Source organism: Anas acuta, chromosome 5 (genome assembly GCF_963932015.1).
Source record: "Anas acuta chromosome 5, bAnaAcu1.1, whole genome shotgun sequence".
Lineage (NCBI taxonomy): Eukaryota > Metazoa > Chordata > Aves > Anseriformes > Anatidae > Anas > Anas acuta.
This window is the reverse complement of record NC_088983.1, coordinates 63988804-64250968: the sequence shown is the minus strand read 5'-3', so window position 1 is coordinate 64250968 and position 262165 is coordinate 63988804. Positions and strand designations below refer to the sequence as shown.

Genomic DNA, 262165 nt, shown 5'->3' with positions numbered 1-262165 from the left:
ATTAAAGCTCTTGTCAGCTGTCAAGACTTAGGCCACTGTGCTCTGGTAGTGTCTCTGAAATAGAAATGCTGTTCACAGTGGAGGGTCTAAGATTAAAACTGAAGTGTTTTAGCTCCCTCAGTAGCTCATGACAAAAAACAACAACAAAAAACTAATTGCAGTGTCATGAGTAGGAGGATTTGTAAGGACTGACCTGGCTTCAGTTCGTTAAGGCTGTCTTCCGTGGTCTTCTGTAGACAGTAGCAAAAGGTTGCCATTGTTGACATTTTGAGGTCCTGAGATAGACTTTGGCTTTGAAATGTGTTTTAAGGAAGTCCTCACTGAGTGAATAAAAGCGGGGTTAACTCCTTCCTCTGAAAATTTAGTTTTTATGAATGCTGCCTGAAGAATTTGTGCCTAACGTAAATGCGCATACCCTTTCTTGTTTTTAACAGAGTCAATGAAAGTGATGATCTGGTCATGACAGAGAGTGAAGTAGGGAAAGTAGCACTCAATATTGAAAAGGAGGTGTTTAATTTGTTTCAAGTTACGGACAACCGATACAAGAGTAAATACCGTAGCATCATGTTCGATCTCGAGGACCCAAAAAATCAGGTTTGGAATTTACTTAAACAGTAAACGTACTGAAATATATTCTGTTTTTTAAATAATACATCAATATGTAGTTTCAAGAGAGAGACTTATGAATTATGCTCTAAAAAATTGTTTTAAAGCCATTCAAATATTAAATAATCCAGTTGGAATGGAAGTCCAGTTGGATCGTGTGTATTTATTAAGATTGGCCTTTGTAGCGAAATATTTGTTTATTGAATGGCATTCTTAGAAAAAAAATAAATGTTTTTCTTCTGTGACGTTCTGTGGTTTGTATGGGAGACCACTTGTGTACATGATAATTTATCTTTTAAAGGAAAAAGAAGCTGGTGCAGATGGGAATAGTGACTAGACAACGTAATTTCTTTAAAAAAAATTCTACTATAGATATGAAACAGGAGTGGCAGTTCACCTCTCGAAATTCCTGTTCAGTAGAATTGATAGTATATTTTATGGAAATGTGGAAAATTCATACTTCATGATGATTTCATCATTAGTTTCTGGTTGCTGCACCGTGCTAAGTTTTCTTAGGATTAACTGGCATTTTTAATAGGGAATTAAGAAACCTGAAAGGGTTTTGACAGTCCAGCACTGCAAATCATGTTAGTTGCTTAAGTTATTCAGCATGGCAACAAAGTGTGTTTTTTGTTTGTTTTTTTTAGGGACTTCTTCATCGTGTTCTTCGTGGAGAAATCTCACTGTCAAAACTAGTGAGAATGAAACCCGAAGAACTTTTATCTAAAGAACTGTTTGTATGGAAGGAGAAACCAGCCAAAGCGGTAAGCAATACAATTCTCCAGTGTGTCCTTAGATATGAACTAACAGTAACTTCACCAGCCCTTACCACCCATAATTAATATATTGTTTTCTTCCTAATGAAATATGAATAACGTAAGCTTTTTCTCTTCCACTAGCCAACTGATAAGAAAATACAAAATAAAATTATAAAATCAGTATGCAGACTTGTTACTAAAGTGTTTTTGTTTCTCTCAGATGTTAGAGTCAAGAAACAAATCACACGAGATCAAGAAAGCAGCTGTAAAACGGGAACAAGTGCCTGATGTAAATATGGAAGATTCTCCCCCGGTGTCTGATTCTGATGTAAGTATTAGCTATTGCTTTAGCATGGAGGTGCCAAGGGAGATAAATGCTAACTAGGGCCTCAAATTTTGTATCAGAAATGCAGGTTGTTTCAATGAACTGTAAGAATATCACCTAGTAGGTGTGCTATGAGCATTTTCCTTTTGGTTTGAAGGAATGCAACAACCTAATATCGGGCATATATCGCATGTGCTTCTAAAATATCAGATGATGCGTGTTTTTCAGACCTTTGCCTCAGTTTACAGCAAAATCTTAGCCAATTGTTTTCCCCCCCAAAAATGTGATCAGTATTACAATTCTGTATTCTCAGGAAGCAGTTAATGTGATAGTATCTACTTCAGAATTACATGAAATGAAATGAGGACAAATACTATTTGAGAACTCTGTTTGACATGATATTCTTAAACAAATGATAAAAGGGGAAGAATAGTTCAAAATTCCATCTTTTTGTAAGTGCTGCTCAGAGCAGTAGTTCTGCACAGCCCTTAATATCTTTTTAAAGAACCGGAATTAACGGTTTCAAAAGTATTTTTTTATGATTGAATTTAGCAATCAACCAGAATGTTTTCTGTGTTTATTCATTTCCAGGAGCAGCAGAAGTCAACCCAAACTGTACAAAATGTAAATAGTGCTCCTTCTCTAGACGTTTTTAGCAGTATGTTGAAGGATGCAAGAAATGAACATCGAGCCCATCTTTTTGACCTGAACTGCAAAATCTGTACAGGTATCTACAGTGTTGACTTTGTCTGAAGTAAAAGAATTATTAAGAGCATTGCTTGCTTACTTGTTTTTCTCTTCAGACCTTTTCATTGTTAAACAGTAATCAAAAACACTTTAAAATTAATTTTGTAGGTCAGATTTCAGCATCTGAAGATGAATTACCACCGAAGAAGATAAAATTAATGGCTTCTGCTAAAAAAGCAGTGTCAAAATCTAAACCAGAAGTTCAGCAAAAATATGAAAGTTCTGCACCAGCAGCAGCAGCGGAGCCTGCTAAAGAGGCCGCCTCTGAAAACACAGAGGAAACCGAAGTTGCACCTGCAGCAGAAGCAGTTTCCCAGTCAAGCTTAGAAAGAACTTACATCCCTACAACCCAAGGCCATGGCAACACAGATACTTCATCTGAAGAACCTTCGACTTTTCCTGCCTCTTGCACTGGTGCAGTTGTCACAACTGTAACAGTTTCTGGCCGAGAGCCTAGAACACCAATGAGCGGCTCCTCTGGTAGTACGACGACAGCCCTGCGTTCTGGTACTGCATCTGGTGAAGTTTTAACAGGGGAGACAAAGCAGGAAATGTCAAAACCAGTTATGACTGTCCCCAAATCAATATTAACAAAGCCATCGTCCTCACCAGATCCAAGATACTTAGCTGTTCATCAGTCACCCAATATCAGGTGTGTATATTTAATAGGAAGCTAAGCCACTGAATCTCTGGTCTCGCTATGTTCAGTGTGTTTGTCCCCCTTTGCTTCTTACCCTCCCCTGCCAATAATCAAAAGGCATGTTCAACTTTAAATGCGATTACCTGAACTTTAAATTTTTAATTTGTCATCTCCTTGTTTAACTTCTCTAGTTGGTAAAATTTTCTGAGCATCGTGATATATTGACAGTAAAAATTCTTCAATGTGTTTTAACAGATAAATAAAACTTATAAGATATTTGACTTTAAATCTGCATGTGCATTCAAATATATTAAGTGTTTGTGAGGGTTGGTTTAAAGCTGCTCCAGACTTTCATCCTATATTGGATGAAAGTGGAAAACATTAACAAAGCATTTACTAAGGCTTCTGTTACTTGCTTTTTTAAAATAAAGTAATTGATCAATAAGAGGAGGGAAGAAAAGAAGAAGAAGGAAGCATTCTTACTGTGCTCTATAACGTTTCTCTTTTGGATTTGTTTTGCAGTGTTGCTGAGCCACGCTCACCTCAAGGCAGCGACACTTCTCTCTTCCTCTCTCGCCTCAACACCATTTGGAAAGGATTTATTAATCTGCAGAGTGTGGCCAAATTTATCGCTAAAGCATATCCTGTCTCCGGGTGCTTTGATTATCTTAGTGAGGTTAGCACTGACATGTTTATGCGTTTAGAATGTATTGCAGTTCCTGTTGTTAGAAAGGCTGGGGTCACTGTGTATGTTGTTATATTGGACGTGTAACAAAAAAAAAAAATTGCATCCCTTTAGTAATCTCCTGTAGTAATAGGAACAGTAGCCTGAGGCAGGGGGGAGGAGAGAAAGCCTTTTAAAAAAATTCCTCACGTATTTGTGAAGAATTCTCATGTCTGTTAATATGTTTATATATATGTTAGTATCTAACATAGAATAATAGCTTGATTTCAAGATCAGTTTTTGACGAGAAGCATCATCAGCATGTGTTTTGAAAGAGATGCCTTGTTCTGCTCACAAACAGATGGATGGATCACTGATGTGATCTATTAGAAAAGTTTGGCCATTTATTAAAAATATCATGCTTTGATTAACTTTGATGCAACTGCTTTTATATTTTGGGAGGGTGTACATTCAACTAATGAGGTAGTATGACAGCTTGTGATGAAACAACTGAGCAGTTTCTTAACTTCTCTGAAGAAGTGTATTTGTTGTGATTGAGGGTTTCAGGCGTGTAGTTTAGGTCTTTTCTTAGGAGGGTTGGTGGCTCTCTTGTTGTTTTTGCTAGAACAGGTTTCACTGTCATCATGACAGGAAGCTAACTAGAATTCATATGGGTGCAAAAATTTCAGATAAATTGAAAGCGTCGATAAAAGCTATACTACATATAACAGGTTCCCTGTAAAAGCAAAGCTAACAAATAGAATCGGCTGATAGGCATACAAAAGTATTTGACCTTCCACTGCTATCTTCGTCAGGCAGTGCTTTTTCTGTTTTGTGTGTACTGCCAGCCTTCCAGTAATATGCCATAATGAACTCCTTGCATTTTGGAAACAGCCTGTCTGAAATTAGGAATGTATATGTGCAAGTTTAGTAAAACATAGTACTGTATTATCGCCTAAGCTACTGGGATGGGGCAATCTGTGCTGGTTCAAAACTGTAGCCTCTCTTTCCTTTTCTTATACGACCATGTAATGCTTCTTGTTTAGGATTTACCAGACACGATTCATATTGGTGGGAAGATCTCACCGAAGGCAGTCTGGGATTATGTTGGCAAACTCAAATCTTCACTTTGTAAGGTATTTACTTAAAATCCTTTGGAAAACCAGGAAGAAATACACAGCGGCTTTTGATAGAATTTCCTTGTTACTAATTTATATTGATGTCGATCACACCTGGAAAACTACTGCTACCACTTATTCCATTGAAATTTTTGATTTATTGAAGAAACAGGTTTGCCTGTTGAGCTGCCAATTGTCTTTCCCCTGTGTAGTAGTTAAACATTCATACAACCTATTGTTTTTTAATGATTGAATATAAACAATCTATTTATTCAGTTACTGAAGATAGAAATTCAATTTTAAAAGACTAGGAAATTATTAGTAAGTGTATGTAATAAATTTTACTACTAAAACCCTGATGGATTTAGTAAAAATGAAGCACGGTATGCAAATATAATCTAAGAATTTTCCATTTCTTTCCTAATTATTTGAATATTCTGAACCTAAAGAGGTGTAGCTTGATGTGAGATACGTAAATAGTTGGTCTTTCTGAAAATGACAAAATTGATTCTGGTTTAATATTACCAATTGAATGACAGTATTTTCTTAAATCTTGGTTTAAAGCTGCTCCAGACTTTCATCCTATATTGGATGAAAGTGGAAAACGATTTTATTTGCTGATGTGTTACAGGTTGAATTTTTCCACTTTGATTTTGTATTTCAGGAATTGTTTTTGATTCGTTTGATTCGTTTCCATCCTGCCACAGAAGAAGAAGAAGTTGCCTATATCTCTCTCTACTCCTATTTTAGCAGTCGTCGTTGTTTTGGTGTTGTAACTAATAACAACAGACATGTCAAGAATCTCTACCTGATCCCACTGAGTTCTAAGGACCCAATTCCTTCCAACCTCTTGCCCTTTAAGGGACCAGGTAAGCACAAAATTTAGGGGAGGTTAACTGCTAGGTAAAATTACAAAACGAGTAAATCAGAGACCAATTGGTTTTGAATGTTTAATGTAAGCATAATTAAAAAATATATAATTTTATAAAAAGATTTTAAAAGTGTGCATATAGGAAAAAATTGCAAAGTCAATCATCTCAAGGTGCCATGGTCTGAAACTCACATAGCCTTTCCAACAAGATAAATCTCTGCTGTTAGGAGGATTTGTTTACCCATAAAATGGAGTACATAGAACAGCCACTATATTGAGACAAACAAGCAAACATTATGAGAACATTCAACCGACCCTACTTTCAACAACCCATAAATCCACCAAGTTTTAGGTCCCTACAAGCCATGTGCTGTCCCCTAAATCACATAGGAGACTCTTATCCCACGGAGCAGTCAAGAAATCTCTGAAGACAAAGGTAACGTTTATGGTTTCACTACATTGTTGTTATCTCATGGTATGTATTACGCTGTGCATGCAATATGCATGTACACGGGGTCTGAAATATTCTGTGCTACCTGGATCAAGTTCCAGACAAATCACTGACTTCAGAACATTGGTTTGCCTGGGAGCAGGCAAATTCCTTTTGCGTAGGTGGCAGACAGTAGGTGGTATAGGTTGGTATATATTACGCTCTTCTATTTTTAGTTAGAGTTATCAGCAGTAATGTATGGCTTGAATTTGCTCCATCTTTGTGCACTGAACATGGAAACAGAAGAAATGAGAATGAATTCAGATGTGAAACACCTTTATATTACAAAATTTGAAGTCACCTTCATCTGAGGATGGAGGCGGTGCATATGCTTAGTTTCCAAATAAGTACCTTTTTTCATCTAGAGTAACAGGTTGAGGAGCTTAAGAGCTACACGTTACAATGAAGGCAATACTGCATTGTTGTAAGGATGGTTTGCAAAATACTAAACAGCGCAAAATAATTACACATTAAAACATGTAAGGAGCTGACCTTTCTGACAAGCTGACTGTCCTCTGCTACCCAAATACAAGTTTAGGACTAAACTCAATGAAGCATTCTCAGGGCTTATATTCATAAACAGAGGTGTGTTCTGCCTGGCCAGGTTTTCACATGTTAATGGCATACGACTTAAAAAACAGTAACAAAAAAACACCACCAACAAGTAATGTAATGCTAGGAAAATACTCTTCTTTCCTGCATGAAATTGCAAAGGGCGCTTGCTTTGTGTTCTTGGACAAGATTTTTCTCATACGCTCTGAGCCTGTCTTAACCTGCTCCAGGGAAGCATTTAAATGATCTTCCCCTCCTTGCATTCTTGAGCAAACATAGGCTGTCCTTGTACATTATCTTTTATATTTCTGTTGTAGATTTCATTTCAAATGAAGCTTTTAAAGTGGAGGCCTGGCAAAAGTAGACAGACTTGTTAGTATTAGTATAGAAATGAGGAATGTCAGGCTGGTTTTTACAAAATGTAAATAGGAAAAGTTCTTTCAAAACTGGAGGTAATTGCCCAGAAGAAACATAGGTATAAACACTTGCAGGCATGTATTAATACCGCAGCGTAAAAGACTTGTAATACATACTTGTTACTGACATCTGATGGAATTTACTGTTTTTTATACCCAATAAAGATATTTTTGGGAAAGTGGTCATTGTCTCCTTAAATGTGTGTACCTTCAAATAGAGTTTAGCAAGTACTCAAAAAACATGACAGTGTAAGATACTTTGATAAATATGACTGGGGGCGGGAGGAGGGGGAGGACAATAATCCCATCACTCCAGAAGTCCTAGCTGGAAGATATTCCAGCTGTATCAACCAGCTCCATCAGGTGCATACGGATTATGAATCTGTTATGAATCCTGTTTTCTGATGGACTGGATTTGGAACACAACTGAGGACCTCTGACCTGCTGTAGTGCCTAGAAGATCTACAAAACTTTGTCATGGGTGATATAGAGGAACATGGAAGGATATTCACATTTATTCACTTCAACCACCTCAGATATTTATTACCAGATATTATCTGTTGGTGGGATGTTCAGCATTGTGTTTTTTTTTTTTTCTTGGTAGTTTACTGTATGTGAATTTGTTTGTCTCGTTTCACATACACACAACACTATTTAGCACTTTCATCTGTAGATCTGAAAACACTTTTTGAAAAAAAATTAAAAGGTATAATCAGTCATTATTAGCACTAGGAAGACGCACTTATGGAGGGATTTATTGGCAATGTTGGCAATGTATCGGGTACCATACATATTTAATATAGAAGAATTTTAATTTAAAAAGTGTATCAGCAGAGGGCATGCCGCAGTATCTCTTCCGTTAGTTTAAGCTTGGAAGTGTTTTTAAGTATGAAGGCATGAAATCTCTTCAAGATATTTAGAGTACTCATACCAGTATGGAAAGCAGCAGTAGTAGAACAACATATTTTTGATGTCAGCCACTCCCATTCAGCAAATGCACCGTAATGTGCAGCAGTGTTACAGCGGTGGAAGTGATCTCTATCACTGAATCCAGATACACCAACTTGATAGTTTTCAATCATGCTTTCACAATTAACTGGGACAAGTATTTAAACAGCGTGTTGATAATGATTACAGCTTTGCTTGTATTGGTCTCTGCAGTTAAAAGTGTGGCATAGGTCTGTTCCCTAAGTTTTGCCATCAGTGTACAGAAATTAGGGATGTATCCTTAGTGGTACAGTTAACTTCCTAGCAGCTGCGGATGGTAGGGACAATATGTGGCCATTACGTAGATAAATACTGCAAAACTGATTTCATGAAAATAAAAAACGTATTTAACGGAAAAAAAAATATTAATCCCATAGTAATATTTAATACATCTTGTTTAAATAGATTTAATTACAGGATGTAACTTGATAACACCATCGTGGTCTTCAAATGCAGAATGCATTTAACAATATTTTATAAATAATTTAGCATCAAAAGCTACTAACATAGCTTGCAGCACTTAAAATGCTTGCTTGTGAAAGAGTTATTGAGCAATAGTTGGAGACTGCAGCCAACATTTTCATTTAGTTATTACCTAAAATTAGGCACTTAACCTATTTATGGATATTGAAACCTATTTACGGATATGGAAATGGAATGGGACTGAGCTTTGAAGTGCTGGTCTGGCTGTATATTTCCATCCAAAAGAAGCACTTACTGTGTGATCGCTTTGGATTGAATGAATTTAGAAACTGGGTTAGGCATCTGTTGAAAACTACAGTATCAAAATGTAAAATTTTAATGGATTTCTTCTCTGACCAAACTAAACAGATTCAGTTATAACCGTTGTTAATTTAGCTTTGGAATTTATCTTGAACGTGTGTTTAAGTTTTACTCTGATTTTATTAGCGATGATCTCTGTCTCTTACAGGGATTCAGAACTGTTTTTCTATCTTTTTGCTGTTAATTTTAGATACACAGTCCAATAGATTTTTGAAACCTGCTCGTTTCAATTAGTCAGTGTTTGAGATGCATGTTGTGACTAGTTGGATAAATCACAGGTCTCTGCAGAAGGGCAGATAACCAATACGTTAACGACAGAAGAACAGTGAATGCTTACGAGGAGTTTTAGGGTGAACACAGATTTGAGAGATCCTCTGCACGAGTCGATGCTGACCAAATGTGGAGTCGTTACTCACATGCTGATAAAGAAAAAATGTAAAGCAGTCACTCAGAGTGAATCATACCTAACTATTGAGTCTCTTCAGAGTGTACACAGTCTTCCCAAGTAAGCTGTCTTTTGAGCTATGCCCTGATGTTATGTATTAATGTAACTTCATCTGGGGTAGTAAACTATAGTGATCAGAATTGCTAGGATTGCTTTTAGGCAGTGGGTTGAAAGGAGTTTTTAACTGGGTGAATCAAGGATTTGTGATCCTTTCCAAATAATCTTAGATTCACCAAAGATAATTACTTGTTTAGTTCCTGTCCTGCCTCCTTTCGTTGTACATCTTGCCGTCCCTGCCCTCTCACAAGGGCAATCTGTATAGAATTATAAGCAAACTAAATTATAAGCAAGTCTTAGTTTTGGTTAGTATAGCTAGGTCATTTTCTTGATGCATTTATAATTCGTGTGTATATATATATATATTTCTAACCATGGAAGAAAGTGAAAATTGGCAACACAAAATACTGAAATACTAGATCTGGAGGAAAAAGCTTGGCACTGAATTTTAAATGTACAAGTAGGAAATACTATGTGCTACTAAATGAAAAATAGAAGTTTATTTAAACCAGCATGGCCAACATCCTCTCAACCACAGAACTATGTAAAACTCAAACACTGAACTTTGAAGTAATCTGAAATCAGCTGTGGAGCTAGACTGCATTCAATCAAATTTCAGTGTTATTTTTTTTCCAAATACTTAAAATGAGAGCTGCTTCTGATAGGAAACTTCAAGTAGATTTTGCATTGGCCCCAATTTTTTCTGTCTTTTTGCAAAGACCTTCTAGTGAGTAACCAGATTTTGCTGGTCTCTCCATTATGTGGCTAAAACAGGCGTGCTGCACTATTACCAGTCACAGTCAGAAGAACACAGAATTTCAGAATTTAGGCAGGTTACTGCTTAATGAAATCTTTATGCTTAATGAAGCTGTGTTGAAGAAGTCATCGTCTTGATTTACCTGGTTATAATCCTCTTGCTGAGGAAACCTCACATTGAACTTAAGAAATAGGCTTACCTCATTTAATTCTTTCTTAGCGTACGTGAATATAATTTCAGCTATACAAATAAAAACAGCTGATGTAATTTTCTCATAAGATAGTAAATTTAGGAGCCCCCTTAAAACTTTGAATTCAGTTGTTTCAGCAAAGGTTCATACTTATGACTGGTAATGGCAAATAGAATTTATCTGCAACTATGGGAAGTTTGGGTTTTTGCTGGTATCAAGAAGTTTTCAGTGGCAATAATTAGTTATTTATAAGTTGTTCCTTAGTGAGCAGTTGGTTTTGTTTAGTAAGAGACTAAAGATATACATAAATTCATATATTACACCTCTTTTAAACTCTTACTTAAGGGTCATGAATATAAGGGACAGTGTAGGTTTTAGAGTCCTCATCGTATAACCACAGTAAATCTCTTTGCTGTTAGTTTCATTTCTCTATTATTGGTTCCTTGCTGGATGCAAATATTAATATGGCTCCCAAATGAGGATCTCAAGTCACTAAATCCAGAAGTTAAAATCCTCTCTTTATATGTTTTTTCTACATTTGCCACTGACTGTATGTTAAAGGATTTATTCCCTGCTCTTTATTCTGGTTGTATTTGTCTTCCACGAGTGCCTGTGGGAAATGTGAATGTACAAGGAAGGAATACAATAATGTGAAACGGACCTTCAGCTGTTTGCATTTTTCCTCTTTATGGGAAACTTTCCGGTCATTTCTGGAAGTGCTTCTCCAGGGATTCAAGCCTGAAGCTTTCACAATGGAGTAATTCTGCTCGCATTTCTTACTTAGGGAAGGGTCTGTGGCATCAAACTCAATTCTACAACAGTGTTAAAAGTCACCTTGATGGAATGGTGTAAATGTCAGTCCGGTATTTTAGCACAGATTAGAACAGAAATGTAATTATTAAGTTTAACAATGCCTCGTGCTTTCTTTGTAACAGAAAGTGAAGTGTTTGTTGTTGTTGTTTGTCTGTTTGTTTGTTTTAATAGCATTAGTTTTTTTCTCTTTATTTCTAGTTCTTCAATTCCAACGTAGCCCTACAGAAAGTTAGATTGCTTGTCCAGGTTTTCTCACTTATCAGTATCTCTGTGTATATAAGGTATTTGCAAAGCATTTAGAAAGGAAATATTTGATTGGGGGAGGAAGTGGACAATAATAAGTAGAAAGTAATAATACAAAAATAGGAAAACTTTCTTTAATTTTTGAACAGCAGAGACATTTACAAGGACATCTTTCAGTAAGATTCACCTGTTACTGCAATATTCAAAAAATATCAGGGAAAGAATTAAAACATTTTTAGTTACTGTATACAAATTTATATAAATAGTAATTAAATATAGACACATAGGCTTATGGGATAATGTCACTGCATGAAATTTAGAAGAACTGTTACTGTTATGACTCATAGCTGCCATTATATAAAATGATAAGTTCCTATTGAGAACACAGATAAAAAATAGTAGTTTTTTTACATATGCAATCTTTGTGTTTCCTTTCAGGTCTCGAGTCTTCACGTCCAAATTTAATTCTTGGATTGGTTATCTGTCAGAAAGGGAAGCGTCTTGCTACTACCATGGATACAGACAAAATAGAGAAAAAGCGCAGCCGAATTCAGGTGCAAGAGGAAACAGAAACATCGCTGTACTCTAAGGGGCCAGTAGCTTCTTCACAAGAAAAGAAAACTCCGAAATACACACTGTATTCGGGAGACTCAGCTGTAAGTACAACACTACCTGGATCTCCTCCACCTCCACCCCCACTTCCCGTTCCAGAAACCTCATCAGTCACACCTTCAGTATTAAAAATACCGTCCTCGACTAAGAGTGGAACCACAAGTACTGTACCACCACCAGTTTCAGCTACCGCTTCTACAAGTGCTACTGCTATGCATTCTTCATCCTCAAAAACTACCACACCTCTTGAGTACATCCACCAGACACTTTTTGGTAAAAAGAAGACTTTTGAACCTCTTGCTAAGGAGACTGAAACTGTCCAGTCTTCAAATCAGGAAGCTAAAGCAGCTGTGGATGGAGGTGTGTCAGCTGTTCCTTTGCTAGATCCCATTGTACAACAGTTTGGACAGATGTCAAAAGACAAAGCTATAGAAGATGAGGAGGATGACAGGCCATACGATCCCAAAGAAGAATATGATCCAGAGAAAGCTTTTGAAATGCAGACCGGTGAAAGCAAAAAACTGTATAGTGTGGAGAAGCCCAGTAACACAGCAGAACTAAAGGATGAGGCCTATGATCTGGAAGACAAAACTATCTTGGAGGAAGCAAAAGTTACGGTTGATGATTTACCTAACAAAATGTATACAGACACTAAAAACACTTCCGTGGAAACACCTGCCTCGTATGTGCCAGATTTATCTGCGTCTTCATCCTTGGTGGAACTGCAAAAAATGTTAGAAGAATTAAACAAACAACTAGAAGAGCAGAAACGACAAACTGAGGAGCAAGAAGAAGCCCTCAGACAACAACGAGCAGCTGTTGGTGTTTCAGTGGCTCACTTCTCGGTGTCTGATGCTTTAATGTCACCTCCACCAAAATCTTCCCTAATAGAGACTGAATTGTTCCATCAGGACCAACAGGCTGCGCAAAAAGTAGATTTACCTTCATCTTCCAATCAGCAAGCACAAGTTTTAAACCAGAGCTGTGACCCTCAAGCGAGTTCTCCAAACACTTTGCAGACTTCACTTGGTAAGGAAGATAAAACTTTAATTCCTGCTACTCAGCTTAGTTACGGTGGTGATAACTGGGTTTCCAGTGAAAAGCCTCCTGCAGTGCTCCAAAAAGAGGCACCTAATAGCAAATTTGAAAATACTGTTCAAGTTACTTTGGAAAATGTGAGTCAAGCAGTTTCTGCAGAACCTTCTACATCCAGGCCTTTACGTAAAGTGCTGCTTCCGACACCTCCAAGTACGTCTTTTCAGCCTAATTTCTCCACATCTAATGACAGTCAGTCTTTGCAAGATATGCACAAAGTATCCTGGTCAAACGAGGCAAATCCAATGTTTACTTCTCAGGAAAAGGGACCTGGTCACTTTGAACCAGACAGGGGTCTTTCTGCGGTGCAATACGAAGAACAAAGAAACCCTCAGCCTCATCAATTTGTAGAACAAACTGAATCTCCACCAGTTCAGGGTGAGGGTGGACCTCTCCCACAGCACTTTGAGGAGAACCGAGCTGGAGGTCCGTTTTCTTTGTCTGGGCAGAAAGGAGGACCTCCAGCACCACTGATGCTCAATGCACACGCAGGACCTCATGGACCTAATTTTAGAGGCCCAGCGCCACAGTTCTCAGAAGAGCATGTTTCTCCAAATAACGATGGACAAAGAGGATCTGCCCCTGGAAGATTTGGAAGTCAAAAGGGCCCCATTCCTTCCTTATTTTCTACGCAGCATGGACCACAGTCGCCACAAAATATGAAGCCAACCCCAAGACCACTCCTGGACCTTCCCAGTCATCCACCAGGCCACAGAAAGGAGATGTGGGAGGAAGCTGGGCCGTCTGCACCTCTTTCTGGTATTCCTGGGCAAGGGCCCGAGTCAGAAGGACAGTGGTCAGGATCTGACTTCCGAGAAGGCAAAAATCTTGAATTTAGAGGCCAGACATTTGAAGGGAGACAGAGAGAGAGATACGAAGGAGGAAGTAAAGACAAGGTTTTAGATCAGCCAGAGCCTCAGCAAGCAGAGAATCGACAAAGCAGACCCTTTGAGGAAAGACGAAGGGATCGAGAACATGGCAGACCTTGGGAAACAGACCGTGGCAGAAACTGCAACAGAGACAGGGACTGGGAGAGACACAGAGACAAAGAATGGGATAAAAACAGAGACAGAAACCAACGTGACAGAGAACGATCAAGAAGCAGAGACAGAGATCGTGACAGAGACCGAGACCGGGATCGAAGCAGGGAAAAAGAGCGCGATCGAGACAGAGATCGAGATCGTGAAAGAGGAAAAGATCGGAAAGATCGCAGTAAAAGTAGGGAGATCGGTAAAGAGGTGAAGCCAGAAACACCTAAGGAAGGTCAGAAACCAACAGAGGCAGAAGCTTCATCTTCCACTAATCAGTCATAGAACTATAACTGCTGTTATATTTCCCATAGATAATAGACACCACTGCAAGGACTGAGTCAATGTCTTCTGTATATACTGTATATTCTCACCTTTGCAAAAATGCTGTTGTAAATCTAGCCTTACAAAATGTACTGACAAATTAGCAATTTTTGAACAACTGTGAACGACAATATTCAAATAGGTAAAAGGCAAGAACATACTGGACTTTCACTTGCTGCATATTTGACAAGGAGTCAAATATTGCTGTCTTGTTTATTTTACAATGCAAGGGTCATGCGTATTTAGGAGAAGGCTGCAGAAGAACAGTGTTACTGATTATTGGACGGAGGATTTGAAAATGGAATGTTATAAGCTTAAAGTGCACTATCTTCCTTTTTATATACAGGTATTTTGTGTTTTGAAATCCATCTGTTAAGTGTACAACAACGAAGAAAAACGTACCTAGTTTTTCATGTGGATGAGGGGTTTTTAATTTCACATTTTTACAAACCTGCAATTAAAGAGTATATAGAAGTAGCACCTTTATAACCAGCAAAAAAATTAAAAAAATCAGACATCTATTGGCAAAGAGCTAAGACTACAAATGAATTGGTATACCAAAGGAAAGAAAAAGAAGTTTGTTAAATAAAAGAAGTTTATGAAATGGGCCATGGAATTTATTTCTTCGATTTAAATTAATTATGTGGGACATTTCTTGGGTTTTCTTTTGGCAGAACTTTGCTGGAAATTTAAGAAATGTCTCCATTTTCCTGTACTTTCCACTCTAAAAGTGTTTTGAAAAAAAAAAAGAAAAAAAAAAAGTGTCACTGTTGTCAGACCCTGCTTATGCTTATGCTGGTAGTATATATAAGACTGTCCACTGAAAAAGGTATAAAACTGCATTAAGTTTGAAAAGAAGATTGCTAATATTAATTATTAATTATCAGTAATATTAATTATTAACTATTTAGTAATTTAAATAATTATCAATTAATAATTATTTAGTAATATTAATTATTAGTAATATTGGTCTGTATTCTGAACCCGTAGACAAAATGTTAAAATGCAAAGAGGCGGTATTAAATGCAAACATCTACTATGGTGTAAGATTTTTCTTAATGAGATGTTTTTAATTTAAAGATATACGTAAAAGTATGCAAAAAGCAAGTGTGTTTGTTTAGGTTTACTTGATAGAAATTTCTGTAAATTGTATTTTATATGACAAAATATATCACTGTACATTAAAATATGGGACTTCACAGGTTTTTGTTACTATAAGTAGAATAAACATCTACAGTGAAACGTTGTCCATTTCTTAAATCTGTACATGTGTATTATTTTCTAACTAGCTTTGCTACTTCTCAACATGCCACCACAAGAGGCTGATGGCACACAAGTTTCATTTCCATCTGTTTAACAAAAGGTATTTTACAGGATGCCACCACACCCAACTGATACTTACTTGTAGGTGTTCTGAAAAACATGTGAAAGTCTGTTCTTGTGATTTTTTCTCTCAGTTCTAACACATGCCCTAATTTATTCTCAAGATTTTGTTGTTTGAGTTACTTTCAGATTTTACACCAAAAAGATCTGGAGAAATGAATAATTAAGTAATCTATTTTGGCGTTGAGCTGTGGAAATACTAGATTCCCGAACCTTTCATTGTTGTGAAATAGATAGGTGAAAGTTTTATTTTTCCTTATAGGAAATGCTCTTTTATCTCAGATTAGTTTGGAGAATCTGTTCACCGTTAAGGAACCCTAAATGCACCTCGCTCATTTTCATGGCATGATGCGGTAATACCACTTGACAACTCCAGAAGACTGGAAAGGGGCTTTTGAGTCGGTTTACACACCGACCGTGTAAGTTTTTACACACAGGTGCATTCCCAAGGCGTTTACCTCCACCGTACCTGCGTGTAGCAGGCTCCTGCCTCCAGTGCAGCGGAGACGTGCTCCTCGGGGGGGGGGGGGGGGGAAGGCAGAAAGGGAGGAGAGAGCACCCTGCGACAAAGAAACAAAACACACGTGTTAAGTTCAAAACATCGTGGCTTTTTTTCCTCCCACGATTTCCCCTCCTGATGGCTGGTGCGCGGGTGGGCAGCTGACGCAGCCCCGGGACCGTGTGCGTAGCCCCGGCCGGGGCCGCTGAGCTCCCATACGGCTTTTTTTTTTTTTTTTTTTTTTTTTAATTTATTTTTATTTTGGCTTTATTTTTAGGCACCGGGAGCGGCTGAGGCCACACAGCCGCCGAAATGAGCGAGCCTCGTTGTGCTCAGCAGCTGAGCTCTGCTGCCTGCTCTGCGGCTGCGGTTCCCTCAGCGAAGGCTTTGAGGTTCTCCGACTCGTGTTAGGCGATGCATTCCTGCACCATTCGCATCAAATGGGGAGGCTTAACGCGGAAAAAAAGCAAAAAAAAAAAAAAAACACCAAACGATTGATTCAAAGATTGAAGCCGAAATTCCTTTAAGTGGTATATTCTTTATTGCAGCGCTGGATGCACGGGGGATCTCTCCACCTATCGTGCATACCCAAAGCGGAAAGCAGTCTTGAATTTATACAATCAATCTATCAATATTCTACAAGCACCTATACATATGCATTACCTATCCCCGCCTTCCCTCGCTTCTCATGCTACTTAGCCTTTTGGCACCTTGTGCCTGCGTAGAGCCTCCCAAGAATTGTGGGCAGGGGTCTTTGGGACGTGGGCAGGGGTCTTTGGGAGGAAGACCCCGAGTCTTCCTCACAGTGTACTTTTCACCTTTGGTCAGGAATCTGCTGAATTGGCACGTTTCTTAATTGCGAGAGCTGGTTGTTGCCAATTCTTCCGTTTGTTGTATCTTTATAATGAATTCCAATGTCCAGTTTTGAGATTTATAGGCCTTCCATTTGTTTCTCTGTCCGTCTGCCGCTTCCTTATCATGAGTTCCAGTGTCTTGTTTCGAGATATACAGTCCATGTCTGGGGATTGTCCTTGCCTCCCCAATGCCTCCCCAATACCTCCTTAATCAATCCCCCCTTTTCTTTTCCCATGCAAATTCTTTTGCATCAGATACTTTCATTATTTACAGTAACAAAACAAAGCAGGCATCTAAACAACATGCACACAAATATTCCTAACACTACTAATGTTATAGAGCAATGAACACTTGTTTCAAACATTGGAAATTGGGCAACCAGGAGGTTAACTTATTCCATATTTCACTAAAACTCCATGAAAGATCATCTTTACTGATCTCATGAAGGACCCTTGTCTGCTTCCATATTTCTTCCAGGTCGGTAGAGATCCTTCCACTCTGATCTACATACACACAACAACTTGTATTTATTACTGTACAGACTCCCCCTTGAGCGGCCAGTAACAAGTCTAGGGCCATCCGATTTTGTAATACTACCTGTGATAAACTAGATATCTCTTCTTGTTGAGCCTTTATAGCATCCAGAGTTTTGTTTTCTAACTTCTCTATAATTGCAGAAATATTAACTATCGCCTTTTCCAATTCACTTACTCCTAACCATGGGATAAACCATCGAACAAAACTATGAAAAGCGCTGTGTCTCTCTATCAATGGATTGTTAATTTTTCGTCTAATTCTCCGGATATGATTTCTCAAATAACCTCGAGGCGCTACATCATGTATGGTCAAATTGGGGACTACTGCTCCAAGAGTGCAAGTTCCCTTCCAATTCTCGGGCAAGACCTTACGGGCTGTATCATTGCATAGCCAATACCACCCTTTTCCTTCTGGAACCGGCCAGCTGGTTGAATTTGCCCAGCCGCTAGTCGTACTAATATCAATTGTTCGATTACAAGATGTCTGATTTCCCACATAAGTAGTATCCGCATTTATACAATCCTGTTTTCCCATACCCCTAGGTAGGTTACACCTTTGTACACATACATAGGAAGATTCCAACGGCACAAAGCTACTCACTTCTAGTTCCAAAACTTCTTCATATTTTCGACCCCAAGATGTGTTTTCCCACAAATTAGTCCAAGGTAAGTTTGCAGGCAAGGGAATCCTGATTAACGATACACCCTTATTCCCATGCTCTGGCAGATGGGTGCATACCCAACAGTTTGTCTTATTAATTACTTGAGAAATTGTTTGTATCAGGGACAGGTGTAAGTTCTCATCCCAAACTGCCCACCCCGAATCTGAGAACCACACCCCTGCAATCATTAGGATCTGGAAAACCATAATTTTGTTGGTCCAATTGGAGTGGTGGTCCATATTCTTGCCAGGGCCTTCTTCACCCTTGAATCGTGGATCCAAGCTGCTTGCTCCTTAATCTTAATGGCGGTGTGTGTTGTCAGTAATACCTGGTATGGTCCCGTCCACTTTCCTTCCGTTTTTCCTCTAGGGGTTGTCCTGAAAAAGTCTTTATATATATAATCCCTGAGCTTAAAAGGGTGGATTGGTTGATCCAACCGTCTAGCCCAGGTCCTGAGAACAAATTTATGGACTTTATTTAATTATTTCTGAAGTTCAGTTATATATGCATATAAATATTCTAATCCTAACTGCGTTTGATACTATGAGCCATGTCAAATTAGAGGGTATTATTATGTGGTTATCTTTTAAATATACTCGTCCATCTGGTTTCATTTTACCTTTCAAATCTTCAATTAATTTTAAGTCTTCTTTTGTATAATTTGGATATAGTTTGGATTTTACCGTCTGGTATCAAAGACAATGCCTTCACCTCAGTTATTTCAGCTGCCCGCTTAGCCTTTGCCAATCGATTTCCAATTTCAAAATCGGTGTTCCCCTTTTGGTGTCCCTGACAATGCATGATAGCTACCTTTTCTGGTTGTTTTACAGCCTCTAACAATTTTAAAATTTCTTCTTTCCAAATTGCTCCATGAGCATGTACCATGCCGAATGTATATTTAGAATCTGTCCAAATATTTATTTTCCTTCCTGCTGCTAGTTCCCGTGCTCGCATAAGAGCAATTGTCTCTGCTTTCTGGGTGGACGTCCCAGGGGTAATGGTTTGGACTTGATTACCTGTTGAGTGGTTGTAATGGCGTACCCTGCCTTACGTTGTCCTTGTTTCACAAAGCTGCTTCCATCAGTATACCAAGATTCGTCAGCATCTTCTAAAAGTTCTTCCTTAAGATCGGGTCGATTAGAATACACAGTCTCCATTGTTTCTATACAGTCATGGGTTATGGGTTGATCCAGAGTTCCACTAAGGAAAGAAGCTGGATTTACGATGTTAATGACCACAATTCCCACATCATCTTGTTCTACTAATATTGCTTGATATTTTAAAATCATCAATTCTTGTTTAAGTTGTTTAAAGACTTTTTGTGCTTCTCCAGTCCAGACTAACTTTGACTGGTTAATCTTTATCAATTCACATAGAGGCTTTACCAATCGTCCATAATTATAAATCCAAAGGCGACACCAACCTGTCATTCCTAAAAAGGTTTGTAGCTCCTTTACCGTTTGAGGTTCTGGAGTCCGGCAAATGACTTCCTTATGTTCAGTTCCTAGTTCTCGTCGTCCTCCCGAAATTTCAAATCCCAGATAGGTCACACTTTGTTGAGCCAGCTGGACTTTCTGTCAAGAGACTTGATATCCATTTTAAACCCAGAAAATTAAGAAAACTTATAGTCCATTGAAGACAGCTCCCTTTAGTCTCGGTAGCTATTAAGAGATCATCTACATATTGTAACAAAGCACCTTCAGTGTCCGGAGGCATCCATGTTTCGAGTTCCCTTGCTAATTGGTTTCCAAAAATAGTGGGGCTATTCTTGAATCCTTGAGGTAGTAATGTCCACGTAAGCTGCGTCTTTCTGCCTGAATTGGGATTTTCCCATTCAAAGGCAAATGGGTTTTGGCTTTCTGTGGCTAAGCCTAGGCAGAAGAAGGCGTCTTTTAAATCCAGTACGGTAAACCAGACTTGACTATTCTTTAATTTAGTCGGCAAAGTATAAGGGTTTGCCACTACTGGATGTATATCCTCAGTGATTTTACTTATGGCCCTCAAATCCTGAACTGACCTATAGCTTTTTTCATCTGCCTTTTTAATTGGCAATATGGGTGTATTGTATTCTGATTCACATTCAATCAATAATCCATACTGTAAAAATTTATCAATTATCTCATTAATTCCTTTCCTATCTTCTATCCTCAAAGGATATTACTTAACCTTAACGGGTTTCTCTCCTGGCTTGAATTTAATAATTATTAAGGTCACATTTTTGCTCTTCCAGGGACTTCGGTAGCCCAAACTCCTGGACATATTGATCTGTGATCTCTAAAGGTAGTTCACTTTTAGGGTCAGTTTGTATTAGTGCCAAGCTTAACACATTTATTAGTTGTTCTTCTCCTATTCTTAATTTCATTTTCCCTTTTTCAACGACAATTTCTGCTCCTAATTGCTCTAATAAATCTCTACCTAAGAGTGCCCATGAGGAGTTAGGCGTATATAAAAATCTGTGTATGCCCCATTGTTTCCCTAACTTGTACTTCAAAGGTTCACAAAAATAAGCCTTTTCGGTTACACCTTGTCCTGGTTTCAGTTAGAATAGAGTTAATTTTCTTCCTAGTAGCTGGTGGAATGCTGTGTTTTGGCTTAGGATGAGAAGAGTGTTGATAACACCCTGATGTTTTAATTGTTGCAGAGCAGTGCTTACACCAAGCCAAGGGCATCTCAGCTTCTTGCTCTGTCCTGCCAACGGGCAGGCTGGGGGTGCAGTAAGAGCTGGGAAGGGACAGACCCAGGACAGGTGACCCAAACTAGCCAAAGGGGTATTCCATACCATCTGGGGTCATGCTGAACAATATGTAGGGGTGGCTAGCCGGGGGAGGGGGCCGGACTGCTCGGGGTTAGGCAGTCATTGGTCAGCGGGTGGTGAGCAATTGCATCGTGCATCACTTGTTTGTACACATTATTAGTAGTGGTACTATTATCATCACTGTATTATTACTATTATTATTATTATTATTTTGTCTTATTAAACTGTCTTTATCTCAACTCACGGGCTTCACTTTCCATTTCTCTCCCCCATCCCAGAGAGGGAGGGGGAGGGGGAGCGAACGGCTGCGTGGTGTTTAGCTGCCAGCCGGGTTAAACCACAACACACCTTTTACCCTAACATAATAATTCTGTGAAGGCATTAATGCTTGATTTAGAACTGAATACGTTGCCCCATATCAATAAGAAATTTCACTTCCATTCCTCCCCTAGCTTCATTATAATCAGTGGAGGATTCGCTAGGGTAGATTCCCCAGGTCCCCGTTATTCCTGTTGAAATCAGGGACCAATGATTACCCTAGAAAAAGGCTAGTCAATTTGTCCTCCGAAGCCAGGTCCAAACCGTTTTGTTTTATTTATTTATTTATTTATTTTCATTACATTTCAGAGTTGGTCCAAAAATTCCATAGGGGTTTCTTTTAGACCTTGTTGGAAGCATATTCTCAATTCCCAATTCATCCAGATTTTAGTATTTACTTAGCCGTTCATAATTTTAGGGATGATTAGGGTCTCAGTGGGGTCGGTCAGGGGAATGCAGTTGTCCACAGTTCCCTGAGCGGTCCCATCGGTAATCTGAGCTCGCACATGAACTCAGGTTGTTTTAAGAGTTAACTGCTTTTCTGTTTCCATAACAACTCTCTCTCGGACCCATCAGGATCCATTTGCCCCAAAGGGCTAACACCCATTCATTTAAGATCTCTGCCTAGAGCAGAGGCAGAACTATTAACATTCCTACATCCTCTTTCCCTGCTCATTCAACTTCAAACACCTTTAACACTTTCAACAACCCTTTTAACACTTCCTTTATCTTTCTTCAGCCTGTACTTCTCTAATGCCAACATCAAAGGCTCAGTCAGGGGCCAACTTAATTCCGTACCTTTTCCCACCAAGATGCTGAAACAACATCAGTATACAACATTTCATCCTATTCTCCTTCTCAAAACCAACATTAACTGTAGCAAAACATTAGAGTTTAAAGTTCCATTTAGGGGCCACTTTTCTCCACATTCCAGCTTATAAAGCGGCCACCATTGATTACAATATTTTATCAATGTTTTCCTGTTCACACTTCCACCGGCAGATCCTCCAATATCCTTCCAGTGACTCAAAACACATCCTAACGCACTGTTCTTTAAAATTTCACTGCTTGTGTGCCCCCCCATTTTCCAGTTCACACTTTCAGAATACACATATCACTTACAAAAATGTGGGCATGCAGGTATCTTTCAATAGCGATGTCACGAAACTATTACTATTACCAGGAATATTGCCAAAATCACAATAACAATAATCAGAGTCAAATTCCACATGCAATAAGTCAGAAAACCGAAATACGTAATACCGTAACGATATCTTTCTTATAACAATGCCATGAACCTACTATTATCACCAAGAATATAGCCAAAATCACAGTAACAATAACCAGAGTTAAATACCACACTCCATGAGTCAGAAAACCGAAATAGGCAACGCAATTCCAGATGGACCTTAAAGCGAGCTCCTTCCTTAAGGTCCCCAAACATATACTTATGGTGCTAACCACAAAGTATATACCAAACACTGCCTCGCAGAAGATCACCTGCTGACTTACAGACAGCTCCAGACGACCGGTCTACCAGAAAACCAAACCAGAATAAAGAATATACTCACTTACAATGATGGGGTCCTTGTCTGCCTCCGCAGTGATCCGGTGAGTCGAGGAGTCCCTCCGGGAAATCCCGGGGGTACCCTAGGGAGTCCTGTCCCCAGCGGGTCCTGTGGTCCGGCAGAGAGGTGGTCCCATCTGGGGTGCCAGATTGATTCAAAGATCGAAGCCGAAATTCCTTTAAGTGGTATATTCTTTATTGCAGCGCTGGATGCACGGGGGATCTCTCCACCTATCGTGCATACCCAAAGCGGAAAGCAGTCTTGAATTTATACAATCAATCTATCAATATTCTACAAGCACCTATACATATGCATTACCTATCCCCGCCTTCCCTCGCTTCTCATGCTACTTAGCCTTTTGGCACCTTGCGCCTGCGTAGAGCCTCCCAAGAATTGTGGGCAGGGGTCTTTGGGACGTGGGCAGGGGTCTTTGGGAGGAAGACCCCGAGTCTTCCTCACAGTGTACTTTTCACCTTTGGTCAGGAATCTGCTGAATTGGCACGTTTCTTAATTGCGAGAGCTGGTTGTTGCCAATTCTTCCGTTTGTTGTATCTTTATAATGAATTCCAATGTCCAGTTTTGAGATTTATAGTCCTTCCATTTGTTTCTCTGTCCGTCTGCCGCTTCCTTATCATGAGTTCCAGTGTCTTGTTTCGAGATATACAGTCCATGTCTGGGGATTGTCCTTGCCTCCCCAATGCCTCCCCAATACCTCCTTAATCACAATAAACTTAAAACCTTTGCAGCCCTTCCTCCCCTCAGCACTCCCCTTCCTTCCCCTCGCCGTTCCCTCACGGACCGCGCTCTCCGCGCCCACCCCGCCGCTTTCTCCACAGCCTAAACTGAAACAAAACGCAAAGCCCTCGAAGCCGGGACCAGCAAGGAGGGCTCAGCACCCGTCCCTGCGGGACTCGGAGCTTGCTCGGAACCTGTTCTGAGATTTTGTTTTTTCTACTTGCATCTTTATCTTAAAATTTCCATTTACAGTACAGAAATGGAAAAAGTCTAAGAAGAGCCCATATTGCTTTTTAAAATTATAAAGTTATGTTTTCCAGTAACTTGAATTGTAATTTTGTAAAAGAATTTAATCAAGACCTTAGGAGCCATACCTTTACATCTCATGTATGTGATATTTTGGTGTCAAAGTTGTTCCTACAGCACACGCTTTAAACAAGGAGTCAAATATTGCTGTCTTGTTTATTTTACAATGCAAGGGTCATGCGTATTTAGGAGAAGGCTGCAGAAGAACAGTGTTACTGATTATTGGACGGAGGATTTGAAAATGGAATGTTATAAGCTTAAAGTGCACTATCTTCCTTTTTATATACAGGTATTTTGTGTTTTGAAATCCATCTGTTAAGTGTACAACAACGAAGAAAAACGTACCTAGTTTTTCATGTGGATGAGGGGTTTTTAATTTCACATTTTTACAAACCTGCAATTAAAGAGTATATAGAAGTAGCACCTTTATAACCAGCAAAAAAATTTAAAAAATCAGACATCTATTGGCAAAGAGCTAAGACTACAAATGAATTGGTATACCAAAGGAAAGAAAAAGAAGTTTGTTAAATAAAAGAAGTTTATGAAATGGGCCATGGAATTTATTTCTTCGATTTAAATTAATTATGTGGGACATTTCTTGGGTTTTCTTTTGGCAGAACTTTGCTGGAAATTTAAGAAATGTCTCCATTTTCCTGTACTTTCCACTCTAAAAGTGTTTTGAAAAAAAAAAAAGAAAAAAAAAAGTGTCACTGTTGTCAGACCCTGCTTATGCTTATGCTGGTAGTATATATAAGACTGTCCACTGAAAAAGGTATAAAACTGCATTAAGTTTGAAAAGAAGATTGGTAATATTAATTATTAATTATCAGTAATATTAATTATTAACTATTTAGTAATTTAAATAATTATCAATTAATAATTATTTAGTAATATTAATTATTAGTAATATTGGTCTGTATTCTGAACCCGTAGACAAAATGTTAAAATGCAAAGAGGCGGTATTAAATGCCAACATCTACTATGGTGTAAGATTTTTCTTAATGAGATGTTTTTAATTTAAAGATCTACGTAAAAGTATGCAAAAAGCAAGTGTGTTTGTTTAGGTTTACTTGATAGAAATTTCTGTAAATTGTATTTTATATGACAAAATATATCACTGTACATTAAAATATGGGACTTCACAGGTTTTTGTTACTATAAGTAGAATAAACATCTACAGTGAAACGTTGTCCATTTCTTAAATCTGTACATGTGTATTATTTTCTAACTAGCTTTGCTACTTCTCAACATGCCACCACAAGAGGCTGATGGCACACAAGTTTCATTTCCATCTGTTTAACAAAAGGTATTTGACAGGATGCCACCACACCCAACTGATACTTACTTGTAGGTGTTCTGAAAAACATGTGAAAGTCTGTTCTTGTGATTTTTTCTCTCAGTTCTAACACATGCCCTAATTTATTCTCAAGATTTTGTTGTTTGAGTTACTTTCAGATTTTACACCAAAAAGATCTGGAGAAATGAATAATTAAGTAATCTATTTTGGCGTTGAGCTGTGGAAATACTAGATTCCCGAACCTTTCATTGTTGTGAAATAGATAGGTGAAAGTTTTATTTTTCCTTATCGGAAATGCTCTTTTATCTCAGATTAGTTTGGAGAATCTGTTCACCGTTAAGGAACCCTAAATGCACCTCGCTCATTTTCATGGCATGATGCGGTAATACCACTTGACAACTCCAGAAGACTGGAAAGGGGCTTTTGAGTCGGTTTACACACCGACCGTGTAAGTTTTTACACACAGGTGCATTCCCAAGGCGTTTACCTCCACCGTACCTGCGTGTAGCAGGCTCCTGCCTCCAGTGCAGCGGAGACGTGCTCCTCGGGGGGGGGGGGAAGGCAGAAAGGGAGGAGAGAGCACCCTGCGACAAAGAAACAAAACACACGTGTTAAGTTCAAAACATCGTGGCTTTTTTTCCTCCCACGATTTCCCCTCCTGATGGCTGGTGCGCGGGTGGGCAGCTGACGCAGCCCCGGGACCGTGTGCGTAGCCCCGGCCGGGGCCGCTGAGCTCCCATACGGCTTTTTTTTTTTTTTTTTTTTTTTTTTTTTAATTTATTTTTATTTTGGCTTTATTTTTAGGCACCGGGAGCGGCTGAGGCCACACAGCCGCCGAAACGAGCGAGCCTCGTTGTGCTCAGCAGCTGAGCTCTGCTGCCTGCTCTGCGGCTGCGGTTCCCTCAGCGAAGGCTTTGAGGTTCTCCGACTCGTGTTAGGCGATGCATTCCTGCACCATTCGCATCGAATGGGGAGGCTTGACGCGGAAAAAAAGCAAAAAAAAAAAAAAAAAACACCAAACAATAAACTTAAAACCTTTGCAGCCCTTCCTCCCCTCAGCGCTCCCCTTCCTTCCCCTCGCCGTTCCCTCACGGACCGCGCTCTCCGCGCCCACCCCGCCGCTTTCTCCACAGCCTAAACTGAAACAAAACGCAAAGCCCTCGAAGCCGGGACCAGCAAGGAGGGCTCAGCACCCGTCCCTGCGGGGCTCGGAGCCCGATGGTGCCCGGCAGGACGGCGAGGGGCCGAGCCGCCGCTCATGGCGGTTGGCGAAGCCGCCCTCAGGGCGCAGGCGCCGGGAGGGGGGCTGTTGGCGGCGGCTCCTCGGTGGGCCTTGCGGGGTTGGAGCTGCCCGGGGGGAGCCTTCGGTCCCCTCAGCGCTAGGGTGGGCTGAAGGGGCGGCGGGGACCCTCCTGTGTTGGCATACTGCTCTCTGAAAAGAGTACTCACTTCTGGTAACTTTTCCAAACGCGCACCAGAAACAGCGCCCATCAGAAGATGGTGCTGGCTGGGGGGCATGCTCGCCTTGCAGCTGAGGCAATGGACTGGGGAGCTGCTGCCAGAAGAGGCAGTCCTGCTCCTTCCCCGCGCTCGGCTGTGTGCTCCTGCCCTCCTGTGCATTGGATACAAGAGCTGTGCAAGGACAGCGTGAGTTGGTGCAGCTGGATTGTCTGGCAGAACACTAATCCTGTCAGTAAACCAAAAAAATCTGTCAGGGCCTATCCATTTTGTCATAGTCAAAATGGGATATGAGGGTGTTTTATTTTTTTTTTTAAGATGAGGTTGTTAACATATGTAGGTGTCATGGTTCCGCTCAAGTGGGCAGCCGAGCTCCACCACAGCCGCTCTCTCACTCCCCCTCCTCAAAGAGGACTGGGGAGAAGATATGTGAAAAGGGCTCTAGGGTTGAGATAAGGTCAAGAAAATCCCGCAATGATTATTGTAACGGGCAGAACAGATTCAGCATAAGAAGATAGATAGTAAGATTTATTGCTCATTACTAATAAGTGAGAGAAGTGAGAAACAAAGGAAAGAAACCAAAAGCACCTTCCCCCCCCTCCACCCTCTTCCACCTCCTCCCCCCGAGCGGCGCAGGGGAAATGGGGGAATGGGGGTTATGGTCAGTCTACAGCACTTCTTCTCTGCCGCTCCTTCTCGGTCACTCTCGTCCCCTGTGCTGTGGGGTCCCTCCCACGGGATGCAGTCCTTGATGAACTGATCCGGCGTGGGCTTCCCACAGGCAGCAGCTCTTCCAGAACTGCTCCAGATATGGGTCCATACCATGGGGTCCATCCCTCAGGAGAAAACTGCTCCAACCTGGCTCCCCCACGGGCAGCAGCTCCTGCCAGGTCACCTGCTCCTGCGTGGGCTCCTCTCCACGGGCTACAGGTCCGGCCCGGAATCTGCTCCAGCAGGGGTCTTCCACAGGCGGCAGCCTCCGTCGGTGCAGGGCCACCTGCTCCACCGTGGTCTCCTCCACGGGCTGCAGCGTGGAACCCTGCTCCACCGTGGTACTCCATGGGCTGCAGGGGGACATCCTGCTTCACCATGGTCCTCACCACAGGCCGCAGGGGACTTCTGCTCCGGCGCCTGGAGCACCTCTCCCCCTCCTTCTACACTGACCTTGGCACCTGCAAGGCTGTTTCTCACTCCCTTGACTCTCCCGGCTGCTGTGTGGCGCAGCGTTTTTTCCCTGTCTTAAATATGCTCTCACAGAGGCGCAAAACAACATCGCTTATTGGCTCAGCTCTGGAAAACAATGGGGCCCTTCCCAAAAATGGGGCGGCTTCTAGATCTTTCTCACAGAAACCACCCCTATGACCCCCTGCTACCAAAACCTTGCCACGTAAACCCACTACAGTAGGATGTAAGTACCTTCAATACTTTGTCAAAACACACACACCACTTCACTATCCTTCAAATGTAGTGAGGTGTCCTGCAGATTTGAGAAAGTACTTCACAGGTGTTCTGAAACACCGAATAGCCTATGTAGTGTAGGTATCTTTTGCTACATGCAGAATCCCTGCCAGCAAGTAGTTAGGTAGACAGTTGTAATTATAAAGTAGTATTTTAGTTTGTGAGACTGTTAGACTTCCATGAGGCTGAAATATCTGCTCATTTTCTGTTGGCTAAAGAAGCATTGAGTTCTGTGCTCTACTGTAGAAACATTTCAAAATAGCCATGACGTGAACTGGCAGAATAAAGGATGCTTGTGCATCTTTCTTCTTGAACCCATACTGATGCTGCTGCCTATCAACCCTGGGAACTTCAATCTACCTTTGTGCTAGTGCCATTTATTTATTTATTTTACATGTATATAGTTTTACCATGATATAGCCGTTGGAACACAGGAAGGTTTGGGGCACGGATATATTTTTTATACACACAATATCTTAACTGCTGTTCTTAGTTCTATCAGCGTGCTTGTTAACTAATTTGAACAGATGATAAAACTGTAAGTACGGAATGTAAGCTTAGTATTTCATGTTTTGTACTTCTGCTGCAACCCAAAAGAACTAAAATCATAGCACCGAGGACCGAATTGTACTGTGGTCATTTTGAACCCTGAGCTGTGCTGTCCTGCCGCTCCGTAGTGAGACAGAGGTGCGCTGTCCCACCGGCCTGAAGAGACAAGTCTGGGCAGAAGATAAACCAGGAACCAGAAGTAGAGAAATTCTCACAACCTTATTGTACACATATTTTGGATATTCATCTTCTAGCTTTTCAAGACTGTTCATTCAAAGTAGTTCAGCTTTTTACCTCAGTGTATTAAGTTCCAGGTGCCTCATTAGACCAAACTGAAAATGTCACTGATAGTTTCTGATCCCTGTTCTCCTTCCTGGGATAGCTCAATGCCTCCTGACGGATAGTGTAAGGTTAGTGGGGTAGGCTTTGGGAGATACTAGAAACAGAAGAGAAGTCCGTGTGAGTCCAGCTCTACATCCCCCGGGTTTGTGTTCAGTTTGTCAGTACTTGAGACCAGTCCCTAGGGAAAAGTACGGGAACAGTGGGTGAACAAGAAGTTTAATCTCTAGTAAGATCTTCACGCTCTTTGGAATGATTTAATGTAGTGTGTTTCATCTTACACTTCAGATAATTTTCCCTCAGAAAGCTTTAGCAAGGCATCCACTCACAGTGGATCCACATAGCTAGTGCTTCTGCATCCTCCTCTTCACTTTGTATTCCAGGCAATGTTTAGCACCTGCTTCTCTGCCTAGCCTTATGAAAATTCAGGTACAGCATCGGTTTTATGGTTCATCTTAACCACCAGCTTGTGTATTGGTGGTGAAACATGCTGGCAGTAAGAGGCAGTGTAGTGCAGCTCGTTACAAGCTTGCGTTCTGCTGGAGGTGCCTACTACAAATGCTCAGCGTCTAACAGAATTTAACGACCGGCAAAGGTGGGAAGGCTGTTTCACTCAGAAATGAGTAGTGACATTGTTTCTTAGGTAATCCAAATCTTCCCCTTTCTGAGGTGTATTTCTATTCAAACAGTATGCTGTTATAGGATTTCTTGAACTGGGCGAACTGGGCTTCAGAAGGGTGCTCCCTACCTTTGTCTCCCTCAAGTCTGAGAAAAATCGGTTGTTAGACCCTTCCTGATAATGTCTGCTCTCACTGTAGCAGGTATGGAAGACCAAAAGGGTCCATTTGGTTTGTGGTGAAATTAACCAAAGTTGAATTTCTGCATCCTTCCCGGGAAGCACATAGCTCTCTGCAGATGGGGCTGTGGGACTAATTCTGATTACAAAACCTTGCTAGCTAAAAACATCAGATAATAATTAAAAAATTAAGAAATCACAAACTGGTCAGTAGTCAAATGCAGATTTATGAGGAGAAAAAAGACTTTTGGGGAAGTAACTTTAGCTTTTCTAATCAGAACAACTTCATCTCAGGAGTTGTTTCTTGGTTTCCCTCGGAACCGTTGTGCTGCCACAACGAATGTGTCACGGTAACTCTGATGTCCTGTAAACGATACTTCTGGCAAACTGAAGTGGAGCACATGACGTTTGCTGGCTGGAGAGTGTGTTTTGGCTTATTACGTTTTGCTGAACTGTTCCCGTCAGTGCCAAAATGTGGACAGGTGAAATGCAACCTACAGAAATGCTTGTTTTTAAAGTCCTGTGCAATTATAACTTCAGTATATGGAGTCTTCGCTTGTAATTTGTAAATTTTCTTGTGCATTATGTGTATTGTCAATATATTGATGTTAGAAAAAACATTAAATGGCAGTTTTGGATATTGTGAATGGAATAGTTGGTGGGAATTAAATAGCCGCAGTTTGAGCAATGGTTTTAATATTTAATTATTAAATATTATAGTATTAAATCTAGAGTTTAACTGGAAAGTAAATGAGAAGATCTGATAGTTTATAGCGAGAGTGTGATACTCATACTAGCAACCAAATGGCTTGAACATATATTTAAAATTTTAAGCAATTGATTTGTTGTTTAACTTGACTCTCTTTGCTTGCTCCTTAAAGTAGAAAGTTTGGAGCGAGGATTTCTGCTTAAATGTGAGATATGGGTTGTGTTGCTTTTTTTTTTTTTTTTTAAAGACTTTGAGAAAATGTTTGTTTGTTTGTTTGTTTGTTTGTTTTGAAGCTTAATCATGAAGTCCAACTCAGGAATCTTTGAAGGTGGTGTCTTTTTTTTTTTTTTTAATTTTCTTGCATAGCTTGTGACTGAGATTTTCAACCTTTACAACCAAAATGCAACTCTTTTAAACTCTTCCGACAGTCTCTGAGAAGTGCTCTCTGCAGGATCAAAGGCAAACTTCTTCTTAAAAAAGTCAACTTTTACACATTTTTTAAAAAGGCTTTAAAAATGAATGGCTTAAATTATATACTTGGTAGTTCTCCAGAGGTATTTCACAGACTTCCTTATAGGTTGACAGCTGGTCTTCATAAACAGGAAGTTATAATGTTAAGCATTTAATACTGCATTTTCTTCTTTGTTTTAACAGCTCAAAAGGAAGAGAAGAGAAACAAAGATAAAGCGACAGAGTTTATAGGGGCATCAAAGAAAGCTATTGCTTCAGCATCTATGGTGGAGAAACATGCATCTTCCCTCACTAAAAATTTTCCTCCAAAGAAGTCCCCTTCCATGTCTAGCACATCACTAATGAAGCAGACGCTTAAACCTGCTGGGAGTTTCAAAGGTGAAATTCCCAAGAAACCATCGCCCTCAACAGGCGGCGTTCCTTCAAAACAAGCAGCTTCTTCTCATGACTCGCCAGTTTCCAAAAAACTAGCTGCATCCAGTTTGGCTGGAGGACTCAAAAGGCCTTCGCCGTCTTCCGTTTCTACTGCATCTGGAAGTAGTCAAGCAAAAACACAAGCTAGCCCTATCCAGTCGCAGCCCAACTCGCAGATTCGACAATATATTCGTCAGTCCCTAAAAGAAATGTTATGGAAGAGGTGGGTGGGAATTCAAAGCACTTATTTTATATAGGAAACTACAACTAGAAGTAAAGCGTTAGCCTGCAGAGTTTTGTTTCTTTCTTGCTAAGTGCTACTAAGGGATTTAATTTGTGCTAGAAATTACTACAAGTATTTTTAGCATTAGAGCTTTATTAAAAATAAAAAATCTGATGCCAAATAATTGGGCATGTGAAAAAGCCTTTAAAAAAACGTCACTATCCCATTTGTAGTGAGAGACAATTACAGTTGAAGAATTAAATCACAGCATAGAGATGTTTATAATGCAGGTGACCTGAAGCTGATATCTGGCAATGGTGGTGTTTGGAGATGTAGGGGTTGTACGAAGCATAGTGTAGGGAATATCACAGTGAAAGGTTGGAAGGGCTTGCTGAGGCAGAGGTTCCTTCTTCTCCCAAAGTTAGCAACTGTATTACTTTTTTTTTTTTTCTTAAAAAATAAAAAAAGCTGAAACATTGTCCCACAAATATTAAAGCTCTTGTCAGCTGTCAAGACTTAGGCCACTGTGCTCTGGTAGTGTCTCTGAAATAGAAATGCTGTTCACAGTGGAGGGTCTAAGATTAAAACTGAAGTGTTTTAGCTCCCTCAGTAGCTCATGACAAAAAACAACAACAAAAAACTAATTGCAGTGTCATGAGTAGGAGGATTTGTAAGGACTGACCTGGCTTCAGTTCGTTAAGGCTGTCTTCCGTGGTCTTCTGTAGACAGTAGCAAAAGGTTGCCATTGTTGACATTTTGAGGTCCTGAGATAGACTTTGGCTTTGAAATGTGTTTTAAGGAAGTCCTCACTGAGTGAATAAAAGCAGGGTTAACTCCTTCCTCTGAAAATTTAGTTTTTATGAATGCTGCCTGAAGAATTTGTGCCTAACGTAAATGCGCATACCCTTTCTTGTTTTTAACAGAGTCAATGATAGTGATGATCTGGTCATGACAGAGAGTGAAGTAGGGAAAGTAGCACTCAATATTGAAAAGGAGGTGTTTAATTTGTTTCAAGTTACGGACAACCGATACAAGAATAAATACTGTAGCATCATGTTCGATCTCGAGGACCCAAAAAATCAGGTTTGGAATTTACTTAAACAGTAAACGTACTGAAATATATTCTGTTTTTTAAATAATACATCAATATGTAGTTTCAAGAGAGAGACTTATGAGTTATGCTCTACAAAATTGTTTTAAAGCCATTCAAATATTAAATAATCCAGTTGGAATGGAAGTCCAGTTGGATCGCGTGTATTTATTAAGATTGGCCTTTGTAGCGAAATATTTGTTTATTGAATGGCATTCTTAGAAAAAAAAATAAATGTTTTTCTTCTGTGACGTTCTGTGGTTTGTATGGGAGACCACTTGTGTACATGATAATTTATCTTTTAAAGGAAAAAGAAGCTGGTGCAGATGGGAATAGTGACTAGACAACGTAATTTCTTTAAAAAAAATTCTACTATAGATATGAAACAGGAGTGGCAGTTCACCTCTCGAAATTCCTGTTCAGTAGAATTGATAGTATATTTTATGGAAATGTGGAAAATTCATACTTCATGATGATTTCATCATTAGTTTCTGGTTGCTGCACCGTGCTAAGTTTTCTTAGGATTAACTGGCATTTTTAATAGGGAATTAAGAAACCTGAAAGGGTTTTGACAGTCCAGCACTGCAAATCATGTTAGTTGCTTAAGTTATTCAGCATGGCAACAAAGTGTGTTTTTTTTTTTTTTTTAGGGACTTCTTCATCGTGTTCTTCGTGGAGAAATCTCAGTGTCAAAACTAGTGAGAATGAAACCCGAAGAACTTTTATCTAAAGAACTGTCTGTATGGAAGGAGAAACCAGCCAAAGCGGTAAGCAATACAATTCTCCAGTGTGTCCTTAGATATGAACTAACAGTAACTTCACCAGCCCTTACCACCCATAATTAATATATTGTTTTCTTCCTAATGAAATATGAATAACGTAAGCTTTTTCTCTTCCACTAGCCAACTGATAAGAAAATACAAAATAAAATTATAAAATCAGTATGCAGACTTGTTACTAAAGTGTTTTTGTTTCTCTCAGATGTTAGAGTCAAGAAACAAATCACACGAGATCAAGAAAGCAGCTGTAAAACGGGAACAAGTGCCTGATGTAAATATGGAAGATTCTCCCCCGGTGTCTGATTCTGATGTAAGTATTAGCTATTGCTTTAGCATGGAGGTGCCAAGGGAGATAAATGCTAACTAGGGCCTCAAATTTTGTATCAGAAATGCAGGTTGTTTCAATGAACTGTAAGAATATCACCTAGTAGGTGTGCTATGAGCATTTTCCTTTTGGTTTGAAGGAATGCAACAACCTAATATCGGGCATATATCGCATGTGCTTCTAAAATATCAGATGATGCGTGTTTTTCAGACCTTTGCCTCAGTTTACAGCAAAATCTTAGCCAATTGTTTTCCCCCCCAAAAATGTGATCAGTATTACAATTCTGTATTCTCAGGAAGCAGTTAATGTGATAGTATCTACTTCAGAATTACATGAAATGAAATGAGGACAAATACTATTTGAGAACTCTGTTTGACATGATATTCTTAAACAAATGATAAAAGGGGAAGAATAGTTCAAAATTCCATCTTTTTGTAAGTGCTGCTCAGAGCAGTAGTTCTGCACAGCCCTTAATATCTTTTTAAAGAACTGGAATTAACGGTTTCAAAAGTATTTTTTTATGATTGAATTTAGCAATCAACCAGAATGTTTTCTGTGTTTGTTCATTTCCAGGAGCAGCAGAAGTCAACCCAAACTGTACAAAATGTAAATAGTGCTCCTTCTCTAGACGTTTTTAGCAGTATGTTGAAGGATACAACAAATGAACATCGAGCCCATCTTTTTGACCTGAACTGCAAAATCTGTACAGGTATCTACAGTGTTGACTTTGAAGTAAAAGAATTATTAAGAGCATTGCTTGCTTACTTGTTTTTCTCTTCAGACCTTTTCATTTTTAAACAGTAATCAAATTGGGGCTAATTCTGATTACAAGACCTTGCTAGCTAAAAACATCAGATAATAATTAAAAAATTAAGATAAGAAAAAATTAAGATAAGAAAAAATTAAGATAAAAAAATCAGATAATAATTAAAAAATTAAGAAATCACAAACTGGTCAGTAGTCAAATGCAGATTTATGAGGAGAAAAAAGACTTTTGGGGAAGTAACTTTAGCTTTTCTAATCAGAACAACTTCATCTCAGGAGTTGTTTCTTGGTTTCCCTCGGAACCGTTGTGCTTTCACAACAAATGTGTCACGGTAACTCTGCTCACGGTAACTCTGATGTCCTGTAAACGATACTTCTGGCAAACTGAAGTGGAGCACATGACGTTTGCTGGCTGGAGAGTGTGTTTTGGCTTATTACGTTTTGCTGAACTGTTCCCGTCAGTGCCAAAATGTGGACAGGTGAAATGCAACCTACAGAAATGCTTGTTTTTAAAGTCCTGTGCAATTATAACTTCAGTATATGGAGTCTTCGCTTGTAATTTGTAAATTTTCTTGTGCATTATGTGTATTGTCAATATATTGATGTTAGAAAAAACATTAAATGGCAGTTTTGGATATTGTGAATGGAATAGTTGGTGGGAATTAAATAGCCGCAGTTTGAGCAATGGTTTTAATATTTAATTATTAAATATTATAGTATTAAATCTAGAGTTTAACTGGAAAGTAAATGAGAAGATCTGATAGTTTATAGCGAGAGTGTGATACTCATACTAGCAACCAAATGGCTTGAACATATATTTAAAATTTTAAGCAATTGATTTGTTGTTTAACTTGACTCTCTTTGCTTGCTCCTTAAAGTAGAAAGTTTGGAGCGAGGATTTCTGCTTAAATGTGAGATATGGGTTGTGTTGCTTTTTTTTTTTTTTTTTTAAAGACTTTGTGAAAATGTTTGTTTGTTTGTTTGTTTGTTTGTTTGTTTGTTTTGAAGCTTAATCATGAAGTCCAACTCAGGAATCTTTGAAGGTGGTGTCTTTTTTTTTTTTTTTAATTTTCTTGCATAGCTTGTGACTGAGATTTTCAACCTTTACAACCAAAATGCAACTCTTTTAAACTCTTCCGACAGTCTCTGAGAAGTGCTCTCTGCAGGATCAAAGGCAAACTTCTTCTTAAAAAAGTCAACTTTTACACATTTTTTAAAAAGGCTTTAAAAATGAATGGCTTAAATTATATACTTGGTAGTTCTCCAGAGGTATTTCACAGACTTCCTTATAGGTTGACAGCTGGTCTTCATAAACAGGAAGTTATAATGTTAAGCATTTAATACTGCATTTTCTTCTTTGTTTTAACAGCTCAAAAGGAAGAGAAGAGAAACAAAGATAAAGCGACAGAGTTTATAGGGGCATCAAAGAAAGCTATTGCTTCAGCATCTATGGTGGAGAAACATGCATCTTCCCTCACTAAAAATTTTCCTCCAAAGAAGTCCCCTTCCATGTCTAGCACATCACTAATGAAGCAGACGCTTAAACCTGCTGGGAGTTTCAAAGGTGAAATTCCCAAGAAACCATCGCCCTCAACAGGCGGCGTTCCTTCAAAACAAGCAGCTTCTTCTCATGACTCGCCAGTTTCCAAAAAACTAGCTGCATCCAGTTTGGCTGGAGGACTCAAAAGGCCTTCGCCGTCTTCCGTTTCTACTGCATCTGGAAGTAGTCAAGCAAAAACACAAGCTAGCCCTATCCAGTCGCAGCCCAACTCGCAGATTCGACAATATATTCGTCAGTCCCTAAAAGAAATGTTATGGAAGAGGTGGGTGGGAATTCAAAGCACTTATTTTATATAGGAAACTACAACTAGAAGTAAAGCGTTAGCCTGCAGAGTTTTGTTTCTTTCTTGCTAAGTGCTACTAAGGGATTTAATTTGTGCTAGAAATTACTACAAGTATTTTTAGCATTAGAGCTTTATTAAAAATAAAAAATCTGATGCCAAATAATTGGGCATGTGAAAAAGCCTTTAAAAAAACGTCACTATCCCATTTGTAGTGAGAGACAATTACAGTTGAAGAATTAAATCACAGCATAGAGATGTTTATAATGCAGGTGACCTGAAGCTGATATCTGGCAATGGTGGTGTTTGGAGATGTAGGGGTTGTACGAAGCATAGTGTAGGGAATATCACAGTGAAAGGTTGGAAGGGCTTGCTGAGGCAGAGGTTCCTTCTTCTCCCAAAGTTAGCAACTGTATTACTTTTTTTTTTTTTCTTAAAAAATAAAAAAAGCTGAAACATTGTCCCACAAATATTAAAGCTCTTGTCAGCTGTCAAGACTTAGGCCACTGTGCTCTGGTAGTGTCTCTGAAATAGAAATGCTGTTCACAGTGGAGGGTCTAAGATTAAAACTGAAGTGTTTTAGCTCCCTCAGTAGCTCATGACAAAAAACAACAACAAAAAACTAATTGCAGTGTCATGAGTAGGAGGATTTGTAAGGACTGACCTGGCTTCAGTTCGTTAAGGCTGTCTTCCGTGGTCTTCTGTAGACAGTAGCAAAAGGTTGCCATTGTTGACATTTTGAGGTCCTGAGATAGACTTTGGCTTTGAAATGTGTTTTAAGGAAGTCCTCACTGAGTGAATAAAAGCGGGGTTAACTCCTTCCTCTGAAAATTTAGTTTTTATGAATGCTGCCTGAAGAATTTGTGCCTAACGTAAATGCGCATACCCTTTCTTGTTTTTAACAGAGTCAATGAAAGTGATGATCTGGTCATGACAGAGAGTGAAGTAGGGAAAGTAGCACTCAATATTGAAAAGGAGGTGTTTAATTTGTTTCAAGTTACGGACAACCGATACAAGAGTAAATACCGTAGCATCATGTTCGATCTCGAGGACCCAAAAAATCAGGTTTGGAATTTACTTAAACAGTAAACGTACTGAAATATATTCTGTTTTTTAAATAATACATCAATATGTAGTTTCAAGAGAGAGACTTATGAATTATGCTCTACAAAATTGTTTTAAAGCCATTCAAATATTAAATAATCCAGTTGGAATGGAAGTCCAGTTGGATCGTGTGTATTTATTAAGATTGGCCTTTGTAGCGAAATATTTGTTTATTGAATGGCATTCTTAGAAAAAAAATAAATGTTTTTCTTCTGTGACGTTCTGTGGTTTGTATGGGAGACCACTTGTGTACATGATAATTTATCTTTTAAAGGAAAAAGAAGCTGGTGCAGATGGGAATAGTGACTAGACAACGTAATTTCTTTAAAAAAAATTCTACTATAGATATGAAACAGGAGTGGCAGTTCACCTCTCGAAATTCCTGTTCAGTAGAATTGATAGTATATTTTATGGAAATGTGGAAAATTCATACTTCATGATGATTTCATCATTAGTTTCTGGTTGCTGCACCGTGCTAAGTTTTCTTAAGATTAACTGGCATTTTTAATAGGGAATTAAGAAACCTGAAAGGGTTTTGACAGTCCAGCACTGCAAATCATGTTAGTTGCTTAAGTTATTCAGCATGGCAACAAAGTGTGTTTTTTGTTTGTTTTTTTTAGGGACTTCTTCATCGTGTTCTTCGTGGAGAAATCTCACTGTCAAAACTAGTGAGAATGAAACCCGAAGAACTTTTATCTAAAGAACTGTTTGTATGGAAGGAGAAACCAGCCAAAGCGGTAAGCAATACAATTCTCCAGTGTGTCCTTAGATATGAACTAACAGTAACTTCACCAGCCCTTACCACCCATAATTAATATATTGTTTTCTTCCTAATGAAATATGAATAACGTAAGCTTTTTCTCTTCCACTAGCCAACTGATAAGAAAATACAAAATAAAATTATAAAATCAGTATGCAGACTTGTTACTAAAGTGTTTTTGTTTCTCTCAGATGTTAGAGTCAAGAAACAAATCACACGAGATCAAGAAAGCAGCTGTAAAACGGGAACAAGTGCCTGATGTAAATATGGAAGATTCTCCCCCGGTGTCTGATTCTGATGTAAGTATTAGCTATTGCTTTAGCATGGAGGTGCCAAGGGAGATAAATGCTAACTAGGGCCTCAAATTTTGTATCAGAAATGCAGGTTGTTTCAATGAACTGTAAGAATATCACCTAGTAGGTGTGCTATGAGCATTTTCCTTTTGGTTTGAAGGAATGCAACAACCTAATATCGGGCATATATCGCATGTGCTTCTAAAATATCAGATGATGCGTGTTTTTCAGACCTTTGCCTCAGTTTACAGCAAAATCTTAGCCAATTGTTTTCCCCCCCAAAAATGTGATCAGTATTACAATTCTGTATTCTCAGGAAGCAGTTAATGTGATAGTATCTACTTCAGAATTACATGAAATGAAATGAGGACAAATACTATTTGAGAACTCTGTTTGACATGATATTCTTAAACAAATGATAAAAGGGGAAGAATAGTTCAAAATTCCATCTTTTTGTAAGTGCTGCTCAGAGCAGTAGTTCTGCACAGCCCTTAATATCTTTTTAAAGAACCGGAATTAACGGTTTCAAAAGTATTTTTTTATGATTGAATTTAGCAATCAACCAGAATGTTTTCTGTGTTTATTCATTTCCAGGAGCAGCAGAAGTCAACCCAAACTGTACAAAATGTAAATAGTGCTCCTTCTCTAGACGTTTTTAGCAGTATGTTGAAGGATGCAAGAAATGAACATCGAGCCCATCTTTTTGACCTGAACTGCAAAATCTGTACAGGTATCTACAGTGTTGACTTTGTCTGAAGTAAAAGAATTATTAAGAGCATTGCTTGCTTACTTGTTTTTCTCTTCAGACCTTTTCATTGTTAAACAGTAATCAAAAACACTTTAAAATTAATTTTGTAGGTCAGATTTCAGCATCTGAAGATGAATTACCACCGAAGAAGATAAAATTAATGGCTTCTGCTAAAAAAGCAGTGTCAAAATCTAAACCAGAAGTTCAGCAAAAATATGAAAGTTCTGCACCAGCAGCAGCAGCGGAGCCTGCTAAAGAGGCCGCCTCTGAAAACACAGAGGAAACCGAAGTTGCACCTGCAGCAGAAGCAGTTTCCCAGTCAAGCTTAGAAAGAACTTACATCCCTACAACCCAAGGCCATGGCAACACAGATACTTCATCTGAAGAACCTTCGACTTTTCCTGCCTCTTGCACTGGTGCAGTTGTCACAACTGTAACAGTTTCTGGCCGAGAGCCTAGAACACCAATGAGCGGCTCCTCTGGTAGTACGACGACAGCCCTGCGTTCTGGTACTGCATCTGGTGAAGTTTTAACAGGGGAGACAAAGCAGGAAATGTCAAAACCAGTTATGACTGTCCCCAAATCAATATTAACAAAGCCATCGTCCTCACCAGATCCAAGATACTTAGCTGTTCATCAGTCACCCAATATCAGGTGTGTATATTTAATAGGAAGCTAAGCCACTGAATCTCTGGTCTCGCTATGTTCAGTGTGTTTGTCCCCCTTTGCTTCTTACCCTCCCCTGCCAATAATCAAAAGGCATGTTCAACTTTAAATGCGATTACCTGAACTTTAAATTTTTAATTTGTCATCTCCTTGTTTAACTTCTCTAGTTGGTAAAATTTTCTGAGCATCGTGATATATTGACAGTAAAAATTCTTCAATGTGTTTTAACAGATAAATAAAACTTATAAGATATTTGACTTTAAATCTGCATGTGCATTCAAATATATTAAGTGTTTGTGAGGGTTGGTTTAAAGCTGCTCCAGACTTTCATCCTATATTGGATGAAAGTGGAAAACATTAACAAAGCATTTACTAAGGCTTCTGTTACTTGCTTTTTTAAAATAAAGTAATTGATCAATAAGAGGAGGGAAGAAAAGAAGAAGAAGGAAGCATTCTTACTGTGCTCTATAACGTTTCTCTTTTGGATTTGTTTTGCAGTGTTGCTGAGCCACGCTCACCTCAAGGCAGCGACACTTCTCTCTTCCTCTCTCGCCTCAACACCATTTGGAAAGGATTTATTAATCTGCAGAGTGTGGCCAAATTTATCGCTAAAGCATATCCTGTCTCCGGGTGCTTTGATTATCTTAGTGAGGTTAGCACTGACATGTTTATGCGTTTAGAATGTATTGCAGTTCCTGTTGTTAGAAAGGCTGGGGTCACTGTGTATGTTGTTATATTGGACGTGTAACAAAAAAAAAAAAATTGCATCCCTTTAGTAATCTCCTGTAGTAATAGGAACAGTAGCCTGAGGCAGGGGGGAGGAGAGAAAGCCTTTTAAAAAAATTCCTCACGTATTTGTGAAGAATTCTCATGTCTGTTAATATGTTTATATATATGTTAGTATCTAACATAGAATAATAGCTTGATTTCAAGATCAGTTTTTGACGAGAAGCATCATCAGCATGTGTTTTGAAAGAGATGCCTTGTTCTGCTCACAAACAGATGGATGGATCACTGATGTGATCTATTAGAAAAGTTTGGCCATTTATTAAAAATATCATGCTTTGATTAACTTTGATGCAACTGCTTTTATATTTTGGGAGGGTGTACATTCAACTAATGAGGTAGTATGACAGCTTGTGATGAAACAACTGAGCAGTTTCTTAACTTCTCTGAAGAAGTGTATTTGTTGTGATTGAGGGTTTCAGGCGTGTAGTTTAGGTCTTTTCTTAGGAGGGTTGGTGGCTCTCTTGTTGTTTTTGCTAGAACAGGTTTCACTGTCATCATGACAGGAAGCTAACTAGAATTCATATGGGTGCAAAAATTTCAGATAAATTGAAAGCGTAGATAAAAGCTATACTACATATAACAGGTTCCCTGTAAAAGCAAAGCTAACAAATAGAATCGGCTGATAGGCATACAAAAGTATTTGACCTTCCACTGCTATCTTCGTCAGGCAGTGCTTTTTCTGTTTTGTGTGTACTGCCAGCCTTCCAGTAATATGCCATAATGAACTCCTTGCATTTTGGAAACAGCCTATCTGAAATTAGGAATGTATATGTGCAAGTTTAGTAAAACATAGTACTGTATTATCGCCTAAGCTACTGGGATGGGGCAATCTGTGCTGGTTCAAAACTGTAGCCTCTCTTTCCTTTTCTTATACGACCATGTAATGCTTCTTGTTTAGGATTTACCAGACACGATTCATATTGGTGGGAAGATCTCACCGAAGGCAGTCTGGGATTATGTTGGCAAACTCAAATCTTCACTTTGTAAGGTATTTACTTAAAATCCTTTGGAAAACCAGGAAGAAATACACAGCGGCTTTTGATAGAATTTCCTTGTTACTAATTTATATTGATGTCGATCACACCTGGAAAACTACTGCTACCACTTATTCCATTGAAATTTTTGATTTATTGAAGAAACAGGTTTGCCTGTTGAGCTGCCAATCGTCTTTCCCCTGTGTAGTAGTTAAACATTCATACAACCTATTGTTTTTTAATGATTGAATATAAACAATCTATTTATTCAGTTACTGAAGATAGAAATTCAATTTTAAAAGACTAGGAAATTATTAGTAAGTGTATGTAATAAATTTTACTACTAAAACCCTGATGGATTTAGTAAAAATGAAGCACGGTATGCAAATATAATCTAAGAATTTTCCATTTCTTTCCTAATTATTTGAATATTCTGAACCTAAAGAGGTGTAGCTTGATGTGAGATACGTAAATAGTTGGTCTTTCTGAAAATGACAAAATTGATTCTGGTTTAATATTACCAATTGAATGACAGTATTTTCTTAAATCTTGGTTTAAAGCTGCTCCAGACTTTCATCCTATATTGGATGAAAGTGGAAAACGATTTTATTTGCTGATGTGTTACAGGTTGAATTTTTCCACTTTGATTTTGTATTTCAGGAATTGTTTTTGATTCGTTTGATTCGTTTCCATCCTGCCACAGAAGAAGAAGAAGTTGCCTATATCTCTCTCTACTCCTATTTTAGCAGTCGTCGTTGTTTTGGTGTTGTAACTAATAACAACAGACATGTCAAGAATCTCTACCTGATCCCACTGAGTTCTAAGGACCCAATTCCTTCCAACCTCTTGCCCTTTAAGGGACCAGGTAAGCACAAAATTTAGGGGAGGTTAACTGCTAGGTAAAATTACAAAACGAGTAAATCAGAGACCAATTGGTTTTGAATGTTTAATGTAAGCATAATTAAAAAATATATAATTTTATAAAAAGATTTTAAAAGTGTGCATATAGGAAAAAATTGCAAAGTCAATCATCTCAAGGTGCCATGGTCTGAAACTCACATAGCCTTTCCAACAAGATAAATCTCTGCTGTTAGGAGGATTTGTTTACCCATAAAATGGAGTACATAGAACAGCCACTATATTGAGACAAACAAGCAAACATTATGAGAACATTCAACCGACCCTACTTTCAACAACCCATAAATCCACCAAGTTTTAGGTCCCTACAAGCCATGTGCTGTCCCCTAAATCACATAGGAGACTCTTATCCCACGGAGCAGTCAAGAAATCTCTGAAGACAAAGGTAACGTTTATGGTTTCACTACATTGTTGTTATCTCATGGTATGTATTACGCTGTGCATGCAATATGCATGTACACGGGGTCTGAAATATTCTGTGCTACCTGGATCAAGTTCCAGACAAATCACTGACTTCAGAACATTGGTTTGCCTGGGAGCAGGCAAATTCCTTTTGCGTAGGTGGCAGACAGTAGGTGGTATAGGTTGGTATATATTACGCTCTTCTATTTTTAGTTAGAGTTATCAGCAGTAATGTATGGCTTGAATTTGCTCCATCTTTGTGCACTGAACATGGAAACAGAAGAAATGAGAATGAATTCAGATGTGAAACACCTTTATATTACAAAATTTGAAGTCACCTTCATCTGAGGATGGAGGCGGTGCATATGCTTAGTTTCCAAATAAGTACCTTTTTTCATCTAGAGTAACAGGTTGAGGAGCTTAAGAGCTACACGTTACAATGAAGGCAATACTGCATTGTTGTAAGGATGGTTTGCAAAATACTAAACAGCGCAAAATAATTACACATTAAAACATGTAAGGAGCTGACCTTTCTGACAAGCTGACTGTCCTCTGCTACCCAAATACAAGTTTAGGACTAAACTCAATGAAGCATTCTCAGGGCTTATATTCATAAACAGAGGTGTGTTCTGCCTGGCCAGGTTTTCACATGTTAATGGCATACGACTTAAAAAACAATAACAAAAAAACACCACCAACAAGTAATGTAATGCTAGGAAAATACTCTTCTTTCCTGCATGAAATTGCAAAGGGCGCTTGCTTTGTGTTCTTGGACAAGATTTTTCTCATACGCTCTGAGCCTGTCTTAACCTGCTCTAGGGAAGCATTTAAATGATCTTCCCCTCCTTGCATTCTTGAGCAAACATAGGCTGTCCTTGTACATTATCTTTTATATTTCTGTTGTAGATTTCATTTCAAATGAAGCTTTTAAAGTGGAGGCCTGGCAAAAGTAGACAGACTTGTTAGTATTAGTATAGAAATGAGGAATGTCAGGCTGGTTTTTACAAAATGTAAATAGGAAAAGTTCTTTCAAAACTGGAGGTAATTGCCCAGAAGAAACATAGGTATAAACACTTGCAGGCATGTATTAATACCGCAGCGTAAAAGACTTGTAATACATACTTGTTACTGACATCTGATGGAATTTACTGTTTTTTATACCCAATAAAGATATTTTTGGGAAAGTGGTCATTGTCTCCTTAAATGTGTGTACCTTCAAATAGAGTTTAGCAAGTACTCAAAAAACATGACAGTGTAAGATACTTTGATAAATATGACTGGGGGCGGGAGGAGGGGGAGGACAATAATCCCATCACTCCAGAAGTCCTAGCTGGAAGATATTCCAGCTGTATCAACCAGCTCCATCAGGTGCATACGGATTATGAATCTGTTATGAATCCTGTTTTCTGATGGACTGGATTTGGAACACAACTGAGGACCTCTGACCTGCTGTAGTGCCTAGAAGATCTACAAAACTTTGTCATGGGTGATATAGAGGAACATGGAAGGATATTCACATTTATTCACTTCAACCACCTCAGATATTTATTACCAGATATTATCTGTTGGTGGGATGTTCAGCATTGTGTTTTGTTTTTTTTTTTTTTCTGGTAGTTTACTGTGTGTGAATTTGTTTGTCTCGTTTCACATACACACAACACTATTTAGCACTTTCATCTGTAGATCTGAAAACACTTTGAAAAAAAATTAAAAGGTATAATCAGTCATTATTAGCACTAGGAAGACGCACTTATGGAGGGATTTATTGGCAATGTTGGCAATGTATCGGGTACCATACATATTTAATATAGAAGAATTTTAATTTAAAAAGTGTATCAGCAGAGGGCATGCCGCAGTATCTCTTCCGTTAGTTTAAGCTTGGAAGTGTTTTTAAGTATGAAGGCATGAAATCTCTTCAAGATATTTAGAGTACTCATACCAGTATGGAAAGCAGCAGTAGTAGAACAACATATTTTTGATGTCAGCCACTCCCATTCAGCAAATGCACCGTAATGTGCAGCAGTGTTACAGCGGTGGAAGTGATCTCTATCACTGAATCCAGATACACCAACTTGATAGTTTTCAATCATGCTTTCACAATTAACTGGGACAAGTATTTAAACGGCGTGTTGATAATGATTACAGCTTTGCTTGTATTGGTCTCTGCAGTTAAAAGTGTGGCATAGGTCTGTTCCCTAAGTTTTGCCATCAGTGTACAGAAATTAGGGATGTATCCTTAGTGGTACAGTTAACTTCCTAGCAGCTGCGGATGGTAGGGACAATATGTGGCCATTACGTAGATAAATACTGCAAAACTGATTTCATGAAAATAAAAAACGTATTTAACGGAAAAAAAAATATTAATCCCATAGTAATATTTAATACATCTTGTTTAAATAGATTTAATTACAGGATGTAACTTGATAACACCATCGTGGTCTTCAAATGCAGAATGCATTTAACAATATTTTATAAATAATTTAGCATCAAAAGCTACTAACATAGCTTGCAGCACTTAAAATGCTTGCTTGTGAAAGAGTTATTGAGCAATAGTTGGAGACTGCAGCCAACATTTTCATTTAGTTATTACCTAAAATTAGGCACTTAACCTATTTATGGATATTGAAACCTATTTACGGATATGGAAATGGAATGGGACTGAGCTTTGAAGTGCTGGTCTGGCTGTATATTTCCATCCAAAAGAAGCACTTACTGTGTGATCGCTTTGGATTGAATGAATTTAGAAACTGGGTTAGGCATCTGTTGAAAACTACAGTATCAAAATGTAAAATTTTAATGGATTTCTTCTCTGACCAAACTAAACAGATTCAGTTATAACCGTTGTTAATTTAGCTTTGGAATTTATCTTGAACGTGTGTTTAAGTTTTACTCTGATTTTATTAGCGATGATCTCTGTCTCTTACAGGGATTCAGAACTGTTTTTCTATCTTTTTGCTGTTAATTTTAGATACACAGTCCAATAGATTTTTGAAACCTGCTCGTTTCAATTAGTCAGTGTTTGAGATGCATGTTGTGACTAGTTGGATAAATCACAGGTCTCTGCAGAAGGGCAGATAACCAATACGTTAACGACAGAAGAACAGTGAATGCTTACGAGGAGTTTTAGGGTGAACACAGATTTGAGAGATCCTCTGCACGAGTCGATGCTGACCAAATGTGGAGTCGTTACTCACATGCTGATAAAGAAAAAATGTAAAGCAGTCACTCAGAGTGAATCATACCTAACTATTGAGTCTCTTCAGAGTGTACACAGTCTTCCCAAGTAAGCTGTCTTTTGAGCTATGCCCTGATGTTATGTATTAATGTAACTTCATCTGGGGTAGTAAACTATAGTGATCAGAATTGCTAGGATTGCTTTTAGGCAGTGGGTTGAAAGGAGTTTTTAACTGGGTGAATCAAGGATTTGTGATCCTTTCCAAATAATCTTAGATTCACCAAAGATAATTACTTGTTTAGTTCCTGTCCTGCCTCCTTTCGTTGTACATCTTGCCGTCCCTGCCCTCTCACAAGGGCAATCTGTATAGAATTATAAGCAAACTAAATTATAAGCAAGTCTTAGTTTTGGTTAGTATAGCTAGGTCATTTTCTTGATGCATTTATAATTCGTGTGTATATATATATATATTTCTAACCACGGAAGAAAGTGAAAATTGGCAACACAAAATACTGAAATACTAGATCTGGAGGAAAAAGCTTGGCACTGAATTTTAAATGTACAAGTAGGAAATAATATGTGCTACTAAATGAAAAATAGAAGTTTATTTAAACCAGCATGGCCAACATCCTCTCAACCACAGAACTATGTAAAACTCAAACACTGAACTTTGAAGTAATCTGAAATCAGCTGTGGAGCTAGAATGCATTCAATCAAATTTCAGTGTTATTTTTTTTCCAAATACTTAAAATGAGAGCTGCTTCTGATAGGAAACTTCAAGTAGATTTTGCATTGGCCCCAATTTTTTCTGTCTTTTTGCAAAGACCTTCTAGTGAGTAACCAGATTTTGCTGGTCTCTCCATTATGTGGCTAAAACAGGCGTGCTGCACTATTACCAGTCACAGTCAGAAGAACACAGAATTTCAGAATTTAGGCAGGTTACTGCTTAATGAAATCTTTATGCTTAATGAAGCTGTGTTGAAGAAGTCATCGTCTTGATTTACCTGGTTATAATCCTCTTGCTGAGGAAACCTCACATTGAACTTAAGAAATAGGCTTACCTCATTTAATTCTTTCTTAGCGTACGTGAATATAATTTCAGCTATACAAATAAAAACAGCTGATGTAATTTTCTCATAAGATAGTAAATTTAGGAGCCCCCTTAAAACTTTGAATTCAGTTGTTTCAGCAAAGGTTCATACTTATGACTGGTAATGGCAAATAGAATTTATCTGCAACTATGGGAAGTTTGGGTTTTTGCTGGTATCAAGAAGTTTTCAGTGGCAATAATTAGTTATTTATAAGTTGTTCCTTAGTGAGCAGTTGGTTTTGTTTAGTAAGAGACTAAAGATATACATAAATTCATATATTACACCTCTTTTAAACTCTTACTTAAGGGTCATGAATATAAGGGACAGTGTAGGTTTTAGAGTCCTCATCGTATAACCACAGTAAATCTCTTTGCTGTTAGTTTCATTTCTCTATTATTGGTTCCTTGCTGGATGCAAATATTAATATGGCTCCCAAATGAGGATCTCAAGTCACTAAATCCAGAAGTTAAAATCCTCTCTTTATATGTTTTTTCTACATTTGCCACTGACTGTATGTTAAAGGATTTATTCCCTGCTCTTTATTCTGGTTGTATTTGTCTTCCACGAGTGCCTGTGGGAAATGTGAATGTACAAGGAAGGAATACAATAATGTGAAACGGACCTTCAGCTGTTTGCATTTTTCCTCTTTATGGGAAACTTTCCGGTCATTTCTGGAAGTGCTTCTCCAGGGATTCAAGCCTGAAGCTTTCACAATGGAGTAATTCTGCTCGCATTTCTTACTTAGGGAAGGGTCTGTGGCATCAAACTCAATTCTACAACAGTGTTAAAAGTCACCTTGATGGAATGGTGTAAATGTCAGTCCGGTATTTTAGCACAGATTAGAACAGAAATGTAATTATTAAGTTTAACAATGCCTCGTGCTTTCTTTGTAACAGAAAGTGAAGTGTTTGTTGTTGTTGTTTGTCTGTTTGTTTGTTTTAATAGCATTAGTTTTTTTCTCTTTATTTCTAGTTCTTCAATTCCAACGTAGCCCTACAGAAAGTTAGATTGCTTGTCCAGGTTTTCTCACTTATCAGTATCTCTGTGTATATAAGGTATTTGCAAAGCATTTAGAAAGGAAATATTTGATTGGGGGAGGAAGTGGACAATAATAAGTAGAAAGTAATAATACAAAAATAGGAAAACTTTCTTTAATTTTTGAACAGCAGAGACATTTACAAGGACATCTTTCAGTAAGATTCACCTGTTACTGCAATATTCAAAAAATATCAGGGAAAGAATTAAAACATTTTTAGTTACTGTATACAAATTTATATAAATAGTAATTAAATATAGACACATAGGCTTATGGGATAATGTCACTGCATGAAATTTAGAAGAACTGTTACTGTTATGACTCATAGCTGCCATTATATAAAATGATAAGTTCCTATTGAGAACACAGATAAAAAATAGTAGTTTTTTTACATATGCAATCTTTGTGTTTCCTTTCAGGTCTCGAGTCTTCACGTCCGAATTTAATTCTTGGATTGGTTATCTGTCAGAAAGGGAAGCGTCTTGCTACTACCATGGATACAGACAAAATAGAGAAAAAGCGCAGCCGAATTCAGGTGCAAGAGGAAACAGAAACATCGCTGTACTCTAAGGGGCCAGTAGCTTCTTCACAAGAAAAGAAAACTCCGAAATACACACTGTATTCGGGAGACTCAGCTGTAAGTACAACACTACCTGGATCTCCTCCACCTCCACCCCCACTTCCCGTTCCAGAAACCTCATCAGTCACACCTTCAGTATTAAAAATACCGTCCTCGACTAAGAGTGGAACCACAAGTACTGTACCACCACCAGTTTCAGCTACCGCTTCTACAAGTGCTACTGCTATGCATTCTTCATCCTCAAAAACTACCACACCTCTTGAGTACATCCACCAGACACTTTTTGGTAAAAAGAAGACTTTTGAACCTCTTGCTAAGGAGACTGAAACTGTCCAGTCTTCAAATCAGGAAGCTAAAGCAGCTGTGGATGGAGGTGTGTCAGCTGTTCCTTTGCTAGATCCCATTGTACAACAGTTTGGACAGATGTCAAAAGACAAAGCTATAGAAGATGAGGAGGATGACAGGCCATACGATCCCAAAGAAGAATATGATCCAGAGAAAGCTTTTGAAATGCAGACCGGTGAAAGCAAAAAACTGTATAGTGTGGAGAAGCCCAGTAACACAGCAGAACTAAAGGATGAGGCCTATGATCTGGAAGACAAAACTATCTTGGAGGAAGCAAAAGTTACGGTTGATGATTTACCTAACAAAATGTATACAGACACTAAAAACACTTCCGTGGAAACACCTGCCTCGTATGTGCCAGATTTATCTGCGTCTTCATCCTTGGTGGAACTGCAAAAAATGTTAGAAGAATTAAACAAACAACTAGAAGAGCAGAAACGACAAACTGAGGAGCAAGAAGAAGCCCTCAGACAACAACGAGCAGCTGTTGGTGTTTCAGTGGCTCACTTCTCGGTGTCTGATGCTTTAATGTCACCTCCACCAAAATCTTCCCTAATAGAGACTGAATTGTTCCATCAGGACCAACAGGCTGCGCAAAAAGTAGATTTACCTTCATCTTCCAATCAGCAAGCACAAGTTTTAAACCAGAGCTGTGACCCTCAAGCGAGTTTTCCAAACACTTTGCAGACTTCACTTGGTAAGGAAGATAAAACTTTAATTCCTGCTACTCAGCTTAGTTACGGTGGTGATAACTGGGTTTCCAGTGAAAAGCCTCCTGCAGTGCTCCAAAAAGAGGCACCTAATAGCAAATTTGAAAATACTGTTCAAGTTACTTTGGAAAATGTGAGTCAAGCAGTTTCTGCAGAACCTTCTACATCCAGGCCTTTACGTAAAGTGCTGCTTCCGACACCTCCAAGTACGTCTTTTCAGCCTAATTTCTCCACATCTAATGACAGTCAGTCTTTGCAAGATATGCACAAAGTATCCTGGTCAAACGAGGCAAATCCAATGTTTACTTCTCAGGAAAAGGGACCTGGTCACTTTGAACCAGACAGGGGTCTTTCTGCGGTGCAATACGAAGAACAAAGAAACCCTCAGCCTCATCAATTTGTAGAACAAACTGAATCTCCACCAGTTCAGGGTGAGGGTGGACCTCTCCCACAGCACTTTGAGGAGAACCGAGCTGGAGGTCCGTTTTCTTTGTCTGGGCAGAAAGGAGGACCTCCAGCACCACTGATGCTCAATGCACACGCAGGACCTCATGGACCTAATTTTAGAGGCCCAGCGCCACAGTTCTCAGAAGAGCATGTTTCTCCAAATAACGATGGACAAAGAGGATCTGCCCCTGGAAGATTTGGAAGTCAAAAGGGCCCCATTCCTTCCTTATTTTCTACGCAGCATGGACCACAGTCGCCACAAAATATGAAGCCAACCCCAAGACCACTCCTGGACCTTCCCAGTCATCCACCAGGCCACAGAAAGGAGATGTGGGAGGAAGCTGGGCCGTCTGCACCTCTTTCTGGTATTCCTGGGCAAGGGCCCGAGTCAGAAGGACAGTGGTCAGGATCTGACTTCCGAGAAGGCAAAAATCTTGAATTTAGAGGCCAGACATTTGAAGGGAGACAGAGAGAGAGATACGAAGGAGGAAGTAAAGACAAGGTTTTAGATCAGCCAGAGCCTCAGCAAGCAGAGAATCGACAAAGCAGACCCTTTGAGGAAAGACGAAGGGCTCGAGAACATGGCAGACCTTGGGAAACAGACCGTGGCAGAAACTGCAACAGAGACAGGGACTGGGAGAGACACAGAGACAAAGAATGGGATAAAAACAGAGACAGAAACCAACGTGACAGAGAACGATCAAGAAGCAGAGACAGAGATCGTGACAGAGACCGAGACCGGGATCGAAGCAGGGAAAAAGAGCGCGATCGAGACAGAGATCGAGATCGTGAAAGAGGAAAAGATCGGAAAGATCGCAGTAAAAGTAGGGAGATCGGTAAAGAGGTGAAGCCAGAAACACCTAAGGAAGGTCAGAAACCAACAGAGGCAGAAGCTTCATCTTCCACTAATCAGTCATAGAACTATAACTGCTGTTATATTTCCCATAGATAATAGACACCACTGCAAGGACTGAGTCAATGTCTTCTGTATATACTGTATATTCTCACCTTTGCAAAAATGCTGTTGTAAATCTAGCCTTACAAAATGTACTGACAAATTAGCAATTTTTGAACAACTGTGAACGACAATATTCAAATAGGTAAAAGGCAAGAACATACTGGACTTTCACTTGCTGCATATTTGACAAGGAGTCAAATATTGCTGTCTTGTTTATTTTACAATGCAAGGGTCATGCCTATTTAGGAGAAGGCTGCAGAAGAACAGTGTTACTGATTATTGGACGGAGGATTTGAAAATGGAATGTTATAAGCTTAAAGTGCACTATCTTCCTTTTTATATACAGGTATTTTGTGTTTTGAAATCCATCTGTTAAGTGTACAACAACGAAGAAAAACGTACCTAGTTTTTCATGTGGATGAGGGGTTTTTAATTTCACATTTTTACAAACCTGCAATTAAAGAGTATATAGAAGTAGCACCTTTATAACCAGCAAAAAAATTAAAAAAATCAGACATCTATTGGCAAAGAGCTAAGACTACAAATGAATTGGTATACCAAAGGAAAGAAAAAGAAGTTTGTTAAATAAAAGAAGTTTATGAAATGGGCCATGGAATTTATTTCTTCGATTTAAATTAATTATGTGGGACATTTCTTGGGTTTTCTTTTGGCAGAACTTTGCTGGAAATTTAAGAAATGTCTCCATTTTCCTGTACTTTCCACTCTAAAAGTGTTTTGAAAAAAAAAAAGAAAAAAAAAAAGTGTCACTGTTGTCAGACCCTGCTTATGCTTATGCTGGTAGTATATATAAGACTGTCCACTGAAAAAGGTATAAAACTGCATTAAGTTTGAAAAGAAGATTGCTAATATTAATTATTAATTATCAGTAATATTAATTATTAACTATTTAGTAATTTAAATAATTATCAATTAATAATTATTTAGTAATATTAATTATTAGTAATATTGGTCTGTATTCTGAACCCGTAGACAAAATGTTAAAATGCAAAGAGGCGGTATTAAATGCAAACATCTACTATGGTGTAAGATTTTTCTTAATGAGATGTTTTTAATTTAAAGATATACGTAAAAGTATGCAAAAAGCAAGTGTGTTTGTTTAGGTTTACTTGATAGAAATTTCTGTAAATTGTATTTTATATGACAAAATATATCACTGTACATTAAAATATGGGACTTCACAGGTTTTTGTTACTATAAGTAGAATAAACATCTACAGTGAAACGTTGTCCATTTCTTAAATCTGTACATGTGTATTATTTTCTAACTAGCTTTGCTGCTTCTCAACATGCCACCACAAGAGGCTGATGGCACACAAGTTTCATTTCCATCTGTTTAACAAAAGGTATTTGACAGGATGCCACCACACCCAACTGATACTTACTTGTAGGTGTTCTGAAAAACATGTGAAAGTCTGTTCTTGTGATTTTTTCTCTCAGTTCTAACACATGCCCTAATTTATTCTCAAGATTTTGTTGTTTGAGTTACTTTCAGATTTTACACCAAAAAGATCTGGAGAAATGAATAATTAAGTAATCTATTTTGGCGTTGAGCTGTGGAAATACTAGATTCCCGAACCTTTCATTGTTGTGAAATAGATAGGTGAAAGTTTTATTTTTCCTTATAGGAAATGCTCTTTTATCTCAGATTAGTTTGGAGAATCTGTTCACCGTTAAGGAACCGTAAATGCACCTCGCTCATTTTCATGGCATGATGCGGTAATACCACTTGACAACTCCAGAAGACTGGAAAGGGGCTTTTGAGTCGGTTTACACACCGACCGTGTAAGTTTTTACACACAGGTGCATTCCCAAGGCGTTTACCTCCACCGTACCTGCGTGTAGCAGGCTCCTGCCTCCAGTGCAGCGGAGACGTGCTCCTCGGGGGGGGGGGGGAAGGCAGAAAGGGAGGAGAGAGCACCCTGCGACAAAGAAACAAAACACACGTGTTAAGTTCAAAACATCGTGGCTTTTTTTCCTCCCACGATTTCCCCTCCTGATGGCTGGTGCGCGGGTGGGCAGCTGACGCAGCCCCGGGACCGTGTGCGTAGCCCCGGCCGGGGCCGCTGAGCTCCCATACGGCTTTTTTTTTTTTTTTTTTTTTTTTTAATTTATTTTTATTTTGGCTTTATTTTTAGGCACCGGGAGCGGCTGAGGCCACACAGCCGCCGAAATGAGCGAGCCTCGTTGTGCTCAGCAGCTGAGCTCTGCTGCCTGCTCTGCGGCTGCGGTTCCCTCAGCGAAGGCTTTGAGGTTCTCCGACTCGTGTTAGGCGATGCATTCCTGCACCATTCGCATCGAATGGGGAGGCTTAACGCGGAAAAAAAGCAAAAAAAAAAACAAAACACCAAACAATAAACTTAAAACCTTTGCAGCCCTTCCTCCCCTCAGCGCTCCCCTTCCTTCCCCTCGCCGTTCCCTCACGGACCGCGCTCTCCGCGCCCACCCCGCCGCTTTCTCCACAGCCTAAACTGAAACAAAACGCAAAGCCCTCGAAGCCGGGACCAGCAAGGAGGGCTCAGCACCCGTCCCTGCGGGGCTCGGAGCCCGATGGTGCCCGGCAGGACGGCGAGGGGCCGAGCCGCCGCTCATGGCGGTTGGCGAAGCCGCCCTCAGGGCGCAGGCGCCGGGAGGGGGGCTGTTGGCGGCGGCTCCTCGGTGGGCCTTGCGGGGTTGGAGCTGCCCGGGGGGAGCCTTCGGTCCCCTCAGCGCTAGGGTGGGCTGAAGGGGCGGCGGGGACCCTCCTGTGTTGGCATACTGCTCTCTGAAAAGAGTACTCACTTCTGGTAACTTTTCCAAACGCGCACCAGAAACAGCGCCCATCAGAAGATGGTGCTGGCTGGGGGGCATGCTCGCCTTGCAGCTGAGGCAATGGACTGGGGAGCTGCTGCCAGAAGAGGCAGTCCTGCTCCTTCCCCGCGCTCGGCTGTGTGCTCCTGCCCTCCTGTGCATTGGATACAAGAGCTGTGCAAGGACAGCGTGAGTTGGTGCAGCTGGATTGTCTGGCAGAACACTAATCCTGTCAGTAAACCAAAAAAATCTGTCAGGGCCTATCCATTTTGTCATAGTCAAAATGGGATATGAGGGTGTTTTATTTTTTTTTTTAAGATGAGGTTGTTAACATATGTAGGTGTCATGGTTCCGCTCGAGTGGGCAGCCGAGCTCCACCACAGCCGCTCTCTCACTCCCCCTCCTCAAAGAGGACTGGGGAGAAGATATGTGAAAAGGGCTCTAGGGTTGAGATAAGGTCAAGAAAATCCCGCAATGATTATTGTAACGGGCAGAACAGATTCAGCATAAGAAGATAGATAGTAAGATTTATTGCTCATTACTAATAAGTGAGAGAAGTGAGAAACAAAGGAAAGAAACCAAAAGCACCTTCCCCCCCCTCCACCCTCTTCCACCTCCTCCCCCCGAGCGGCGCAGGGGAAATGGGGGAATGGGGGTTATGGTCAGTCTACAGCACTTCTTCTCTGCCGCTCCTTCTCGGTCACTCTCGTCCCCTGTGCTGTGGGGTCCCTCCCACGGGATGCAGTCCTTGATGAACTGATCCGGCGTGGGCTTCCCACAGGCAGCAGCTCTTCCAGAACTGCTCCAGATATGGGTCCATACCATGGGGTCCATCCCTCAGGAGAAAACTGCTCCAACCTGGCTCCCCCACGGGCAGCAGCTCCTGCCAGGTCACCTGCTCCTGCGTGGGCTCCTCTCCACGGGCTACAGGTCCGGCCCGGAATCTGCTCCAGCAGGGGTCTTCCACAGGCGTCAGCCTCCGTCGGTGCAGGGCCACCTGCTCCACCGTGGTCTCCTCCACGGGCTGCAGCGTGGAACCCTGCTCCACCGTGGTACTCCATGGGCTGCAGGGGGACATCCTGCTTCACCATGGTCCTCACCACAGGCCGCAGGGGACTTCTGCTCCGGCGCCTGGAGCACCTCTCCCCCTCCTTCTACACTGACCTTGGCACCTGCAAGGCTGTTTCTCACTCCCTTGACTCTCCCGGCTGCTGTGTGGCGCAGCGTTTTTTCCCTGTCTTAAATATGCTCTCACAGAGGCGCAAAACAACATCGCTTATTGGCTCAGCTCTGGAAAACAATGGGGCCCTTCCCAAAAATGGGGCGGCTTCTAGATCTTTCTCACAGAAACCACCCCTATGACCCCCTGCTACCAAAACCTTGCCATGTAAACCCACTACAGTAGGATGTAAGTACCTTCAATACTTTGTCAAAACACACACACCACTTCACTATCCTTCAAATGTAGTGAGGTGTCCTGCAGATTTGAGAAAGTACTTCACAGGTGTTCTGAAACACCGAATAGCCTATGTAGTGTAGGTATCTTTTGCTACATGCAGAATCCCTGCCAGCAAGTAGTTAGGTAGACAGTTGTAATTATAAAGTAGTATTTTAGTTTGTGAGACTGTTAGACTTCCATGAGGCTGAAATATCTGCTCATTTTCTGTTGGCTAAAGAAGCATTGAGTTCTGTGCTCTACTGTAGAAACATTTCAAAATAGCCATGACGTGAACTGGCAGAATAAAGGATGCTTGTGCATCTTTCTTCTTGAACCCATACTGATGCTGCTGCCTATCAACCCTGGGAACTTCAATCTACCTTTGTGCTAGTGCCATTTATTTATTTATTTTACATGTATATAGTTTTAGCATGATATAGCCGTTGGAACACAGGAAGGTTTGGGGCACGGATATATTTTTTATACACACAATATCTTAACTGCTGTTCTTAGTTCTATCAGCGTGCTTGTTAACTAATTTGAACAGATGATAAAACTGTAAGTACGGAATGTAAGCTTAGTATTTCATGTTTTGTACTTCTGCTGCAACCCAAAAGAACTAAAATCATAGCACCGAGGACCGAATTGTACTGTGGTCATTTTGAACCCTGAGCTGTGCTGTCCTGCCGCTCCGTAGTGAGACAGAGGTGCGCTGTCCCACCGGCCTGAAGAGACAAGTCTGGGCAGAAGATAAACCAGGAACCAGAAGTAGAGAAATTCTCACAACCTTATTGTACACATATTTTGGATATTCATCTTCTAGCTTTTCAAGACTGTTCATTCAAAGTAGTTCAGCTTTTTACCTCAGTGTATTAAGTTCCAGGTGCCTCATTAGACCAAACTGAAACTGTCACTGATAGTTTCTGATCCCTGTTCTCCTTCCTGGGATAGCTCAATGCCTCCTGACGGATAGTGTAAGGTTAGTGGGGTAGGCTTTGGGAGATACTAGAAACAGAAGAGAAGTCCGTGTGAGTCCAGCTCAACATCCCCCGGGTTTGTGTTCAGTTTGTCAGTACTTGAGACCAGTCCCTAGGGAAAAGTACGGGAACAGTGGGTGAACAAGAAGTTTAATCTCTAGTAAGATCTTCACGCTCTTTGGAATGATGTAATGTAGTGTGTTTCATCTTACACTTCAGATAATTTTCCCTCAGAAAGCTTTAGCAAGGCATCCACTCACAGTGGATCCACATAGCTAGTGCTTCTGCATCCTCCTCTTCACTTTGTATTCCAGGCAATGTTTAGCACCTGCTTCTCTGCCTAGCCTTATGAAAATTCAGGTACAGCATCGGTTTTATGGTTCATCTTAACCACCAGCTTGTGTATTGGTGGTGAAACATGCTGGCAGTAAGAGGCAGTGTAGTGCAGCTCGTTACAAGCTTGCGTTCTGCTGGAGGTGCCTACTACAAATGCTCAGCGTCTAACAGAATTTAACGACCGGCAAAGGTGGGAAGGCTGTTTCACTCAGAAATGAGTAGTGACATTGTTTCTTAGGTAATCCAAATCTTCCCCTTTCTGAGGTGTATTTCTATTCAAACAGTATGCTGTTATAGGATTTCTTGAACTGGGCGAACTGGGCTTCAGAAGGGTGCTCCCTACCTTTGTCCCCCTCAAGTCTGAGAAAAATCGGTTGTTAGACCCTTCCTGATAATGTCTGCTCTCACTGTAGCAGGTATGGAAGACCAAAAGGGTCCATTTGGTTTGTGGTGAAATTAACCAAAGTTGAATTTCTGCATCCTTCCCGGGAAGCACATAGCTCTCTGCAGATGGGGCTGTGGGACTAATTCTGATTACAAAACCTTGCTAGCTAAAACCATCAGATAATAATTAAAAAATTAAGAAATCACAAACTGGTCAGTAGTCAAATGCAGATTTATGAGGAGAAAAAAGACTTTTGGGGAAGTAACTTTAGCTTTTCTAATCAGAACAACTTCATCTCAGGAGTTGTTTCTTGGTTTCCCTCGGAACCGTTGTGCTGCCACAACGAATGTGTCACGGTAACTCTGATGTCCTGTAAACGATACTTCTGGCAAACTGAAGTGGAGCACATGACGTTTGCTGGATGGAGAGTGTGTTTTGGCTTATTACGTTTTGCTGAACTGTTCCCGTCAGTGCCAAAATGTGGACAGGTGAAATGCAACCTACAGAAATGCTTGTTTTTAAAGTCCTGTGCAATTATAACTTCAGTATATGGAGTCTTCGCTTGTAATTTGTAAATTTTCTTGTGCATTATGTGTATTGTCAATATATTGATGTTAGAAAAAACATTAAATGGCAGTTTTGGATATTGTGAATGGAATAGTTGGTGGGAATTAAATAGCCGCAGTTTGAGCAATGGTTTTAATATTTAATTATTAAATATTATAGTATTAAATCTAGAGTTTAACTGGAAAGTAAATGAGAAGATCTGATAGTTTATAGCGAGAGTGTGATACTCATACTAGCAACCAAATGGCTTGAACGTATATTTAAAATTTTAAGCAATTGATTTGTTGTTTAACTTGACTCTCTTTGCTTGCTCCTTAAAGTAGAAAGTTTGGAGCGAGGATTTCTGCTTAAATGTGAGATATGGGTTGTGTTGCTTTTTTTTTTTTTTTTTTTAAAGACTTTGTGAAAATGTTTGTTTGTTTGTTTGTTTGTTTGTTTTGAAGCTTAATCATGAAGTCCAACTCAGGAATCTTTGAAGGTGGTGTCTTTTTTTTTTTTTTTAATTTTCTTGCATAGCTTGTGACTGAGATTTTCAACCTTTACAACCAAAATGCAACTCTTTTAAACTCTTCCGACAGTCTCTGAGAAGTGCTCTCTGCAGGATCAAAGGCAAACTTCTTCTTAAAAAAGTCAACTTTTACACATTTTTTAAAAAGGCTTTAAAAATGAATGGCTTAAATTATATACTTGGTAGTTCTCCAGAGGTATTTCACAGACTTCCTTATAGGTTGACAGCTGGTCTTCATAAACAGGAAGTTATAATGTTAAGCATTTAATACTGCATTTTCTTCTTTGTTTTAACAGCTCAAAAGGAAGAGAAGAGAAACAAAGATAAAGCGACAGAGTTTATAGGGGCATCAAAGAAAGCTATTGCTTCAGCATCTATGGTGGAGAAACATGCATCTTCCCTCACTAAAAATTTTCCTCCAAAGAAGTCCCCTTCCATGTCTAGCACATCACTAATGAAGCAGACGCTTAAACCTGCTGGGAGTTTCAAAGGTGAAATTCCCAAGAAACCATCGCCCTCAACAGGCGGCGTTCCTTCAAAACAAGCAGCTTCTTCTCATGACTCGCCAGTTTCCAAAAAACTAGCTGCATCCAGTTTGGCTGGAGGACTCAAAAGGCCTTCGCCGTCTTCCGTTTCTACTGCATCTGGAAGTAGTCAAGCAAAAACACAAGCTAGCCCTATCCAGTCGCAGCCCAACTCGCAGATTCGACAATATATTCGTCAGTCCCTAAAAGAAATGTTATGGAAGAGGTGGGTGGGAATTCAAAGCACTTATTTTATATAGGAAACTACAACTAGAAGTAAAGCGTTAGCCTGCAGAGTTTTGTTTCTTTCTTGCTAAGTGCTACTAAGGGATTTAATTTGTGCTAGAAATTACTACAAGTATTTTTAGCATTAGAGCTTTATTAAAAATAAAAAATCTGATGCCAAATAATTGGGCATGTGAAAAAGCCTTTAAAAAAACGTCACTATCCCATTTGTAGTGAGAGACAATTACAGTTGAAGAATTAAATCACAGCATAGAGATGTTTATAATGCAGGTGACCTGAAGCTGATATCTGGCAATGGTGGTGTTTGGAGATGTAGGGGTTGTACGAAGCATAGTGTAGGGAATATCACAGTGAAAGGTTGGAAGGGCTTGCTGAGGCAGAGGTTCCTTCTTCTCCCAAAGTTAGCAACTGTATTACTTTTTTTTTTTTTCTTAAAAAAAAAAAAAAGCTGAAACATTGTCCCACAAATATTAAAGCTCTTGTCAGCTGTCAAGACTTAGGCCACTGTGCTCTGGTAGTGTCTCTGAAATAGAAATGCTGTTCACAGTGGAGGGTCTAAGATTAAAACTGAAGTGTTTTAGCTCCCTCAGTAGCTCATGACAAAAAACAACAACAAAAAACTAATTGCAGTGTCATGAGTAGGAGGATTTGTAAGGACTGACCTGGCTTCAGTTCGTTAAGGCTGTCTTCCGTGGTCTTCTGTAGACAGTAGCAAAAGGTTGCCATTGTTGACATTTTGAGGTCCTGAGATAGACTTTGGCTTTGAAATGTGTTTTAAGGAAGTCCTCACTGAGTGAATAAAAGCGGGGTTAACTCCTTCCTCTGAAAATTTAGTTTTTATGAATGCTGCCTGAAGAATTTGTGCCTAACGTAAATGCGCATACCCTTTCTTGTTTTTAACAGAGTCAATGATAGTGATGATCTGGTCATGACAGAGAGTGAAGTAGGGAAAGTAGCACTCAATATTGAAAAGGAGGTGTTTAATTTGTTTCAAGTTACGGACAACCGATACAAGAGTAAATACCGTAGCATCATGTTCGATCTCGAGGACCCAAAAAATCAGGTTTGGAATTTACTTAAACAGTAAACGTACTGAAATATATTCTGTTTTTTAAATAATACATCAATATGTAGTTTCAAGAGAGAGACTTATGAGTTATGCTCTAAAAAATTGTTTTAAAGCCATTCAAATATTAAATAATCCAGTTGGAATGGAAGTCCAGTTGGATCGCGTGTATTTATTAAGATTGGCCTTTGTAGCGAAATATTTGTTTATTGAATGGCATTCTTAGAAAAAAAATAAATGTTTTTCTTCTGTGACGTTCTGTGGTTTGTATGGGAGACCACTTGTGTACATGATAATTTATCTTTTAAAGGAAAAAGAAGCTGGTGCAGATGGGAATAGTGACTAGACAACGTAATTTCTTTAAAAAAAATTCTACTATAGATATGAAACAGGAGTGGCAGTTCACCTCTCGAAATTCCTGTTCAGTAGAATTGATAGTATATTTTATGGAAATGTGGAAAATTCATACTTCATGATGATTTCATCATTAGTTTCTGGTTGCTGCACCGTGCTAAGTTTTCTTAGGATTAACTGGCATTTTTAATAGGGAATTAAGAAACCTGAAAGGGTTTTGACAGTCCAGCACTGCAAATCATGTTAGTTGCTTAAGTTATTCAGCATGGCAACAAAGTGTGTTTTTTGTTTGTTTTTTTTAGGGACTTCTTCATCGTGTTCTTCGTGGAGAAATCTCACTGTCAAAACTAGTGAGAATGAAACCCGAAGAACTTTTATCTAAAGAACTGTTTGTATGGAAGGAGAAACCAGCCAAAGCGGTAAGCAATACAATTCTCCAGTGTGTCCTTAGATATGAACTAACAGTAACTTCACCAGCCCTTACCACCCATAATTAATATATTGTTTTCTTCCTAATGAAATATGAATAACGTAAGCTTTTTCTCTTCCACTAGCCAACTGATAAGAAAATACAAAATAAAATTATAAAATCAGTATGCAGACTTGTTACTAAAGTGTTTTTGTTTCTCTCAGATGTTAGAGTCAAGAAACAAATCACACGAGATCAAGAAAGCAGCTGTAAAACGGGAACAAGTGCCTGATGTAAATATGGAAGATTCTCCCCCGGTGTCTGATTCTGATGTAAGTATTAGCTATTGCTTTAGCATGGAGGTGCCAAGGGAGATAAATGCTAACTAGGGCCTCAAATTTTGTATCAGAAATGCAGGTTGTTTCAATGAACTGTAAGAATATCACCTAGTAGGTGTGCTATGAGCATTTTCCTTTTGGTTTGAAGGAATGCAACAACCTAATATCGGGCATATATCGCATGTGCTTCTAAAATATCAGATGATGCGTGTTTTTCAGACCTTTGCCTCAGTTTACAGCAAAATCTTAGCCAATTGTTTTCCCCCCCAAAAATGTGATCAGTATTACAATTCTGTATTCTCAGGAAGCAGTTAATGTGATAGTATCTACTTCAGAATTACATGAAATGAAATGAGGACAAATACTATTTGAGAACTCTGTTTGACATGATATTCTTAAACAAATGATAAAAGGGGAAGAATAGTTCAAAATTCCATCTTTTTGTAAGTGCTGCTCAGAGCAGTAGTTCTGCACAGCCCTTAATATCTTTTTAAAGAACTGGAATTAACGGTTTCAAAAGTATTTTTTTATGATTGAATTTAGCAATCAACCAGAATGTTTTCTGTGTTTGTTCATTTCCAGGAGCAGCAGAAGTCAACCCAAACTGTACAAAATGTAAATAGTGCTCCTTCTCTAGACGTTTTTAGCAGTATGTTGAAGGATGCAAGAAATGAACATCGAGCCCATCTTTTTGACCTGAACTGCAAAATCTGTACAGGTATCTACAGTGTTGACTTTGAAGTAAAAGAATTATTAAGAGCATTGCTTGCTTACTTGTTTTTCTCTTCAGACCTTTTCATTGTTAAACAGTAATCAAAAACACTTTAAAATTAATTTTGTAGGTCAGATTTCAGCATCTGAAGATGAATTACCACCGAAGAAGATAAAATTAATGGCTTCTGCTAAAAAAGCAGTGTCAAAATCTAAACCAGAAGTTCAGCAAAAATATGAAAGTTCTGCACCAGCAGCAGCAGCTGCTAAAGAGGCCGCCTCTGAAAACACAGAGGAAACCGAAGTTGCACCTGCAGCAGAAGCAGTTTCCCAGTCAAGCTTAGAAAGAACTTACATTCCTACAACCCAAGGCCATGGCAACACAGATACTTCATCTGAAGAACCTTCGACTTTTCCTGCCTCTTGCACTGGTGCAGTTGTCACAACTGTAACAGTTTCTGGCCGAGAGCCTAGAACACCAATGAGCGGCTCCTCTGGTAGTACGACGACAGCCCTGCGTTCTGGTACTGCATCTGGTGAAGTTTTAACAGGGGAGACAAAGCAGGAAATGTCAAAACCAGTTATGACTGTCCCCAAATCAATATTAACAAAGCCATCGTCCTCACCAGATCCAAGATACTTAGCTGTTCATCAGTCACCCAATATCAGGTGTGTATATTTAATAGTAAGCTAAGCCACTGAATCTCTGGTCTCGCTATGTTCAGTGTGTTTGTCCCCCTTTGCTTCTTACCCTCCCCTGCCAATAATCAAAAGGCATGTTCAACTTTAAATGCGATTACCTGAACTTTAAATTTTTAATTTGTCATCTCCTTGTTTAACTTCTCTAGTTGGTAAAATTTTCTGAGCATCGTGATATATTGACAGTAAAAATTCTTCAATGTGTTTTAACAGATAAATAAAACTTATAAGATATTTGACTTTAAATCTGCATGTGCATTCAAATATATTAAGTGTTTGTGAGGGTTGGTTTAAAGCTGCTCCAGACTTTCATCCTATATTGGATGAAAGTGGAAAACATTAACAAAGCATTTACTAAGGCTTCTGTTACTTGCTTTTTTAAAATAAAGTAATTGATCAATAAGAGGAGGGAAGAAAAGAAGAAGAAGGAAGCATTCTTACTGTGCTCTATAACGTTTCTCTTTTGGATTTGTTTTGCAGTGTTGCTGAGCCACGCTCACCTCAAGGCAGCGACACTTCTCTCTTCCTCTCTCGCCTCAACACCATTTGGAAAGGATTTATTAATCTGCAGAGCGTGGCCAAATTTATCGCTAAAGCATATCCTGTCTCCGGGTGCTTTGATTATCTTAGTGAGGTTAGCACTGACACGTTTATGCGTTTAGAATGTATTGCAGTTCCTGTTGTTAGAAAGGCTGGGGTCACTGTGTATGTTGTTATATTGGACGTGTAACAAAAAAAAAAAATTGCATCCCTTTAGTAATCTCCTGTAGTAATAGGAACAGTAGCCTGAGGCAGGGGGGAGGAGAGAAAGCCTTTTAAAAAAAATTCCTCACGTATTTGTGAAGAATTCTCATGTCTGTTAATATGTTTACATATATGTTAGTATCTAACATAGAATAATAGCTTGATTTCAAGATCAGTTTTTGACGAGAAGCATCATCAGCATGTGTTTTGAAAGAGATGCCTTGTTCTGCTCACAAACAGATGGATGGATCACTGATGTGATCTATTAGAAAAGTTTGGCCATTTATTAAAAATATCATGCTTTGATTAACTTTGATGCAACTGCTTTTATATTTTGGGAGGGTGTACATTCAACTAATGAGGTAGTATGACAGCTTGTGATGAAACAACTGAGCAGTTTCTTAACTTCTCTGAAGAAGTGTATTTGTTGTGATTGAGGGTTTCAGGCGTGTAGTTTAGGTCTTTTCTTAGGAGGGTTGGTGGCTCTCTTGTTGTTTTTGCTAGAACAGGTTTCACTGTCATCATGACAGGAAGCTAACTAGAATTCATATGGGTGCAAAAATTTCAGATAAATTGAAAGCGTAGATAAAAGCTATACTACATATAACAGGTTCCCTGTAAAAGCAAAGCTAACAAATAGAATCGGCTGATAGGCATACAAAAGTATTTGACCTTCCACTGCTATCTTCGTCAGGCAGTGCTTTTTCTGTTTTGTGTGTACTGCCAGCCTTCCAGTAATATGCCATAATGAACTCCTTGCATTTTGGAAACAGCCTGTCTGAAATTAGGAATGTATATGTGCAAGTTTAGTAAAACATAGTACTGTATTATCGCCTAAGCTACTGGGATGGGGCAATCTGTGCTGGTTCAAAACTGTAGCCTCTCTTTCCTTTTCTTATACGACCATGTAATGCTTCTTGTTTAGGATTTACCAGACACGATTCATATTGGTGGGAAGATCTCACCGAAGGCAGTCTGGGATTATGTTGGCAAACTCAAATCTTCACTTTGTAAGGTATTTACTTAAAATCCTTTGGAAAACCAGGAAGAAATACACAGCGGCTTTTGATAGAATTTCCTTGTTACTAATTTATATTGATGTCGATCACACCTGGAAAACTACTGCTACCACTTATTCCATTGAAATTTTTGATTTATTGAAGAAACAGGTTTGCCTGTTGAGCTGCCAATCGTCTTTCCCCTGTGTAGTAGTTAAACATTCATACAACCTATTGTTTTTTAATGATTGAATATAAACAATCTATTTATTCAGTTACTGAAGATAGAAATTCAATTTTAAAAGACTAGGAAATTATTAGTAAGTGTATGTAATAAATTTTACTACTAAAACCCTGATGGATTTAGTAAAAATGAAGCACGGTATGCAAATATAATCTAAGAATTTTCCATTTCTTTCCTAATTATTTGAATATTCTGAACCTAAAGAGGTGTAGCTTGATGTGAGATACGTAAATAGTTGGTCTTTCTGAAAATGACAAAATTGATTCTGGTTTAATATTACCAATTGAATGACAGTATTTTCTTAAATCTTGGTTTAAAGCTGCTCCAGACTTTCATCCTATATTGGATGAAAGTGGAAAACGATTTTATTTGCTGATGTGTTACAGGTTGAATTTTTCCACTTTGATTTTGTATTTCAGGAATTGTTTTTGATTCGTTTGATTCGTTTCCATCCTGCCACAGAAGAAGAAGAAGTTGCCTATATCTCTCTCTACTCCTATTTTAGCAGTCGTCGTTGTTTTGGTGTTGTAACTAATAACAACAGACATGTCAAGAATCTCTACCTGATCCCACTGAGTTCTAAGGACCCAATTCCTTCCAACCTCTTGCCCTTTAAGGGACCAGGTAAGCACAAAATTTAGGGGAGGTTAACTGCTAGGCAAAATTACAAAACGAGTAAATCAGAGACCAATTGGTTTTGAATGTTTAATGTAAGCATAATTAAAAAATATATAATTTTATAAAAAGATTTTAAAAGTGTGCATATAGGAAAAAATTGCAAAGTCAATCATCTCAAGGTGCCATGGTCTGAAACTCACATAGCCTTTCCAACAAGATAAATCTCTGCTGTTAGGAGGATTTGTTTACCCATAAAATGGAGTACATAGAACAGCCACTATATTGAGACAAACAAGCAAACATTATGAGAACATTCAACCGACCCTACTTTCAACAACCCATAAATCCACCAAGTTTTAGGTCCCTACAAGCCATGTGCTGTCCCCTAAATCACATAGGAGACTCTTATCCCACGGAGCAGTCAAGAAATCTCTGAAGACAAAGGTAACGTTTATGGTTTCACTACATTGTTGTTATCTCATGGTATGTATTACGCTGTGCATGCAATATGCATGTACACGGGGTCTGAAATATTCTGTGCTACCTGGATCAAGTTCCAGACAAATCACTGACTTCAGAACATTGGTTTGCCTGGGAGCAGGCAAATTCCTTTTGCGTAGGTGGCAGACAGTAGGTGGTATAGGTTGGTATATATTACGCTCTTCTATTTTTAGTTAGAGTTATCAGCAGTAATGTATGGCTTGAATTTGCTCCATCTTTGTGCACTGAACATGGAAACAGAAGAAATGAGAATGAATTCAGATGTGAAACACCTTTATATTACAAAATTTGAAGTCACCTTCATCTGAGGATGGAGGCGGTGCATATGCTTAGTTTCCAAATAAGTACCTTTTTTCATATAGAGTAACAGGTTGAGGAGCTTAAGAGCTACACGTTACAATGAAGGCAATACTGCATTGTTGTAAGGATGGTTTGCAAAATACTAAACAGCGCAAAATAATTACACATTAAAACATGTAAGGAGCTGACCTTTCTGACAAGCTGACTGTCCTCTGCTACCCAAATACAAGTTTAGGACTAAACTCAATGAAGCATTCTCAGGGCTTATATTCATAAACAGAGGTGTGTTCTGCCTGGCCAGGTTTTCACATGTTAATGGCATACGACTTAAAAAACAGTAACAAAAAAACACCACCAACAAGTAATGTAATGCTAGGAAAATACTCTTCTTTCCTGCATGAAATTGCAAAGGGCGCTTGCTTTGTGTTCTTGGACAAGATTTTTCTCATACGCTCTGAGCCTGTCTTAACCTGCTCCAGGGAAGCATTTAAATGATCTTCCCCTCCTTGCATTCTTGAGCAAACATAGGCTGTCCTTGTACATTATCTTTTATATTTCTGTTGTAGATTTCATTTCAAATGAAGCTTTTAAAGTGGAGGCCTGGCAAAAGTAGACAGACTTGTTAGTATTAGTATAGAAATGAGGAATGTCAGGCTGGTTTTTACAAAATGTAAATAGGAAAAGTTCTTTCAAAACTGGAGGTAATTGCCCAGAAGAAACATAGGTATAAACACTTGCAGGCATGTATTAATACCGCAGCGTAAAAGACTTGTAATACATACTTGTTACTGACATCTGATGGAATTTACTGTTGTTTATACCCAATAAAGATATTTTTGGGAAAGTGGTCATTGTCTCCTTAAATGTGTGTACCTTCAAATAGAGTTTAGCAAGTACTCAAAAAACATGACAGTGTAAGATACTTTGATAAATATGACTGGGGGCGGGAGGAGGGGGAGGACAATAATCCCATCACTCCAGAAGTCCTAGCTGGAAGATATTCCAGCTGTATCAACCAGCTCCATCAGGTGCATACGGATTATGAATCTGTTATGAATCCTGTTTTCTGATGGACTGGATTTGGAACACAACTGAGGACCTCTGACCTGCTGTAGTGCCTAGAAGATCTACAAAACTTTGTCATGGGTGATATAGAGGAACATGGAAGGATATTCACATTTATTCACTTCAACCACCTCAGATATTTATTACCAGATATTATCTGTTGGTGGGATGTTCAGCATTGTGTTTTTTTTTTTTTTCTGGTAGTTTACTGTGTGTGAATTTGTTTGTCTCGTTTCACATACACACAACACTATTTAGCACTTTCATCTGTAGATCTGAAAACACTTTGAAAAAAAATTAAAAGGTATAATCAGTCATTATTAGCACTAGGAAGACGCACTTATGGAGGGATTTATTGGCAATGTTGGCAATGTATCGGGTACCATACATATTTAATATAGAAGAATTTTAATTTAAAAAGTGTATCAGCAGAGGGCATGCCGCAGTATCTCTTCCGTTAGTTTAAGCTTGGAAGTGTTTTTAAGTATGAAGGCATGAAATCTCTTCAAGATATTTAGAGTACTCATACCAGTATGGAAAGCAGCAGTAGTAGAACAACATATTTTTGATGTCAGCCACTCCCATTCAGCAAATGTACCGTAATGTGCAGCAGTGTTACAGCGGTGGAAGTGATCTCTATCACTGAATCCAGATACACCAACTTGATAGTTTTCAATCATGCTTTCACAATTAACTGGGACAAGTATTTAAACGGCGTGTTGATAATGATTACAGCTTTGCTTGTATTGGTCTCTGCAGTTAAAAGTGTGGCATAGGTCTGTTCCCTAAGTTTTGCCATCAGTGTACAGAAATTAGGGATGTATCCTTAGTGGTACAGTTAACTTCCTAGCAGCTGCGGATGGTAGGGACAATATGTGGCCATTACGTAGATAAATACTGCAAAACTGATTTCATGAAAATAAAAAACGTATTTAACGGAAAAAAAAATATTAATCCCATAGTAATATTTAATACATCTTGTTTAAATAGATTTAATTACAGGATGTAACTTGATAACACCATCGTGGTCTTCAAATGCAGAATGCATTTAACAATATTTTATAAATAATTTAGCATCAAAAGCTACTAACATAGCTTGCAGCACTTAAAATGCTTGCTTGTGAAAGAGTTATTGAGCAATAGTTGGAGACTGCAGCCAACATTTTCATTTAGTTATTACCTAAAATTAGGCACTTAACCTATTTATGGATATTGAAACCTATTTACGGATATGGAAATGGAATGGGACTGAGCTTTGAAGTGCTGGTCTGGCTGTATATTTCCATCCAAAAGAAGCACTTACTGTGTGATCGCTTTGGATTGAATGAATTTAGAAACTGGGTTAGGCATCTGTTGAAAACTACAGTATCAAAATGTAAAATTTTAATGGATTTCTTCTCTGACCAAACTAAACAGATTCAGTTATAACCGTTGTTAATTTAGCTTTGGAATTTATCTTGAACGTGTGTTTAAGTTTTACTCTGATTTTATTAGCGATGATCTCTGTCTCTTACAGGGATTCAGAACTGTTTTTCTATCTTTTTGCTGTTAATTTTAGATACACAGTCCAATAGATTTTTGAAACCTGCTCGTTTCAATTAGTCAGTGTTTGAGATGCATGTTGTGACTAGTTGGATAAATCACAGGTCTCTGCAGAAGGGCAGATAACCAATACGTTAACGACAGAAGAACAGTGAATGCTTACGAGGAGTTTTAGGGTGAACACAGATTTGAGAGATCCTCTGCACGAGTCGATGCTGACCAAATGTGGAGTTGTTACTCACATGCTGATAAAGAAAAAATGTAAAGCAGTCACTCAGAGTGAATCATACCTAACTATTGAGTCTCTTCAGAGTGTACACAGTCTTCCCAAGTAAGCTGTCTTTTGAGCTATGCCCTGATGTTATGTATTAATGTAACTTCATCTGGGGTAGTAAACTATAGTGATCAGAATTGCTAGGATTGCTTTTAGGCAGTGGGTTGAAAGGAGTTTTTAACTGGGTGAATCAAGGATTTGTGATCCTTTCCAAATAATCTTAGATTCACCAAAGATAATTACTTGTTTAGTTCCTGTCCTGCCTCCTTTCGTTGTACATCTTGCCGTCCCTGCCCTCTCACAAGGGCAATCTGTATAGAATTATAAGCAAACTAAATTATAAGCAAGTCTTAGTTTTGGTTAGTATAGCTAGGTCATTTTCTTGATGCATTTATAATTCGTGTGTATATATATATATATTTCTAACCATGGAAGAAAGTGAAAATTGGCAACACAAAATACTGAAATACTAGATCTGGAGGAAAAAGCTTGGCACTGAATTTTAAATGTACAAGTAGGAAATACTATGTGCTACTAAATGAAAAATAGAAGTTTAAACCAGCATGGCCAACATCCTCTCAACCACAGAACTATGTAAAACTCAAACACTGAACTTTGAAGTAATCTGAAATCAGCTGTGGAGCTAGAATGCATTCAATCAAATTTCAGTGTTATTTTTTTTCCAAATACTTAAAATGAGAGCTGCTTCTGATAGGAAACTTCAAGTAGATTTTGCATTGGCCCCAATTTTTTCTGTCTTTTTGCAAAGACCTTCTAGTGAGTAACCAGATTTTGCTGGTCTCTCCATTATGTGGCTAAAACAGGCGTGCTGCACTATTACCAGTCACAGTCAGAAGAACACAGAATTTCAGAATTTAGGCAGGTTACTGCTTAATGAAATCTTTATGCTTAATGAAGCTGTGTTGAAGAAGTCATCGTCTTGATTTAGCTGGTTATAATCCTCTTGCTGAGGAAACCTCACATTGAACTTAAGAAATAGGCTTACCTCATTTAATTCTTTCTTAGCGTACGTGAATATAATTTCAGCTATACAAATAAAAACAGCTGATGTAATTTTCTCATAAGATAGTAAATTTAGGAGCCCCCTTAAAACTTTGAATTCAGTTGTTTCAGCAAAGGTTCATACTTATGACTGGTAATGGCAAATAGAATTTATCTGCAACTATGGGAAGTTTGGGTTTTTGCTGGTATCAAGAAGTTTTCAGTGGCAATAATTAGTTATTTATAAGTTGTTCCTTAGTGAGCAGTTGGTTTTGTTTAGTAAGAGACTAAAGATATACATAAATTCATATATTACACCTCTTTTAAACTCTTACTTAAGGGTCATGAATATAAGGGACAGTGTAGGTTTTAGAGTCCTCATCGTATAACCACAGTAAATCTCTTTGCTGTTAGTTTCATTTCTCTATTATTGGTTCCTTGCTGGATGCAAATATTAATATGGCTCCCAAATGAGGATCTCAAGTCACTAAATCCAGAAGTTAAAATCCTCTCTTTATATGTTTTTTCTACATTTGCCACTGACTGTATGTTAAAGGATTTATTCCCTGCTCTTTATTCTGGTTGTATTTGTCTTCCACGAGTGCCTGTGGGAAATGTGAATGTACAAGGAAGGAATACAATAATGTGAAACGGACCTTCAGCTGTTTGCATTTTTCCTCTTTATGGGAAACTTTCCGGTCATTTCTGGAAGTGCTTCTCCAGGGATTCAAGCCTGAAGCTTTCACAATGGAGTAATTCTGCTCACATTTCTTACTTAGGGAAGGGTCTGTGGCATCAAACTCAATTCTACAACAGTGTTAAAAGTCACCTTGATGGAATGGTGTAAATGTCAGTCCGGTATTTTAGCACAGATTAGAACAGAAATGTAATTATTAAGTTTAACAATGCCTCGTGCTTTCTTTGTAACAGAAAGTGAAGTGTTTGTTGTTGTTGTTTGTCTGTTTGTTTGTTTTAATAGCATTAGTTTTTTTCTCTTTATTTCTAGTTCTTCAATTCCAACGTAGCCCTACAGAAAGTTAGATTGCTTGTCCAGGTTTTCTCACTTATCAGTATCTCTGTGTATATAAGGTATTTGCAAAGCATTTAGAAAGGAAATATTTGATTGGGGGAGGAAGTGGACAATAATAAGTAGAAAGTAATAATACAAAAATAGGAAAACTTTCTTTAATTTTTGAACAGCAGAGACATTTACAAGGACATCTTTCAGTAAGATTCACCTGTTACTGCAATATTCAAAAAATATCAGGGAAAGAATTAAAACATTTTTAGTTACTGTATACAAATTTATATAAATAGTAATTAAATATAGACACATAGGCTTATGGGATAATGTCACTGCATGAAATTTAGAAGAACTGTTACTGTTATGACTCATAGCTGCCATTATATAAAATGATAAGTTCCTATTGAGAACACAGATAAAAAATAGTAGTTTTTTTACATATGCAATCTTTGTGTTTCCTTTCAGGTCTCGAGTCTTCACGTCCAAATTTAATTCTTGGATTGGTTATCTGTCAGAAAGGGAAGCGTCTTGCTACTACCATGGATACAGACAAAATAGAGAAAAAGCGCAGCCGAATTCAGGTGCAAGAGGAAACAGAAACATCGCTGTACTCTAAGGGGCCAGTAGCTTCTTCACAAGAAAAGAAAACTCCGAAATACACACTGTATTCGGGAGACTCAGCTGTAAGTACAACACTACCTGGATCTCCTCCACCTCCACCCCCACTTCCCGTTCCAGAAACCTCATCAGTCACACCTTCAGTATTAAAAATACCGTCCTCGACTAAGAGTGGAACCACAAGTACTGTACCACCACCAGTTTCAGCTACCGCTTCTACAAGTGCTACTGCTATGCATTCTTCATCCTCAAAAACTACCACACCTCTTGAGTACATCCACCAGACACTTTTTGGTAAAAAGAAGACTTTTGAACCTCTTGCTAAGGAGACTGAAACTGTCCAGTCTTCAAATCAGGAAGCTAAAGCAGCTGTGGATGGAGGTGTGTCAGCTGTTCCTTTGCTAGATCCCATTGTACAACAGTTTGGACAGATGTCAAAAGACAAAGCTATAGAAGATGAGGAGGATGACAGGCCATACGATCCCAAAGAAGAATATGATCCAGAGAAAGCTTTTGAAATGCAGACCGGTGAAAGCAAAAAACTGTATAGTGTGGAGAAGCCCAGTAACACAGCAGAACTAAAGGATGAGGCCTATGATCTGGAAGACAAAACTATCTTGGAGGAAGCAAAAGTTACGGTTGATGATTTACCTAACAAAATGTATACAGACACTAAAAACACTTCCGTGGAAACACCTGCCTCGTATGTGCCAGATTTATCTGCGTCTTCATCCTTGGTGGAACTGCAAAAAATGTTAGAAGAATTAGACAAACAAATAGAAGAGCAGAAACGACAAACTGAGGAGCAAGAAGAAGCCCTCAGACAACAACGAGCAGCTGTTGGTGTTTCAGTGGCTCACTTCTCGGTGTCTGATGCTTTAATGTCACCTCCACCAAAATCTTCCCTAATAGAGACTGAATTGTTCCATCAGGACCAACAGGCTGTGCAAAAAGTAGATTTACCTTCATCTTCCAATCAGCAAGCACAAGTTTTAAACCAGAGCTGTGACCCTCAAGCGAGTTTTCCAAACACTTTGCAGACTTCACTTGGTAAGGAAGATAAAACTTTAATTCCTGCTACTCAGCTTAGTTACGGTGGTGATAACTGGGTTTCCAGTGAAAAGCCTCCTGCAGTGCTCCAAAAAGAGGCACCTAATAGCAAATTTGAAAATACTGTTCAAGTTACTTTGGAAAATGTGAGTCAAGCAGTTTCTGCAGAACCTTCTACATCCAGGCCTTTACGTAAAGTGCTGCTTCCGACACCTCCAAGTACGTCTTTTCAGCCTAATTTCTCCACATCTAATGACAGTCAGTCTTTGCAAGATATGCACAAAGTATCCTGGTCAAACGAGGCAAATCCAATGTTTACTTCTCAGGAAAAGGGACCTGGTCACTTTGAACCAGACAGGGGTCTTTCTGCGGTGCAATACGAAGAACAAAGAAACCCTCAGCCTCATCAATTTGTAGAACAAACTGAATCTCCACCAGTTCAGGGTGAGGGTGGACCTCTCCCACAGCACTTTGAGGAGAACCGAGCTGGAGGTCCGTTTTCTTTGTCTGGGCAGAAAGGAGGACCTCCAGCACCACTGATGCTCAATGCACACGCAGGACCTCATGGACCTAATTTTAGAGGCCCAGCGCCACAGTTCTCAGAAGAGCATGTTTCTCCAAATAACGATGGACAAAGAGGATCTGCCCCTGGAAGATTTGGAAGTCAAAAGGGCCCCATTCCTTCCTTATTTTCTACGCAGCATGGACCACAGTCGCCACAAAATATGAAGCCAACCCCAAGACCACTCCTGGACCTTCCCAGTCATCCACCAGGCCACAGAAAGGAGATGTGGGAGGAAGCTGGGCCGTCTGCACCTCTTTCTGGTATTCCTGGGCAAGGGCCCGAGTCAGAAGGACAGTGGTCAGGATCTGACTTCCGAGAAGGCAAAAATCTTGAATTTAGAGGCCAGACATTTGAAGGGAGACAGAGAGAGAGATACGAAGGAGGAAGTAAAGACAAGGTTTTAGATCAGCCAGAGCCTCAGCAAGCAGAGAATCGACAAAGCAGACCCTTTGAGGAAAGACGAAGGCATCGAGAACATGGCAGACCTTGGGAAACAGACCGTGGCAGAAACTGCAACAGAGACAGGGACTGGGAGAGACACAGAGACAAAGAATGGGATAAAAACAGAGACAGAAACCAACGTGACAGAGAACGATCAAGAAGCAGAGACAGAGATCGTGACAGAGACCGAGACCGGGATCGAAGCAGGGAAAAAGAGCGCGATCGAGACAGAGATCGAGATCGTGAAAGAGGAAAAGATCGGAAAGATCGCAGTAAAAGTAGGGAGATCGGTAAAGAGGTGAAGCCAGAAACACCTAAGGAAGGTCAGAAACCAACAGAAGCAGAAGCTTCATCTTCCACTAATCAGTCATAGAACTATAACTGCTGTTATATTTCCCATAGATAATAGACACCACTGCAAGGACTGAGTCAATGTCTTCTGTATATACTGTATATTCTCACCTTTGCAAAAATGCTGTTGTAAATCTAGCCTTACAAAATGTACTGACAAATTAGCAATTTTTGAACAACTGTGAACGACAATATTCAAATAGGTAAAAGGCAAGAACATACTGGACTTTCACTTGCTGCATATTTGACAAGGAGTCAAATATTGCTGTCTTGTTTATTTTACAATGCAAGGGTCATGCGTATTTAGGAGAAGGCTGCAGAAGAACAGTGTTACTGATTATTGGACGGAGGATTTGAAAATGGAATGTTATAAGCTTAAAGTGCACTATCTTCCTTTTTATATACAGGTATTTTGTGTTTTGAAATCCATCTGTTAAGTGTACAACAACAAAGAAAAACGTACCTAGTTTTTCATGTGGATGAGGGGTTTTTAATTTCACATTTTTACAAACCTGCAATTAAAGAGTATATAGAAGTAGCACCTTTATAACCAGCAAAAAAATTAAAAAAATCAGACATCTATTGGCAAAGAGCTAAGACTACAAATGAATTGGTATACCAAAGGAAAGAAAAAGAAGTTTGTTAAATAAAAGAAGTTTATTAAATGGGCCATGGAATTTATTTCTTCGATTTAAATTAATTATGTGGGACATTTCTTGGGTTTTCTTTTGGCAGAACTTTGCTGGAAATTTAAGAAATGTCTCCATTTTCCTGTACTTTCCACTCTAAAAGTGTTTTGAAAAAAAAAAAAGAAAAAAAAAAGTGTCACTGTTGTCAGACCCTGCTTATGCTGGTAGTATATATAAGACTGTCCACTGAAAAAGGTATAAAACTGCATTAAGTTTGAAAAGAAGATTGGTAATATTAATTATTAATTATCAGTAATATTAATTATTAACTATTTAGTAATTTAAATAATTATCAATTAATAATTATTTAGTAATATTAATTATTAGTAATATTGGTCTGTATTCTGAACCCGTAGACAAAATGTTAAAATGCAAAGAGGCGGTATTAAATGCAAACATCTACTATGGTGTAAGATTTTTCTTAATGAGATGTTTTTAATTTAAAGATATACGTAAAAGTATGCAAAAAGCAAGTGTGTTTGTTTAGGTTTACTTGATAGAAATTTCTGTAAATTGTATTTTATATGACAAAATATATCACTGTACATTAAAATATGGGACTTCACAGGTTTTTGTTACTATAAGTAGAATAAACATCTACAGTGAAACGTTGTCCATTTCTTAAATCTGTACATGTGTATTATTTTCTAACTAGCTTTGCTACTTCTCAACATGCCACCACAAGAGGCTGATGGCACACAAGTTTCATTTCCATCTGTTTAACAAAAGGTATTTTACAGGATGCCACCACACCCAACTGATACTTACTTGTAGGTGTTCTGAAAAACATGTGAAAGTCTGTTCTTGTGATTTTTTCTCTCAGTTCTAACACATGCCCTAATTTATTCTCAAGATTTTGTTGTTTGAGTTACTTTCAGATTTTACACCAAAAAGATCTGGAGAAATGAATAATTAAGTAATCTATTTTGGCGTTGAGCTGTGGAAATACTAGATTCCCGAACCTTTCATTGTTGTGAAATAGATAGGTGAAAGTTTTATTTTTCCTTATAGGAAATGCTCTTTTATCTCAGATTAGTTTGGAGAATCTGTTCACCGTTAAGGAACCGTAAATGCACCTCGCTCATTTTCATGGCATGATGCGGTAATACCACTTGACAACTCCAGAAGACTGGAAAGGGGCTTTTGAGTCGGTTTACACACCGACCGTGTAAGTTTTTACACACAGGTGCATTCCCAAGGCGTTTACCTCCACCGTACCTGCGTGTAGCAGGCTCCTGCCTCCAGTGCAGCGGAGACGTGCTCCTCGGGGGGGGGGGGAAGGCAGAAAGGGAGGAGAGAGCACCCTGCGACAAAGAAACAAAACACACGTGTTAAGTTCAAAACATCGTGGCTTTTTTTCCTCCCACGATTTCCCCTCCTGATGGCTGGTGCGCGGGTGGGCAGCTGACGCAGCCCCGGGACCGTGTGCGTAGCCCCGGCCGGGGCCGCTGAGCTCCCATACGGCTTTTTTTTTTTTTTTTTTTTTTTTAATTTATTTTTATTTTGACTTTATTTTTAGGCACCGGGAGCGGCTGAGGCCACACAGCCGCCGAAATGAGCGAGCCTCGTTGTGCTCAGCAGCTGAGCTCTGCTGCCTGCTCTGCGGCTGCGGTTCCCTCAGCGAAGGCTTTGAGGTTCTCCAACTCGTGTTAGGCGATGCATTCCTGCACCATTCGCATCGAATGGGGAGGCTTAACGCGGAAAAAAAGCAAAAAAAAAAACAAAACACCAAACGATTGATTCAAAGATTGAAGCCGAAATTCCTTTAAGTGGTATATTCTTTATTGCAGCGCTGGATGCACGGGGGATCTCTCCACCTATCGTGCATACCCAAAGCGGAAAGCAGTCTTGAATTTATACAATCAATCTATCAATATTCTACAAGCACCTATACATATGCATTACCTATCCCCGCCTTCCCTCGCTTCTCATGCTACTTAGCCTTTTGGCACCTTGCGCCTGCGTAGAGCCTCCCAAGAATTGTGGGCAGGGGTCTTTGGGACGTGGGCAGGGGTCTTTGGGAGGAAGACCCCGAGTCTTCCTCACAGTGTACTTTTCACCTTTGGTCAGGAATCTGCTGAATTGGCACGTTTCTTAATTGCGAGAGCTGGTTGTTGCCAATTCTTCCGTTTGTTGTATCTTTATAATGAATTCCAATGTCCAGTTTTGAGATTTATAGTCCTTCCTGTACAGACTCCCCCTTGAGCGGCCAGTAACAAGTCTAGGGCCATCCGATTTTGTAATACTACCTGTGATAAACTAGATATCTCTTCTTGTTGAGCCTTTATAGCATCCAGAGTTTTGTTTTCTAACTTCTCTATAATTGCAGAAATATTAACTATCGCCTTTTCCAATTCACTTACTCCTAACCATGGGATAAACCATCGAACAAAACTATGAAAAGCGCTGTGTCTCTCTATCAATGGATTGTTAATTTTTCGTCTAATTCTCCGGATATGATTTCTCAAATAACCTCGAGGCGCTACATCATGTATGGTCAAATTGGGGACTACTGCTCCAAGAGTGCAAGTTCCCTTCCAATTCTCGGGCAAGACCTTACGGGCTGTATCATTGCATAGCCAATACCACCCTTTTCCTTCTGGAACCGGCCAGCTGGTTGAATTTGCCCAGCCGCTAGTCGTACTAATATCAATTGTTCGATTACAAGATGTCTGATTTCCCACATAAGTAGTATCCGCATTTATACAATCCTGTTTTCCCATACCCCTAGGTAGGTTACACCTTTGTACACATACATAGGAAGATTCCAACGGCACAAAGCTACTCACTTCTAGTTCCAAAACTTCTTCATATTTTCGACCCCAAGATGTGTTTTCCCACAAATTAGTCCAAGGTAAGTTTGCAGGCAAGGGAATCCTGATTAACGATACACCCTTATTCCCATGCTCTGGCAGATGGGTGCATACCCAACAGTTTGTCTTATTAATTACTTGAGAAATTGTTTGTATCAGGGACAGGTGTAAGTTCTCATCCCAAACTGCCCACCCCGAATCTGAGAACCACACCCCTGCAATCATTAGGATCTGGAAAACCATAATTTTGTTGGTCCAATTGGAGTGGTGGTCCATATTCTTGCCAGGGCCTTCTTCACCCTTGAATCGTGGATCCAAGCTGCTTGCTCCTTAATCTTAATGGCGGTGTGTGTTGTCAGTAATACCTGGTATGGTCCCGTCCACTTTCCTTCCGTTTTTCCTCTAGGGGTTGTCCTGAAAAAGTCTTTATATATATAATCCCTGAGCTTAAAAGGGTGGATTGGTTGATCCAACCGTCTAGCCCAGGTCCTGAGAACAAATTTATGGACTTTATTTAATTATTTCTGAAGTTCAGTTATATATGCATATAAATATTCTAATCCTAACTGCGTTCGATACTATGAGCCATGTCAAATTAGAGGGTATTATTATGTGGTTATCTTTTAAATATACTCGTCCATCTGGTTTCATTTTACCTTTCAAATCTTCAATTAATTTTAAGTCTTCTTTTGTATAATTTGGATATAGTTTGGATTTTACCGTCTGGTATCAAAGACAATGCCTTCACCTCAGTTATTTCAGCTGCCCGCTTAGCCTTTGCCAATCGATTTCCAATTTCAAAATCGGTGTTCCCCTTTTGGTGTCCCTGACAATGCATGATAGCTACCTTTTCTGGTTGTTTTACAGCCTCTAACAATTTTAAAATTTCTTCTTTCCAAATTGCTCCATGAGCATGTACCATGCCGAATGTATATTTAGAATCTGTCCAAATATTTATTTTCCTTCCTGCTGCTAGTTCCAGTGCTCGCATAAGAGCAACTGTCTCTGCTTTCTGGGTGGACGTCCCAGGGGTAATGGTTTGGACTTGATTACCTGTTGAGTGGTTGTAATGGCGTACCCTGCCTTACGTTGTCCTTGTTTCACAAAGCTGCTTCCATCAGTATACCAAGATTCGTCAGCATCTTCTAAAAGTTCTTCCTTAAGATCGGGTCGATTAGAATACACAGTCTCCATTGTTTCTATACAGTCATGGGTTATGGGTTGATCCAGAGTTCCACTAAGGAAAGAAGCTGGATTTACGATGTTAATGACCACAATTCCCACATCATCTTGTTCTACTAATATTGCTTGATATTTTAAAATCATCAATTCTTGTTTAAGTTGTTTAAAGACTTTTTGTGCTTCTCCAGTCCAGACTAACTTTGACTGGTTAATCTTTATCAATTCACATAGAGGCTTTACTAATCGTCCATAATTATAAATCCAAAGGCGACACCAACCTGTCATTCCTAAAAAGGTTTGTAGCTCCTTTACCGTTTGAGGTTCTGGAGTCCGGCAAATGACTTCCTTATGTTCAGTTCCTAGTTCTCGTCGTCCTCCCGAAATTTCAAATCCCAGATAGGTCACACTTTGTTGAGCCAGCTGGACTTTCTGTCAAGAGACTTGATATCCATTTTAAACCCAGAAAATTAAGAAAACTTATAGTCCATTGAAGACAGCTCCCTTTAGTCTCGGTAGCTATTAAGAGATCATCTACATATTGTAACAAAGCACCTTCAGTGTCCGGAGGCATCCATGTTTCGAGTTCCCTTGCTAATTGGTTTCCAAAAATAGTGGGGCTATTCTTGAATCCTTGAGGTAGTAATGTCCACGTAAGCTGCGTCTTTCTGCCTGAATTGGGATTTTCCCATTCAAAGGCAAATGGGTTTTGGCTTTCTGTGGCTAAGCCTAGGCAGAAGAAGGCGTCTTTTAAATCCAGTACGGTAAACCAGACTTGACTATTCTTTAATTTAGTCGGCAAAGTATAAGGGTTTGCCACTACTGGATGTATATCCTCAGTGATTTTACTTATGGCCCTCAAATCCTGAACTAACCTATAGCTTTTTTCATCTGCCTTTTTAATTGGCAATATGGGTGTATTGTATTCTGATTCACATTCAATCAATAATCCATACTGTAAAAATTTATCAATTATCTCATTAATTCCTTTCCTATCTTCTATCCTCAAAGGATATTACTTAACCTTAACGGGTTTCTCTCCTGGCTTTAATTTAATAATTATTAAGGTCACATTTTTGCTCTTCCAGGGACTTCGGTAGCCCAAACTCCTGGACATATTGATCTGTGATCTCTAAAGGTATTTCACTTTTAGGGTCAGTTTGTATTAGTGCCAAGCTTAACACATTTATTAGTTGTTCTTCTCCTATTCTTAATTTCATTTTCCCTTTTTCAACGACAATTTCTGCTCCTAATTGCTCTAATAAATCTCTACCTAAGAGTGCCCATGAGGAGTTAGGCGTATATAAAAATCTGTGTATGCCCCATTGTTTCCCTAACTTGTACTTCAAAGGTTCACAAAAATAAGCCTTTTCGGTTACACCTTGTCCTGGTTTCAGTTAGAATAGAGTTAATTTTCTTCCTAGTAGCTGGTGGAATGCTGTGTTTTGGCTTAGGATGAGAAGAGTGTTGATAACACCCTGATGTTTTAATTGTTGCAGAGCAGTGCTTACACCAAGCCAAGGGCATCTCAGCTTCTTGCTCTGTCCTGCCAACGGGCAGGCTGGGGGTGCAGTAAGAGCTGGGAAGGGACAGACCCAGGACAGGTGACCCAAACTAGCCAAAGGGGTATTCCATACCATCTGGGGTCATGCTGAACAATATGTAGGGGTGGCTAGCCGGGGGAGGGGGCCGGACTGCTCGGGGTTAGGCAGTCATTGGTCAGCGGGTGGTGAGCAATTGCATCGTGCATCACTTGTTTGTACACATTATTAGTAGTGGTACTATTATCATCACTGTATTATTACTATTATTATTATTATTATTTTGTCTTATTAAACTGTCTTTATCTCAACTCACGGGCTTCACTTTCCATTTCTCTCCCCCATCCCAGAGAGGGAGGGGGAGGGGGAGCGAACGGCTGCGTGGTGTTTAGCTGCCAGCCGGGTTAAACCACAACACACCTTTTACCCTAACATAATAATTCTGTGAAGGCATTAATGCTTGATTTAGAACTGAATACGTTGCCCCATATCAATAAGAAATTTCACTTCCATTCCTCCCCTAGCTTCATTATAATCAGTGGAGGATTCGCTAGGGTAGATTCCCCAGGTCCCCGTTATTCCTGTTGAAATCAGGGACCAATGATTACCCTAGAAAAAGGCTAGTCAATTTGTCCTCCGAAGCCAGGTCCAAACCGTTTTGTTTTATTTATTTATTTCTTTATTTTCATTACATTTCAGAGTTGGTCCAAAAATTCCATAGGGGTTTCTTTTAGACCTTGTTGGAAGCATATTCTCAATTCCCAATTCATCCAGATTTTAGTATTTACTTAGCCGTTCATAATTTTAGGGATGATTAGGGTCTCAGTGGGGTCGGTCAGGGGAATGCAGTTGTCCACAGTTCCCTGAGCGGTCCCATCGGTAATCTGAGCTCGCACATGAACTCAGGTTGTTTTAAGAGTTAACTGCTTTTCTGTTTCCATAACAACTCTCTCTCGGACCCATCAGGATCCATTTGCCCCAAAGGGCTAACACCCATTCATTTAAGATCTCTGCCTAGAGCAGAGGCAGAACTATTAACATTCCTACATCCTCTTTCCCTGCTCATTCAACTTCAAACACCTTTAACACTTTCAACAACCCTTTTAACACTTCCTTTATCTTTCTCCAGCCTCTACTTCTCTAATGCCAACATCAAAGGCTCAGTCAGGGGCCAACTTAATTCCGTACCTTTTCCCACCAAGATGCTGAAACAACATCAGTATACAACATTTCATCCTATTCTCCTTCTCAAAACCAACATTAACTGTAGCAAAACATTAGAGTTTAAAGTTCCATTTAGGGGCCACTTTTCTCCACATTCCAGCTTATAAAGCGGCCACCATTGATTACAATATTTTATCAATGTTTTCCTGTTCACACTTCCACCGGCAGATCCTCCAATATCCTTCCAGTGACTCAAAACACATCCTAACGCACTGTTCTTTAAAATTTCACTGCTTGTGTGCCCCCCCATTTTCCAGTTCACACTTTCAGAATACACATATCACTTACAAAAATGTGGGCATGCAGGTATCTTTCAATAGCGATGTCACGAAACTATTACTATTACCAGGAATATTGCCAAAATCACAATAACAATAATCAGAGTCAAATTCCACATGCAATAAGTCAGAAAACCGAAATACGTAATACCGTAACGATATCTTTCTTATAACAATGCCATGAACCTACTATTATCACCAAGAATATAGCCAAAATCACAGTAACAATAACCAGAGTTAAATACCACACTCCATGAGTCAGAAAACCGAAATAGGCAACGCAATTCCAGATGGACCTTAAAGCGAGCTCCTTCCTTAAGGTCCCCAAACATATACTTATGGTGCTAACCACAAAGTATATACCAAACACTGCCTCGCAGAAGATCACCTGCTGACTTACAGACAGCTCCAGACGACCGGTCTACCAGAAAACCAAACCAGAATAAAGAATATACTCACTTACAATGATGGGGTCCTTGTCTGCCTCCGCAGTGATCCGGTGAGTCGAGGAGTCCCTCCGGGAAATCCCGGGGGTACCCTAGGGAGTCCTGTCCCCAGCGGGTCCTGCGGTCCGGCAGAGAGGTGGTCCCATCTGGGGTGCCAGATTGATTCAAAGATTGAAGCCGAAATTCCTTTAAGTGGTATATTCTTTATTGCAGCGCTGGATGCACGGGGGATCTCTCCACCTATCGTGCATACCCAAAGCGGAAAGCAGTCTTGAATTTATACAATCAATCTATCAATATTCTACAAGCACCTATACATATGCATTACCTATCCCCGCCTTCCCTCGCTTCTCATGCTACTTAGCCTTTTGGCACCTTGCGCCTGCGTAGAGCCTCCCAAGAATTGTGGGCAGGGGTCTTTGGGACGTGGGCAGGGGTCTTTGGGAGGAAGACCCCGAGTCTTCCTCACAGTGTACTTTTCACCTTTGGTCAGGAATCTGCTGAATTGGCACGTTTCTTAATTGCGAGAGCTGGTTGTTGCCAATTCTTCCGTTTGTTGTATCTTTATAATGAATTCCAATGTCCAGTTTTGAGATTTATAGTCCTTCCATTTGTTTCTCTGTCCGTCTGCCGCTTCCTTATCATGAGTTCCAGTGTCTTGTTTCGAGATATACAGTCCATGTCTGGGGATTGTCCTTGCCTCCCCAATGCCTCCCCAATACCTCCTTAATCACAATAAACTTAAAACCTTTGCAGCCCTTCCTCCCCTCAGCGCTCCCCTTCCTTCCCCTCGCCGTTCCCTCACGGACCGCGCTCTCCGCACCCACCCCGCCGCTTTCTCCACAGCCTAAACTGAAACAAAACGCAAAGCCCTCGAAGCCGGGACCAGCAAGGAGGGCTCAGCACCCGTCCCTGCGGGACTCGGAGCTTGCTCGGAACCTGTTCTGAGATTTTGTTTTTTCTACTTGCATCTTTATCTTAAAATTTCCATTTACAGTACAGAAATGGAAAAAGTCTAAGAAGAGCCCATATTGCTTTTTAAAATTATAAAGTTATGTTTTCCAGTAACTTGAATTGGAATTTTGTAAAAGAATTTAATCAAGACCTTAGGAGCCATACCTTTACATCTCATGTATGTGATATTTTGGTGTCAAAGTTGTTCCTACAGCACACGCTTTAAACAAGGAGTCAAATATTGCTGTCTCGTTTATTTTACAATGCAAGGGTCATGCGTATTTAGGAGAAGGCTGCAGAAGAACAGTGTTACTGATTATTGGATGGAGGATTTGAAAATGGAATGTTATAAGCTTAAAGTGCACTATCTTCCTTTTTATATACAGGTATTTTGTGTTTTGAAATCCATCTGTTAAGTGTACAACAACGAAGAAAAACGTACCTAGTTTTTCATGTGGATGAGGGGTTTTTAATTTCACATTTTTACAAACCTGCAATTAAAGAGTATATAGAAGTAGCACCTTTATAACCAGCAAAAAAATTAAAAAAATCAGACATCTATTGGCAAAGAGCTAAGACTACAAATGAATTGGTATACCAAAGGAAAGAAAAAGAAGTTTGTTAAATAAAAGAAGTTTATGAAATGGGCCATGGAATTTATTTCTTCGATTTAAATTAATTATGTGGGACATTTCTTGGCTTTTCTTTTGGCAGAACTTTGCTGGAAATTTAAGAAATGTCTCCATTTTCCTGTACTTTCCACTCTAAAAGTGTTTTGAAAAAAAAAAAGAAAAAAAAAAAGTGTCACTGTTGTCAGACCCTGCTTATGCTGGTAGTGTATATAAGACTGTCCACTGAAAAAGTTATAAAACTGCATTAAGTTTGAAAAGAAGATTGGTAATATTAATTATTAATTATCAGTAATATTAATTATTAATTATTTAGTAATTTAAATAATTATCAATTAATAATTATTTAGTAATATTAATTATTAGTAATATTGGTCTGTATTCTGAACCCGTAGACAAAATGTTAAAATGCAAAGAGGCGGTATTAAATGCAAACATCTACTATGGTGTAAGATTTTTCTTAATGAGATGTTTTTAATTTAAAGATATACGTAAAAGTATGCAAAAAGCAAGTGTGTTTGTTTAGGTTTACTTGATAGAAATTTCTGTAAATTGTATTTTATATGACAAAATATATCACTGTACATTAAAATATGGGACTTCACAGGTTTTTGTTACTATAAGTAGAATAAACATCTACAGTGAAACGTTGTCCATTTCTTAAATCTGTACATGTGTATTATTTTCTAACTAGCTTTGCTACTTCTCAACATGCCACCACAAGAGGCTGATGGCACACAAGTTTCATTTCCATCTGTTTAACAAAAGGTATTTTACAGGATGCCACCACACCCAACTGATACTTACTTGTAGGTGTTCTGAAAAACATGTGAAAGTCTGTTCTTGTGATTTTTTCTCTCAGTTCTAACACATGCCCTAATTTATTCTCAAGATTTTGTTGTTTGAGTTACTTTCAGATTTTACACCAAAAAGATCTGGAGAAATGAATAATTAAGTAATCTATTTTGGCGTTGAGCTGTGGAAATACTAGATTCCCGAACCTTTCATTGTTGTGAAATAGATAGGTGAAAGTTTTATTTTTCCTTATAGGAAATGCTCTTTTATCTCAGATTAGTTTGGAGAATCTGTTCACCGTTAAGGAACCGTAAATGCACCTCGCTCATTTTCATGGCATGATGCGGTAATACCACTTGACAACTCCAGAAGACTGGAAAGGGGCTTTTGAGTCGGTTTACACACCGACCGTGTAAGTTTTTACACACAGGTGCATTCCCAAGGCGTTTACCTCCACCGTACCTGCGTGTAGCAGGCTCCTGCCTCCAGTGCAGCGGAGACGTGCTCCTCGGGGGGGGGGGGGAAGGCAGAAAGGGAGGAGAGAGCACCCTGCGACAAAGAAACAAAACACACGTGTTAAGTTCAAAACATCGTGGCTTTTTTTCCTCCCACGATTTCCCCTCCTGATGGCTGGTGCGCGGGTGGGCAGCTGACGCAGCCCCGGGACCGTGTGCGTAGCCCCGGCCGGGGCCGCTGAGCTCCCATACGGCTTTTTTTTTTTTTTTTTTTTTTTTTTAATTTATTTTTATTTTGGCTTTATTTTTAGGCACCGGGAGCGGCTGAGGCCACACAGCCGCCGAAATGAGCGAGCCTCGTTGTGCTCAGCAGCTGAGCTCTGCTGCCTGCTCTGCGGCTGCGGTTCCCTCAGCGAAGGCTTTGAGGTTCTCCGACTCGTGTTAGGCGATGCATTCCTGCACCATTCGCATCGAATGGGGAGGCTTAACGCGGAAAAAAAGCAAAAAAAAAAAAAAACACCAAACAATAAACTTAAAACCTTTGCAGCCCTTCCTCCCCTCAGCGCTCCCCTTCCTTCCCCTCGCCGTTCCCTCACGGACCGCGCTCTCCGCGCCCACCCCGCCGCTTTCTCCACAGCCTAAACTGAAACAAAACGCAAAGCCCTCGAAGCCGGGACCAGCAAGGAGGGCTCAGCACCCGTCCCTGCGGGGCTCGGAGCCCGATGGTGCCCGGCAGGACGGCGAGGGGCCGAGCCGCCGCTCATGGCGGTTGGCGAAGCCGCCCTCAGGGCGCAGGCGCCGGGAGGGGGGCTGTTGGCGGCGGCTCCTCGGTGGGCCTTGCGGGGTTGGAGCTGCCCGGGGGGAGCCTTCGGTCCCCTCAGCGCTAGGGTGGGCTGAAGGGGCGGCGGGGACCCTCCTGTGTTGGCATACTGCTCTCTGAAAAGAGTACTCACTTCTGGTAACTTTTCCAAACGCGCACCAGAAACAGCGCCCATCAGAAGATGGTGCTGGCTGGGGGGCATGCTCGCCTTGCAGCTGAGGCAATGGACTGGGGAGCTGCTGCCAGAAGAGGCAGTCCTGCTCCTTCCCCGCGCTCGGCTGTGTGCTCCTGCCCTCCTGTGCATTGGATACAAGAGCTGTGCAAGGACAGCGTGAGTTGGTGCAGCTGGATTGTCTGGCAGAACACTAATCCTGTCAGTAAACCAAAAAAATCTGTCAGGGCCTATCCATTTTGTCATAGTCAAAATGGGATATGAGGGTGTTTTATTTTTTTTTTTAAGATGAGGTTGTTAACATATGTAGGTGTCATGGTTCCGCTCGAGTGGGCAGCCGAGCTCCACCACAGCCGCTCTCTCACTCCCCCTCCTCAAAGAGGACTGGGGAGAAGATATGTGAAAAGGGCTCTAGGGTTGAGATAAGGTCAAGAAAATCCCGCAATAATTATTGTAACGGGCAGAACAGATTCAGCATAAGAAGATAGATAGTAAGATTTATTGCTCATTACTAATAAGTGAGAGAAGTGAGAAACAAAGGAAAGAAACCAAAAGCACCTTCCCCCCCCCCACCCTCTTCCACCTCCTCCCCCCGAGCGGCGCAGGGGAAATGGGGGAATGGGGGTTATGGTCAGTCTACAGCACTTCTTCTCTGCCGCTCCTTCTCGGTCACGCTCGTCCCCTGTGCTGTGGGGTCCCTCCCACGGGATGCAGTCCTTGATGAACTGATCCGGCGTGGGCTTCCCACAGGCAGCAGCTCTTCCAGAACTGCTCCAGATATGGGTCCATACCATGGGGTCCATCCCTCAGGAGAAAACTGCTCCAACCTGGCTCCCCCACGGGCAGCAGCTCCTGCCAGGTCACCTGCTCCTGCGTGGGCTCCTCTCCACGGGCTACAGGTCCGGCCCGGAATCTGCTCCAGCAGGGGTCTTCCACAGGCGGCAGCCTCCGTCGGTGCAGGGCCACCTGCTCCACCGTGGTCTCCTCCACGGGCTGCAGCGTGGAACCCTGCTCCACCGTGGTACTCCATGGGCTGCAGGGGGACATCCTGCTTCACCATGGTCCTCACCACAGGCCGCAGGGGACTTCTGCTCCGGCGCCTGGAGCACCTCTCCCCCTCCTTCTACACTGACCTTGGCACCTGCAAGGCTGTTTCTCACTCCCTTGACTCTCCCGGCTGCTGTGTGGCGCAGCGTTTTTTCCCTGTCTTAAATATGCTCTCACAGAGGCGCAAAACAACATCGCTTATTGGCTCAGCTCTGGAAAACAATGGGGCCCTTCCCAAAAATGGGGCGGCTTCTAGATCTTTCTCACAGAAACCACCCCTATGACCCCCTGCTACCAAAACCTTGCCACGTAAACCCACTACAGTAGGATGTAAGTACCTTCAATACTTTGTCAAAACACACACACCACTTCACTATCCTTCAAATGTAGTGAGGTGTCCTGCAGATTTGAGAAAGTACTTCACAGGTGTTCTGAAACACCGAATAGCCTATGTAGTGTAGGTATCTTTTGCTACATGCAGAATCCCTGCCAGCAAGTAGTTAGGTAGACAGTTGTAATTATAAAGTAGTATTTTAGTTTGTGAGACTGTTAGACTTCCATGAGGCTGAAATATCTGCTCATTTTCTGTTGGCTAAAGAAGCATTGAGTTCTGTGCTCTACTGTAGAAACATTTCAAAATAGCCATGACGTGAACTGGCAGAATAAAGGATGCTTGTGCATCTTTCTTCTTGAACCCATACTGATGCTGCTGCCTATCAACCCTGGGAACTTCAATCTACCTTTGTGCTAGTGCCATTTATTTATTTATTTTACATGTATATAGTTTTAGCATGATATAGCCGTTGGAACACAGGAAGGTTTGGGGCACGGATATATTTTTTATACACACAATATCTTAACTGCTGTTCTTAGTTCTATCAGCGTGCTTGTTAACTAATTTGAACAGATGATAAAACTGTAAGTACGGAATGTAAGCTTAGTATTTCATGTTTTGTACTTCTGCTGCAACCCAAAAGAACTAAAATCATAGCACCGAGGACCGAATTGTACTGTGGTCATTTTGAACCCTGAGCTGTGCTGTCCTGCCGCTCCGCAGTGAGACAGAGGTGCGCTGTCCCACCGGCCTGAAGAGACAAGTCTGGGCAGAAGATAAACCAGGAACCAGAAGTAGAGAAATTCTCACAACCTTATTGTACACATATTTTGGATATTCATCTTCTAGCTTTTCAAGACTGTTCATTCAAAGTAGTTCAGCTTTTTACCTCAGTGTATTAAGTTCCAGGTGCCTCATTAGACCAAACTGAAACTGTCACTGATAGTTTCTGATCCCTGTTCTCCTTCCTGGGATAGCTCAATGCCTCCTGACGGATAGTGTAAGGTTAGTGGGGTAGGCTTTGGGAGATACTAGAAACAGAAGAGAAGTCCGTGTGAGTCCAGCTCAACATCCCCCGGGTTTGTGTTCAGTTTGTCAGTACTTGAGACCAGTCCCTAGGGAAAAGTACGGGAACAGTGGGTGAACAAGAAGTTTAATCTCTAGTAAGATCTTCACGCTCTTTGGAATGATTTAATGTAGTGTGTTTCATCTTACACTTCAGATAATTTTCCCTCAGAAAGCTTTAGCAAGGCATCCACTCACAGTGGATCCACATAGCTAGTGCTTCTGCATCCTCCTCTTCACTTTGTATTCCAGGCAATGTTTAGCACCTGCTTCTCTGCCTAGCCTTATGAAAATTCAGGTACAGCATCGGTTTTATGGTTCATCTTAACCACCAGCTTGTGTATTGGTGGTGACACATGCTGGCAGTAAGAGGCAGTGTAGTGCAGCTCGTTACAAGCTTGCGTTCTGCTGGAGGTGCCTACTACAAATGCTCAGCGTCTAACAGAATTTAACGACCGGCAAAGGTGGGAAGGCTGTTTCACTCAGAAATGAGTAGTGACATTGTTTCTTAGGTAATCCAAATCTTCCCCTTTCTGAGGTGTATTTCTATTCAAACAGTATGCTGTTATAGGATTTCTTGAACTGGGCGAACTGGGCTTCAGAAGGGTGCTCCCTACCTTTGTCCCCCTCAAGTCTGAGAAAAATCGGTTGTTAGACCCTTCCTGATAATGTCTGCTCTCACTGTAGCAGGTATGGAAGACCAAAAGGGTCCATTTGGTTTGTGGTGAAATTAACCAAAGTTGAATTTCTGCATCCTTCCCGGGAAGCACATAGCTCTCTGCAGATGGGGCTGTGGGACTAATTCTGATTACAAAACCTTGCTAGCTAAAAACATCAGATAATAATTAAAAAATTAAGAAATCACAAACTGGTCAGTAGTCAAATGCAGATTTATGAGGAGAAAAAAGACTTTTGGGGAAGTAACTTTAGCTTTTCTAATCAGAACAACTTCATCTCAGGAGTTGTTTCTTGGTTTCCCTCGGAACCGTTGTGCTGCCACAACGAATGTGTCACGGTAACTCTGATGTCCTGTAAACGATACTTCTGGCAAACTGAAGTGGAGCACATGACGTTTGCTGGCTGGAGAGTGTGTTTTGGCTTATTACGTTTTGCTGAACTGTTCCCGTCAGTGCCAAAATGTGGACAGGTGAAATGCAACCTACAGAAATGCTTGTTTTTAAAGTCCTGTGCAATTATAACTTCAGTATATGGAGTCTTCGCTTGTAATTTGTAAATTTTCTTGTGCATTATGTGTATTGTCAATATATTGATGTTAGAAAAAACATTAAATGGCAGTTTTGGATATTGTGAATGGAATAGTTGGTGGGAATTAAATAGCCGCAGTTTGAGCAATGGTTTTAATATTTAATTATTAAATATTATAGTATTAAATCTAGAGTTTAACTGGAAAGTAAATGAGAAGATCTGATAGTTTATAGCGAGAGTGTGATACTCATACTAGCAACCAAATGGCTTGAACGTATATTTAAAATTTTAAGCAATTGATTTGTTGTTTAACTTGACTCTCTTTGCTTGCTCCTTAAAGTAGAAAGTTTGGAGCGAGGATTTCTGCTTAAATGTGAGATATGGGTTGTGTTGCTTTTTTTTTTTTTTTTTTTAAAGACTTTGTGAAAATGTTTGTTTGTTTGTTTGTTTGTTTGTTTTGAAGCTTAATCATGAAGTCCAACTCAGGAATCTTTGAAGGTGGTGTCTTTTTTTTTTTTTTTAATTTTCTTGCATAGCTCGTGACTGAGATTTTCAACCTTTACAACCAAAATGCAACTCTTTTAAACTCTTCCGACAGTCTCTGAGAAGTGCTCTCTGCAGGATCAAAGGCAAACTTCTTCTTAAAAAAGTCAACTTTTACACATTTTTTAAAAAGGCTTTAAAAATGAATGGCTTAAATTATATACTTGGTAGTTCTCCAGAGGTATTTCACAGACTTCCTTATAGGTTGACAGCTGGTCTTCATAAACAGGAAGTTATAATGTTAAGCATTTAATACTGCATTTTCTTCTTTGTTTTAACAGCTCAAAAGGAAGAGAAGAGAAACAAAGATAAAGCGACAGAGTTTATAGGGGCATCAAAGAAAGCTATTGCTTCAGCATCTATGGTGGAGAAACATGCATCTTCCCTCACTAAAAATTTTCCTCCAAAGAAGTCCCCTTCCATGTCTAGCACATCACTAATGAAGCAGACGCTTAAACCTGCTGGGAGTTTCAAAGGTGAAATTCCCAAGAAACCATCGCCCTCAACAGGCGGCGTTCCTTCAAAACAAGCAGCTTCTTCTCATGACTCGCCAGTTTCCAAAAAACTAGCTGCATCCAGTTTGGCTGGAGGACTCAAAAGGCCTTCGCCGTCTTCCGTTTCTACTGCATCTGGAAGTAGTCAAGCAAAAACACAAGCTAGCCCTATCCAGTCGCAGCCCAACTCGCAGATTCGACAAAATATTCGTCAGTCCCTAAAAGAAATGTTATGGAAGAGGTGGGTGGGAATTCAAAGCACTTATTTTATATAGGAAACTACAACTAGAAGTAAAGGGTTAGCCTGCAGAGTTTTGTTTCTTTCTTGCTAAGTGCTACTAAGGGATTTAATTTGTGCTAGAAATTACTACAAGTATTTTTAGCATTAGAGCTTTATTAAAAATAAAAAATCTGATGCCAAATAATTGGGCATGTGAAAAAGCCTTTAAAAAAACGTCACTATCCCATTTGTAGTGAGAGACAATTACAGTTGAAGAATTAAATCACAGCATAGAGATGTTTATAATGCAGGTGACCTGAAGCTGATATCTGGCAATGGTGGTGTTTGGAGATGTAGGGGTTGTACGAAGCATAGTGTAGGGAATATCACAGTGAAAGGTTGGAAGGGCTTGCTGAGGCAGAGGTTCCTTCTTCTCCCAAAGTTAGCAACTGTATTACTTTTTTTTTTTTTCTTAAAAAAAAAAAAAAAGCTGAAACATTGTCCCACAAATATTAAAGCTCTTGTCAGCTGTCAAGACTTAGGCCACTGTGCTCTGGTAGTGTCTCTGAAATAGAAATGCTGTTCACAGTGGAGGGTCTAAGATTAAAACTGAAGTGTTTTAGCTCCCTCAGTAGCTCATGACAAAAAACAACAACAAAAAACTAATTGCAGTGTCATGAGTAGGAGGATTTGTAAGGACTGACCTGGCTTCAGTTCGTTAAGGCTGTCTTCCGTGGTCTTCTGTAGACAGTAGCAAAAGGTTGCCATTGTTGACATTTTGAGGTCCTGAGATAGACTTTGGCTTTGAAATGTGTTTTAAGGAAGTCCTCACTGAGTGAATAAAAGCGGGGTTAACTCCTTCCTCTGAAAATTTAGTTTTTATGAATGCTGCCTGAAGAATTTGTGCCTAACGTAAATGCGCATACCCTTTCTTGTTTTTAACAGAGTCAATGATAGTGATGATCTGGTCATGACAGAGAGTGAAGTAGGGAAAGTAGCACTCAATATTGAAAAGGAGGTGTTTAATTTGTTTCAAGTTACGGACAACCGATACAAGAATAAATACTGTAGCATCATGTTCGATCTCGAGGACCCAAAAAATCAGGTTTGGAATTTACTTAAACAGTAAACGTACTGAAATATATTCTGTTTTTTAAATAATACATCAATATGTAGTTTCAAGAGAGAGACTTATGAGTTATGCTCTAAAAAATTGTTTTAAAGCCATTCAAATATTAAATAATCCAGTTGGAATTGAAGTCCAGTTGGATCACGTGTATTTATTAAGATTGGCCTTTGTAGTGAAATATTTGTTTATTGAATGGCATTCTTAGAAAAAAAAATAAATGTTTTTCTTCTGTGACGTTCTGTGGTTTGTATGGGAGACCACTTGTGTACATGATAATTTATCTTTTAAAGGAAAAAGAAGCTGGTGCAGATGGGAATAGTGACTAGACAACGTAATTTCTTTAAAAAAAATTCTACTATAGATATGAAACAGGAGTGGCAGTTCATCTCTCGAAATTCCTGTTCAGTAGAATTGATAGTATATTTTATGGTAATGTGGAAAATTCATACTTCATGATGATTTCATCATTAGTTTCTGGTTGCTGCACCGTGCTAAGTTTTCTTAAGATTAACTGGCATTTTTAATAGGGAATTAAGAAACCTGAAAGGGTTTTGACAGTCCAGCACTGCAAATCATGTTAGTTGCTTAAGTTATTCAGCATGGCAACAAAGTGTGTTTTTTGTTTGTTTTTTTTAGGGACTTCTTCATCGTGTTCTTCGTGGAGAAATCTCACTGTCAAAACTAGTGAGAATGAAACCCGAAGAACTTTTATCTAAAGAACTGTCTGTATGGAAGGAGAAACCAGCCAAAGCGGTAAGCAATACAATTCTCCAGTGTGTCCTTAGATATGAACTAACAGTAACTTCACCAGCCCTTACCACCCATAATTAATATATTGTTTTCTTCCTAATGAAATATGAATAACGTAAGCTTTTTCTCTTCCACTAGCCAACTGATAAGAAAATACAAAATAAAATTATAAAATCAGTATGCAGACTTGTTACTAAAGTGTTTTTGTTTCTCTCAGATGTTAGAGTCAAGAAACAAATCACACGAGATCAAGAAAGCAGCTGTAAAACGGGAACAAGTGCCTGATGTAAATATGGAAGATTCTCCCCCGGTGTCTGATTCTGATGTAAGTATTAGCTATTGCTTTAGCATGGAGGTGCCAAGGGAGATAAATGCTAACTAGGGCCTCAAATTTTGTATCAGAAATGCAGGTTGTTTCAATGAACTGTAAGAATATCACCTAGTAGGTGTGCTATGAGCATTTTCCTTTTGGTTTGAAGGAATGCAACAACCTAATATCGGGCATATATCGCATGTGCTTCTAAAATATCAGATGATGCGTGTTTTTCAGACCTTTGCCTCAGTTTACAGCAAAATCTTAGCCAATTGTTTTCCCCCCCAAAAATGTGATCAGTATTACAATTCTGTATTCTCAGGAAGCAGTTAATGTGATAGTATCTACTTCAGAATTACATGAAATGAAATGAGGACAAATACTATTTGAGAACTCTGTTTGACATGATATTCTTAAACAAATGATAAAAGGGGAAGAATAGTTCAAAATTCCATCTTTTTGTAAGTGCTGCTCAGAGCAGTAGTTCTGCACAGCCCTTAATATCTTTTTAAAGAACCGGAATTAACGGTTTCAAAAGTATTTTTTTATGATTGAATTTAGCAATCAACCAGAATGTTTTCTGTGTTTGTTCATTTCCAGGAGCAGCAGAAGTCAACCCAAACTGTACAAAATGTAAATAGTGCTCCTTCTCTAGACGTTTTTAGCAGTATGTTGAAGGATACAACAAATGAACATCGAGCCCATCTTTTTGACCTGAACTGCAAAATCTGTACAGGTATCTACAGTGTTGACTTTGAAGTAAAAGAATTATTAAGAGCATTGCTTGCTTACTTGTTTTTCTCTTCAGACCTTTTCATTTTTAAACAGTAATCAAATTGGGGCTAATTCTGATTACAGGACCTTGCTAGCTAAAAACATCAGATAATAATTAAAAAATTAAGATAAGAAAAAATTAAGATAAGAAAAAATTAAGATAAAAAAATCAGATAATAATTAAAAAATTAAATCACAAACTGGTCAGTAGTCAAATGCAGATTTATGAGGAGAAAAAAGACTTTTGGGGAAGTAACTTTAGCTTTTCTAATCAGAACAACTTCATCTCAGGAGTTGTTTCTTGGTTTCCCTCGGAACCGTTGTGCTTTCACAACAAATGTGTCACGGTAACTCTGCCCACGGTAACTCTGATGTCCTGTAAACGATACTTCTGGCAAACTGAAGTGGAGCACATGACGTTTGCTGGCTGGAGAGTGTGTTTTGGCTTATTACGTTTTGCTGAACTGTTCCCGTCAGTGCCAAAATGTGGACAGGTGAAATGCAACCTACAGAAATGCTTGTTTTTAAAGTCCTGTGCAATTATAACTTCAGTATATGGAGTCTTCGCTTGTAATTTGTAAATTTTCTTGTGCATTATGTGTATTGTCAATATATTGATGTTAGAAAAAACATTAAATGGCAGTTTTGGATATTGTGAATGGAATAGTTGGTGGGAATTAAATAGCCGCAGTTTGAGCAATGGTTTTAATATTTAATTATTAAATATTATAGTATTAAATCTAGAGTTTAACTGGAAAGTAAATGAGAAGATCTGATAGTTTATAGCGAGAGTGTGATACTCATACTAGCAACCAAATGGCTTGAACGTATATTTAAAATTTTAAGCAATTGATTTGTTGTTTAACTTGACTCTCTTTGCTTGCCCCTTAAAGTAGAAAGTTTGGAGCGAGGATTTCTGCTTAAATGTGAGATATGGGTTGTGTTGCTTTTTTTTTTTTTTTTTTTAAAGACTTTGTGAAAATGTTTGTTTGTTTGTTTGTTTGTTTGTTTTGAAGCTTAATCATGAAGTCCAACTCAGGAATCTTTGAAGGTGGTGTCTTTTTTTTTTTTTTAATTTTCTTGCATAGCTCGTGACTGAGATTTTCAACCTTTACAACCAAAATGCAACTCTTTTAAACTCTTCCGACAGTCTCTGAGAAGTGCTCTCTGCAGGATCAAAGGCAAACTTCTTCTTAAAAAAGTCAACTTTTACACATTTTTTAAAAAGGCTTTAAAAATGAATGGCTTAAATTATATACTTGGTAGTTCTCCAGAGGTATTTCACAGACTTCCTTATAGGTTGACAGCTGGTCTTCATAAACAGGAAGTTATAATGTTAAGCATTTAATACTGCATTTTCTTCTTTGTTTTAACAGCTCAAAAGGAAGAGAAGAGAAACAAAGATAAAGCGACAGAGTTTATAGGGGCATCAAAGAAAGCTATTGCTTCAGCATCTATGGTGGAGAAACATGCATCTTCCCTCACTAAAAATTTTCCTCCAAAGAAGTCCCCTTCCATGTCTAGCACATCACTAATGAAGCAGACGCTTAAACCTGCTGGGAGTTTCAAAGGTGAAATTCCCAAGAAACCATCGCCCTCAACAGGCGGCGTTCCTTCAAAACAAGCAGCTTCTTCTCATGACTCGCCAGTTTCCAAAAAACTAGCTGCATCCAGTTTGGCTGGAGGACTCAAAAGGCCTTCGCCGTCTTCCGTTTCTACTGCATCTGGAAGTAGTCAAGCAAAAACACAAGCTAGCCCTATCCAGTCGCAGCCCAACTCGCAGATTCGACAATATATTCGTCAGTCCCTAAAAGAAATGTTATGGAAGAGGTGGGTGGGAATTCAAAGCACTTATTTTATATAGGAAACTACAACTAGAAGTAAAGCGTTAGCCTGCAGAGTTTTGTTTCTTTCTTGCTAAGTGCTACTAAGGGATTTAATTTGTGCTAGAAATTACTACAAGTATTTTTAGCATTAGAGCTTTATTAAAAATAAAAAATCTGATGCCAAATAATTGGGCATGTGAAAAAGCCTTTAAAAAAACGTCACTATCCCATTTGTAGTGAGAGACAATTACAGTTGAAGAATTAAATCACAGCATAGAGATGTTTATAATGCAGGTGACCTGAAGCTGATATCTGGCAATGGTGGTGTTTGGAGATGTAGGGGTTGTACGAAGCATAGTGTAGGGAATATCACAGTGAAAGGTTGGAAGGGCTTGCTGAGGCAGAGGTTCCTTCTTCTCCCAAAGTTAGCAACTGTATTACTTTTTTTTTTTTTCTTAAAAAAAAAAAAAAAGCTGAAACATTGTCCCACAAATATTAAAGCTCTTGTCAGCTGTCAAGACTTAGGCCACTGTGCTCTGGTAGTGTCTCTGAAATAGAAATGCTGTTCACAGTGGAGGGTCTAAGATTAAAACTGAAGTGTTTTAGCTCCCTCAGTAGCTCATGACAAAAAACAACAACAAAAAACTAATTGCAGTGTCATGAGTAGGAGGATTTGTAAGGACTGACCTGGCTTCAGTTCGTTAAGGCTGTCTTCCGTGGTCTTCTGTAGACAGTAGCAAAAGGTTGCCATTGTTGACATTTTGAGGTCCTGAGATAGACTTTGGCTTTGAAATGTGTTTTAAGGAAGTCCTCACTGAGTGAATAAAAGCGGGGTTAACTCCTTCCTCTGAAAATTTAGTTTTTATGAATGCTGCCTGAAGAATTTGTGCCTAACGTAAATGCGCATACCCTTTCTTGTTTTTAACAGAGTCAATGATAGTGATGATCTGGTCATGACAGAGAGTGAAGTAGGGAAAGTAGCACTCAATATTGAAAAGGAGGTGTTTAATTTGTTTCAAGTTACGGACAACCGATACAAGAATAAATACTGTAGCATCATGTTCGATCTCGAGGACCCAAAAAATCAGGTTTGGAATTTACTTAAACAGTAAACGTACTGAAATATATTCTGTTTTTTAAATAATACATCAATATGTAGTTTCAAGAGAGAGACTTATGAGTTATGCTCTAAAAAATTGTTTTAAAGCCATTCAAATATTAAATAATCCAGTTGGAATTGAAGTCCAGTTGGATCACGTGTATTTATTAAGATTGGCCTTTGTAGTGAAATATTTGTTTATTGAATGGCATTCTTAGAAAAAAAAATAAATGTTTTTCTTCTGTGACGTTCTGTGGTTTGTATGGGAGACCACTTGTGTACATGATAATTTATCTTTTAAAGGAAAAAGAAGCTGGTGCAGATGGGAATAGTGACTAGACAACGTAATTTCTTTAAAAAAAATTCTACTATAGATATGAAACAGGAGTGGCAGTTCATCTCTCGAAATTCCTGTTCAGTAGAATTGATAGTATATTTTATGGTAATGTGGAAAATTCATACTTCATGATGATTTCATCATTAGTTTCTGGTTGCTGCACCGTGCTAAGTTTTCTTAAGATTAACTGGCATTTTTAATAGGGAATTAAGAAACCTGAAAGGGTTTTGACAGTCCAGCACTGCAAATCATGTTAGTTGCTTAAGTTATTCAGCATGGCAACAAAGTGTGTTTTTTGTTTGTTTTTTTTAGGGACTTCTTCATCGTGTTCTTCGTGGAGAAATCTCACTGTCAAAACTAGTGAGAATGAAACCCGAAGAACTTTTATCTAAAGAACTGTCTGTATGGAAGGAGAAACCAGCCAAAGCGGTAAGCAATACAATTCTCCAGTGTGTCCTTAGATATGAACTAACAGTAACTTCACCAGCCCTTACCACCCATAATTAATATATTGTTTTCTTCCTAATGAAATATGAATAACGTAAGCTTTTTCTCTTCCACTAGCCAACTGATAAGAAAATACAAAATAAAATTATAAAATCAGTATGCAGACTTGTTACTAAAGTGTTTTTGTTTCTCTCAGATGTTAGAGTCAAGAAACAAATCACACGAGATCAAGAAAGCAGCTGTAAAACGGGAACAAGTGCCTGATGTAAATATGGAAGATTCTCCCCCGGTGTCTGATTCTGATGTAAGTATTAGCTATTGCTTTAGCATGGAGGTGCCAAGGGAGATAAATGCTAACTAGGGCCTCAAATTTTGTATCAGAAATGCAGGTTGTTTCAATGAACTGTAAGAATATCACCTAGTAGGTGTGCTATGAGCATTTTCCTTTTGGTTTGAAGGAATGCAACAACCTAATATCGGGCATATATCGCATGTGCTTCTAAAATATCAGATGATGCGTGTTTTTCAGACCTTTGCCTCAGTTTACAGCAAAATCTTAGCCAATTGTTTTCCCCCCCAAAAATGTGATCAGTATTACAATTCTGTATTCTCAGGAAGCAGTTAATGTGATAGTATCTACTTCAGAATTACATGAAATGAAATGAGGACAAATACTATTTGAGAACTCTGTTTGACATGATATTCTTAAACAAATGATAAAAGGGGAAGAATAGTTCAAAATTCCATCTTTTTGTAAGTGCTGCTCAGAGCAGTAGTTCTGCACAGCCCTTAATATCTTTTTAAAGAACCGGAATTAACGGTTTCAAAAGTATTTTTTTATGATTGAATTTAGCAATCAACCAGAATGTTTTCTGTGTTTATTCATTTCCAGGAGCAGCAGAAGTCAACCCAAACTGTACAAAATGTAAATAGTGCTCCTTCTCTAGACGTTTTTAGCAGTATGTTGAAGGATGCAAGAAATGAACATCGAGCCCATCTTTTTGACCTGAACTGCAAAATCTGTACAGGTATCTACAGTGTTGACTTTGTCTGAAGTAAAAGAATTATTAAGAGCATTGCTTGCTTACTTGTTTTTCTCTTCAGACCTTTTCATTGTTAAACAGTAATCAAAAACACTTTAAAATTAATTTTGTAGGTCAGATTTCAGCATCTGAAGATGAATTACCACCGAAGAAGATAAAATTAATGGCTTCTGCTAAAAAAGCAGTGTCAAAATCTAAACCAGAAGTTCAGCAAAAATATGAAAGTTCTGCACCAGCAGCAGCAGCTGCTAAAGAGGCCGCCTCTGAAAACACAGAGGAAACCGAAGTTGCACCTGCAGCAGAAGCAGTTTCCCAGTCAAGCTTAGAAAGAACTTACATCCCTACAACCCAAGGCCATGGCAACACAGATACTTCATCTGAAGAACCTTCGACTTTTCCTGCCTCTTGCACTGGTGCAGTTGTCACAACTGTAACAGTTTCTGGCCGAGAGCCTAGAACACCAATGAGCGGCTCCTCTGGTAGTACGACGACAGCCCTGCGTTCTGGTACTGCATCTGGTGAAGTTTTAACAGGGGAGACAAAGCAGGAAATGTCAAAACCAGTTATGACTGTCCCCAAATCAATATTAACAAAGCCATCGTCCTCACCAGATCCAAGATACTTAGCTGTTCATCAGTCACCCAATATCAGGTGTGTATATTTAATAGTAAGCTAAGCCACTGAATCTCTGGTCTCGCTATGTTCAGTGTGTTTGTCCCCCTTTGCTTCTTACCCTCCCCTGCCAATAATCAAAAGGCATGTTCAACTTTAAATGCGATTACCTGAACTTTAAATTTTTAATTTGTCATCTCCTTGTTTAACTTCTCTAGTTGGTAAAATTTTCTGAGCATCGTGATATATTGACAGTAAAAATTCTTCAATGTGTTTTAACAGATAAATAAAACTTATAAGATATTTGACTTTAAATCTGCATGTGCATTCAAATATATTAAGTGTTTGTGAGGGTTGGTTTAAAGCTGCTCCAGACTTTCATCCTATATTGGATGAAAGTGGAAAACATTAACAAAGCATTTACTAAGGCTTCTGTTACTTGCTTTTTTAAAATAAAGTAATTGATCAATAAGAGGAGGGAAGAAAAGAAGAAGAAGGAAGCATTCTTACTGTGCTCTATAACGTTTCTCTTTTGGATTTGTTTTGCAGTGTTGCTGAGCCACGCTCACCTCAAGGCAGCGACACTTCTCTCTTCCTCTCTCGCCTCAACACCATTTGGAAAGGATTTATTAATCTGCAGAGCGTGGCCAAATTTATCGCTAAAGCATATCCTGTCTCCGGGTGCTTTGATTATCTTAGTGAGGTTAGCACTGACATGTTTATGCGTTTAGAATGTATTGCAGTTCCTGTTGTTAGAAAGGCTGGGGTCACTGTGTATGTTGTTATATTGGACGTGTAACAAAAAAAAAAATTGCATCCCTTTAGTAATCTCCTTTAGTAATAGGAACAGTAGCCTGAGGCAGGGGGGAGGAGAGAAAGCCTTTTAAAAAAAATTCCTCACGTATTTGTGAAGAATTCTCATGTCTGTTAATATGTTTACATATATGTTAGTATCTAACATAGAATAATAGCTTGATTTCAAGATCAGTTTTTGACGAGAAGCATCATCAGCATGTGTTTTGAAAGAGATGCCTTGTTCTGCTCACAAACAGATGGATGGATCACTGATGTGATCTATTAGAAAAGTTTGGCCATTTATTAAAAATATCATGCTTTGATTAACTTTGATGCAACTGCTTTTATATTTTGGGAGGGTGTACATTCAACTAATGAGGTAGTATGACAGCTTGTGATGAAACAACTGAGCAGTTTCTTAACTTCTCTGAAGAAGTGTATTTGTTGTGATTGAGGGTTTCAGGCGTGTAGTTTAGGTCTTTTCTTAGGAGGGTTGGTGGCTCTCTTGTTGTTTTTGCTAGAACAGGTTTCACTGTCATCATGACAGGAAGCTAACTAGAATTCATATGGGTGCAAAAATTTCAGATAAATTGAAAGCGTAGATAAAAGCTATACTACATATAACAGGTTCCCTGTAAAAGCAAAGCTAACAAATAGAATCGGCTGATAGGCATACAAAAGTATTTGACCTTCCACTGCTATCTTCGTCAGGCAGTGCTTTTTCTGTTTTGTGTGTACTGCCAGCCTTCCAGTAATATGCCATAATGAACTCCTTGCATTTTGGAAACAGCCTGTCTGAAATTAGGAATGTATATGTGCAAGTTTAGTAAAACATAGTACTGTATTATCGCCTAAGCTACTGGGATGGGGCAATCTGTGCTGGTTCAAAACTGTAGCCTCTCTTTCCTTTTCTTATACGACCATGTAATGCTTCTTGTTTAGGATTTACCAGACACGATTCATATTGGTGGGAAGATCTCACCGAAGGCAGTCTGGGATTATGTTGGCAAACTCAAATCTTCACTTTGTAAGGTATTTACTTAAAATCCTTTGGAAAACCAGGAAGAAATACACAGCGGCTTTTGATAGAATTTCCTTGTTACTAATTTATATTGATGTCGATCACACCTGGAAAACTACTGCTACCACTTATTCCATTGAAATTTTTGATTTATTGAAGAAACAGGTTTGCCTGTTGAGCTGCCAATCGTCTTTCCCCTGTGTAGTAGTTAAACATTCATACAACCTATTGTTTTTTAATGATTGAATATAAACAATCTATTTATTCAGTTACTGAAGATAGAAATTCAATTTTAAAAGACTAGGAAATTATTAGTAAGTGTATGTAATAAATTTTACTACTAAAACCCTGATGGATTTAGTAAAAATGAAGCACGGTATGCAAATATAATCTAAGAATTTTCCATTTCTTTCCTAATTATTTGAATATTCTGAACCTAAAGAGGTGTAGCTTGATGTGAGATACGTAAATAGTTGGTCTTTCTGAAAATGACAAAATTGATTCTGGTTTAATATTACCAATTGAATGACAGTATTTTCTTAAATCTTGGTTTAAAGCTGCTCCAGACTTTCATCCTATATTGGATGAAAGTGGAAAACGATTTTATTTGCTGATGTGTTACAGGTTGAATTTTTCCACTTTGATTTTGTATTTCAGGAATTGTTTTTGATTCATTTGATTCGTTTCCATCCTGCCACAGAAGAAGAAGAAGTTGCCTATATCTCTCTCTACTCCTATTTTAGCAGTCGTCGTTGTTTTGGTGTTGTAACTAATAACAACAGACATGTCAAGAATCTCTACCTGATCCCACTGAGTTCTAAGGACCCAATTCCTTCCAACCTCTTGCCCTTTAAGGGACCAGGTAAGCACAAAATTTAGGGGAGGTTAACTGCTAGGTAAAATTACAAAACGAGTAAATCAGAGACCAATTGGTTTTGAATGTTTAATGTAAGCATAATTAAAAAATATATAATTTTATAAAAAGATTTTAAAAGTGTGCATATAGGAAAAAATTGCAAAGTCAATCATCTCAAGGTGCCATGGTCTGAAACTCACATAGCCTTTCCAACAAGATAAATCTCTGCTGTTAGGAGGATTTGTTTACCCATAAAATGGAGTACATAGAACAGCCACTATATTGAGACAAACAAGCAAACATTATGAGAACATTCAACCGACCCTACTTTCAACAACCCATAAATCCACCAAGTTTTAGGTCCCTACAAGCCATGTGCTGTCCCCTAAATCACATAGGAGACTCTTATCCCACGGAGCAGTCAAGAAATCTCTGAAGACAAAGGTAACGTTTATGGTTTCACTACATTGTTGTTATCTCATGGTATGTATTACGCTGTGCATGCAATATGCATGTACACGGGGTCTGAAATATTCTGTGCTACCTGGATCAAGTTCCAGACAAATCACTGACTTCAGAACATTGGTTTGCCTGGGAGCAGGCAAATTCCTTTTGCGTAGGTGGCAGACAGTAGGTGGTATAGGTTGGTATATATTACGCTCTTCTATTTTTAGTTAGAGTTATCAGCAGTAATGTATGGCTTGAATTTGCTCCATCTTTGTGCACTGAACATGGAAACAGAAGAAATGAGAATGAATTCAGATGTGAAACACCTTTATATTACAAAATTTGAAGTCACCTTCATCTGAGGATGGAGGCGGTGCATATGCTTAGTTTCCAAATAAGTACCTTTTTTCATCTAGAGTAACAGGTTGAGGAGCTTAAGAGCTACACGTTACAATGAAGGCAATACTGCATTGTTGTAAGGATGGTTTGCAAAATACTAAACAGCGCAAAATAATTACACATTAAAACATGTAAGGAGCTGACCTTTCTGACAAGCTGACTGTCCTCTGCTACCCAAATACAAGTTTAGGACTAAACTCAATGAAGCATTCTCAGGGCTTATATTCATAAACAGAGGTGTGTTCTGCCTGGCCAGGTTTTCACATGTTAATGGCATACGACTTAAAAAACAATAACAAAAAAACACCACCAACAAGTAATGTAATGCTAGGAAAATACTCTTCTTTCCTGCATGAAATTGCAAAGGGCGCTTGCTTTGTGTTCTTGGACAAGATTTTTCTCATACGCTCTGAGCCTGTCTTAACCTGCTCCAGGGAAGCATTTAAATGATCTTCCCCTCCTTGCATTCTTGAGCAAACATAGGCTGTCCTTGTACATTATCTTTTATATTTCTGTTGTAGATTTCATTTCAAATGAAGCTTTTAAAGTGGAGGCCTGGCAAAAGTAGACAGACTTGTTAGTATTAGTATAGAAATGAGGAATGTCAGGCTGGTTTTTACAAAATGTAAATAGGAAAAGTTCTTTCAAAACTGGAGGTAATTGCCCAGAAGAAACATAGGTATAAACACTTGCAGGCATGTATTAATACCACAGCGTAAAAGACTTGTAATACATACTTGTTACTGACATCTGATGGAATTTACTGTTTTTTATACCCAATAAAGATATTTTTGGGAAAGTGGTCATTGTCTCCTTAAATGTGTGTACCTTCAAATAGAGTTTAGCAAGTACTCAAAAAACATGACAGTGTAAGATACTTTGATAAATATGACTGGGGGCGGGAGGAGGGGGAGGACAATAATCCCATCACTCCAGAAGTCCTAGCTGGAAGATATTCCAGCTGTATCAACCAGCTCCATCAGGTGCATACGGATTATGAATCTGTTATGAATCCTGTTTTCTGATGGACTGGATTTGGAACACAACTGAGGACCTCTGACCTGCTGTAGTGCCTAGAAGATCTACAAAACTTTGTCATGGGTGATATAGAGGAACATGGAAGGATATTCACATTTATTCACTTCAACCACCTCAGATATTTATTACCAGATATTATCTGTTGGTGGGATGTTCAGCATTGTGTTTTTTTTTTTTTTTCTGGTAGTTTACTGTGTGTGAATTTGTTTGTCTCGTTTCACATACACACAACACTATTTAGCACTTTCATCTGTAGATCTGAAAACACTTTGAAAAAAAATTAAAAGGTATAATCAGTCATTATTAGCACTAGGAAGACGCACTTATGGAGGGATTTATTGGCAATGTTGGCAATGTATCGGGTACCATACATATTTAATATAGAAGAATTTTAATTTAAAAAGTGTATCAGCAGAGGGCATGCCGCAGTATCTCTTCCGTTAGTTTAAGCTTGGAAGTGTTTTTAAGTATGAAGGCATGAAATCTCTTCAAGATATTTAGAGTACTCATACCAGTATGGAAAGCAGCAGTAGTAGAACAACATATTTTTGATGTCAGCCACTCCCATTCAGCAAATGTACCGTAATGTGCAGCAGTGTTACAGCGGTGGAAGTGATCTCTATCACTGAATCCAGATACACCAACTTGATAGTTTTCAATCATGCTTTCACAATTAACTGGGACAAGTATTTAAACGGCGTGTTGATAATGATTACAGCTTTGCTTGTATTGGTCTCTGCAGTTAAAAGTGTGGCATAGGTCTGTTCCCTAAGTTTTGCCATCAGTGTACAGAAATTAGGGATGTATCCTTAGTGGTACAGTTAACTTCCTAGCAGCTGCGGATGGTAGGGACAATATGTGGCCATTACGTAGATAAATACTGCAAAACTGATTTCATGAAAATAAAAAACGTATTTAACGAAAAAAAAATATTAATCCCATAGTAATATTTAATACATCTTGTTTAAATAGATTTAATTACAGGATGTAACTTGATAACACCATCGTGGTCTTCAAATGCAGAATGCATTTAACAATATTTTATAAATAATTTAGCATCAAAAGCTACTAACATAGCTTGCAGCACTTAAAATGCTTGCTTGTGAAAGATAGTTATTGAGCAATAGTTGGAGACTGCAGCCAACATTTTCATTTAGTTATTACCTAAAATTAGGCACTTAACCTATTTATGGATATTGAAACCTATTTACGGATATGGAAATGGAATGGGACTGAGCTTTGAAGTGCTGGTCTGGCTGTATATTTCCATCCAAAAGAAGCACTTACTGTGTGATCGCTTTGGATTGAATGAATTTAGAAACTGGGTTAGGCATCTGTTGAAAACTACAGTATCAAAATGTAAAATTTTAATGGATTTCTTCTCTGACCAAACTAAACAGATTCAGTTATAACCGTTGTTAATTTAGCTTTGGAATTTATCTTGAACGTGTGTTTAAGTTTTACTCTGATTTTATTAGCGATGATCTCTGTCTCTTACAGGGATTCAGAACTGTTTTTCTATCTTTTTGCTGTTAATTTTAGATACACAGTCCAATAGATTTTTGAAACCTGCTCGTTTCAATTAGTCAGTGTTTGAGATGCATGTTGTGACTAGTTGGATAAATCACAGGTCTCTGCAGAAGGGCAGATAACCAATACGTTAACGACAGAAGAACAGTGAATGCTTACGAGGAGTTTTAGGGTGAACACAGATTTGAGAGATCCTCTGCACGGGTCGATGCTGACCAAATGTGGAGTCGTTACTCACATGCTGATAAAGAAAAAATGTAAAGCAGTCACTCAGAGTGAATCATACCTAACTATTGAGTCTCTTCAGAGTGTACACAGTCTTCCCAAGTAAGCTGTCTTTTGAGCTATGCCCTGATGTTATGTATTAATGTAACTTCATCTGGGGTAGTAAACTATAGTGATCAGAATTGCTAGGATTGCTTTTAGGCAGTGGGTTGAAAGGAGTTTTTAACTGGGTGAATCAAGGATTTGTGATCCTTTCCAAATAATCTTAGATTCACCAAAGATAATTACTTGTTTAGTTCCTGTCCTGCCTCCTTTCGTTGTACATCTTGCCGTCCCTGCCCTCTCACAAGGGCAATCTGTATAGAATTATAAGCAAACTAAATTATAAGCAAGTCTTAGTTTTGGTTAGTATAGCTAGGTCATTTTCTTGATGCATTTATAATTCGTGTGTATATATATATATATTTCTAACCATGGAAGAAAGTGAAAATTGGCAACACAAAATACTGAAATACTAGATCTGGAGGAAAAAGCTTGGCACTGAATTTTAAATGTACAAGTAGGAAATACTATGTGCTACTAAATGAAAAATAGAAGTTTATTTAAACCAGCATGGCCAACATCCTCTCAACCACAGAACTATGTAAAACTCAAACACTGAACTTTGAAGTAATCTGAAATCAGCTGCGCAGCTAGAATGCATTCAATCAAATTTCAGTGTTATTTTTTTTCCAAATACTTAAAATGAGAGCTGCTTCTGATAGGAAACTTCAAGTAGATTTTGCATTGGCCCCAATTTTTTCTGTCTTTTTGCAAAGACCTTCTAGTGAGTAACCAGATTTTGCTGGTCTCTCCATTATGTGGCTAAAACAGGCGTGCTGCACTATTACCAGTCACAGTCAGAAGAACACAGAATTTCAGAATTTAGGCAGGTTACTGCTTAATGAAATCTTTATGCTTAATGAAGCTGTGTTGAAGAAGTCATCGTCTTGATTTACCTGGTTATAATCCTCTTGCTGAGGAAACCTCACATTGAACTTAAGAAATAGGCTTACCTCATTTAATTCTTTCTTAGCGTACGTGAATATAATTTCAGCTATACAAATAAAAACAGCTGATGTAATTTTCTCATAAGATAGTAAATTTAGGAGCCCCCTTAAAACTTTGAATTCAGTTGTTTCAGCAAAGGTTCATACTTATGACTGGTAATGGCAAATAGAATTTATCTGCAACTATGGGAAGTTTGGGTTTTTGCTGGTATCAAGAAGTTTTCAGTGGCAATAATTAGTTATTTATAAGTTGTTCCTTAGTGAGCAGTTGGTTTTGTTTAGTAAGAGACTAAAGATATACATAAATTCATATATTACACCTCTTTTAAACTCTTACTTAAGGGTCATGAATATAAGGGACAGTGTAGGTTTTAGAGTCCTCATCGTATAACCACAGTAAATCTCTTTGCTGTTAGTTTCATTTCTCTATTATTGGTTCCTTGCTGGATGCAAATATTAATATGGCTCCCAAATGAGGATCTCAAGTCACTAAATCCAGAAGTTAAAATCCTCTCTTTATATGTTTTTTCTACATTTGCCACTGACTGTATGTTAAAGGATTTATTCCCTGCTCTTTATTCTGGTTGTATTTGTCTTCCACGAGTGCCTGTGGGAAATGTGAATGTACAAGGAAGGAATACAATAATGTGAAACGGACCTTCAGCTGTTTGCATTTTTCCTCTTTATGGGAAACTTTCCGGTCATTTCTGGAAGTGCTTCTCCAGGGATTCAAGCCTGAAGCTTTCACAATGGAGTAATTCTGCTCACATTTCTTACTTAGGGAAGGGTCTGTGGCATCAAACTCAATTCTACAACAGTGTTAAAAGTCACCTTGATGGAATGGTGTAAATGTCAGTCCGGTATTTTAGCACAGATTAGAACAGAAATGTAATTATTAAGTTTAACAATGCCTCGTGCTTTCTTTGTAACAGAAAGTGAAGTGTTTGTTGTCGTTGTTTGTCTGTTTGTTTGTTTTAATAGCATTAGTTTTTTTCTCTTTATTTCTAGTTCTTCAATTCCAACGTAGCCCTACAGAAAGTTAGATTGCTTGTCCAGGTTTTCTCACTTATCAGTATCTCTGTGTATATAAGGTATTTGCAAAGCATTTAGAAAGGAAATATTTGATTGGGGGAGGAAGTGGACAATAATAAGTAGAAAGTAATAATACAAAAATAGGAAAACTTTCTTTAATTTTTGAACAGCAGAGACATTTACAAGGACATCTTTCAGTAAGATTCACCTGTTACTGCAATATTCAAAAAATATCAGGGAAAGAATTAAAACATTTTTAGTTACTGTATACAAATTTATATAAATAGTAATTAAATATAGACACATAGGCTTATGGGATAATGTCACTGCACGAAATTTAGAAGAACTGTTACTGTTATGACTCATAGCTGCCATTATATAAAATGATAAGTTCCTATTGAGAACACAGATAAAAAATAGTAGTTTTTTTACATATGCAATCTTTGTGTTTCCTCTCAGGTCTCGAGTCTTCACGTCCAAATTTAATTCTTGGATTGGTTATCTGTCAGAAAGGGAAGCGTCTTGCTACTACCATGGATACAGACAAAATAGAGAAAAAGCGCAGCCGAATTCAGGTGCAAGAGGAAACAGAAACATCGCTGTACTCTAAGGGGCCAGTAGCTTCTTCACAAGAAAAGAAAACTCCGAAATACACACTGTATTCGGGAGACTCAGCTGTAAGTACAACACTACCTGGATCTCCTCCACCTCCACCCCCACTTCCCGTTCCAGAAACCTCATCAGTCACACCTTCAGTATTAAAAATACCGTCCTCGACTAAGAGTGGAACCACAAGTACTGTACCACCACCAGTTTCAGCTACCGCTTCTACAAGTGCTACTGCTATGCATTCTTCATCCTCAAAAAATACCACACCTCTTGAGTACATCCACCAGACACTTTTTGGTAAAAAGAAGACTTTTGAACCTCTTGCTAAGGAGACTGAAACTGTCCAGTCTTCAAATCAGGAAGCTAAAGCAGCTGTGGATGGAGGTGTGTCAGCTGTTCCTTTGCTAGATCCCATTGTACAACAGTTTGGACAGATGTCAAAAGACAAAGCTATAGAAGATGAGGAGGATGACAGGCCATACGATCCCAAAGAAGAATATGATCCAGAGAAAGCTTTTGAAATGCAGACCGGTGAAAGCAAAAAACTGTATAGTGTGGAGAAGCCCAGTAACACAGCAGAACTAAAGGATGAGGCCTATGATCTGGAAGACAAAACTATCTTGGAGGAAGCAAAAGTTACGGTTGATGATTTACCTAACAAAATGTATACAGACACTAAAAACACTTCCGTGGAAACACCTGCCTCGTATGTGCCAGATTTATCTGCGTCTTCATCCTTGGTGGAACTGCAAAAAATGTTAGAAGAATTAAACAAACAAATAGAAGAGCAGAAACGACAAACTGAGGAGCAAGAAGAAGCCCTCAGACAACAACGAGCAGCTGTTGGTGTTTCAGTGGCTCACTTCTCGGTGTCTGATGCTTTAATGTCACCTCCACCAAAATCTTCCCTAATAGAGACTGAATTGTTCCATCAGGACCAACAGGCTGCGCAAAAAGTAGATTTACCTTCATCTTCCAATCAGCAAGCACAAGTTTTAAACCAGAGCTGTGACCCTCAAGCGAGTTTTCCAAACACTTTGCAGACTTCACTTGGTAAGGAAGATAAAACTTTAATTCCTGCTACTCAGCTTAGTTACGGTGGTGATAACTGGGTTTCCAGTGAAAAGCCTCCTGCAGTGCTCCAAAAAGAGGCACCTAATAGCAAATTTGAAAATACTGTTCAAGTTACTTTGGAAAATGTGAGTCAAGCAGTTTCTGCAGAACCTTCTACATCCAGGCCTTTACGTAAAGTGCTGCTTCCGACACCTCCAAGTACGTCTTTTCAGCCTAATTTCTCCACATCTAATGACAGTCAGTCTTTGCAAGATATGCACAAAGTATCCTGGTCAAACGAGGCAAATCCAATGTTTACTTCTCAGGAAAAGGGACCTGGTCACTTTGAACCAGACAGGGGTCTTTCTGCGGTGCAATACGAAGAACAAAGAAACCCTCAGCCTCATCAATTTGTAGAACAAACTGAATCTCCACCAGTTCAGGGTGAGGGTGGACCTCTCCCACAGCACTTTGAGGAGAACCGAGCTGGAGGTCCGTTTTCTTTGTCTGGGCAGAAAGGAGGACCTCCAGCACCACTGATGCTCAATGCACACGCAGGACCTCATGGACCTAATTTTAGAGGCCCAGCGCCACAGTTCTCAGAAGAGCATGTTTCTCCAAATAACGATGGACAAAGAGGATCTGCCCCTGGAAGATTTGGAAGTCAAAAGGGCCCCATTCCTTCCTTATTTTCTACGCAGCATGGACCACAGTCGCCACAAAATATGAAGCCAACCCCAAGACCACTCCTGGACCTTCCCAGTCATCCACCAGGCCACAGAAAGGAGATGTGGGAGGAAGCTGGGCCGTCTGCACCTCTTTCTGGTATTCCTGGGCAAGGGCCCGAGTCAGAAGGACAGTGGTCAGGATCTGACTTCCGAGAAGGCAAAAATCTTGAATTTAGAGGCCAGACATTTGAAGGGAGACAGAGAGAGAGATACGAAGGAGGAAGTAAAGACAAGGTTTTAGATCAGCCAGAGCCTCAGCAAGCAGAGAATCGACAAAGCAGACCCTTTGAGGAAAGACGAAGGGATCGAGAACATGGCAGACCTTGGGAAACAGACCGTGGCAGAAACTGCAACAGAGACAGGGACTGGGAGAGACACAGAGACAAAGAATGGGATAAAAACAGAGACAGAAACCAACGTGACAGAGAACGATCAAGAAGCAGAGACAGAGATCGTGACAGAGACCGAGACCGGGATCGAAGCAGGGAAAAAGAGCGCGATCGAGACAGAGATCGAGATCGTGAAAGAGGAAAAGATCGGAAAGATCGCAGTAAAAGTAGGGAGATCGGTAAAGAGGTGAAGCCAGAAACACCTAAGGAAGGTCAGAAACCAACAGAAGCAGAAGCTTCATCTTCCACTAATCAGTCATAGAACTATAACTGCTGTTACATTTCCCATAGATAATATACACCACTGCAAGGACTGAGTCAATGTCTTCTGTATATACTGTATATTCTCACCTTTGCAAAAATGCTGTTGTAAATCTAGCCTTACAAAATGTACTGACAAATTAGCAATTTTTGAACAACTGTGAACGACAATATTCAAATAGGTAAAAGGCAAGAACATACTGGACTTTCACTTGCTGCATATTTGACAAGGAGTCAAATATTGCTGTCTTGTTTATTTTACAATGCAAGGGTCATGCGTATTTAGGAGAAGGCTGCAGAAGAACAGTGTTACTGATTATTGGACGGAGGATTTGAAAATGGAATGTTATAAGCTTAAAGTGCACTATCTTCCTTTTTATATACAGGTATTTTGTGTTTTGAAATCCATCTGTTAAGTGTACAACAACGAAGAAAAACGTACCTAGTTTTTCATGTGGATGAGGGGTTTTTAATTTCACATTTTTACAAACCTGCAATTAAAGAGTATATAGAAGTAGCACCTTTATAACCAGCAAAAAAATTAAAAAAATCAGACATCTATTGGCAAAGAGCTAAGACTACAAATGAATTGGTATACCAAAGGAAAGAAAAAGAAGTTTGTTAAATAAAAGAAGTTTATTAAATGGGCCATGGAATTTATTTCTTCGATTTAAATTAATTATGTGGGACATTTCTTGGGTTTTCTTTTGGCAGAACTTTGCTGGAAATTTAAGAAATGTCTCCATTTTCCTGTACTTTCCACTCTAAAAGTGTTTTGAAAAAAAAAAAAGAAAAAAAAAAAGTGTCACTGTTGTCAGACCCTGCTTATGCTGGTAGTATATATAAGACTGTCCACTGAAAAAGGTATAAAACTGCATTAAGTTTGAAAAGAAGATTGGTAATATTAATTATTAATTATCAGTAATATTAATTATTAACTATTTAGTAATTTAAATAATTATCAATTAATAATTATTTAGTAATATTAATTATTAGTAATATTGGTCTGTATTCTGAACCCGTAGACAAAATGTTAAAATGCAAAGAGGCGGTATTAAATGCAAACATCTACTATGGTGTAAGATTTTTCTTAATGAGATGTTTTTAATTTAAAGATATACGTAAAAGTATGCAAAAAGCAAGTGTGTTTGTTTAGGTTTACTTGATAGAAATTTCTGTAAATTGTATTTTATATGACAAAATATATCACTGTACATTAAAATATGGGACTTCACAGGTTTTTGTTACTATAAGTAGAATAAACATCTACAGTGAAACGTTGTCCATTTCTTAAATCTGTACATGTGTATTATTTTCTAACTAGCTTTGCTACTTCTCAACATGCCACCACAAGAGGCTGATGGCACACAAGTTTCATTTCCATCTGTTTAACAAAAGGTATTTGACAGGATGCCACCACACCCAACTGATACTTACTTGTAGGTGTTCTGAAAAACATGTGAAAGTCTGTTCTTGTGATTTTTTCTCTCAGTTCTAACACATGCCCTAATTTATTCTCAAGATTTTGTTGTTTGAGTTACTTTCAGATTTTACACCAAAAAGATCTGGAGAAATGAATAATTAAGTAATCTATTTTGGCGTTGAGCTGTGGAAATACTAGATTCCCGAACCTTTCATTGTTGTGAAATAGATAGGTGAAAGTTTTATTTTTCCTTATAGGAAATGCTCTTTTATCTCAGATTAGTTTGGAGAATCTGTTCACCGTTAAGGAACCCTAAATGCACCTCGCTCATTTTCATGGCATGATGCGGTAATACCACTTGACAACTCCAGAAGACTGGAAAGGGGCTTTTGAGTCGGTTTACACACCGACCGTGTAAGTTTTTACACACAGGTGCATTCCGTGCTCCTCGGGGGGGGGGGGGAAGGCAGAAAGGGAGGAGAGAGCACCCTGCGACAAAGAAACAAAACACACGTGTTAAGTTCAAAACATCGTGGCTTTTTTTCCTCCCACGATTTCCCCTCCTGATGGCTGGTGCGCGGGTGGGCAGCTGACGCAGCCCCGGGACCGTGTGCGTAGCCCCGGCCGGGGCCGCTGAGCTCCCATACGGCTTTTTTTTTTTTTTTTTTTTAATTTATTTTTATTTTGGCTTTATTTTTAGGCACCGGGAGCGGCTGAGGCCACACAGCCGCCGAAATGAGCGAGCCTCGTTGTGCTCAGCAGCTGAGCTCTGCTGCCTGCTCTGCGGCTGCGGTTCCCTCAGCGAAGGCTTTGAGGTTCTCCGACTCGTGTTAGGCGATGCATTCCTGCACCATTCGCATCGAATGGGGAGGCTTGACGCGGAAAAAAAGCAAAAAAAAAAAAAAACACCAAACAATAAACTTAAAACCTTTGCAGCCCTTCCTCCCCTCAGCGCTCCCCTTCCTTCCCCTCGCCGTTCCCTCACGGACCGCGCTCTCCGCGCCCACCCCGCCGCTTTCTCCACAGCCTAAACTGAAACAAAACGCAAAGCCCTCGAAGCCGGGACCAGCAAGGAGGGCTCAGCACCCGTCCCTGCGGGGCTCGGAGCCCGATGGTGCCCGGCAGGACGGCGAGGGGCCGAGCCGCCGCTCATGGCGGTTGGCGAAGCCGCCCTCAGGGCGCAGGCGCCGGGAGGGGGGCTGTTGGCGGCGGCTCCTCGGTGGGCCTTGCGGGGTTGGAGCTGCCCGGGGGGAGCCTTCGGTCCCCTCAGCGCTAGGGTGGGCTGAAGGGGCGGCGGGGACCCTCCTGTGTTGGCATACTGCTCTCTGAAAAGAGTACTCACTTCTGGTAACTTTTCCAAACGCGCACCAGAAACAGCGCCCATCAGAAGATGGTGCTGGCTGGGGGGCATGCTCGCCTTGCAGCTGAGGCAATGGACTGGGGAGCTGCTGCCAGAAGAGGCAGTCCTGCTCCTTCCCCGCGCTCGGCTGTGTGCTCCTGCCCTCCTGTGCATTGGATACAAGAGCTGTGCAAGGACAGCGTGAGTTGGTGCAGCTGGATTGTCTGGCAGAACACTAATCCTGTCAGTAAACCAAAAAAATCTGTCAGGGCCTATCCATTTTGTCATAGTCAAAATGGGATATGAGGGTGTTTTATTTTTTTTTTTAAGATGAGGTTGTTAACATATGTAGGTGTCATGGTTCCGCTCGAGTGGGCAGCCGAGCTCCACCACAGCCGCTCTCTCACTCCCCCTCCTCAAAGAGGACTGGGGAGAAGATATGTGAAAAGGGCTCTAGGGTTGAGATAAGGTCAAGAAAATCCCGCAATGATTATTGTAACGGGCAGAACAGATTCAGCATAAGAAGATAGATAGTAAGATTTATTGCTCATTACTAATAAGTGAGAGAAGTGAGAAACAAAGGAAAGAAACCAAAAGCACCTTCCCCCCCCTCCACCCTCTTCCACCTCCTCCCCCCGAGCGGCGCAGGGGAAATGGGGGAATGGGGGTTATGGTCAGTCTACAGCACTTCTTCTCTGCCGCTCCTTCTCGGTCACTCTCGTCCCCTGTGCTGTGGGGTCCCACCCACGGGATGCAGTCCTTGATGAACTGATCCGGCGTGGGCTTCCCACAGGCAGCAGCTCTTCCAGAACTGCTCCAGATATGGGTCCATACCATGGGGTCCATCCCTCAGGAGAAAACTGCTCCAACCTGGCTCCCCCACGGGCAGCAGCTCCTGCCAGGTCACCTGCTCCTGCGTGGGCTCCTCTCCACGGGCTACAGGTCCGGCCCGGAATCTGCTCCAGCAGGGGTCTTCCACAGGCGTCAGCCTCCGTCGGTGCAGGGCCACCTGCTCCACCGTGGTCTCCTCCACGGGCTGCAGCGTGGAACCCTGCTCCACCGTGGTACTCCATGGGCTGCAGGGGGACATCCTGCTTCACCATGGTCCTCACCACAGGCCGCAGGGGACTTCTGCTCCGGCGCCTGGAGCACCTCTCCCCCTCCTTCTACACTGACCTTGGCACCTGCAAGGCTGTTTCTCACTCCCTTGACTCTCCCGGCTGCTGTGTGGCGCAGCGTTTTTTCCCTGTCTTAAATATGCTCTCACAGAGGCGCAAAACAACATCGCTTATTGGCTCAGCTCTGGAAAACAATGGGGCCCTTCCCAAAAATGGGGCGGCTTCTAGATCTTTCTCACAGAAACCACCCCTATGACCCCCTGCTACCAAAACCTTGCCATGTAAACCCACTACAGTAGGATGTAAGTACCTTCAATACTTTGTCAAAACACACACACCACTTCACTATCCTTCAAATGTAGTGAGGTGTCCTGCAGATTTGAGAAAGTACTTCACAGGTGTTCTGAAACACCGAATAGCCTATGTAGTGTAGGTATCTTTTGCTACATGCAGAATCCCTGCCAGCAAGTAGTTAGGTAGACAGTTGTAATTATAAAGTAGTATTTTAGTTTGTGAGACTGTTAGACTTCCATGAGGCTGAAATATCTGCTCATTTTCTGTTGGCTAAAGAAGCATTGAGTTCTGTGCTCTACTGTAGAAACATTTCAAAATAGCCATGACGTGAACTGGCAGAATAAAGGATGCTTGTGCATCTTTCTTCTTGAACCCATACTGATGCTGCTGCCTATCAACCCTGGGAACTTCAATCTACCTTTGTGCTAGTGCCATTTATTTATTTATTTTACATGTATATAGTTTTAGCATGATATAGCCGTTGGAACACAGGAAGGTTTGGGGCACGGATATATTTTTTATACACACAATATCTTAACTGCTGTTCTTAGTTCTATCAGCGTGCTTGTTAACTAATTTGAACAGATGATAAAACTGTAAGTACGGAATGTAAGCTTAGTATTTCATGTTTTGTACTTCTGCTGCAACCCAAAAGAACTAAAATCATAGCACCGAGGACCGAATTGTACTGTGGTCATTTTGAACCCTGAGCTGTGCTGTCCTGCCGCTCCGTAGTGAGACAGAGGTGCGCTGTCCCACCGGCCTGAAGAGACAAGTCTGGGCAGAAGATAAACCAGGAACCAGAAGTAGAGAAATTCTCACAACCTTATTGTACACATATTTTGGATATTCATCTTCTAGCTTTTCAAGACTGTTCATTCAAAGTAGTTCAGCTTTTTACCTCAGTGTATTAAGTTCCAGGTGCCTCATTAGACCAAACTGAAACTGTCACTGATAGTTTCTGATCCCTGTTCTCCTTCCTGGGATAGCTCAATGCCTCCTGACGGATAGTGTAAGGTTAGTGGGGTAGGCTTTGGGAGATACTAGAAACAGAAGAGAAGTCCGTGTGAGTCCAGCTCAACATCCCCCGGGTTTGTGTTCAGTTTGTCAGTACTTGAGACCAGTCCCTAGGGAAAAGTACGGGAACAGTGGGTGAACAAGAAGTTTAATCTCTAGTAAGATCTTCACGCTCTTTGGAATGATTTAATGTAGTGTGTTTCATCTTACACTTCAGATAATTTTCCCTCAGAAAGCTTTAGCAAGGCATCCACTCACAGTGGATCCACATAGCTAGTGCTTCTGCATCCTCCTCTTCACTTTGTATTCCAGGCAATGTTTAGCACCTGCTTCTCTGCCTAGCCTTATGAAAATTCAGGTACAGCATCGGTTTTATGGTTCATCTTAACCACCAGCTTGTGTATTGGTGGTGAAACATGCTGGCAGTAAGAGGCAGTGTAGTGCAGCTCGTTACAAGCTTGCGTTCTGCTGGAGGTGCCTACTACAAATGCTCAACGTCTAACAGAATTTAACGACCGGCAAAGGTGGGAAGGCTGTTTCACTCAGAAATGAGTAGTGACATTGTTTCTTAGGTAATCCAAATCTTCCCCTTTCTGAGGTGTATTTCTATTCAAACAGTATGCTGTTATAGGATTTCTTGAACTGGGCGAACTGGGCTTCAGAAGGGTGCTCCCTACCTTTGTCCCCCTCAAGTCTGAGAAAAATCGGTTGTTAGACCCTTCCTGATAATGTCTGCTCTCACTGTAGCAGGTATGGAAGACCAAAAGGGTCCATTTGGTTTGTGGTGAAATTAACCAAAGTTGAATTTCTGCATCCTTCCCGGGAAGCACATAGCTCTCTGCAGATGGGGCTGTGGGACTAATTCTGATTACAAAACCTTGCTAGCTAAAAACATCAGATAATAATTAAAAAATTAAGAAATCACAAACTGGTCAGTAGTCAAATGCAGATTTATGAGGAGAAAAAAGACTTTTGGGGAAGTAACTTTAGCTTTTCTAATCAGAACAACTTCATCTCAGGAGTTGTTTCTTGGTTTCCCTCGGAACCGTTGTGCTGCCACAACGAATGTGTCACGGTAACTCTGATGTCCTGTAAACGATACTTCTGGCAAACTGAAGTGGAGCACATGACGTTTGCTGGCTGGAGAGTGTGTTTTGGCTTATTACGTTTTGCTGAACTGTTCCCGTCAGTGCCAAAATGTGGACAGGTGAAATGCAACCTACAGAAATGCTTGTTTTTAAAGTCCTGTGCAATTATAACTTCAGTATATGGAGTCTTCGCTTGTAATTTGTAAATTTTCTTGTGCATTATGTGTATTGTCAATATATTGATGTTAGAAAAAACATTAAATGGCAGTTTTGGATATTGTGAATGGAATAGTTGGTGGGAATTAAATAGCCGCAGTTTGAGCAATGGTTTTAATATTTAATTATTAAATATTATAGTATTAAATCTAGAGTTTAACTGGAAAGTAAATGAGAAGATCTGATAGTTTATAGCGAGAGTGTGATACTCATACTAGCAACCAAATGGCTTGAACGTATATTTAAAATTTTAAGCAATTGATTTGTTGTTTAACTTGACTCTCTTTGCTTGCTCCTTAAAGTAGAAAGTTTGGAGCGAGGATTTCTGCTTAAATGTGAGATATGGGTTGTGTTGCTTTTTTTTTTTTTTTTTTTAAAGACTTTGTGAAAATGTTTGTTTGTTTGTTTGTTTGTTTGTTTGTTTTGAAGCTTAATCATGAAGTCCAACTCAGGAATCTTTGAAGGTGGTGTCTTTTTTTTTTTTTTAATTTTCTTGCATAGCTCGTGACTGAGATTTTCAACCTTTACAACCAAAATGCAACTCTTTTAAACTCTTCAGACAGTCTCTGAGAAGTGCTCTCTGCAGGATCAAAGGCAAACTTCTTCTTAAAAAAGTCAACTTTTACACATTTTTTAAAAAGGCTTTAAAAATGAATGGCTTAAATTATATACTTGGTAGTTCTCCAGAGGTATTTCACAGACTTCCTTATAGGTTGACAGCTGGTCTTCATAAACAGGAAGTTATAATGTTAAGCATTTAATACTGCATTTTCTTCTTTGTTTTAACAGCTCAAAAGGAAGAGAAGAGAAACAAAGATAAAGCGACAGAGTTTATAGGGGCATCAAAGAAAGCTATTGCTTCAGCATCTATGGTGGAGAAACATGCATCTTCCCTCACTAAAAATTTTCCTCCAAAGAAGTCCCCTTCCATGTCTAGCACATCACTAATGAAGCAGACGCTTAAACCTGCTGGGAGTTTCAAAGGTGAAATTCCCAAGAAACCATCGCCCTCAACAGGCGGCGTTCCTTCAAAACAAGCAGCTTCTTCTCATGACTCGCCAGTTTCCAAAAAACTAGCTGCATCCAGTTTGGCTGGAGGACTCAAAAGGCCTTCGCCGTCTTCCGTTTCTACTGCATCTGGAAGTAGTCAAGCAAAAACACAAGCTAGCCCTATCCAGTCGCAGCCCAACTCGCAGATTCGACAATATATTCGTCAGTCCCTAAAAGAAATGTTATGGAAGAGGTGGGTGGGAATTCAAAGCACTTATTTTATATAGGAAACTACAACTAGAAGTAAAGGGTTAGCCTGCAGAGTTTTGTTTCTTTCTTGCTAAGTGCTACTAAGGGATTTAATTTGTGCTAGAAATTACTACAAGTATTTTTAGCATTAGAGCTTTATTTAAAAAATCTGATGCCAAATAATTGGGCATGTGAAAAAGCCTTTAAAAAAACGTCACTATCCCATTTGTAGTGAGAGACAATTACAGTTGAAGAATTAAATCACAGCATAGAGATGTTTATAATGCAGGTGACCTGAAGCTGATATCTGGCAATGGTGGTGTTTGGAGATGTAGGGGTTGTACGAAGCATAGTGTAGGGAATATCACAGTGAAAGGTTGGAAGGGCTTGCTGAGGCAGAGGTTCCTTCTTCTCCCAAAGTTAGCAACTGTATTACTAACATTGTAACATTGTAAAACTATAAACATTGTCCCACAAATATTAAAGCTCTTGTCAGCTGTCAAGACTTAGGCCACTGTGCTCTGGTAGTGTCTCTGAAATAGAAATGCTGTTCACAGTGGAGGGTCTAAGATTAAAACTGAAGTGTTTTAGCTCCCTCAGTAGCTCATGACAAAAAAACAACAACAAAAAACTAATTGCAGTGTCATGAGTAGGAGGATTTGTAAGGACTGACCTGGCTTCAGTTCGTTAAGGCTGTCTTCCGTGGTCTTCTGTAGACAGTAGCAAAAGGTTGCCATTGTTGACATTTTGAGGTCCTGAGATAGACTTTGGCTTTGAAATGTGTTTTAAGGAAGTCCTCACTGAGTGAATAAAAGCGGGGTTAACTCCTTCCTCTGAAAATTTAGTTTTTATGAATGCTGCCTGAAGAATCTGTGCCTAACGTAAATGCGCATACCCTTTCTTGTTTTTAACAGAGTCAATGAAAGTGATGATCTGGTCATGACAGAGAGTGAAGTAGGGAAAGTAGCACTCAATATTGAAAAGGAGGTGTTTAATTTGTTTCAAGTTACGGACAACCGATACAAGAGTAAATACCGTAGCATCATGTTCGATCTCGAGGACCCAAAAAATCAGGTTTGGAATTTACTTAAACAGTAAACGTACTGAAATATATTCTGTTTTTTAAATAATACATCAATATGTAGTTTCAAGAGAGAGACTTATGAATTATGCTCTACAAAATTGTTTTAAAGCCATTCAAATATTAAATAATCCAGTTGGAATGGAAGTCCAGTTGGATCGTGTGTATTTATTAAGATTGGCCTTTGTAGTGAAATATTTGTTTATTGAATGGCATTCTTAGAAAAAAAATAAATGTTTTTCTTCTGTGACGTTCTGTGGTTTGTATGGGAGACCACTTGTGTACATGATAATTTATCTTTTAAAGGAAAAAGAAGCTGGTGCAGATGGGAATAGTGACTAGACAACGTAATTTCTTTAAAAAAAATTCTACTATAGATATGAAACAGGAGTGGCAGTTCATCTCTCAAAATTCCTGTTCAGTAGAATTGATAGTATATTTTATGGTAATGTGGAAAATTCATACTTCATGATGATTTCATCATTAGTTTCTGGTTGCTGCACCGTGCTAAGTTTTCTTAAGATTAACTGGCATTTTTAATAGGGAATTAAGAAACCTGAAAGGGTTTTGACAGTCCAGCACTGCAAATCATGTTAGTTGCTTAAGTTATTCAGCATGGCAACAAAGTGTGTTTTTTGTTTGTTTTTTTTAGGGACTTCTTCATCGTGTTCTTCGTGGAGAAATCTCACTGTCAAAACTAGTGAGAATGAAACCCGAAGAACTTTTATCTAAAGAACTGTTTGTATGGAAGGAGAAACCAGCCAAAGCGGTAAGCAATACAATTCTCCAGTGTGTCCTTAGATATGAACTAACAGTAACTTCACCAGCCCTTACCACCCATAATTAATATATTGTTTTCTTCCTAATGAAATATGAATAACGTAAGCTTTTTCTCTTCCACTAGCCAACTGATAAGAAAATACAAAATAAAATTATAAAATCAGTATGCAGACTTGTTACTAAAGTGTTTTTGTTTCTCTCAGATGTTAGAGTCAAGAAACAAATCACACGAGATCAAGAAAGCAGCTGTAAAACGGGAACAAGTGCCTGATGTAAATATGGAAGATTCTCCCCCGGTGTCTGATTCTGATGTAAGTATTAGCTATTGCTTTAGCATGGAGGTGCCAAGGGAGATAAATGCTAACTAGGGCCTCAAATTTTGTATCAGAAATGCAGGTTGTTTCAATGAACTCTAAGAATATCACCTAGTAGGTGTGCTATGAGCATTTTCCTTTCGGTTTGAAGGAATGCAACAACCTAATATCGGGCATATATCGCATGTGCTTCTAAAATATCAGATGATGCGTGTTTTTCAGACCTTTGCCTCAGTTTACAGCAAAATCTTAGCCAATTGTTTTCCCCCCCAAAAATGTGATCAGTATTACAATTCTGTATTCTCAGGAAGCAGTTAATGTGATAGTATCTACTTCAGAATTACATGAAATGAAATGAGGACAAATACTATTTGAGAACTCTGTTTGACATGATATTCTTAAACAAATGATAAAAGGGGAAGAATAGTTCAAAATTCCATCTTTTTGTAAGTGCTGCTCAGAGCAGTAGTTCTGCACAGCCCTTAATATCTTTTTAAAGAACTGGAATTAACGGTTTCAAAAGTATTTTTTTATGATTGAATTTAGCAATCAACCAGAATGTTTTCTGTGTTTGTTCATTTCCAGGAGCAGCAGAAGTCAACCCAAACTGTACAAAATGTAAATAGTGCTCCTTCTCTAGACGTTTTTAGCAGTATGTTGAAGGATACAACAAATGAACATCGAGCCCATCTTTTTGACCTGAACTGCAAAATCTGTACAGGTATCTACAGTGTTGACTTTGTCTGAAGTAAAAGAATTATTAAGAGCATTGCTTGCTTACTTGTTTTTCTCTTCAGACCTTTTCATTTTTAAACAGTAATCAAATTGGGGCTAATTCTGATTACAAGACCTTGCTAGCTAAAAACATCAGATAATAATTAAAAAATTAAGAAATCACAAACTGGTCAGTAGTCAAATGCAGATTTATGAGGAGAAAAAAGACTTTTGGGGAAGTAACTTTAGCTTTTCTAATCAGAACAACTTCATCTCAGGAGTTGTTTCTTGGTTTCCCTCGGAACCGTTGTGCTGCCACAACGAATGTGTCACGGTAACTCTGATGTCCTGTAAACGATACTTCTGGCAAACTGAAGTGGAGCACATGACGTTTGCTGGCTGGAGAGTGTGTTTTGGCTTATTACGTTTTGCTGAACTGTTCCCGTCAGTGCCAAAATGTGGACAGGTGAAATGCAACCTACAGAAATGCTTGTTTTTAAAGTCCTGTGCAATTATAACTTCAGTATATGGAGTCTTCGCTTGTAATTTGTAAATTTTCTTGTGCATTATGTGTATTGTCAATATATTGATGTTAGAAAAAACATTAAATGGCAGTTTTGGATATTGTGAATGGAATAGTTGGTGGGAATTAAATAGCCGCAGTTTGAGCAATGGTTTTAATATTTAATTATTAAATATTATAGTATTAAATCTAGAGTTTAACTGGAAAGTAAATGAGAAGATCTGATAGTTTATAGCGAGAGTGTGATACTCATACTAGCAACCAAATGGCTTGAACGTATATTTAAAATTTTAAGCAATTGATTTGTTGTTTAACTTGACTCTCTTTGCTTGCTCCTTAAAGTAGAAAGTTTGGAGCGAGGATTTCTGCTTAAATGTGAGATATGGGTTGTGTTGCTTTTTTTTTTTTTTTTTTTTTAAAGACTTTGTGAAAATGTTTGTTTGTTTGTTTGTTTGTTTGTTTGTTTGTTTGTTTTGAAGCTTAATCATGAAGTCCAACTCAGGAATCTTTGAAGGTGGTGTCTTTTTTTTTTTTTTAATTTTCTTGCATAGCTTGTGACTGAGATTTTCAACCTTTACAACCAAAATGCAACTCTTTTAAACTCTTCCGACAGTCTCTGAGAAGTGCTCTCTGCAGGATCAAAGGCAAACTTCTTCTTAAAAAAGTCAACTTTTACACATTTTTTAAAAAGGCTTTAAAAATGAATGGCTTAAATTATATACTTGGTAGTTCTCCAGAGGTATTTCACAGACTTCCTTATAGGTTGACAGCTGGTCTTCATAAACAGGAAGTTATAATGTTAAGCATTTAATACTGCATTTTCTTCTTTGTTTTAACAGCTCAAAAGGAAGAGAAGAGAAACAAAGATAAAGCGACAGAGTTTATAGGGGCATCAAAGAAAGCTATTGCTTCAGCATCTATGGTGGAGAAACATGCATCTTCCCTCACTAAAAATTTTCCTCCAAAGAAGTCCCCTTCCATGTCTAGCACATCACTAATGAAGCAGACGCTTAAACCTGCTGGGAGTTTCAAAGGTGAAATTCCCAAGAAACCATCGCCCTCAACAGGCGGCGTTCCTTCAAAACAAGCAGCTTCTTCTCATGACTCGCCAGTTTCCAAAAAACTAGCTGCATCCAGTTTGGCTGGAGGACTCAAAAGGCCTTCGCCGTCTTCCGTTTCTACTGCATCTGGAAGTAGTCAAGCAAAAACACAAGCTAGCCCTATCCAGTCGCAGCCCAACTCGCAGATTCGACAATATATTCGTCAGTCCCTAAAAGAAATGTTATGGAAGAGGTGGGTGGGAATTCAAAGCACTTATTTTATATAGGAAACTACAACTAGAAGTAAAGGGTTAGCCTGCAGAGTTTTGTTTCTTTCTTGCTAAGTGCTACTAAGGGATTTAATTTGTGCTAGAAATTACTACAAGTATTTTTAGCATTAGAGCTTTATTAAAAATAAAAAATCTGATGCCAAATAATTGGGCATGTGAAAAAGCCTTTAAAAAAACGTCACTATCCCATTTGTAGTGAGAGACAATTACAGTTGAAGAATTAAATCACAGCATAGAGATGTTTATAATGCAGGTGACCTGAAGCTGATATCTGGCAATGGTGGTGTTTGGAGATGTAGGGGTTGTACGAAGCATAGTGTAGGGAATATCACAGTGAAAGGTTGGAAGGGCTTGCTGAGGCAGAGGTTCCTTCTTCTCCCAAAGTTAGCAACTGTATTACTAACATTGTAACATTGTAAAACTATAAACATTGTCCCACAAATATTAAAGCTCTTGTCAGCTGTCAAGACTTAGGCCACTGTGCTCTGGTAGTGTCTCTGAAATAGAAATGCTGTTCACAGTGGAGGGTCTAAGATTAAAACTGAAGTGTTTTAGCTCCCTCAGTAGCTCATGACAAAAAACAACAACAAAAAACTAATTGCAGTGTCATGAGTAGGAGGATTTGTAAGGACTGACCTGGCTTCAGTTCGTTAAGGCTGTCTTCCGTGGTCTTCTGTAGACAGTAGCAAAAGGTTGCCATTGTTGACATTTTGAGGTCCTGAGATAGACTTTGGCTTTGAAATGTGTTTTAAGGAAGTCCTCACTGAGTGAATAAAAGCGGGGTTAACTCCTTCCTCTGAAAATTTAGTTTTTATGAATGCTGCCTGAAGAATTTGTGCCTAACGTAAATGCGCATACCCTTTCTTGTTTTTAACAGAGTCAATGATAGTGATGATCTGGTCATGACAGAGAGTGAAGTAGGGAAAGTAGCACTCAATATTGAAAAGGAGGTGTTTAATTTGTTTCAAGTTACGGACAACCGATACAAGAGTAAATACCGTAGCATCATGTTCGATCTCGAGGACCCAAAAAATCAGGTTTGGAATTTACTTAAACAGTAAACGTACTGAAATATATTCTGTTTTTTAAATAATACATCAATATGTAGTTTCAAGAGAGAGACTTATGAGTTATGCTCTAAAAAATTGTTTTAAAGCCATTCAAATATTAAATAATCCAGTTGGAATGGAAGTCCAGTTGGATCGCGTGTATTTATTAAGATTGGCCTTTGTAGCGAAATATTTGTTTATTGAATGGCATTCTTAGAAAAAAAAATAAATGTTTTTCTTCTGTGACGTTCTGTGGTTTGTATGGGAGACCACTTGTGTACATGATAATTTATCTTTTAAAGGAAAAAGAAGCTGGTGCAGATGGGAATAGTGACTAGACAACGTAATTTCTTTAAAAAAAATTCTACTATAGATATGAAACAGGAGTGGCAGTTCATCTCTCGAAATTCCTGTTCAGTAGAATTGATAGTATATTTTATGGAAATGTGGAAAATTCATACTTCATGATGATTTCATCATTAGTTTCTGGTTGCTGCACCGTGCTAAGTTTTCTTAAGATTAACTGGCATTTTTAATAGGGAATTAAGAAACCTGAAAGGGTTTTGACAGTCCAGCACTGCAAATCATGTTAGTTGCTTAAGTTATTCAGCATGGCAACAAAGTGTGTTTTTTGTTTGTTTTTTTTAGGGACTTCTTCATCGTGTTCTTCGTGGAGAAATCTCACTGTCAAAACTAGTGAGAATGAAACCCGAAGAACTTTTATCTAAAGAACTGTTTGTATGGAAGGAGAAACCAGCCAAAGCGGTAAGCAATACAATTCTCCAGTGTGTCCTTAGATATGAACTAACAGTAACTTCACCAGCCCTTACCACCCATAATTAATATATTGTTTTCTTCCTAATGAAATATGAATAACGTAAGCTTTTTCTCTTCCACTAGCCAACTGATAAGAAAATACAAAATAAAATTATAAAATCAGTATGCAGACTTGTTACTAAAGTGTTTTTGTTTCTCTCAGATGTTAGAGTCAAGAAACAAATCACACGAGATCAAGAAAGCAGCTGTAAAATGGGAACAAGTGCCTGATGTAAATATGGAAGATTCTCCCCCGGTGTCTGATTCTGATGTAAGTATTAGCTATTGCTTTAGCATGGAGGTGCCAAGGGAGATAAATGCTAACTAGGGCCTCAAATTTTGTATCAGAAATGCAGGTTGTTTCAATGAACTCTAAGAATATCACCTAGTAGGTGTGCTATGAGCATTTTCCTTTTGGTTTGAAGGAATGCAACAACCTAATATTGGGCATATATCGCATGTGCTTCTAAAATATCAGATGATGCGTGTTTTTCAGACCTTTGCCTCAGTTTACAGCAAAATCTTAGCCAATTGTTTTCCCCCCCAAAAATGTGATCAGTATTACAATTCTGTATTCTCAGGAAGCAGTTAATGTGATAGTATCTACTTCAGAATTACATGAAATGAAATGAGGACAAATACTATTTGAGAACTCTGTTTGACATGATATTCTTAAACAAATGATAAAAGGGGAAGAATAGTTCAAAATTCCATCTTTTTGTAAGTGCTGCTCAGAGCAGTAGTTCTGCACAGCCCTTAATATCTTTTTAAAGAACCGGAATTAACGGTTTCAAAAGTATTTTTTTATGATTGAATTTAGCAATCAACCAGAATGTTTTCTGTGTTTATTCATTTCCAGGAGCAGCAGAAGTCAACCCAAACTGTACAAAATGTAAATAGTGCTCCTTCTCTAGACGTTTTTAGCAGTATGTTGAAGGATGCAAGAAATGAACATCGAGCCCATCTTTTTGACCTGAACTGCAAAATCTGTACAGGTATCTACAGTGTTGACTTTGTCTGAAGTAAAAGAATTATTAAGAGCATTGCTTGCTTACTTGTTTTTCTCTTCAGACCTTTTCATTGTTAAACAGTAATCAAAAACACTTTAAAATTAATTTTGTAGGTCAGATTTCAGCATCTGAAGATGAATTACCACCGAAGAAGATAAAATTAATGGCTTCTGCTAAAAAAGCAGTGTCAAAATCTAAACCAGAAGTTCAGCAAAAATATGAAAGTTCTGCACCAGCAGCAGCAGCTGCTAAAGAGGCCGCCTCTGAAAACACAGAGGAAACCGAAGTTGCACCTGCAGCAGAAGCAGTTTCCCAGTCAAGCTTAGAAAGAACTTACATCCCTACAACCCAAGGCCATGGCAACACAGATACTTCATCTGAAGAACCTTCGACTTTTCCTGCCTCTTGCACTGGTGCAGTTGTCACAACTGTAACAGTTTCTGGCCGAGAGCCTAGAACACCAATGAGCGGCTCCTCTGGTAGTACGACGACAGCCCTGCGTTCTGGTACTGCATCTGGTGAAGTTTTAACAGGGGAGACAAAGCAGGAAATGTCAAAACCAGTTATGACTGTCCCCAAATCAATATTAACAAAGCCATCGTCCTCACCAGATCCAAGATACTTAGCTGTTCATCAGTCACCCAATATCAGGTGTGTATATTTAATAGTAAGCTAAGCCACTGAATCTCTGGTCTCGCTATGTTCAGTGTGTTTGTCCCCCTTTGCTTCTTACCCTCCCCTGCCAATAATCAAAAGGCATGTTCAACTTTAAATGCGATTACCTGAACTTTAAATTTTTAATTTGTCATCTCCTTGTTTAACTTCTCTAGTTGGTAAAGTTTTCTGAGCATCGTGATATATTGACAGTAAAAATTCTTCAATGTGTTTTAACAGATAAATAAAACTTATAAGATATTTGACTTTAAATCTGCATGTGCATTCAAATATATTAAGTGTTTGTGAGGGTTGGTTTAAAGCTGCTCCAGACTTTCATCCTATATTGGATGAAAGTGGAAAACATTAACAAAGCATTTACTAAGGCTTCTGTTACTTGCTTTTTTAAAATAAAGTAATTGATCAATAAGAGGAGGGAAGAAAAGAAGAAGAAGGAAGCATTCTTACTGTGCTCTATAACGTTTCTCTTTTGGATTTGTTTTGCAGTGTTGCTGAGCCACGCTCACCTCAAGGCAGCGACACTTCTCTCTTCCTCTCTCGCCTCAACACCATTTGGAAAGGATTTATTAATCTGCAGAGTGTGGCCAAATTTATCGCTAAAGCATATCCTGTCTCCGGGTGCTTTGATTATCTTAGTGAGGTTAGCACTGACATGTTTATGCGTTTAGAATGTATTGCAGTTCCTGTTGTTAGAAAGGCTGGGGTCACTGTGTATGTTGTTATATTGGACGTGTAACAAAAAAAAAAAATTGCATCCCTTTAGTAATCTCCTGTAGTAATAGGAACAGTAGCCTGAGGCAGGGGGGAGGAGAGAAAGCCTTTTAAAAAAATTCCTCACGTATTTGTGAAGAATTCTCATGTCTGTTAATATGTTTATATATATGTTAGTATCTAACATAGAATAATAGCTTGATTTCAAGATCAGTTTTTGACGAGAAGCATCATCAGCATGTGTTTTGAAAGAGATGCCTTGTTCTGCTCACAAACAGATGGATGGATCACTGATGTGATCTATTAGAAAAGTTTGGCCATTTATTAAAAATATCATGCTTTGATTAACTTTGATGCAACTGCTTTTATATTTTGGGAGGGTGTACATTCAACTAATGAGGTAGTATGACAGCTTGTGATGAAACAACTGAGCAGTTTCTTAACTTCTCTGAAGAAGTGTATTTGTTGTGATTGAGGGTTTCAGGCGTGTAGTTTAGGTCTTTTCTTAGGAGGGTTGGTGGCTCTCTTGTTGTTTTTGCTAGAACAGGTTTCACTGTCATCATGACAGGAAGCTAACTAGAATTCATATGGGTGCAAAAATTTCAGATAAATTGAAAGCGTAGATAAAAGCTATACTACATCTAACAGGTTCCCTGTAAAAGCAAAGCTAACAAATAGAATCGGCTGATAGGCATACAAAAGTATTTGACCTTCCACTGCTATCTTCGTCAGGCAGTGCTTTTTCTGTTTTGTGTGTACTGCCAGCCTTCCAGTAATATGCCATAATGAACTCCTTGCATTTTGGAAACAGCCTGTCTGAAATTAGGAATGTATATGTGCAAGTTTAGTAAAACATAGTACTGTATTATCGCCTAAGCTACTGGGATGGGGCAATCTGTGCTGGTTCAAAACTGTAGCCTCTCTTTCCTTTTCTTATACGACCATGTAATGCTTCTTGTTTAGGATTTACCAGACACGATTCATATTGGTGGGAAGATCTCACCGAAGGCAGTCTGGGATTATGTTGGCAAACTCAAATCTTCACTTTGTAAGGTATTTACTTAAAATCCTTTGGAAAACCAGGAAGAAATACACAGCGGCTTTTGATAGAATTTCCTTGTTACTAATTTATATTGATGTCGATCACACCTGGAAAACTACTGCTACCACTTATTCCATTGAAATTTTTGATTTATTGAAGAAACAGGTTTGCCTGTTGAGCTGCCAATCGTCTTTCCCCTGTGTAGTAGTTAAACATTCATACAACCTATTGTTTTTTAATGATTGAATATAAACAATCTATTTATTCAGTTACTGAAGATAGAAATTCAATTTTAAAAGACTAGGAAATTATTAGTAAGTGTATGTAATAAATTTTACTACTAAAACCCTGATGGATTTAGTAAAAATGAAGCACGGTATGCAAATATAATCTAAGAATTTTCCATTTCTTTCCTAATTATTTGAATATTCTGAACCTAAAGAGGTGTAGCTTGATGTGAGATACGTAAATAGTTGGTCTTTCTGAAAATGACAAAATTGATTCTGGTTTAATATTACCAATTGAATGACAGTATTTTCTTAAATCTTGGTTTAAAGCTGCTCCAGACTTTCATCCTATATTGGATGAAAGTGGAAAACGATTTTATTTGCTGATGTGTTACAGGTTGAATTTTTCCACTTTGATTTTGTATTTCAGGAATTGTTTTTGATTCGTTTGATTCGTTTCCATCCTGCCACAGAAGAAGAAGAAGTTGCCTATATCTCTCTCTACTCCTATTTTAGCAGTCGTCGTTGTTTTGGTGTTGTAACTAATAACAACAGACATGTCAAGAATCTCTACCTGATCCCACTGAGTTCTAAGGACCCAATTCCTTCCAACCTCTTGCCCTTTAAGGGACCAGGTAAGCACAAAATTTAGGGGAGGTTAACTGCTAGGTAAAATTACAAAACGAGTAAATCAGAGACCAATTGGTTTTGAATGTTTAATGTAAGCATAATTAAAAAATATATAATTTTATAAAAAGATTTTAAAAGTGTGCATATAGGAAAAAATTGCAAAGTCAATCATCTCAAGGTGCCATGGTCTGAAACTCACATAGCCTTTCCAACAAGATAAATCTCTGCTGTTAGGAGGATTTGTTTACCCATAAAATGGAGTACATAGAACAGCCACTATATTGAGACAAACAAGCAAACATTATGAGAACATTCAACCGACCCTACTTTCAACAACCCATAAATCCACCAAGTTTTAGGTCCCTACAAGCCATGTGCTGTCCCCTAAATCACATAGGAGACTCTTATCCCACGGAGCAGTCAAGAAATCTCTGAAGACAAAGGTAACGTTTATGGTTTCACTACATTGTTGTTATCTCATGGTATGTATTACGCTGTGCATGCAATATGCATGTACACGGGGTCTGAAATATTCTGTGCTACCTGGATCAAGTTCCAGACAAATCACTGACTTCAGAACATTGGTTTGCCTGGGAGCAGGCAAATTCCTTTTGCGTAGGTGGCAGACAGTAGGTGGTATAGGTTGGTATATATTACGCTCTTCTATTTTTAGTTAGAGTTATCAGCAGTAATGTATGGCTTGAATTTGCTCCATCTTTGTGCACTGAACATGGAAACAGAAGAAATGAGAATGAATTCAGATGTGAAACACCTTTATATTACAAAATTTGAAGTCACCTTCATCTGAGGATGGAGGCGGTGCATATGCTTAGTTTCCAAATAAGTACCTTTTTTCATCTAGAGTAACAGGTTGAGGAGCTTAAGAGCTACACGTTACAATGAAGGCAATACTGCATTGTTGTAAGGATGGTTTGCAAAATACTAAACAGCGCAAAATAATTACACATTAAAACATGTAAGGAGCTGACCTTTCTGACAAGCTGACTGTCCTCTGCTACCCAAATACAAGTTTAGGACTAAACTCAATGAAGCATTCTCAGGGCTTATATTCATAAACAGAGGTGTGTTCTGCCTGGCCAGGTTTTCACATGTTAATGGCATACGACTTAAAAAACAATAACAAAAAAACACCACCAACAAGTAATGTAATGCTAGGAAAATACTCTTCTTTCCTGCATGAAATTGCAAAGGGCGCTTGCTTTGTGTTCTTGGACAAGATTTTTCTCATACGCTCTGAGCCTGTCTTAACCTGCTCTAGGGAAGCATTTAAATGATCTTCCCCTCCTTGCATTCTTGAGCAAACATAGGCTGTCCTTGTCCATTATCTTTTATATTTCTGTTGTAGATTTCATTTCAAATGAAGCTTTTAAAGTGGAGGCCTGGCAAAAGTAGACAGACTTGTTAGTATTAGTATAGAAATGAGGAATGTCAGGCTGGTTTTTACAAAATGTAAATAGGAAAAGTTCTTTCAAAACTGGAGGTAATTGCCCAGAAGAAACATAGGTATAAACACTTGCAGGCATGTATTAATACCGCAGCGTAAAAGACTTGTAATACATACTTGTTACTGACATCTGATGGAATTTACTGGTTTTTATACCCAATAAAGATATTTTTGGGAAAGTGGTCATTGTCTCCTTAAATGTGTGTACCTTCAAATAGAGTTTAGCAAGTACTCAAAAAACATGACAGTGTAAGATACTTTGATAAATATGACTGGGGGCGGGAGGAGGGGGAGGACAATAATCCCATCACTCCAGAAGTCCTAGCTGGAAGATATTCCAGCTGTATCAACCAGCTCCATCAGGTGCATACGGATTATGAATCTGTTATGAATCCTGTTTTCTGATGGACTGGATTTGGAACACAACTGAGGACCTCTGACCTGCTGTAGTGCCTAGAAGATCTACAAAACTTTGTCATGGGTGATATAGAGGAACATGGAAGGATATTCACATTTATTCACTTCAACCACCTCAGATATTTATTACCAGATATTATCTGTTGGTGGGATGTTCAGCATTGTGTTTTTTTTTTTTTTTCTGGTAGTTTACTGTGTGTGAATTTGTTTGTCTCGTTTCACATACACACAACACTATTTAGCACTTTCATCTGTAGATCTGAAAACACTTTGAAAAAAAATTAAAAGGTATAATCAGTCATTATTAGCACTAGGAAGACGCACTTATGGAGGGATTTATTGGCAATGTTGGCAATGTATCGGGTACCATACATATTTAAAATAGAAGAATTCTAATTTAAAAAGTGTATCAGCAGAGGGCATGCCGCAGTATCTCTTCCGTTAGTTTAAGCTTGGAAGTGTTTTTAAGTATGAAGGCATGAAATCTCTTCAAGATATTTAGAGTACTCATACCAGTATGGAAAGCAGCAGTAGTAGAACAACATATTTTTGATGTCAGCCACTCCCATTCAGCAAATGTACCGTAATGTGCAGCAGTGTTACAGCGGTGGAAGTGATCTCTATCACTGAATCCAGATACACCAACTTGATAGTTTTCAATCATGCTTTCACAATTAACTGGGACAAGTATTTAAACGGCGTGTTGATAATGATTACAGCTTTGCTTGTATTGGTCTCTGCAGTTAAAAGTGTGGCATAGGTCTGTTCCCTAAGTTTTGCCATCAGTGTACAGAAATTAGGGATGTATCCTTAGTGGTACAGTTAACTTCCTAGCAGCTGCGGATGGTAGGGACAATATGTGGCCATTACGTAGATAAATACTGCAAAACTGATTTCATGAAAATAAAAAACGTATTTAACGGAAAAAAAAATATTAATCCCATAGTAATATTTAATACATCTTGTTTAAATAGATTTAATTACAGGATGTAACTTGATAACACCATCGTGGTCTTCAAATGCAGAATGCATTTAACAATATTTTATAAATAATTTAGCATCAAAAGCTACTAACATAGCTTGCAGCACTTAAAATGCTTGCTTGTGAAAGAGTTATTGAGCAATAGTTGGAGACTGCAGCCAACATTTTCATTTAGTTATTACCTAAAATTAGGCACTTAACCTATTTATGGATATTGAAACCTATTTACGGATATGGAAATGGAATGGGACTGAGCTTTGAAGTGCTGGTCTGGCTGTATATTTCCATCCAAAAGAAGCACTTACTGTGTGATCGCTTTGGATTGAATGAATTTAGAAACTGGGTTAGGCATCTGTTGAAAACTACAGTATCAAAATGTAAAGTTTTAATGGATTTCTTCTCTGACCAAACTAAACAGATTCAGTTATAACCGTTGTTAATTTAGCTTTGGAATTTATCTTGAACGTGTGTTTAAGTTTTACTCTGATTTTATTAGCGATGATCTCTGTCTCTTACAGGGATTCAGAACTGTTTTTCTATCTTTTTGCTGTTAATTTTAGATACACAGTCCAATAGATTTTTGAAACCTGCTCGTTTCAATTAGTCAGTGTTTGAGATGCATGTTGTGACTAGTTGGATAAATCACAGGTCTCTGCAGAAGGGCAGATAACCAATACGTTAACGACAGAAGAACAGTGAATGCTTACGAGGAGTTTTAGGGTGAACACAGATTTGAGAGATCCTCTGCACGGGTCGATGCTGACCAAATGTGGAGTCGTTACTCACATGCTGATAAAGAAAAAATGTAAAGCAGTCACTCAGAGTGAATCATACCTAACTATTGAGTCTCTTCAGAGTGTACACAGTCTTCCCAAGTAAGCTGTCTTTTGAGCTATGCCCTGATGTTATGTATTAATGTAACTTCATCTGGGGTAGTAAACTATAGTGATCAGAATTGCTAGGATTGCTTTTAGGCAGTGGGTTGAAAGGAGTTTTTAACTGGGTGAATCAAGGATTTGTGATCCTTTCCAAATAATCTTAGATTCACCAAAGATAATTACTTGTTTAGTTCCTGTCCTGCCTCCTTTCGTTGTACATCTTGCCGTCCCTGCCCTCTCACAAGGGCAATCTGTATAGAATTATAAGCAAACTAAATTATAAGCAAGTCTTAGTTTTGGTTAGTATAGCTAGGTCATTTTCTTGATGCATTTATAATTCGTGTGTATATATATATATATTTCTAACCATGGAAGAAAGTGAAAATTGGCAACACAAAATACTGAAATACTAGATCTGGAGGAAAAAGCTTGGCACTGAATTTTAAATGTACAAGTAGGAAATACTATGTGCTACTAAATGAAAAATAGAAGTTTATTTAAACCAGCATGGCCAACATCCTCTCAACCACAGAACTATGTAAAACTCAAACACTGAACTTTGAAGTAATCTGAAATCAGCTGTGGAGCTAGAATGCATTCAATCAAATTTCAGTGTTATTTTTTTTCCAAATACTTAAAATGAGAGCTGCTTCTGATAGGAAACTTCAAGTAGATTTTGCATTGGCCCCAATTTTTTCTGTCTTTTTGCAAAGACCTTCTAGTGAGTAACCAGATTTTGCTGGTCTCTCCATTATGTGGCTAAAACAGGCGTGCTGCACTATTACCAGTCACAGTCAGAAGAACACAGAATTTCAGAATTTAGGCAGGTTACTGCTTAATGAAATCTTTATGCTTAATGAAGCTGTGTTGAAGAAGTCATCGTCTTGATTTACCTGGTTATAATCCTCTTGCTGAGGAAACCTCACATTGAACTTAAGAAATAGGCTTACCTCATTTAATTCTTTCTTAGCGTACGTGAATATAATTTCAGCTATACAAATAAAAACAGCTGATGTAATTTTCTCATAAGATAGTAAATTTAGGAGCCCCCTTAAAACTTTGAATTCAGTTGTTTCAGCAAAGGTTCATACTTATGACTGGTAATGGCAAATAGAATTTATCTGCAACTATGGGAAGTTTGGGTTTTTGCTGGTATCAAGAAGTTTTCAGTGGCAATAATTAGTTATTTATAAGTTGTTCCTTAGTGAGCAGTTGGTTTTGTTTAGTAAGAGACTAAAGATATACATAAATTCATATATTACACCTCTTTTAAACTCTTACTTAAGGGTCATGAATATAAGGGACAGTGTAGGTTTTAGAGTCCTCATCGTATAACCACAGTAAATCTCTTTGCTGTTAGTTTCATTTCTCTATTATTGGTTCCTTGCTGGATGCAAATATTAGTATGGCTCCCAAATGAGGATCTCAAGTCACTAAATCCAGAAGTTAAAATCCTCTCTTTATATGTTTTTTCTACATTTGCCACTGACTGTATGTTAAAGGATTTATTCCCTGCTCTTTATTCTGGTTGTATTTGTCTTCCACGAGTGCCTGTGGGAAATGTGAATGTACAAGGAAGGAATACAATAATGTGAAACGGACCTTCAGCTGTTTGCATTTTTCCTCTTTATGGGAAACTTTCCGGTCATTTCTGGAAGTGCTTCTCCAGGGATTCAAGCCTGAAGCTTTCACAATGGAGTAATTCTGCTCACATTTCTTACTTAGGGAAGGGTCTGTGGCATCAAACTCAATTCTACAACAGTGTTAAAAGTCACCTTGATGGAATGGTGTAAATGTCAGTCCGGTATTTTAGCACAGATTAGAACAGAAATGTAATTATTAAGTTTAACAATGCCTCGTGCTTTCTTTGTAACAGAAAGTGAAGTGTTTGTTGTTGTTGTTTGTCTGTTTGTTTGTTTTAATAGCATTAGTTTTTTTCTCTTTATTTCTAGTTCTTCAATTCCAACGTAGCCCTACAGAAAGTTAGATTGCTTGTCCAGGTTTTCTCACTTATCAGTATCTCTGTGTATATAAGGTATTTGCAAAGCATTTAGAAAGGAAATATTTGATTGGGGGAGGAAGTGGACAATAATAAGTAGAAAGTAATAATACAAAAATAGGAAAACTTTCTTTAATTTTTGAACAGCAGAGACATTTACAAGGACATCTTTCAGTAAGATTCACCTGTTACTGCAATATTCAAAAAATATCAGGGAAAGAATTAAAACATTTTTAGTTACTGTATACAAATTTATATAAATAGTAATTAAATATAGACACATAGGCTTATGGGATAATGTCACTGCATGAAATTTAGAAGAACTGTTACTGTTATGACTCATAGCTGCCATTATATAAAATGATAAGTTCCTATTGAGAACACAGATAAAAAATAGTAGTTTTTTTACATATGCAATCTTTGTGTTTCCTTTCAGGTCTCGAGTCTTCACGTCCAAATTTAATTCTTGGATTGGTTATCTGTCAGAAAGGGAAGCGTCTTGCTACTACCATGGATACAGACAAAATAGAGAAAAAGCGCAGCCGAATTCAGGTGCAAGAGGAAACAGAAACATCGCTGTACTCTAAGGGGCCAGTAGCTTCTTCACAAGAAAAGAAAACTCCGAAATACACACTGTATTCGGGAGACTCAGCTGTAAGTACAACACTACCTGGATCTCCTCCACCTCCACCCCCACTTCCCGTTCCAGAAACCTCATCAGGCACACCTTCAGTATTAAAAATACCGTCCTCGACTAAGAGTGGAACCACAAGTACTGTACCACCACCAGTTTCAGCTACCGCTTCTACAAGTGCTACTGCTATGCATTCTTCATCCTCAAAAAATACCACACCTCTTGAGTACATCCACCAGACACTTTTTGGTAAAAAGAAGACTTTTGAACCTCTTGCTAAGGAGACTGAAACTGTCCAGTCTTCAAATCAGGAAGCTAAAGCAGCTGTGGATGGAGGTGTGTCAGCTGTTCCTTTGCTAGATCCCATTGTACAACAGTTTGGACAGATGTCAAAAGACAAAGCTATAGAAGATGAGGAGGATGAAAGGCCATACGATCCCAAAGAAGAATATGATCCAGAGAAAGCTTTTGAAATGCAGACCGGTGAAAGCAAAAAACTGTATAGTGTGGAGAAGCCCAGTAACACAGCAGAACTAAAGGATGAGGCCTATGATCTGGAAGACAAAACTATCTTGGAGGAAGCAAAAGTTACGGTTGATGATTTACCTAACAAAATGTATACAGACACTAAAAACACTTCCGTGGAAACACCTGCCTCGTATGTGCCAGATTTATCTGCGTCTTCATCCTTGGTGGAACTGCAAAAAATGTTAGAAGAATTAAACAAACAACTAGAAGAGCAGAAACGACAAACTGAGGAGCAAGAAGAAGCCCTCAGACAACAACGAGCAGCTGTTGGTGTTTCAGTGGCTCACTTCTCGGTGTCTGATGCTTTAATGTCACCTCCACCAAAATCTTCCCTAATAGAGACTGAATTGTTCCATCAGGACCAACAGGCTGCGCAAAAAGTAGATTTACCTTCATCTTCCAATCAGCAAGCACAAGTTTTAAACCAGAGCTGTGACCCTCAAGCGAGTTTTCCAAACACTTTGCAGACTTCACTTGGTAAGGAAGATAAAACTTTAATTCCTGCTACTCAGCTTAGTTACGGTGGTGATAACTGGGTTTCCAGTGAAAAGCCTCCTGCAGTGCTCCAAAAAGAGGCACCTAATAGCAAATTTGAAAATACTGTTCAAGTTACTTTGGAAAATGTGAGTCAAGCAGTTTCTGCAGAACCTTCTACATCCAGGCCTTTACGTAAAGTGCTGCTTCCGACACCTCCAAGTACGTCTTTTCAGCCTAATTTCTCCACATCTAATGACAGTCAGTCTTTGCAAGATATGCACAAAGTATCCTGGTCAAACGAGGCAAATCCAATGTTTACTTCTCAGGAAAAGGGACCTGGTCACTTTGAACCAGACAGGGGTCTTTCTGCGGTGCAATACGAAGAACAAAGAAACCCTCAGCCTCATCAATTTGTAGAACAAACTGAATCTCCACCAGTTCAGGGTGAGGGTGGACCTCTCCCACAGCACTTTGAGGAGAACCGAGCTGGAGGTCCGTTTTCTTTGTCTGGGCAGAAAGGAGGACCTCCAGCACCACTGATGCTCAATGCACACGCAGGACCTCATGGACCTAATTTTAGAGGCCCAGCGCCACAGTTCTCAAAAGAGCATGTTTCTCCAAATAACGATGGACAAAGAGGATCTGCCCCTGGAAGATTTGGAAGTCAAAAGGGTCCCATTCCTTCCTTATTTTCTACACAGCATGGACCACAGTCGCCACAAAATATGAAGCCAACCCCAAGACCACTCCTGGACCTTCCCAGTCATCCACCAGGCCACAGAAAGGAGATGTGGGAGGAAGCTGGGCCGTCTGCACCTCTTTCTGGTATTCCTGGGCAAGGGCCCGAGTCAGAAGGACAGTGGTCAGGATCTGACTTCCGAGAAGGCAAAAATCTTGAATTTAGAGGCCAGACATTTGAAGGGAGACAGAGAGAGAGATACGAAGGAGGAAGTAAAGACAAGGTTTTAGATCAGCCAGAGCCTCAGCAAGCAGAGAATCGACAAAGCAGACCCTTTGAGGAAAGACGAAGGGATCGAGAACATGGCAGACCTTGGGAAACAGACCGTGGCAGAAACTGCAACAGAGACAGGGACTGGGAGAGACACAGAGACAAAGAATGGGATAAAAACAGAGACAGAAACCAACGTGACAGAGAACGATCAAGAAGCAGAGACAGAGATCGTGACAGAGACCGAGACCGGGATCGAAGCAGGGAAAAAGAGCGCGATCGAGACAGAGATCGAGATCGTGAAAGAGGAAAAGATCGGAAAGATCGCAGTAAAAGTAGGGAGATCGGTAAAGAGGTGAAGCCAGAAACACCTAAGGAAGGTCAGAAACCAACAGAGGCAGAAGCTTCATCTTCCACTAATCAGTCATAGAACTATAACTGCTGTTATATTTCCCATAGATAATAGACACCACTGCAAGGACTGAGTCAATGTCTTCTGTATATACTGTATATTCTCACCTTTGCAAAAATGCTGTTGTAAATCTAGCCTTACAAAATGTACTGACAAATTAGCAATTTTTGAACAACTGTGAACGACAATATTCAAATAGGTAAAAGGCAAGAACATACTGGACTTTCACTTGCTGCATATTTGACAAGGAGTCAAATATTGCTGTCTTGTTTATTTTACAATGCAAGGGTCATGCGTATTTAGGAGAAGGCTGCAGAAGAACAGTGTTACTGATTATTGGGCGGAGGATTTGAAAATGGAATGTTATAAGCTTAAAGTGCACTATCTTCCTTTTTATATACAGGTATTTTGTGTTTTGAAATCCATCTGTTAAGTGTACAACAACGAAGAAAAACGTACCTAGTTTTTCATGTGGATGAGGGGTTTTTAATTTCACATTTTTACAAACCTGCAATTAAAGAGTATATAGAAGTAGCACCTTTATAACCAGCAAAAAAAATTTAAAAAATCAGACATCTATTGGCAAAGAGCTAAGACTACAAATGAATTGGTATACCAAAGGAAAGAAAAAGAAGTTTGTTAAATAAAAGAAGTTTATGAAATGGGCCATGGAATTTATTTCTTCGATTTAAATTAATTATGTGGGACATTTCTTGGGTTTTCTTTTGGCAGAACTTTGCTGGAAATTTAAGAAATGTCTCCATTTTCCTGGACTTTCCACTCTAAAAGTGTTTTGAAAAAAAAAAAGAAAAAAAAAAAGTGTCACTGTTGTCAGACCCTGCTTATGCTGGTAGTATATATAAGACTGTCCACTGAAAAAGGTATAAAACTGCATTAAGTTTGAAAAGAAGATTGGTAATATTAATTATTAATTATCAGTAATATTAATTATTAACTATTTAGTAATTTAAATAATTATCAATTAATAATTATTTAGTAATATTAATTATTAGTAATATTGGTCTGTATTCTGAACCCGTAGACAAAATGTTAAAATGCAAAGAGGCGGTATTAAATGCAAACATCTACTATGGTGTAAGATTTTTCTTAATGAGATGTTTTTAATTTAAAGATCTACGTAAAAGTATGCAAAAAGCAAGTGTGTTTGTTTAGGTTTACTTGATAGAAATTTCTGTAAATTGTATTTTATATGACAAAATATATCACTGTACATTAAAATATGGGACTTCACAGGTTTTTGTTACTATAAGTAGAATAAACATCTACAGTGAAACGTTGTCCATTTCTTAAATCTGTACATGTGTATTATTTTCTAACTAGCTTTGCTACTTCTCAACATGCCACCACAAGAGGCTGATGGCACACAAGTTTCATTTCCATCTGTTTAACAAAAGGTATTTTACAGGATGCCACCACACCCAACTGATACTTACTTGTAGGTGTTCTGAAAAACATGTGAAAGTCTGTTCTTGTGATTTTTTCTCTCAGTTCTAACACATGCCCTAATTTATTCTCAAGATTTTGTTGTTTGAGTTACTTTCAGATTTTACACCAAAAAGATCTGGAGAAATGAATAATTAAGTAATCTATTTTGGCGTTGAGCTGTGGAAATACTAGATTCCCGAACCTTTCATTGTTGTGAAATAGATAGGTGAAAGTTTTATTTTTCCTTATAGGAAATGCTCTTTTATCTCAGATTAGTTTGGAGAATCTGTTCACCGTTAAGGAACCCTAAATGCACCTCGCTCATTTTCATGGCATGATGCGGTAATACCACTTGACAACTCCAGAAGACTGGAAAGGGGCTTTTGAGTCGGTTTACACACCGACCGTGTAAGTTTTTACACACAGGTGCATTCCCAAGGCGTTTACCTCCACCGTACCTGCGTGTAGCAGGCTCCTGCCTCCAGTGCAGCGGAGATGTGCTCCTCGGGGGGGGGGGGGGGGGAAGGCAGAAAGGGAGGAGAGAGCACCCTGCGACAAAGAAACAAAACACACGTGTTAATACCTCCTTAATCAATCCCCCCTTTTCTTTTCCCATGCAAATTCTTTTGCATCAGATACTTTCATTATTTACAGTAACAAAACAAAGCAGGCATCTAAACAACATGCACACAAATATTCCTAACACTACTAATGTTATAGAGCAATGAACACTTGTTTCAAACATTGGAAATTGGGCAACCAGGAGGTTAACTTATTCCATATTTCACTAAAACTCCATGAAAGATCATCTTTACTGATCTCATGAAGGACCCTTGTCTGCTTCCATATTTCTTCCAGGTCGGTAGAGATCCTTCCACTCTGATCTACATACACACAACAACTTGTATTTATTACTGTACAGACTCCCCCTTGAGCGGCCAGTAACAAGTCTAGGGCCATCCGATTTTGTAATACTACCTGTGATAAACTAGATATCTCTTCTTGTTGAGCCTTTATAGCATCCAGAGTTTTGTTTTCTAACTTCTCTATAATTGCAGAAATATTAACTATCGCCTTTTCCAATTCACTTACTCCTAACCATGGGATAAACCATCGAACAAAACTATGAAAAGCGGTGTGTCTCTCTATCAATGGATTGTTAATTTTTCGTCTAATTCTCCGGATATGATTTCTCAAATAACCTCGAGGCGCTACATCATGTATGGTCAAATTGGGGACTACTGCTCCAAGAGTGCAAGTTCCCTTCCAATTCTCGGGCAAGACCTTACGGGCTGTATCATTGCATAGCCAATACCACCCTTTTCCTTCTGGAACCGGCCAGCTGGTTGAATTTGCCCAGCCGCTAGTCGTACTAATATCAATTGTTCGATTACAAGATGTCTGATTTCCCACATAAGTAGTATCCGCATTTATACAATCCTGTTTTCCCATACCCCTAGGTGGGTTACACCTTTGTACACATACATAGTAAGATTCCAACGGCACAAAGCTACTCACTTCTAGTTCCAAAACTTCTTCATATTTTCGACCCCAAGATGTGTTTTCCCACAAATTAGTCCAAGGTAAGTTTGCAGGCAAGGGAATCCTGATTAACGATACACCCTTATTCCCATGCTGTGGCAGATGGGTGCATACCCAACAGTTTGTCTTATTAATTACTTGAGAAATTGTTTGTATCAGGGACAGGTGTAAGTTCTCATCCCAAACTGCCCACCCCGAATCTGAGAACCACACCCCTGCAATCATTAGGATCTGGAAAACCATAATTTTGTTGGTCCAATTGGAGTGGTGGTCCATATTCTTGCCAGGGCCTTCTTCACCCTTGAATCGTGGATCCAAGCTGCTTGCTCCTTAATCTTAATGGCGGTGTGTGTTGTCAGTAATACCTGGTATGGTCCCGTCCACTTTCCTTCCGTTTTTCCTCTAGGGGTTGTCCTGAAAAAGTCTTTATATATATAATCCCTGAGCTTAAAAGGGTGGATTGGTTGATCCAACCGTCTAGCCCAGGTCCTGAGAACAAATTTATGGACTTTATTTAATTATTTCTGAAGTTCAGTTATATATGCATATAAATATTCTAATCCTAACTGCGTTCGATACTATGAGCCATGTCAAATTAGAGGGTATTATTATGTGGTTATCTTTTAAATATACTCGTCCATCTGGTTTCATTTTACCTTTCAAATCTTCAATTAATTTTAAGTCTTCTTTTGTATAATTTGGATATAGTTTGGATTTTACCGTCTGGTATCAAAGACAATGCCTTCACCTCAGTTATTTCAGCTGCCCGCTTAGCCTTTGCCAATCGATTTCCAATTTCAAAATCGGTGTTCCCCTTTTGGTGTCCCTGACAATGCATGATAGCTACCTTTTCTGGTTGTTTTACAGCCTCTAACAATTTTAAAATTTCTTCTTTCCAAATTGCTCCATGAGCATGTACCATGCCGAATGTATATTTAGAATCTGTCCAAATATTTATTTTCCTTCCTGCTGCTAGTTCCAGTGCTCGCATAAGAGCAACTGTCTCTGCTTTCTGGGTGGACGTCCCAGGGGTAATGGTTTGGACTTGATTACCTGTTGAGTGGTTGTAATGGCGTACCCTGCCTTACGTTGTCCTTGTTTCACAAAGCTGCTTCCATCAGTATACCAAGATTCGTCAGCATCTTCTAAAAGTTCTTCCTTAAGATCGGGTCGATTAGAATACACAGTCTCCATTGTTTCTATACAGTCATGGGTTATGGGTTGATCCAGAGTTCCACTAAGGCAAGAAGCTGGATTTACGATGTTAATGACCACAATTCCCACATCATCTTGTTCTACTAATATTGCTTGATATTTTAAAATCATCAATTCTTGTTTAAGTTGTTTAAAGACTTTTTGTGCTTCTCCAGTCCAGACTAACTTTGACTGGTTAATCTTTATCAATTCACATAGAGGCTTTACCAATCGTCCATAATTATAAATCCAAAGGCGACACCAACCTGTCATTCCTAAAAAGGTTTGTAGCTCCTTTACCGTTTGAGGTTCTGGAGTCCGGCAAATGACTTCCTTATGTTCAGTTCCTAGTTCTCGTCGTCCTCCCGAAATTTCAAATCCCAGATAGGTCACACTTTGTTGAGCCAGCTGGACTTTCTGTCAAGAGACTTGATATCCATTTTAAACCCAGAAAATTAAGAAAACTTATAGTCCATTGAAGACAGCTCCCTTTAGTCTCGGTAGCTATTAAGAGATCATCTACATATTGTAACAAAGCACCTTCAGTGTCCGGAGGCATCCATGTTTCGAGTTCCCTTGCTAATTGGTTTCCAAAAATAGTGGGGCTATTCTTGAATCCTTGAGGTAGTAATGTCCACGTAAGCTGCGTCTTTCTGCCTGAATTGGGATTTTCCCATTCAAAGGCAAATGGGTTTTGGCTTTCTGTGGCTAAGCCTAGGCAGAAGAAGGCGTCTTTTAAATCCAGTACGGTAAACCAGACTTGACTATTCTTTAATTTAGTCGGCAAAGTATAAGGGTTTGCCACTACTGGATGTATATCCTCAGTGATTTTACTTATGGCCCTCAAATCCTGAACTGACCTATAGCTTTTTTCATCTGCCTTTTTAATTGGCAATATGGGTGTATTGTATTCTGATTCACATTCAATCAATAATCCATACTGTAAAAATTTATCAATTATCTCATTAATTCCTTTCCTATCTTCTATCCTCAAAGGATATTACTTAACCTTAACGGGTTTCTCTCCTGGCTTTAATTTAATAATTATTAAGGTCACATTTTTGCTCTTCCAGGGACTTCGGTAGCCCAAACTCCTGGACATATTGATCTGTGATCTCTAAAGGTATTTCACTTTTAGGGTCAGTTTGTATTAGTGCCAAGCTTAACACATTTATTAGTTGTTCTTCTCCTATTCTTAATTTCATTTTCCCTTTTTCAACGACAATTTCTGCTCCTAATTGCTCTAATAAATCTCTACCTAAGAGTGCCCATGAGGAGTTAGGCGTATATAAAAATCTGTGTATGCCCCATTGTTTCCCTAACTTGTACTTCAAAGGTTCACAAAAATAAGCCTTTTCGGTTACACCTTGTCCTGGTTTCAGTTAGAATAGAGTTAATTTTCTTCCTAGTAGCTGGTGGAATGCTGTGTTTTGGCTTAGGATGAGAAGAGTGTTGATAACACCCTGATGTTTTAATTGTTGCAGAGCAGTGCTTACACCAAGCCAAGGGCATCTCAGCTTCTTGCTCTGTCCTGCCAACGGGCAGGCTGGGGGTGCAGTAAGAGCTGGGAAGGGACAGACCCAGGACAGGTGACCCAAACTAGCCAAAGGGGTATTCCATACCATCTGGGGTCATGCTGAACAATATGTAGGGGTGGCTAGCCGGGGGAGGGGGCCGGACTGCTCGGGGTTAGGCAGTCATTGGTCAGCGGGTGGTGAGCAATTGCATCGTGCATCACTTGTTTGTACACATTATTAGTAGTGGTACTATTATCATCACTGTATTATTACTATTATTATTATTATTATTTTGTCTTATTAAACTGTCTTTATCTCAACTCACGGGCTTCACTTTCCATTTCTCTCCCCCATCCCAGAGAGGGAGGGGGAGGGGGAGCGAACGGCTGCGTGGTGTTTAGCTGCCAGCCGGGTTAAACCACAACACACCTTTTACCCTAACATAATAATTCTGTGAAGGCATTAATGCTTGATTTAGAACTGAATACGTTGCCCCATATCAATAAGAAATTTCACTTCCATTCCTCCCCTAGCTTCATTATAATCAGTGGAGGATTCGCTAGGGTAGATTCCCCAGGTCCCCGTTATTCCTGTTGAAATCAGGGACCAATGATTACCCTAGAAAAAGGCTAGTCAATTTGTCCTCCGAAGCCAGGTCCAAACCGTTTTGTTTTATTTATTTATTTATTTATTTTCATTACATTTCAGAGTTGGTCCAAAAATTCCATAGGGGTTTCTTTTAGACCTTGTTGGAAGCATATTCTCAATTCCCAATTCATCCAGATTTTAGTATTTACTTAGCCGTTCATAATTTTAGGGATGATTAGGGTCTCAGTGGGGTCGGTCAGGGGAATGCAGTTGTCCACAGTTCCCTGAGCGGTCCCATCGGTAATCTGAGCTCGCACATGAACTCAGGTTGTTTTAAGAGTTAACTGCTTTTCTGTTTCCATAACAACTCTCTCTCGGACCCATCAGGATCCATTTGCCCCAAAGGGCTAACACCCATTCATTTAAGATCTCTGCCTAGAGCAGAGGCAGAACTATTAACATTCCTACATCCTCTTTCCCTGCTCATTCAACTTCAAACACCTTTAACACTTTCAACAACCCTTTTAACACTTCCTTTATCTTTCTCCAGCCTCTACTTCTCTAATGCCAACATCAAAGGCTCAGTCAGGGGCCAACTTAATTCCGTACCTTTTCCCACCAAGATGCTGAAACAACATCAGTATACAACATTTCATCCTATTCTCCTTCTCAAAACCAACATTAACTGTAGCAAAACATTAGAGTTTAAAGTTCCATTTAGGGGCCACTTTTCTCCACATTCCAGCTTATAAAGCGGCCACCATTGATTACAATATTTTATCAATGTTTTCCTGTTCACACTTCCACCGGCAGATCCTCCAATATCCTTCCAGTGACTCAAAACACATCCTAACGCACTTTTCTTTAAAATTTCACTGCTTGTGTGCCCCCCCATTTTCCAGTTCACACTTTCAGAATACACATATCACTTACAAAAATGTGGGCATGCAGGTATCTTTCAATAGCGATGTCACGAAACTATTACTATTACCAGGAATATTGCCAAAATCACAATAACAATAATCAGAGTCAAATTCCACATGCAATAAGTCAGAAAACCAAAATACGTAATACCGTAACGATATCTTTCTTATAACAATGCCATGAACCTACTATTATCACCAAGAATATAGCCAAAATCACAGTAACAATAACCAGAGTTAAATACCACACTCCATGAGTCAGAAAACCGAAATAGGCAACGCAATTCCAGATGGACCTTAAAGCGAGCTCCTTCCTTAAGGTCCCCAAACATATACTTATGGTGCTAACCACAAAGTATATACCAAACACTGCCTCGCAGAAGATCACCTGCTGACTTACAGACAGCTCCAGACGACCGGTCTACCAGAAAACCAAACCAGAATAAAGAATATACTCACTTACAATGATGGGGTCCTTGTCTGCCTCCGCAGTGATCCGGTGAGTCGAGGAGTCCCTCCGGGAAATCCCGGGGGTACCCTAGGGAGTCCTGTCCCCAGCGGGTCCTGCGGTCCGGCAGAGAGGTGGTCCCATCTGGGGTGCCAGATTGATTCAAAGATCGAAGCCGAAATTCCTTTAAGTGGTATATTCTTTATTGCAGCGCTGGATGCACGGGGGATCTCTCCACCTATCGTGCATACCCAAAGCGGAAAGCAGTCTTGAATTTATACAATCAATCTATCAATATTCTACAAGCACCTATACATATGCATTACCTATCCCCGCCTTCCCTCGCTTCTCATGCTACTTAGCCTTTTGGCACCTTGCGCCTGCGTAGAGCCTCCCAAGAATTGTGGGCAGGGGTCTTTGGGACGTGGGCAGGGGTCTTTGGGAGGAAGACCCCGAGTCTTCCTCACAGTGTACTTTTCACCTTTGGTCAGGAATCTGCTGAATTGGCACGTTTCTTAATTGCGAGAGCTGGTTGTTGCCAATTCTTCCGTTTGTTGTATCTTTATAATGAATTCCAATGTCCAGTTTTGAGATTTATAGTCCTTCCATTTGTTTCTCTGTCCGTCTGCCGCTTCCTTATCATGAGTTCCAGTGTCTTGTTTCGAGATATACAGTCCATGTCTGGGGATTGTCCTTGCCTCCCCAATGCCTCCCCAATACCTCCTTAATCACAATAAACTTAAAACCTTTACAGCCCTTCCTCCCCTCAGCACTCCCCTTCCTTCCCTCGCCGTTCCCTCACGGACCGCGCTCTCCGCACCCACCCCGCCGCTTTCTCCACAGCCTAAACTGAAACAAAACGCAAAGCCCTCGAAGCCGGGACCAGCAAGGAGGGCTCAGCACCCGTCCCTGCGGGACTCGGAGCTTGCTCGGAACCTGTTCTGAGATTTTGTTTTTTCTACTTGCATCTTTATCTTAAAATTTCCATTTACAGTACAGAAATGGAAAAAGTCTAAGAAGAGCCCATATTGCTTTTTAAAATTATAAAGTTACGTTTTCCAGTAACTTGAATTGTAATTTTGTAAAAGAATTTAATCAAGACCTTAGGAGCCATACCTTTACATCTCATGTATGTGATATTTTGGTGTCAAAGTTGTTCCTACAGCACACGCTTTAAACAAGGAGTCAAATATTGCTGTCTTGTTTATTTTACAATGCAAGGGTCATGCGTATTTAGGAGAAGGCTGCAGAAGAACAGTGTTACTGATTATTGGACGGAGGATTTGAAAATGGAATGTTATAAGCTTAAAGTGCACTATCTTCCTTTTTATATACAGGTATTTTGTGTTTTGAAATCCATCTGTTAAGTGTACAACAACGAAGAAAAACGTACCTAGTTTTTCATGTGGATGAGGGGTTTTTAATTTCACATTTTTACAAACCTGCAATTAAAGAGTATATAGAAGTAGCACCTTTATAACCAGCAAAAAAATTAAAAAAATCAGACATCTATTGGCAAAGAGCTAAGACTACAAATGAATTGGTATACCAAAGGAAAGAAAAAGAAGTTTGTTAAATAAAAGAAGTTTATTACATGGGCCATGGAATTTATTTCTTCGATTTAAATTAATTATGTGGGACATTTCTTGGGTTTTCTTTTGGCAGAACTTTGCTGGAAATTTAAGAAATGTCTCCATTTTCCTGGACTTTCCACTCTAAAAGTGTTTTGAAAAAAAAAAAGAAAAAAAAAAGTGTCACTGTTGTCAGACCCTGCTTATGCTGGTAGTATATATAAGACTGTCCACTGAAAAAGGTATAAAACTGCATTAAGTTTGAAAAGAAGATTGCTAATATTAATTATTAATTATCAGTAATATTAATTATTAACTATTTAGTAATTTAAATAATTATCAATTAATAATTATTTAGTAATATTAATTATTAGTAATATTGGTCTGTATTCTGAACCCGTAGACAAAATGTTAAAATGCAAAGAGGCGGTATTAAATGCAAACATCTACTATGGTGTAAGATTTTTCTTAATGAGATGTTTTTAATTTAAAGATATACGTAAAAGTATGCAAAAAGCAAGTGTGTTTGTTTAGGTTTACTTGATAGAAATTTCTGTAAATTGTATTTTATATGACAAAATATATCACTGTACATTAAAATATGGGACTTCACAGGTTTTTGTTACTATAAGTAGAATAAACATCTACAGTGAAACGTTGTCCATTTCTTAAATCTGTACATGTGTATTATTTTCTAACTAGCTTTGCTACTTCTCAACATGCCACCACAAGACGCTGATGGCACACAAGTTTCATTTCCATCTGTTTAACAAAAGGTATTTTACAGGATGCCACCACACCCAACTGATACTTACTTGTAGGTGTTCTGAAAAACATGTGAAAGTCTGTTCTTGTGATTTTTTCTCTCAGTTCTAACACATGCCCTAATTTATTCTCAAGATTTTGTTGTTTGAGTTACTTTCAGATTTTACACCAAAAAGATCTGGAGAAATGAATAATTAAGTAATCTATTTTGGCGTTGAGCTGTGGAAATACTAGATTCCCGAACCTTTCATTGTTGTGAAATAGATAGGTGAAAGTTTTATTTTTCCTTATAGGAAATGCTCTTTTATCTCAGATTAGTTTGGAGAATCTGTTCACCGTTAAGGAACCGTAAATGCACCTCGCTCATTTTCATGGCATGATGCGGTAATACCACTTGACAACTCCAGAAGACTGGAAAGGGGCTTTTGAGTCGGTTTACACACCGACCGTGTAAGTTTTTACACACAGGTGCATTCCCAAGGCGTTTACCTCCACCGTACCTGCGTGTAGCAGGCTCCTGCCTCCAGTGCAGCGGAGACGTGCTCCTCGGGGGGGGGGGGGAAGGCAGAAAGGGAGGAGAGAGCACCCTGCGACAAAGAAACAAAACACACGTGTTAAGTTCAAAACATCGTGGCTTTTTTTCCTCCCACGATTTCCCCTCCTGATGGCTGGTGCGCGGGTGGGCAGCTGACGCAGCCCCGGGACCGTGTGCGTAGCCCCGGCCGGGGCCGCTGAGCTCCCATACGGCTTTTTTTTTTTTTTTTTTTTTTTTTAAATTTATTTTTATTTTGGCTTTATTTTTAGGCACCGGGAGCGGCTGAGGCCACACAGCCGCCGAAATGAGCGAGCCTCGTTGTGCTCAGCAGCTGAGCTCTGCTGCCTGCTCTGCGGCTGCGGTTCCCTCAGCGAAGGCTTTGAGGTTCTCCGACTCGTGTTAGGCGATGCATTCCTGCACCATTCGCATCGAATGGGGAGGCTTAACGCGGAAAAAAAGCAAAAAAAAAAAAAAAACACCAAACAATAAACTTAAAACCTTTGCAGCCCTTCCTCCCCTCAGCGCTCCCCTTCCTTCCCCTCGCCGTTCCCTCACGGACCGCGCTCTCCGCGCCCACCCCGCCGCTTTCTCCACAGCCTAAACTGAAACAAAACGCAAAGCCCTCGAAGCCGGGACCAGCAAGGAGGGCTCAGCACCCGTCCCTGCGGGGCTCGGAGCCCGATGGTGCCCGGCAGGACGGCGAGGGGCCGAGCCGCCGCTCATGGCGGTTGGCGAAGCCGCCCTCAGGGCGCAGGCGCCGGGAGGGGGGCTGTTGGCGGCGGCTCCTCGGTGGGCCTTGCGGGGTTGGAGCTGCCCGGGGGGAGCCTTCGGTCCCCTCAGCGCTAGGGTGGGCTGAAGGGGCGGCGGGGACCCTCCTGTGTTGGCATACTGCTCTCTGAAAAGAGTACTCACTTCTGGTAACTTTTCCAAACGCGCACCAGAAACAGCGCCCATCAGAAGATGGTGCTGGCTGGGGGGCATGCTCGCCTTGCAGCTGAGGCAATGGACTGGGGAGCTGCTGCCAGAAGAGGCAGTCCTGCTCCTTCCCCGCGCTCGGCTGTGTGCTCCTGCCCTCCTGTGCATTGGATACAAGAGCTGTGCAAGGACAGCGTGAGTTGGTGCAGCTGGATTGTCTGGCAGAACACTAATCCTGTCAGTAAACCAAAAAAATCTGTCAGGGCCTATCCATTTTGTCATAGTCAAAATGGGATATGAGGGTGTTTTATTTTTTTTTTTAAGATGAGGTTGTTAACATATGTAGGTGTCATGGTTCCGCTCGAGTGGGCAGCCGAGCTCCACCACAGCCGCTCTCTCACTCCCCCTCCTCAAAGAGGACTGGGGAGAAGATATGTGAAAAGGGCTCTAGGGTTGAGATAAGGTCAAGAAAATCCCGCAATGATTATTGTAACGGGCAGAACAGATTCAGCATAAGAAGATAGATAGTAAGATTTATTGCTCATTACTAATAAGTGAGAGAAGTGAGAAACAAAGGAAAGAAACCAAAAGCACCTTCCCCCCCCTCCACCCTCTTCCACCTCCTCCCCCCGAGCGGCGCAGGGGAAATGGGGGAATGGGGGTTATGGTCAGTCTACAGCACTTCTTCTCTGCCGCTCCTTCTCGGTCACTCTCGTCCCCTGTGCTGTGGGGTCCCACCCACGGGATGCAGTCCTTGATGAACTGATCCGGCGTGGGCTTCCCACAGGCAGCAGCTCTTCCAGAACTGCTCCAGATATGGGTCCATACCATGGGGTCCATCCCTCAGGAGAAAACTGCTCCAACCTGGCTCCCCCACGGGCAGCAGCTCCTGCCAGGTCACCTGCTCCTGCGTGGGCTCCTCTCCACGGGCTACAGGTCCGGCCCGGAATCTGCTCCAGCAGGGGTCTTCCACAGGCGTCAGCCTCCGTCGGTGCAGGGCCACCTGCTCCACCGTGGTCTCCTCCACGGGCTGCAGCGTGGAACCCTGCTCCACCGTGGTACTCCATGGGCTGCAGGGGGACATCCTGCTTCACCATGGTCCTCACCACAGGCCGCAGGGGACTTCTGCTCCGGCGCCTGGAGCACCTCTCCCCCTCCTTCTACACTGACCTTGGCACCTGCAAGGCTGTTTCTCACTCCCTTGACTCTCCCGGCTGCTGTGTGGCGCAGCGTTTTTTCCCTGTCTTAAATATGCTCTCACAGAGGCGCAAAACAACATCGCTTATTGGCTCAGCTCTGGAAAACAATGGGGCCCTTCCCAAAAATGGGGCGGCTTCTAGATCTTTCTCACAGAAACCACCCCTATGACCCCCTGCTACCAAAACCTTGCCACGTAAACCCACTACAGTAGGATGTAAGTACCTTCAATACTTTGTCAAAACACACACACCACTTCACTATCCTTCAAATGTAGTGAGGTGTCCTGCAGATTTGAGAAAGTACTTCACAGGTGTTCTGAAACACCGAATAGCCTATGTAGTGTAGGTATCTTTTGCTACATGCAGAATCCCTGCCAGCAAGTAGTTAGGTAGACAGTTGTAATTATAAAGTAGTATTTTAGTTTGTGAGACTGTTAGACTTCCATGAGGCTGAAATATCTGCTCATTTTCTGTTGGCTAAAGAAGCATTGAGTTCTGTGCTCTACTGTAGAAACATTTCAAAATAGCCATGACGTGAACTGGCAGAATAAAGGATGCTTGTGCATCTTTCTTCTTGAACCCATACTGATGCTGCTGCCTATCAACCCTGGGAACTTCAATCTACCTTTGTGCTAGTGCCATTTATTTATTTATTTTACATGTATATAGTTTTAGCATGATATAGCCGTTGGAACACAGGAAGGTTTGGGGCACGGATATATTTTTTATACACACAATATCTTAACTGCTGTTCTTAGTTCTATCAGCGTGCTTGTTAACTAATTTGAACAGATGATAAAACTGTAAGTACGGAATGTAAGCTTAGTATTTCATGTTTTGTACTTCTGCTGCAACCCAAAAGAACTAAAATCATAGCACCGAGGACCGAATTGTACTGTGGTCATTTTGAACCCTGAGCTGTGCTGTCCTGCCGCTCCGTAGTGAGACAGAGGTGCGCTGTCCCACCGGCCTGAAGAGACAAGTCTGGGCAGAAGATAAACCAGGAACCAGAAGTAGAGAAATTCTCACAACCTTATTGTACACATATTTTGGATATTCATCTTCTAGCTTTTCAAGACTGTTCATTCAAAGTAGTTCAGCTTTTTACCTCAGTGTATTAAGTTCCAGGTGCCTCATTAGACCAAACTGAAAATGTCACTGATAGTTTCTGATCCCTGTTCTCCTTCCTGGGATAGCTCAATGCCTCCTGACGGATAGTGTAAGGTTAGTGGGGTAGGCTTTGGGAGATACTAGAAACAGAAGAGAAGTCCGTGTGAGTCCAGCTCAACATCCCCCGGGTTTGTGTTCAGTTTGTCAGTACTTGAGACCAGTCCCTAGGGAAAAGTACGGGAACAGTGGGTGAACAAGAAGTTTAATCTCTAGTAAGATCTTCACGCTCTTTGGAATGATTTAATGTAGTGTGTTTCATCTTACACTTCAGATAATTTTCCCTCAGAAAGCTTTAGCAAGGCATCCACTCACAGTGGATCCACATAGCTAGTGCTTCTGCATCCTCCTCTTCACTTTGTATTCCAGGCAATGTTTAGCACCTGCTTCTCTGCCTAGCCTTATGAAAATTCAGGTACAGCATCGGTTTTATGGTTCATCTTAACCACCAGCTTGTGTATTGGTGGTGAAACATGCTGGCAGTAAGAGGCAGTGTAGTGCAGCTCGTTACAAGCTTGCGTTCTGCTGGAGGTGCCTACTACAAATGCTCAGCGTCTAACAGAATTTAACGACCGGCAAAGGTGGGAAGGCTGTTTCACTCAGAAATGAGTAGTGACATTGTTTCTTAGGTAATCCAAATCTTCCCCTTTCTGAGGTGTATTTCTATTCAAACAGTATGCTGTTATAGGATTTCTTGAACTGGGCGAACTGGGCTTCAGAAGGGTGCTCCCTACCTTTGTCCCCCTCAAGTCTGAGAAAAATCGGTTGTTAGACCCTTCCTGATAATGTCTGCTCTCACTGTAGCAGGTATGGAAGACCAAAAGGGTCCATTTGGTTTGTGGTGAAATTAACCAAAGTTGAATTTCTGCATCCTTCCCGGGAAGCACATAGCTCTCTGCAGATGGGGCTGTGGGACTAATTCTGATTACAAGACCTTGCTAGCTAAAAACATCAGATAATAATTAAAAAATTAAGAAATCACAAACTGGTCAGTAGTCAAATGCAGATTTATGAGGAGAAAAAAGACTTTTGGGGAAGTAACTTTAGCTTTTCTAATCAGAACAACTTCATCTCAGGAGTTGTTTCTTGGTTTCCCTCGGAACCGTTGTGCTGCCACAACGAATGTGTCACGGTAACTCTGATGTCCTGTAAACGATACTTCTGGCAAACTGAAGTGGAGCACATGACGTTTGCTGGCTGGAGAGTGTGTTTTGGCTTATTACGTTTTGCTGAACTGTTCCCGTCAGTGCCAAAATGTGGACAGGTGAAATGCAACCTACAGAAATGCTTGTTTTTAAAGTCCTGTGCAATTATAACTTCAGTATATGGAGTCTTCGCTTGTAATTTGTAAATTTTCTTGTGCATTATGTGTATTGTCAATATATTGATGTTAGAAAAAACATTAAATGGCAGTTTTGGATATTGTGAATGGAATAGTTGGTGGGAATTAAATAGCCGCAGTTTGAGCAATGGTTTTAATATTTAATTATTAAATATTATAGTATTAAATCTAGAGTTTAACTGGAAAGTAAATGAGAAGATCTGATAGTTTATAGCGACAGTGTGATACTCATACTAGCAACCAAATGGCTTGAACGTATATTTAAAATTTTAAGCAATTGATTTGTTGTTTAACTTGACTCTCTTTGCTTGCTCCTTAAAGTAGAAAGTTTGGAGCAAGGATTTCTGCTTAAATGTGAGATATGGGTTGTGTTGCTTTTTTTTTTTTTTTTTTTTAAAGACTTTGTGAAAATGTTTGTTTGTTTGTTTGTTTGTTTGTTTTGAAGCTTAATCATGAAGTCCAACTCAGGAATCTTTGAAGGTGGTGTCTTTTTTTTTTTTTTTAATTTTCTTGCATAGCTCGTGACTGAGATTTTCAACCTTTACAACCAAAATGCAACTCTTTTAAACTCTTCCGACAGTCTCTGAGAAGTGCTCTCTGCAGGATCAAAGGCAAACTTCTTCTTAAAAAAGTCAACTTTTACACATTTTTTAAAAAGGCTTTAAAAATGAATGGCTTAAATTATATACTTGGTAGTTCTCCAGAGGTATTTCACAGACTTCCTTATAGGTTGACAGCTGGTCTTCATAAACAGGAAGTTATAATGTTAAGCATTTAATACTGCATTTTCTTCTTTGTTTTAACAGCTCAAAAGGAAGAGAAGAGAAACAAAGATAAAGCGACAGAGTTTATAGGGGCATCAAAGAAAGCTATTGCTTCAGCATCTATGGTGGAGAAACATGCATCTTCCCTCACTAAAAATTTTCCTCCAAAGAAGTCCCCTTCCATGTCTAGCACATCACTAATGAAGCAGACGCTTAAACCTGCTGGGAGTTTCAAAGGTGAAATTCCCAAGAAACCATCGCCCTCAACAGGCGGCGTTCCTTCAAAACAAGCAGCTTCTTCTCATGACTCGCCAGTTTCCAAAAAACTAGCTGCATCCAGTTTGGCTGGAGGACTCAAAAGGCCTTCGCCGTCTTCCGTTTCTACTGCATCTGGAAGTAGTCAAGCAAAAACACAAGCTAGCCCTATCCAGTCGCAGCCCAACTCGCAGATTCGACAATATATTCGTCAGTCCCTAAAAGAAATGTTATGGAAGAGGTGGGTGGGAATTCAAAGCACTTATTTTATATAGGAAACTACAACTAGAAGTAAAGGGTTAGCCTGCAGAGTTTTGTTTCTTTCTTGCTAAGTGCTACTAAGGGATTTAATTTGTGCTAGAAATTACTACAAGTATTTTTAGCATTAGAGCTTTATTAAAAATAAAAAATCTGATGCCAAATAATTGGGCATGTGAAAAAGCCTTTAAAAAAACGTCACTATCCCATTTGTAGTGAGAGACAATTACAGTTGAAGAATTAAATCACAGCATAGAGATGTTTATAATGCAGGTGACCTGAAGCTGATATCTGGCAATGGTGGTGTTTGGAGATGTAGGGGTTGTACGAAGCATAGTGTAGGGAATATCACAGTGAAAGGTTGGAAGGGCTTGCTGAGGCAGAGGTTCCTTCTTCTCCCAAAGTTAGCAACTGTATTACTAACATTGTAACATTGTAAAACTATAAACATTGTCCCACAAATATTAAAGCTCTTGTCAGCTGTCAAGACTTAGGCCACTGTGCTCTGGTAGTGTCTCTGAAATAGAAATGCTGTTCACAGTGGAGGGTCTAAGATTAAAACTGAAGTGTTTTAGCTCCCTCAGTAGCTCATGACAAAAAACAACAACAAAAAACTAATTGCAGTGTCATGAGTAGGAGGATTTGTAAGGACTGACCTGGCTTCAGTTCGTTAAGGCTGTCTTCCGTGGTCTTCTGTAGACAGTAGCAAAAGGTTGCCATTGTTGACATTTTGAGGTCCTGAGATAGACTTTGGCTTTGAAATGTGTTTTAAGGAAGTCCTCACTGAGTGAATAAAAGCGGGGTTAACTCCTTCCTCTGAAAATTTAGTTTTTATGAATGCTGCCTGAAGAATTTGTGCCTAACGTAAATGCGCATACCCTTTCTTGTTTTTAACAGAGTCAATGAAAGTGATGATCTGGTCATGACAGAGAGTGAAGTAGGGAAAGTAGCACTCAATATTGAAAAGGAGGTGTTTAATTTGTTTCAAGTTACGGACAACCGATACAAGAGTAAATACCGTAGCATCATGTTCGATCTCGAGGACCCAAAAAATCAGGTTTGGAATTTACTTAAACAGTAAACGTACTGAAATATATTCTGTTTTTTAAATAATACATCAATATGTATTTTCAAGAGAGAGACTTATGAGTTATGCTCTAAAAAATTGTTTTAAAGCCATTCAAATATTAAATAATCCAGTTGGAATGGAAGTCCAGTTGGATCGCGTGTATTTATTAAGATTGGCCTTTGTAGTGAAATATTTGTTTATTGAATGGCATTCTTAGAAAAAAAATAAATGTTTTTCTTCTGTGACGTTCTGTGGTTTGTATGGGAGACCACTTGTGTACATGATAATTTATCTTTTAAAGGAAAAAGAAGCTGGTGCAGATGGGAATAGTGACTAGACAACGTAATTTCTTTGAAAAAAATTCTACTATAGATATGAAACAGGAGTGGCAGTTCATCTCTCGAAATTCCTGTTCAGTAGAATTGATAGTATATTTTATGGTAATGTGGAAAATTCATACTTCATGATGATTTCATCATTAGTTTCTGGTTGCTGCACCGTGCTAAGTTTTCTTAAGATTAACTGGCATTTTTAATAGGGAATTAAGAAACCTGAAAGGGTTTTGACAGTCCAGCACTGCAAATCATGTTAGTTGCTTAAGTTATTCAGCATGGCAACAAAGTGTGTTTTTTGTTTGTTTTTTTTAGGGACTTCTTCATCGTGTTCTTCGTGGAGAAATCTCACTGTCAAAACTAGTGAGAATGAAACCCGAAGAACTTTTATCTAAAGAACTGTCTGTATGGAAGGAGAAACCAGCCAAAGCGGTAAGCAATACAATTCTCCAGTGTGTCCTTAGATATGAACTAACAGTAACTTCACCAGCCCTTACCACCCATAATTAATATATTGTTTTCTTCCTAATGAAATATGAATAACGTAAGCTTTTTCTCTTCCACTAGCCAACTGATAAGAAAATACAAAATAAAATTATAAAATCAGTATGCAGACTTGTTACTAAAGTGTTTTTGTTTCTCTCAGATGTTAGAGTCAAGAAACAAATCACACGAGATCAAGAAAGCAGCTGTAAAACGGGAACAAGTGCCTGATGTAAATATGGAAGATTCTCCCCCGGTGTCTGATTCTGATGTAAGTATTAGCTATTGCTTTAGCATGGAGGTGCCAAGGGAGATAAATGCTAACTAGGGCCTCAAATTTTGTATCAGAAATGCAGGTTGTTTCAATGAACTGTAAGAATATCACCTAGTAGGTGTGCTATGAGCATTTTCCTTTTGGTTTGAAGGAATGCAACAACCTAATATCGGGCATATATCGCATGTGCTTCTAAAATATCAGATGATGCGTGTTTTTCAGACCTTTGCCTCAGTTTACAGCAAAATCTTAGCCAATTGTTTTCCCCCCCAAAAATGTGATCAGTATTACAATTCTGTATTCTCAGGAAGCAGTTAATGTGATAGTATCTACTTCAGAATTACATGAAATGAAATGAGGACAAATACTATTTGAGAACTCTGTTTGACATGATATTCTTAAACAAATGATAAAAGGGGAAGAATAGTTCAAAATTCCATCTTTTTGTAAGTGCTGCTCAGAGCAGTAGTTCTGCACAGCCCTTAATATCTTTTTAAAGAACTGGAATTAACGGTTTCAAAAGTATTTTTTTATGATTGAATTTAGCAATCAACCAGAATGTTTTCTGTGTTTGTTCATTTCCAGGAGCAGCAGAAGTCAACCCAAACTGTACAAAATGTAAATAGTGCTCCTTCTCTAGACGTTTTTAGCAGTATGTTGAAGGATACAACAAATGAACATCGAGCCCATCTTTTTGACCTGAACTGCAAAATCTGTACAGGTATCTACAGTGTTGACTTTGTCTGAAGTAAAAGAATTATTAAGAGCATTGCTTGCTTACTTGTTTTTCTCTTCAGACCTTTTCATTTTTAAACAGTAATCAAATTGGGGCTAATTCTGATTACAAGACCTTGCTAGCTAAAAACATCAGATAATAATTAAAAAATTAAGAAATCACAAACTGGTCAGTAGTCAAATGCAGATTTATGAGGAGAAAAAAGACTTTTGGGGAAGTAACTTTAGCTTTTCTAATCAGAACAACTTCATCTCAGGAGTTGTTTCTTGGTTTCCCTCGGAACCGTTGTGCTGCCACAACGAATGTGTCACGGTAACTCTGATGTCCTGTAAACGATACTTCTGGCAAACTGAAGTGGAGCACATGACGTTTGCTGGCTGGAGAGTGTGTTTTGGCTTATTACGTTTTGCTGAACTGTTCCCGTCAGTGCCAAAATGTGGACAGGTGAAATGCAACCTACAGAAATGCTTGTTTTTAAAGTCCTGTGCAATTATAACTTCAGTATATGGAGTCTTCGCTTGTAATTTGTAAATTTTCTTGTGCATTATGTGTATTGTCAATATATTGATGTTAGAAAAAACATTAAATGGCAGTTTTGGATATTGTGAATGGAATAGTTGGTGGGAATTAAATAGCCGCAGTTTGAGCAATGGTTTTAATATTTAATTATTAAATATTATAGTATTAAATCTAGAGTTTAACTGGAAAGTAAATGAGAAGATCTGATAGTTTATAGCGACAGTGTGATACTCATACTAGCAACCAAATGGCTTGAACGTATATTTAAAATTTTAAGCAATTGATTTGTTGTTTAACTTGACTCTCTTTGCTTGCTCCTTAAAGTAGAAAGTTTGGAGCGAGGATTTCTGCTTAAATGTGAGATATGGGTTGTGTTGCTTTTTTTTTTTTTTTTTTAAAGACTTTGTGAAAATGTTTGTTTGTTTGTTTGTTTGTTTGTTTGTTTGTTTGTTTTGAAGCTTAATCATGAAGTCCAACTCAGGAATCTTTGAAGGTGGTGTCTTTTTTTTTTTTTTTAATTTTCTTGCATAGCTTGTGACTGAGATTTTCAACCTTTACAACCAAAATGCAACTCTTTTAAACTCTTCCGACAGTCTCTGAGAAGTGCTCTCTGCAGGATCAAAGGCAAACTTCTTCTTAAAAAAGTCAACTTTTACACATTTTTTAAAAAGGCTTTAAAAATGAATGGCTTAAATTATATACTTGGTAGTTCTCCAGAGGTATTTCACAGACTTCCTTATAGGTTGACAGCTGGTCTTCATAAACAGGAAGTTATAATGTTAAGCATTTAATACTGCATTTTCTTCTTTGTTTTAACAGCTCAAAAGGAAGAGAAGAGAAACAAAGATAAAGCGACAGAGTTTATAGGGGCATCAAAGAAAGCTATTGCTTCAGCATCTATGGTGGAGAAACATGCATCTTCCCTCACTAAAAATTTTCCTCCAAAGAAGTCCCCTTCCATGTCTAGCACATCACTAATGAAGCAGACGCTTAAACCTGCTGGGAGTTTCAAAGGTGAAATTCCCAAGAAACCATCGCCCTCAACAGGCGGCGTTCCTTCAAAACAAGCAGCTTCTTCTCATGACTCGCCAGTTTCCAAAAAACTAGCTGCATCCAGTTTGGCTGGAGGACTCAAAAGGCCTTCGCCGTCTTCCGTTTCTACTGCATCTGGAAGTAGTCAAGCAAAAACACAAGCTAGCCCTATCCAGTCGCAGCCCAACTCGCAGATTCGACAATATATTCGTCAGTCCCTAAAAGAAATGTTATGGAAGAGGTGGGTGGGAATTCAAAGCACTTATTTTATATAGGAAACTACAACTAGAAGTAAAGGGTTAGCCTGCAGAGTTTTGTTTCTTTCTTGCTAAGTGCTACTAAGGGATTTAATTTGTGCTAGAAATTACTACAAGTATTTTTAGCATTAGAGCTTTATTAAAAATAAAAAATCTGATGCCAAATAATTGGGCATGTGAAAAAGCCTTTAAAAAAACGTCACTATCCCATTTGTAGTGAGAGACAATTACAGTTGAAGAATTAAATCACAGCATAGAGATGTTTATAATGCAGGTGACCTGAAGCTGATATCTGGCAATGGTGGTGTTTGGAGATGTAGGGGTTGTACGAAGCATAGTGTAGGGAATATCACAGTGAAAGGTTGGAAGGGCTTGCTGAGGCAGAGGTTCCTTCTTCTCCCAAAGTTAGCAACTGTATTACTTTTTTTTTTTTTCTTAAAAAAAAAAAAAGCTGAAACATTGTCCCACAAATATTAAAGCTCTTGTCAGCTGTCAAGACTTAGGCCACTGTGCTCTGGTAGTGTCTCTGAAATAGAAATGCTGTTCACAGTGGAGGGTCTAAGATTAAAACTGAAGTGTTTTAGCTCCCTCAGTAGCTCATGACAAAAAACAACAACAAAAAACTAATTGCAGTGTCATGAGTAGGAGGATTTGTAAGGACTGACCTGGCTTCAGTTCGTTAAGGCTGTCTTCCGTGGTCTTCTGTAGACAGTAGCAAAAGGTTGCCATTGTTGACATTTTGAGGTCCTGAGATAGACTTTGGCTTTGAAATGTGTTTTAAGGAAGTCCTCACTGAGTGAATAAAAGCGGGGTTAACTCCTTCCTCTGAAAATTTAGTTTTTATGAATGCTGCCTGAAGAATTTGTGCCTAACGTAAATGCGCATACCCTTTCTTGTTTTTAACAGAGTCAATGATAGTGATGATCTGGTCATGACAGAGAGTGAAGTAGGGAAAGTAGCACTCAATATTGAAAAGGAGGTGTTTAATTTGTTTCAAGTTACGGACAACCGATACAAGAGTAAATACCGTAGCATCATGTTCGATCTCGAGGACCCAAAAAATCAGGTTTGGAATTTACTTAAACAGTAAACGTACTGAAATATATTCTGTTTTTTAAATAATACATCAATATGTAGTTTCAAGAGAGAGACTTATGAATTATGCTCTACAAAATTGTTTTAAAGCCATTCAAATATTAAATAATCCAGTTGGAATGGAAGTCCAGTTGGATCGCGTGTATTTATTAAGATTGGCCTTTGTAGCGAAATATTTGTTTATTGAATGGCATTCTTAGAAAAAAAAATAAATGTTTTTCTTCTGTGACGTTCTGTGGTTTGTATGGGAGACCACTTGTGTACATGATAATTTATCTTTTAAAGGAAAAAGAAGCTGGTGCAGATGGGAATAGTGACTAGACAACGTAATTTCTTTAAAAAAAATTCTACTATAGATATGAAACAGGAGTGGCAGTTCACCTCTCGAAATTCCTGTTCAGTAGAATTGATAGTATATTTTATGGTAATGTGGAAAATTCATACTTCATGATGATTTCATCATTAGTTTCTGGTTGCTGCACCGTGCTAAGTTTTCTTAGGATTAACTGGCATTTTTAATAGGGAATTAAGAAACCTGAAAGGGTTTTGACAGTCCAGCACTGCAAATCATGTTAGTTGCTTAAGTTATTCAGCATGGCAACAAAGTGTGTTTTTTGTTTGTTTTTTTTAGGGACTTCTTCATCGTGTTCTTCGTGGAGAAATCTCACTGTCAAAAGTAGTGAGAATGAAACCCGAAGAACTTTTATCTAAAGAACTGTTTGTATGGAAGGAGAAACCAGCCAAAGCGGTAAGCAATACAATTCTCCAGTGTGTCCTTAGATATGAACTAACAGTAACTTCACCAGCCCTTACCACCCATAATTAATATATTGTTTTCTTCCTAATGAAATATGAATAACGTAAGCTTTTTCTCTTCCACTAGCCAACTGATAAGAAAATACAAAATAAAATTATAAAATCAGTATGCAGACTTGTTACTAAAGTGTTTTTGTTTCTCTCAGATGTTAGAGTCAAGAAACAAATCACACGAGATCAAGAAAGCAGCTGTAAAACGGGAACAAGTGCCTGATGTAAATATGGAAGATTCTCCCCCGGTGTCTGATTCTGATGTAAGTATTAGCTATTGCTTTAGCATGGAGGTGCCAAGGGAGATAAATGCTAACTAGGGCCTCAAATTTTGTATCAGAAATGCAGGTTGTTTCAATGAACTGTAAGAATATCACCTAGTAGGTGTGCTATGAGCATTTTCCTTTTGGTTTGAAGGAATGCAACAACCTAATATCGGGCATATATTGCATGTGCTTCTAAAATATCAGATGATGCGTGTTTTTCAGACCTTTGCCTCAGTTTACAGCAAAATCTTAGCCAATTGTTTTCCCCCCCAAAAATGTGATCAGTATTACAATTCTGTATTCTCAGGAAGCAGTTAATGTGATAGTATCTACTTCAGAATTACATGAAATGAAATGAGGACAAATACTATTTGAGAACTCTGTTTGACATGATATTCTTAAACAAATGATAAAAGGGGAAGAATAGTTCAAAATTCCATCTTTTTGTAAGTGCTGCTCAGAGCAGTAGTTCTGCACAGCCCTTAATATCTTTTTAAAGAACCGGAATTAATGGTTTCAAAAGTATTTTTTTATGATTGAATTTAGCAATCAACCAGAATGTTTTCTGTGTTTGTTCATTTCCAGGAGCAGCAGAAGTCAACCCAAACTGTACAAAATGTAAATAGTGCTCCTTCTCTAGACGTTTTTAGCAGTATGTTGAAGGATGCAAGAAATGAACATCGAGCCCATCTTTTTGACCTGAACTGCAAAATCTGTACAGGTATCTACAGTGTTGACTTTGTCTGAAGTAAAAGAATTATTAAGAGCATTGCTTGCTTACTTGTTTTTCTCTTCAGACCTTTTCATTGTTAAACAGTAATCAAGAACACTTTAAAATTAATTTTGTAGGTCAGATTTCAGCATCTGAAGATGAATTACCACCGAAGAAGATAAAATTAATGGCTTCTGCTAAAAAAGCAGTGTCAAAATCTAAACCAGAAGTTCAGCAAAAATATGAAAGTTCTGCACCAGCAGCAGCAGCGGAGCCTGCTAAAGAGGCCGCCTCTGAAAACACAGAGGAAACCGAAGTTGCACCTGCAGCAGAAGCAGTTTCCCAGTCAAGCTTAGAAAGAACTTACATCCCTACAACCCAAGGCCATGGCAACACAGATACTTCATCTGAAGAACCTTCGACTTTTCCTGCCTCTTGCACTGGTGCAGTTGTCACAACTGTAACAGTTTCTGGCCGAGAGCCTAGAACACCAATGAGCGGCTCCTCTGGTAGTACGACGACAGCCCTGCGTTCTGGTACTGCATCTGGTGAAGTTTTAACAGGGGAGACAAAGCAGGAAATGTCAAAACCAGTTATGACTGTCCCCAAATCAATATTAACAAAGCCATCGTCCTCACCAGATCCAAGATACTTAGCTGTTCATCAGTCACCCAATATCAGGTGTGTATATTTAATAGTAAGCTAAGCCACTGAATCTCTGGTCTCGCTATGTTCAGTGTGTTTGTCCCCCTTTGCTTCTTACCCTCCCCTGCCAATAATCAAAAGGCACGTTCAACTTTAAATGCGATTACCTGAACTTTAAATTTTTAATTTGTCATCTCCTTGTTTAACTTCTCTAGTTGGTAAAATTTTCTGAGCATCGTGATATATTGACAGTAAAAATTCTTCAATGTGTTTTAACAGATAAATAAAACTTATAAGATATTTGACTTTAAATCTGCATGTGCATTCAAATATATTAAGTGTTTGTGAGGGTTGGTTTAAAGCTGCTCCAGACTTTCATCCTATATTGGATGAAAGTGGAAAACATTAACAAAGCATTTACTAAGGCTTCTGTTACTTGCTTTTTTAAAATAAAGTAATTGATCAATAAGAGGAGGGAAGAAAAGAAGAAGAAGGAAGCATTCTTACTGTGCTCTATAACGTTTCTCTTTTGGATTTGTTTTGCAGTGTTGCTGAGCCACGCTCACCTCAAGGCAGCGACACTTCTCTCTTCCTCTCTCGCCTCAACACCATTTGGAAAGGATTTATTAATCTGCAGAGCGTGGCCAAATTTATCGCTAAAGCATATCCTGTCTCCGGGTGCTTTGATTATCTTAGTGAGGTTAGCACTGACATGTTTATGCGTTTAGAATGTATTGCAGTTCCTGTTGTTAGAAAGGCTGGGGTCACTGTGTATGTTGTTATATTGGACGTGTAACAAAAAAAAAAATTGCATCCCTTTAGTAATCTCCTGTAGTAATAGGAACAGTAGCCTGAGGCAGGGGGGAGGAGAGAAAGCCTTTTAAAAAAAATTCCTCACGTATTTGTGAAGAATTCTCATGTCTGTTAATATGTTTATATATATGTTAGTATCTAACATAGAATAATAGCTTGATTTCAAGATCAGTTTTTGACGAGAAGCATCATCAGCATGTGTTTTGAAAGAGATGCCTTGTTCTGCTCACAAACAGATGGATGGATCACTGATGTGATCTATTAGAAAAGTTTGGCCATTTATTAAAAATATCATGCTTTGATTAACTTTGATGCAACTGCTTTTATATTTTGGGAGGGTGTACATTCAACTAATGAGGTAGTATGACAGCTTGTGATGAAACAACTGAGCAGTTTCTTAACTTCTCTGAAGAAGTGTATTTGTTGTGATTGAGGGTTTCAGGCGTGTAGTTTAGGTCTTTTCTTAGGAGGGTTGGTGGCTCTCTTGTTGTTTTTGCTAGAACAGGTTTCACTGTCATCATGACAGGAAGCTAACTAGAATTCATATGGGTGCAAAAATTTCAGATAAATTGAAAGCGTAGATAAAAGCTATACTACATATAACAGGTTCCCTGTAAAAGCAAAGCTAACAAATAGAATCGGCTGATAGGCATACAAAAGTATTTGACCTTCCACTGCTATCTTCGTCAGGCAGTGCTTTTTCTGTTTTGTGTGTACTGCCAGCCTTCCAGTAATATGCCATAATGAACTCCTTGCATTTTGGAAACAGCCTGTCTGAAATTAGGAATGTATATGTGCAAGTTTAGTAAAACATAGTACTGTATTATCGCCTAAGCTACTGGGATGGGGCAATCTGTGCTGGTTCAAAACTGTAGCCTCTCTTTCCTTTTCTTATACGACCATGTAATGCTTCTTGTTTAGGATTTACCAGACACGATTCATATTGGTGGGAAGATCTCACCGAAGGCAGTCTGGGATTATGTTGGCAAACTCAAATCTTCACTTTGTAAGGTATTTACTTAAAATCCTTTGGAAAACCAGGAAGAAATACACAGCAGCTTTTGATAGAATTTCCTTGTTACTAATTTATATTGATGTCGATCACACCTGGAAAACTACTGCTACCACTTATTCCATTGAAATTTTTGATTTATTGAAGAAACAGGTTTGCCTGTTGAGCTGCCAATCGTCTTTCCCCTGTGTAGTAGTTAAACATTCATACAACCTATTGTTTTTTAATGATTGAATATAAACAATCTATTTATTCAGTTACTGAAGATAGAAATTCAATTTTAAAAGACTAGGAAATTATTAGTAAGTGTATGTAATAAATTTTACTACTAAAACCCTTATGGATTTAGTAAAAATGAAGCACGGTATGCAAATATAATCTAAGAATTTTCCATTTCTTTCCTAATTATTTGAATATTCTGAACCTAAAGAGGTGTAGCTTGATGTGAGATACGTAAATAGTTGGTCTTTCTGAAAATGACAAAATTGATTCTGGTTTAATATTACCAATTGAATGACAGTATTTTCTTAAATCTTGGTTTAAAGCTGCTCCAGACTTTCATCCTATATTGGATGAAAGTGGAAAACGATTTTATTTGCTGATGTGTTACAGGTTGAATTTTTCCACTTTGATTTTGTATTTCAGGAATTGTTTTTGATTCGTTTGATTCGTTTCCATCCTGCCACAGAAGAAGAAGAAGTTGCCTATATCTCTCTCTACTCCTATTTTAGCAGTCGTCGTTGTTTTGGTGTTGTAACTAATAACAACAGACATGTCAAGAATCTCTACCTGATCCCACTGAGTTCTAAGGACCCAATTCCTTCCAACCTCTTGCCCTTTAAGGGACCAGGTAAGCACAAAATTTAGGGGAGGTTAACTGCTAGGCAAAATTACAAAACGAGTAAATCAGAGACCAATTGGTTTTGAATGTTTAATGTAAGCATAATTAAAAAATATATAATTTTATAAAAAGATTTTAAAAGTGTGCATATAGGAAAAAATTGCAAAGTCAATCATCTCAAGGTGCCATGGTCTGAAACTCACATAGCCTTTCCAACAAGATAAATCTCTGCTGTTAGGAGGATTTGTTTACCCATAAAATGGAGTACATAGAACAGCCACTATATTGAGACAAACAAGCAAACATTATGAGAACATTCAACCGACCCTACTTTCAACAACCCATAAATCCACCAAGTTTTAGGTCCCTACAAGCCATGTGCTGTCCCCTAAATCACATAGGAGACTCTTATCCCACGGAGCAGTCAAGAAATCTCTGAAGACAAAGGTAACGTTTATGGTTTCACTACATTGTTGTTATCTCATGGTATGTATTACGCTGTGCATGCAATATGCATGTACACGGGGTCTGAAATATTCTGTGCTACCTGGATCAAGTTCCAGACAAATCACTGACTTCAGAACATTGGTTTGCCTGGGAGCAGGCAAATTCCTTTTGCGTAGGTGGCAGACAGTAGGTGGTATAGGTTGGTATATATTACGCTCTTCTATTTTTAGTTAGAGTTATCAGCAGTAATGTATGGCTTGAATTTGCTCCATCTTTGTGCACTGAACATGGAAACAGAAGAAATGAGAATGAATTCAGATGTGAAACACCTTTATATTACAAAATTTGAAGTCACCTTCATCTGAGGATGGAGGCGGTGCATATGCTTAGTTTCCAAATAAGTACCTTTTTTCATATAGAGTAACAGGTTGAGGAGCTTAAGAGCTACACGTTACAATGAAGGCAATACTGCATTGTTGTAAGGATGGTTTGCAAAATACTAAACAGCGCAAAATAATTACACATTAAAACATGTAAGGAGCTGACCTTTCTGACAAGCTGACTGTCCTCTGCTACCCAAATACAAGTTTAGGACTAAACTCAATGAAGCATTCTCAGGGCTTATATTCATAAACAGAGGTGTGTTCTGCCTGGCCAGGTTTTCACATGTTAATGGCATACGACTTAAAAAACAATAACAAAAAAACACCACCAACAAGTAATGTAATGCTAGGAAAATACTCTTCTTTCCTGCATGAAATTGCAAAGGGCGCTTGCTTTGTGTTCTTGGACAAGATTTTTCTCATACGCTCTGAGCCTGTCTTAACCTGCTCTAGGGAAGCATTTAAATGATCTTCCCCTCCTTGCATTCTTGAGCAAACATAGGCTGTCCTTGTACATTATCTTTTATATTTCTGTTGTAGATTTCATTTCAAATGAAGCTTTTAAAGTGGAGGCCTGGCAAAAGTAGACAGACTTGTTAGTATTAGTATAGAAATGAGGAATGTCAGGCTGGTTTTTACAAAATGTAAATAGGAAAAGTTCTTTCAAAACTGGAGGTAATTGCCCAGAAGAAACATAGGTATAAACACTTGCAGGCATGTATTAATACCGCAGCGTAAAAGACTTGTAATACATACTTGTTACTGACATCTGATGGAATTTACTGTTTTTTATACCCAATAAAGATATTTTTGGGAAAGTGGTCATTGTCTCCTTAAATGTGTGTACCTTCAAATAGAGTTTAGCAAGTACTCAAAAAACATGACAGTGTAAGATACTTTGATAAATATGACTGGGGGCGGGAGGAGGGGGAGGACAATAATCCCATCACTCCAGAAGTCCTAGCTGGAAGATATTCCAGCTGTATCAACCAGCTCCATCAGGTGCATACGGATTATGAATCTGTTATGAATCCTGTTTTCTGATGGACTGGATTTGGAACACAACTGAGGACCTCTGACCTGCTGTAGTGCCTAGAAGATCTACAAAACTTTGTCATGGGTGATATAGAGGAACATGGAAGGATATTCACATTTATTCACTTCAACCACCTCAGATATTTATTACCAGATATTATCTGTTGGTGGGATGTTCAGCATTGTGTTTTTTTTTTTTTTTCTGGTAGTTTACTGTGTGTGAATTTGTTTGTCTCGTTTCACATACACACAACACTATTTAGCACTTTCATCTGTAGATCTGAAAACACTTTGAAAAAAAATTAAAAGGTATAATCAGTCATTATTAGCACTAGGAAGACGCACTTATGGAGGGATTTATTGGCAATGTTGGCAATGTATCGGGTACCATACATATTTAAAATAGAAGAATTCTAATTTAAAAAGTGTATCAGCAGAGGGCATGCCGCAGTATCTCTTCCGTTAGTTTAAGCTTGGAAGTGTTTTTAAGTATGAAGGCATGAAATCTCTTCAAGATATTTAGAGTACTCATACCAGTATGGAAAGCAGCAGTAGTAGAACAACATATTTTTGATGTCAGCCACTCCCATTCAGCAAATGTACCGTAATGTGCAGCAGTGTTACAGCGGTGGAAGTGATCTCTATCACTGAATCCAGATACACCAACTTGATAGTTTTCAATCATGCTTTCACAATTAACTGGGACAAGTATTTAAACGGCGTGTTGATAATGATTACAGCTTTGCTTGTATTGGTCTCTGCAGTTAAAAGTGTGGCATAGGTCTGTTCCCTAAGTTTTGCCATCAGTGTACAGAAATTAGGGATGTATCCTTAGTGGTACAGTTAACTTCCTAGCAGCTGCGGATGGTAGGGACAATATGTGGCCATTACGTAGATAAATACTGCAAAACTGATTTCATGAAAATAAAAAACGTATTTAACGGAAAAAAAAATATTAATCCCATAGTAATATTTAATACATCTTGTTTAAATAGATTTAATTACAGGATGTAACTTGATAACACCATCGTGGTCTTCAAATGCAGAATGCATTTAACAATATTTTATAAATAATTTAGCATCAAAAGCTACTAACATAGCTTGCAGCACTTAAAATGCTTGCTTGTGAAAGAGTTATTGAGCAATAGTTGGAGACTGCAGCCAACATTTTCATTTAGTTATTACCTAAAATTAGGCACTTAACCTATTTATGGATATTGAAACCTATTTACGGATATGGAAATGGAATGGGACTGAGCTTTGAAGTGCTGGTCTGGCTGTATATTTCCATCCAAAAGAAGCACTTACTGTGTGATCGCTTTGGATTGAATGAATTTAGAAACTGGGTTAGGCATCTGTTGAAAACTACAGTATCAAAATGTAAAGTTTTAATGGATTTCTTCTCTGACCAAACTAAACAGATTCAGTTATAACCGTTGTTAATTTAGCTTTGGAATTTATCTTGAACGTGTGTTTAAGTTTTACTCTGATTTTATTAGCGATGATCTCTGTCTCTTACAGGGATTCAGAACTGTTTTTCTATCTTTTTGCTGTTAATTTTAGATACACAGTCCAATAGATTTTTGAAACCTGCTCGTTTCAATTAGTCAGTGTTTGAGATGCATGTTGTGACTAGTTGGATAAATCACAGGTCTCTGCAGAAGGGCAGATAACCAATACGTTAACGACAGAAGAACAGTGAATGCTTACGAGGAGTTTTAGGGTGAACACAGATTTGAGAGATCCTCTGCACGGGTCGATGCTGACCAAATGTGGAGTCGTTACTCACATGCTGATAAAGAAAAAATGTAAAGCAGTCACTCAGAGTGAATCATACCTAACTATTGAGTCTCTTCAGAGTGTACACAGTCTTCCCAAGTAAGCTGTCTTTTGAGCTATGCCCTGATGTTATGTATTAATGTAACTTCATCTGGGGTAGTAAACTATAGTGATCAGAATTGCTAGGATTGCTTTTAGGCAGTGGGTTGAAAGGAGTTTTTAACTGGGTGAATCAAGGATTTGTGATCCTTTCCAAATAATCTTAGATTCACCAAAGATAATTACTTGTTTAGTTCCTGTCCTGCCTCCTTTCGTTGTACATCTTGCCGTCCCTGCCCTCTCACAAGGGCAATCTGTATAGAATTATAAGCAAACTAAATTATAAGCAAGTCTTAGTTTTGGTTAGTATAGCTAGGTCATTTTCTTGATGCATTTATAATTCGTGTGTATATATATATATATTTCTAACCATGGAAGAAAGTGAAAATTGGCAACACAAAATACTGAAATACTAGATCTGGAGGAAAAAGCTTGGCACTGAATTTTAAATGTACAAGTAGGAAATACTATGTGCTACTAAATGAAAAATAGAAGTTTATTTAAACCAGCATGGCCAACATCCTCTCAACCACAGAACTATGTAAAACTCAAACACTGAACTTTGAAGTAATCTGAAATCAGCTGTGGAGCTAGAATGCATTCAATCAAATTTCAGTGTTATTTTTTTTCCAAATACTTAAAATGAGAGCTGCTTCTGATAGGAAACTTCAAGTAGATTTTGCATTGGCCCCAATTTTTTCTGTCTTTTTGCAAAGACCTTCTAGTGAGTAACCAGATTTTGCTGGTCTCTCCATTATGTGGCTAAAACAGGCGTGCTGCACTATTACCAGTCACAGTCAGAAGAACACAGAATTTCAGAATTTAGGCAGGTTACTGCTTAATGAAATCTTTATGCTTAATGAAGCTGTGTTGAAGAAGTCATCGTCTTGATTTACCTGGTTATAATCCTCTTGCTGAGGAAACCTCACATTGAACTTAAGAAATAGGCTTACCTCATTTAATTCTTTCTTAGCGTACGTGAATATAATTTCAGCTATACAAATAAAAACAGCTGATGTAATTTTCTCATAAGATAGTAAATTTAGGAGCCCCCTTAAAACTTTGAATTCAGTTGTTTCAGCAAAGGTTCATACTTATGACTGGTAATGGCAAATAGAATTTATCTGCAACTATGGGAAGTTTGGGTTTTTGCTGGTATCAAGAAGTTTTCAGTGGCAATAATTAGTTATTTATAAGTTGTTCCTTAGTGAGCAGTTGGTTTTGTTTAGTAAGAGACTAAAGATATACATAAATTCATATATTACACCTCTTTTAAACTCTTACTTAAGGGTCATGAATATAAGGGACAGTGTAGGTTTTAGAGTCCTCATCGTATAACCACAGTAAATCTCTTTGCTGTTAGTTTCATTTCTCTATTATTGGTTCCTTGCTGGATGCAAATATTAGTATGGCTCCCAAATGAGGATCTCAAGTCACTAAATCCAGAAGTTAAAATCCTCTCTTTATATGTTTTTTCTACATTTGCCACTGACTGTATGTTAAAGGATTTATTCCCTGCTCTTTATTCTGGTTGTATTTGTCTTCCACGAGTGCCTGTGGGAAATGTGAATGTACAAGGAAGGAATACAATAATGTGAAACGGACCTTCAGCTGTTTGCATTTTTCCTCTTTATGGGAAACTTTCCGGTCATTTCTGGAAGTGCTTCTCCAGGGATTCAAGCCTGAAGCTTTCACAATGGAGTAATTCTGCTCACATTTCTTACTTAGGGAAGGGTCTGTGGCATCAAACTCAATTCTACAACAGTGTTAAAAGTCACCTTGATGGAATGGTGTAAATGTCAGTCCGGTATTTTAGCACAGATTAGAACAGAAATGTAATTATTAAGTTTAACAATGCCTCGTGCTTTCTTTGTAACAGAAAGTGAAGTGTTTGTTGTTGTTGTTTGTCTGTTTGTTTGTTTTAATAGCATTAGTTTTTTTCTCTTTATTTCTAGTTCTTCAATTCCAACGTAGCCCTACAGAAAGTTAGATTGCTTGTCCAGGTTTTCTCACTTATCAGTATCTCTGTGTATATAAGGTATTTGCAAAGCATTTAGAAAGGAAATATTTGATTGGGGGAGGAAGTGGACAATAATAAGTAGAAAGTAATAATACAAAAATAGGAAAACTTTCTTTAATTTTTGAACAGCAGAGACATTTACAAGGACATCTTTCAGTAAGATTCACCTGTTACTGCAATATTCAAAAAATATCAGGGAAAGAATTAAAACATTTTTAGTTACTGTATACAAATTTATATAAATAGTAATTAAATATAGACACATAGGCTTATGGGATAATGTCACTGCATGAAATTTAGAAGAACTGTTACTGTTATGACTCATAGCTGCCATTATATAAAATGATAAGTTCCTATTGAGAACACAGATAAAAAATAGTAGTTTTTTTACATATGCAATCTTTGTGTTTCCTTTCAGGTCTCGAGTCTTCACGTCCAAATTTAATTCTTGGATTGGTTATCTGTCAGAAAGGGAAGCGTCTTGCTACTACCATGGATACAGACAAAATAGAGAAAAAGCGCAGCCGAATTCAGGTGCAAGAGGAAACAGAAACATCGCTGTACTCTAAGGGGCCAGTAGCTTCTTCACAAGAAAAGAAAACTCCGAAATACACACTGTATTCGGGAGACTCAGCTGTAAGTACAACACTACCTGGATCTCCTCCACCTCCACCCCCACTTCCCGTTCCAGAAACCTCATCAGTCACACCTTCAGTATTAAAAATACCGTCCTCGACTAAGAGTGGAACCACAAGTACTGTACCACCACCAGTTTCAGCTACCGCTTCTACAAGTGCTACTGCTATGCATTCTTCATCCTCAAAAACTACCACACCTCTTGAGTACATCCACCAGACACTTTTTGGTAAAAAGAAGACTTTTGAACCTCTTGCTAAGGAGACTGAAACTGTCCAGTCTTCAAATCAGGAAGCTAAAGCAGCTGTGGATGGAGGTGTGTCAGCTGTTCCTTTGCTAGATCCCATTGTACAACAGTTTGGACAGATGTCAAAAGACAAAGCTATAGAAGATGAGGAGGATGACAGGCCATACGATCCCAAAGAAGAATATGATCCAGAGAAAGCTTTTGAAATGCAGACCGGTGAAAGCAAAAAACTGTATAGTGTGGAGAAGCCCAGTAACACAGCAGAACTAAAGGATGAGGCCTATGATCTGGAAGACAAAACTATCTTGGAGGAAGCAAAAGTTACGGTTGATGATTTACCTAACAAAATGTATACAGACACTAAAAACACTTCCGTGGAAACACCTGCCTCGTATGTGCCAGATTTATCTGCGTCTTCATCCTTGGTGGAACTGCAAAAAATGTTAGAAGAATTAGACAAACAACTAGAAGAGCAGAAACGACAAACTGAGGAGCAAGAAGAAGCCCTCAGACAACAACGAGCAGCTGTTGGTGTTTCAGTGGCTCACTTCTCGGTGTCTGATGCTTTAATGTCACCTCCACCAAAATCTTCCCTAATAGAGACTGAATTGTTCCATCAGGACCAACAGGCTGCGCAAAAAGTAGATTTACCTTCATCTTCCAATCAGCAAGCACAAGTTTTAAACCAGAGCTGTGACCCTCAAGCGAGTTCTCCAAACACTTTGCAGACTTCACTTGGTAAGGAAGATAAAACTTTAATTCCTGCTACTCAGCTTAGTTACGGTGGTGATAACTGGGTTTCCAGTGAAAAGCCTCCTGCAGTGCTCCAAAAAGAGGCACCTAATAGCAAATTTGAAAATACTGTTCAAGTTACTTTGGAAAATGTGAGTCAAGCAGTTTCTGCAGAACCTTCTACATCCAGGCCTTTACGTAAAGTGCTGCTTCCGACACCTCCAAGTACGTCTTTTCAGCCTAATTTCTCCACATCTAATGACAGTCAGTCTTTGCAAGATATGCACAAAGTATCCTGGTCAAACGAGGCAAATCCAATGTTTACTTCTCAGGAAAAGGGACCTGGTCACTTTGAACCAGACAGGGGTCTTTCTGCGGTGCAATACGAAGAACAAAGAAACCCTCAGCCTCATCAATTTGTAGAACAAACTGAATCTCCACCAGTTCAGGGTGAGGGTGGACCTCTCCCACAGCACTTTGAGGAGAACCGAGCTGGAGGTCCGTTTTCTTTGTCTGGGCAGAAAGGAGGACCTCCAGCACCACTGATGCTCAATGCACACGCAGGACCTCATGGACCTAATTTTAGAGGCCCAGCGCCACAGTTCTCAGAAGAGCATGTTTCTCCAAATAACGATGGACAAAGAGGATCTGCCCCTGGAAGATTTGGAAGTCAAAAGGGCCCCATTCCTTCCTTATTTTCTACGCAGCATGGACCACAGTCGCCACAAAATATGAAGCCAACCCCAAGACCACTCCTGGACCTTCCCAGTCATCCACCAGGCCACAGAAAGGAGATGTGGGAGGAAGCTGGGCCGTCTGCACCTCTTTCTGGTATTCCTGGGCAAGGGCCCGAGTCAGAAGGACAGTGGTCAGGATCTGACTTCCGAGAAGGCAAAAATCTTGAATTTAGAGGCCAGACATTTGAAGGGAGACAGAGAGAGAGATACGAAGGAGGAAGTAAAGACAAGGTTTTAGATCAGCCAGAGCCTCAGCAAGCAGAGAATCGACAAAGCAGACCCTTTGAGGAAAGACGAAGGCATCGAGAACATGGCAGACCTTGGGAAACAGACCGTGGCAGAAACTGCAACAGAGACAGGGACTGGGAGAGACACAGAGACAAAGAATGGGATAAAAACAGAGACAGAAACCAACGTGACAGAGAACGATCAAGAAGCAGAGACAGAGATCGTGACAGAGACCAAGACCGGGATCGAAGCAGGGAAAAAGAGCGCGATCGAGACAGAGATCGAGATCGTGAAAGAGGAAAAGATCGGAAAGATCGCAGTAAAAGTAGGGAGATCGGTAAAGAGGTGAAGCCAGAAACACCTAAGGAAGGTCAGAAACCAACAGAGGCAGAAGCTTCATCTTCCACTAATCAGTCATAGAACTATAACTGCTGTTATATTTCCCATAGATAATAGACACCACTGCAAGGACTGAGTCAATGTCTTCTGTATATACTGTATATTCTCACCTTTGCAAAAATGCTGTTGTAAATCTAGCCTTACAAAATGTACTGACAAATTAGCAATTTTTGAACAACTGTGAACGACAATATTCAAATAGGTAAAAGGCAAGAACATACTGGACTTTCACTTGCTGCATATTTGACAAGGAGTCAAATATTGCTGTCTTGTTTATTTTACAATGCAAGGGTCATGCGTATTTAGGAGAAGGCTGCAGAAGAACAGTGTTACTGATTATTGGACGGAGGATTTGAAAATGGAATGTTATAAGCTTAAAGTGCACTATCTTCCTTTTTATATACAGGTATTTTGTGTTTTGAAATCCATCTGTTAAGTGTACAACAACGAAGAAAAACGTACCTAGTTTTTCATGTGGATGAGGGGTTTTTAATTTCACATTTTTACAAACCTGCAATTAAAGAGTATATAGAAGTAGCACCTTTATAACCAGCAAAAAAATTAAAAAAATCAGACATCTATTGGCAAAGAGCTAAGACTACAAATGAATTGGTATACCAAAGGAAAGAAAAAGAAGTTTGTTAAATAAAAGAAGTTTATTAAATGGGCCATGGAATTTATTTCTTCGATTTAAATTAATTATGTGGGACATTTCTTGGGTTTTCTTTTGGCAGAACTTTGCTGGAAATTTAAGAAATGTCTCCATTTTCCTGTACTTTCCACTCTAAAAGTGTTTTGAAAAAAAAAAAAGAAAAAAAAAAAGTGTCACTGTTGTCAGACCCTGCTTATGCTGGTAGTATATATAAGACTGTCCACTGAAAAAGGTATAAAACTGCATTAAGTTTGAAAAGAAGATTGGTAATATTAATTATTAATTATCAGTAATATTAATTATTAACTATTTAGTAATTTAAATAATTATCAATTAATAATTATTTAGTAATATTAATTATTAGTAATATTGGTCTGTATTCTGAACCCGTAGACAAAATGTTAAAATGCAAAGAGGCGGTATTAAATGCAAACATCTACTATGGTGTAAGATTTTTCTTAATGAGATGTTTTTAATTTAAAGATATACGTAAAAGTATGCAAAAAGCAAGTGTGTTTGTTTAGGTTTACTTGATAGAAATTTCTGTAAATTGTATTTTATATGACAAAATATATCACTGTACATTAAAATATGGGACTTCACAGGTTTTTGTTACTATAAGTAGAATAAACATCTACAGTGAAACGTTGTCCATTTCTTAAATCTGTACGTGTATTATTTTCTAACTAGCTTTGCTACTTCTCAACATGCCACCACAAGAGGCTGATGGCACACAAGTTTCATTTCCATCTGTTTAACAAAAGGTATTTTACAGGATGCCACCACACCCAACTGATACTTACTTGTAGGTGTTCTGAAAAACATGTGAAAGTCTGTTCTTGTGATTTTTTCTCTCAGTTCTAACACATGCCCTAATTTATTCTCAAGATTTTGTTGTTTGAGTTACTTTCAGATTTTACACCAAAAAGATCTGGAGAAATGAATAATTAAGTAATCTATTTTGGCGTTGAGCTGTGGAAATACTAGATTCCCGAACCTTTCATTGTTGTGAAATAGATAGGTGAAAGTTTTATTTTTCCTTATAGGAAATGCTCTTTTATCTCAGATTAGTTTGGAGAATCTGTTCACCGTTAAGGAACCGTAAATGCACCTCGCTCATTTTCATGGCATGATGCGGTAATACCACTTGACAACTCCAGAAGACTGGAAAGGGGCTTTTGAGTCGGTTTACACACCGACCGTGTAAGTTTTTACACACAGGTGCATTCCCAAGGCGTTTACCTCCACCGTACCTGCGTGTAGCAGGCTCCTGCCTCCAGTGCAGCGGAGACGTGCTCCTCGGGGGGGGGGAAGGCAGAAAGGGAGGAGAGAGCACCCTGCGACAAAGAAACAAAACACACGTGTTAAGTTCAAAACATCGTGGCTTTTTTTCCTCCCACGATTTCCCCTCCTGATGGCTGGTGCGCGGGTGGGCAGCTGACGCAGCCCCGGGACCGTGTGCGTAGCCCCGGCCGGGGCCGCTGAGCTCCCATACGGCTTTTTTTTTTTTTTTTTTTTTTTTAATTTATTTTTATTTTGGCTTTATTTTTAGGCACCGGGAGCGGCTGAGGCCACACAGCCGCCGAAATGAGCGAGCCTCGTTGTGCTCAGCAGCTGAGCTCTGCTGCCTGCTCTGCGGCTGCGGTTCCCTCAGCGAAGGCTTTGAGGTTCTCCGACTCGTGTTAGGCGATGCATTCCTGCACCATTCGCATCGAATGGGGAGGCTTAACGCGGAAAAAAAGCAAAAAAAAAAAAAAAAACCAAACGATTGATTCAAAGATTGAAGCCGAAATTCCTTTAAGTGGTATATTCTTTATTGCAGCGCTGGATGCACGGGGGATCTCTCCACCTATCGTGCATACCCAAAGCGGAAAGCAGTCTTGAATTTATACAATCAATCTATCAATATTCTACAAGCACCTATACATATGCATTACCTATCCCCGCCTTCCCTCGCTTCTCATGCTACTTAGCCTTTTGGCACCTTGCGCCTGCGTAGAGCCTCCCAAGAATTGTGGGCAGGGGTCTTTGGGACGTGGGCAGGGGTCTTTGGGAGGAAGACCCCGAGTCTTCCTCACAGTGTACTTTTCACCTTTGGTCAGGAATCTGCTGAATTGGCACGTTTCTTAATTGCGAGAGCTGGTTGTTGCCAATTCTTCCGTTTGTTGTATCTTTATAATGAATTCCAATGTCCAGTTTTGAGATTTATAGTCCTTCCATTTGTTTCTCTGTCCGTCTGCCGCTTCCTTATCATGAGTTCCAGTGTCTTGTTTCGAGATATACAGTCCATGTCTGGGGATTGTCCTTGCCTCCCCAATGCCTCCCCAATACCTCCTTAATCACAATAAACTTAAAACCTTTGCAGCCCTTCCTCCCCTCAGCACTCCCCTTCCTTCCCCTCGCCGTTCCCTCACGGACCGCGCTCTCCGCGCCCACCCCGCCGCTTTCTCCACAGCCTAAACTGAAACAAAACGCAAAGCCCTCGAAGCCGGGACCAGCAAGGAGGGCTCAGCACCCGTCCCTGCGGGGCTCGGAGCCCGATGGTGCCCGGCAGGACGGCGAGGGGCCGAGCCGCCGCTCATGGCGGTTGGCGAAGCCGCCCTCAGGGCGCAGGCGCCGGGAGGGGGGCTGTTGGCGGCGGCTCCTCGGTGGGCCTTGCGGGGTTGGAGCTGCCCGGGGGGAGCCTTCGGTCCCCTCAGCGCTAGGGTGGGCTGAAGGGGCGGCGGGGACCCTCCTGTGTTGGCATACTGCTCTCTGAAAAGAGTACTCACTTCTGGTAACTTTTCCAAACGCGCACCAGAAACAGCGCCCATCAGAAGATGGTGCTGGCTGGGGGGCATGCTCGCCTTGCAGCTGAGGCAATGGACTGGGGAGCTGCTGCCAGAAGAGGCAGTCCTGCTCCTTCCCCGCGCTCGGCTGTGTGCTCCTGCCCTCCTGTGCATTGGATACAAGAGCTGTGCAAGGACAGCGTGAGTTGGTGCAGCTGGATTGTCTGGCAGAACACTAATCCTGTCAGTAAACCAAAAAAATCTGTCAGGGCCTATCCATTTTGTCATAGTCAAAATGGGATATGAGGGTGTTTTATTTTTTTTTTTAAGATGAGGTTGTTAACATATGTAGGTGTCATGGTTCCGCTCGAGTGGGCAGCCGAGCTCCACCACAGCCGCTCTCTCACTCCCCCTCCTCAAAGAGGACTGGGGAGAAGATATGTGAAAAGGGCTCTAGGGTTGAGATAAGGTCAAGAAAATCCCGCAATGATTATTGTAACGGGCAGAACAGATTCAGCATAAGAAGATAGATAGTAAGATTTATTGCTCATTACTAATAAGTGAGAGAAGTGAGAAACAAAGGAAAGAAACCAAAAGCACCTTCCCCCCCCTCCACCCTCTTCCACCTCCTCCCCCCGAGCGGCGCAGGGGAAATGGGGGAATGGGGGTTATGGTCAGTCTACAGCACTTCTTTTCTGCCGCTCCTTCTCGGTCACTCTCGTCCCCTGTGCTGTGGGGTCCCTCCCACGGGATGCAGTCCTTGATGAACTGATCCGGCGTGGGCTTCCCACAGGCAGCAGCTCTTCCAGAACTGCTCCAGATATGGGTCCATACCATGGGGTCCATCCCTCAGGAGAAAACTGCTCCAACCTGGCTCCCCCACGGGCAGCAGCTCCTGCCAGGTCACCTGCTCCTGCGTGGGCTCCTCTCCACGGGCTACAGGTCCGGCCCGGAATCTGCTCCAGCAGGGGTCTTCCACAGGCGGCAGCCTCCGTCGGTGCAGGGCCACCTGCTCCACCGTGGTCTCCTCCACGGGCTGCAGCGTGGAACCCTGCTCCACCGTGGTACTCCATGGGCTGCAGGGGGACATCCTGCTTCACCATGGTCCTCACCACAGGCCGCAGGGGACTTCTGCTCCGGCGCCTGGAGCACCTCTCCCCCTCCTTCTACACTGACCTTGGCACCTGCAAGGCTGTTTCTCACTCCCTTGACTCTCCCGGCTGCTGTGTGGCGCAGCGTTTTTTCCCTGTCTTAAATATGCTCTCACAGAGGCGCAAAACAACATCGCTTATTGGCTCAGCTCTGGAAAACAATGGGGCCCTTCCCAAAAATGGGGCGGCTTCTAGATCTTTCTCACAGAAACCACCCCTATGACCCCCTGCTACCAAAACCTTGCCACGTAAACCCACTACAGTAGGATGTAAGTACCTTCAATACTTTGTCAAAACACACACACCACTTCACTATCCTTCAAATGTAGTGAGGTGTCCTGCAGATTTGAGAAAGTACTTCACAGGTGTTCTGAAACACCGAATAGCCTATGTAGTGTAGGTATCTTTTGCTACATGCAGAATCCCTGCCAGCAAGTAGTTAGGTAGACAGTTGTAATTATAAAGTAGTATTTTAGTTTGTGAGACTGTTAGACTTCCATGAGGCTGAAATATCTGCTCATTTTCTGTTGGCTAAAGAAGCATTGAGTTCTGTGCTCTACTGTAGAAACATTTCAAAATAGCCATGACGTGAACTGGCAGAATAAAGGATGCTTGTGCATCTTTCTTCTTGAACCCATACTGATGCTGCTGCCTATCAACCCTGGGAACTTCAATCTACCTTTGTGCTAGTGCCATTTATTTATTTATTTTACATGTATATAGTTTTACCATGATATAGCCGTTGGAACACAGGAAGGTTTGGGGCACGGATATATTTTTTATACACACAATATCTTAACTGCTGTTCTTAGTTCTATCAGCGTGCTTGTTAACTAATTTGAACAGATGATAAAACTGTAAGTACGGAATGTAAGCTTAGTATTTCATGTTTTGTACTTCTGCTGCAACCCAAAAGAACTAAAATCATAGCACCGAGGACCGAATTGTACTGTGGTCATTTTGAACCCTGAGCTGTGCTGTCCTGCCGCTCCGTAGTGAGACAGAGGTGCGCTGTCCCACCGGCCTGAAGAGACAAGTCTGGGCAGAAGATAAACCAGGAACCAGAAGTAGAGAAATTCTCACAACCTTATTGTACACATATTTTGGATATTCATCTTCTAGCTTTTCAAGACTGTTCATTCAAAGTAGTTCAGCTTTTTACCTCAGTGTATTAAGTTCCAGGTGCCTCATTAGACCAAACTGAAAATGTCACTGATAGTTTCTGATCCCTGTTCTCCTTCCTGGGATAGCTCAATGCCTCCTGACGGATAGTGTAAGGTTAGTGGGGTAGGCTTTGGGAGATACTAGAAACAGAAGAGAAGTCCGTGTGAGTCCAGCTCAACATCCCCCGGGTTTGTGTTCAGTTTGTCAGTACTTGAGACCAGTCCCTAGGGAAAAGTACGGGAACAGTGGGTGAACAAGAAGTTTAATCTCTAGTAAGATCTTCACGCTCTTTGGAATGATTTAATGTAGTGTGTTTCATCTTACACTTCAGATAATTTTCCCTCAGAAAGCTTTAGCAAGGCATCCACTCACAGTGGATCCACATAGCTAGTGCTTCTGCATCCTCCTCTTCACTTTGTATTCCAGGCAATGTTTAGCACCTGCTTCTCTGCCTAGCCTTATGAAAATTCAGGTACAGCATCGGTTTTATGGTTCATCTTAACCACCAGCTTGTGTATTGGTGGTGAAACATGCTGGCAGTAAGAGGCAGTGTAGTGCAGCTCGTTACAAGCTTGCGTTCTGCTGGAGGTGCCTACTACAAATGCTCAGCGTCTAACAGAATTTAACGACCGGCAAAGGTGGGAAGGCTGTTTCACTCAGAAATGAGTAGTGACATTGTTTCTTAGGTAATCCAAATCTTCCCCTTTCTGAGGTGTATTTCTATTCAAACAGTATGCTGTTATAGGATTTCTTGAACTGGGCGAACTGGGCTTCAGAAGGGTGCTCCCTACCTTTGTCCCCCTCAAGTCTGAGAAAAATCGGTTGTTAGACCCTTCCTGATAATGTCTGCTCTCACTGTAGCAGGTATGGAAGACCAAAAGGGTCCATTTGGTTTGTGGTGAAATTAACCAAAGTTGAATTTCTGCATCCTTCCCGGGAAGCACATAGCTCTCTGCAGATGGGGCTGTGGGACTAATTCTGATTACAAAACCTTGCTAGCTAAAAACATCAGATAATAATTAAAAAATTAAGAAATCACAAACTGGTCAGTAGTCAAATGCAGATTTATGAGGAGAAAAAAGACTTTTGGGGAAGTAACTTTAGCTTTTCTAATCAGAACAACTTCATCTCAGGAGTTGTTTCTTGGTTTCCCTCGGAACCGTTGTGCTGCCACAACGAATGTGTCACGGTAACTCTGATGTCCTGTAAACGATACTTCTGGCAAACTGAAGTGGAGCACATGACGTTTGCTGGATGGAGAGTGTGTTTTGGCTTATTACGTTTTGCTGAACTGTTCCCGTCAGTGCCAAAATGTGGACAGGTGAAATGCAACCTACAGAAATGCTTGTTTTTAAAGTCCTGTGCAATTATAACTTCAGTATATGGAGTCTTCGCTTGTAATTTGTAAATTTTCTTGTGCATTATGTGTATTGTCAATATATTGATGTTAGAAAAAACATTAAATGGCAGTTTTGGATATTGTGAATGGAATAGTTGGTGGGAATTAAATAGCCGCAGTTTGAGCAATGGTTTTAATATTTAATTATTAAATATTATAGTATTAAATCTAGAGTTTAACTGGAAAGTAAATGAGAAGATCTGATAGTTTATAGCGACAGTGTGATACTCATACTAGCAACCAAATGGCTTGAACGTATATTTAAAATTTTAAGCAATTGATTTGTTGTTTAACTTGACTCTCTTTGCTTGCTCCTTAAAGTAGAAAGTTTGGAGCAAGGATTTCTGCTTAAATGTGAGATATGGGTTGTGTTGCTTTTTTTTTTTTTTTTTTTTAAAGACTTTGTGAAAATGTTTGTTTGTTTGTTTGTTTGTTTGTTTTGAAGCTTAATCATGAAGTCCAACTCAGGAATCTTTGAAGGTGGTGTCTTTTTTTTTTTTTAATTTTCTTGCATAGCTCGTGACTGAGATTTTCAACCTTTACAACCAAAATGCAACTCTTTTAAACTCTTCCGACAGTCTCTGAGAAGTGCTCTCTGCAGGATCAAAGGCAAACTTCTTCTTAAAAAAGTCAACTTTTACACATTTTTTAAAAAGGCTTTAAAAATGAATGGCTTAAATTATATACTTGGTAGTTCTCCAGAGGTATTTCACAGACTTCCTTATAGGTTGACAGCTGGTCTTCATAAACAGGAAGTTATAATGTTAAGCATTTAATACTGCATTTTCTTCTTTGTTTTAACAGCTCAAAAGGAAGAGAAGAGAAACAAAGATAAAGCGACAGAGTTTATAGGGGCATCAAAGAAAGCTATTGCTTCAGCATCTATGGTGGAGAAACATGCATCTTCCCTCACTAAAAATTTTCCTCCAAAGAAGTCCCCTTCCATGTCTAGCACATCACTAATGAAGCAGACGCTTAAACCTGCTGGGAGTTTCAAAGGTGAAATTCCCAAGAAACCATCGCCCTCAACAGGCGGCGTTCCTTCAAAACAAGCAGCTTCTTCTCATGACTCGCCAGTTTCCAAAAAACTAGCTGCATCCAGTTTGGCTGGAGGACTCAAAAGGCCTTCGCCGTCTTCCGTTTCTACTGCATCTGGAAGTAGTCAAGCAAAAACACAAGCTAGCCCTATCCAGTCGCAGCCCAACTCGCAGATTCGACAATATATTCGTCAGTCCCTAAAAGAAATGTTATGGAAGAGGTGGGTGGGAATTCAAAGCACTTATTTTATATAGGAAACTACAACTAGAAGTAAAGGGTTAGCCTGCAGAGTTTTGTTTCTTTCTTGCTAAGTGCTACTAAGGGATTTAATTTGTGCTAGAAATTACTACAAGTATTTTTAGCATTAGAGCTTTATTAAAAATAAAAAATCTGATGCCAAATAATTGGGCATGTGAAAAAGCCTTTAAAAAAACGTCACTATCCCATTTGTAGTGAGAGACAATTACAGTTGAAGAATTAAATCACAGCATAGAGATGTTTATAATGCAGGTGACCTGAAGCTGATATCTGGCAATGGTGGTGTTTGGAGATGTAGGGGTTGTACGAAGCATAGTGTAGGGAATATCACAGTGAAAGGTTGGAAGGGCTTGCTGAGGCAGAGGTTCCTTCTTCTCCCAAAGTTAGCAACTGTATTACTAACATTGTAACATTGTAAAACTATAAACATTGTCCCACAAATATTAAAGCTCTTGTCAGCTGTCAAGACTTAGGCCACTGTGCTCTGGTAGTGTCTCTGAAATAGAAATGCTGTTCACAGTGGAGGGTCTAAGATTAAAACTGAAGTGTTTTAGCTCCCTCAGTAGCTCATGACAAAAAACAACAACAAAAAACTAATTGCAGTGTCATGAGTAGGAGGATTTGTAAGGACTGACCTGGCTTCAGTTCGTTAAGGCTGTCTTCCGTGGTCTTCTGTAGACAGTAGCAAAAGGTTGCCATTGTTGACATTTTGAGGTCCTGAGATAGACTTTGGCTTTGAAATGTGTTTTAAGGAAGTCCTCACTGAGTGAATAAAAGCGGGGTTAACTCCTTCCTCTGAAAATTTAGTTTTTATGAATGCTGCCTGAAGAATTTGTGCCTAACGTAAATGCGCATACCCTTTCTTGTTTTTAACAGAGTCAATGAAAGTGATGATCTGGTCATGACAGAGAGTGAAGTAGGGAAAGTAGCACTCAATATTGAAAAGGAGGTGTTTAATTTGTTTCAAGTTACGGACAACCGATACAAGAGTAAATACCGTAGCATCATGTTCGATCTCGAGGACCCAAAAAATCAGGTTTGGAATTTACTTAAACAGTAAACGTACTGAAATATATTCTGTTTTTTAAATAATACATCAATATGTAGTTTCAAGAGAGAGACTTATGAGTTATGCTCTACAAAATTGTTTTAAAGCCATTCAAATATTAAATAATCCAGTTGGAATGGAAGTCCAGTTGGATCGCGTGTATTTATTAAGATTGGCCTTTGTAGCGAAATATTTGTTTATTGAATGGCATTCTTAGAAAAAAAATAAATGTTTTTCTTCTGTGACGTTCTGTGGTTTGTATGGGAGACCACTTGTGTACATGATAATTTATCTTTTAAAGGAAAAAGAAGCTGGTGCAGATGGGAATAGTGACTAGACAACGTAATTTCTTTGAAAAAAATTCTACTATAGATATGAAACAGGAGTGGCAGTTCATCTCTCGAAATTCCTGTTCAGTAGAATTGATAGTATATTTTATGGTAATGTGGAAAATTCATACTTCATGATGATTTCATCATTAGTTTCTGGTTGCTGCACCGTGCTAAGTTTTCTTAAGATTAACTGGCATTTTTAATAGGGAATTAAGAAACCTGAAAGGGTTTTGACAGTCCAGCACTGCAAATCATGTTAGTTGCTTAAGTTATTCAGCATGGCAACAAAGTGTGTTTTTTGTTTGTTTTTTTTAGGGACTTCTTCATCGTGTTCTTCGTGGAGAAATCTCAGTGTCAAAACTAGTGAGAATGAAACCCGAAGAACTTTTATCTAAAGAACTGTCTGTATGGAAGGAGAAACCAGCCAAAGCGGTAAGCAATACAATTCTCCAGTGTGTCCTTAGATATGAACTAACAGTAACTTCACCAGCCCTTACCACCCATAATTAATATATTGTTTTCTTCCTAATGAAATATGAATAACGTAAGCTTTTTCTCTTCCACTAGCCAACTGATAAGAAAATACAAAATAAAATTATAAAATCAGTATGCAGACTTGTTACTAAAGTGTTTTTGTTTCTCTCAGATGTTAGAGTCAAGAAACAAATCACACGAGATCAAGAAAGCAGCTGTAAAACGGGAACAAGTGCCTGATGTAAATATGGAAGATTCTCCCCCGGTGTCTGATTCTGATGTAAGTATTAGCTATTGCTTTAGCATGGAGGTGCCAAGGGAGATAAATGCTAACTAGGGCCTCAAATTTTGTATCAGAAATGCAGGTTGTTTCAATGAACTGTAAGAATATCACCTAGTAGGTGTGCTATGAGCATTTTCCTTTTGGTTTGAAGGAATGCAACAACCTAATATCGGGCATATATCGCATGTGCTTCTAAAATATCAGATGATGCGTGTTTTTCAGACCTTTGCCTCAGTTTACAGCAAAATCTTAGCCAATTGTTTTCCCCCCCAAAAATGTGATCAGTATTACAATTCTGTATTCTCAGGAAGCAGTTAATGTGATAGTATCTACTTCAGAATTACATGAAATGAAATGAGGACAAATACTATTTGAGAACTCTGTTTGACATGATATTCTTAAACAAATGATAAAAGGGGAAGAATAGTTCAAAATTCCATCTTTTTGTAAGTGCTGCTCAGAGCAGTAGTTCTGCACAGCCCTTAATATCTTTTTAAAGAACTGGAATTAACGGTTTCAAAAGTATTTTTTTATGATTGAATTTAGCAATCAACCAGAATGTTTTCTGTGTTTGTTCATTTCCAGGAGCAGCAGAAGTCAACCCAAACTGTACAAAATGTAAATAGTGCTCCTTCTCTAGACGTTTTTAGCAGTATGTTGAAGGATACAACAAATGAACATCGAGCCCATCTTTTTGACCTGAACTGCAAAATCTGTACAGGTATCTACAGTGTTGACTTTGTCTGAAGTAAAAGAATTATTAAGAGCATTGCTTGCTTACTTGTTTTTCTCTTCAGACCTTTTCATTTTTAAACAGTAATCAAATTGGGGCTAATTCTGATTACAAGACCTTGCTAGCTAAAAACATCAGATAATAATTAAAAAATTAAGAAATCACAAACTGGTCAGTAGTCAAATGCAGATTTATGAGGAGAAAAAAGACTTTTGGGGAAGTAACTTTAGCTTTTCTAATCAGAACAACTTCATCTCAGGAGTTGTTTCTTGGTTTCCCTCGGAACCGTTGTGCTGCCACAACGAATGTGTCACGGTAACTCTGATGTCCTGTAAACGATACTTCTGGCAAACTGAAGTGGAGCACATGACGTTTGCTGGCTGGAGAGTGTGTTTTGGCTTATTACGTTTTGCTGAACTGTTCCCGTCAGTGCCAAAATGTGGACAGGTGAAATGCAACCTACAGAAATGCTTGTTTTTAAAGTCCTGTGCAATTATAACTTCAGTATATGGAGTCTTCGCTTGTAATTTGTAAATTTTCTTGTGCATTATGTGTATTGTCAATATATTGATGTTAGAAAAAACATTAAATGGCAGTTTTGGATATTGTGAATGGAATAGTTGGTGGGAATTAAATAGCTGCAGTTTGAGCAATGGTTTTAATATTTAATTATTAAATATTATAGTATTAAATCTAGAGTTTAACTGGAAAGTAAATGAGAAGATCTGATAGTTTATAGCGACAGTGTGATACTCATACTAGCAACCAAATGGCTTGAACGTATATTTAAAATTTTAAGCAATTGATTTGTTGTTTAACTTGACTCTCTTTGCTTGCTCCTTAAAGTAGAAAGTTTGGAGCGAGGATTTCTGCTTAAATGTGAGATATGGGTTGTGTTGCTTTTTTTTTTTTTTTTTTAAAGACTTTGTGAAAATGTTTGTTTGTTTGTTTGTTTGTTTGTTTGTTTGTTTGTTTTGAAGCTTAATCATGAAGTCCAACTCAGGAATCTTTGAAGGTGGTGTCTTTTTTTTTTTTTTTAATTTTCTTGCATAGCTTGTGACTGAGATTTTCAACCTTTACAACCAAAATGCAACTCTTTTAAACTCTTCCGACAGTCTCTGAGAAGTGCTCTCTGCAGGATCAAAGGCAAACTTCTTCTTAAAAAAGTCAACTTTTACACATTTTTTAAAAAGGCTTTAAAAATGAATGGCTTAAATTATATACTTGGTAGTTCTCCAGAGGTATTTCACAGACTTCCTTATAGGTTGACAGCTGGTCTTCATAAACAGGAAGTTATAATGTTAAGCATTTAATACTGCATTTTCTTCTTTGTTTTAACAGCTCAAAAGGAAGAGAAGAGAAACAAAGATAAAGCGACAGAGTTTATAGGGGCATCAAAGAAAGCTATTGCTTCAGCATCTATGGTGGAGAAACATGCATCTTCCCTCACTAAAAATTTTCCTCCAAAGAAGTCCCCTTCCATGTCTAGCACATCACTAATGAAGCAGACGCTTAAACCTGCTGGGAGTTTCAAAGGTGAAATTCCCAAGAAACCATCGCCCTCAACAGGCGGCGTTCCTTCAAAACAAGCAGCTTCTTCTCATGACTCGCCAGTTTCCAAAAAACTAGCTGCATCCAGTTTGGCTGGAGGACTCAAAAGGCCTTCGCCGTCTTCCGTTTCTACTGCATCTGGAAGTAGTCAAGCAAAAACACAAGCTAGCCCTATCCAGTCGCAGCCCAACTCGCAGATTCGACAATATATTCGTCAGTCCCTAAAAGAAATGTTATGGAAGAGGTGGGTGGGAATTCAAAGCACTTATTTTATATAGGAAACTACAACTAGAAGTAAAGGGTTAGCCTGCAGAGTTTTGTTTCTTTCTTGCTAAGTGCTACTAAGGGATTTAATTTGTGCTAGAAATTACTACAAGTATTTTTAGCATTAGAGCTTTATTAAAAATAAAAAATCTGATGCCAAATAATTGGGCATGTGAAAAAGCCTTTAAAAAAACGTCACTATCCCATTTGTAGTGAGAGACAATTACAGTTGAAGAATTAAATCACAGCATAGAGATGTTTATAATGCAGGTGACCTGAAGCTGATATCTGGCAATGGTGGTGTTTGGAGATGTAGGGGTTGTACGAAGCATAGTGTAGGGAATATCACAGTGAAAGGTTGGAAGGGCTTGCTGAGGCAGAGGTTCCTTCTTCTCCCAAAGTTAGCAACTGTATTACTTTTTTTTTTTTTCTTAAAAAAAAAAAAAGCTGAAACATTGTCCCACAAATATTAAAGCTCTTGTCAGCTGTCAAGACTTAGGCCACTGTGCTCTGGTAGTGTCTCTGAAATAGAAATGCTGTTCACAGTGGAGGGTCTAAGATTAAAACTGAAGTGTTTTAGCTCCCTCAGTAGCTCATGACAAAAAACAACAACAAAAAACTAATTGCAGTGTCATGAGTAGGAGGATTTGTAAGGACTGACCTGGCTTCAGTTCGTTAAGGCTGTCTTCCGTGGTCTTCTGTAGACAGTAGCAAAAGGTTGCCATTGTTGACATTTTGAGGTCCTGAGATAGACTTTGGCTTTGAAATGTGTTTTAAGGAAGTCCTCACTGAGTGAATAAAAGCGGGGTTAACTCCTTCCTCTGAAAATTTAGTTTTTATGAATGCTGCCTGAAGAATTTGTGCCTAACGTAAATGCGCATACCCTTTCTTGTTTTTAACAGAGTCAATGAAAGTGATGATCTGGTCATGACAGAGAGTGAAGTAGGGAAAGTAGCACTCAATATTGAAAAGGAGGTGTTTAATTTGTTTCAAGTTACGGACAACCGATACAAGAGTAAATACCGTAGCATCATGTTCGATCTCGAGGACCCAAAAAATCAGGTTTGGAATTTACTTAAACAGTAAACGTACTGAAATATATTCTGTTTTTTAAATAATACATCAATATGTAGTTTCAAGAGAGAGACTTATGAATTATGCTCTAAAAAATTGTTTTAAAGCCATTCAAATATTAAATAATCCAGTTGGAATGGAAGTCCAGTTGGATCGTGTGTATTTATTAAGATTGGCCTTTGTAGTGAAATATTTGTTTATTGAATGGCATTCTTAGAAAAAAAATAAATGTTTTTCTTCTGTGACGTTCTGTGGTTTGTATGGGAGACCACTTGTGTACATGATAATTTATCTTTTAAAGGAAAAAGAAGCTGGTGCAGATGGGAATAGTGACTAGACAACGTAATTTCTTTAAAAAAAATTCTACTATAGATATGAAACAGGAGTGGCAGTTCATCTCTCGAAATTCCTGTTCAGTAGAATTGATAGTATATTTTATGGAAATGTGGAAAATTCATACTTCATGATGATTTCATCATTAGTTTCTGGTTGCTGCACCGTGCTAAGTTTTCTTAGGATTAACTGGCATTTTTAATAGGGAATTAAGAAACCTGAAAGGGTTTTGACAGTCCAGCACTGCAAATCATGTTAGTTGCTTAAGTTATTCAGCATGGCAACAAAGTGTGTTTTTTTTTTTTTTTTAGGGACTTCTTCATCGTGTTCTTCGTGGAGAAATCTCAGTGTCAAAACTAGTGAGAATGAAACCCGAAGAACTTTTATCTAAAGAACTGTTTGTATGGAAGGAGAAACCAGCCAAAGCGGTAAGCAATACAATTCTCCAGTGTGTCCTTAGATATGAACTAACAGTAACTTCACCAGCCCTTACCACCCATAATTAATATATTGTTTTCTTCCTAATGAAATATGAATAACGTAAGCTTTTTCTCTTCCACTAGCCAACTGATAAGAAAATACAAAATAAAATTATAAAATCAGTATGCAGACTTGTTACTAAAGTGTTTTTGTTTCTCTCAGATGTTAGAGTCAAGAAACAAATCACACGAGATCAAGAAAGCAGCTGTAAAACGGGAACAAGTGCCTGATGTAAATATGGAAGATTCTCCCCCGGTGTCTGATTCTGATGTAAGTATTAGCTATTGCTTTAGCATGGAGGTGCCAAGGGAGATAAATGCTAACTAGGGCCTCAAATTTTGTATCAGAAATGCAGGTTGTTTCAATGAACTGTAAGAATATCACCTAGTAGGTGTGCTATGAGCATTTTCCTTTTGGTTTGAAGGAGTGCAACAACCTAATATCGGGCATATATCGCATGTGCTTCTAAAATATCAGATGATGCGTGTTTTTCAGACCTTTGCCTCAGTTTACAGCAAAATCTTAGCCAATTGTTTTCCCCCCCAAAAATGTGATCAGTATTACAATTCTGTATTCTCAGGAAGCAGTTAATGTGATAGTATCTACTTCAGAATTACATGAAATGAAATGAGGACAAATACTATTTGAGAACTCTGTTTGACATGATATTCTTAAACAAATGATAAAAGGGGAAGAATAGTTCAAAATTCCATCTTTTTGTAAGTGCTGCTCAGAGCAGTAGTTCTGCACAGCCCTTAATATCTTTTTAAAGAACCGGAATTAACGGTTTCAAAAGTATTTTTTTATGATTGAATTTAGCAATCAACCAGAATGTTTTCTGTGTTTATTCATTTCCAGGAGCAGCAGAAGTCAACCCAAACTGTACAAAATGTAAATAGTGCTCCTTCTCTAGACGTTTTTAGCAGTATGTTGAAGGATGCAAGAAATGAACATCGAGCCCATCTTTTTGACCTGAACTGCAAAATCTGTACAGGTATCTACAGTGTTGACTTTGTCTGAAGTAAAAGAATTATTAAGAGCATTGCTTGCTTACTTGTTTTTCTCTTCAGACCTTTTCATTGTTAAACAGTAATCAAAAACACTTTAAAATTAATTTTGTAGGTCAGATTTCAGCATCTGAAGATGAATTACCACCGAAGAAGATAAAATTAATGGCTTCTGCTAAAAAAGCAGTGTCAAAATCTAAACCAGAAGTTCAGCGAACATATGAAAGTTCTGCACCAGCAGCAGCAGCGGAGCCTGCTAAAGAGGCCGCCTCTGAAAACACAGAGGAAACCGAAGTTGCACCTGCAGCAGAAGCAGTTTCCCAGTCAAGCTTAGAAAGAACTTACATCCCTACAACCCAAGGCCATGGCAACACAGATACTTCATCTGAAGAACCTTCGACTTTTCCTGCCTCTTGCACTGGTGCAGTTGTCACAACTGTAACAGTTTCTGGCCGAGAGCCTAGAACACCAATGAGCGGCTCCTCTGGTAGTACGACGACAGCCCTGCGTTCTGGTACTGCATCTGGTGAAGTTTTAACAGGGGAGACAAAGCAGGAAATGTCAAAACCAGTTATGACTGTCCCCAAATCAATATTAACAAAGCCATCGTCCTCACCAGATCCAAGATACTTAGCTGTTCATCAGTCACCCAATATCAGGTGTGTATATTTAATAGGAAGCTAAGCCACTGAATCTCTGGTCTCGCTATGTTCAGTGTGTTTGTCCCCCTTTGCTTCTTACCCTCCCCTGCCAATAATCAAAAGGCATGTTCAACTTTAAATGCGATTACCTGAACTTTAAATTTTTAATTTGTCATCTCCTTGTTTAACTTCTCTAGTTGGTAAAATTTTCTGAGCATCGTGATATATTGACAGTAAAAATTCTTCAATGTGTTTTAACAGATAAATAAAACTTATAAGATATTTGACTTTAAATCTGCATGTGCATTCAAATATATTAAGTGTTTGTGAGGGTTGGTTTAAAGCTGCTCCAGACTTTCATCCTATATTGGATGAAAGTGGAAAACATTAACAAAGCATTTACTAAGGCTTCTGTTACTTGCTTTTTTAAAAGAAAGTAATTGATCAATAAGAGGAGGGAAGAAAAGAAGAAGAAGGAAGCATTCTTACTGTGCTCTATAACGTTTCTCTTTTGGATTTGTTTTGCAGTGTTGCTGAGCCACGCTCACCTCAAGGCAGCGACACTTCTCTCTTCCTCTCTCGCCTCAACACCATTTGGAAAGGATTTATTAATCTGCAGAGTGTGGCCAAATTTATCGCTAAAGCATATCCTGTCTCCGGGTGCTTTGATTATCTTAGTGAGGTTAGCACTGACATGTTTATGCGTTTAGAATGTATTGCAGTTCCTGTTGTTAGAAAGGCTGGGGTCACTGTGTATGTTGTTATATTGGACGTGTAACAAAAAAAAAAATTGCATCCCTTTAGTAATCTCCTGTAGTAATAGGAACAGTAGCCTGAGGCAGGGGGGAGGAGAGAAAGCCTTTTAAAAAAATTCCTCACGTATTTGTGAAGAATTCTCATGTCTGTTAATATGTTTATATATATGTTAGTATCTAACATAGAATAATAGCTTGATTTCAAGATCAGTTTTTGACGAGAAGCATCATCAGCATGTGTTTTGAAAGAGATGCCTTGTTCTGCTCACAAACAGATGGATGGATCACTGATGTGATCTATTAGAAAAGTTTGGCCATTTATTAAAAATATCATGCTTTGATTAACTTTGATGCAACTGCTTTTATATTTTGGGAGGGTGTACATTCAACTAATGAGGTAGTATGACAGCTTGTGATGAAACAACTGAGCAGTTTCTTAACTTCTCTGAAGAAGTGTATTTGTTGTGATTGAGGGTTTCAGGCGTGTAGTTTAGGTCTTTTCTTAGGAGGGTTGGTGGCTCTCTTGTTGTTTTTGCTAGAACAGGTTTCACTGTCATCATGACAGGAAGCTAACTAGAATTCATATGGGTGCAAAAATTTCAGATAAATTGAAAGCGTAGATAAAAGCTATACTACATATAACAGGTTCCCTGTAAAAGCAAAGCTAACAAATAGAATCGGCTGATAGGCATACAAAAGTATTTGACCTTCCACTGCTATCTTCGTCAGGCAGTGCTTTTTCTGTTTTGTGTGTACTGCCAGCCTTCCAGTAATATGCCATAATGAACTCCTTGCATTTTGGAAACAGCCTGTCTGAAATTAGGAATGTATATGTGCAAGTTTAGTAAAACATAGTACTGTATTATCGCCTAAGCTACTGGGATGGGGCAATCTGTGCTGGTTCAAAACTGTAGCCTCTCTTTCCTTTTCTTATACGACCATGTAATGCTTCTTGTTTAGGATTTACCAGACACGATTCATATTGGTGGGAAGATCTCACCGAAGGCAGTCTGGGATTATGTTGGCAAACTCAAATCTTCACTTTGTAAGGTATTTACTTAAAATCCTTTGGAAAACCAGGAAGAAATACACAGCGGCTTTTGATAGAATTTCCTTGTTACTAATTTATATTGATGTCGATCACACCTGGAAAACTACTGCTACCACTTATTCCATTGAAATTTTTGATTTATTGAAGAAACAGGTTTGCCTGTTGAGCTGCCAATCGTCTTTCCCCTGTGTAGTAGTTAAACATTCATACAACCTATTGTTTTTTAATGATTGAATATAAACAATCTATTTATTCAGTTACTGAAGATAGAAATTCAATTTTAAAAGACTAGGAAATTATTAGTAAGTGTATGTAATAAATTTTACTACTAAAACCCTGATGGATTTAGTAAAAATGAAGCACGGTATGCAAATATAATCTAAGAATTTTCCATTTCTTTCCTAATTATTTGAATATTCTGAACCTAAAGAGGTGTAGCTTGATGTGAGATACGTAAATAGTTGGTCTTTCTGAAAATGACAAAATTGATTCTGGTTTAATATTACCAATTGAATGACAGTATTTTCTTAAATCTTGGTTTAAAGCTGCTCCAGACTTTCATCCTATATTGGATGAAAGTGGAAAACGATTTTATTTGCTGATGTGTTACAGGTTGAATTTTTCCACTTTGATTTTGTATTTCAGGAATTGTTTTTGATTCGTTTGATTCGTTTCCATCCTGCCACAGAAGAAGAAGAAGTTGCCTATATCTCTCTCTACTCCTATTTTAGCAGTCGTCGTTGTTTTGGTGTTGTAACTAATAACAACAGACATGTCAAGAATCTCTACCTGATCCCACTGAGTTCTAAGGACCCAATTCCTTCCAACCTCTTGCCCTTTAAGGGACCAGGTAAGCACAAAATTTAGGGGAGGTTAACTGCTAGGTAAAATTACAAAACGAGTAAATCAGAGACCAATTGGTTTTGAATGTTTAATGTAAGCATAATTAAAAAATATATAATTTTATAAAAAGATTTTAAAAGTGTGCATATAGGAAAAAATTGCAAAGTCAATCATCTCAAGGTGCCATGGTCTGAAACTCACATAGCCTTTCCAACAAGATAAATCTCTGCTGTTAGGAGGATTTGTTTACCCATAAAATGGAGTACATAGAACAGCCACTATATTGAGACAAACAAGCAAACATTATGAGAACATTCAACCGACCCTACTTTCAACAACCCATAAATCCACCAAGTTTTAGGTCCCTACAAGCCATGTGCTGTCCCCTAAATCACATAGGAGACTCTTATCCCACGGAGCAGTCAAGAAATCTCTGAAGACAAAGGTAACGTTTATGGTTTCACTACATTGTTGTTATCTCATGGTATGTATTACGCTGTGCATGCAATATGCATGTACACGGGGTCTGAAATATTCTGTGCTACCTGGATCAAGTTCCAGACAAATCACTGACTTCAGAACATTGGTTTGCCTGGGAGCAGGCAAATTCCTTTTGCGTAGGTGGCAGACAGTAGGTGGTATAGGTTGGTATATATTACGCTCTTCTATTTTTAGTTAGAGTTATCAGCAGTAATGTATGGCTTGAATTTGCTCCATCTTTGTGCACTGAACATGGAAACAGAAGAAATGAGAATGAATTCAGATGTGAAACACCTTTATATTACAAAATTTGAAGTCACCTTCATCTGAGGATGGAGGCGGTGCATATGCTTAGTTTCCAAATAAGTACCTTTTTTCATCTAGAGTAACAGGTTGAGGAGCTTAAGAGCTACACGTTACAATGAAGGCAATACTGCATTGTTGTAAGGATGGTTTGCAAAATACTAAACAGCGCAAAATAATTACACATTAAAACATGTAAGGAGCTGACCTTTCTGACAAGCTGACTGTCCTCTGCTACCCAAATACAAGTTTAGGACTAAACTCAATGAAGCATTCTCAGGGCTTATATTCATAAACAGAGGTGTGTTCTGCCTGGCCAGGTTTTCACATGTTAATGGCATACGACTTAAAAAACAATAACAAAAAAACACCACCAACAAGTAATGTAATGCTAGGAAAATACTCTTCTTTCCTGCATGAAATTGCAAAGGGCGCTTGCTTTGTGTTCTTGGACAAGATTTTTCTCATACGCTCTGAGCCTGTCTTAACCTGCTCTAGGGAAGCATTTAAATGATCTTCCCCTCCTTGCATTCTTGAGCAAACATAGGCTGTCCTTGTCCATTATCTTTTATATTTCTGTTGTAGATTTCATTTCAAATGAAGCTTTTAAAGTGGAGGCCTGGCAAAAGTAGACAGACTTGTTAGTATTAGTATAGAAATGAGGAATGTCAGGCTGGTTTTTACAAAATGTAAATAGGAAAAGTTCTTTCAAAACTGGAGGTAATTGCCCAGAAGAAACATAGGTATAAACACTTGCAGGCATGTATTAATACCGCAGCGTAAAAGACTTGTAATACATACTTGTTACTGACATCTGATGGAATTTACTGGTTTTTATACCCAATAAAGATATTTTTGGGAAAGTGGTCATTGTCTCCTTAAATGTGTGTACCTTCAAATAGAGTTTAGCAAGTACTCAAAAAACATGACAGTGTAAGATACTTTGATAAATATGACTGGGGGCGGGAGGAGGGGGAGGACAATAATCCCATCACTCCAGAAGTCCTAGCTGGAAGATATTCCAGCTGTATCAACCAGCTCCATCAGGTGCATACGGATTATGAATCTGTTATGAATCCTGTTTTCTGATGGACTGGATTTGGAACACAACTGAGGACCTCTGACCTGCTGTAGTGCCTAGAAGATCTACAAAACTTTGTCATGGGTGATATAGAGGAACATGGAAGGATATTCACATTTATTCACTTCAACCACCTCAGATATTTATTACCAGATATTATCTGTTGGTGGGATGTTCAGCATTGTGTTTTTTTTTTTTTTTTTCTGGTAGTTTACTGTGTGTGAATTTGTTTGTCTCGTTTCACATACACACAACACTATTTAGCACTTTCATCTGTAGATCTGAAAACACTTTGAAAAAAAATTAAAAGGTATAATCAGTCATTATTAGCACTAGGAAGACGCACTTATGGAGGGATTTATTGGCAATGTTGGCAATGTATCGGGTACCATACATATTTAATATAGAAGAATTTTAATTTAAAAAGTGTATCAGCAGAGGGCATGCCGCAGTATCTCTTCCGTTAGTTTAAGCTTGGAAGTGTTTTTAAGTATGAAGGCATGAAATCTCTTCAAGATATTTAGAGTACTCATACCAGTATGGAAAGCAGCAGTAGTAGAACAACATATTTTTGATGTCAGCCACTCCCATTCAGCAAATGTACCGTAATGTGCAGCAGTGTTACAGCGGTGGAAGTGATCTCTATCACTGAATCCAGATACACCAACTTGATAGTTTTCAATCATGCTTTCACAATTAACTGGGACAAGTATTTAAACGGCGTGTTGATAATGATTACAGCTTTGCTTGTATTGGTCTCTGCAGTTAAAAGTGTGGCATAGGTCTGTTCCCTAAGTTTTGCCATCAGTGTACAGAAATTAGGGATGTATCCTTAGTGGTACAGTTAACTTCCTAGCAGCTGCGGATGGTAGGGACAATATGTGGCCATTACGTAGATAAATACTGCAAAACTGATTTCATGAAAATAAAAAACGTATTTAACGGAAAAAAAAATATTAATCCCATAGTAATATTTAATACATCTTGTTTAAATAGATTTAATTACAGGATGTAACTTGATAACACCATCGTGGTCTTCAAATGCAGAATGCATTTAACAATATTTTATAAATAATTTAGCATCAAAAGCTACTAACATAGCTTGCAGCACTTAAAATGCTTGCTTGTGAAAGAGTTATTGAGCAATAGTTGGAGACTGCAGCCAACATTTTCATTTAGTTATTACCTAAAATTAGGCACTTAACCTATTTATGGATATTGAAACCTATTTACGGATATGGAAATGGAATGGGACTGAGCTTTGAAGTGCTGGTCTGGCTGTATATTTCCATCCAAAAGAAGCACTTACTGTGTGATCGCTTTGGATTGAATGAATTTAGAAACTGGGTTAGGCATCTGTTGAAAACTACAGTATCAAAATGTAAAGTTTTAATGGATTTCTTCTCTGACCAAACTAAACAGATTCAGTTATAACCGTTGTTAATTTAGCTTTGGAATTTATCTTGAACGTGTGTTTAAGTTTTACTCTGATTTTATTAGCGATGATCTCTGTCTCTTACAGGGATTCAGAACTGTTTTTCTATCTTTTTGCTGTTAATTTTAGATACACAGTCCAATAGATTTTTGAAACCTGCTCGTTTCAATTAGTCAGTGTTTGAGATGCATGTTGTGACTAGTTGGATAAATCACAGGTCTCTGCAGAAGGGCAGATAACCAATACGTTAACGACAGAAGAACAGTGAATGCTTACGAGGAGTTTTAGGGTGAACACAGATTTGAGAGATCCTCTGCACGGGTCGATGCTGACCAAATGTGGAGTCGTTACTCACATGCTGATAAAGAAAAAATGTAAAGCAGTCACTCAGAGTGAATCATACCTAACTATTGAGTCTCTTCAGAGTGTACACAGTCTTCCCAAGTAAGCTGTCTTTTGAGCTATGCCCTGATGTTATGTATTAATGTAACTTCATCTGGGGTAGTAAACTATAGTGATCAGAATTGCTAGGATTGCTTTTAGGCAGTGGGTTGAAAGGAGTTTTTAACTGGGTGAATCAAGGATTTGTGATCCTTTCCAAATAATCTTAGATTCACCAAAGATAATTACTTGTTTAGTTCCTGTCCTGCCTCCTTTCGTTGTACATCTTGCCGTCCCTGCCCTCTCACAAGGGCAATCTGTATAGAATTATAAGCAAACTAAATTATAAGCAAGTCTTAGTTTTGGTTAGTATAGCTAGGTCATTTTCTTGATGCATTTATAATTCATGTGTATATATATATATATTTCTAACCATGGAAGAAAGTGAAAATTGGCAACACAAAATACTGAAATACTAGATCTGGAGGAAAAAACTTGGCACTGAATTTTAAATGTACAAGTAGGAAATACTATGTGCTACTAAATGAAAAATAGAAGTTTATTTAAACCAGCATGGCCAACATCCTCTCAACCACAGAACTATGTAAAACTCAAACACTGAACTTTGAAGTAATCTGAAATCAGCTGTGGAGCTAGAATGCATTCAATCAAATTTCAGTGTTATTTTTTTTCCAAATACTTAAAATGAGAGCTGCTTCTGATAGGAAACTTCAAGTAGATTTTGCATTGGCCCCAATTTTTTCTGTCTTTTTGCAAAGACCTTCTAGTGAGTAACCAGATTTTGCTGGTCTCTCCATTATGTGGCTAAAACAGGCGTGCTGCACTATTACCAGTCACAGTCAGAAGAACACAGAATTTCAGAATTTAGGCAGGTTACTGCTTAATGAAATCTTTATGCTTAATGAAGCTGTGTTGAAGAAGTCATCGTCTTGATTTACCTGGTTATAATCCTCTTGCTGAGGAAACCTCACATTGAACTTAAGAAATAGGCTTACCTCATTTAATTCTTTCTTAGCGTACGTGAATATAATTTCAGCTATACAAATAAAAACAGCTGATGTAATTTTCTCATAAGATAGTAAATTTAGGAGCCCCCTTAAAACTTTGAATTCAGTTGTTTCAGCAAAGGTTCATACTTATGACTGGTAATGGCAAATAGAATTTATCTGCAACTATGGGAAGTTTGGGTTTTTGCTGGTATCAAGAAGTTTTCAGTGGCAATAATTAGTTATTTATAAGTTGTTCCTTAGTGAGCAGTTGGTTTTGTTTAGTAAGAGACTAAAGATATACATAAATTCATATATTACACCTCTTTTAAACTCTTACTTAAGGGTCATGAATATAAGGGACAGTGTAGGTTTTAGAGTCCTCATCGTATAACCACAGTAAATCTCTTTGCTGTTAGTTTCATTTCTCTATTATTGGTTCCTTGCTGGATGCAAATATTAATATGGCTCCCAAATGAGGATCTCAAGTCACTAAATCCAGAAGTTAAAATCCTCTCTTTATATGTTTTTTCTACATTTGCCACTGACTGTATGTTAAAGGATTTATTCCCTGCTCTTTATTCTGGTTGTATTTGTCTTCCACGAGTGCCTGTGGGAAATGTGAATGTACAAGGAAGGAATACAATAATGTGAAACGGACCTTCAGCTGTTTGCATTTTTCCTCTTTATGGGAAACTTTCCGGTCATTTCTGGAAGTGCTTCTCCAGGGATTCAAGCCTGAAGCTTTCACAATGGAGTAATTCTGCTCACATTTCTTACTTAGGGAAGGGTCTGTGGCATCAAACTCAATTCTACAACAGTGTTAAAAGTCACCTTGATGGAATGGTGTAAATGTCAGTCCGGTATTTTAGCACAGATTAGAACAGAAATGTAATTATTAAGTTTAACAATGCCTCGTGCTTTCTTTGTAACAGAAAGTGAAGTGTTTGTTGTTGTTGTTTGTCTGTTTGTTTGTTTTAATAGCATTAGTTTTTTTCTCTTTATTTCTAGTTCTTCAATTCCAACGTAGCCCTACAGAAAGTTAGATTGCTTGTCCAGGTTTTCTCACTTATCAGTATCTCTGTGTATATAAGGTATTTGCAAAGCATTTAGAAAGGAAATATTTGATTGGGGGAGGAAGTGGACAATAATAAGTAGAAAGTAATAATACAAAAATAGGAAAACTTTCTTTAATTTTTGAACAGCAGAGACATTTACAAGGACATCTTTCAGTAAGATTCACCTGTTACTGCAATATTCAAAAAATATCAGGGAAAGAATTAAAACATTTTTAGTTACTGTATACAAATTTATATAAATAGTAATTAAATATAGACACATAGGCTTATGGGATAATGTCACTGCATGAAATTTAGAAGAACTGTTACTGTTATGACTCATAGCTGCCATTATATAAAATGATAAGTTCCTATTGAGAACACAGATAAAAAATAGTAGTTTTTTTACATATGCAATCTTTGTGTTTCCTTTCAGGTCTCGAGTCTTCACGTCCAAATTTAATTCTTGGATTGGTTATCTGTCAGAAAGGGAAGCGTCTTGCTACTACCATGGATACAGACAAAATAGAGAAAAAGCGCAGCCGAATTCAGGTGCAAGAGGAAACAGAAACATCGCTGTACTCTAAGGGGCCAGTAGCTTCTTCACAAGAAAAGAAAACTCCGAAATACACACTGTATTCGGGAGACTCAGCTGTAAGTACAACACTACCTGGATCTCCTCCACCTCCACCCCCACTTCCCGTTCCAGAAACCTCATCAGTCACACCTTCAGTATTAAAAATACCGTCCTCGACTAAGAGTGGAACCACAAGTACTGTACCACCACCAGTTTCAGCTACCGCTTCTACAAGTGCTACTGCTATGCATTCTTCATCCTCAAAAACTACCACACCTCTTGAGTACATCCACCAGACACTTTTTGGTAAAAAGAAGACTTTTGAACCTCTTGCTAAGGAGACTGAAACTGTCCAGTCTTCAAATCAGGAAGCTAAAGCAGCTGTGGATGGAGGTGTGTCAGCTGTTCCTTTGCTAGATCCCATTGTACAACAGTTTGGACAGATGTCAAAAGACAAAGCTATAGAAGATGAGGAGGATGACAGGCCATACGATCCCAAAGAAGAATATGATCCAGAGAAAGCTTTTGAAATGCAGACCGGTGAAAGCAAAAAACTGTATAGTGTGGAGAAGCCCAGTAACACAGCAGAACTAAAGGATGAGGCCTATGATCTGGAAGACAAAACTATCTTGGAGGAAGCAAAAGTTACGGTTGATGATTTACCTAACAAAATGTATACAGACACTAAAAACACTTCCGTGGAAACACCTGCCTCGTATGTGCCAGATTTATCTGCGTCTTCATCCTTGGTGGAACTGCAAAAAATGTTAGAAGAATTAGACAAACAACTAGAAGAGCAGAAACGACAAACTGAGGAGCAAGAAGAAGCCCTCAGACAACAACGAGCAGCTGTTGGTGTTTCAGTGGCTCACTTCTCGGTGTCTGATGCTTTAATGTCACCTCCACCAAAATCTTCCCTAATAGAGACTGAATTGTTCCATCAGGACCAACAGGCTGCGCAAAAAGTAGATTTACCTTCATCTTCCAATCAGCAAGCACAAGTTTTAAACCAGAGCTGTGACCCTCAAGCGAGTTCTCCAAACACTTTGCAGACTTCACTTGGTAAGGAAGATAAAACTTTAATTCCTGCTACTCAGCTTAGTTACGGTGGTGATAACTGGGTTTCCAGTGAAAAGCCTCCTGCAGTGCTCCAAAAAGAGGCACCTAATAGCAAATTTGAAAATACTGTTCAAGTTACTTTGGAAAATGTGAGTCAAGCAGTTTCTGCAGAACCTTCTACATCCAGGCCTTTACGTAAAGTGCTGCTTCCGACACCTCCAAGTACGTCTTTTCAGCCTAATTTCTCCACATCTAATGACAGTCAGTCTTTGCAAGATATGCACAAAGTATCCTGGTCAAACGAGGCAAATCCAATGTTTACTTCTCAGGAAAAGGGACCTGGTCACTTTGAACCAGACAGGGGTCTTTCTGCGGTGCAATACGAAGAACAAAGAAACCCTCAGCCTCATCAATTTGTAGAACAAACTGAATCTCCACCAGTTCAGGGTGAGGGTGGACCTCTCCCACAGCACTTTGAGGAGAACCGAGCTGGAGGTCCGTTTTCTTTGTCTGGGCAGAAAGGAGGACCTCCAGCACCACTGATGCTCAATGCACACGCAGGACCTCATGGACCTAATTTTAGAGGCCCAGCGCCACAGTTCTCAGAAGAGCATGTTTCTCCAAATAACGATGGACAAAGAGGATCTGCCCCTGGAAGATTTGGAAGTCAAAAGGGCCCCATTCCTTCCTTATTTTCTACGCAGCATGGACCACAGTCGCCACAAAATATGAAGCCAACCCCAAGACCACTCCTGGACCTTCCCAGTCATCCACCAGGCCACAGAAAGGAGATGTGGGAGGAAGCTGGGCCGTCTGCACCTCTTTCTGGTATTCCTGGGCAAGGGCCCGAGTCAGAAGGACAGTGGTCAGGATCTGACTTCCGAGAAGGCAAAAATCTTGAATTTAGAGGCCAGACATTTGAAGGGAGACAGAGAGAGAGATACGAAGGAGGAAGTAAAGACAAGGTTTTAGATCAGCCAGAGCCTCAGCAAGCAGAGAATCGACAAAGCAGACCCTTTGAGGAAAGACGAAGGGATCGAGAACATGGCAGACCTTGGGAAACAGACCGTGGCAGAAACTGCAACAGAGACAGGGACTGGGAGAGACACAGAGACAAAGAATGGGATAAAAACAGAGACAGAAACCAACGTGACAGAGAACGATCAAGAAGCAGAGACAGAGATCGTGACAGAGACCGAGACCGGGATCGAAGCAGGGAAAAAGAGCGCGATCGAGACAGAGATCGAGATCGTGAAAGAGGAAAAGATCGGAAAGATCGCAGTAAAAGTAGGGAGATCGGTAAAGAGGTGAAGCCAGAAACACCTAAGGAAGGTCAGAAACCAACAGAGGCAGAAGCTTCATCTTCCACTAATCAGTCATAGAACTATAACTGCTGTTATATTTCCCATAGATAATAGACACCACTGCAAGGACTGAGTCAATGTCTTCTGTATATACTGTATATTCTCACCTTTGCAAAAATGCTGTTGTAAATCTAGCCTTACAAAATGTACTGACAAATTAGCAATTTTTGAACAACTGTGAACGACAATATTCAAATAGGTAAAAGGCAAGAACATACTGGACTTTCACTTGCTGCATATTTGACAAGGAGTCAAATATTGCTGTCTTGTTTATTTTACAATGCAAGGGTCATGCGTATTTAGGAGAAGGCTGCAGAAGAACAGTGTTACTGATTATTGGACGGAGGATTTGAAAATGGAATGTTATAAGCTTAAAGTGCACTATCTTCCTTTTTATATACAGGTATTTTGTGTTTTGAAATCCATCTGTTAAGTGTACAACAACGAAGAAAAACGTACCTAGTTTTTCATGTGGATGAGGGGTTTTTAATTTCACATTTTTACAAACCTGCAATTAAAGAGTATATAGAAGTAGCACCTTTATAACCAGCAAAAAAATTAAAAAAATCAGACATCTATTGGCAAAGAGCTAAGACTACAAATGAATTGGTATACCAAAGGAAAGAAAAAGAAGTTTGTTAAATAAAAGAAGTTTATGAAATGGGCCATGGAATTTATTTCTTCGATTTAAATTAATTATGTGGGACATTTCTTGGGTTTTCTTTTGGCAGAACTTTGCTGGAAATTTAAGAAATGTCTCCATTTTCCTGGACTTTCCACTCTAAAAGTGTTTTGAAAAAAAAAAAAGAAAAAAAAAAAGTGTCACTGTTGTCAGACCCTGCTTATGCTGGTAGTATATATAAGACTGTCCACTGAAAAAGGTATAAAACTGCATTAAGTTTGAAAAGAAGATTGGTAATATTAATTATTAATTATCAGTAATATTAATTATTAACTATTTGGTAATTTAAATAATTATCAATTAATAATTATTTAGTAATATTAATTATTAGTAATATTGGTCTGTATTCTGAACCCGTAGACAAAATGTTAAAATGCAAAGAGGCGGTATTAAATGCAAACATCTACTATGGTGTAAGATTTTTCTTAATGAGATGTTTTTAATTTAAAGATATACGTAAAAGTATGCAAAAAGCAAGTGTGTTTGTTTAGGTTTACTTGATAGAAATTTCTGTAAATTGTATTTTATATGACAAAATATATCACTGTACATTAAAATATGGGACTTCACAGGTTTTTGTTACTATAAGTAGAATAAACATCTACAGTGAAACGTTGTCCATTTCTTAAATCTGTACGTGTGTATTATTTTCTAACTAGCTTTGCTACTTCTCAACATGCCACCACAAGAGGCTGATGGCACACAAGTTTCATTTCCATCTGTTTAACAAAAGGTATTTTACAGGATGCCACCACACCCAACTGATACTTACTTGTAGGTGTTCTGAAAAACATGTGAAAGTCTGTTCTTGTGATTTTTTCTCTCAGTTCTAACACATGCCCTAATTTATTCTCAAGATTTTGTTGTTTGAGTTACTTTCAGATTTTACACCAAAAAGATCTGGAGAAATGAATAATTAAGTAATCTATTTTGGCGTTGAGCTGTGGAAATACTAGATTCCCGAACCTTTCATTGTTGTGAAATAGATAGGTGAAAGTTTTATTTTTCCTTATAGGAAATGCTCTTTTATCTCAGATTAGTTTGGAGAATCTGTTCACCGTTAAGGAACTGTAAATGCACCTCGCTCATTTTCATGGCATGATGCGGTAATACCACTTGACAACTCCAGAAGACTGGAAAGGGGCTTTTGAGTCGGTTTACACACCGACCGTGTAAGTTTTTACACACAGGTGCATTCCCAAGGCGTTTACCTCCACCGTACCTGCGTGTAGCAGGCTCCTGCCTCCAGTGCAGCGGAGACGTGCTCCTCGGGGGGGGGGAAGGCAGAAAGGGAGGAGAGAGCACCCTGCGACAAAGAAACAAAACACACGTGTTAAGTTCAAAACATCGTGGCTTTTTTTCCTCCCACGATTTCCCCTCCTGATGGCTGGTGCGCGGGTGGGCAGCTGACGCAGCCCCGGGACCGTGTGCGTAGCCCCGGCCGGGGCCGCTGAGCTCCCATACGGCTTTTTTTTTTTTTTTTTTTTTTTTTTAATTTATTTTTATTTTGGCTTTATTTTTAGGCACCGGGAGCGGCTGAGGCCACACAGCCGCCGAAATGAGCGAGCCTCGTTGTGCTCAGCAGCTGAGCTCTGCTGCCTGCTCTGCGGCTGCGGTTCCCTCAGCGAAGGCTTTGAGGTTCTCCGACTCGTGTTAGGCGATGCATTCCTGCACCATTCGCATCGAATGGGGAGGCTTAACGCGGAAAAAAAGCAAAAAAAAAAAAAAAAAAACACCAAACAATAAACTTAAAACCTTTGCAGCCCTTCCTCCCCTCAGCGCTCCCCTTCCTTCCCCTCGCCGTTCCCTCACGGACCGCGCTCTCCGCGCCCACCCCGCCGCTTTCTCCACAGCCTAAACTGAAACAAAACGCAAAGCCCTCGAAGCCGGGACCAGCAAGGAGGGCTCAGCACCCGTCCCTGCGGGGCTCGGAGCCCGATGGTGCCCGGCAGGACGGCGAGGGGCCGAGCCGCCGCTCATGGCGGTTGGCGAAGCCGCCCTCAGGGCGCAGGCGCCGGGAGGGGGGCTGTTGGCGGCGGCTCCTCGGTGGGCCTTGCGGGGTTGGAGCTGCCCGGGGGGAGCCTTCGGTCCCCTCAGCGCTAGGGTGGGCTGAAGGGGCGGCGGGGACCCTCCTGTGTTGGCATACTGCTCTCTGAAAAGAGTACTCACTTCTGGTAACTTTTCCAAACGCGCACCAGAAACAGCGCCCATCAGAAGATGGTGCTGGCTGGGGGGCATGCTCGCCTTGCAGCTGAGGCAATGGACTGGGGAGCTGCTGCCAGAAGAGGCAGTCCTGCTCCTTCCCCGCGCTCGGCTGTGTGCTCCTGCCCTCCTGTGCATTGGATACAAGAGCTGTGCAAGGACAGCGTGAGTTGGTGCAGCTGGATTGTCTGGCAGAACACTAATCCTGTCAGTAAACCAAAAAAATCTGTCAGGGCCTATCCATTTTGTCATAGTCAAAATGGGATATGAGGGTGTTTTATTTTTTTTTTTAAGATGAGGTTGTTAACATATGTAGGTGTCATGGTTCCGCTCGAGTGGGCAGCCGAGCTCCACCACAGCCGCTCTCTCACTCCCCCTCCTCAAAGAGGACTGGGGAGAAGATATGTGAAAAGGGCTCTAGGGTTGAGATAAGGTCAAGAAAATCCCGCAATGATTATTGTAACGGGCAGAACAGATTCAGCATAAGAAGATAGATAGTAAGATTTATTGCTCATTACTAATAAGTGAGAGAAGTGAGAAACAAAGGAAAGAAACCAAAAGCACCTTCCCCCCCCTCCACCCTCTTCCACCTCCTCCCCCCGAGCGGCTCAGGGGAAATGGGGGAATGGGGGTTATGGTCAGTCTACAGCACTTCTTCTCTGCCGCTCCTTCTCGGTCACTCTCGTCCCCTGTGCTGTGGGGTCCCACCCACGGGATGCAGTCCTTGATGAACTGATCCGGCGTGGGCTTCCCACAGGCAGCAGCTCTTCCAGAACTGCTCCAGATATGGGTCCATACCATGGGGTCCATCCCTCAGGAGAAAACTGCTCCAACCTGGCTCCCCCACGGGCAGCAGCTCCTGCCAGGTCACCTGCTCCTGCGTGGGCTCCTCTCCACGGGCTACAGGTCCGGCCCGGAATCTGCTCCAGCAGGGGTCTTCCACAGGCGTCAGCCTCCGTCGGTGCAGGGCCACCTGCTCCACCGTGGTCTCCTCCACGGGCTGCAGCGTGGAACCCTGCTCCACCGTGGTACTCCATGGGCTGCAGGGGGACATCCTGCTTCACCATGGTCCTCACCACAGGCCGCAGGGGACTTCTGCTCCGGCGCCTGGAGCACCTCTCCCCCTCCTTCTACACTGACCTTGGCACCTGCAAGGCTGTTTCTCACTCCCTTGACTCTCCCGGCTGCTGTGTGGCGCAGCGTTTTTTCCCTGTCTTAAATATGCTCTCACAGAGGCGCAAAACAACATCGCTTATTGGCTCAGCTCTGGAAAACAATGGGGCCCTTCCCAAAAATGGGGCGGCTTCTAGATCTTTCTCACAGAAACCACCCCTATGACCCCCTGCTACCAAAACCTTGCCACGTAAACCCACTACAGTAGGATGTAAGTACCTTCAATACTTTGTCAAAACACACACACCACTTCACTATCCTTCAAATGTAGTGAGGTGTCCTGCAGATTTGAGAAAGTACTTCACAGGTGTTCTGAAACACCGAATAGCCTATGTAGTGTAGGTATCTTTTGCTACATGCAGAATCCCTGCCAGCAAGTAGTTAGGTAGACAGTTGTAATTATAAAGTAGTATTTTAGTTTGTGAGACTGTTAGACTTCCATGAGGCTGAAATATCTGCTCATTTTCTGTTGGCTAAAGAAGCATTGAGTTCTGTGCTCTACTGTAGAAACATTTCAAAATAGCCATGACGTGAACTGGCAGAATAAAGGATGCTTGTGCATCTTTCTTCTTGAACCCATACTGATGCTGCTGCCTATCAACCCTGGGAACTTCAATCTACCTTTGTGCTAGTGCCATTTATTTATTTATTTTACATGTATATAGTTTTACCATGATATAGCCGTTGGAACACAGGAAGGTTTGGGGCACGGATATATTTTTTATACACACAATATCTTAACTGCTGTTCTTAGTTCTATCAGCGTGCTTGTTAACTAATTTGAACAGATGATAAAACTGTAAGTACGGAATGTAAGCTTAGTATTTCATGTTTTGTACTTCTGCTGCAACCCAAAAGAACTAAAATCATAGCACCGAGGACCGAATTGTACTGTGGTCATTTTGAACCCTGAGCTGTGCTGTCCTGCCGCTCCGTAGTGAGACAGAGGTGCGCTGTCCCACCGGCCTGAAGAGACAAGTCTGGGCAGAAGATAAACCAGGAACCAGAAGTAGAGAAATTCTCACAACCTTATTGTACACATATTTTGGATATTCATCTTCTAGCTTTTCAAGACTGTTCATTCAAAGTAGTTCAGCTTTTTACCTCAGTGTATTAAGTTCCAGGTGCCTCATTAGACCAAACTGAAACTGTCACTGATAGTTTCTGATCCCTGTTCTCCTTCCTGGGATAGCTCAATGCCTCCTGACGGATAGTGTAAGGTTAGTGGGGTAGGCTTTGGGAGATACTAGAAACAGAAGAGAAGTCCGTGTGAGTCCAGCTCAACATCCCCCGGGTTTGTGTTCAGTTTGTCAGTACTTGAGACCAGTCCCTAGGGAAAAGTACGGGAACAGTGGGTGAACAAGAAGTTTAATCTCTAGTAAGATCTTCACGCTCTTTGGAATGATTTAATGTAGTGTGTTTCATCTTACACTTCAGATAATTTTCCCTCAGAAAGCTTTAGCAAGGCATCCACTCACAGTGGATCCACATAGCTAGTGCTTCTGCATCCTCCTCTTCACTTTGTATTCCAGGCAATGTTTAGCACCTGCTTCTCTGCCTAGCCTTATGAAAATTCAGGTACAGCATCGGTTTTATGGTTCATCTTAACCACCAGCTTGTGTATTGGTGGTGAAACATGCTGGCAGTAAGAGGCAGTGTAGTGCAGCTCGTTACAAGCTTGCGTTCTGCTGGAGGTGCCTACTACAAATGCTCAGCGTCTAACAGAATTTAACGACCGGCAAAGGTGGGAAGGCTGTTTCACTCAGAAATGAGTAGTGACATTGTTTCTTAGGTAATCCAAATCTTCCCCTTTCTGAGGTGTATTTCTATTCAAACAGTATGCTGTTATAGGATTTCTTGAACTGGGCGAACTGGGCTTCAGAAGGGTGCTCCCTACCTTTGTCCCCCTCAAGTCTGAGAAAAATCGGTTGTTAGACCCTTCCTGATAATGTCTGCTCTCACTGTAGCAGGTATGGAAGACCAAAAGGGTCCATTTGGTTTGTGGTGAAATTAACCAAAGTTGAATTTCTGCATCCTTCCCGGGAAGCACATAGCTCTCTGCAGATGGGGCTGTGGGACTAATTCTGATTACAAAACCTTGCTAGCTAAAAACATCAGATAATAATTAAAAAATTAAGAAATCACAAACTGGTCAGTAGTCAAATGCAGATTTATGAGGAGAAAAAAGACTTTTGGGGAAGTAACTTTAGCTTTTCTAATCAGAACAACTTCATCTCAGGAGTTGTTTCTTGGTTTCCCTCGGAACCGTTGTGCTGCCACAACGAATGTGTCACGGTAACTCTGATGTCCTGTAAACGATACTTCTGGCAAACTGAAGTGGAGCACATGACGTTTGCTGGCTGGAGAGTGTGTTTTGGCTTATTACGTTTTGCTGAACTGTTCCCGTCAGTGCCAAAATGTGGACAGGTGAAATGCAACCTACAGAAATGCTTGTTTTTAAAGTCCTGTGCAATTATAACTTCAGTATATGGAGTCTTCGCTTGTAATTTGTAAATTTTCTTGTGCATTATGTGTATTGTCAATATATTGATGTTAGAAAAAACATTAAATGGCAGTTTTGGATATTGTGAATGGAATAGTTGGTGGGAATTAAATAGCCGCAGTTTGAGCAATGGTTTTAATATTTAATTATTAAATATTATAGTATTAAATCTAGAGTTTAACTGGAAAGTAAATGAGAAGATCTGATAGTTTATAGCGACAGTGTGATACTCATACTAGCAACCAAATGGCTTGAACGTATATATACTTTGTGGAAATGTTTGTTTGTTTGTTTTGAAGCTTAATCATGAAGTCCAACTCAGGAATCTTTGAAGGTGGTGTCTTTTTTTTTTTTTTAACTTTCTTGCATAGCTTGTGACTGAGATTTTCAACCTTTACAACCAAAATGCAACTCTTTTAAACTCTTCCGACAGTCTCTGAGAAGTGCTCTCTGCAGGATCAAAGGCAAACTTCTTCTTAAAAAAGTCAACTTTTACACATTTTTTAAAAAGGCTTTAAAAATGAATGGCTTAAATTATATACTTGGTAGTTCTCCAGAGGTATTTCACAGACTTCCTTATAGGTTGACAGCTGGTCTTCATAAACCGGAAGTTATAATGTTAAGCATTTAATACTGCATTTTCTTCTTTGTTTTAACAGCTCAAAAGAAAGAGAAGAGAAACAAAGATAAAGCGACAGAGTTTGTAGGGGCATCAAAGAAAGCTATTGCTTCAGCATCTATGGTGGAGAAACATGCATCTTCCCTCACTAAAAATTTCCCTCCAAAGAAGTCCCCTTCCATGTCTAGCACATCACTAATGAAGCAGACGCTTAAACCTGCTGGGAGTTTCAAAGGTGAAATTCCCAAGAAACCATCGCCCTCAACAGGCGGCGTTCCTTCAAAACAAGCAGCTTCTTCTCATGACTCGCCAGTTTCCAAAAAACTAGCTGCATCCAGTTTGGCTGGAGGACTCAAAAGGCCTTCGCCGTCTTCCGTTTCTACTGCATCTGGAAGTAGTCAAGCAAAAACACAAGCTAGCCCTATCCAGTCGCAGCCCAACTCGCAGATTCGACAAAATATTCGTCAGTCCCTAAAAGAAATGTTATGGAAGAGGTGGGTGGGAATTCAAAGCACTTATTTTATATAGGAAACTACAACTAGAAGTAAAGCGTTAGCCTGCAGAGTTTTGTTTCTTTCTTGCTAAGTGCTACTAAGGGATTTAATTTGTGCTAGAAATTACTACAAGTATTTTTAGCATTAGAGCTTTATTAAAAATAAAAAATCTGATGCCAAATAATTGGGCATGTGAAAAAGCCTTTAAAAAAACGTCACTATCCCATTTGTAGTGAGAGACAATTACAGTTGAAGAATTAAATCACAGCATAGAGATGTTTATAATGCAGGTGACCTGAAGCTGATATCTGGCAATGGTGGTGTTTGGAGATGTAGGGGTTGTACGAAGCATAGTGTAGGGAATATCACAGTGAAAGGTTGGAAGGGCTTGCTGAGGCAGAGGTTCCTTCTTCTCCCAAAGTTAGCAACTGTATTAGCTGAAACATTGTCCCACAAATATTAAAGCTCTTGTCAGCTGTCAAGACTTAGGCCACTGTGCTCTGGTAGTGTCTCTGAAATAGAAATGCTGTTCACAGTGGAGGGTCTAAGATTAAAACTGAAGTGTTTTAGCTCCCTCAGTAGCTCATGACAAAAAACAACAACAAAAAACTAATTGCAGTGTCATGAGTAGGAGGATTTGTAAGGACTGACCTGGCTTCAGTTTGTTAAGGCTGTCTTCCGTGGTCTTCTGTAGACAGTAGCAAAAGGTTGCCATTGTTGACATTTTGAGGTCCTGAGATAGACTTTGGCTTTGAAATGTGTTTTAAGGAAGTCCTCACTGAGTGAATAAAAGCGGGGTTAACTCCTTCCTCTGAAAATTTAGTTTTTATGAATGCTGCCTGAAGAATTTGTGCCTAACGTAAATGCGCATACCCTTTCTTGTTTTTAACAGAGTCAATGATAGTGATGATCTGGTCATGACAGAGAGTGAAGTAGGGAAAGTAGCACTCAATATTGAAAAGGAGGTGTTTAATTTGTTTCAAGTTACGGACAACCGATACAAGAGTAAATACCGTAGCATCATGTTCGATCTCGAGGACCCAAAAAATCAGGTTTGGAATTTACTTAAACAGTAAACGTACTGAAATATATTCTGTTTTTTAAATAATACATCAATATGTAGTTTCAAGAGAGAGACTTATGAGTTATGCTCTAAAAAATTGTTTTAAAGCCATTCAAATATTAAATAATCCAGTTGGAATGGAAGTCCAGTTGGATCGCGTGTATTTATTAAGATTGGCCTTTGTAGCGAAATATTTGTTTATTGAATGGCATTCTTAGAAAAAAAATAAATGTTTTTCTTCTGTGACGTTCTGTGGTTTGTATGGGAGACCACTTGTGTACATGATAATTTATCTTTTAAAGGAAAAAGAAGCTGGTGCAGATGGGAATAGTGACTAGACAACGTAATTTCTTTAAAAAAAATTCTACTATAGATATGAAACAGGAGTGGCAGTTCATCTCTCAAAATTCCTGTTCAGTAGAATTGATAGTATATTTTATGGTAATGTGGAAAATTCATACTTCATGATGATTTCATCATTAGTTTCTGGTTGCTGCACCGTGCTAAGTTTTCTTAAGATTAACTGGCATTTTTAATAGGGAATTAAGAAACCTGAAAGGGTTTTGACAGTCCAGCACTGCAAATCATGTTAGTTGCTTAAGTTATTCAGCATGGCAACAAAGTGTGTTTTTTTTTTTTTTAGGGACTTCTTCATCGTGTTCTTCGTGGAGAAATCTCACTGTCAAAACTAGTGAGAATGAAACCCGAAGAACTTGTATCTAAAGAACTGTCTGTATGGAAGGAGAAACCAGCCAAAGCGGTAAGCAATACAGTTCTCCAGTGTGTCCTTAGATATGAACTAACAGTAACTTCACCAGCCCTTACCACCCATAATTAATATATTGTTTTCTTCCTAATGAAATATGAATAACGTAAGCTTTTTCTCTTCCACTAGCCAACTGATAAGAAAATACAAAATAAAATTATAAAATCAGTATGCAGACTTGTTACTAAAGTGTTTTTGTTTCTCTCAGATGTTAGAGTCAAGAAACAAATCACACAAGATCAAGAAAGCAGCTGTAAAACAGGAACAAGTGCCTGATGTAAATATGGAAGATTCTCCCCCGGTGTCTGATTCTGATGTAAGTATTAGCTATTGCTTTAGCATGGAGGTGCCAAGGGAGATAAATGCTAACTAGGGCCTCAAATTTTGTATCAGAAATGCAGGTTGTTTCAATGAACTGTAAGAATATCACCTAGTAGGTGTGCTATGAGCATTTTCCTTTTGGTTTGAAGGAATGCAACAACCTAATATCGGGCATATATCGCATGTGCTTCTAAAATATCAGATGATGCGTGTTTTTCAGACCTTTGCCTCAGTTTACAGCAAAATCTTAGCCAATTGTTTTCCCCCCCAAAAATGTGATCAGTATTACAATTCTGTATTCTCAGGAAGCAGTTAATGTGATAGTATCTACTTCAGAATTACATGAAATGAAATGAGGACAAATACTATTTGAGAACTCTGTTTGACATGATATTCTTAAACAAATGATAAAAGGGGAAGAATAGTTCAAAATTCCATCTTTTTGTAAGTGCTGCTCAGAGCAGTAGTTCTGCACAGCCCTTAATATCTTTTTAAAGAACTGGAATTAACGGTTTCAAAAGTATTTTTTTATGATTGAATTTAGCAATCAACCAGAATGTTTTCTGTGTTTGTTCATTTCCAGGAGCAGCAGAAGTCAACCCAAACCGTACAAAATGTAAATAGTGCTCCTTCTCTAGACGTTTTTAGCAGTATGTTGAAGGATACAACAAATGAACATCGAGCCCATCTTTTTGACCTGAACTGCAAAATCTGTACAGGTATCTACAGTGTTGACTTTGTCTGAAGTAAAAGAATTATTAAGAGCATTGCTTGCTTACTTGTTTTTCTCTTCAGACCTTTTCATTTTTAAACAGTAATCAAATTGGGGCTAATTCTGATTACAAGACCTTGCTAGCTAAAAACATCAGATAATAATTAAAAAATTAAGAAATCACAAACTGGTCAGTAGTCAAATGCAGATTTATGAGGAGAAAAAAGACTTTTGGGGAAGTAACTTTAGCTTTTCTAATCAGAACAACTTCATCTCAGGAGTTGTTTCTTGGTTTCCCTCGAAACCGTTGTGCTTTCACAACGAAAGTGTCACGGTAACTCTGCCCACGGTAACTCTGATGTCCTTTAAACGATACTTCTGGCAAACTGAAGTGGAGCACATGACGTTTGCTGGCTGGAGAGTGTGTTTTGGCTTATTACGTTTTGCTGAACTGTTCCCGTCAGTGCCAAAATGTGGACAGGTGAAATGCAACCTACAGAAATGCTTGTTTTTAAAGTCCTGTGCAATTATAACTTCAGTATATGGAGTCTTCGCTTGTAATTTGTAAATTTTCTTGTGCATTATGTGTATTGTCAATATATTGATGTTAGAAAAAACATTAAATGGCAGTTTTGGATATTGTGAATGGAATAGTTGGTGGGAATTAAATAGCCGCAGTTTGAGCAATGGTTTTAATATTTAATTATTAAATATTATAGTATTAAATCTAGAGTTTAACTGGAAAGTAAATGAGAAGATCTGATAGTTTATAGCGACAGTGTGATACTCATACTAGCAACCAAATGGCTTGAACGTATATATACTTTGTGGAAATGTTTGTTTGTTTGTTTTGAAGCTTAATCATGAAGTCCAACTCAGGAATCTTTGAAGGTGGTGTCTTTTTTTTTTTTTTTAATTTTCTTGCATAGCTTGTAACTGAGATTTTCAACCTTTACAACCAAAATGCAACTCTTTTAAACTCTTCCGACAGTCTCTGAGAAGTGCTCTCTGCAGGATCAAAGGCAAACTTCTTCTTAAAAAAGTCAACTTTTACACATTTTTTAAAAAGGCTTTAAAAATGAATGGCTTAAATTATATACTTGGTAGTTCTCCAGAGGTATTTCACAGACTTCCTGATAGGTTGACAGCTGGTCTTCATAAACAGGAAGTTATAATGTTAAGCATTTAATACTGCATTTTCTTCTTTGTTTTAACAGCTCAAAAGGAAGAGAAGAGAAACAAAGATAAAGCGACAGAGTTTATAGGGGCATCAAAGAAAGCTATTGCTTCAGCATCTATGGTGGAGAAACATGCATCTTCCCTCACTAAAAATTTCCCTCCAAAGAAGTCCCCTTCCATGTCTAGCACATCACTAATGAAGCAGACGCTTAAACCTGCTGGGAGTTTCAAAGGTGAAATTCCCAAGAAACCATCGCCCTCAACAGGCGGCGTTCCTTCAAAACAAGCAGCTTCTTCTCATGACTCGCCAGTTTCCAAAAAACTAGCTGCATCCAGTTTGGCTGGAGGACTCAAAAGGCCTTCGCCGTCTTCCGTTTCTACTGCATCTGGAAGTAGTCGAGCAAAAACACAAGCTAGCCCTATCCAGTCGCAGCCCAACTCGCAGATTCGACAATATATTCGTCAGTCCCTAAAAGAAATGTTATGGAAGAGGTGGGTGGGAATTCAAAGCACTTATTTTATATAGGAAACTACAACTAGAAGTAAAGCGTTAGCCTGCAGAGTTTTGTTTCTTTCTTGCTAAGTGATACTAAGGGATTTAATTTGTGCTAGAAATTACTACAAGTATTTTTAGCATTAGAGCTTTATTAAAAATAAAAAATCTGATGCCAAATAATTGGGCATGTGAAAAAGCCTTTAAAAAAACATCACTATCCCATTTGTAGTGAGAGACAATTACAGTTGAAGAATTAAATCACAGCATAGAGATGTTTATAATGCAGGTGACCTGAAGCTGATATCTGGCAATGGTGGTGTTTGGAGATGTAGGGGTTGTACGAAGCATAGTGTAGGGAATATCACAGTGAAAGGTTGGAAGGGCTTGCTGAGGCAGAGGTTCCTTCTTCTCCCAAAGTTAGCAACTGTATTACTTTTTTTTTTTTTCTTAAAAAAAAAAAAAGCTGAAACATTGTCCCACAAATATTAAAGCTCTTGTCAGCTGTCAAGACTTAGGCCACTGTGCTCTGGTAGTGTCTCTGAAATAGAAATGCTGTTCACAGTGGAGGGTCTAAGATTAAAACTGAAGTGTTTTAGCTCCCTCAGTAGCTCATGACAAAAAACAACAACAAAAAACTAATTGCAGTGTCATGAGTAGGAGGATTTGTAAGGACTGACCTGGCTTCAGTTCGTTAAGGCTGTCTTCCGTGGTCTTCTGTAGACAGTAGCAAAAGGTTGCCATTGTTGACATTTTGAGGTCCTGAGATAGACTTTGGCTTTGAAATGTGTTTTAAGGAAGTCCTCACTGAGTGAATAAAAGCGGGGTTAACTCCTTCCTCTGAAAATTTAGTTTTTATGAATGCTGCCTGAAGAATTTGTGCCTAACGTAAATGCGCATACCCTTTCTTGTTTTTAACAGAGTCAATGATAGTGATGATCTGGTCATGACAGAGAGTGAAGTAGGGAAAGTAGCACTCAATATTGAAAAGGAGGTGTTTAATTTGTTTCAAGTTACGGACAACCGATACAAGAGTAAATACCGTAGCATCATGTTCGATCTCGAGGACCCAAAAAATCAGGTTTGGAATTTACTTAAACAGTAAACGTACTGAAATATATTCTGTTTTTTAAATAATACATCAATATGTAGTTTCAAGAGAGAGACTTATGAGTTATGCTCTAAAAAATTGTTTTAAAGCCATTCAAATATTAAATAATCCAGTTGGAATGGAAGTCCAGTTGGATCGCGTGTATTTATTAAGATTGGCCTTTGTAGCGAAATATTTGTTTATTGAATGGCATTCTTAGAAAAAAAATAAATGTTTTTCTTCTGTGACGTTCTGTGGTTTGTATGGGAGACCACTTGTGTACATGATAATTTATCTTTTAAAGGAAAAAGAAGCTGGTGCAGATGGGAATAGTGACTAGACAACGTAATTTCTTTAAAAAAAATTCTACTATAGATATGAAACAGGAGTGGCAGTTCATCTCTCAAAATTCCTGTTCAGTAGAATTGATAGTATATTTTATGGTAATGTGGAAAATTCATACTTCATGATGATTTCATCATTAGTTTCTGGTTGCTGCACCGTGCTAAGTTTTCTTAGGATTAACTGGCATTTTTAATAGGGAATTAAGAAACCTGAAAGGGTTTTGACAGTCCAGCACTGCAAATCATGTTAGTTGCTTAAGTTATTCAGCATGGCAACAAAGTGTGTTTTTTGTTTGTTTTTTTTAGGGACTTCTTCATCGTGTTCTTCGTGGAGAAATCTCACTGTCAAAACTAGTGAGAATGAAACCCGAAGAACTTTTATCTAAAGAACTGTTTGTATGGAAGGAGAAACCAGCCAAAGCGGTAAGCAATACAATTCTCCAGTGTGTCCTTAGATATGAACTAACAGTAACTTCACCAGCCCTTACCACCCATAATTAATATATTGTTTTCTTCCTAATGAAATATGAATAACGTAAGCTTTTTCTCTTCCACTAGCCAACTGATAAGAAAATACAAAATAAAATTATAAAATCAGTATGCAGACTTGTTACTAAAGTGTTTTTGTTTCTCTCAGATGTTAGAGTCAAGAAACAAATCACACGAGATCAAGAAAGCAGCTGTAAAACGGGAACAAGTGCCTGATGTAAATATGGAAGATTCTCCCCCGGTGTCTGATTCTGATGTAAGTATTAGCTATTGCTTTAGCATGGAGGTGCCAAGGGAGATAAATGCTAACTAGGGCCTCAAATTTTGTATCAGAAATGCAGGTTGTTTCAATGAACTGTAAGAATATCACCTAGTAGGTGTGCTATGAGCATTTTCCTTTTGGTTTGAAGGAATGCAACAACCTAATATCGGGCATATATCGCATGTGCTTCTAAAATATCAGATGATGCGTGTTTTTCAGACCTTTGCCTCAGTTTACAGCAAAATCTTAGCCAATTGTTTTCCCCCCCAAAAATGTGATCAGCATTACAATTCTGTATTCTCAGGAAGCAGTTAATGTGATAGTATCTACTTCAGAATTACATGAAATGAAATGAGGACAAATACTATTTGAGAACTCTGTTTGACATGATATTCTTAAACAAATGATAAAAGGGGAAGAATAGTTCAAAATTCCATCTTTTTGTAAGTGCTGCTCAGAGCAGTAGTTCTGCACAGCCCTTAATATCTTTTTAAAGAACCGGAATTAACGGTTTCAAAAGTATTTTTTTATGATTGAATTTAGCAATCAACCAGAATGTTTTCTGTGTTTGTTCATTTCCAGGAGCAGCAGAAGTCAACCCAAACTGTACAAAATGTAAATAGTGCTCCTTCTCTAGACGTTTTTAGCAGTATGTTGAAGGATGCAAGAAATGAACATCGAGCCCATCTTTTTGACCTGAACTGCAAAATCTGTACAGGTATCTACAGTGTTGACTTTGTCTGAAGTAAAAGAATTATTAAGAGCATTGCTTGCTTACTTGTTTTTCTCTTCAGACCTTTTCATTGTTAAACAGTAATCAAAAACACTTTAAAATTAATTTTGTAGGTCAGATTTCAGCATCTGAAGATGAATTACCACCGAAGAAGATAAAATTAATGGCTTCTGCTAAAAAAGCAGTGTCAAAATCTAAACCAGAAGTTCAGCGAAAATATGAAAGTTGTGCACCATCAGCAGCAGCGGAGCCTGCTAAAGAGGCCGCCTCTGAAAACACAGAGGAAACCGAAGTTGCACCTGCAGCAGAAGCAGTTTCCCAGTCAAGCTTAGAAAGAACTTACATCCCTACAACCCAAGGCCATGGCAACACAGATACTTCATCTGAAGAACCTTCGACTTTTCCTGCCTCTTGCACTGGTGCAGTTGTCACAACTGTAACAGTTTCTGGCCGAGAGCCTAGAACACCAATGAGCGGCTCCTCTGGTAGTACGACGACAGCCCTGCGTTCTGGTACTGCATCTGGTGAAGTTTTAACAGGGGAGACAAAGCAGGAAATGTCAAAACCAGTTATGACTGTCCCCAAATCAATATTAACAAAGCCATCGTCCTCACCAGATCCAAGATACTTAGCTGTTCCTCAGTCACCCAATATCAGGTGTGTATATTTAATAGTAAGCTAAGCCACTGAATCTCTGGTCTCGCTATGTTCAGTGTGTTTGTCCCCCTTTGCTTCTTACCCTCCCCTGCCAATAATCAAAAGGCATGTTCAACTTTAAATGCGATTACCTGAACTTTAAATTTTTAATTTGTCATCTCCTTGTTTAACTTCTCTAGTTGGTAAAATTTTCTGAGCATCGTGATATATTGACAGTAAAAATTCTTCAATGTGTTTTAACAGATAAATAAAACTTATAAGATATTTGACTTTAAATCTGCATGTGCATTCAAATAGATTAAGTGTTTGTGAGGGTTGGTTTAAAGCTGCTCCAGACTTTCATCCTATATTGGATGAAAGTGGAAAACATTAACAAAGCATTTACTAAGGCTTCTGTTACTTGCTTTTTTAAAATAAAGTAATTGATCAATAAGAGGAGGGAAGAAAAGAAGAAGAAGGAAGCATTCTTACTGTGCTCTATAACGTTTCTCTTTTGGATTTGTTTTGCAGTGTTGCTGAGCCACGCTCACCTCAAGGCAGCGACACTTCTCTCTTCCTCTCTCGCCTCAACACCATTTGGAAAGGATTTATTAATCTGCAGAGTGTGGCCAAATTTATCGCTAAAGCATATCCTGTCTCCGGGTGCTTTGATTATCTTAGTGAGGTTAGCACTGACATGTTTATGCGTTTAGAATGTATTGCAGTTCCTGTTGTTAGAAAGGCTGGGGTCACTGTGTATGTTGTTATATTGGACGTGTAACAAAAAAAAAAAATTGCATCCCTTTAGTAATCTCCTGTAGTAATAGGAACAGTAGCCTGAGGCAGGGGGGAGGAGAGAAAGCCTTTTAAAAAAATTCCTCACGTATTTGTGAAGAATTCTCATGTCTGTTAATATGTTTATATATATGTTAGTATCTAACATAGAATAATAGCTTGATTTCAAGATCAATTTTTGACGAGAAGCATCATCAGCATGTGTTTTGAAAGAGATGCCTTGTTCTGCTCACAAACAGATGGATGGATCACTGATGTGATCTATTAGAAAAGTTTGGCCATTTATTAAAAATATCATGCTTTGATTAACTTTGATGCAACTGCTTTTATATTTTGGGAGGGTGTACATTCAACTAATGAGGTAGTATGACAGCTTGTGATGAAACAACTGAGCAGTTTCTTAACTTCTCTGAAGAAGTGTATTTGTTGTGATTGAGGGTTTCAGGCGTGTAGTTTAGGTCTTTTCTTAGGAGGGTTGGTGGCTCTCTTGTTGTTTTTGCTAGAACAGGTTTCACTGTCATCATGACAGGAAGCTAACTAGAATTCATATGGGTGCAAAAATTTCAGATAAATTGAAAGCGTAGATAAAAGCTATACTACATATAACAGGTTCCCTGTAAAAGCAAAGCTAACAAATAGAATCGGCTGATAGGCATACAAAAGTATTTGACCTTCCACTGCTATCTTCGTCAGGCAGTGCTTTTTCTGTTTTGTGTGTACTGCCAGCCTTCCAGTAATATGCCATAATGAACTCCTTGCATTTTGGAAACAGCCTATCTGAAATTAGGAATGTATATGTGCAAGTTTAGTAAAACATAGTACTGTATTATCGCCTAAGCTACTGGGATGGGGCAATCTGTGCTGGTTCAAAACTGTAGCCTCTCTTTCCTTTTCTTATACGACCATGTAATGCTTCTTGTTTAGGATTTACCAGACACGATTCATATTGGTGGGAAGATCTCACCGAAGGCAGTCTGGGATTATGTTGGCAAACTCAAATCTTCACTTTGTAAGGTATTTACTTAAAATCCTTTGGAAAACCAGGAAGAAATACACAGCGGCTTTTGATAGAATTTCCTTGTTACTAATTTATATTGATGTCGATCACACCTGGAAAACTACTGCTACCACTTATTCCATTGAAATTTTTGATTTATTGAAGAAACAGGTTTGCCTGTTGAGCTGCCAATCGTCTTTCCCCTGTGTAGTAGTTAAACATTCATACAACCTATTGTTTTTTAATGATTGAATATAAACAATCTATTTATTCAGTTACTGAAGATAGAAATTCAATTTTAAAAGACTAGGAAATTATTAGTAAGTGTATGTAATAAATTTTACTACTAAAACCCTGATGGATTTAGTAAAAATGAAGCACGGTATGCAAATATAATCTAAGAATTTTCCATTTCTTTCCTAATTATTTGAATATTCTGAACCTAAAGAGGTGTAGCTTGATGTGAGATACGTAAATAGTTGGTCTTTCTGAAAATGACAAAATTGATTCTGGTTTAATATTACCAATTGAATGACAGTATTTTCTTAAATCTTGGTTTAAAGCTGCTCCAGACTTTCATCCTATATTGGATGAAAGTGGAAAACGATTTTATTTGCTGATGTGTTACAGGTTGAATTTTTCCACTTTGATTTTGTATTTCAGGAATTGTTTTTGATTCGTTTGATTCGTTTCCATCCTGCCACAGAAGAAGAAGAAGTTGCCTATATCTCTCTCTACTCCTATTTTAGCAGTCGTCGTTGTTTTGGTGTTGTAACTAATAACAACAGACATGTCAAGAATCTCTACCTGATCCCACTGAGTTCTAAGGACCCAATTCCTTCCAACCTCTTGCCCTTTAAGGGACCAGGTAAGCACAAAATTTAGGGGAGGTTAACTGCTAGGTAAAATTACAAAACGAGTAAATCAGAGACCAATTGGTTTTGAATGTTTAATGTAAGCATAATTAAAAAATATATAATTTTATAAAAAGATTTTAAAAGTGTGCATATAGGAAAAAATTGCAAAGTCAATCATCTCAAGGTGCCATGGTCTGAAACTCACATAGCCTTTCCAACAAGATAAATCTCTGCTGTTAGGAGGATTTGTTTACCCATAAAATGGAGTACATAGAACAGCCACTATATTGAGACAAACAAGCAAACATTATGAGAACATTCAACCGACCCTACTTTCAACAACCCATAAATCCACCAAGTTTTAGGTCCCTACAAGCCATGTGCTGTCCCCTAAATCACATAGGAGACTCTTATCCCACGGAGCAGTCAAGAAATCTCTGAAGACAAAGGTAACGTTTATGGTTTCACTACATTGTTGTTATCTCATGGTATGTATTACGCTGTGCATGCAATATGCATGTACACGGGGTCTGAAATATTCTGTGCTACCTGGATCAAGTTCCAGACAAATCACTGACTTCAGAACATTGGTTTGCCTGGGAGCAGGCAAATTCCTTTGGCGTAGGTGGCAGACAGTAGGTGGTATAGGTTGGTATATATTACGCTCTTCTATTTTTAGTTAGAGTATTCAGCAGTAATGTATGGCTTGAATTTGCTCCATCTTTGTGCACTGAACATGGAAACAGAAGAAATGAGAATGAATTCAGATGTGAAACACCTTTATATTACAAAATTTGAAGTCACCTTCATCTGAGGATGGAGGCGGTGCATATGCTTAGTTTCCAAATAAGTACCTTTTTTCATCTAGAGTAACAGGTTGAGGAGCTTAAGAGCTACACGTTACAATGAAGGCAATACTGCATTGTTGTAAGGATGGTTTGCAAAATACTAAACAGCGCAAAATAATTACACATTAAAACATGTAAGGAGCTGACCTTTCTGACAAGCTGACTGTCCTCTGCTACCCAAATACAAGTTTAGGACTAAACTCAATGAAGCATTCTCAGGGCTTATATTCATAAACAGAGGTGTGTTCTGCCTGGCCAGGTTTTCACATGTTAATGGCATACGACTTAAAAAACAATAACAAAAAAACACCACCAACAAGTAATGTAATGCTAGGAAAATACTCTTCTTTCCTGCATGAAATTGCAAAGGGCGCTTGCTTTGTGTTCTTGGACAAGATTTTTCTCATACCCTCTGAGCCTGTCTTAACCTGCTCTAGGGAAGCATTTAAATGATCTTCCCCTCCTTGCATTCTTGAGCAAACATAGGCTGTCCTTGTACATTATCTTTTATATTTCTGTTGTAGATTTCATTTCAAATGAAGCTTTTAAAGTGGAGGCCTGGCAAAAGTAGACAGACTTGTTAGTATTAGTATAGAAATGAGGAATGTCAGGCTGGTTTTTACAAAATGTAAATAGGAAAAGTTCTTTCAAAACTGGAGGTAATTGCCCAGAAGAAACATAGGTATAAACACTTGCAGGCATGTATTAATACCGCAGCGTAAAAGACTTGTAATACATACTTGTTACTGACATCTGATGGAATTTACTGTTTTTTATACCCAATAAAGATATTTTTGGGAAAGTGGTCATTGTCTCCTTAAATGTGTGTACCTTCAAATAGAGTTTAGCAAGTACTCAAAAAACATGACAGTGTAAGATACTTTGATAAATATGACTGGGGGCGGGAGGAGGGGGAGGACAATAATCCCATCACTCCAGAAGTCCTAGCTGGAAGATATTCCAGCTGTATCAACCAGCTCCATCAGGTGCATACGGATTATGAATCTGTTATGAATCCTGTTTTCTGATGGACTGGATTTGGAACACAACTGAGGACCTCTGACCTGCTGTAGTGCCTAGAAGATCTACAAAACTTTGTCATGGGTGATATAGAGGAACATGGAAGGATATTCACATTTATTCACTTCAACCACCTCAGATATTTATTACCAGATATTATCTGTTGGTGGGATGTTCAGCATTGTGTTGTTTTTTTTTTTTTTTTCTGGTAGTTTACTGTGTGTGAATTTGTTTGTCTCGTTTCACATACACACAACACTATTTAGCACTTTCATCTGTAGATCTGAAAACACTTTGAAAAAAAATTAAAAGGTATAATCAGTCATTATTAGCACTAGGAAGACGCACTTATGGAGGGATTTATTGGCAATGTTGGCAATGTATCGGGTACCATACATATTTAAAATAGAAGAATTTTAATTTAAAAAGTGTATCAGCAGAGGGCATGCCGCAGTATCTCTTCCGTTAGTTTAAGCTTGGAAGTGTTTTTAAGTATGAAGGCATGAAATCTCTTCAAGATATTTAGAGTACTCATACCAGTATGGAAAGCAGCAGTAGTATATACAAATAAAAACAGCTGATGTAATATTCTCATAAGATAGTAAATTTAGGAGCCCCCTTAAAACTTTGAATTCAGTTGTTTCAGCAAAGGTTCATACTTATGACTGGTAATGGCAAATAGAATTTATCTGCAACTATGGGAAGTTTGGGTTTTTGCTGGTATCAAGAAGTTTTCAGTGGCAATAATTAGTTATTTATAAGTTGTTCCTTAGTGAGCAGTTGGTTTTGTTTAGTAAGAGACTAAAGATATACATAAATTCATATATTACACCTCTTTTAAACTCTTACTTAAGGGTCATGAATATAAGGGACAGTGTAGGTTTTAGAGTCCTCATCGTATAACCACAGTAAATCTCTTTGCTGTTAGTTTCATTTCTCTATTATTGGTTCCTTGCTGGATGCAAATATTAATATGGCTCCCAAATGAGGATCTCAAGTCACTAAATCCAGAAGTTAAAATCCTCTCTTTATATGTTTTTTCTACATTTGCCACTGACTGTATGTTAAAGGATTTATTCCCTGCTCTTTATTCTGGTTGTATTTGTCTTCCACGAGTGCCTGTGGGAAATGTGAATGTACAAGGAAGGAATACAATAATGTGAAACGGACCTTCAGCTGTTTGCATTTTTCCTCTTTATGGGAAACTTTCCGGTCATTTCTGGAAATGCTTCTCCAGGGATTCAAGCCTGAAGCTTTCACAATGGAGTAATTCTGCTCACATTTCTTACTTAGGGAAGCGTCTGTGGCATCAAACTCAATTCTACAACAGTGTTAAAAGTCACCTTGATGGAATGGTGTAAATGTCAGTCCGGTATTTTAGCACAGATTAGAACAGAAATGTAATTATTAAGTTTAACAATGCCTCGTGCTTTCTTTGTAACAGAAAGTGAAGTGTTTGTTGTTGTTGTTTGTCTGTTTGTTTGTTTTAATAGCATTAGTTTTTTTCTCTTTATTTCTAGTTCTTCAATTCCAACGTAGCCCTACAGAAAGTTAGATTGCTTGTCCAGGTTTTCTCACTTATCAGTATCTCTGTGTATATAAGATATTTGCAAAGCATTTAGAAAGGAAATATTTGATTGGGGGAGGAAGTGGACAATAATAAGTAGAAAGTAATAATACAAAAATAGGAAAACTTTCTTTAATTTTTGAACAGCAGAGACATTTACAAGGACATCTTTCAGTAAGATTCACCTGTTACTGCAATATTCAAAAAATATCAGGGAAAGAATTAAAACATTTTTAGTTACTGTATACAAATTTATATAAATAGTAATTAAATATAGACACATAGGCTTATGGGATAATGTCACTGCATGAAATTTAGAAGAACTGTTACTGTTATGACTCATAGCTGCCATTATATAAAATGATAAGTTCCTATTGAGAACACAGATAAAAAATAGTAGTTTTTTTACATATGCAATCTTTGTGTTTCCTTTCAGGTCTCGAGTCTTCACGTCCAAATTTAATTCTTGGATTGGTTATCTGTCAGAAAGGGAAGCGTCTTGCTACTACCATGGATACAGACAAAATAGAGAAAAAGCGCAGCCGAATTCAGGTGCAAGAGGAAACAGAAACATCGCTGTACTCTAAGGGGCCAGTAGCTTCTTCACAAGAAAAGAAAACTCCGAAATACACACTGTATTCGGGAGACTCAGCTGTAAGTACAACACTACCTGGATCTCCTCCACCTCCACCCCCACTTCCCGTTCCAGAAACCTCATCAGTTACACCTTCAGTATTAAAAATACCGTCCTCGACTAAGAGTGGAACCACAAGTACTGTACCACCACCAGTTTCAGCTACCGCTTCTACAAGTGCTACTGCTATGCATTCTTCATCCTCAAAAACTACCACACCTCTTGAGTACATCCACCAGACACTTTTTGGTAAAAAGAAGACTTTTGAACCTCTTGCTAAGGAGACTGAAACTGTCCAGTCTTCAAATCAGGAAGCTAAAGCAGCTGTGGATGGAGGTGTGTCAGCTGTTCCTTTGCTAGATCCCATTGTACAACAGTTTGGACAGATGTCAAAAGACAAAGCTATAGAAGATGAGGAGGATGACAGGCCATACGATCCCAAAGAAGAATATGATCCAGAGAAAGCTTTTGAAATGCAGACCGGTGAAAGCAAAAAACTGTATAGTGTGGAGAAGCCCAGTAACACAGCAGAACTAAAGGATGAGGCCTATGATCTGGAAGACAAAACTATCTTGGAGGAAGCAAAAGTTACGGTTGATGATTTACCTAACAAAATGTATACAGACACTAAAAACACTTCCGTGGAAACACCTGCCTCGTATGTGCCAGATTTATCTGCGTCTTCATCCTTGGTGGAACTGCAAAAAATGTTAGAAGAATTAAACAAACAACTAGAAGAGCAGAAACGACAAACTGAGGAGCAAGAAGAAGCCCTCAGACAACAACGAGCAGCTGTTGGTGTTTCAGTGGCTCACTTCTCGGTGTCTGATGCTTTAATGTCACCTCCACCAAAATCTTCCCTAATAGAGACTGAATTGTTCCATCAGGACCAACAGGCTGCGCAAAAAGTAGATTTACCTTCATCTTCCAATCAGCAAGCACAAGTTTTAAACCAGAGCTGTGACCCTCAAGCGAGTTTTCCAAACACTTTGCAGACTTCACTTGGTAAGGAAGATAAAACTTTAATTCCTGCTACTCAGCTTAGTTACGGTGGTGATAACTGGGTTTCCAGTGAAAAGCCTCCTGCAGTGCTCCAAAAAGAGGCACCTAATAGCAAATTTGAAAATACTGTTCAAGTTACTTTGGAAAATGTGAGTCAAGCAGTTTCTGCAGAACCTTCTACATCCAGGCCTTTACGTAAAGTGCTGCTTCCGACACCTCCAAGTACGTCTTTTCAGCCTAATTTCTCCACATCTAATGACAGTCAGTCTTTGCAAGATATGCACAAAGTATCCTGGTCAAACGAGGCAAATCCAATGTTTACTTCTCAGGAAAAGGGACCTGGTCACTTTGAACCAGACAGGGGTCTTTCTGCGGTGCAATACGAAGAACAAAGAAACCCTCAGCCTCATCAATTTGTAGAACAAACTGAATCTCCACCAGTTCAGGGTGAGGGTGGACCTCTCCCACAGCACTTTGAGGAGAACCGAGCTGGAGGTCCGTTTTCTTTGTCTGGGCAGAAAGGAGGACCTCCAGCACCACTGATGCTCAATGCACACGCAGGACCTCATGGACCTAATTTTAGAGGCCCAGCGCCACAGTTCTCAGAAGAGCATGTTTCTCCAAATAACGATGGACAAAGAGGATCTGCCCCTGGAAGATTTGGAAGTCAAAAGGGCCCCATTCCTTCCTTATTTTCTACGCAGCATGGACCACAGTCGCCACAAAATATGAAGCCAACCCCAAGACCACTCCTGGACCTTCCCAGTCATCCACCAGGCCACAGAAAGGAGATGTGGGAGGAAGCTGGGCCGTCTGCACCTCTTTCTGGTATTCCTGGGCAAGGGCCCGAGTCAGAAGGACAGTGGTCAGGATCTGACTTCCGAGAAGGCAAAAATCTTGAATTTAGAGGCCAGACATTTGAAGGGAGACAGAGAGAGAGATACAAAGGAGGAAGTAAAGACAAGGTTTTAGATCAGCCAGAGCCTCAGCAAGCAGAGAATCGACAAAGCAGACCCTTTGAGGAAAGACGAAGGGATCGAGAACATGGCAGACCTTGGGAAACAGACCGTGGCAGAAACTGCAACAGAGACAGGGACTGGGAGAGACACAGAGACAAAGAATGGGATAAAAACAGAGACAGAAACCAACGTGACAGAGAACGATCAAGAAGCAGAGACAGAGATCGTGACAGAGACCGAGACCGGGATCGAAGCAGGGAAAAAGAGCGCGATCGAGACAGAGATCGAGATCGTGAAAGAGGAAAAGATCGGAAAGATCGCAGTAAAAGTAGGGAGATCGGTAAAGAGGTGAAGCCAGAAACACCTAAGGAAGGTCAGAAACCAACAGAGGCAGAAGCTTCATCTTCCACTAATCAGTCATAGAACTATAACTGCTGTTATATTTCCCATAGATAATAGACACCACTGCAAGGACTGAGTCAATGTCTTCTGTATATACTGTATATTCTCACCTTTGCAAAAATGCTGTTGTAAATCTAGCCTTACAAAATGTACTGACAAATTAGCAATTTTTGAACAACTGTGAACGACAATATTCAAATAGGTAAAAGGCAAGAACATACTGGACTTTCACTTGCTGCATATTTGACAAGGAGTCAAATATTGCTGTCTTGTTTATTTTACAATGCAAGGGTCATGCGTATTTAGGAGAAGGCTGCAGAAGAACAGTGTTACTGATTATTGGACGGAGGATTTGAAAATGGAATGTTATAAGCTTAAAGTGCACTATCTTCCTTTTTATATACAGGTATTTTGTGTTTTGAAATCCATCTGTTAAGTGTACAACAACGAAAAAAAACGTACCTAGTTTTTCATGTGGATGAGGGGTTTTTAATTTCACATTTTTACAAACCTGCAATTAAAGAGTATATAGAAGTAGCACCTTTATAACCAGCAAAAAAATTAAAAAAATCAGACATCTATTGGCAAAGAGCTAAGACTACAAATGAATTGGTATACCAAAGGAAAGAAAAAGAAGTTTGTTAAATAAAAGAAGTTTATGAAATGGGCCATGGAATTTATTTCTTCGATTTAAATTAATTATGTGGGACATTTCTTGGGTTTTCTTTTGGCAGAACTTTGCTGGAAATTTAAGAAATGTCTCCATTTTCCTGTACTTTCCACTCTAAAAGTGTTTTGAAAAAAAAAAAGAAAAAAAAAACGTGTCACTGTTGTCAGACCCTGCTTATGCTGGTAGTATATATAAGACTGTCCACTGAAAAAGGTATAAAACTGCATTAAGTTTGAAAAGAAGATTGGTAATATTAATTATTAATTATCAGTAATATTAATTATTAACTATTTAGTAATTTAAATAATTATCAATTAATAATTATTTAGTAATATTAATTATTAGTAATATTGGTCTGTATTCTGAACCCGTAGACAAAATGTTAAAATGCAAAGAGGCGGTATTAAATGCAAACATCTACTATGGTGTAAGATTTTTCTTAATGAGATGTTTTTAATTTAAAGATCTACGTAAAAGTATGCAAAAAGCAAGTGTGTTTGTTTAGGTTTACTTGATAGAAATTTCTGTAAATTGTATTTTATATGACAAAATATATCACTGTACATTAAAATATGGGACTTCACAGGTTTTTGTTACTATAAGTAGAATAAACATCTACAGTGAAACGTTGTCCATTTCTTAAATCTGTACGTGTGTATTATTTTCTAACTAGCTTTGCTACTTCTCAACATGCCACCACAAGAGGCTGATGGCACACAAGTTTCATTTCCATCTGTTTAACAAAAGGTATTTTACAGGATGCCACCACACCCAACTGATACTTACTTGTAGGTGTTCTGAAAAACATGTGAAAGTCTGTTCTTGTGATTTTTTCTCTCAGTTCTAACACATGCCCTAATTTATTCTCAAGATTTTGTTGTTTGAGTTACTTTCAGATTTTACACCAAAAAGATCTGGAGAAATGAATAATTAAGTAATCTATTTTGGCGTTGAGCTGTGGAAATACTAGATTCCCGAACCTTTCATTGTTGTGAAATAGATAGGTGAAAGTTTTATTTTTCCTTATAGGAAATGCTCTTTTATCTCAGATTAGTTTGGAGAATCTGTTCACCGTTAAGGAACCGTAAATGCACCTCGCTCATTTTCATGGCATGATGCGGTAATACCACTTGACAACTCCAGAAGACTGGAAAGGGGCTTTTGAGTCGGTTTACACACCGACCGTGTAAGTTTTTACACACAGGTGCATTCCCAAGGCGTTTACCTCCACCGTACCTGCGTGTAGCAGGCTCCTGCCTCCAGTGCAGCGGAGACGTGCTCCTCGGTGGGGGGGGGGAAGGCAGAAAGGGAGGAGAGAGCACCCTGCGACAAAGAAACAAAACACACGTGTTAAGTTCAAAACATCGTGGCTTTTTTTCCTCCCACGATTTCCCCTCCTGATGGCTGGTGCGCGGGTGGGCAGCTGACGCAGCCCCGGGACCGTGTGCGTAGCCCCGGCCGGGGCCGCTGAGCTCCCATACGGCTTTTTTTTTTTTTTAATTTATTTTTATTTTGACTTTATTTTTAGGCACCGGGAGCGGCTGAGGCCACACAGCCGCCGAAATGAGCGAGCCTCGTTGTGCTCAGCAGCTGAGCTCTGCTGCCTGCTCTGCGGCTGCGGTTCCCTCAGCGAAGGCTTTGAGGTTCTCCGACTCGTGTTAGGCGATGCATTCCTGCACCATTCGCATCAAATGGGGAGGCTTGACGCGGAAAAAAAGCAAAAAAAAAAAAAAACACCAAACGATTGATTCAAAGATTGAAGCCGAAATTCCTTTAAGTGGTATATTCTTTATTGCAGCGCTGGATGCACGGGGGATCTCTCCACCTATCGTGCATACCCAAAGCGGAAAGCAGTCTTGAATTTATACAATCAATCTATCAATATTCTACAAGCACCTATACATATGCATTACCTATCCCCGCCTTCCCTCGCTTCTCATGCTACTTAGCCTTTTGGCACCTTGCGCCTGCGTAGAGCCTCCCAAGAATTGTGGGCAGGGGTCTTTGGGACGTGGGCAGGGGTCTTTGGGAGGAAGACCCCGAGTCTTCCTCACAGTGTACTTTTCACCTTTGGTCAGGAATCTGCTGAATTGGCACGTTTCTTAATTGCGAGAGCTGGTTGTTGCCAATTCTTCCGTTTGTTGTATCTTTATAATGAATTCCAATGTCCAGTTTTGAGATTTATAGTCCTTCCATTTGTTTCTCTGTCCGTCTGCCGCTTCCTTACCATGAGTTCCAGTGTCTTGTTTCGAGATATACAGTCCATGTCTGGGGATTGTCCTTGCCTCCCCAATGCCTCCCCAATACCTCCTTAATCAATCCCCCCTTTTCTTTTCCCATGCAAATTCTTTTGCATCAGATACTTTCATTATTTACAGTAACAAAACAAAGCAGGCATCTAAACAACATGCACACAAATATTCCTAACACTACTAATGTTATAGAGCAATGAACACTTGTTTCAAACATTGGAAATTGGGCAACCAGGAGGTTAACTTATTCCATATTTCACTAAAACTCCATGAAAGATCGTCTTTACTGATCTCATGAAGGACCCTTGTCTGCTTCCATATTTCTTCCAGGTCGGTAGAGATCCTTCCACTCTGATCTACATACACACAACAACTTGTATTTATTACTGTACAGACTCCCCCTTGAGCGGCCAGTAACAAGTCTAGGGCCATCCGATTTTGTAATACTACCTGTGATAAACTAGATATCTCTTCTTGTTGAGCCTTTATAGCATCCAGAGTTTTGTTTTCTAACTTCTCTATAATTGCAGAAATATTAACTATCGCCTTTTCCAATTCACTTACTCCTAACCATGGGATAAACCATCGAACAAAACTATGAAAAGCGGTGTGTCTCTCTATCAATGGATTGTTAATTTTTCGTCTAATTCTCCGGATATGATTTCTCAAATAACCTCGAGGCGCTACATCATGTATGGTCAAATTGGGGACTACTGCTCCAAGAGTGCAAGTTCCCTTCCAATTCTCGGGCAAGACCTTACGGGCTGTATCATTGCATAGCCAATACCACCCTTTTCCTTCTGGAACCGGCCAGCTGGTTGAATTTGCCCAGCCGCTAGTCGTACTAATATCAATTGTTCGATTACAAGATGTCTGATTTCCCACATAAGTAGTATCCGCATTTATACAATCCTGTTTTCCCATACCCCTAGGTGGGTTACACCTTTGTACACATACATAGTAAGATCCCAACGGCACAAAGCTACTCACTTCTAGTTCCAAAACTTCTTCATATTTTCGACCCCAAGATGTGTTTTCCCACAAATTAGTCCAAGGTAAGTTTGCAGGCAAGGGAATCCTGATTAACGATACACCCTTATTCCCATGCTGTGGCAGATGGGTGCATACCCAACAGTTTGTCTTATTAATTACTTGAGAAATTGTTTGTATCAGGGACAGGTGTAAGTTCTCATCCCAAACTGCCCACCCCGAATCTGAGAACCACACCCCTGCAATCATTAGGATCTGGAAAACCATAATTTTGTTGGTCCAATTGGAGTGGTGGTCCATATTCTTGCCAGGGCCTTCTTCACCCTTGAATCGTGGATCCAAGCTGCTTGCTCCTTAATCTTAATGGCGGTGTGTGTTGTCAGTAATACCTGGTATGGTCCCGTCCACTTTCCTTCCGTTTTTCCTCTAGGGGTTGTCCTGAAAAAGTCTTTATATATATAATCCCTGAGCTTAAAAGGGTGGATTGGTTGATCCAACCGTCTAGCCCAGGTCCTGAGAACAAATTTATGGACTTTATTTAATTATTTCTGAAGTTCAGTTATATATGCATATAAATATTCTAATCCTAACTGCGTTCGATACTATGAGCCATGTCAAATTAGAGGGTATTATTATGTGGTTATCTTTTAAATATACTCGTCCATCTGGTTTCATTTTACCTTTCAAATCTTCAATTAATTTTAAGTCTTCTTTTGTATAATTTGGATATAGTTTGGATTTTACCGTCTGGTATCAAAGACAATGCCTTCACCTCAGTTATTTCAGCTGCCCGCTTAGCCTTTGCCAATCGATTTCCAATTTCAAAATCGGTGTTCCCCTTTTGGTGTCCCTGACAATGCATGATAGCTACCTTTTCTGGTTGTTTTACAGCCTCTAACAATTTTAAAATTTCTTCTTTCCAAATTGCTCCATGAGCATGTACCATGCCGAATGTATATTTAGAATCTGTCCAAATATTTATTTTCCTTCCTGCTGCTAGTTCCCGTGCTCGCATAAGAGCAACTGTCTCTGCTTTCTGGGTGGACGTCCCAGGGGTAATGGTTTGGACTTGATTACCTGTTGAGTGGTTGTAATGGCGTACCCTGCCTTACGTTGTCCTTGTTTCACAAAGCTGCTTCCATCAGTATACCAAGATTCGTCAGCATCTTCTAAAAGTTCTTCCTTAAGATCGGGTCAATTAGAATACACAGTCTCCATTGTTTCTATACAGTCATGGGTTATGGGTTGATCCAGAGTTCCACTAAGGAAAGAAGCTGGATTTACGATGTTAATGACCACAATTCCCACATCATCTTGTTCTACTAATATTGCTTGATATTTTAAAATCATCAATTCTTGTTTAAGTTGTTTAAAGACTTTTTGTGCTTCTCCAGTCCAGACTAACTTTGACTGGTTAATCTTTATCAATTCACATAGAGGCTTTACCAATCGTCCATAATTATAAATCCAAAGGCGACACCAACCTGTCATTCCTAAAAAGGTTTGTAGCTCCTTTACCGTTTGAGGTTCTGGAGTCCGGCAAATGACTTCCTTATGTTCAGTTCCTAGTTCTCGTCGTCCTCCCGAAATTTCAAATCCCAGATAGGTCACACTTTGTTGAGCCAGCAGGACTTTCTGTCAAGAGACTTGATATCCATTTTAAACCCAGAAAATTAAGAAAACTTATAGTCCATTGAAGACAGCTCCCTTTAGTCTCGGTAGCTATTAAGAGATCATCTACATATTGTAACAAAGCACCTTCAGTGTCCGGAGGCATCCATGTTTCGAGTTCCCTTGCTAATTGGTTTCCAAAAATAGTGGGGCTATTCTTGAATCCTTGAGGTAGTAATGTCCACGTAAGCTGCGTCTTTCTGCCTGAATTGGGATTTTCCCATTCAAAGGCAAATAGGTTTTGGCTTTCTGTGGCTAAGCCTAGGCAGAAGAAGGCGTCTTTTAAATCCAGTACGGTAAACCAGACTTGACTATTCTTTAATTTAGTCGGCAAAGTATAAGGGTTTGCCACTACTGGATGTATATCCTCAGTGATTTTACTTATGGCCCTCAAATCCTGAACTAACCTATAGCTTTTTTCATCTGCCTTTTTAATTGGCAATATGGGTGTATTGTATTCTGATTCACATTCAATCAATAATCCATACTGTAAAAATTTATCAATTATCTCATTAATTCCTTTCCTATCTTCTATCCTCAAAGGATATTACTTAACCTTAACGGGTTTCTCTCCTGGCTTTAATTTAATAATTATTAAGGTCACATTTTTGCTCTTCCAGGGACTTCGGTAGCCCAAACTCCTGGACATATTGATCTGTGATCTCTAAAGGTATTTCACTTTTAGGGTCAGTTTGTATTAGTGCCAAGCTTAACACATTTATTAGTTGTTCTTCTCCTATTCTTAATTTCATTTTCCCTTTTTCAACGACAATTTCTGCTCCTAATTGCTCTAATAAATCTCTACCTAAGAGTGCCCATGAGGAGTTAGGCGTATATAAAAATCTGTGTATGCCCCATTGTTTCCCTAACTTGTACTTCAAAGGTTCACAAAAATAAGCCTTTTCGGTTACACCTTGTCCTGGTTTCAGTTAGAATAGAGTTAATTTTCTTCCTAGTAGCTGGTGGAATGCTGTGTTTTGGCTTAGGATGAGAAGAGTGTTGATAACACCCTGATGTTTTAATTGTTGCAGAGCAGTGCTTACACCAAGCCAAGGGCATCTCAGCTTCTTGCTCTGTCCTGCCAACGGGCAGGCTGGGGGTGCAGTAAGAGCTGGGAAGGGACAGACCCAGGACAGGTGACCCAAACTAGCCAAAGGGGTATTCCATACCATCTGGGGTCATGCTGAACAATATGTAGGGGTGGCTAGCCGGGGGAGGGGGCCGGACTGCTCGGGGTTAGGCAGTCATTGGTCAGCGGGTGGTGAGCAATTGCATCGTGCATCACTTGTTTGTACACATTATTAGTAGTGGTACTATTATCATCACTGTATTATTACTATTATTATTATTATTATTTTGTCTTATTAAACTGTCTTTATCTCAACTCACGGGCTTCACTTTCCATTTCTCTCCCCCATCCCAGAGAGGGAGGGGGAGGGGGAGCGAACGGCTGCGTGGTGTTTAGCTGCCAGCCGGGTTAAACCACAACACACCTTTTACCCTAACATAATAATTCTGTGAAGGCATTAATGCTTGATTTAGAACTGAATACGTTGCCCCATATCAATAAGAAATTTCACTTCCATTCCTCCCCTAGCTTCATTATAATCAGTGGAGGATTCGCTAGGGTAGATTCCCCAGGTCCCCGTTATTCCTGTTGAAATCAGGGACCAATGATTACCCTAGAAAAAGGCTAGTCAATTTGTCCTCCGAAGCCAGGTCCAAACCGTTTTGTTTTATTTATTTATTTATTTATTTTCATTACATTTCAGAGTTGGTCCAAAAATTCCATAGGGGTTTCTTTTAGACCTTGTTGGAAGCATATTCTCAATTCCCAATTCATCCAGATTTTAGTATTTACTTAGCCGTTCATAATTTTAGGGATGATTAGGGTCTCAGTGGGGTCGGTCAGGGGAATGCAGTTGTCCACAGTTCCCTGAGCGGTCCCATCGGTAATCTGAGCTCGCACATGAACTCAGGTTGTTTTAAGAGTTAACTGCTTTTCTGTTTCCATAACAACTCTCTCTCGGACCCATCAGGATCCATTTGCCCCAAAGGGCTAACACCCATTCATTTAAGATCTCTGCCTAGAGCAGAGGCAGAACTATTAACATTCCTACATCCTCTTTCCCTGCTCATTCAACTTCAAACACCTTTAACACTTTCAACAACCCTTTTAACACTTCCTTTATCTTTCTCCAGCCTGTACTTCTCTAATGCCAACATCAAAGGCTCAGTCAGGGGCCAACTTAATTCCGTACCTTTTCCCACCAAGATGCTGAAACAACATCAGTATACAACATTTCATCCTATTCTCCTTCTCAAAACCAACATTAACTGTAGCAAAACATTAGAGTTTAAAGTTCCATTTAGGGGCCACTTTTCTCCACATTCCAGCTTATAAAGCGGCCACCATTGATTACAATATTTTATCAATGTTTTCCTGTTCACACTTCCACCGGCAGATCCTCCAATATCCTTCCAGTGACTCAAAACACATCCTAACGCACTGTTCTTTAAAATTTCACTGCTTGTGTGCCCCCCCATTTTCCAGTTCACACTTTCAGAATACACATATCACTTACAAAAATGTGGGCATGCAGGTATCTTTCAATAGCGATGTCACGAAACTATTACTATTACCAGGAATATTGCCAAAATCACAATAACAATAATCAGAGTCAAATTCCACATGCAATAAGTCAGAAAACCGAAATACGTAATACCGTAACGATATCTTTCTTATAACAATGCCATGAACCTACTATTATCACCAAGAATATAGCCAAAATCACAGTAACAATAACCAGAGTTAAATACCACACTCCATGAGTCAGAAAACCGAAATAGGCAACGCAATTCCAGATGGACCTTAAAGCGAGCTCCTTCCTTAAGGTCCCCAAACATATACTTATGGTGCTAACCACAAAGTATATACCAAACACTGCCTCGCAGAAGATCACCTGCTGACTTACAGACAGCTCCAGACGACCGGTCTACCAGAAAACCAAACCAGAATAAAGAATATACTCACTTACAATGATGGGGTCCTTGTCTGCCTCCGCAGTGATCCGGTGAGTCGAGGAGTCCCTCCGGGAAATCCCGGGGGTACCCTAGGGAGTCCTGTCCCCAGCGGGTCCTGCGGTCCGGCAGAGAGGTGGTCCCATCTGGGGTGCCAGATTGATTCAAAGATCGAAGCCGAAATTCCTTTAAGTGGTATATTCTTTATTGCAGCGCTGGATGCACGGGGGATCTCTCCACCTATCGTGCATACCCAAAGCGGAAAGCAGTCTTGAATTTATACAATCAATCTATCAATATTCTACAAGCACCTATACATATGCATTACCTATCCCCGCCTTCCCTCGCTTCTCATGCTACTTAGCCTTTTGGCACCTTGCGCCTGCGTAGAGCCTCCCAAGAATTGTGGGCAGGGGTCTTTGGGACGTGGGCAGGGGTCTTTGGGAGGAAGACCCCGAGTCTTCCTCACAGTGTACTTTTCACCTTTGGTCAGGAATCTGCTGAATTGGCACGTTTCTTAATTGCGAGAGCTGGTTGTTGCCAATTCTTCCGTTTGTTGTATCTTTATAATGAATTCCAATGTCCAGTTTTGAGATTTATAGTCCTTCCATTTGTTTCTCTGTCCGTCTGCCGCTTCCTTATCATGAGTTCCAGTGTCTTGTTTCGAGATATACAGTCCATGTCTGGGGATTGTCCTTGCCTCCCCAATGCCTCCCCAATACCTCCTTAATCACAATAAACTTAAAACCTTTGCAGCCCTTCCTCCCCTCAGCACTCCCCTTCCTTCCCCTCGCCGTTCCCTCACGGACCGCGCTCTCCGCACCCACCCCGCCGCTTTCTCCACAGCCTAAACTGAAACAAAACGCAAAGCCCTCGAAGCCGGGACCAGCAAGGAGGGCTCAGCACCCGTCCCTGCGGGACTCGGAGCTTGCTCGGAACCTGTTCTGAGATTTTGTTTTTTCTACTTGCATCTTTATCTTAAAATTTCCATTTACAGTACAGAAATGGAAAAAGTCTAAGAAGAGCCCATATTGCTTTTTAAAATTATAAAGTTATGTTTTCCAGTAACTTGAATTGTAATTTTGTAAAAGAATTTAATCAAGACCTTAGGAGCCATACCTTTACATCTCATGTATGTGATATTTTGGTGTCAAAGTTGTTCCTACAGCACACGCTTTAAACAAGGAGTCAAATATTGCTGTCTTGTTTATTTTACAATGCAAGGGTCATGCGTATTTAGGAGAAGGCTGCAGAAGAACAGTGTTACTGATTATTGGACGGAGGATTTGAAAATGGAATGTTATAAGCTTAAAGTGCACTATCTTCCTTTTTATATACAGGTATTTTGTGTTTTGAAATCCATCTGTTAAGTGTACAACAACGAAGAAAAACGTACCTAGTTTTTCATGTGGATGAGGGGTTTTTAATTTCACATTTTTACAAACCTGCAATTAAAGAGCATATAGAAGTAGCACCTTTATAACCAGCAAAAAAAATTAAAAAAATCAGACATCTATTGGCAAAGAGCTAAGACTACAAATGAATTGGTATACCAAAGGAAAGAAAAAGAAGTTTGTTAAATAAAAGAAGTTTATGAAATGGGCCATGGAATTTATTTCTTCGATTTAAATTAATTATGTGGGACATTTCTTGGGTTTTCTTTTGGCAGAACTTTGCTGGAAATTTAAGAAATGTCTCCATTTTCCTGTACTTTCCACTCTAAAAGTGTTTTGAAAAAAAAAAAAGAAAAAAAAAAAGTGTCACTGTTGTCAGACCCTGCTTATGCTGGTAGTATATATAAGACTGTCCACTGAAAAAGGTATAAAACTGCATTAAGTTTGAAAAGAAGATTGGTAATATTAATTATTAATTATCAGTAATATTAATTATTAACTATTTAGTAATTTAAATAATTATCAATTAATAATTATTTAGTAATATTAATTATTAGTAATATTGGTCTGTATTCTGAACCCGTAGACAAAATGTTAAAATGCAAAGAGGCGGTATTAAATGCAAACATCTACTATGGTGTAAGATTTTTCTTAATGAGATGTTTTTAATTTAAAGATATACGTAAAAGTATGCAAAAAGCAAGTGTGTTTGTTTAGGTTTACTTGATAGAAATTTCTGTAAATTGTATTTTATATGACAAAATATATCACTGTACATTAAAATATGGGACTTCACAGGTTTTTGTTACTATAAGTAGAATAAACATCTACAGTGAAACGTTGTCCATTTCTTAAATCTGTACGTGTGTATTATTTTCTAACTAGCTTTGCTACTTCTCAACATGCCACCACAAGAGGCTGATGGCACACAAGTTTCATTTCCATCTGTTTAACAAAAGGTATTTTACAGGATGCCACCACACCCAACTGATACTTACTTGTAGGTGTTCTGAAAAACATGTGAATCACATGTTCTTGTGATTTTTTCTCTCAGTTCTAACACATGCCCTAATTTATTCTCAAGATTTTGTTGTTTGAGTTACTTTCAGATTTTACACCAAAAAGATCTGGAGAAATGAATAATTAAGTAATCTATTTTGGCGTTGAGCTGTGGAAATACTAGATTCCCGAACCTTTCATTGTTGTGAAATAGATAGGTGAAAGTTTTATTTTTCCTTATAGGAAATGCTCTTTTATCTCAGATTAGTTTGGAGAATCTGTTCACCGTTAAGGAACCGTAAATGCACCTCGCTCATTTTCATGGCATGATGCGGTAATACCACTTGACAACTCCAGAAGACTGGAAAGGGGCTTTTGAGTCGGTTTACACACCGACCGTGTAAGTTTTTACACACAGGTGCATTCCCAAGGCGTTTACCTCCACCGTACCTGCGTGTAGCAGGCTCCTGCCTCCAGTGCAGCGGAGACGTGCTCCTCGGGGGGGGGGGGGGGAAGGCAGAAAGGGAGGAGAGAGCACCCTGCGACAAAGAAACAAAACACACGTGTTAAGTTCAAAACATCGTGGCTTTTTTTCCTCCCACGATTTCCCCTCCTGATGGCTGGTGCGCGGGTGGGCAGCTGACGCAGCCCCGGGACCGTGTGCGTAGCCCCGGCCGGGGCCGCTGAGCTCCCATACGGCTTTTTTTTTTTTTTTTTTTTTTTAATTTATTTTTATTTTGGCTTTATTTTTAGGCACCGGGAGCGGCTGAGGCCACACAGCCGCCGAAATGAGCGAGCCTCGTTGTGCTCAGCAGCTGAGCTCTGCTGCCTGCTCTGCGGCTGCGGTTCCCTCAGCGAAGGCTTTGAGGTTCTCCGACTCGTGTTAGGCGATGCATTCCTGCACCATTCGCATCAAATGGGGAGGCTTAACGCGGAAAAAAAGCAAAAAAAAAAACAAAACACCAAACGATTGATTCAAAGATTGAAGCCGAAATTCCTTTAAGTGGTATATTCTTTATTGCAGCGCTGGATGCACGGGGGATCTCTCCACCTATCGTGCATACCCAAAGCGGAAAGCAGTCTTGAATTTATACAATCAATCTATCAATATTCTACAAGCACCTATACATATGCATTACCTATCCCCGCCTTCCCTCGCTTCTCATGCTACTTAGCCTTTTGGCACCTTGCGCCTGCGTAGAGCCTCCCAAGAATTGTGGGCAGGGGTCTTTGGGACGTGGGCAGGGGTCTTTGGGAGGAAGACCCCGAGTCTTCCTCACAGTGTACTTTTCACCTTTGGTCAGGAATCTGCTGAATTGGCACGTTTCTTAATTGCGAGAGCTGGTTGTTGCCAATTCTTCCGTTTGTTGTATCTTTATAATGAATTCCAATGTCCAGTTTTGAGATTTATAGTCCTTCCATTTGTTTCTCTGTCCGTCTGCCGCTTCCTTATCATGAGTTCCAGTGTCTTGTTTCGAGATATACAGTCCATGTCTGGGGATTGTCCTTGCCTCCCCAATGCCTCCCCAATACCTCCTTAATCAATCCCCCCTTTTCTTTTCCCATGCAAATTCTTTTGCATCAGATACTTTCATTATTTACAGTAACAAAACAAAGCAGGCATCTAAACAACATGCACACAAATATTCCTAACACTACTAATGTTATAGAGCAATGAACACTTGTTTCAAACATTGGAAATTGGGCAACCAGGAGGTTAACTTATTCCATATTTCACTAAAACTCCATGAAAGATCGTCTTTACTGATCTCATGAAGGACCCTTGTCTGCTTCCATATTTCTTCCAGGTCGGTAGAGATCCTTCCACTCTGATCTACATACACACAACAACTTGTATTTATTACTGTACAGACTCCCCCTTGAGCGGCCAGTAACAAGTCTAGGGCCATCCGATTTTGTAATACTACCTGTGATAAACTAGATATCTCTTCTTGTTGAGCCTTTATAGCATCCAGAGTTTTGTTTTCTAACTTCTCTATAATTGCAGAAATATTAACTATCGCCTTTTCCAATTCACTTACTCCTAACCATGGGATAAACCATCGAACAAAACTATGAAAAGCGGTGTGTCTCTCTATCAATGGATTGTTAATTTTTCGTCTAATTCTCCGGATATGATTTCTCAAATAACCTCGAGGCGCTACATCATGTATGGTCAAATTGGGGACTACTGCTCCAAGAGTGCAAGTTCCCTTCCAATTCTCGGGCAAGACCTTACGGGCTGTATCATTGCATAGCCAATACCACCCTTTTCCTTCTGGAACCGGCCAGCTGGTTGAATTTGCCCAGCCGCTAGTCGTACTAATATCAATTGTTCGATTACAAGATGTCTGATTTCCCACATAAGTAGTATCCGCATTTATACAATCCTGTTTTCCCATACCCCTAGGTAGGTTACACCTTTGTACACATACATAGGAAGATTCCAACGGCACAAAGCTACTCACTTCTAGTTCCAAAACTTCTTCATATTTTCGACCCCAAGATGTGTTTTCCCACAAATTAGTCCAAGGTAAGTTTGCAGGCAAGGGAATCCTGATTAACGATACACCCTTATTCCCATGCTGTGGCAGATGGGTGCATACCCAACAGTTTGTCTTATTAATTACTTGAGAAATTGTTTGTATCAGGGACAGGTGTAAGTTCTCATCCCAAACTGCCCACCCCGAATCTGAGAACCACACCCCTGCAATCATTAGGATCTGGAAAACCGTAATTTTGTTGGTCCAATTGGAGTGGTGGTCCATATTCTTGCCAGGGCCTTCTTCACCCTTGAATCGTGGATCCAAGCTGCTTGCTCCTTAATCTTAATGGCGGTGTGTGTTGTCAGTAATACCTGGTATGGTCCCGTCCACTTTCCTTCCGTTTTTCCTCTAGGGGTTGTCCTGAAAAAGTCTTTATATATATAATCCCTGAGCTTAAAAGGGTGGATTGGTTGATCCAACCGTCTAGCCCAGGTCCTGAGAACAAATTTATGGACTTTATTTAATTATTTCTGAAGTTCAGTTATATATGCATATAAATATTCTAATCCTAACTGCGTTCGATACTATGAGCCATGTCAAATTAGAGGGTATTATTATGTGGTTATCTTTTAAATATACTCGTCCATCTGGTTTCATTTTACCTTTCAAATCTTCAATTAATTTTAAGTCTTCTTTTGTATAATTTGGATATAGTTTGGATTTTACCGTCTGGTATCAAAGACAATGCCTTCACCTCAGTTATTTCAGCTGCCCGCTTAGCCTTTGCCAATCGATTTCCAATTTCAAAATCGGTGTTCCCCTTTTGGTGTCCCTGACAATGCATGATAGCTACCTTTTCTGGTTGTTTTACAGCCTCTAACAATTTTAAAATTTCTTCTTTCCAAATTGCTCCATGAGCATGTACCATGCCGAATGTATATTTAGAATCTGTCCAAATATTTATTTTCCTTCCTGCTGCTAGTTCCCGTGCTCGCATAAGAGCAACTGTCTCTGCTTTCTGGGTGGACGTCCCAGGGGTAATGGTTTGGACTTGATTACCTGTTGAGTGGTTGTAATGGCGTACCCTGCCTTACGTTGTCCTTGTTTCACAAAGCTGCTTCCATCAGTATACCAAGATTCGTCAGCATCTTCTAAAAGTTCTTCCTTAAGATCGGGTCGATTAGAATACACAGTCTCCATTGTTTCTATACAGTCATGGGTTATGGGTTGATCCAGAGTTCCACTAAGGAAAGAAGCTGGATTTACGATGTTAATGACCACAATTCCCACATCATCTTGTTCTACTAATATTGCTTGATATTTTAAAATCATCAATTCTTGTTTAAGTTGTTTAAAGACTTTTTGTGCTTCTCCAGTCCAGACTAACTTTGACTGGTTAATCTTTATCAATTCACATAGAGGCTTTACCAATCGTCCATAATTATAAATCCAAAGGCGACACCAACCTGTCATTCCTAAAAAGGTTTGTAGCTCCTTTACCGTTTGAGGTTCTGGAGTCCGGCAAATGACTTCCTTATGTTCAGTTCCTAGTTCTCGTCGTCCTCCCGAAATTTCAAATCCCAGATAGGTCACACTTTGTTGAGCCAGCAGGACTTTCTGTCAAGAGACTTGATATCCATTTTAAACCCAGAAAATTAAGAAAACTTATAGTCCATTGAAGACAGCTCCCTTTAGTCTCGGTAGCTATTAAGAGATCATCTACATATTGTAACAAAGCACCTTCAGTGTCCGGAGGCATCCATGTTTCGAGTTCCCTTGCTAATTGGTTTCCAAAAATAGTGGGGCTATTCTTGAATCCTTGAGGTAGTAATGTCCACGTAAGCTGCGTCTTTCTGCCTGAATTGGGATTTTCCCATTCAAAGGCAAATAGGTTTTGGCTTTCTGTGGCTAAGCCTAGGCAGAAGAAGGCGTCTTTTAAATCCAGTACGGTAAACCAGACTTGACTATTCTTTAATTTAGTCGGCAAAGTATAAGGGTTTGCCACTACTGGATGTATATCCTCAGTGATTTTACTTATGGCCCTCAAATCCTGAACTAACCTATAGCTTTTTTCATCTGCCTTTTTAATTGGCAATATGGGTGTATTGTATTCTGATTCACATTCAATCAATAATCCATACTGTAAAAATTTATCAATTATCTCATTAATTCCTTTCCTATCTTCTATCCTCAAAGGATATTACTTAACCTTAACGGGTTTCTCTCCTGGCTTTAATTTAATAATTATTAAGGTCACATTTTTGCTCTTCCAGGGACTTCGGTAGCCCAAACTCCTGGACATATTGATCTGTGATCTCTAAAGGTATTTCACTTTTAGGGTCAGTTTGTATTAGTGCCAAGCTTAACACATTTATTAGTTGTTCTTCTCCTATTCTTAATTTCATTTTCCCTTTTTCAACGACAATTTCTGCTCCTAATTGCTCTAATAAATCTCTACCTAAGAGTGCCCATGAGGAGTTAGGCGTATATAAAAATCTGTGTATGCCCCATTGTTTCCCTAACTTGTACTTCAAAGGTTCACAAAAATAAGCCTTTTCGGTTACACCTTGTCCTGGTTTCAGTTAGAATAGAGTTAATTTTCTTCCTAGTAGCTGGTGGAATGCTGTGTTTTGGCTTAGGATGAGAAGAGTGTTGATAACACCCTGATGTTTTAATTGTTGCAGAGCAGTGCTTACACCAAGCCAAGGGCATCTCAGCTTCTTGCTCTGTCCTGCCAACGGGCAGGCTGGGGGTGCAGTAAGAGCTGGGAAGGGACAGACCCAGGACAGGTGACCCAAACTAGCCAAAGGGGTATTCCATACCATCTGGGGTCATGCTGAACAATATGTAGGGGTGGCTAGCCGGGGGAGGGGGCCGGACTGCTCGGGGTTAGGCAGTCATTGGTCAGCGGGTGGTGAGCAATTGCATCGTGCATCACTTGTTTGTACACATTATTAGTAGTGGTACTATTATCATCACTGTATTATTACTATTATTATTATTATTATTTTGTCTTATTAAACTGTCTTTATCTCAACTCACGGGCTTCACTTTCCATTTCTCTCCCCCATCCCAGAGAGGGAGGGGGAGGGGGAGCGAACGGCTGCGTGGTGTTTAGCTGCCAGCCGGGTTAAACCACAACACACCTTTTACCCTAACATAATAATTCTGTGAAGGCATTAATGCTTGATTTAGAACTGAATACGTTGCCCCATATCAATAAGAAATTTCACTTCCATTCCTCCCCTAGCTTCATTATAATCAGTGGAGGATTCGCTAGGGTAGATTCCCCAGGTCCCCGTTATTCCTGTTGAAATCAGGGACCAATGATTACCCTAGAAAAAGGCTAGTCAATTTGTCCTCCGAAGCCAGGTCCAAACCGTTTTGTTTTATTTATTTATTTATTTATTTTCATTACATTTCAGAGTTGGTCCAAAAATTCCATAGGGGTTTCTTTTAGACCTTGTTGGAAGCATATTCTCAATTCCCAATTCATCCAGATTTTAGTATTTACTTAGCCGTTCATAATTTTAGGGATGATTAGGGTCTCAGTGGGGTCGGTCAGGGGAATGCAGTTGTCCACAGTTCCCTGAGCGGTCCCATCGGTAATCTGAGCTCGCACATGAACTCAGGTTGTTTTAAGAGTTAACTGCTTTTCTGTTTCCATAACAACTCTCTCTCGGACCCATCAGGATCCATTTGCCCCAAAGGGCTAACACCCATTCATTTAAGATCTCTGCCTAGAGCAGAGGCAGAACTATTAACATTCCTACATCCTCTTTCCCTGCTCATTCAACTTCAAACACCTTTAACACTTTCAACAACCCTTTTAACACTTCCTTTATCTTTCTCCAGCCTGTACTTCTCTAATGCCAACATCAAAGGCTCAGTCAGGGGCCAACTTAATTCCGTACCTTTTCCCACCAAGATGCTGAAACAACATCAGTATACAACATTTCATCCTATTCTCCTTCTCAAAACCAACATTAACTGTAGCAAAACATTAGAGTTTAAAGTTCCATTTAGGGGCCACTTTTCTCCACATTCCAGCTTATAAAGCGGCCACCATTGATTACAATATTTTATCAATGTTTTCCTGTTCACACTTCCACCGGCAGATCCTCCAATATCCTTCCAGTGACTCAAAACACATCCTAACGCACTGTTCTTTAAAATTTCACTGCTTGTGTGCCCCCCCATTTTCCAGTTCACACTTTCAGAATACACATATCACTTACAAAAATGTGGGCATGCAGGTATCTTTCAATAGCGATGTCACGAAACTATTACTATTACCAGGAATATTGCCAAAATCACAATAACAATAATCAGAGTCAAATTCCACATGCAATAAGTCAGAAAACCAAAATACGTAATACCGTAACGATATCTTTCTTATAACAATGCCATGAACCTACTATTATCACCAAGAATATAGCCAAAATCACAGTAACAATAACCAGAGTTAAATACCACACTCCATGAGTCAGAAAACCGAAATAGGCAACGCAATTCCAGATGGACCTTAAAGCGAGCTCCTTCCTTAAGGTCCCCAAACATATACTTATGGTGCTAACCACAAAGTATATACCAAACACTGCCTCGCAGAAGATCACCTGCTGACTTACAGACAGCTCCAGACGACCGGTCTACCAGAAAACCAAACCAGAATAAAGAATATACTCACTTACAATGATGGGGTCCTTGTCTGCCTCCGCAGTGATCCGGTGAGTCGAGGAGTCCCTCCGGGAAATCCCGGGGGTACCCTAGGGAGTCCTGTCCCCAGCGGGTCCTGCGGTCCGGCAGAGAGGTGGTCCCATCTGGGGTGCCAGATTGATTCAAAGATCGAAGCCGAAATTCCTTTAAGTGGTATATTCTTTATTGCAGCGCTGGATGCACGGGGGATCTCTCCACCTATCGTGCATACCCAAAGCGGAAAGCAGTCTTGAATTTATACAATCAATCTATCAATATTCTACAAGCACCTATACATATGCATTACCTATCCCCGCCTTCCCTCGCTTCTCATGCTACTTAGCCTTTTGGCACCTTGCGCCTGCGTAGAGCCTCCCAAGAATTGTGGGCAGGGGTCTTTGGGACGTGGGCAGGGGTCTTTGGGAGGAAGACCCCGAGTCTTCCTCACAGTGTACTTTTCACCTTTGGTCAGGAATCTGCTGAATTGGCACGTTTCTTAATTGCGAGAGCTGGTTGTTGCCAATTCTTCCGTTTGTTGTATCTTTATAATGAATTCCAATGTCCAGTTTTGAGATTTATAGGCCTTCCATTTGTTTCTCTGTCCGTCTGCCGCTTCCTTATCATGAGTTCCAGTGTCTTGTTTCGAGATATACAGTCCATGTCTGGGGATTGTCCTTGCCTCCCCAATGCCTCCCCAATACCTCCTTAATCACAATAAACTTAAAACCTTTGCAGCCCTTCCTCCCCTCAGCGCTCCCCTTCCTTCCCCTCGCCGTTCCCTCACGGACCGCGCTCTCCACACCCACCCCGCCGCTTTCTCCACAGCCTAAACTGAAACAAAACGCAAAGCCCTCGAAGCCGGGACCAGCAAGGAGGGCTCAGCACCCGTCCCTGCGGGACTCGGAGCTTGCTCGGAACCTGTTCTGAGATTTTGTTTTTTCTACTTGCATCTTTATCTTAAAATTTCCATTTACAGTACAGAAATGGAAAAAGTCTAAGAAGAGCCCATATTGCTTTTTAAAATTATAAAGTTATGTTTTCCAGTAACTTGAATTGTAATTTTGTAAAAGAATTTAATCAAGACCTTAGGAGCCATACCTTTACATCTCATGTATGTGATATTTTGGTGTCAAAGTTGTTCCTACAGCACACGCTTTAAACAAGGAGTCAAATATTGCTGTCTTGTTTATTTTACAATGCAAGGGTCATGCGTATTTAGGAGAAGGCTGCAGAAGAACAGTGTTACTGATTATTGGACGGAGGATTTGAAAATGGAATGTTATAAGCTTAAAGTGCACTATCTTCCTTTTTATATACAGGTATTTTGTGTTTTGAAATCCATCTGTTAAGTGTACAACAACGAAAAAAAACGTACCTAGTTTTTCATGTGGATGAGGGGTTTTTAATTTCACATTTTTACAAACCTGCAATTAAAGAGTATATAGAAGTAGCACCTTTATAACCAGCAAAAAAATTTAAAAAATCAGACATCTATTGGCAAAGAGCTAAGACTACAAATGAATTGGTATACCAAAGGAAAGAAAAAGAAGTTTGTTAAATAAAAGAAGTTTATGAAATGGGCCATGGAATTTATTTCTTCGATTTAAATTAATTATGTGGGACATTTCTTGGGTTTTCTTTTGGCAGAACTTTGCTGGAAATTTAAGAAATGTCTCCATTTTCCTGTACTTTCCACTCTAAAAGTGTTTTGAAAAAAAAAAAAGAAAAAAAAAAAGTGTCACTGTTGTCAGACCCTGCTTATGCTGGTAGTATATATAAGACTGTCCACTGAAAAAGGTATAAAACTGCATTAAGTTTGAAAAGAAGATTGGTAATATTAATTATTAATTATCAGTAATATTAATTATTAACTATTTAGTAATTTAAATAATTATCAATTAATAATTATTTAGTAATATTAATTATTAGTAATATTGGTCTGTATTCTGAACCCGTAGACAAAATGTTAAAATGCAAAGAGGCGGTATTAAATGCAAACATCTACTATGGTGTAAGATTTTTCTTAATGAGATGTTTTTAATTTAAAGATCTACGTAAAAGTATGCAAAAAGCAAGTGTGTTTGTTTAGGTTTACTTGATAGAAATTTCTGTAAATTGTATTTTATATGACAAAATATATCACTGTACATTAAAATATGGGACTTCACAGGTTTTTGTTACTATAAGTAGAATAAACATCTACAGTGAAACGTTGTCCATTTCTTAAATCTGTACATGTGTATTATTTTCTAACTAGCTTTGCTACTTCTCAACATGCCACCACAAGAGGCTGATGGCACACAAGTTTCATTTCCATCTGTTTAACAAAAGGTATTTTACAGGATGCCACCACACCCAACTGATACTTACTTGTAGGTGTTCTGAAAAACATGTGAATCACATGTTCTTGTGATTTTTTCTCTCAGTTCTAACACATGCCCTAATTTATTCTCAAGATTTTGTTGTTTGAGTTACTTTCAGATTTTACACCAAAAAGATCTGGAGAAATGAATAATTAAGTAATCTATTTTGGCGTTGAGCTGTGGAAATACTAGATTCCCGAACCTTTCATTGTTGTGAAATAGATAGGTGAAAGTTTTATTTTTCCTTATAGGAAATGCTCTTTTATCTCAGATTAGTTTGGAGAATCTGTTCACCGTTAAGGAACCGTAAATGCACCTCGCTCATTTTCATGGCATGATGCGGTAATACCACTTGACAACTCCAGAAGACTGGAAAGGGGCTTTTGAGTCGGTTTACACACCGACCGTGTAAGTTTTTACACACAGGTGCATTCCCAAGGCGTTTACCTCCACCGTACCTGCGTGTAGCAGGCTCCTGCCTCCAGTGCAGCGGAGACGTGCTCCTCGGGGGGGGGGGGGAAGGCAGAAAGGGAGGAGAGAGCACCCTGCGACAAAGAAACAAAACACACGTGTTAAGTTCAAAACATCGTGGCTTTTTTTCCTCCCACGATTTCCCCTCCTGATGGCTGGTGCGCGGGTGGGCAGCTGACGCAGCCCCGGGACCGTGTGCCGGCCGGGGCCGCTGAGCTCCCATACGGCTTTTTTTTTTTTTTTTTTTTTAATTTATTTTTATTTTGGCTTTATTTTTAGGCACCGGGAGCGGCTGAGGCCACACAGCCGCCGAAATGAGCGAGCCTCGTTGTGCTCAGCAGCTGAGCTCTGCTGCCTGCTCTGCGGCTGCGGTTCCCTCAGCGAAGGCTTTGAGGTTCTCCGACTCGTGTTAGGCGATGCATTCCTGCACCATTCGCATCGAATGGGGAGGCTTAACGCGGAAAAAAAGCAAAAACAAAACAAAAAAAAAAAAAAACACCAAACAATAAACTTAAAACCTTTGCAGCCCTTCCTCCCCTCAGCGCTCCCCTTCCTTCCCCTCGCCGTTCCCTCACGGACCGCGCTCTCCGCGCCCACCCCGCCGCTTTCTCCACAGCCTAAACTGAAACAAAACGCAAAGCCCTCGAAGCCGGGACCAGCAAGGAGGGCTCAGCACCCGTCCCTGCGGGGCTCGGAGCCCGATGGTGCCCGGCAGGACGGCGAGGGGCCGAGCCGCCGCTCATGGCGGTTGGCGAAGCCGCCCTCAGGGCGCAGGCGCCGGGAGGGGGGCTGTTGGCGGCGGCTCCTCGGTGGGCCTTGCGGGGTTGGAGCTGCCCGGGGGGAGCCTTCGGTCCCCTCAGCGCTAGGGTGGGCTGAAGGGGCGGCGGGGACCCTCCTGTGTTGGCATACTGCTCTCTGAAAAGAGTACTCACTTCTGGTAACTTTTCCAAACGCGCACCAGAAACAGCGCCCATCAGAAGATGGTGCTGGCTGGGGGGCATGCTCGCCTTGCAGCTGAGGCAATGGACTGGGGAGCTGCTGCCAGAAGAGGCAGTCCTGCTCCTTCCCCGCGCTTGCCTGTGTGCTCCTGCCCTCCTGTGCATTGGATACAAGAGCTGTGCAAGGACAGCGTGAGTTGGTGCAGCTGGATTGTCTGGCAGAACACTAATCCTGTCAGGAAACCAAAAAAATCTGTCAGGGCCTATCCATTTTGTCATAGTCAAAATGGGATATGAGGGTGTTTTATTTTTTTTTTTAAGATGAGGTTGTTAACATATGTAGGTGTCATGGTTCCGCTCGAGTGGGCAGCCGAGCTCCACCACAGCCGCTCTCTCACTCCCCCTCCTCAAAGAGGACTGGGGAGAAGATATGTGAAAAGGGCTCTAGGGTTGAGATAAGGTCAAGAAAATCCCGCAATGATTATTGTAACGGGCAGAACAGATTCAGCATAAGAAGATAGATAGTAAGATTTATTGCTCATTACTAATAAGTGAGAGAAGTGAGAAACAAAGGAAAGAAACCAAAAGCACCTTCCCCCCCCTCCACCCTCTTCCACCTCCTCCCCCTGAGCGGCGCAGGGGAAATGGGGGAATGGGGGTTATGGTCAGTCTACAGCACTTCTTCTCTGCCGCTCCTTCTCGGTCACTCTCGTCCCCTGTGCTGTGGGGTCCCTCCCACGGGATGCAGTCCTTGATGAACTGATCCGGCGTGGGCTTCCCACAGGCAGCAGCTCTTCCAGAACTGCTCCAGATATGGGTCCATACCATGGGGTCCATCCCTCAGGAGAAAACTGCTCCAACCTGGCTCCCCCACGGGCAGCAGCTCCTGCCAGGTCACCTGCTCCTGCGTGGGCTCCTCTCCACGGGCTACAGGTCCGGCCCGGAATCTGCTCCAGCAGGGGTCTTCCACAGGCGGCAGCCTCCGTCGGTGCAGGGCCACCTGCTCCACCGTGGTCTCCTCCACGGGCTGCAGCGTGGAACCCTGCTCCACCGTGGTACTCCATGGGCTGCAGGGGGACATCCTGCTTCACCATGGTCCTCACCACAGGCCGCAGGGGACTTCTGCTCCGGCGCCTGGAGCACCTCTCCCCCTCCTTCTACACTGACCTTGGCACCTGCAAGGCTGTTTCTCACTCCCTTGACTCTCCCGGCTGCTGTGTGGCGCAGCGTTTTTTCCCTGTCTTAAATATGCTCTCACAGAGGCGCAAAACAACATCGCTTATTGGCTCAGCTCTGGAAAACAATGGGGCCCTTCCCAAAAATGGGGCGGCTTCTAGATCTTTCTCACAGAAACCACCCCTATGACCCCCTGCTACCAAAACCTTGCCACGTAAACCCACTACAGTAGGATGTAAGTACCTTCAATACTTTGTCAAAACACACACACCACTTCACTATCCTTCAAATGTAGTGAGGTGTCCTGCAGATTTGAGAAAGTACTTCACAGGTGTTCTGAAACACCGAATAGCCTATGTAGTGTAGGTATCTTTTGCTACATGCAGAATCCCTGCCAGCAAGTAGTTAGGTAGACAGTTGTAATTATAAAGTAGTATTTTAGTTTGTGAGACTGTTAGACTTCCATGAGGCTGAAATATCTGCTCATTTTCTGTTGGCTAAAGAAGCATTGAGTTCTGTGCTCTACTGTAGAAACATTTCAAAATAGCCATGACGTGAACTGGCAGAATAAAGGATGCTTGTGCATCTTTCTTCTTGAACCCATACTGATGCTGCTGCCTATCAACCCTGGGAACTTCAATCTACCTTTGTGCTAGTGCCATTTATTTATTTATTTTACATGTATATAGTTTTACCATGATATAGCCGTTGGAACACAGGAAGGTTTGGGGCACGGATATATTTTTTATACACACAATATCTTAACTGCTGTTCTTAGTTCTATCAGCGTGCTTGTTAACTAATTTGAACAGATGATAAAACTGTAAGTACGGAATGTAAGCTTAGTATTTCATGTTTTGTACTTCTGCTGCAACCCAAAAGAACTAAAATCATAGCACCGAGGACCGAATTGTACTGTGGTCATTTTGAACCCTGAGCTGTGCTGTCCTGCCGCTCCGTAGTGAGACAGAGGTGCGCTGTCCCACCGGCCTGAAGAGACAAGTCTGGGCAGAAGATAAACCAGGAACCAGAAGTAGAGAAATTCTCACAACCTTATTGTACACATATTTTGGATATTCATCTTCTAGCTTTTCAAGACTGTTCATTCAAAGTAGTTCAGCTTTTTACCTCAGTGTATTAAGTTCCAGGTGCCTCATTAGACCAAACTGAAAATGTCACTGATAGTTTCTGATCCCTGTTCTCCTTCCTGGGATAGCTCAATGCCTCCTGACGGATAGTGTAAGGTTAGTGGGGTAGGCTTTGGGAGATACTAGAAACAGAAGAGAAGTCCGTGTGAGTCCAGCTCAACATCCCCCGGGTTTGTGTTCAGTTTGTCAGTACTTGAGACCAGTCCCTAGGGAAAAGTACGGGAACAGTGGTTGAACAAGAAGTTTAATCTCTAGTAAGATCTTCACGCTCTTTGGAATGATTTAATGTAGTGTGTTTCATCTTACACTTCAGATAATTTTCCCTCAGAAAGCTTTAGCAAGGCATCCACTCACAGTGGATCCACATAGCTAGTGCTTCTGCATCCTCCTCTTCACTTTGTATTCCAGGCAATGTTTAGCACCTGCTTCTCTGCCTAGCCTTATGAAAATTCAGGTACAGCATCGGTTTTATGGTTCATCTTAACCACCAGCTTGTGTATTGGTGGTGAAACATGCTGGCAGTAAGAGGCAGTGTAGTGCAGCTCGTTACAAGCTTGCGTTCTGCTGGAGGTGCCTACTACAAATGCTCAGCGTCTAACAGAATTTAACGACCGGCAAAGGTGGGAAGGCTGTTTCACTCAGAAATGAGTAGTGACATTGTTTCTTAGGTAATCCAAATCTTCCCCTTTCTGAGGTGTATTTCTATTCAAACAGTATGCTGTTATAGGATTTCTTGAACTGGGTGAACTGGGCTTCAGAAGGGTGCTCCCTACCTTTGTCCCCCTCAAGTCTGAGAAAAATCGGTTGTTAGACCCTTCCTGATAATGCCTGCTCTCACTGTAGCAGGTATGGAAGACCAAAAGGGTCCATTTGGTTTGTGGTGAAATTAACCAAAGTTGAATTTCTGCATCCTTCCCGGGAAGCACATAGCTCTCTGCAGATGGGGCTGTGGGACTAATTCTGATTACAAAACCTTGCTAGCTAAAAACATCAGATAATAATTAAAAAATTAAGAAATCACAAACTGGTCAGTAGTCAAATGCAGATTTATGAGGAGAAAAAAGACTTTTGGGGAAGTAACTTTAGCTTTTCTAATCAGAACAACTTCATCTCAGGAGTTGTTTCTTGGTTTCCCTCGGAACCGTTGTGCTGCCACAACGAATGTGTCACGGTAACTCTGATGTCCTGTAAACGATACTTCTGGCAAACTGAAGTGGAGCACATGACGTTTGCTGGATGGAGAGTGTGTTTTGGCTTATTACGTTTTGCTGAACTGTTCCCGTCAGTGCCAAAATGTGGACAGGTGAAATGCAACCTACAGAAATGCTTGTTTTTAAAGTCCTGTGCAATTATAACTTCAGTATATGGAGTCTTCGCTTGTAATTTGTAAATTTTCTTGTGCATTATGTGTATTGTCAATATATTGATGTTAGAAAAAACATTAAATGGCAGTTTTGGATATTGTGAATGGAATAGTTGGTGGGAATTAAATAGCCGCAGTTTGAGCAATGGTTTTAATATTTAATTATTAAATATTATAGTATTAAATCTAGAGTTTAGCTGGAAAGTAAATGAGAAGATCTGATAGTTTATAGCGAGAGTACTAGCAACCTAATGGCTTGAACGTATATTTAAAATTTTAAGCAATTGATTTGTTGTTTAACTTGACTCTCTTTGCTTGCTCCTTAAAGTAGAAAGTTTGGAGCGAGGATTTCTGCTTAAATGTGAGATATGGGTTGTGTTGCTTTTTTTTTTTTTTTTTTTAAAGACTTTGTGAAAATGTTTGTTTGTTTGTTTGTTTGTTTGTTTTGAAGCTTAATCATGAAGTCCAACTCAGGAATCTTTGAAGGTGGTGTCTTTTTTTTTTATTTAATTTTCTTGCATAGCTCGTGACTGAGATTTTCAACCTTTACAACCAAAATGCAACTCTTTTAAACTCTTCCGACAGTCTCTGAGAAGTGCTCTCTGCAGGATCAAAGGCAAACTTCTTCTTAAAAAAGTCAACTTTTACACATTTTTTAAAAAGGCTTTAAAAATGAATGGCTTAAATTATATACTTGGTAGTTCTCCAGAGGTATTTCACAGACTTCCTTATAGGTTGACAGCTGGTCTTCATAAACAGGAAGTTATAATGTTAAGCATTTAATACTGCATTTTCTTCTTTGTTTTAACAGCTCAAAAGGAAGAGAAGAGAAACAAAGATAAAGCGACAGAGTTTATAGGGGCATCAAAGAAAGCTATTGCTTCAGCATCTATGGTGGAGAAACATGCATCTTCCCTCACTAAAAATTTTCCTCCAAAGAAGTCCCCTTCCATGTCTAGCACATCACTAATGAAGCAGACGCTTAAACCTGCTGGGAGTTTCAAAGGTGAAATTCCCAAGAAACCATCGCCCTCAACAGGCGGCGTTCCTTCAAAACAAGCAGCTTCTTCTCATGACTCGCCAGTTTCCAAAAAACTAGCTGCATCCAGTTTGGCTGGAGGACTCAAAAGGCCTTCGCCGTCTTCCGTTTCTACTGCATCTGGAAGTAGTCAAGCAAAAACACAAGCTAGCCCTATCCAGTCGCAGCCCAACTCGCAGATTCGACAATATATTCGTCAGTCCCTAAAAGAAATGTTATGGAAGAGGTGGGTGGGAATTCAAAGCACTTATTTTATATAGGAAACTACAACTAGAAGTAAAGCGTTAGCCTGCAGAGTTTTGTTTCTTTCTTGCTAAGTGCTACTAAGGGATTTAATTTGTGCTAGAAATTACTACAAGTATTTTTAGCATTAGAGCTTTATTAAAAATAAAAAATCTGATGCCAAATAATTGGGCATGTGAAAAAGCCTTTAAAAAAACATCACTATCCCATTTGTAGTGAGAGACAATTACAGTTGAAGAATTAAATCACAGCATAGAGATGTTTATAATGCAGGTGACCTGAAGCTGATATCTGGCAATGGTGGTGTTTGGAGATGTAGGGGTTGTACGAAGCATAGTGTAGGGAATATCACAGTGAAAGGTTGGAAGGGCTTGCTGAGGCAGAGGTTCCTTCTTCTCCCAAAGTTAGCAACTGTATTACTTTTTTTTTTTTTCTTAAAAAAAAAAAAAAGCTGAAACATTGTCCCACAAATATTAAAGCTCTTGTCAGCTGTCAAGACTTAGGCCACTGTGCTCTGGTAGTGTCTCTGAAATAGAAATGCTGTTCACAGTGGAGGGTCTAAGATTAAAACTGAAGTGTTTTAGCTCCCTCAGTAGCTCATGACAAAAAACAACAACAAAAAACTAATTGCAGTGTCATGAGTAGGAGGATTTGTAAGGACTGACCTGGCTTCAGTTCGTTAAGGCTGTCTTCCGTGGTCTTCTGTAGACAGTAGCAAAAGGTTGCCATTGTTGACATTTTGAGGTCCTGAGATAGACTTTGGCTTTGAAATGTGTTTTAAGGAAGTCCTCACTGAGTGAATAAAAGCGGGGTTAACTCCTTCCTCTGAAAATTTAGTTTTTATGAATGCTGCCTGAAGAATTTGTGCCTAACGTAAATGCGCATACCCTTTCTTGTTTTTAACAGAGTCAATGAAAGTGATGATCTGGTCATGACAGAGAGTGAAGTAGGGAAAGTAGCACTCAATATTGAAAAGGAGGTGTTTAATTTGTTTCAAGTTACGGACAACCGATACAAGAGTAAATACCGTAGCATCATGTTCGATCTCGAGGACCCAAAAAATCAGGTTTGGAATTTACTTAAACAGTAAACGTACTGAAATATATTCTGTTTTTTAAATAATACATCAATATGTAGTTTCAAGAGAGAGACTTATGAATTATGCTCTACAAAATTGTTTTAAAGCCATTCAAATATTAAATAATCCAGTTGGAATGGAAGTCCAGTTGGATCGCGTGTATTTATTAAGATTGGCCTTTGTAGCGAAATATTTGTTTATTGAATGGCATTCTTAGAAAAAAAATAAATGTTTTTCTTCTGTGACGTTCTGTGGTTTGTATGGGAGACCACTTGTGTACATGATAATTTATCTTTTAAAGGAAAAAGAAGCTGGTGCAGATGGGAATAGTGACTAGACAACGTAATTTCTTTAAAAAAAATTCTACTATAGATATGAAACAGGAGTGGCAGTTCACCTCTCGAAATTCCTGTTCAGTAGAATTGATAGTATATTTTATGGAAATGTGGAAAATTCATACTTCATGATGATTTCATCATTAGTTTCTGGTTGCTGCACCGTGCTAAGTTTTCTTAGGATTAACTGGCATTTTTAATAGGGAATTAAGAAACCTGAAAGGGTTTTGACAGTCCAGCACTGCAAATCATGTTAGTTGCTTAAGTTATTCAGCATGGCAACAAAGTGTGTTTTTTGTTTGTTTTTTTTAGGGACTTCTTCATCGTGTTCTTCGTGGAGAAATCTCAGTGTCAAAACTAGTGAGAATGAAACCCGAAGAACTTTTATCTAAAGAACTGTTTGTATGGAAGGAGAAACCAGCCAAAGCGGTAAGCAATACAATTCTCCAGTGTGTCCTTAGATATGAACTAACAGTAACTTCACCAGCCCTTACCACCCATAATTAATATATTGTTTTCTTCCTAATGAAATATGAATAACGTAAGCTTTTTCTCTTCCACTAGCCAACTGATAAGAAAATACAAAATAAAATTATAAAATCAGTATGCAGACTTGTTACTAAAGTGTTTTTGTTTCTCTCAGATGTTAGAGTCAAGAAACAAATCACACGAGATCAAGAAAGCAGCTGTAAAACGGGAACAAGTGCCTGATGTAAATATGGAAGATTCTCCCCCGGTGTCTGATTCTGATGTAAGTATTAGCTATTGCTTTAGCATGGAGGTGCCAAGGGAGATAAATGCTAACTAGGGCCTCAAATTTTGTATCAGAAATGCAGGTTGTTTCAATGAACTGTAAGAATATCACCTAGTAGGTGTGCTATGAGCATTTTCCTTTTGGTTTGAAGGAATGCAACAACCTAATATCGGGCATATATCGCATGTGCTTCTAAAATATCAGATGATGCGTGTTTTTCAGACCTTTGCCTCAGTTTACAGCAAAATCTTAGCCAATTGTTTTCCCCCCCAAAAATGTGATCAGTATTACAATTCTGTATTCTCAGGAAGCAGTTAATGTGATAGTATCTACTTCAGAATTACATGAAATGAAATGAGGACAAATACTATTTGAGAACTCTGTTTGACATGATATTCTTAAACAAATGATAAAAGGGGAAGAATAGTTCAAAATTCCATCTTTTTGTAAGTGCTGCTCAGAGCAGTAGTTCTGCACAGCCCTTAATATCTTTTTAAAGAACCGGAATTAACGGTTTCAAAAGTATTTTTTTATGATTGAATTTAGCAATCAACCAGAATGTTTTCTGTGTTTGTTCATTTCCAGGAGCAGCAGAAGTCAACCCAAACTGTACAAAATGTAAATAGTGCTCCTTCTCTAGACGTTTTTAGCAGTATGTTGAAGGATGCAAGAAATGAACATCGAGCCCATCTTTTTGACCTGAACTGCAAAATCTGTACAGGTATCTACAGTGTTGACTTTGTCTGAAGTAAAAGAATTATTAAGAGCATTGCTTGCTTACTTGTTTTTCTCTTCAGACCTTTTCATTGTTAAACAGTAATCAAAAACACTTTAAAATTAATTTTGTAGGTCAGATTTCAGCATCTGAAGATGAATTACCACCGAAGAAGATAAAATTAATGGCTTCTGCTAAAAAAGCAGTGTCAAAATCTAAACCAGAAGTTCAGCAAAAATATGAAAGTTCTGCACCAGCAGCAGCAGCGGAGCCTGCTAAAGAGGCCGCCTCTGAAAACACAGAGGAAACCGAAGTTGCACCTGCAGCAGAAACAGTTTCCCAGTCAAGCTTAGAAAGAACTTACATCCCTACAACCCAAGGCCATGGCAACACAGATACTTCATCTGAAGAACCTTCGACTTTTCCTGCCTCTTGCACTGGTGCAGTTGTCACAACTGTAACAGTTTCTGGCCGAGAGCCTAGAACACCAATGAGCGGCTCCTCTGGTAGTACGACGACAGCCCTGCGTTCTGGTACTGCATCTGGTGAAGTTTTAACAGGGGAGACAAAGCAGGAAATGTCAAAACCAGTTATGACTGTCCCCAAATCAATATTAACAAAGCCATCGTCCTCACCAGATCCAAGATACTTAGCTGTTCATCAGTCACCCAATATCAGGTGTGTATATTTAATAGTAAGCTAAGCCACTGAATCTCTGGTCTCGCTATGTTCAGTGTGTTTGTCCCCCTTTGCTTCTTACCCTCCCCTGCCAATAATCAAAAGGCATGTTCAACTTTAAATGCGATTACCTGAACTTTAAATTTTTAATTTGTCATCTCCTTGTTTAACTTCTCTAGTTGGTAAAATTTTCTGAGCATCGTGATATATTGACAGTAAAAATTCTTCAATGTGTTTTAACAGATAAATAAAACTTATAAGATATTTGACTTTAAATCTGCATGTGCATTCAAATATATTAAGTGTTTGTGAGGGTTGGTTTAAAGCTGCTCCAGACTTTCATCCTATATTGGATGAAAGTGGAAAACATTAACAAAGCATTTACTAAGGCTTCTGTTACTTGCTTTTTTAAAATAAAGTAATTGATCAATAAGAGGAGGGAAGAAAAGAAGAAGAAGGAAGCATTCTTACTGTGCTCTATAACGTTTCTCTTTTGGATTTGTTTTGCAGTGTTGCTGAGCCACGCTCACCTCAAGGCAGCGACACTTCTCTCTTCCTCTCTCGCCTCAACACCATTTGGAAAGGATTTATTAATCTGCAGAGTGTGGCCAAATTTATCGCTAAAGCATATCCTGTCTCCGGGTGCTTTGATTATCTTAGTGAGGTTAGCACTGACATGTTTATGCGTTTAGAATGTATTGCAGTTCCTGTTGTTAGAAAGGCTGGGGTCACTGTGTATGTTGTTATATTGGACGTGTAACAAAAAAAAAAATTGCATCCCTTTAGTAATCTCCTGTAGTAATAGGAACAGTAGCCTGAGGCAGGGGGGAGGAGAGAAAGCCTTTTAAAAAAATTCCTCACGTATTTGTGAAGAATTCTCATGTCTGTTAATATGTTTACATATATGTTAGTATCTAACATAGAATAATAGCTTGATTTCAAGATCAGTTTTTGACGAGAAGCATCATCAGCATGTGTTTTGAAAGAGATGCCTTGTTCTGCTCACAAACAGATGGATGGATCACTGATGTGATCTATTAGAAAAGTTTGGCCATTTATTAAAAATATCATGCTTTGATTAACTTTGATGCAACTGCTTTTATATTTTGGGAGGGTGTACATTCAACTAATGAGGTAGTATGACAGCTTGTGATGAAACAACTGAGCAGTTTCTTAACTTCTCTGAAGAAGTGTATTTGTTGTGATTGAGGGTTTCAGGCGTGTAGTTTAGGTCTTTTCTTAGGAGGGTTGGTGGCTCTCTTGTTGTTTTTGCTAGAACAGGTTTCACTGTCATCATGACAGGAAGCTAACTAGAATTCATATGGGTGCAAAAATTTCAGATAAATTGAAAGCGTCGATAAAAGCTATACTACATATAACAGGTTCCCTGTAAAAGCAAAGCTAACAAATAGAATCGGCTGATAGGCATACAAAAGTATTTGACCTTCCACTGCTATCTTCGTCAGGCAGTGCTTTTTCTGTTTTGTGTGTACTGCCAGCCTTCCAGTAATATGCCATAATGAACTCCTTGCATTTTGGAAACAGCCTGTCTGAAGTTAGGAATGTATATGTGCAAGTTTAGTAAAACATAGTACTGTATTATCGCCTAAGCTACTGGGATGGGGCAATCTGTGCTGGTTCAAAACTGTAGCCTCTCTTTCCTTTTCTTATACGACCATGTAATGCTTCTTGTTTAGGATTTACCAGACACGATTCATATTGGTGGGAAGATCTCACCGAAGGCAGTCTGGGATTATGTTGGCAAACTCAAATCTTCACTTTGTAAGGTATTTACTTAAAATCCTTTGGAAAACCAGGAAGAAATACACAGCGGCTTTTGATAGAATTTCCTTGTTACTAATTTATATTGATGTCGATCACACCTGGAAAACTACTGCTACCACTTATTCCATTGAAATTTTTGATTTATTGAAGAAACCGGTTTGCCTGTTGAGCTGCCAATCGTCTTTCCCCTGTGTAGTAGTTAAACATTCATACAACCTATTGTTTTTTAATGATTGAATATAAACAATCTATTTATTCAGTTACTGAAGATAGAAATTCAATTTTAAAAGACTAGGAAATTATTAGTAAGTCTATGTAATAAATTTTACTACTAAAACCCTGATGGATTTAGTAAAAATGAAGCACGGTATGCAAATATAATCTAAGAATTTTCCATTTCTTTCCTAATTATTTGAATATTCTGAACCTAAAGAGGTGTAGCTTGATGTGAGATACGTAAATAGTTGGTCTTTCTGAAAATGACAAAATTGATTCTGGTTTAATATTACCAATTGAATGACAGTATTTTCTTAAATCTTGGTTTAAAGCTGCTCCAGACTTTCATCCTCTATTGGATGAAAGTGGAAAACGATTTTATTTGCTGATGTGTTACAGGTTGAATTTTTCCACTTTGATTTTGTATTTCAGGAATTGTTTTTGATTCGTTTGATTCGTTTCCATCCTGCCACAGAAGAAGAAGAAGTTGCCTATATCTCTCTCTACTCCTATTTTAGCAGTCGTCGTTGTTTTGGTGTTGTAACTAATAACAACAGACATGTCAAGAATCTCTACCTGATCCCACTGAGTTCTAAGGACCCAATTCCTTCCAACCTCTTGCCCTTTAAGGGACCAGGTAAGCACAAAATTTAGGGGAGGTTAACTGCTAGGTAAAATTACAAAACGAGTAAATCAGAGACCAATTGGTTTTGAATGTTTAATGTAAGCATAATTAAAAAATATATAATTTTATAAAAAGATTTTAAAAGTGTGCATATAGGAAAAAATTGCAAAGTCAATCATCTCAAGGTGCCATGGTCTGAAACTCACATAGCCTTTCCAACAAGATAAATCTCTGCTGTTAGGAGGATTTGTTTACCCATAAAATGGAGTACATAGAACAGCCACTATATTGAGACAAACAAGCAAACATTATGAGAACATTCAACCGACCCTACTTTCAACAACCCATAAATCCACCAAGTTTTAGGTCCCTACAAGCCATGTGCTGTCCCCTAAATCACATAGGAGACTCTTATCCCACGGAGCAGTCAAGAAATCTCTGAAGACAAAGGTAACGTTTATGGTTTCACTACATTGTTGTTATCTCATGGTATGTATTACGCTGTGCATGCAATATGCATGTACACGGGGTCTGAAATATTCTGTGCTACCTGGATCAAGTTCCAGACAAATCACTGACTTCAGAACATTGGTTTGCCTGGGAGCAGGCAAATTCCTTTTGCGTAGGTGGCAGACAGTAGGTGGTATAGGTTGGTATATATTACGCTCTTCTATTTTTAGTTAGAGTTATCAGCAGTAATGTATGGCTTGAATTTGCTCCATCTTTGTGCACTGAACATGGAAACAGAAGAAATGAGAATGAATTCAGATGTGAAACACCTTTATATTACAAAATTTGAAGTCACCTTCATCTGAGGATGGAGGCGGTGCATATGCTTAGTTTCCAAATAAGTACCTTTTTTCATCTAGAGTAACAGGTTGAGGAGCTTAAGAGCTACACGTTACAATGAAGGCAATACTGCATTGTTGTAAGGATGGTTTGCAAAATACTAAACAGCGCAAAATAATTACACATTAAAACATGTAAGGAGCTGACCTTTCTGACAAGCTGACTGTCCTCTGCTACCCAAATACAAGTTTAGGACTAAACTCAATGAAGCATTCTCAGGGCTTATATTCATAAACAGAGGTGTGTTCTGCCTGGCCAGGTTTTCACATGTTAATGGCATACGACTTAAAAAACAGTAACAAAAAAACACCACCAACAAGTAATGTAATGCTAGGAAAATACTCTTCTTTCCTGCATGAAATTGCAAAGGGCGCTTGCTTTGTGTTCTTGGACAAGATTTTTCTCATACGCTCTGAGCCTGTCTTAACCTGCTCTAGGGAAGCATTTAAATGATCTTCCCCTCCTTGCATTCTTGAGCAAACATAGGCTGTCCTTGTACATTATCTTTTATATTTCTGTTGTAGATTTCATTTCAAATGAAGCTTTTAAAGTGGAGGCCTGGCAAAAGTAGACAGACTTGTTAGTATTAGTATAGAAATGAGGAATGTCAGGCTGGTTTTTACAAAATGTAAATAGGAAAAGTTCTTTCAAAACTGGAGGTAATTGCCCAGAAGAAACATAGGTATAAACACTTGCAGGCATGTATTAATACCGCAGCGTAAAAGACTTGTAATACATACTTGTTACTGACATCTGATGGAATTTACTGTTTTTTATACCCAATAAAGATATTTTTGGGAAAGTGGTCATTGTCTCCTTAAATGTGTGTACCTTCAAATAGAGTTTAGCAAGTACTCAAAAAACATGA

The 262165-nt window shown here is 39.4% G+C and overlaps 9 protein-coding genes and 1 long non-coding RNA gene across 10 annotated transcripts in view; 9 read left to right on the top strand and 1 right to left on the bottom strand.

The window, feature by feature from the left end:
* Window positions 1-14482, top strand: part of LOC137858045 (death-inducer obliterator 1-like) — a 20181-nt gene extending 5699 nt beyond the window's left edge. Inside the window, exons 3-11 of the mRNA XM_068685436.1 lie at window positions 435-594; window positions 1254-1370; window positions 1585-1692; window positions 2281-2416; window positions 2545-3088; window positions 3599-3752; window positions 4787-4876; window positions 5523-5727; window positions 11901-14482. Coding sequence (XP_068541537.1) covers window positions 435-594; window positions 1254-1370; window positions 1585-1692; window positions 2281-2416; window positions 2545-3088; window positions 3599-3752; window positions 4787-4876; window positions 5523-5727; window positions 11901-14482 — 4096 coding nt within the window. The remainder of the gene's footprint in view (window positions 1-434; window positions 595-1253; window positions 1371-1584; window positions 1693-2280; window positions 2417-2544; window positions 3089-3598; window positions 3753-4786; window positions 4877-5522; window positions 5728-11900) is intronic.
* A 12171-nt stretch (window positions 14483-26653) lies between these two features.
* On the top strand, window positions 26654-51609 carry LOC137858044 (death-inducer obliterator 1-like). Its single transcript, XM_068685435.1, has 16 exons — window positions 26654-26726; window positions 31399-31852; window positions 32776-32935; window positions 33593-33709; window positions 33924-34031; window positions 34620-34755; window positions 36181-36634; window positions 37558-37717; window positions 38377-38493; window positions 38708-38815; window positions 39404-39539; window positions 39668-40211; window positions 40722-40875; window positions 41911-42000; window positions 42647-42851; window positions 49028-51609. The coding sequence occupies exons 1-16, from the start codon at window positions 26654-26656 to the stop codon at window positions 51607-51609; spliced, it is 5598 nt and encodes a 1865-aa protein (XP_068541536.1).
* Window positions 51610-57600: 5991 nt separating this feature from the next.
* Window positions 57601-74372, top strand: LOC137858043 (death-inducer obliterator 1-like). The gene is made up of 11 exons (XM_068685434.1): window positions 57601-57622; window positions 58963-59416; window positions 60340-60499; window positions 61159-61275; window positions 61490-61597; window positions 62186-62321; window positions 62446-62983; window positions 63494-63647; window positions 64683-64772; window positions 65419-65623; window positions 71791-74372. The coding sequence occupies exons 1-11, from the start codon at window positions 57601-57603 to the stop codon at window positions 74370-74372; spliced, it is 4566 nt and encodes a 1521-aa protein (XP_068541535.1).
* A 4056-nt stretch (window positions 74373-78428) lies between these two features.
* Window positions 78429-141952, bottom strand: LOC137858010 (uncharacterized). Its single transcript, XR_011097472.1, has 2 exons — window positions 140423-141952; window positions 78429-83231 (listed from the first exon to the last, which is right to left on the bottom strand). It is a non-coding gene; the product is annotated as an uncharacterized lncRNA (long non-coding RNA).
* On the top strand, window positions 89460-111017 carry LOC137857082 (death-inducer obliterator 1-like). The gene is made up of 11 exons (XM_068683160.1): window positions 89460-89481; window positions 90822-91275; window positions 92200-92359; window positions 93020-93136; window positions 93351-93458; window positions 94047-94182; window positions 99086-99623; window positions 100134-100287; window positions 101322-101411; window positions 102058-102262; window positions 108436-111017. Exons 1-11 carry the CDS (start codon window positions 89460-89462, stop codon window positions 111015-111017), a joined length of 4566 nt encoding a protein of 1521 aa, XP_068539261.1.
* Window positions 116936-138411, top strand: LOC137857080 (death-inducer obliterator 1-like). The gene is made up of 16 exons (XM_068683159.1): window positions 116936-116957; window positions 118301-118754; window positions 119665-119824; window positions 120484-120600; window positions 120815-120922; window positions 121511-121646; window positions 123002-123455; window positions 124370-124529; window positions 125190-125306; window positions 125521-125628; window positions 126217-126352; window positions 126481-127018; window positions 127529-127682; window positions 128717-128806; window positions 129453-129657; window positions 135830-138411. Exons 1-16 carry the CDS (start codon window positions 116936-116938, stop codon window positions 138409-138411), a joined length of 5541 nt encoding a protein of 1846 aa, XP_068539260.1.
* Window positions 141953-152988: 11036 nt separating the features above from the next.
* On the top strand, window positions 152989-174478 carry LOC137858042 (death-inducer obliterator 1-like). Its single transcript, XM_068685433.1, has 11 exons — window positions 152989-153010; window positions 154352-154805; window positions 155720-155879; window positions 156539-156655; window positions 156870-156977; window positions 157566-157701; window positions 162542-163085; window positions 163596-163749; window positions 164784-164873; window positions 165520-165724; window positions 171897-174478. The coding sequence occupies exons 1-11, from the start codon at window positions 152989-152991 to the stop codon at window positions 174476-174478; spliced, it is 4572 nt and encodes a 1523-aa protein (XP_068541534.1).
* A 6556-nt stretch (window positions 174479-181034) lies between these two features.
* On the top strand, window positions 181035-202519 carry LOC137858041 (death-inducer obliterator 1-like). The gene is made up of 16 exons (XM_068685432.1): window positions 181035-181056; window positions 182396-182849; window positions 183764-183923; window positions 184583-184699; window positions 184914-185021; window positions 185610-185745; window positions 187099-187552; window positions 188475-188634; window positions 189291-189407; window positions 189622-189729; window positions 190318-190453; window positions 190582-191125; window positions 191636-191789; window positions 192823-192912; window positions 193559-193763; window positions 199938-202519. Exons 1-16 carry the CDS (start codon window positions 181035-181037, stop codon window positions 202517-202519), a joined length of 5547 nt encoding a protein of 1848 aa, XP_068541533.1.
* A 5987-nt stretch (window positions 202520-208506) lies between these two features.
* On the top strand, window positions 208507-227364 carry LOC137858040 (death-inducer obliterator 1-like). The gene is made up of 16 exons (XM_068685430.1): window positions 208507-208528; window positions 209721-210174; window positions 211067-211226; window positions 211881-211997; window positions 212212-212319; window positions 212908-213043; window positions 214254-214707; window positions 215630-215789; window positions 216449-216565; window positions 216780-216887; window positions 217476-217611; window positions 217740-218283; window positions 218794-218947; window positions 219982-220071; window positions 220718-220922; window positions 224783-227364. The coding sequence occupies exons 1-16, from the start codon at window positions 208507-208509 to the stop codon at window positions 227362-227364; spliced, it is 5547 nt and encodes a 1848-aa protein (XP_068541531.1).
* A 25077-nt stretch (window positions 227365-252441) lies between these two features.
* LOC137858039 (death-inducer obliterator 1-like) overlaps window positions 252442-262165 on the top strand; it is a 16775-nt gene continuing 7051 nt past the window's right edge. Inside the window, exons 1-10 of the mRNA XM_068685429.1 lie at window positions 252442-252463; window positions 253792-254245; window positions 255169-255328; window positions 255988-256104; window positions 256319-256426; window positions 257015-257150; window positions 257279-257822; window positions 258333-258486; window positions 259520-259609; window positions 260256-260460. Coding sequence (XP_068541530.1) covers window positions 252442-252463; window positions 253792-254245; window positions 255169-255328; window positions 255988-256104; window positions 256319-256426; window positions 257015-257150; window positions 257279-257822; window positions 258333-258486; window positions 259520-259609; window positions 260256-260460 — 1990 coding nt within the window. The remainder of the gene's footprint in view (window positions 252464-253791; window positions 254246-255168; window positions 255329-255987; window positions 256105-256318; window positions 256427-257014; window positions 257151-257278; window positions 257823-258332; window positions 258487-259519; window positions 259610-260255; window positions 260461-262165) is intronic.

Excerpts from the sequence above, each read along its gene's own strand:
- LOC137858044 (XM_068685435.1), top strand. The coding sequence starts at position 26,654 with ATGGTGCCCGGCAGGACGGCGAGGGGCCGAGCCGCCGCTCATGGCGGT. Across the intron at positions 34,756-36,180 it reads GAACTGCAAAATCTGTACAG|CTCAAAAGGAAGAGAAGAGA; the intron begins GTATCTACAGTG and ends TTGTTTTAACAG. Across the intron at positions 40,876-41,910 it reads GCTTTGATTATCTTAGTGAG|GATTTACCAGACACGATTCA; the intron begins GTTAGCACTGAC and ends CTTCTTGTTTAG.
- LOC137858043 (XM_068685434.1), top strand. The coding sequence starts at position 57,601 with ATGTCTGCTCTCACTGTAGCAG. Across the intron at positions 61,598-62,185 it reads CCCCGGTGTCTGATTCTGAT|GAGCAGCAGAAGTCAACCCA; the intron begins GTAAGTATTAGC and ends GTTCATTTCCAG. Across the intron at positions 63,648-64,682 it reads GCTTTGATTATCTTAGTGAG|GATTTACCAGACACGATTCA; the intron begins GTTAGCACTGAC and ends CTTCTTGTTTAG.
- LOC137857082 (XM_068683160.1), top strand. The coding sequence starts at position 89,460 with ATGTCTGCTCTCACTGTAGCAG. Across the intron at positions 89,482-90,821 it reads GTCTGCTCTCACTGTAGCAG|CTCAAAAGGAAGAGAAGAGA; the intron begins GTATGGAAGACC and ends TTGTTTTAACAG. Across the intron at positions 93,137-93,350 it reads AGGAGAAACCAGCCAAAGCG|ATGTTAGAGTCAAGAAACAA; the intron begins GTAAGCAATACA and ends TGTTTCTCTCAG.
- LOC137857080 (XM_068683159.1), top strand. The coding sequence starts at position 116,936 with ATGTCTGCTCTCACTGTAGCAG. Across the intron at positions 127,019-127,528 it reads CATCAGTCACCCAATATCAG|TGTTGCTGAGCCACGCTCAC; the intron begins GTGTGTATATTT and ends TTTGTTTTGCAG. Across the intron at positions 129,658-135,829 it reads CTTGCCCTTTAAGGGACCAG|GTCTCGAGTCTTCACGTCCA; the intron begins GTAAGCACAAAA and ends GTTTCCTTTCAG.
- LOC137858042 (XM_068685433.1), top strand. The coding sequence starts at position 152,989 with ATGTCTGCTCTCACTGTAGCAG. Across the intron at positions 156,656-156,869 it reads AGGAGAAACCAGCCAAAGCG|ATGTTAGAGTCAAGAAACAA; the intron begins GTAAGCAATACA and ends TGTTTCTCTCAG. Across the intron at positions 165,725-171,896 it reads CTTGCCCTTTAAGGGACCAG|GTCTCGAGTCTTCACGTCCA; the intron begins GTAAGCACAAAA and ends GTTTCCTTTCAG.
- LOC137858041 (XM_068685432.1), top strand. The coding sequence starts at position 181,035 with ATGTCTGCTCTCACTGTAGCAG. Across the intron at positions 185,746-187,098 it reads GAACTGCAAAATCTGTACAG|CTCAAAAGGAAGAGAAGAGA; the intron begins GTATCTACAGTG and ends TTGTTTTAACAG. Across the intron at positions 189,730-190,317 it reads CCCCGGTGTCTGATTCTGAT|GAGCAGCAGAAGTCAACCCA; the intron begins GTAAGTATTAGC and ends ATTCATTTCCAG.
- LOC137858040 (XM_068685430.1), top strand. The coding sequence starts at position 208,507 with ATGTCTGCTCTCACTGTAGCAG. Across the intron at positions 213,044-214,253 it reads GAACTGCAAAATCTGTACAG|CTCAAAAGGAAGAGAAGAGA; the intron begins GTATCTACAGTG and ends TTGTTTTAACAG. Across the intron at positions 220,923-224,782 it reads CTTGCCCTTTAAGGGACCAG|GTCTCGAGTCTTCACGTCCA; the intron begins GTAAGCACAAAA and ends GTTTCCTTTCAG.